We start from the raw sequence: 242,605 nt of genomic DNA on the forward strand, positions 1-242,605 counted from the left end.
CACTAGAACAATTCCAGGTGTTGGTGCTTACCGCTGCAGGGCATGTAAATTGCCACAACCCTTTTGGAAAAGAGCTGGGTATTGGTTAGGAAGCTGAGCGTGCCCGTACCGTGTAGGACCCAGCAGTGCACTCTTAGGTAGACCCACCTTAGGGACACTCTCAGACGTGTGCATCAGGAGACATGTGCACAACAGCCCAAAGTGGGAAGCAACCCGAACGTCCATCAGCCATAACCTGCGTAGGCCACGTCATGACTGCAGCTCTCCCCAACACCGAAATGAGCGACTGCCCTTCCTTCTCCGTTCACACGAGCCAACCTCAAAAACACCATGGCAGGTGAAAGAAGCAAATGTCAGAAAGAAAGCTCAAGCCGAAACCGGTTTGGCTCAGTGGATAGAGCGTCGGCCTGCGGACTGAAAGGTCCCAGGTTCGATTCCAGTCAAGGGCATGTACCTTGGTTGCGGGCACATCCCCAGTAGAGGGTGTGCAAGAGGCAGCTGATCGATGTTTCTCTCTCATCGATGTTTCTAACTCTCTATCCCTCTCTCTTCCTCTCTGTAAAAAATCAATAAAATATATATATAAAAAAAAAAAAAAGCTCAAGAATAGCCAAAGCTAAGCTATATGTTGTTTAAGGGTAGGTCACTAGATAGCAAAGCTAAAAGGAATACTGAGGCGATGGTTAACACACAGTGAGGACGGCGGTTGCCTCTAGAAAACCGGGGTGGGAATGAGGGGTGTAATTGGAGAAGGTAACCTGGGGGCTTCTGGGAGCTGGCAATGTTCTATTTCTTGACCTGGGTGCTGGCTGCACACACCTAAGGGATGCTTTCCTGCAAAGCAACAGGTGTGCATAGGAAAGCTCATGGCAGCACTGTTCGTAATGCACGGGCGTTTATTTTATTTATATTCTTACAACTGGGGCATATAGTTCATGTTTACTCCCTTCACATGTTATATCTTTTTTAAAAAAGGAAGGAAATGCGTCATGACATTAAGAGAGTGGTCTTGGTGGAAGAAAAGTTTATGGAGAGTTGCATTTTCACCTTTATTTATTTATTTATTTTTTTTGCATTTTTATAATAAGCATGTGTATCACTTGTCATCAGAAAAGTTAAACAAAAACAAACACACACAAAAAAACTTTGGTGAAGTGATGAAAGGAATCACAAAAGGAAAGACGAGTTTGACCACATGAGAATATGAAACTTTCACGTGTCTAAAACCAAATAAAGTTGACAAGGAAACACAACAATGAAAATAATTTACTCTATATGGAACTATTACCAATAAATAGGAAAAACTTACGTGGATAAAAGGCATGAGCAAAGAGTTCACATAAAAGGAAGTATAATTGTCTAAAAACAGATGGGAAAATATTCCACCTCAATTAGCAATCCCTCCACGCAGATAGAATGGAGCTGTCATGGCCTTCACACCTGGACAACCTGGGTGTGAACTCTCCCTCAGCCGATGTACTCGATGTGTATCACTTGACAGTTATCTTTAACTTTTCCAAGTCTCTGTCACACATGAAATAAAGGAAGAAATGAATACCTTGCAGGGTTGTTCTAAGGACTAGATACAATGCACTCAATAATGCACAAGGTCTGACACACGCAGATGTCTAATAAATGGATTTTCTTTTTCAGACAGTGAGGAGAATGGGGCCAGGAGGTACGGGCGGTCTGGTGGGGAGGACAGACATGAAACCATCATCCCCAGAGTGTAACACGTGTCCTGATAGGGAAAGTGCGGGGTGTTGAGATATCGCATAAAAGGGTGACCCAACCCTGCTCAGGTGATCACAGACCTTCTTTAGAAAGAGATGTTTAAGCTGAAATCTGAGGGCAAGTATGAGTAACAGAAAGCAAAGAGAGGTGAAAGGGATTTTATTTTCCAAAAATAGTTACATTATCTCACATCCCACACGCGTTTCTTGCAGTGCAGCTTTGACACTCCCCCCTTCTGAAGATGGGGTGTATGTCCCCTCCCGTTGAGTCTGGGGCAGTCTGTGGGAGGGCAGCCCCAACATGCAGGAGTTAATCAATCGGTTAGAAATGCCTTAGGCTGCAAGTAACAGAATAAAAGACTCATAGAGACTTGACCCATAGTGCAATCGCTTACTTCACTAGATACCTGCAGGGGTCGTTTCAGGGATGGCTGAATAACTTCACAATGTCCAAGTACCGGGTCAATATCTCTCCCATTCTCTAGACCTTCTCCGTGTGGTTGCAAGATAGCTGCCACAGCTCCGTTCATCACATCCTGTGTAACCATATCCAAAGGATGAAAGCAAGGAAGGATGGAAGCAAGGAGAGGCCAAGGAGGTTTAAAAAAAAAAAAAAAGGCTCTGCTCACCTGTTTCCCTTCCTGTCCACAAAAGACCTCCTACTTGGAAGCCTGTTCACAGATTTCATGTTGCATGGCATTGGCCGGAATGGGACATGTGGCCACCTTGGCTGCAAGGGAGACTTCATAGTGAGAAGCAGGCAAGGCACGGAGCTGGGAACGGCTGTTAGACAGGCAAAGACAGTGACCACCACGATTCAGAGCAGTCGTGTCCTGCCCTTTCCCCCAGTGTTCCGGGTTGCGCGGATGATGATCTCCGTTTGCGCTAAGCCCCGCCTGGAACAAGGCTGAGAAACAACCAGAGTCTCCAAGTAAACAGCAGCGCCTCTCACCAGCTTGCAGTGGAACAAGCATGCCCCTGCAGGTAAAGTGCAAAGTCCAGCTTCCTGCATAACAAGGCAGCCTTGGCATTCCTTATGCCACTTGGCATTCCTTTGGGAAGGGCTGCTGCACCCAGGCCTAAGCGATCTGACTCAGTTCTTACAACAAGCTTGTGAAGTAGCCTGTTATTCCATTTTAAAGACGAGAAACTGAGACTTAGAGAGACTGGTAATTTTCCTATCGTCACACAACTAGTGAATGGAAACTGGGAATGGACCATCAGGCTTTGGAGTCAGACACCTTTCTCTTAACCACGAGGCAGTGGCTCTTGTTCGCCCTGTGCCTATGAATCACCTTATTAAAAATCAGATTCCTGGACCCATGCCCCAAGGATCCTGACTTAGTTGGGCCAGGGTGGGGCCCAGGAATGTGTGCATCTAACAAGCACCCCAGATGTTTCTAACTCAGTGGTTGTGAGGCCTCACCTAGTGGGCTCTGCTTCACAGCTTTCCAAAGTCTGGGTCCTGCCTCCCCCACAAATCCTTCTGGACCTATCGTCCTCCACCCTTGCACTTTCTGTCTTCATCTCCCTTCTGAATAGTTATCGTACTCAGTCATACATACTGCCGGCTCAACACATAAGGGCCTCGAGAATAGCATTTCTCTTATACAGTCTTCTTTGTCCCAACTTTCCCAGTACAGTGTGAGTCATGCAGGAGTTGGAAACTATCTTTGGTTTGCACTGATTTCACAACATTTCAAGGTGCCCAGGTAATGGTCTCCTAAATAAAACCAGGACCCTAGCTGGTATGGTTCAGTGGATAGAGCGTTGGTCTGGGGACTGAAGGGTCCCAGGTTTGATTCCAGTCAAGAGCACATGCCTGGTTACAGGCTCGATCCCTAGTAGGGGCCATGCAGGAGGCAGCTGATCAGTGATTCTGTCTCATCATTGATGTTTCTATCTGTCTCTCCCTCTCCCTTCCTCTCTGAAATCAATAAAAATATATTTCTAAAAAAAAACAAACAAACAAAACAAAAAAACACGTGGCTTTTCAACAACAGGCATTGTCTGAACAATGAAATCATCATAAATATATTGAGTTTGCTTGATAATAACTAATCACAATCAATTGATAATAAAGTGAAATACACAATCACTTAATTGAGAATAATTGGATTGAATGACAAACTTAGGCTCCTGATGAAAATTAATTGTATTGCTGAGACAGCCCTGGAATCCCAAAGGCAAGTAATTATCTTTCTCAGGTAAGGAAGGATAAATTCTCCTGCTTGACTGTCCAGGAGAAAGGGATTCATTTGCAGTCCATTTTTAAACTAGATTAAGAAGAGTAATGGTGGCATTACCTTTGGACAGATGCTTTGATGGGAAGCTGGAGTTGGATTAATTTGGGTAAATATTGAACCTTTCTCAAAAGAGTACTACTATTTAATCTGGCAGCTCTGGGGAGACTCCGCAAATTCATAGAGCATTTGGGTTGAGAAAAGATGCAAACTGAGCCCTTGTGGGACATTTAAATGGTGGGTGGGTCACCAGCCCAGACCCCAGGCGAGCCTGTGTTCCCTTGCACTGCGTGGCCAATAAGAACTCCTGGAGGTACGCCCTGTGTCGGCTCCATCAGTGCTTCCCAGGCTTCAATGTGAGGAATCATCTGAAATCTTGTTAAAATGCAGATGCTGTAAGTCTAGGGAGGAGCTTGAGATTCTGCATTTCTGAGAAGCTTCCAGGTGACGGACCACACGGAGTAATGAAGTCCTACAGCACATCCTGTCAGACCATGCTCAGCACTCAGATCTGCTCCCTCAAATTCCCAGCAATATTTTGTGGAGACATAGATTCTCTTGGCCAGGATTTCGTGTGCATTGCAGGCTACCCAGTAACTATGCTCAGTTCCCAGACAAGCTGTACACTTTATCATCAGATGCCTTGGCCCCAACAAGAGCCAGGAACCTAAGGCCAAGCCACAGAAACAAACTCCGGCGACCTGAGGGACAGGTTTCTAAGTGGCAGCACTTGGAGCGCGGCTGAAATGGACATAGTTGGATACCTGGGGCTGCCGAGACCCAGGGAGAGCAGGGGAGGCTCACAACGGCACCCTAAGGTCTGCAGTGCCACAGAAAGTGGCCAGGACAGCTGGGTGCAATGGGGAGAAGGCGCCTAACTACTGGATTCTCCTCTCGGAGGGAGGGAAGGAGGAGGGAGGGAGGAGTTAGGAGCATGTGACCAGCATTCTAGCCCTTGGAAGGGCTGCCTGAGGGACTGGTATCTTCCTCAACAGACTTAGAGCATCAGTGGGAGCCAGCACCCTTAGGAGGCTTGAGGGCCACTGAGAAAAAAGTTGTGCGGAAAAGCTTGCTGAGGCAACACCAGAGAACCTGCAGTACCACACACGGACACCAGGGGGAGGTAGACATTATGAGCGCCTGAATTGTATTGGCAAAAACTCTCGAGCTGGGAAAGTAAAGGCACAGCCGAGAGAAATTTCATCGACCCCAAATGGTTTCAAATGTCTCTAGAATCCTTAGGCTGGCAACACTCCAACCAACTGAGCCACACCGGCCAGGGTATATTTGCTACAATTGAGGAACCCACATCGCCACATCACCATCACCCAAAGTCTACGGTTTACATCAGTGTTCACTCTTGGTGCTGAACATTCTATGGGTTTGGACAAACGTGTAATGGCATGTATCCACCATTATGGTATCATACAGAGTATTTTACTGCTCTAAAACACCTCTGTGCTACTCTGTTATTTGTTACACCTGTGTGTGAATCTATAATTATCCTAAAATTTAAAAATTAATTAAAAATAAAAGATAATGGAGAGCTCACCTGCTGTCCAGTATTGAAGAACCAGACCTGGAGGTTCTAAGGCCAGAATGAGGTCGAAGGTCAAAGTACAGAGAAACCACTGAGAAGGCGTCAATGCTGACACTGCTGGGCCCAGAGCCCTGAGCTTGCACCCCTGATACCACTAGGGCCAAACCCTGGACACTGCTGGTAAAACTGCAACACTATCACCCCTGGACGATGAACACCCATCCTCCTTGCACAGGGGACCTTGCACAGTCCTGCTTCTTTGCATCACCAGCTCCCAAGTCAAAGATGGTGCAAATGCCTATGGTGGTAGAGCCTGGATCACGTGCCTATTGGAGCTGAAAGGGAGGCTTAGAATAAGAGTATCTGACTCAGTAGCACTCCACCATGGTGGGCTTGCCACTAGCCAAGACTCACAAGATGGGGAGCTCCACAGACATAGAAAGGGGGTTCAGGTACTGGTGGCCTTGAACAATGGCCAATTTCAACCATACCCATCCTTTCTCTCTCTTCCCCCTGCCACCCCTTACACATTCCCTTCACCCATTCAATCAATTCTCCTCGTGCTTTAGGACACAGATTGCAGGCCATGCCCTCATGAAAGCCTTCTCTGACCCATCCTTCCCTCCTATCCCTCCCCATCCCCCCGACCACCTGGGTCTGGGTCTGGTTCATCTGCTGTGTGTTTCCATATGTCGGGTTCCATCAGGTCAGCCCTACTAGACTGTGAGTCTTGAGGACAGAAGTCCCATCTGACTCTGCACAGGACCCAAGACTCAATAAAATTTAGGTAAAAGGGGAAGGAAGGGAGGGAATGGCCTCTCTGCCAGTCAAGGTCACCTTTCCAGAAAGAGATGAGCGATCACAGCGCTGAGCAGTCTACTGGGAGCAAAGGAGCACAGGGCAAGGATAAAATGAGGTGAATGGACAACCTTGCACCACCTGGGAACTGGTGGAAAGTGTGGGTCTGATGGTCAGAAACCAATGTCATTGGGGTGGTGAGAGAGGATGCTTCTTCCCAGGCGGGAACCCTATAATCATAAATATGCAGGAGCTGTCAGAAGCCCATGATGTATCCTCCACATAAACTAGGAAACATGTCACAGTTCTCTTTGCGTCAGTGTGAAAACATCTCAATTTTTTAAAAAATGGAATATTAAAACTTGCCACCCTCCACTATCCCCCCACCAAAAACAAAGCCAAACCCCCTCTCATTTCACCGGAAGCTCAGGTCCCATCCAAGCAGCCCTGTGGCGAATCTGACCACGTGCCTGGGGAGCGGGGAGGGGTGGTCAGTATACCTCTCCAGAAGTTTCTGCAATGGGGCAGTTTCAAAGCTGAGTCATTGAGAAAATTCTTTTTTTTTTTTAAGTATATTTTTATTGATTTCAGAGAGGAAGGGAGAGGGAGATAGAAACATCAATGATGAGAGAGAATTATTGATCGGCTGCCTCCTGCACGCCCCCTACTGAAGATCAAGCCCACAACCCGGGCATGTGCCCTTGATCAGAATCGAACCCGGGACTCTTCAGTCCGCAGGCCAATGCTCTCTATCCACTGAGCAAAACTGGGTAGGGCTCATCCAGAAAATTCCTGAATGCTCCTAGGAGTGAGGCAGGGGAACAAGCGGGCCTCGCGGGCTAGACACAGAGCACCCCCTGGGCTCCAAGGTCTGTGACGTGGGCACAGCTAGGACCCCTGGTTCTGACTGCCTAGGGTCAGTGGGTGCCGAAGGCCCCAGCTCTGTTTGTCTTTCTGCCTTTTTCCGGTCCCCAGGCAGGAGAGGACAGCCTGCCTGAGGCTTCTTTGCCTTGTCAATTCCCTGCTGCCCGCCAGGCCACGGGGCAGGAAGGATTAGAGAAGGCTGTTGAAAGGGAGCCAGTCCCAGACCTCCAGCAGACTGGTTCTCACCTGGACTCTAAAACCCACATTCCACTTCCATTCCCTTTGAATGACAATGCGTTCTACTAAGCCAGGCTAATGGGAAAGTAATCTTTCTCTTTCAGAGCGATTGCTCTGTGAAGTGCTTACCAAACAGGGCTTTAATAGCAAGAGAGCCAACTCCATTCGGGAATTACTGTGTTTAAACACAGCTGGCGGAAACTGGAATTGGAAATCCTCAACAGGCCTCAGTGGGCTTGGGGGCTGAGGAGCCCGGGACACCCCAGGGTGTGTCTCACCAGAGTCGGGGTTCCAGCAAGGCCACCCGAGGCGAGGGCCTTGCCGGGAAGATCTGCCTTCCTGGGCCCTAGTGCTCTTCCCAGCAGCCACCCAGCATCCCCAGACACGTGCTCAGTCACCTGTGGACCAATGGACCAAACCGAAGAGCAGGGTTGTAGGAAGACCTCGGAGGCACTGTGAGTAGAAAAACCACCCTCCGGCTCCCCGAGGACCAGCAGCCCCCCATGGGTATTGCCACCGTGTTTTTATCTCCACGTCATGGCCAGGCCTTCAGGCTCAGGTCCTTTTGCTTGGAGACTCCACTGGGCTGCTGGGGGGTGGGGCGCCCCTTCCCCCTGAGGCTGGCAGCCGGGGCGGGTCAGGCCTGCAGGGGAGAAGCAGCCATGGCTGAGAGGGATGCAGCCCAGGCAACCCGCCCAGCACCCAACCCTCCGTGAGCGCCCACCCTCGGCGTCCTTGGTGGACCCCGGACTTCCCCGCCACGCAGGGGCTTTGCTCAGCTGGAGCGCAGGCCGACTCCAAGCAGCTTCCCTGTTCCAGATGATGGGGGGCGCTGACCACTGACTGCCCGTCAGTAACGCCTCCACGGCAGCCAGGCCCCCAACTCGGCGTCTTTCTCTCCATCTCGGCGTCTTTTTTCTGTGCTTCTCAGAGGTTGAATCCTCTCCGGGTTCCGGCACCTGCCAGACCAGATCGGACCTCGGCAAGCCCTGAGCAAGCCGCCGTCTCAGCTCCGGGAAGAGCCGTGGCTGGGTGCCGGGCCGAGCACGCCGCCTCCATGTCCTCGGGGAGGGTAGAGATTTATCAGGCGGAAGAATGATTGGATTCTTCTCTGTGTGTCTTAAAACTGGGCAAAAATCACTTCCCCATCATGATGGCTTTCAGGAGCTGGAGGGAAGAGGAAATTGAATATGTGCTTTCCTAACTTCTGAGGTATTGACTGGGGACTAATGGAGGGAAATGGCTAATTGGCTAATTGATCGGGTAATTGATATTCTCAGGCAATCACCAGTTTAAGGGAGCCCCCAGCTGGACACGGCCTAGTCCCTTGCTAGAGCTGCTCAGATGTAAAGGGCTAGAGACCCCAGTCCAGGTACCATGCTGTGTCAAGCGTCCCCAGGACCCCCCACCCCAGGTTTGATGATTCTCCAGAAAGACAGGAAATTCAGAAGAGCTGTTATACTCTTGTTTATAGTTTATCGCAGCACAAGGATACAGGATAATATCAGCAAAACAAACAAACAAACAAAAAAGGCCCAGGCCAGGGCCCAGGCACGAGCTTCCAGTTGTCTTCTCCCACAGGAGTCACATGTCGCTTCAGTGTCCTGCAATAATCTGGGACCACACGTGTGAAGTGTTGCCAGCCAGCAGCACTCGTGTGAGACTTGGTGTCCACGGTGTTCACTGAGGGTCATGTAGGCATGAAGCACCCGCATAACTGACTTTGGCTATCCAGTCTCTAGCCCCCTCCCCACGGTCAAGCTGTACAGTGTAGCCTGGGCCCCAGGCAAACAAAAGCAAACATTCCCCATAAATCCCACTTTAGCACAATCCATCCAGTGCAGCCAGGTGTAACCGGACAACCAAGGGGTCCGGGCTGCCTGTCACTACTTGAGCCAATGAAGCAGAGACAGGGTTGACTCACATATGAACGTTTATTCCAATACTGCCGGCAGTATGGGAGAGCAGCAGGTCATCCACAAAAATCTGCTCTGCCCCCCACCATAAGCCAGCTGCTTATATTGGGTAGAAGGGCAAAGATTACCTGGGAAAGTAGGCATGGGATAATCATTACAGGTTACAAGTCCTGTGGGCTGGGGGAGGGGTGCCTTCAGGCACCCTGGGACTAGATTACAGGCAATAGGGGCTGGGGTTGTAAGGGCAGGTGCCTCCAGGACTAGATTGTTTCAGCCACGAGATTGTAAATCTTTCCATAATGACAGGCAGTTCTCGGGACAGAAGGATGGACTGCGTTCCAGTGTTAGCTCCTCTGTCCCAGGGCTTACAACTCCCAGCCAGGTGAGAATGTGCTTTTTCTAATCAGAACAGAATCATCACGGTTAACAGAGCTTGGTTACAGTAATATTTCTTATAATTACAGCTAGTCCCTAATATTCTACTTCTGCCCCTAACACAAGCATGCAGAGACCCTCCTGTCCGGCAGGATATCCCACTGCTCAGAGGTTCTCTCTCGGGAGCTGGCCAAGGACCTGAAGCCCTGAAATGTATAGGGTGTGGACAACCTGGGCCTCCTGAGTTAGCTTTTCCTGGGCATGTGCCATGATAGCTCTGCACACCAGAGAGCTTGGGGGCGGGGGCGGGGGGGGGGGAGTTTCTGATTAATTAAAGCCTAATTTTTTCATCTTTACTAGAAATTCCCTGTCAATCTGTCTCCTGTATACATCAGCCATATGAATCACTGCAGGCCTTGCCGGCCCTCAGGGCTATCATTTTTTTTGAAACAAACTTTAATTTAGAATAGTGTAGATTTAACAAAAAATTGCCAAGATAGTATACAGAGTTTGGAAATACCCTCACACCCAGATTCCCCTAGTAGTCACATCTTCCTTTAGGATGGTACATTTGTTACAATTAAGGAACCAATACCGATGTATCATTATTAACTGAAGTCCATGCTTTACTCAGATTTTCTTAGTTTTTAATCGAACATCCTAGTTCTGTCCCTGGAGCCCATCCCGGACATCAATGGCATTTAAGCTCCTCTCGGCTGTGACAGTTTCTCAGATTCCCTTGATTTTGATGGTCTTTAGAGTGCTCAAGGATACTGGTTGGTATTTGTCTAAATGATCTTCAGTTGGGATTTGTCTTCTACTTTTCTCACGATTAGACCAGCATTGTGGGTTTAGAAAGACCACAGAGATAACGTGTGATTCTTACCAAGCCACATCAACGTGAATCGTCACTATTGGTGTTAACCTTGACCACCCAGCTGAAGAAATGTTGTCAAGGTTTCTCTGCTGTCCAGTTACTCTCCTCCCCTCCCCTCCCACCACCACCACCACCTCCCATACTGTCCTCTGGAAGGAAGTCACTATTCCCTAAGGAGTGGGAGTAAGCAATTAAGTAAGATTTACATAAATTATTTGGAATTCTTCTGTGAGGGAGATTTGACTTTTCTCCCCATTTACGTTTTATTCAATCATTTATTTATATCAGGTTGGACTCAAAGACATTTATTTTTATACTTGGGTCATAATCCAATACAATTCCCTCCCCCCTCAAATTCCTTCAGCTTTGGCCTTTGGGGGCTCTTTTAGTTCGTCCTTGTGTCCCTTTGAGATACCCCAATACTATGGTGGTTTTGTGTGTGTGGGGGGTTTTTTTGTTTTGTTTCTTTTTAGCACTTGTTTACTTTCTGAGAGAATAAGATGCACTAGGTTCATCTTGTATATTTCATGGTCCGTAGAAGTGTTGGTGGGGAGAACGGCACTAGGTGTCTGACCTGTGGGTTCAGAGGGGACCTGGGTTTAGCAACCTCAGTACTCAAATTCTGGCTAAGAAAGAATTCAGAGCCAAGACTCAAACTATCAGAGAACATTTATTTAGAAAATCACAGAGGTAAAAGAAGTAATTCGTAGAAGAAATGGGCTTAGGAAACAAGTTATAGAGGCAAAGGAAGGACCTTGGAGCTTGGGAGTGAGGAAGGCAATGGTAACACACCTGGGGGAAGGAGGAGGGAGAAGGGAAAGGCTTGGGCACGCTCCTGAGGGAGAGCAGCTGGGTCCTCCTTCCTAAGGGTTTTAAGGCTGGAGTTTTTTTGTTTGTTTGGGGGGGGGGGGGGAGGTCCCAGGGGAAGATCTCAATAGAATATTCATTAGCTTTCCAGGTGTGTCCTTTCAGAGTCTGGGTCTCCAGTGATTGATTGGTGGGCAGCAGAGGGTCATTATCCGATGCAGCTGGTCCTGAGGTCAGCCTTGGTGTCACTTGTCTGGTTTTGCTGTTTTTCTGGGCCTGGAGCTGAACTACAACTGAGGCCTAGATGTTATCTCTAGGGAGGAAAGGTCAGGGGTCCAAACCTCATGACCAGAGGTATGCTAGGGGAGGAAAGGTCATCTGGGGATGACCCTTCTTACCCTACAATTGTCTGTCCTAGGCACCCAGGACTTTCCACCATGGTGACCTTCTGTACCTGTTCCATTGTCCTTGCTCTGCTCATCTCTGTCTAACTACCTACCACAGAATCAGACAATTCTCCAAGGGGTTATCATTTTTAACCTTGCACTAAGCATCTTGAAATTGCAAAATGTCATATTGAAAAATGCCTTACCACATATTCTACCCCATCATTTTATAGATGGGGAAATTGAGGCAGGAAGAGGTGGGTTAATTAGACATTGGCCACAATCATGTGGCAAGGCACAGCTCTCCGAGTGGACTGCTCTTCCCACCATCCCAGTGACATCCCTCACTAATTTTTATTTGCAAAAGTAAAATAAGGAAGCGACTAGTTTGCACTCCAAGATAGCTCCTGGAGATTGCTTTCTGGAATAAATTTTTATTAGAACTTGCTTTCATGTTATTTTTTTTTTTCTCTCCAAAATGTTGAGGACTAAAATAAAACTTCTGATTAGTAAAGACATCTGGTTAGTGCTGCTGCTTAATGGGTCTTGCTGGACGTGCTCCAGGCTCGAGCCCTCTTGTCAGCTAATTTAATACTGTGCCTTCTTCCGCACAGGCACTTGCTTACATTTTCTTCTTATAAAGCCATTAAGTATTTGATGATAATCATTCCCATGGATACTGTAAATTTCATCTTCTTAGGAAAACAAGTTCTTGCATTTTAATACTATACTAGAGGCCTGGTGCACAAAATTCCTGCATGGATAGGGTCCCTAGGCTTGGGCGGCGATCAGGGCAGATCTGTGGGGTGATGGGTGGGGCAATTGGGGAGGGGCCCACACTGGCACCTGCCTTGGCCGGCCTGGGGCCTGAGGGCTGAGGGCAGCTCCTGTGTTGAGCATCTGCCCCCTGGTGGTCAGTGAGCGTCATAGCAACCAGTTGTTCTGCCATTCAGTCAATTTGCATATTAGGCTTTTATTATATAGGATTGACTGCTTCATTGATTTTAGTGCTAAGGAATATGGGGCAAAAAGTGGACAGGATTCTAGAAGGAAGCAATCCCAAGGTCAGGGCAGCATAGGACAACCCAAGGCATGAATTTAGGGTTGAGAACAGGAAGAATGTTAGTGGATTAACAATGCAGCCAGCTAGACAAGGAATCCTCCAACCCAGACCACACATTTGCTTCTGCAGGGAGCCAGCCCGGGACCCTCCCTGGGTCATGCAACAAAAATGAGACCCCTGGTAATATGGCCAATAGGCGCGTGCGTGGTTTATTAAGAAGTCTCCACTCTTTGGGGGACAAACATGAACAGGTATTTCCCCAAGTACTGTGCTCTGGAGATTCTCCTTACCTGCTAGAGTCCTGTAATGACAGGAATTTAAGTTATTGAAAGAGCTTCATTTTGGTTTTTGGTCTTGTTCATTGTAAGTCTGAAATTACAAATTCTATCCAAAAGCCTTAAAGAACTGCCCTCCCCATCCCTCCTCATCCCCTGCACAGGCTGCACCAATTGTATGTCACTGGCTTTCTCCCCTCCCCTCCCTTCGTTGCCCCTCCTCTTCCCCTCCCCCCTTTGCTTCCTTCTCTAGATCTTTATCTCTGCCTCTGCCTGCCACACAGGAGCCACCTCACAGACTCCACTCCTGTGTTTCTCTCTCCAACAGCTGGCACTTTGGGGTGGGGGGTGGGGGGTATGCTGAGAGGGTGATTACCAACAAAACCTTCCACAATGATATCCCTTCTACCCACCACCCCCTTCTCTACCCACAAACTCCTTCCCACCACCCCCGCCAAGTGGAGGTGTGGAGGAGCAAAAGATAATGTTCCTCCCACCTTTCTAAATTCTTCTGCCTAGGCTAAGTATCAAATTAACCTGAGACAGATTAACAGGAGAAAACAACCAAGTTTAATGCATGTGTACTTATGGGGGTGCCATAAGAGTATGAGATCCGAGGGCAGTGGAGGCTTAGATAGCATGCTGGACAAAGGAGAGGGAGGTGGGGGGCCTGGGATTTCCAAGGGAAAGCAGGCAGTTTGCTGGAAGATGAGAAAAAGCAAACATGTGTGAGCAAATTCCTGTTGGGCCACCCAGAAAATACCGGACACAGAGGAGGCCAACAGGCAGGCTCTGCTAGATGTCTCCCTGCTGCCACACGTCTCTTATACACAAGGTAGATACGCTGGGGTTTTTCTATCTGAATTCCTCTAGGCAGGTAAAGGGGAGGGAGGTTCTTTCTGAGCCTTTTGTTTCTTAATAACGTGCTTAAAACCAATTTCCCAAAAGGCACACTTGGGGGTGGCAAACCTTGGTCCCCTTCAGTGGGAGTGCAGGTCCCTTCTCTTGTTCTCTCTCTCTCTCTCTCTCTCCATTTCCTTTGTATCTGGAGTTGGGTCAGGGGATTTAGGTTCCCCAATTTTATAAATGGTCCTGACAGGAATCCCTCATTTTCCACAGAAAAGGGAGGGGCTAGGATGTATCCCAGCCATGCAGCCTTCTCTGACCTCGCCCAGGAGACTGGTGTCGCTGCATTCTTGAAGGCACAGGACCCCCCTGTCAATCACTGTGGGCAGAAGGACATCACCTGGGTGTCCTACAATGTAACTCCATTCTGACCCTGTCTGGAGTTAGCACAGACCCCGCAGGTGAAGGGCTTAGTCCCACAGGACTGCCCTGCTTCAGACGCCAATCTCAGTCCCAGCCGCCTGCACTTGTGATCTACCAGGAATAAATTAGGGGTTCCCATGCCCCCCCTCCTCAGGTTGGATAATTTGATAGAGCAGCTCACTGAACCCAGGGAAATAGTTTCCTTGCTATTCCCAATTTATCACCAAGGATATTTTAAAAGATACAAACAAACAGCCAGATGAAGAGCTTGAAGAGCTGAGGAGGAAACTGGTCTTGCAAGGCGTGTCAGGCCATAAAAACGGTGAACAATGCCCTGCGGGGGATGGGGAGGTGTGGGGGGGTGAGAGTGGGGGGGGGAAGGTCATTATTACTGGCCCCAGGACAGATCATCGGATATAGCCTGGGGACCCCCAGGAAAGGGGGCGGAACCATATTTGCAAGACAAAGACCCCAGAAGGCTATAAAAAGTGAAGTCCTCTTCGTGTTTCTGCACTCTGATTTGGAAATTATTCCCGGAGTCCACTAGTGTTAATAAACAGGGTCCCTCCCTTTCTCCAGGAAGCGTGCTTGGTATTTCCTTGGTCTTCTGTAACAGAGCTACTGAGGGTGAGGTGGGAAGGGTCCCAAGTGCAGGAGCTGCCCCTGTGGTGTTGAAGTGTGCCACCCTCTTAGCGGGTGAGTTCTTGTTCAACAATCCAGATGCTCTCCTAACACTTGCACTTAGGGTTTTTATGGAGGCTTTAGCAGACAGGCTTGATTGATGAAGTCATTGGCCAGTGGCAATTTAAGTTTCTCTCCAGCCCTTCTCCCTTCCCTGGGGTGCAGATTGGGACTGAAAGTTCCAACCCTCTAGTCAAGTAGTGGTCCCCTTGCCATCAGCTCCTCCACCCCTAGGGGCTTTCCAGAAGTCTCCTCAGGAAGATAAGCCCAGGTGTGGTTGAAGAGGCTTGTTATGAATAACAAAAGATGTTCCTTCCACAGTTATCTCTCCAGGGCTGTTTCAGGAGCAGGGACAAAAACCAAACATTGTAACAAAAGATGTTCCCGTTGCTCTTATCACTTAGGAAATTACAATGGTTTTAGGAGGTCTGGCCAGGAGGGTGTGTGAGAGTGGATGGAGGTAAAGACCGGGACACATATTTGTTATGGTACCACACCCACACAATCCAATATTGGTGCTCATAACTCGGAGACTCAATGCACCCTCCCCCACCCTCTCACCCGCTGGCTCTGAAGGTTAGGCCAGGACCACCCAAACAATAGTATGAGGGTGGGTGCCTGGAAGGCAGGGGGCTCTTACAGGAATTTGATAAGGAAATTAATCTTGCAAACTACAACACCCAATAGGCTTTACATTCACATTGTGGGAAAGGAACGACAGAGTTTAGGTGACTCGTTCAGTGTCCCTTGGCCCAAGTTGTGCTTCTGAGGAACCTGGGATTCCTGGGCTTTGTAGTTCCCTCTCCACCACACCATGAAGTCATTTCCTTAAGACAGAACAGAACAGAACAGAACAAAACAAAACAAAACAAAACAAAAAAAACAAAACAAAAAACACCCTGTTTCTAAACTGTTTCCTAAGATGTGAATCTTATAAGGACACCAGTCCCATTGGACCAGGGTCCCCCCTTAGGACCCCATTTAACCTTAATTACCTCTTTAACCCTAACTCTAAACATGGTCACATTTGGGGTTAGACATTTGTTAACGAAAAAACCACTGAAACCTGTAAAGAATTTTAGTGAGTTTATTTGAGCCAAAATGTCAACATATGCCGGGAAGCAGAACCTCAATGTATTGAGATAATGCTCCGAAGAAATGGTGGGTTACATCTGTATTTATACATTGCCATCAAAGGAGGGACATAGGTCGGCTACATGAAACTCATTGGTGATGGATTAAGGAGGTGGGATAATGTCAACCAGTGGGAAACCCCTGGGATTGGATAAAAAGCAAAATGATGGACACATACTTAGGTGGGTACAGGAACAATTAACATGATAATGAAGGAATTTGAAGTATCTATCCTGGCGCCCACCACATTTGGTTGTGCCCCAGGGGCTCCAGCAAAAGAAGGAAGTTACAAGTTACCCAGACATCTCACAGACATCTCACAGATATGTTATCTTAGAGGCAAAAAGGCAAATGGGCTCAGTAAAGAAGATCTAAGTTGACCTTTGTCAGGGAAGATATCGGCCCAGGACAAGACTGTCCACTATAACCTGTTTGTAGTTAAATATTTAATTTTCAGACCATCCTTTGTGGTTACTTTAGGTCTCTGAGTTTTCAAGACTGCCACACAGGCCTCCCCTGAGCTTGTCAGGTTAGCATGTGGCTCCTTTCGTTCACACATTCAATCCATGAATTTGGGGAGACATGATTCAGTCCATCACAGTGGCTTAAGTTATAATGGCCGGGATCAGACTCCCCTGGCCCACAGGCCCAGCTTCATGTGGCTTTATCCTGGTGCCCTCACTAACCAAGCCTCCCTCCCCCACTCCCTGAGCACCACCCTGCCCCAGTCCTTCTCTTCACAGCACTGAGCATGATTATAATCCTGGACTTGTGTGTGCGTGTGTTCGTTTGTTGCCTGCCTCTCGGATTGGATGACCAACTTCTGGGGCCATGTCAGTTTTGATCCCTGTGTGTTTCTAACACCTGGCAAAGTGCCTAGCCCAGCGTAGGTACTCAATAAATATTTTTTAATTAATCAAATCAATGCTTGCTTATTTGTCAAAAGAAGCCAGAGTCCATCTTGGCAACATTTGGGTTAGATGCAACTAAAAAACACAAAAGGAATTTTTTTCAATCAATAAGAGTCCTTTTCCAATAACCTCAGCGGGTCCAGCATCCAGCCAGCCCATCTTCTCTTTCCGACAAATGCCGAAGTGATGGATGGTTTGAGAGAGAGGACGGTAGTGCAGGATCAATGATTCCATAATTTGATGTTGAAGGCAAAACATCAAAGACAGTCTCAGTTCAGGGTTGGGGTGGGAGTTACAGACTTGCATAAAAGCACGACTGGAGATATCATGAAGGGGGAGTCTGAGTGTGCTGTTGAGGACTTGCCACCCCATGGGTTGTCTGCCCTGCCTCAGGAAGCGAGCCCCCCTTCTCCACCACCCCCCTTAGTCCTGACATGTCTACCTGTACCCCCAGTTCCTAAGCAGGATTCGGTTTGGTCAGCTGTGCACACACCTGAACCAACAGGCATCAGGCGATCAGCCTTCTTTGTTCCCTGCTAGGACTTCGGACTTTCACTGTGGCTGCTCCCGGAGTGTGTCCCTTGAGTATAACTCAGTCAGAGTAATTGCTTTCCATAACATGTGGCCAATCCCAAGCTCAGCACACACAGTGCAATTTTCACAATACAGGGCAATGCTTTTAATTTTCTAGCACAAGCACTTTCTCTGTGTTCTTGCCACTCACAGCAGGTCTGGGAACCAGCAGCATCAGCATCCCTAGGGAGTTCGTTAGAAACGCAGAATCCCAGAGTCCAAACCTGCATTTTTAATACCATCTCCAGAGGCTCAAATGCACCTTAAAGTTTGAGAAGCAACAACCTAGATCAACTTCACCGGAAAGCTCCCAAAAAATACCGCATCATGGAATGACCACATCATGGGATTCTACCACCACCCTTGGAGGGGAGGGGGGGACAGTGCAGCAGATTTTGTACCCCCACCCATATAATCCTCAGAAATGATAAATGCCCAGTATCTCCCAGATTTGTCTTATCATAAAAAGAATTCTGCTAGCTTTTTCACAAATGAATAATAACTTTAGATGTCATCTAAATCTCTCATTTTAGAGTTGAAAAAGTTTAACATGAGCATTCTGAGTGCTTTGGAGCGACACAGCAAGTCATGTTGCCCAAAACAACTCGAAGTCTACCCAGAATGACTATGTTTTTAGTTGGTGTTCCCTCACTTCCTACCAGTATCTTGAGGTCTCATTTCCTATCAGTATCTTGAGGTCAGTTTTCGGCTTTGAAAGGTGAAAAGATGGTTAATAAAAAGCAAATGCAGTTGTGAAGTGAACAGTTTAGTTTCAAAGCACTTGGACGTGAGAAGTCCCTGGGAGTTGGAGCCCGTCGCCTGCAGCACAGACCTTCTCTCAGCGGGAGTTGCCCGAGTTTCAGATCTCCGGGGAGATTATGGAAAGGACACAAAACTGGAGGTTTCCAACCCAGACGGGAGCCCAGAGCTGTCCAGGCCCAGTCAAATAAAAGAGGTTTTCTTCCTCAGCTCCCAAGAGTGTGGGTCTTTGCTCTCATCACAGAAGCCAAATGTAGACCCAAGGAGACAGTCATGACGTAGAAAGTTCGGTGGTGCCCCCAGCAGCTGGCAGTCAGATTTTATACCCCCCACATAATCCTCAGAAATGTTATGCCCGGTATCTCCCAAATTTGTCTTATCATGAAAGAATTCTGGGAAAAGACTATGGGTCGGTGGGGGGAGAATGCTGTGTGGTGGTGTGTGTAAAGAAGGAATTGGCCTTTGTCTCAGAAATCCCATGGAGGACGTCAGAAAGCCTCTTGGGAACAAGTTGGTGAACTCCGGAGGGACCATTGGTGGCGGCATCCTTGAAGGAGTGTTGGCAGACGTCCCCAAATATTGTCTAAGGAAATGAGGTCTGAGAGGCTGAGACTGTGATGTTTGGCTGGTTCGGTGCCCCCCTGAGGAGAGTTAAAATGTCCCTTTTGGAGGCCGGTCTAACACAGCAGTTAAGATCTTGGAGCCGACTGCAGCTCCACCAACTGGTGAACTTGGGCAAGTCACTGCAGCGCTCTGGGCCTCAGTTTACTCATCTATAAAATGGGAACTAAAAATAGTACCAAAGCTCAGAGGGCTGTCTGAAGATTACGTTAATGAAGATAAAGTGCTTGGCACAATGCCAGGCATGTGAAGACATCAACAATTATTATCATTTTACTAATAACTTTATTTGTTAGAGTCTAGACCTTAAGCCCTGAGGCGGGGTGGACTGTCTAATTTGTCTTGGTCCTGTGGCCCCAGAGCCTGGCGGGGTGCCCGCACATTGCAGGGACTTGATGAGTGAGTAAAGGAACAAGGAACGTTCTCGTCAAACCAGGGACATGGGCCTGGAAGTTAGTCCCCGGGGCTGACCATCTTCTAAGCACAGGGAAGGGAGAGGAGGATGGATGACAGGGAGCCTGGAGGAGACAGCCATGAAAAAGAAAATGCGTCTGTTGAAGCAGGAAGCTTGCAGGACCGGTTTGGAAATTATGAGTGCCAAGGAGAGATGAAGACAGAGAGGGCAGGAGTATACGTACAGCGGGGCTTGTGCGGCTGACAGGAGCAGTCCAGGACCCAATGGAGGGAGGAGAGGAAAAGAGAGGGCAGTGGGTGCCCTGGACGTGGGGGTCTGCCTGGGCTGGAGGGTCATGCAGGCACGCAGGGAGGTGGGGGAGCGCCCACACCACCTCTTGGCTCGGGAGGTAGCCGTGGTATTTTGTGGAAGAGCCACACTCAAGGGGCCAAAGAGCCACATGTGGCTTGTGAGCCGCAGTTTGCCGACCACAGCTCTAGCCAGTGTCAAGGAGAGGAATTTCAGAGGAAGCCTGTGACGTCAGTGGGGTGCCTGAGCTGGGAGTCCTTCCCAAGGTGTGGCCTCCGGGCCCTGGTGTGACTTAGAGGAGAAGCAACAACCTGCTGGCGTTGTTGTTTAGCGAAGCCGAAGCCGGGAAGAGGCTGCACCTCCAGAGTCAGGGGGCTCCTGGACCGCGTCGCTTCCTCAGCTTCTCTCCTCTCACCCCTTCCCCCCAAAAGGCTCCACACCCACCTGAGATGCCCGTTTGGAATCAGAAGGAGGTGGTCATGTTGGAGGGACTGAGTTATCGCCCCAAATCTGAGATGTGAAAAAGGACGGGTTGAGGGCCCAGAACGCCCCTTGTCCTCCTGTTGGGCAATAAAGCAGAGTCGAGCAGCGTCCAGGGACCTGCAAACCCTCCAGAGGCCCCTCAGCCACCTCCTGGCCCCACGATTCTGCCTGCCTTGCAGCCTCCTCCCCGCCTGGCGGCTGTGTGAGGTCCCAGCTTCCTGCCTCCTCTCTGTCTGAGCTCTGCTGAGCCCCCAAGAGGAAAAGCATGCGCTCTGAAGCCTGAGAGCAGTGGGCACTGTAAGGGACTGTCTCTGTGTCCTGTCACTCCCCGGGAGGGGGAGCTGGGCTGCCATAGAAGCCGCTGGGCAGGGTCGCTCCCTGGGAGAAGGTGTTCGGACCCCCACTTCTGCTCTTCCTCAGGTTCACCCAGCCCCGAGGCCAGCCCAGAGGTAGCAGCAGAGAGAGCAGACAGCCATGAGAAGTAGGAGGCATCGCCAGCTCCTCCTGCTCTTTGTTTCTTTTCTTTTTAAGTTGTGGTAAAATATACATAACACACAGTTTGCCATGGGGACGTTAGTACATGCTTGCGGGTGTGCAGCCATCAGCACGCCCTAGTTCCAGGGCATGTCACCCTCCAAAACGAACCCACCCCCACTGAGCCGTCACTCCAATCCCTTCCCTGTCACCAGGACCTGCTTTCTGTCATTATGGGTCTGCCTATTCCAGACATTGCACATACATCATTCCCCCCCACCCCATCACCATCTCTCCCCCCTATCCCCTCTCCCAAATTTAGAAGTGAGTCAGATGCTTTTTCCTGAGCAGGATGCAAGGGTAGTTTCTTTCCCGGGTCCTTGACCAGATGGATTCAGAGAATGAAGCCACGGACAAAAGGTGGTAGATGAAAAGGGTGGAAATTTATTGGAAACAAGTACAGACTCCCATGTGGGGAAGGGGTCCCAAAGGGGGTAACCCACTGAGCCTCTTTTTTCTAAGGTTTAGAAAGGCTGCAGTTCTTTGTTTCTTGGTGCTGCCTTCCAATTGGTAGAATATTAGCTTCAAAGCTCAAAACCCACGTGGTGCCCCCTCTTTTCCTCCCCCTTCAGTGGTGGGATTCTCTATCTCCTGTTTTCCTCTTCCTCCCATTTGTCGGCATTTCTCTGTCCCCTGTGAAAGTTGGTTTCCTCTTTCTCCCCAGGCCCTGTGGTTTTTCCCTGTCTTCTGTGAATGGTGTCTCCCTCTCCCCTTACCCTGTGGCACCTCTTGTTCTCTGGGAATGTGTGCTGTGCCTTTTGGCAGCTCCAAGCCCCCACCTGTGGGCTCCAAGCCTTCCTCCCCCGTGGACCCTCTTTATTTCTAAAACTCCCTAAACCTGCCTATTTTACCTCCTAAAACTCCTTCCAGTAGCATTAAACAAGAACCATGTTGCCAGGTTCCCAGACTTTGTGGGTCAGGATTCAGGCAGCGCACAGTGGGACTAGCTTGTCTCTGCTTGTGGTGTCGTTAGCGCAGGACAGGAGGTGACCCAGTGGTGAGGACAGGAACCAGCTGAAGGCTTGTTAGGGTTCTAGTATGCGATGTTGGCTGTCGGCTGGCACCTCAGCTGGTCTACCAGGCAGAACCATATGTGGCCTCTCCCTGTGTTGGCTTGGGCTTCCTCACAACATGGTGACTGGCTGCGAGCAACAAGCATCCCAAGTGAGCCAGGCAGAAACTGTATCACTTTTATGACCTCACCTTCTGCCATAGTCATGAGTGTACCCATATTCAGGGGGAGAAAACATAGACCCCCAACTCTTGGTGGGAGGAATGTCAAAGTCACACTGTAAAAAGAGCGAATGAGATGGAAACACTGCAGCAGCCATTGGGGGAAACAGTCTGTCACACCCCTGTCTGCAGCCTCTGATAGCTGAGTGAGGTCAGGATGGGAATGGTCAGTTGTCCTCCCAAAACATTTAGAAAATAATCCAAGATCCTGCCTAATGTGGCCGAATCTATTTGACAAGCTCACCTCCAAGTATCTCCCTGTGTTATATTCATACCAGACCAGCTATTCTTGAGCTATAAGACCTCCTTGCCTCCCCCCCAGGCTGATTCCTGAACTGGAATTGTTCTCCCTTTGAAACCAGTATTGGTTGATCTGAAGGCAAAGTTCACCAAATGACTAATCATAGAGGAGAAGGGGAACCACTTCCTGCGGAGTTACAATTACCCGCCAGGAAAGGCACAGCCTGCAATGAGGCTCGCTGGTCCCCGTGCTTGTCGCCTTCCCCACAGAATGAGTCCTGGTCCCTGCCCCACGTTCTGCCTGCTCTGTGGGATCCAGGGAGATGTCCTTCTGGAGGTCGAGGTCCCTGATTCAGGCCATAAACCCCCCACAGCCTGACAACCCTGACTCGGGGCTGCTAATTGCTGAGTCGGAAAGGGGGCCTTGTAAGGAAGCTCTGGAGGCCACGCAGCATTGTCCTGTGTGCAAGCACCATGACCGCAGCGATGGCTTCAATTAAATAGGAGTTAATTAAGCTTTGATGGTCGAGTCTCTACTGAATCACTAAGTCAGAAGAATGGAATGGGCTCTACTCACTCAGCAGCACTGGGTGAAGGGTCAGGCCCTGCAGATAATACTTCCCCTGAGAGGGCATTTTCCCCCCTTTGGAACTTGGGTGCAAAAAGTTGAGCTAAAAACGTTCAGCTGATAGCACTGGATTGTTCTGATGCGCATGCACGGCCCCTCTTCACCTGTCCCCACACCAGAGGCGCCCATTAGTGTATCCTTGGCCGTGTGTGTGTGTGTGTGTGTGTGTGTGTGTGTGTGTGTGGTCATCTCCAGTTGATGGAAACGGTGTGGTGCTGTGTATGTCATGCTGCTTCTTACTATGTTTCACTCAATGACATGTCAGTTCAGTTTCGTGCTTCTGTGCACAGATCCAACCCCCTGGCAGGAAAGTGGGTCCACTCCAGCTCCCAGCTGCCACCAGCGATGCCCTTTACAGTCCCGCGTCAGAGTTACAACAGGATCTCTGGTTACGGAGTCTACACTCTCAGTTCCATTCAATCCCACCAGGCTGCTCCCCTGAAGGGCTGCACCAGGGTCTATCCCACCAGCACGCATACATGGCCATTCCATTTCCTCTGTTCTCCCCAACACTTTGCCTCGTCTTCATTTCTGAGTTTACCCAATCTGACTGCGATAAGAGGTGTCTTATATTCATGTTATCATTTTAATTTCTCTGGTTACCAGTGATGTTGAGCAGCTCTTTGTGTTCACATTTAGCCATTTTGATTTCTACCTCCATGCATTTTTACCCTTTGCCCACTTCTCAAGTGGATTTCTAGTTGGATGGCAGCGGGGGGGGGGGGGGGGGGGTAGTGTTGCTTACTTTACAGGAATTTCTGATCTGAAATAGCTGTTAATCCCTTGTCAGTTTTGGATGCTACAAACATCTTTTTTTCAATCTGTTACCCATGTTATCCCTGTCTATGGATTCTTAATTTTGGTTAATGTATTAGTTACAGTAGGCTTGGCTGTGTAACAAATAGACGCAAACGTGTAATAAATGACTTAACACAGTAGAAGTTTCTTTCTCTCTCACATAACAGCCCTATATAGTTCCAAGTCAGCCTTGGGAGATAAAGTTGGGGATTTCTGCTCCAAAAGGTCATTGAGGTCACAGGTTGGACAGTCTGGCCATCTTTAAACTATTAGTTCCATCCCAGTTGTTATATGGGAACAGCTGGCCCTGCTGTTTTCCTATCCTGAAGCGGCTACTGAGAGGTGAGTAACATGCCCAAGCGGGAGAGAGAAAGGACCGGAGCAAAAAGGTCTCCCCAAACCAGTCAGTATCTGTCTTTTCCCCACTGTGGGCCCAACCCCCCACTGACCCCCGAAGTGTTTCTTATGGTTTTGATTCTGGGATCTATACACTTCCTTCTTCCTCCTGTGATGTATGTTCATGAAACTTATGCTGGTGACAGTGACTTATGTGACAATGTTAGTTCACCATCTGGTTAGGGATGAAAAAATGCACCCAGACCCTCATATTTTGCCAGAGAAGGGAAAAAAGTATTCTGTCTGTATGACTGTCCCCTAAAAGTCTGTTCCTGGATTCACCTACGTTTCTCTCCTTTTCCCAAACTCACCACCAATCTATCTTAAAGGCCCTAATCTTGAGATCACGGAATATCTTAAAGATGAGATTTGGGCCGTTTTTCTGTAATAAATCCTCTATGGGATGCACTTGAGCAGTTAACTCAACCCCACACAATTATTTATTGTATATGGGCTTCTGTTGCTATAGGAAAGCTACCTAGAGAAACTTAAATTTATTGATGACATTTCTCCACCTACCTTCTTTGCAAGTTTCTTAGATGGGCTGGTGCAGGTCGCCCCCTGGTGGCAGGAGTCTCTCCCTGTTCTTTCCAATTCCCTCCAGGATACTTTTACTGAATGTGTTCTTTCCTTTGGGAACTTACTGTGTTCTTCCTGCCTCAGTGTTCTCTCTGTAATAGCACAGTCTGCAGCCCCTCACCCTCATTCCCGTCCTCACGCCCAGCACTCTGGCTTCTGCCGCCTCGCTGAAATTGTTCAGGCAGGAAGTACAGTGGACCCGCACACAAGTCCATGGGTCTCTGAGCCCTCCCCCAGGGAACGTTTCTGCTGCTGTATTTGGCTCTCTCTCAGTCATGTTTGAAAACTCCCCGCTTTGGCGTGCAGGACCCTCAGCCCCCTGGTTTCCTCCTGCCACCCTTGCCCTTGCCCCCGTCTCTCGTGTGACCCTCTTTCTCTGCCCATCCTAAATGTCCGCACTGCCGGTGCCCCCTCATTGCTGTCCTTACTCTCTGGGTCATCTCGCCCCCTCACACTGTTTCAATTACCAGCTGTGTGGATGCACAGGACTCGGCATCTAACTGCCCTCAGGACTTCCTCTCCCAGATGTACCATGGGCCAACCACTCAGACCCAACATGTCCAAAATGGAATTCATCATGTCCCCCCACCCCGCTCCACTGTGCATTCCCATCTCACTGGCCAGCACCCCATCCTCCTGCCCAGCCACCCTTGACTCCCCCTTTCTCCTTGCTCTCTGGTGGGGGCTTCACTGAGTCCACCAAAGAGGAAAACTACTAACCCTGCTACCTATGCCTGGAGCCCAGCGATCAGAGCAGCCGGCGAGGCCCAGTCCACGCCTGGAAGAAGAAGCTCCCAGTGGCTGGGGGATGGGAGTGGGGGAGGGTGAGCACAGGCTTGTGCCCAAGGCAGGCCCAGTCCTGTGCTGGCTGGTCCTTTATGAGCGGTTTGGCCTCAGGCAAGTTCTGAGGCTCTCACTGTGCCTGTTATATAAATGGAAATAGTTCAGAGTTGCTAGAAGGCAGTGGGAGACAATTTGAAACAAACTGCTGGGTTTGGCAGTTCCTCAAAAAGTTGAACTTAGAATTACCATGTGGCCCAGCAACCCTACTCCAAAGTTATACCCCAGCTCTGGCCAGTGTTTCTCCGTGGTCGGCCCACATACCAACGGGTCGCAGGTTTGATTCCTGGTCAAGGAAGGGCACGTGGGTTGCAGGTTTGATCCCTGGCCCTGGTTGGAGCACATGTGGGAGGCAACCCATCAGTGTGTCTCTCTCACATTGATGTTTCTCTCCTTCTCTCTTCCCGCTTCCATGCTCTAAAAATTAATGGAAAATATATCCTCGAGTGAGGATTAACATAAACAAATAAAGTATATACACCAAAGAACAGAAAACAGGGACTCAAACACTTGTACCAAAATGTTCACAACGGCACTACTAACAAAAACCAAAAAGTAGAAACCACCCAAATATCTTTCAACTGATAAATGGACCAACAAAAGAGGTATATTCAGACAGTGGAATATTATTCAGCCACCAAAAGGAATGAAGTATTAATACATGCTACAACATAGATGAACCTCAAAAACATGAAATAAGCCAGAAACAGAAGGGTAGGTATTGTACATTTATAGGAAATATCCAGAAGAGGCACATCCATGGAGACAAAAAGTAGACTCATGCCTACAAGAGGCTGCGGGGGGAGGGGGGGAGGAAGTGGGGTTTCTTTGGGGGGTGAGGAAATGTTCTGGAATTAGATAGGGGTGATTTTTGCACAACTTTGTGAATATACTAAAAACCACTGAATTGCACACTTTAAAATTAAGGGTGAATTTTATAGTTTGTGGATTCCATCTCAAAAAATGGAATTATGTTGCTCTAGTACTTACAATGAAATAATTAGAAAAATAATAAAATTGAATCAAAAAGTAAGAAACAAATAGATCCCAATACACTGGGTCCCTGTCCCCGAGACACATCAAATTCTTCTGCCTGAAGGCCCCCCGCCCCCAACTAGGCTTGAGGGAAGAAGGAGTATTGTGCAAGTGAGCTCCCTAATCCGGAGAACCTGTGAGGAGAGACCCCGAAGTGCCCCCTGCCTCCTGCTAGGAACGTCTCCACCACCTGAAATTCCTCATCTGAGTGCAAACCAGGCAGCAACCTGGTTGTGTGGATAATAGGAAATGAGCTCACGGTGTTTTAAGGCACGCCCCAGAAGGACCCTATGAGTATGCTAACTTAGAAAAGCAGATAGATCAGAACAGCAACTCATCAACACTGAGCCAGGAAGGAAGAAAGGAAGACAGGGAGGAGGGCGGGAGGAGGAGGAGGATGGGGGAGGCTCACTTGAGAGGGCTTGAGTGAATGAACAATTTATATCAAGTCAGCCTGACTTCTTGCAAGCGAGTCCCAGATGTGTCGTCACTTTCGCAGCTATGCCGTTACCCGTGCATGCGGCGCACCTCAAACAGAGGCAGTGGGTTTCCTAGTTATTTCCTGAGACCCCTTTGCCATCCAAACAGGCTTTGACTGGAGCATGTGCGGGTGGGCACTGCTAATATCTGTGTTCTCGTGGCGCCCTCTGGTGTCCAGGACGTGCAATAACAGGAAGCCTGGGGTCCTCTGGAAACTGGAGCTTGGCCTCTGGGCAGAAAGACCATCACCTGGTCTTACATACACAGGCCCCACCACTTCCTCAGAGCTTCCTCAGCTCCCAACTGCCATGAGATGAGGGTGTGGGCCTGAGGTTTCCCTTCTGATTCTGGTTAGGGCATTTTGCCCAAGGTACATCGATAGTTAACTGCCAAGTCAGGCGATATTTTTATTAAGTCATCATCTTTCAAATCATAACCCCAAAACAAGAGATCCAGTAAGGGTAAAAAGTGCTGACACTTTACACAGGAGCCTTTTCATATTTCCATTGTGCAGAGAGCAGGATAGAAGAGGCAGAGCTGGGGTTGGAGCCAAATGCTAGCTCTCTCCCAAGATCCTCAACCATGTAACACCAGCTCCTAATAAAATGGCTGTTAAACAGCTGGCATGGGTTCGTGACATCAGTATTAAGGAGTTTCCCCCCAAAATTGAAAACAGGTATCAAAGAAATACTTGTTCATGATTATTTATAGCGATATCCTATATAATAAAAGGGTAATATGCAAATTGACCCTAATGGCAGAACAACCAGAACAACCGCTCAACCAGTCACTATGAGGCGTACTGACCACCTCTCGGTCCCTTTTCCTGGCTGGCAGGCTCCAATCGCCCGATGGCGAATGGGGAGCCAGGGGTGGGTGGCAGGGGACACGGGCGGCGTCAGGCCAAGGCCCCTGCTGCAGGTCACCCTCTGTGTGTGGGACTGGTGAGCGGGTGGGAACGGACGACCTCTTGGTTCCTCCCCCTGGCTGGCAGGCTCTGACTGCCCAATTGAGAATGGGGAACTAGGGGTGGGTGGCGACGGGAGGCGGGGAAGATGGCCCTGATCGCAGGCCAGGCTTAGGGACCGTACCCACGCACAAATTTCGTGCGCCGAGCCTCTAGTTATTTACAATAAGCAAAAGGTGGAAACAGCCAAATGTCTATCAAATGAAGAATGGATAAACAGAATGTGCTTTTTGCACATGATGGAACATTATTCCACCATAATAAGGAGTGACTCACTGGTTGGGCATTGACCTGTGAACCAGGAGGTCATCATTCAATTCTCTGTCAGCGCACATGCCCAGGGTATGGGCTTGATCACCAGTAGGGGGCGTGCAGGATGCAGCCCATCAGTGATCCTCATCACCCCCTGCCCCAGTCATCCCTGTTCTTGCCAACAGTCCGTAGTGTCAGATGTTTGATTTTGTCAGTCGGGAGGGGGTGTACATAGTCCACCTGGTTTTGAATCTGCATTTCCTGACCGATGAGGCCTGCCTGCACTAATTCACCTGTAATGATCTTCGTATCTCCCCTCTGGGGAGTGTTTGTGCAAGTTTTTGCCTGTTTTACTATTTAGTGGTTGCTTGGTAAAAACTTGTATATATTCTAGATATTTTTCCTTGGTTGGTTATATGAAGGCTAATATCTTCTCCCACTCTATGGCTTATCTTGTCATTATTTTACAATGCCTTTTACTTAAGTTGATTTTTAATTTTTCTGGTAAAAAACACCCCCCTTTTAGTTAACAATTCTATGAGTTTGGACAAATGCTTCTAGTCGTAATCATCACCATTTATGCCAAAATATAGAACAGTTCCAGCTTCCCAAAGCCCCTCTTTCTGTCCCATTACAGTCAGCCACCCCAACCCGAGCTCCTGGCAACCACTGGTTTGCTGTTCTGTGCTCACACTTCTGCCTTTCCTGGGATGCCTGTGAAGGGATACATGGAGTGTGTAGCCCTTTGAGCCTGGTTTCCTTCACTTGGTATAATGCATTTGAGGTGCATCGATGTTGCGTGTGTAGAGAATTCATTCCTTTGTATTGCTGAGCAGCATTCCATTCTTTGGATGAATCACAGTTTACCTCTTTGCATGTTGAAGGACAGTTGGCTTGTTTTTTTTTCAGTTTCTTGGCAATTATGAATAAAACTGTTATAACACTTGTTTAATGGCTTTTGTGTGACCTTAAGCGATCCTTTATCTCCAGCCCCTCCCTGGGAGTGGAATGACTGGCTCCTGTGCTGAGTGCACACGTAACTGTGTAAGAGACGGCAAAGCTGGTTTCCAGAGCGGCTGCTCCATGACGCCCCTCCAGCAGGAGCGGTGGCTGGTCCTCACCGGCCCTTGGTGTGTACAGTGTTTCATCCTTGAAATTTCAGCATGCATTTCCCTAACGACTAATGTCCTTCCTGTGCCACACATACATCTGACGTGGTGAAATGTCTGTGGAAATCTTTTGCCCACTTTTTAATTGTTTTTTTTTTCTTATTATTTATTGAGTTTTGAGAATTCTGGATACACTTTACAAATATACGGTTTGCAAACGTCCTGGTTCTCGGAATACATCTACCAAATGTGTGCAAGACCTCTAGGGAGACACGCAATTTTTTTGTGATAGAATCGACATATAATTTTGTACAAATTTAAGGTGTAAAACGAGATGGTTTAATACACATATATATTGCAAATTGACTACCATAATAAGATTAGTTAACCATAGTTACCATTTCTCTTTGTCCTGAGAATATGTGAGATCTACTTTCTTAGCAACTCTCCAGTATGCAATAAAGTTAACTATCATCACCAGGCTGTGTGGTAGGTCCCCAGAAATTATAACTAGAAGTTTGTATCTTTGATCCCCATTTCCCCATTTCCTCTAACTCCAGCCCCTGGAAACCACCATTCTATCTTTATTTCTGGGAGTTCAGCTTTTATAGACTCCACGTATAAGTGAGGTCCTATGATATTTGTCTTAGTCTGTTTCACTTAGAATAATCTCCTCAAGGCCCATCCAGGTTGTCTAATGATAGATTTCCTTCTTTCTCATGGCCGAGTAAGATTCCATTGTATGTATACTGCCACATCTTCATCACTTCTTTCTCTTTGCTTTTTTTTTCTTTTTTCCTGCAAAAAGCTCCATTGTTTCATTTGGTCCAGTGCATGGGAGAGGGCTTCAGCGTGGCTAAAAGAATGGCTAGTCGTTTCAGGGAGAGGCTCAGGCAAAAGCCAGACACCAGGGGGATGCAGAGGGGCCCCTCAAAGGCCTCTGGGCTCCAGAGGCTCCTGGTCGTGCTTGAGGGTGAGCCTTTTGAAGAGATACTCGCCCACCAGCTGGGGCCGGCAGCCTGCGGGGGTGAGTCAGGTGTGGCCCATCTTCTTGATGAGTTTCACCTGCTCACCCGGAAGTGGTTCCCCAGGAGGTCACGGAGCTGAGGGTCTGCGCTGCGGAACCAGGGCCGGCAGCTCCACAAGGGCCTGGCTCAGGTTCCTCTCCGAGGCCAGGGCGGCTTCCATGCGTCCTGAGTTCCCCCCACTCCCCTTGGGGAGGCTTCAGCACGTCCTGGTCCTGGAGGAGAACGCGGCCACCGCGCTGGCTTTGCAACTTTAAGAGACGTCAGCGCCCTCGCTCCTTCTCCGCCAACTCGCGGAAGAGGCGGCCCAGCCCTGGAGAGCCACAGGGATGCGGGGAAATAGAGGCCCAGAGAGGTAGGTGTGGGCGGCCCGCAGATGCAGATTGGCCGGGGGTTGACCGCAGCCTCCACCTCGGTGGGATGATTCTGACCAATTTGGGAGCCCATGGGTGCTGGGCCACAAGGAGTTAAGGTGGAAAAGACAAACGGTGTGTTGTCTGGTCCCGGAGGTGGTTCTGAAGGTGGTGACTGGATGAGACGCAGGAGAGAGGCCGGAGGCTGGAAGAAGGGGGTCCCTGGGTCTGTTCCGTCCAAACACTGTTGATGCAAGAGACAGATGCGGGATGCCAAGGGCACTGCCTCTCTTTGCTTTTTGTTTGTTTGTTTACTTTGTGTTCTTTGGAGTTGGGAACTTGATTTACTTACTTTCATTATTTCATTAATATTGATATAATATTAGGCAATACATTTCCCTTGGTTACTCTTCAAAGGCATCCCATGAATTCTGACATACAGTATTTTTGCTACTGTTGTTTCGGGAAAAGCACATAATTTGGGTCTTTCCATTTTCTTCCAAGAGTTGTTTGATAAAGTTTTTATTTTCTATTTTACTAATTTCTAGTATTATTGCATTGTGAGGGAAGAGTGTTGTTTACATCGTTTTGTTTTATGGAACATATTGATGCTTTCCTCACGACCCAATAAGTTGTCAATTTTGCAGCTGTTCCTGTGCACTTGAGAAGAATATATTTTCTGTATTACCACCATATAAAGTTCAAATTATACTGTGAAAATGTATTGATTTTGTTATTTAGGTCTTCTATGTTCTTCTTTATTCTAGCCCTGTGGTGTGATAAATTACCTAGAGGCACTGATAATTTCCAGGTGCACCACCTGGAAAGCTGTAGCAGAGGCCGTGGCTCCAAAGTCTCACAGACCAAAATAAGATGCTTGAATCACATGGTTTATTAAATAAATTTAAAACACAGCAAGAATCCAGGGGAAAGAGGGGGTAGGTCAACACCCCCAGCATAGGCTGCAAGTGAGGTAGAAAGGCCATATGACTGAATACTGAGTTATGTTATGCTCATACGTGTTGTCTCCCTTTCTCTGCTGCACCAGCATTCTGGAATCATCAGTGGTGTGGTTACAAGGACCAGAGTTGAGATTTCAGCAAGGAAGCCCAATAAACAGAAGGTGTTTGGACCAAAATATACACTTAGCTTAACAGAAAGACACAGGGGCATGCATATACGCTTTGGGCACAGCTGTAGCTCATCAATGAAACTCCTAAACATGGGGATTTTATTTGCCTGTCAGGGGCTGAGCACACCTGGGATTGAATGGGATCATTTTGAGGAGTCATCAATGGGTGGCCAATTTAGACACCAAGTAGGTATCATCCTATAGATACCATGTCCCATACCTTATGACTGTGTCTTTCCATCTTTCTAATTCTATATAGCTATATAGTATCCTTGTCCCATCCTTTATAGCACATACCATATTCTACAGGTTCGAACTTACTAGCTATTTTTAGCACAAGTTACTGCCTTTCTCACTATCTGTACTTAACTCAAGAGTTTCATCCACTCAGTTTTTTTCTTGTTTTCTAAAGTAGACTTAAATATTCCCAAATAATAAAACTAACACAAATTGTACGTGCACTCGATCTATCTTGGTTTGAGAGTGCTGTAGAGTCGCCTATCTTTTCCCTATTCTTCATTTTATTTTTTTAAATCAATTTCAGAGAGGAAGGGAGAGGGAGAGATAGATAGAAACATCAGTGATGACAGAAAATCATTGATCAGCTGCCTCCTGCATGCCCCTCAACTGGGAATCAAGCCCACAACCCAGGCATGTGCCCTTGACCAGAATCGAACCTGGGACCCTTCAGTCCACAGGCCAACACTCTATCCACTGAGCCAAACCAGCTAGGGCTATTTTATTTTATTTTTAATTTAAATTCTTTATTGTTTGAAGTATTACATGTCTCCTTTTTCCCCCCATTGACCTCCCCCCTGCCGCTCTCATCCCCCAGCCCCCCCCCCCCCACACACACACATTGTCTTTGTCCATTGGTCATACTCATATGCATGGATACAAGTCCTTTGGTTATTCTCTTACTTCGCCCCCCTCCTCCTCCCTGCCTTCCCTCTGAGGTTTGACGGTCTGTTCAATGCTTCTATGTCTCCGGATCTATTTTTTTCCCTATCAGTTTATGTTGTTCATTATATTCCACATGAGTGAGACCATGTGATATTTCTCTTTCTCCGACTGGCTTATTTCGCTTATGCTCTCCAGGTCCGTTATGTTGTGAATGGTAAGATTTCTTTTTTACAGCAGCGTAGTATTCCATTGTGTAATGTACCACAGTTTTCTAATCCACTCATCTGCTGATGGGCACTTAGGCTATTTCCAAATTTTAGCTATGGTAAATTGTGCTGCTAGAAACATAGGAGTGCATGCATTATCCCTGATTGGTGCTTCGGGTTTCTTAGGATATATTCCTAGAAGTGGGATCACTGGGTCAAATGGCAGATCCATATTTAATTTTTTGAGGCAACTCCATACTGTTCTCCACAGTGACTGCACCAGTCTGCATTCCCACCAGCAGTGCATGAGGGTTCCTTTATCTCTGCAACCTTGCCAGCACTTGTCGTTCGTTGATATGTTGATGATAGCCATTCTGACAGGTGTGAGATGATACTTCATTGTGGTTTTGATTTGCATCTCTCGGATGATTAGTGACTTTGAGCATGTTTTCATATGTCTCTCGGCCTTCTGGATGTCCACTTTAGAAAAGTGTCTGTTTAGGTCCTTTGCCCATTTTTTGATTGGATTGTTTATCTTCCTTTTGTTAAGTTGTATGAGTTCCCTATACATTTTGGAGATTAAACTCTTATCGGATGTAACATTGGCAAATATGTTCTCCCATGCAGTGGGCTCTCTTGTTGTTTTGTTGATGGTCTCTTTTGCTGTGCAAAAGCTTTTTATTTTGATGTAGTCCCATTTGTTTATTTTCTCCTTAGTTTCCATTGTCTTATGAGCCATGTTGGTAAAGATATTGCTGCTACATATGTCTGATATTTTGCTGCCTATGGATTCTTCTAAGATTTTTGTGGTTTCCCATCTTACGTTTAAGTCCTTTATCCATTTTGAGTTTATTTTTGTGTATGGTGTAAGTTGGTGGTCTAGTTTCATTTTTTTTGCATGCATCTGTCCAATTTTCCCAACACCATTTATTAAAGAGGCTGTCTTGACTCCATTGTATGCTCTTGCCTCCTTTGTCAAATATTAATAGAGCACAATGGTTTGGGTTGATTTCCAGGTTCTCTGTTCTGTTCCATTGGTCTATATGTCTGTTATCATGCTAGTAGCAGGCAGTTTTGAGAACCGTGGCTTTGTAATATAGCTTGATATTTGATGTTGTGATCCCTCCAACTTTGTTCTTCTTTCTCAGGATTGCTGTGGCTATTCAGGGTCTTTTTTTTATTCCATATGAATTTTTGGAGATTTTTTTCTAGGTCTATGAAGTATGCTGTTGGTATTTTAATGGGGATTGCATTTAATCTAGAGATTGTTTTGGGTAGTATGGACATTTTAATTATGTTGATTCCACCAATCCATGAACACAGTATATTCTTCCGTTTGTTTATGTCATCCTCTATCTCTTTTTTCAACATCCTGTAGTTTTCTGAGTACAGGTCTTTTACCTCCTTAGTTAAGTTTATTCCTAGGTATCTTAATTTTTTTTGTTGCAATGGTAAATGGGTTGTTTTTTCAGTTTCTCTTTCTATGAGTTCATTATTGGTGTACAAAAAAGCCATAGATTTCTGGCTGTTAATTTTGTATCCTGCTACATTGCCAAATTCATTTATTATATCTAGTAGTTTTTGATGGAGTCTTTAGGGCTATCTATTTACAATATCATGTCATCTGTGAATAATGACAGTTTTACTTCTTCTTTTCCAATTTGGATAGCTTTTATTTCTTCTTGTCTGATCGCTATGGCTAGCACTTCCACTACTATGTTGAACAGAAGTGGTGAAAGTGGGCATCCCTGTCTTGTTCCTATTCTTAGGGGAAATGGTTTTAGTTTTTGCCCATTGAGTATGATGTTGGCTGTAGATTTGTCATATAAGGCTTTTATTATGTTGAGGTATGGCCCTTCTATTCCCACTTAGTTGAGAGGTTTTATCAAGAAAGGGTGTTGGATTTTGTCAAATGCTTTTTCTATATCAACTGATATGATTATGTGATTTTTGTCTCTTAGTTTGTTTATGTGATGTGTAATGTTTATTGATTTGTGGATATTGTACCAGCCTTGCATCCCTGGAATAAATCCCACTTGGTCATGGAGTATGATCTTTCTAATGTAATGCTGTATCTGATTTGCTAGAATTTTGTTGAGGATTTTAGTATCTATGTTCATCAGGAATATTGGTTGGCCTGTAATTCTCTTTCTTTGTAGTGTCTCTATCTGATTTTGGAATTAGGGCAATGCTGGCTTCATAGAAAGAGCTTGGAAGTGTGCCTTCCTCTTGAATTTTTTTGAATAGTCTGAGGAGGGTAGGTTTTAGTTCTTTTTTGAATATTTGATAAAACTCCCCTGTGAAGTCATCCAGGGCTTTTGTTTTTTGTTTGCTTGAAGTTTTGTTTGTTTGTTTGTTTGTTTTACTAATTCAATTTCCTTCATAGTTATTGGCCTATTCAGATTTTTTTATTCTTCCTGATGGAGTTTTAGAAGATTGTATTTTTCTAGGCATATGCCCATTTCACCTAGGTTGTCCATTTTGTTGGAATAGAGTTGTTCATAGTATTTTCTTTATAATCCTTTATATTTCTGTGGGGTCAATTGTTACTTCACTTCTCTCATTTCTGATTTTGTTTATTTGGGTCCTCTCTCTTTGCTTCTTGGTGAGCCTGGCTAGAGGTTCATCAATCTTGTTTATCCTTTCAAAGAACCAGCTCTTGGTTTTATTGATCTTTTGTATTTTCTTCATCTCTATGTCATTTATTTCTGCTCTGATCTTTATTGCCTCCTTCCTTCTGCTCACTCTGGGCTTTTATTGCTGCTCTCTTTCTAATTCTTTAAGTTGTAGAGTTAGGTGATTTACTACCATTTTTTCTTGTTTTTTGAGGTAGGCCTGTAGTGCTATGAACTTTCCCCTCAGGGCTGCTTTCATTGTGTCCCATAGATTTTGGACTGTTGTGTTTTCATTGTAATTTGTTTCTAGTGCTGGTGGTCTTGATCCAGCATCTAGAAGCGTTCAGCAATCTGGAGAAGGTGCAGTGCATAAATTAATCAAGAGTCCAGAGATGAGACATGATTTTGAAAGGCATTATAGGGAGTCAGAGAAGACTTAGCTAAAGGAACTAAGTTCTCCTTTTCTCAGGACCCCTTGCTTTTTATTAACACAATTTGTCCTAAGGCAAGGTGGAGATATACACATCAAAGGGTAGGGTTTGTATACACAATCCATTGTCAGAATATGGAATTGCCTTCGGCTGGTCAGGTGTTTGGCCAGTAGGAGGCAATAACATGTAGATTAAGATGCCCTGAGCTGTCTGGCAGCAAGCAACCAATTTATATATCCTTTTCAGGTTTCGGGAAATGCCTTTAGCCATTCCCAACAGGTGATAACATATGTGACTCAGCCCTTGTTGAGTCCCCAAGTTCCATCAACCTTTTGATGAAACTCTTGCAGTTATGACATGCTGGAATTGGCTTCTGGCATTCTAGGATGTTTTTTATTTCTTCTTTTAACTCTTTGGTAACACAATCATTGTTTAATAGCATGCTATTTAGCCTCCAAGTGCTTGAATTTTTATTGTTTTTATTGTAGTTGATTTAGAATTTTACCATTGTGATCTGAGAAGATGCTTAATATGATTTCAGTCTTCTTGAATTTGTAGAGATTTTGCCTGTGTCCCAATATGTGGTCTGTTTTTGAAAATGTCCTATGTACACTTGAGAAGAATGTATATTCTGTAGCTTTGGGGTGAAATGTTTTGAAGATGTAAATTAGTTCCATCTGATCTAGTGAGTAATTTAGGATTGCTGTTTCTTCACTGATTTTTTGTTTAGAGGATTTATCCAGTGGTGTCAATGGGGTATTAAAGTCCCTTCTATAATTTATTGCTGTAGATCTCTCCCTTGATATCTTCCAGAAGTATTTTTATATATTTGGATGCTCCTGTATTTGGTGCATATATGTTTATCAAAGTTATATATATATTTTTTAATTGCTCCCTTTAGTATTATGAAGTGGCCCTCCTTTTATCTCTTGTTATGGCCTTCACTTTGAGGTCTATTTTTTCAGATATAAGTATTGATACTCCAGCTTTTTTTCTTTTTTTTTTCCATTTGCCTGAATTATATTTTTCCATCCCTTCATTATCAGTTTGTGTGAGTCCTTTGTTCTGATATTGGTCTCTTGTAAACAGCATATAGTTAGGTCATGTTTTCTTATCCATTCAGCTACCCTCTGTCTTTTGATTAGAGCATTTAATCCATTTATGTTTAAGGTTATTATTGATAGGTACTTGTTTGTTGCCATTCTTATTCTTTATGCCTGTGTTCCTTCTTCACTTTCTATTTCTTCTTTTTGCAGCAGTCCCTGTAGCATTTCTTGCATTGCTGGCTTGATGGTAATAAACTCCCTTAGCTTCTTTTTGTCTATGAAGCTCCTGATTTCACCTTCAATTTTGAATGATAGCCTTGCTGGGTATAGTATTCTTGGATTCAGTCCCTTGCTTTGCACAACTTTATATATTTCATTCCATTCCCTTCTGGCCTGATGTATTTCTGTTGAGAAATCAGCTGATAGTCTAATGTGAGATTTCTTGTAGCTAACTTTCTGTCTCTCTGGCAGCCTTTAAGATTCTTACTTTGTCGTTGATGTTTGCCAATTTAATTATGATGTGTCTTGGTGTCGGTCTTTTTTGGGTTCATCTTGTTTGGGACTCTGTGTGTGCTTCTTGGACTCATGTGACTTTTTTCTTACCCAAATCAGGGATGTTTTCTGTCATTCTTTCTTTAAACAGGTTTTCTATTCCTTTCTCAGCTTCCTCTCCTTTTGACACCCCTATTATGAGGATGTTGTTTTGTTTTCTGTTGTCTCAAAGCTCCCTTATGCTCTCTTCCTACCTTTTAAGTATTTTTCTGGTTGTTGCTCTGCTTGGGTGTTTTTTTTCTATCTTCTAACTCGCTGATTCAGTCCTCAGCTTCTTCTAGTCTACTGTTGAAACCTTCCATTTTGTTCTTTATTGCAGCTATGTCATTCTTCATTTCCTCTTGATTCTTACACATGTTGGTGAATTTGTCTTCCATCCTTTTTAGCATCCTTATAACCATTGTTCTGAATTCTTTCTCTGACAAATTGCTTGCCTCCATTTCATTTATTTTCTTTTCTGATAGTTCCTCCTTTTCTTTTGTATGGGGATTGTTTCTTTGTCTCCCCATTTTTGCTCTTCCTTTGTGATTGTTTCTAGGTATTAGATAAAACTGCTATGCCACTCAGATTTTTTTAGTTTGTCTTATATAGTAGATGCTTTTGGGACCCAGTGATGCAGACTCTCAGGTCTTCTGGGCTAGGTATTCTAGGGATGCCCCCTACTTGACATATTTGGATTCTCTTGGTGTAGTTGGGTCTTGAGTGTTATTCTCCCATTCACGAATGGAGTCTCCTCTCAGGGTGTCTAGTTATGTGGCTCACTGTCTACCATGTTGTGCCAACCACTGTGGAGGTGTTGACTGAACAGCACAAAATACAACTTGACAACACAAAAATATATACAACACTGATAACCCCAATAAAAGTGAACACCAAAGAAAAGAGAATTAGGAGAGAGAAAAGAAATTCAAAATGATATTGAGAAAAGAAAAAAAGGTAAGAGAAAAAAAATATGGGGAGAAAACACCACAAAAACAAATAAACAAACCAAAAAATGCAAACAACAAATACCCAGAAAAAGGGAGGGACAGAATCTGTAGAGGCAGAGCTTATATACAGAAAGTAAGGTTAAGGAATTGGATGAATAGGGGAAGGACCATGGTTCAGTGTAGAGGAGATAGAAAGAGAATGAGTGGCTAAGAAGAAAAGAAAAGTAAATAAGATTTAAAACATTTTTAATTAATTTATTTATTCACTTATTTTTGGAAAAGGAGAATAGAGGAGAGTGCAGATAGGCTTGATTTTAGTGAGTGAAACTAATTAAACAACTAGGAGAGGAAGAGAGAAGAGGAAAGACAAAAGCATCTGTTTCTTCTCATTATAGCATTCCCTTTAGCATTTCTTGTAATGCAGGCTTGGTAGTGATATACTCCTTTAGCCTTTTTTATCTGGGAAGTTCTTTATTTGACCATATATTTTGATTGATAGCCCTGCTGGATACAGTAATCTTGGTTTCAGATCCTTGCTTTCCATTACCTTGAGTACTTAATGCCATTCCCTTCTGGCCTATAGAGTTTTTGATGAGAAATCAGGTGTTAGCCTTATGGGAACTCCTTTATAGGTAACAGATTGCTTATCTCTTGCTGCCTTTGAGATTCTTTGCCCTTAATTTTTGGCATTTTTTATTATGATGTGTCTGGGTGTAGACCTGTTTGGGTTCTTCTTGCATGGGGTTCTTTGTGCCTCCTGAATTTGTGTGACTTTTTATTTTACCATGTTAGGGAAGTTTTCTGCCATTATTTCTTCAAACATGTTCTCTATCTGTTTTTCCCATTCTGCCTCTTCTGGAACACCTGCTATTCTAATATTGTTAAGTTTTATGTTGTCCCACAGCTCCCTTAAGCTGTCCTCCTGGTTTTTAATTGTTTTTTCTTTTTGATTCTCTGATTGAGTGATATTTTCCACCCTGTCTTCTAATTCATTAATTCAATAATCAAGCTTCCCCTAATCTGCCTTGTGTTCCTTCCAATGTGTTATTCATTTGTGTTATGTCATTCTTTATTTCAGACTGTTCTTTTTTCATAGTTACTGTATCTTTTTTCATGCTGTTGAGCATCTTTACCATCATTACTCTGAACTCTGTTTCAGATAAATTTCTTATCTCTGCTTCATTTATCTCTTCTGGAGAATTCTCTAGTTCTTTCATTTGGGGATTGTTTCTTTGTCTCCTCATTTTGGCTGTCTGTTTGGGTTTGTGACTATGTATTAGGTAGATCCTCTACGCCTCTCAATCTCTAGTGCAGGACTGTGTTAAAAGCTGTTTCTGACTAATTAGATCAGGCAAAGACTCAAAACCTCCAGAGACTGCCTCTGCCTACAGACTGATAGGATTCCGACTAGAATTGCCCGCCAGGCAAACGTCCTCAGATGTGGTGAGAATTTTTCTCAACAGGATGGGGAAGTTGCTTCAGACTGGAGGCTAATTGTTATTTTTAGTCTCTTAAGTGGCCTCAGGGCAAGGTGTTTTCCAATAGGTGTGTCAACTGCCTTTCCCCCAGGCAACACAAATGTCTGTGTGGGAAAGATGCCCTCTGCTGCATGGGGGCATGACTCAGCCCAGGAAACCAGGGGTGTCTGCTTTCTGAGCTCTAACCCCCAAGTCCCAAATCTTGGTTTCTGCTCTCACAGCTCCAGTCCACTTCACCCTCCCTCTGCTGGAACACAAGGTGGGTGGCTACATAGGCAATTTTGTGCATTGGCCCTTTAAGAGGGTGCCTGAATTTTCAGTCCTCACTCCTTGGCAGACAGCAACCCCACTGCTTTTCACAGCCAGATATTATGTGGGTACCTTGTCAGTCAGAGAGGAGGTGCTCTCTGCTGGGGGGCCCAGCTTGGGGATTAGAACCCAGAGTTCTCAATGGCAACCCCCCACAGCTGAGATATCTCTCCAGGACTTCAGTTGCTGTCTGTGGCGCCTGGCCAGCCCTTTCACACCTCTGCCCCTTCTACTAGTCTCTCTGCGGTCTTCACTTTCGGTCCTTGGGTATCAGGGTTCTCTCTTTCAAGTTTTCTGTTGATTATTCAGAAAGTTTTTCTGTATTTTAGTTGTAATTCCAATTTAAATGTTCCTGGGAGCATGTCTGTGCCGCATCCACTTACTCTGCTGCCATTTTTAATCTCCTGCTGTGTACTTTTTAAGCTGGAGAAGGGAAGGCTTTGAAAAGACGATGGGGATAAACATTGATAAAAGCCATTCTCCTCTATTTATTTTGCATCAACTAGGGTTTATGCTCTATTAATGTGGTTGCTTTGTTATTTAGTGCACAATATTCATTGTTATTGTGTTATACTTTGAATTGTTGCCTTTAACATTATTGAGCATCCTTCACTGTCACGTTTAAAGCTTTCTTCCGGCGTTTTTTTCTTTCATGAGTCCCACTTTTGCATTTTCTGTTTATGTGTCAATGCTGACTTGAGTTCATTCTCAATAGCCTACAGCAGGGATTAGCGAACTGTGGCTCACAGGCCAGACGTGGCCCACCGTCTGTTTCCGTAAAGCCTGCTGTAAACCGTCTGGCGTCCAGTCATTTATGCATTGCCTGCCGTGGCTGCTTCATGCTACAGTAGCTGAGCTGAGTAGCTATGACAAAGACCCCACGGCCCACAAAAAACAAAAATACTTACCATCTGGCCCTTCACAGAAAAAATTCACTGCTCCTGGTCTAAAGGATTAAAAAATAAAATGGAATCTTTTTAAAGTGCACAAAATTTGAATGTTTCCATCAAGAGAGTCACTTAAAGAAAATATTTACAATTAAAATTTATTTTGCATATTTGCAATTACTTGTACATATTCAAAATTATCTCTTAAAATTAGAAATCAAAAGATAAATGTTAATGAATATCAAAGTTTTATATAAAATTATTTAAATAATGCTATTTTAAATAGTCACAGGGATGGTACAGCATAGGGAATATAGTAAAAAATACTGTAATAACTATGTATGGTGCCAGGTGGGTACTTGAAATATTGGGGGGGATACTTTGTAAAGCGTATGATTGTCTAACCACTATGCTGTACACCTGAAACTAATATAAGATAATACTGAATATAAACTATAATGGAAAAATAAAATTAAAAATATACATAATGATTAGCAACCCTAGTGTTTGTTGTCAGTGGAAAGAATCATTATTGTGCTTCATCCTTGTTACATCTGGTCTTACATATATAGACATTTAAGGGTAATAATAACCATTTATTATTTCCAAATGGCCCTCAGTTGCCTCATGCAGAGTGATGTGAATAGTTTGCTAAGTTGTGAGCCTCGTGTTAGAACAGCAAGAAAAGTGAGGAATTGGAAGCTCAACCAGAGGGAGGCGACCCTGCATCGTGCAGGCAGATATTATATCAGCGCTGTCCCGAGGGAAGGGTTTGACCAGTTAATCAAATGGTTTTTTCTTTTCGTGAAGCATTCACCTGCTGTCTGAGCGGAGGCTGCCTGCAGTGCTGGTCGGCACCACCCACAAACTTGATGGCACCCAGAAGCTGCCACCTTTTGTCTTGAGGACACAGTGCAAGCGATTTGGAGAGCATGTGCCTGGGGCTGGAGTGAGCCCCAAGGGAGGACACTGAGGGGTGGCTGTTACACTTTGCCCTGCTGCACACCGACTCCCAAGTGGCAGAGCTGGCCACGCCATTTAATAAATGTGTGTGTCTAGATAAAAGGCCCCCTTGCCCGAGTCTAGCAATGATACAGGCAGGGCCAGGCTCCAGAAGAGACCCTGACCTTGAGCAGTGGGGCTTTGACATTAGTTAGGAAAGCCCTGGCTCCTTCCATGGAACCGACAGGGGCCAGGACATGTAGCAACAGGACATGGCAGAACCCCAGCTCCAGCCCTTTGTCTCCAGCTGAATGTTCCTGATTTGAGCAGAGGGATTCTTGCTACCCAGGGAGGAGGGGCTGGGGTCCTGCCTTGCTGCTCTTCAGGACTGAGGGCTCTCAGGGGCCACAGCTGGTGTCTAGGCAGCTTCGTGGGAGGCCAGGTCCCGTCTGGAATGCCAGCCTGAGGGATCTGGCACCACAGCCACCAGGACAGTAGGGCGCAGGTGTGACTTCCAGGCCTTAGGCCCATTGCCTGCAGGGACATTGTGCGGTTCCCTCTCACCGAATTTGGCCCAGGCATGGGATGGCCAGAAGTACACTTCACCAAGACTGAGGTTTAGCCAGAGGGTGTGTGGTTCCACAAAGCAAGAGAGAGCATGGAGGTTGGGATGTATGTGGGGGAGTGCTTATGACCTTGCACCCACGGGGGGCAGGGCGGGGACGGTGGTGGCAGAGGGAACTGACAAGGACAGGGAAGAAGGCTGGGTGCACCGGCGGCAGCAGGTGACTCTGGGGCTGGGGTTCTCGAGGGAAGAACAGCAAGACCTGGGCTCAGGTGCAGCATCTGATGTGAGATTAGGGAGGAGCTGAGTTACTGATGGTGCCAGGACCCGGGGAGGGAGCACAGGAGTGAGGGCTGTGCCGGAAGTGCTGTTGGGGAAGATGGCAGTGAGCCGGGACATCTCAGGGACTAAGTGGGGAGTGGGGGGCAGATGATTGCTGTTAGGTGTTAGGGCATTTGGGGAGTGTTCTGAGAGTAAGATGACCTTTGCCGCCCTCAGATCATAACAAGAAAATGACCCCCATTTCAGAGAGCTGCCCGTGGGGAGCAGGAGGGTAGCAAAGGTTTGTGCTAAGGACTGACCAGGATGTGAAGAGGATGGGAATGGAGTGGAGGAGTGGAGGGAAAGGGGTGCCAAGAGCTCAAAGGACAGACTAGCAAGTTATTTTATTTTTTATTTATTTTTTAAATTTAATAAATCTTTATTGTTCAGATTATTACAATTGTTTCTCCTTTTTCCCCCATAGCTCCCCTCCACCCGGTTCCCACCCCATCCTCTGCCCTTACCTCCCCCCCACTGTCCTCATCCATAGGTGTACGATTTTTTTCCAGTCTCTTCCCGTACCCCTCACACCCCTTTGCCCCTGAGAATTATCAATCTACTCCCATTCTATGCCCCTGATTCTATTATATTCACAAGTTTATTCTGTTCCTCACATTTTTAATTCACTTGATTTTTAGGTTCACTTGTTGATAGATATGTATTTGTTGTTCATAACTTTTATCTTTACCTTTTTCTTCTTCTTCCTCTTCTTAGAGAATACCTTTCAGCATTTCATATAATACTGGATTGGTGGTGATGAACTCCTTTAGCTTTTTCTTATCTGTGAAGCTCTTTATCTGACCTTCAATTCTGAATGATAGCTTTGCTGGGTAGAGTAATCTTGGTTGTAGGTTCTTGCTATTCATCACTTTGAATATTTCTTGCCACTCCCGTCTGGCCTGCATAGTTTCTGTTGAGAAATCAGCTGACAATCGTATGGGTGCTCCCTTGTAGGTAATTAACTGTTTTTCTCTTGCTGCTTTTAATATTCTCTCTTTGTCTTTTGCCCTTGGCATTTTAATTATGATGTGTCTTGGTGTGGTCCTCTTTGGATTCCTTTTGTTTGGGGTTCTGTGTGCTTCCTGGACTTGTAAGTCTATTTATTTCACTAGGTGGGGGAAGTTTTCAGTCATTATTTCTTCAAATAGGTTTTCAGTATCTTGCTCTCTCTCTTCTTCTGGCACCCCCATAATTCTGATGTTGGTATGCTTGAAGTTGTCCCAGAGGCTTCTTACACTATCTTCAACTTTTTTGGATTCTTTTTTCTTTTTGTTTTTCCAGTTGAGTGTTTTTTGCTTCTTTGTATTTCAAATCTTTGACTTGATTCTTGCATTCCTCTAGTCTGCTGTTGGGTCTCTGTATAATATTTTTTATTTCAGTCAGTGTATGTTTAATTTCTAGTTGGTCCTTTTTCATATCCTCGAGGGTCTCATTAAATTTATTGGCCTTTTCTAGGAAATTCTTGAAAAACCTTATAATCATGGTTTTGAACTCTATATTCAGTCATTTGTTTTCCTCCATTTCTTTCGTTTGTGATCTGTTTCTTTGTCTCCGCATTTTTGCTGCTTCCCTGAGTTGGTAGGGTGGCTTTGTGTGCTAGGTGTCCTATATGGGCCAGTAGCTCAGCCTCCCCCAGTTACCTGAGGTGGACACTCTTGGTGCACCCCTTTGTGGACTGTGTGTACAGCCTTGTTGTAGTTAAGTCTTGATTGTTGTTGGTGTCACTGGGAGGAATTGACCTCCAGGCCAATTGGCTGTGAGGATCCGCTGTGTCTATAATGGAAGAACTGCTGTGCTGGAGACACACTTATGGGGCAGGACTTGTTTCAGTAGGGCTTTGGTGCTGACTGAGTCTGCCTCTTGAATGTGTCACTTATGGAAGTGAGTAGTTGAAATCTGGTGTCATCTCACACTGACCACTAGATACACTAGCTTCTTTCTCCAATGGGGTGCAGGTCAGCTACTGTCTGAGGCCACCCAGCAGGAGCTATAGCGAGAACTACAGTTATCTCCTCTTTGCTTGGGATTTGGAGGTTTTGGAGCTGTCTGACTAGAGCTGCAGTTTGTTAGGTTAAGCTGCAATAGGGCAGGCCATTTATATGCAAAAGCCGCTGTGTGGAGCTTGGGTGGGTTTGTAGATTGTGCAGGGCGGGGTCTCAGGGAGTCACTAAGCTAGGACATGGCAAACAGCGATGGCTGCCAGTCAGCCGTCTCTGCGTTTCCGCGTTTCCAAGTCCCTGCGTTCTGCGCCCCAGTGCAGTAAACAATGATTGCTGGGTGCACCCCTGCAAGAAAGTCACCCTCACTTTCCAACCCGATGGCAGACCGTCCAGCTTCTCCCTGTAGGAGTTTGGGTCCCCAGCGTCTCCCCAGAAACTGGAGTTCAGAGTAATCGGGAGCTTGTCTCCCTTCGGGTTGAAAAAAGCAGTGCACCCAGTCGCCCGCCGCCAGCCCGATTCACGCACCTCCATACCTCAGCTTTTCAGCGCTTGTGCACATCTCAATGCTCTTTTCTCTTTCCTTCTAGTTGTAGAACTTCCACTCAGCCAGTTTTCCCGTGGTTCTGGGTGATAGACGTTTTGTCTTTCAGTTGTAGTTTTGAAATTGTTGTGTGAGGCAGCAGTTTAGGTGTTTACCTATGCCGCCATCTTGGTTTCTCCTCCCAGACTAGCAATTTAAAGGCGCCATGAAATTAGAACTGAGGTCTGGGGTGGAGGGTGGGGTGAGGCTGAGTTGGGAGGGGACCCACAGGCTTGCAGAGTGTGGGCAAGGAGGCAAGAGAGGGAACAACACGCTTGCGCCCCCTGGTGGTGGCGGCCCACAGAAGGGTTGCAGATGCAGAGGGGAGCCCAGTTGGGGCTGTCTGGTCCACTGGCCTCTGGGGAGGTGATGAGGCTGCAGGGCTGATACCACTGTGTTTAAGCTCAGGGATGTCTGAGGGACTGGAGCCAGAAATAAAACGCCTGTGGATGGCAGGTCTGTGGCACCGCCAGGGTTTGATTCATGTGTGAGTGGAATCTACCCTCACGGCACCCGGTTCATCTCCCTGAAATGTTATTCACAGAAAAGGGTGGTTCCCAGTTGCTCGCAGGATGAAGTTTACAGTCCTAGCAAGCAAGACCATTAGTACCAGACCCCAAAGACCTCTCCGGACTTGGCTTTCATGCTCCTTCCTGGGAATTCCTCTCAAACATGACTCACATGGTCCTGTTCTCATCTTTCCTTCATTGAAAACTGGCAAAAAAAAAAAAAAAATACTATTTTTGTCTTGGTTAACTTGTCACCTTCTTGTCTGCCCCTGGATGTAAGCCCACCAAGGAGAGAGGGGCCTGGTCTTTTTGGCTCCGGCTGGAGCCCCAGCCCCTAGCATGAGGTTGGCCAATGGGACACCCTCAGTGTTTGTCAAATAGATGGCTGTCCATTTATTCTGCACCCACTAACGTATTCATGGACTCTGGCTGCTACTGGGTATGTGAAGTACAGCGAAGGCATCATTGCTGCATTATTAGCAGGTGAAGATCGTCTGGTTGGGTACAATTCCAGGGAAGAATGCTGGTTTTTACTTCTCTGGATGTCACTGGACCACCTGGAACTTTAACAACTTTAGTTCCACTTTACAAATTAGATTGGAGAATACTGTTTTTGACAACTTCTATACTACTGCATGTATCCACAGTCACAAACTGCTCATCAATGTCTGCCCAGCATTTCCGGGAGCCGTGTGGACAGTGCCACACGGGGTGCTGGGAGGCGGCTGCAGGCAGCTCAGGGCATATGGCCCTTCAGAACATGGGCTCAGTGGGGCCACGATTCTGGTCTGCCTACATACAATTTCTGTATTCTAAAATAATTCTGGCCCAAATACAACAAGTTGTTGGGCTGCTTTGGACCACACAAGCCACCAATTAAAAAAAAATCTTAGATGTCCAGACTTGGATTAATCACAGTTCTTGGTTTGTGGCATATTCTCATCGTTGAGCCAATAATGAAACAGTCCTCTTGTTTCCTTCCTTCATTCATTCATTCACTCACTCATTCATTCAATCCAGGCCATCAGTTTGCAGCCTCTGGAATATATGTGGTGCTAAGCCCAAGTGCATGTTAAATGTTCCTGCAATTGCTGTTTATGTGGCTAATTAACTCAGCAAGCCTCTTCTCAGCAGCAGCACAGGGCCATGGTTGTGGCGTAGGTTCAGGGAGAGGGTCTGTATCTAGGTTATGCACTTGAACACGGGCCAGTTACTTCATCTCTCTGGGCCTCATTTTCCTCACTTGCCCAATGGGGTTAAACCCTGTAAGGTCTTTGAAACATTAAAGGAGATAATCCATATTAAAAGCTTGGTGCATGCAAAAGGCACTCAGTTAACACTGGCTACTAATATCTTCATGGTACAGAGAGGCAGAGGCAGACCGATGGGGCCATGTCACAGTGTTAGTGACCCATGAATTAGTGACCACACAGCAGCGAGGAATCGGGATGGACCTGGAAGCAGAAAACGCCTTCCTGGCTCAAACGCGGTGACAACCTCTCTGCAATCCAGCAGGACCCTGGGTTGGGCTAGAGGGCAGAGAACAGTTTCTCCAGGGAGTCAGCTCATTAAACCACTGACCACTGGGCTGCAGGCACCCTCAGTGTCAGACTCAGGAGGCTGGAGGGGTTGAGATGTGCACGTCTCACAAGTTCCCAGGGGCCACACTTTGAGAACCACCAAACCAAGCAATTAACTCTGATGAGGGACAAGGGGCAGTCAGGGGAAGCTTCCTGGGGGTGAAGGTCGTTGAGGCAGGCCGGCTCGCAGGATGACAAAGAGAAAGCAGAGGGACCCAGGACCCAGAGGTGTGTGAGTGCCCAGTGTGTGCTGGCAAAGGCAGGTGATGAGGCTGACAGGTGGCACAGTGTGAAGGGGGGTCAGGGAGGGACCAGGTGAGAGAACAGGGAGATGTCGTGGGACAAGAGCAGACACCAGTGGGATCTTCCGCCCAGGTGAGCCTCACCCCCTTGAAAGTCTGGGGCTTTCTTCTGTGACACTGTTTTCAAACTAGGGATCGAGACCCATGATTTCCAGATATCAAATGAAGCAGTGGGTGCAATCAGCATAAAAAAATGAATCAGAAGAGAATAGAATCTTAAAAATCCAGCCCAAACCGGTTTGGCTCAGTGGATAGAGCGTCGGTCTGCGGACTGAAAGTTCCCAGGTTCGATTCCGGTCAAGGGCATGTACATTGGTTGCGGGCACATCCCCAGTAGGGGGTGTGCAGGAGGCAGCTGGTCGATGTTTCTCTCTCATCGATGTTTCTAGCTTTCTATCCCTCTCCCTTCCTCTCTGTAAAATATCAATAAATATATATATAAAAAAAAAATCCAGAGCACCCTCATCTCGCCGGTAACAATGCATAGAACAAGGGTCTTGTTTCATCACATCTGTTTCAGGTGTGTGTGCAGATGTGTCCTGCATCAGGACGCCCATGGGTTACAGTCAAGGTTGGACAACCAGGGCTCCGTGCGGCCTTCTGTTCACCTACCCAGCCCCAGTGGCTCTATCCGCCGGACACACACCCATTCGGGCCTCTACAGGAGGACATGGGACCTATGGAACTCGGATAGGAGAGGCTGAGAGGAGGTGGAGGACAGTTAAACCAGAGGTTTCCAAAGAGGAAGGGCTGAGCTGAAATGGGGCAGTCGGGGAGACTTTACGGAGATGCTTGAGTGTGACCTTGCAGGGCGGCTCAGGTTCTGACGCCAGGGCTGCTGGGAAGAGGGAAGAGACTCCTCAAGCAAAGGCAGGTACGAAGTTGCCAAAAAGCACTGGGAATGAATGAATGGTCAGGGTGTGAGAAGGCAAATAAGATTTTAAGAAGCAGCCTGAGGCTCAACGGAGATACAGAGTCCAAACAGCTCGGAGAGGCCTCAAATATCCAGTGACAAATCCAGTTAGAGCTGAGGAAGCGAGGCCTGTCTGCCCAGCACCTGCCTGGGACAGGGACACAGGCCCGGGGGTGTCAGCGCTGCTCCGGGCCAGCCAGACCCAACCACCGGCTGGGAGGCCGAACTCCAGCTGGCCCGTCAGGCCCCAGGAACCTTTCCTGGCAGGATAGTAGGTAGACCCAGACTGACAATACTTCAGGTGCCGCAGAGGGACCCTGCCTAACCCCCCTCCCCACACCAGGTGAGAAACTGAGCCCCCGAGTTAGAAACCCTCGGAAGCACCAACCCCACTCCTTTTGGTTCTATCAAATGTCAGCAAATGATTGTCAAGAATTTTCCCGACACTGTGATTGCGACCAAGTTTGCAAAAATAAACAAGGAAATACATAGTTCCTTTGTCTTTTGTGGGGGTGGTTCTCTATCCAGTCTGCAATTTTCATCAGCTCTAGGACGGCACACGCCAAACCCATCCGCACCGATGTGTCTCCGCGCTTATGACCTGCCTGTTTTCAGGTCTCGTTAGGCTCTGATGGTCTCATTTCACACACTAAGAAACAGCTCCGGGGAGGTTCTGCATTTTGCTCAAGGTCACCGAGCGGAAGGCCCCAGGGTGGCTGCGGGCTCCTGCCTGCTGCTCCAAGGTCTATCGGGCGTCCAGCAGTTCAGATGCGATACAAAAACTCACCTTGTGTTTGTGGTGGCGCCAAAGGAAGCCCAGCCATTTCGCAGTGCGGATTTGTGTTGGATGGTCTAATTTTCTATCTGATAAGTTGCCCTATTCTATTGAAAGGGTTCTCCCATGTCTAGGAAACTGCTCAGAAATTCATAGGGAAAGCAATGATGGCACACTTTGAAGAAGAGCATGTGTAAAAGCCCAAGTCACTGTTGCTGTCCTCTTTCCTTCAACTGGCTGAATGCCACCAAGGCTGAATTTTTCAGTATGGACAGAGAGGCGTGCGAGCCACACTGCATGGCTAATTGCACCGCAAGATTCGTACACTTCTTTCCAGGCTACATACGTATGGATAACACCAACAGCCACATCTTATTTCCTCTCATCCACCTGGATTGAGGCAGAAAAAGGATAAACAGCAAATGCTGTTTCGAATACCCTTCCAAAATGGTAATTATTGCATCATTATGTCGCTATTTTACTTGTCATGTACCATTAGAAGGTAACAGGATCATTGTCAGTCAAAGGCTGTGGAGGTAATTAGAGCATCTATAGGTTAGCAGGGAATCAGATGGGTGCTGGTGCCCATCAGTGCCGAGGAGCTGAACATAATTAGAGGGGAAATATGCAAAGGATGAGGCGAATCAAGCCCCCGGGATTAAACACCGTGACTGATTTGGAGAGCTGACTCTTCCATGTCCTGACATTGCAGGTGGCGGCATGAAGGGAGGTGCACACCACCAGGCAGTGAGGTCTGCCGGAGACAGCGACCCAACAGTCACGGTGAGTGTCGGAAGGTCCGAGAATTGCCTGATTTGGGAAAACGGTGTTTATCGGGTTTTCCGATCCACTAGTTTTTCTTCGTTATTTTCTCTGGTCTGAGAGTCCGGTACTAACACATAAACGGGAAACCGAGTGAAGTGGGTGTTCCCCAAGCAGTCCCTGCTCTACCGGCCATCGACTTTCCAAGCTGGCAAGGCGGTTGCCTCACCCAGATCCTTCCCCACGTCCCGCTCACCCCTGTGGAGCCGCAGGTGCCCAGGGCACCCTCCCATCACGAGTCGAGGCTGCTGGATCCCACCCCCTTTCACTCTGAACACCCACTCAGCAGCCACCCATGTCCCGCTAACCTGGACTGCTCTCCTTGTTGTTCTCCAGTCAGATACAAACATGCACGGAGTCTGTCCATCCAAACAGAAGCCTCATCAGGCTGACACAGTAAAATTTAATTTCTCCATCTTAGAAAAAAACATAAAACCAATTTGAGGATGAGGCAGAAGTCTGCAAACTGATGAGGGATGTGCCATGTCATTCAACAAGACACAGAAAAAAGTTGACAAGGGAAAGTGTATCTACAAGGTCAGTCAACACCGGAGTCCCCAGGGTGAAATGCCAAGGGACAGGCACACACAGACCGTGGCCAGAGGCCCGGTATCCGGTTTGTCACCAATGCAGAGGAAGCAAACGCTGAGCAGGCCTATTGCTAACCTGGCCTACACAGGCTCACCTTCAATCCAGAAGTACCTTCCCCAATGCAGTCTTTTGCTTAGAATATAAAATAAAGTAAAATAAAATAAAGTAAAATAAAATAAAATAAAAGGTTCTACAACTGACTGGAGCCCGAATGCCTACATAAACTAGTGGTGGATGCCTAGGCGGGGCAGCCAGTGTGCGGGGCAGCCTCCGCTCTCACTCGGCTGAGCCCAGGGAGGGTCAGAGCCAGGGCTTGCGAGCAGGGCTCCTCCCCGAGGCCGGACGGCCAGCTCACACAGACAAGCAGCTGAAAGCTTCGTTCACATTTTTTAATAACATGGCACAGTTTACATTACACAAGAAGGCTCCGCCGCTGAGAACATGCTGAAGTCAGTCGCTTCACTTTTCTGTTCACATAGGGTCTAGAAAGGACTTTATTACATACAGGAGAAACAGCAAAAGGTCCGTATAGAACAATCTCTTTACAATACTGAAGCTACCACTACAGTTCCAGTGTACATATTCCTTGGATTCTTTTTCCTTTTTAGTTGTTGTCTTAAAAAAAAAAAAAAAAAAGCCAAAAAGAAAAACCACTGCACAACATCTGGAGTTCACAAAATTCTGAAGCTCACAACTAAACCTTCAGTTTACTACTAAAATAGATCTCTCTGCTTATTAGAAACAATGGTCTGTAGTTAACTTTTTTTTCTCCAAAAACAGGATAACAACGTCAGATAGCACTTTAATATACTAGAAGACCAATGGAACTAATTTTATTTCGTACATATATTTTACAGTCCAGTAGACAAGATATATTGTATTTCTCTGCTAGTAAAGTCATATTCTCTCCAAATATGTAGACAAGAGGCTTAATGTATTATAAAAGTATTATGAAGAGACATTAAGATTGATGCAAACTTAAAAACACACGCACACACAAGACTTTGCCTCAGCCACCTTCCACCCTTGGTACCGCTCTGTGGCTCCGCAGGGCCGCTCCCAGACTTTATCACCGACTGGAATACAGGGAGTCACGTTAGGAAATGTGCCCCTTTGATCTGTTGGTTATTGAATAGTGAAAACATATCCATCATCTGAGAAAACTCAAAGCTTTCTTTCAGGATCTGTTTGGGTGTGACTGAATCTCATTACAAAACGAGGAAGTGTGTACGGGTAGGAAATAGGACACACTAAAAAAACGCATGGTTCCCACATGAGGTATGTGTGAAATCACATGACTGATGGTGACGAGATGCTGGCAACCTGTTTGTGTCCCCTGATTTTGGCATCTGACCACGCCTGGCCTCCCCGCACTGGCTGCTCACGGCCTCTGACCTCTCTGGGGCCACCCTCTGCCCCAGCAGCCCACAAGCAGGAACTTTAGAGCCAAAATTTCAGCCTGGGGTCCAATTTGCAAAAGAGGATGTTTCTCCATTTGAAAAAATAAGCAAGGAAAACAGAGTCCTATCACATAAGCGCTTGTTCAGGGAAAATATGACCTTAAGTATGTTGTAAATGGGTCTGAAAAGGCTCCTTTGAGTTGGGCGGGCTTTTGTGAAAAGCCTGAACATTCATTGCATAGTTGAAGGGTTTAGCTGTCTCTAACAATACAGGGGAACACAGCCTCGCAGACCGTGTTCACTGAGATTAAGTTTGCAAAGAGCACATTTTAAGAAGTATTAATGTATTATGTTACTTAATCTTTACCTATTTACATTTGTACAAAGTAAAGCTTTCATCTTACCCTTTTGCATATATGAACCCTTAGCTCACGAAGCAATCTTTTTTTTACACAACTATGTACAAGGCCTTCCCTTCTCATCTGAAAGAGCTTGCACGGTGGATCGTGCGGACTGCGGTCTGTCTGTTTTCTCCCCAATGAACACATCCGTGTGTGTTGTCATCTTCACTGTTTTGGTTCAAATCAAAAAGTTTTATACGAGAAACCAAAAGGGTTGGACACATGAGAACATATGACTTGGCTAAAATATCTGAAAAATTTCAACATATAATATACAAAAACATTTCAAAATCTGCACTGAGTCTATACATTGTTTACAGGGAGAGCTGGGGCTCCTGCCCCCCCAGTCCGTCAGGGACGCGGGCGCCCGCTGGCTCCCTCCGCTCCGAGTCTGGCGCTGTTGGTGAGCCTCCTCTCCCGTGGCCCGTTCTCTCCTTATCGCGCTTCGATATCCTTCAGAGTGTGGGAAGGCGGCCTCTCCCTCATCTCTGCCGACAGAGGAGTAGTCCTTCTGGGGGACACTGGGCGGCCCCCCAGCGTGGAGATGAGTGGGGGCGGCGCGCTCAGCGCGGCGGTGGGAGGGGTCTTGTTGAGGAGTCCGTTCTGGTGCCCCGCGGTGGGGCTGATTCGGGGGTAGTGCATGCTGGGGAGCCCCGGCGTGAGGAGGCTGGGGTGCGGCAGGTGTCCGTCCAGCGAGGCGGGGTGCACGGGGTGCAGCCGCGAGTGCTCGTAGTCCTCCCGGAGCATGTGCAGGCGCTCCCGCTCGTCCAGGTGCGCGCCCCGCTCGTGCTCCCGCCGCGGGTCCACCGACAGCGGGTGGTGGTGGTGGTGGTGATGGTGGTTGTAATCGTGGGGCTCCCTGTCTCTGAAGGAGCGGTCAGCTTCGTACAGCCGGGGGGTCGAGAGACGGTGGAGGGGGTCGTTCCTCAGCAGGAAGTCTCTGCCCAGCGGGTCTCTCCGGTGAATGTCAAGTTCTCGGTAGGGATCCCTCAGAGGGTCCCGAATGGGGTCCCAGTGGAAAGAAGGGTACGGGAACCGCTCTCCGCCCGGGATGGGGCTGATGCCCATGAAGGGCGTCATCATGCGAGTCCTGTCCAGGCTGCCGATGCTGTTCATGGGGTGAATGCCCGTCACCCCCACTGCCATGGGCATGGAGGCCAGGGGCCCCGGGTGCACGCTGGACGAGGAGTGGGGAGGCGGGGGCTCCGAGGACCGGTGGGTCTGCGCGGCCTCCGCGGGGAGGTCGTGGTCTTCCTTGCGCTCCTCCTTCACCTTGACCTCTGAGCTCTTCTTGGGGTTCTCGTAGGCCGGCTCGCTCTTGCGCTGCTCAGCCTCGCGGCTCGAGGTGCTGTTGGGCCTGGCGCCCTCCACGGCAGGGGTCCGCGCGTAGGGCGACGGCACCCGGGCCAGCTGCTTGGCCTCTTCGCCCAGGGCTCGCCCCTCGTGGCCGTGGCCGTCCTTCTCGGGCAGGTGGCCCTCCTTCGCCTTGTGCTCCTCCGCGGTCAGGTCCTTGCGGGACTCCGAGTGGTCCCTCTCCCTCTCTTTGGATTTGTCTTTCTCGCGAGCCTCAGTGTTCAAATGACCCCTGATCTGTTCAGCGGAGCCGCGGGTGTGTCCCAGGGTGCTCACCGGGAGGACAGGTGCTGGTGAAGGGTGGCTGGAGTGTCTCTTCTCCACACTTTCCCTGCGGGAGGAGAGGGAGACAGGAAGCAAGTGAAATGGGCTTGTCGGCTGGCCGGGGCTGCCAATGACATGGTGTGAAAAGGGTGGCTTGGGGCTGGTTCCCACGGTCACCGTGGCAAAGCCAGCCACCTGCTCTTACCTCATTGTAGAGGAAGCTCAATGGGCGTGAATGCTAGGGGTGAGGGCGAGTGGGGAGTCTCCAGGGAAAATCATTCTCTGTATGTAAGAGTCAGGGGCCTCATCAAGACCACAGAGGAAGAGCTTTCAGAAAGCCAGGTGGCCTGTGGATGAGTGACGGGCCACACTGCCCACTGGGCGGGACTCTCAGGACCAGCCAGGGTTGAGATTGAGAACCAAGTTTTGAGAGCCTAAAGGCAAAGATGACCTTTCGTCACTTTGTCACACAGAGCCAGTGGGAGGAAGAGTTTAACGTGACAACTATGGGCATTTCTGTCTCCTGACAGCTGGCTTCAGAGTGAAAAACGTAGACAGAGCAGTCTCCGAGATGTGGTATGTGAGGGGGTTGAAAGGAAACTACGATTTCAGGACTGTGGGGCTGCTAAGGGACGTCTGCATTAGGAAAGACGAGAAAGCCAACATCTGATGAGAAGATGGAGAACGCCAGTAGGGACAAGCAGGTCCACAGACACAAAACCTCCTGGGGGAATACAGGACAATTTTAAAAGCATCTATGAAGGAAAATGTGAAAGAATTCTAGAGGCCTGTCTTGGGTGGGGACTTGAGAATACTGGGCAGAGGATGCAAAGCAATAGAACGACAATGAGGTAAAACTTGAAGAGGGAAGACAGAGTCTGGCAAGACTTAGGGGCCGCCCCAGACAGACACGGGGAGCATGAGGGGACAGGCAGGATGCCACGCCGGCTCAGCCTGGCAGGGCTCAGAAGGTGAGTGGCTGCAGTGGGAATTAAGGTTTTCCTTACAAATTTTGTTTCTAGTGCACATGCAAAGGCTCAGAAGAGCATCTCTGAAAGGTAAGATTGAAGGAGAGCGTGTTTTATTAGGTTTCCTGACTTTAATCCAAGAGCCCATTTGACTCCATCAAGGAAAATGGGAAAGGTTTGCTGCCACATCTGTTCTCTCTCCTGACAGCCTGTCTACGGAGACCTCCTGGTCTGGGCACGTCCACTCCAGGGGTGCCTCACCGTGGCCGTTTACAGCTCAGCGCTGCCTGTTACAAATGGTCCTCCCATTGGCCAAGAGGTTTTATCCCACTGCCTCGAAGGAAAATGTATAAGAAAGAACTCAGTTATTAGCATGATGGGCTATGATGAATATCTACTAGTCTGTCACATTTAGAGCCGGCAAAGTTGAACTGTTTTACTTATTTTTAAAAAAATATATCTTATTGATTTTTTACAGAGAGGAAGGGAGAGGGATAGAGAGTTAGAAACATCGATGAGAGAGAAACATCGATCAGCTGCCTCCTGCACACTCCCTACTGGGTATATGCCTACAACCAAGGTACATGCCTTGAATGGAATCGAACCTGGGACCCTTGAGTCTGCAGGCCGACACTCTAGCCACTGAGCCAAACCGGTTAGGGCAAAGTTGAACTGATTTAAATCACTAGGATACACACACATACACAACATACAGTTAGAGAAAAATGAAAGATTTGGACAATATTTGAGTCTTAAGTACCAAAAGGAAACTGTTATTAGATATTTTCTGTCAAGGGTATCTTGTGTATTCCTTGCTTATTTAGTTGGTTCAAAATGGAAATAGCCTGAAGGGGGGAAAAAAAGGGACACACTGTCAAGAATGCTTATGACATTCTTCAGAGAAAAAAAATAGCGTTTTCCTCTTTACGGCCAATTCTTTTTTAGGCCTGGGTTACCAAGTACAGAGATAAAAATGGTTAGTAAAAATTATCCACCGGCAAAACAAACCTGAACCAATAATACTGCTTGTTGATGTTCCTCTAAATATAGGTTAGCAAACTTTTATTAGTCATCTGTGAGAGCTAAGGAGTTGAGTTTGAACAAAATTTCAGAAAAATATGATGAGGCAATGCAAATATGACTTTCTTAAAGAAAAAAAAAAAAACAAAAAGAGAGAGAGGAAAAAAGAGAGACCTATGCATGGTTTAATGGACTGCACACACGGGAAAGCAAACATGGTGTGGATGCATGCTGTGTGTGTCTGTCCAGAGCCACCTTGCTCGTGTGTGAGGGAGAGCTATGTTTGGACACATTAGTGCTCACAGGCATGGGGAGGGTCTGCGTGTGTAACTGCTCTGAGTGGGGACTCCCGCTCTGCTAGGGTTCTACTCTGCCACAATGCACCGTGGGGTGGGGGTGGGGGGGGGCGCTCTGGGGTGCCACGGCCCGGCTGTGTGAAGAGCTGAGGTTACGGGGGCAGCTGAAGCACAAGGCTGGGCAGGGAGGTGGGTGGCTGGTACTTGGCACAGAGCGGGCTACCCCAGCGGGATCGAGAGCGGTTTCTTTCCGTACCTTTCTTTGTCATCTTTACTAACAGATGAGTCTCGTTTATCTACATCTCTATCTCTGTCATGAGCTGCAGCGGACGCGCCACGCTCCAGCTCCCCTGGCTTCAGCCAGGGCGGAGGGGTCGGGAACGACGGAGGCGTTCGGTGCAGCCGGTTCCAGGGCTCGTGAGGGTTGCTAAAGTTCTGCACACTGGGGCCATCCTTGTGGCCGAACATTGAGTTGGGTGCTGAAATGGTGAAGTGGAGAACAAAAAGGTTTAAGAGAAATTATATAATCTGCTGTAATGAAGGTACTTACCAAAAAACTTTTAACAGCATTCAGAGTTAAAATGAATACATATTATTGGGAGCTGGAAAAGGAAAGGAGATTAACAAATTCATTAGAGGAACTTGTCCTATGCTGGAGAGGCAGCTCACAGCTTTTCTTTCTTTTTTTTTTAAACCAAGGCAAAGTGGGGTGAAGGGGCGGACGGAAAAGGGCAGGGACCACGCAGATGCCGAGATGACCTAGTTAAACATATCCATGCATAAGTCCCAGCATGCAGAGGGTACAGTGCGATAGGGTGACTTAACGGAGAACACTCAATTCAGAGTAGAATTTCAGGGTCATCCACTATCGACTGCAGCCCTGCTAATGTGACTGCTCCTCTTCCCACAACTTGAGCAAAGGGGTGTTACAGAGACAAGAGAGCTAAACACACACAGGTCTCCACGCTGGACAGGGTGGTGACGGCTGCTTGTGCTGCATTCTATGTCTCTGTACCCGGAGACCGTGACGTATAGATGGCGTGAAAGAAAGCAGGTGAGTGCATGCTATCCAGTGGCTACGTGATGTCTAGCAGGTGCTGCGACTCCCTTCCTGTGTGAGACAGACTTTCTAGCCATAGAAAACTGGCCGACCCTCCCAGATTATGGGGCAAGAAATGTTTCCAGGTCTTCACTCCCCTGAGCCCGCTGTTGTTTTCCTGCTGTTCTTCATCGAGCTTTTCCAAGCCCACCAGTGCCAAAGGCAAGATGAGGTTTGTTTTCCCCTCTAGTGGCTGAAGTCGGGGGTAGCAGAGATGGAATGTGGATGAAACTATGAATTTAAGCAAACTTTTTGGAGTTCAATTAACTACATCATCTTTCCTGACCCTCCGTGACATATATTAACAGTGGGTTATCCTTAACAAGTTGGTTTTGATGTAAATGCACACGTATGCCTAACTCCATTGTCTAGACCTGATTTTGCAATGATAAAACCTCAATTTACTTCCCAAGGGCTTCATTTCTTTTTATCTGGAAAGGTCTTGAGCCGTAGACAGATTTGAGGAGATAAACAGTCCAGGACAGAGTTGAAGAAGTTAGAGGTACTCACTAACTGAAGGGTTTCCAAGTCCCCCGAAGGCATTGCCACCAACTGCTGCCAGGCCGGTGAACGTGGACGGCCGGTTGAAAGGCTCTGCAGACGAGAGTGGGGAGGAGGACAGGCTGCGTGAGCACGTCGGAGCCTCTGGGAGCCGCGCCTCCGCACTCAGACCTGCTCTGTCCCTCTTCTGCCAGGTCATGCGGAGGTTCCCATCGCACCCGGCGGAGGCACCGTTAGCACAGTGTTCACACAGGCTGCGTGCGTTCGGCCCGTTTCTCTTGCGGGGGCAGTGGGAGGGGGAGTGGGGAACGTTCCTCAAGCCACAAGTTCTAAGATGCCTCCTGCTGCCTCCCCCTCCCCAGGCCCGGGGTGGCCTGCGGTATAGGCTCTAACGGAACAGAGGTAGATGACATCTTAAAATAAATCGAGGATGAAATCCTGAAGGCTGACACAGGACAGCCCTGTTGTCAGGCACACCACAGCCTGCCCCTGCTTGCACACTTGCAGAAAATACCAAATCCAGGCCACGGACACGGCGTGCACCTTTGCTAGGAAGACACACATGACTACGGCGTGAAATGTGAGGTGGGGGTAGTGACTCATCAAAGCCTCATCTGGTCTTTCCTTCCAGCGCCAGGAGGTGCCCGTCTGTAGACAAGGGTGAGTTCACCACCTCCTCCAAGGGCAGCACGGGCTGCTGTAAATGTGACTCCCCGAGGGCCCCCGGCTGGCCTCCACCCCCCGCACATCAGCCTCCAGCCAGAGCACGGGGCTGCTCCCCGAAGAGTGTGCCGTCAGAGGTGCTGACCTCTGGAGGCGCACGGCACCTACTCAGACTTCCACAAGTCACCGTCCCCTCCCTGAGGAGTAAGCAAGGCGGCCAGGATCACGGCCAGCCTGCCAGGAAGTGCGGCAGGGCCGCAGTCAAGAGGTTTTCTGAAACACACCCCTCACTTCCCGTCACTGTGGGCAACTCACCTAGGTGAGCAGCAGGGTTGAGGAAGTTGCTGTGATGAGGAGGTGGCCCAAAAGGGGTCCCCGTGGGGTGTGCAGCACCTGTGGAGTCAAACACAGCGGATCAGACCCCCCAGGAAGCCCGCTTCTGCAGTGCAGCTGGCTCCTAGTGGCCTGCCGACCCCAAGAGGGAACATGTGAAGGAAGGACAGGCTAGGGCCACCCAGGCAACACCAGGGAAGCAGACAGACACTGACGGACAGTATTAGGATCATCAGAAAACACCGCTGGGGACGGGGGTTCTACAACCAAAAAAGTCAGAGGAAATGCCGGGTTAAAAAATGCCAGGAAAGGCTCTTCACTGAAGGAAGGAGAGCCACACTATGCCCACGGCTCACCGCCTCTCCAAGAGGGGACTCTGGCCGTGACGGGCGCCCGTCTTCCACTCTGAGAAATGCTGGTGTGGAGACTGCACGTCCTAACGCCTGGCTCAGGAGCGGCCACATGGAGCTGCATGTCTGGGCCCCGGACTCTCTTCTCCTGAGAATGTCCCAGGGGGCCCAGCCCCCACTGGACGACAGTGGACACCCGGCCCTAAGAAACGGCTGCACCCCTCTAGGTCCTGGGAGACGGGTCCTCCCTGTCGCTCAGTCTGCAGTGCCGGGTCAGCAGTTTAATCCCAGGTTCTGGACACTAATAATCTGTGTGTGTTGTTTTTTGTTAATACTCACCTGAGGACATTTTTCCATGGATTTTTAGAGAGAGTGGGAGAGGGAGAGACACACAGAGAAACATCGACATGAGATACATGGGTGGGTTGCCTCCTGCTCCCGCCCTGACCAGGGCCAGGGGTTGAGCCTGCAACCAAGGTAGATTCCTTGACTAGAATCGGACCTGGGACCCTGCCGTCCACAGGTTGGCACTCTTTCCACTGAGCCAAACCGGCCAGGGCGTGCACTAATAATCTTGTAACTGGCTCTCCTCGTCTGCCCACCAGGGAACTTAGGCCTAACTTTGTGGTTTTTCCTTTATCCATATTTCCGCCTCTACTTTATAATTTGCCTTACACAAAATGTACTTAAGATGCCTTAAATCCTTTTCTTGAAGGGAGCTGGGGAAGGAAAGAGGAAGAGAGAGAGACAGGGTGCGCACATGTGAATCAGGGAAGGACAGTATCCCGGGAGCTCGGGGCCCACACTGGCTGATGGCTGTACGGGGGGAGCTGAGGAGGCAGGCTCTGCTCTGGCCAGGGTCATCTAGAGGCCCCTTTAGTTTATTCCAGGCACCAGTGCCCAAGGGTAGGACAAAAGGGGCTGAATTAACAAGTGTGTGCAAATTTTACATACCGGTTACAAGTTTCACCAAATCACCATTTGGGGCAGAATCCAGTATCACTGGCACCACAAAAGATTACCTCCCAGAAGGGAAGTATAAACAGGGCCTAATGAATTTACTAACAACTATTCTAGAATCCCTTGCACTTGGACTAAATTCCCATGAACAAGTATAAGTTGCTGCAGAAACACAGATTAAAATGGAGGGTCGTCCTGTCCCAAAACCCTATTGACTCGGTTTATGTTCCGGATCGTTGTTCCCCAGCCTGCAAGGGTCCGGGGGGTGGGGAGCCCCCCGGCACAGAGGCCCACGTCCGGTGTCCCAGAATTAGAAGGCACCCGAGCAGTTCTCTGCTCAGCCCTAGACGGTGACTTGCTCTCCACCCAGAAAGGGCAGAAATGATGCCCCGTCTCCACGGAGCGGGTGCAGCTAAGTAAACACCTGGCTGAACGCTGTGTGTGCAAGCTCACTACTGCTTCTGGGAAGACGGGAGCTTCGCCGGACCCGGGCCCCAGGGTGCCTTGCAGGCCTCAAGTTATTGAAGCAAAAGAAGCCCATTCATCTGCGTGGCCCGGACGGAAGCCAGGGAGAAATCTATTTCTCTCCCCAAATTGCTCTTAACGTGGCCCTGTCTCAGAGCCTAGATGCCATGGTAACAAGGCCTTCAAATACGTCCCTAGACAGAACTGACAGAGGAAAACCTGAGACCTTCGCAAATTCCATCTGCCCTCCAGGGCGATTCACTGGTTTGGCAACGAAGCCCATTAAAACGATTTCCCGCAGTGCGGGTGTTTCATCTTGAACGGAAGAGCTTGAGGTCCACCAGAAGCAAGTCCTGGATAAAAGCCTGGGGAGGCGGCAGGCAGGGTGGATGTGCCACTTGTTCCCTGAGGATGGGAAGCAGGGAGCCCCTCGGAGACTTATGTCCAGAAGAATACTTCTACCCAGCACGGCGGGTACTGGCCGATGGAGCTGGTCACTCCAGGGAGCCTCGTGGCGTTGCTTACTATCTTATCAAGTGGGGACCCGGACCAGGCGCCTGCACTGAGGACAGCTTTAGAAAAGACCGAATAAGGAACCTTTTGCGACAGAGGCTGTGCTCATCCACCCAATCGTCCCACCAGCCACGGCCTTTCGTTTGCATGGACCTGGCGCATAAGGGGGCGGCCACCTGAGCAGTGACCCTCAGCAGCCCCCAGCCGTGCGCACTCTCAGACATTAACGAGCATATCTCCTGGGTGTTTCATACCGTCCCCTACATTTCCTGCATTATTACAACCAACTGATCCACCCTCCCTTCACAGGCCCTACTGCCAGCCACTAGCGTAACTACAGGGACCCTTGAACAATGTAGGAGTTAGGGGCGCCAGCCCCCTGCACAGTAGAAAACCTGCATATAACTTTTGGCTCCCCCGAAACTTAACTAATAGCCTACTGTTGACCAGATGCCTTACTCCAGTGGTTCTCAACCTTTTTAATGCCACGACCCTTTAATACAGTTCCTCATGTTGTGGTGACCCCCAACCATAAAATTATTTTCATTGCTACTTCAAAACTGTAATTTTGCTACTGTTGTGAATTGTAATGTAAATATCTGTGTTTTCCAATGGTCTTAGGTGACCCTGCTAGCGGTTCTCAATCTGTGGGTCGTGACATAACTGTAATTTTGCTACTGTTAATGAATCGTAATGTAAATATTGGAAAACACATATTTACATGATTCATTAACAGTAGCAAAATTACAGTTATGAAGTAGCGACGAAAATAATTTTATGGTTGGGGTCACCACAACATGAGGAACTGTATTAAAGGGTCGCAGCATTAGAAAGGTTGAGAACCACTGCCTTACTCATAAAAATTCGACTAACATATTTTCTATGTTGTATTATATGCCACATTCTTACAATAAAGTAAGTTAGAGAAAAGAAAATATTAAGGAAATCATAAGGAAGAGAAGTACATTAGCAGTGCTGTGTGTATTCAGTGAAAAAACCCACACATATGTGGACCCACATGGTTCAAACTGTGCTGTTCAAGGCTCAGCTGTATTTCTTTATCTTCAGACCCTCAAACACAGCATGACTGAGCTCTGTGGGCACCAATGAGGGCAACCGCATCCTTATGAAAGTGCTGGGCCGATTCCTTCCCATTTGCCCTTGCAAGCGTTCTGATCTTTCTTCAGTAGCATTTGATGTGCTTGTGAGTTATACTGGCTTAATATAGAAGCAAATAACAGGCCAAAGCAACGTGAGTGCCTGAAGGGAAAGATGATGCTTGTTTCCTTCTTTAAGGAAGAAGGATGTATCAGTGAAGGAGGCCCATTTCCCTCGCTGCGCTGAGTGGCCTCACGGCTGGCATGGACTGTTTTGTAGGGAGTGACTGAGAGTGCACACACACAGCTACCCGAGAACAACTTGTCTCGGTGCCCCGGGCCCCTCGGAACTCACCTGCGGCAGAGAACAAGGTCGAAGGCCGTGCCAGGTCGTGGGGGTGGTGGATGGCTCCGAAGAGACTGGGGCCTGGAGGACGGCTCAGGAACTCGGGTTTCAGTCCGAAGTCCAGTTTATGTGGGTCTGACTGCATTTGTTTCTAAAGCAGCAAAGCGGGGAGATAACAGATGACGTCCCCAGAGGATCGGCAGGGAAGAAAGACATTAAAGAGGGGCTGAGACCGAGAGACTCAGCGCACTTGGGCTCCGAGCCCGTCAGGTTTGCGTTTACGAATGCCGTGAGGACCCAGCAACCCGCACACTGTTTAACCCTCGATGCCAGAATAGCAGCGCAGCCAAGAGAGGGCAGCAGGGCTGGCTACTGGGCAGCACCTGTCTCTCAAATCAGAAGCTCAAGTGGCAATAAAATCTTATCTTTATTTACTCAAACCACCACCCCTCCGAAGTCGCTTATGATTCCAAGTAAAGGCCCATTTTAGCAAGTTTTTAAGTGAGCATTTTAAAGCTCATTTTATTAGGAATTCTGCACGAATATTCTTCCATGTAAATTAATTGTTTAATGACTCTTTTTACCATACTCTAATAGATCACAGTACATTAGGAACTGAAAGTTATGAAGAAATATTTGCATGCCTACAAGCTAATTTTCAAGTGATCATTGTTACACACTTAAAAAACACACAAACAAACCACACAAATAAAGTAGGAATATTAATTTAACTAATAGGGGTCTTTTCTTTGCCTATTAACCCCAATTACTTGAGAAGAGATCAGTCCAGGCCAGAAAACCACTAGGAACCTCTCGTTGTGAAGTCCTTGCCATCAACGGCAATCGCTCTACTTCCTCTTATTTATACATCTGCCCTCAAGCTCGCCTGTCAGCTCGCCTTCCCCCAGGGCGGCAGGGATTGGCGCCCAATCTGCTTCCCGAGTCCTTAACCCACCATCTTTTTTTAACGGGCAAATGTCAATTTTATTTTTATACCATAGCAATATATATTTCAAGATGAAAATTGAAATTATCATTTAAAATTATTCAAAATAGCAGTATTATTACTTTTTTCAATTATGGTTACATTCAATATTATTTTGTGTTAGTTTCAGTGTACAGCATGGTGGTTAGACAATCACATACTTTACAAGGTGTCCCCCTGATATTTCCAGTACCCACCTGCCACCATCCATAGTTACTAGATACTATTGACTGTATTTCCTACCAGGCAGCACTCAAACATGATCATTTCGAAGCTGCCCCGCCTTCTCGACTCTCAATAGCCCTCTCTGAATCAGCCTCGAACCCCCTTGGACAAGCACCAATCCCTTCCCCACTCCCCCGGGCCGGGGGGCCGAAGCTCCGGAGCCTCCCTGCCCTTGTCACCTCCTCCCTGCTCTCCAGTTCCCCATCCTTCACAGCCCTTAGCTGCCTCTGACGCCACGCCTCCCATCTCTCAGACGCATCTGACACTCTCAGCCCACGGGGTTCCACTCCTCCACCAACTCCCTCATGTTCTGCTACAAATAAACCCTGCCCTGCTGTACAAGTCAACACGTGTGAGAATCAGAGACACGTCGCTGTTCCTCACTGCGGCAGGTCGCCAGCCCACGCATCCATCACACCTGTTTAGGATGAAGCCTACCTGAGCCCGGGAGCTGGAAGCCAGCCCCCTGGCAGCAGGCAGCACGCTCACCATTCTTTAGGCGCCCTGATCCTCGCCACTGAACTCTAAGCAACAGGAACCGGGGCAGGGGAGTGCCCTCGGCGCCGGGCACAGTAGGGAGCCCGCAGGCGGTAGGCTCTCTCAATAAATATTTGGTGAGTGACTAAAGGAATGAGTAAACGAACGTTAAAGAAAAAGGGGGGCAATGTAATTTCTGCTCAAATCTACAGGGAATACTGTCGTGGAAGTCCCGCTATAAAGTAATAGCCAAACCCCTAGACGAAGCTTCTAATTCACTATAAATCTATAAAAATCTTTTGAATGGCTCCTTTAATTTGGTTGCCAAATTATTTAGTGCTAATACTGCACGGTACACAGCACAGTTCCATTAACCACAAGGCAGGTCCATGAAGCAAAATGGCGCTTGGGGATTACAGAGCGTTTGCCGGAGAGGGAAGACGAACAGCCAGCTCGGGTAGAAGAGGCCTTCCTAATTGAATTGGGGTAATGAAGGTTTTCATCCCCGGGGGCACTTGCATGGAAAGGGAGTTGCTAAAAGGGCACACACAGCATCCTTCATCCTCCTCTCTTACAGGAGGACATGTCTTCACCTACCGTCCACCAACCACATCACCCAGAACAGAAAGCGAGTCGAGCCAAGTGTCAACATCTAGTTAGCTCTTCAAGGGGCCCCCGTTACAAACGCAGCCGAACCACAAGGCTTCTCATTAAACCTCCCCAACAATGAAGGGAAAGCGAGCAGAGCTCCCTGATAGGATGTTATGAGAAAGAGCAGGTATTTGGCACCAAAGCAAATATCTGAGTGGCTTTCAAACTTTTAAAGGTTGGTTTTTAAAAAGTCATGTAACCATTAAACAAAAAACATGAAAAAAAAACAAAAACATTTCTGTGGTCACTTGCTCGCCCTCCATGTTATTGCCTTTTTTTCTTATTCTCATAATGGCTCCCAAATGCTGTTGGGACTAAAAGCTTATTATTGAAAAGCTGGGTTCACTGAAGCTTGTTGGAGTGACTGGGGGAATTTTCCCCCCCACTTTTCCAGGCGCAGTTACACAGAATGTAAAATCTAAAAGGCGCCTGGAAAAGTGGGGGGGGGGAAATTCCCCCCATTACTCTGCTCCCTATCCCAACCAGTGACATCAGAGCTGGTCACCTGCAGAAGTCTGACCGCTTCCCTACTTTGTCCTAAAGGCCTGGTAAAGCATGCTATGTGTGCACCTGTGTGATGGGAACAGATGAAAAGGAAAAGTCTCCCATGGACAGGGGAAGACTGGCCAGTGGTTCTGACAAGTACTGATTGGGTTCTAACCTCCGGCACCGGTCATCAGGAGGGCCAGGGCAGACCAAATACTGCCTCTACAGGAGTCATTTTGAATCTGTGCCTGGCTAATGCCAGTTCCGAAGTGTCATGTAGGGCTGAAATTCCTCGGGCATTTCCCCAAAGCTCTAAAATGAAGAGGACACACCCTTCTTACAGGGAAGAAACCTTCTGTACAGGTTTTCCCGCCGGCTCCACTCCCCCTGGGACTCTCTCAGGGTCTGCGATAATAAACCTGTCCCATTGGAGGCACCTGGTCTATGGATTTTCCCTAATATGATTAATTATTTTGGGATCTCATCTATGTTTAAACTCTTTAGATTGATAAGATGACAAAAATCTTTTTTTTTTTAAAGGAAAAAATCATCAGGGAGTTGTCAGTTTGCCTCTGTTTTGTCCTTTTGCTGGTGGTTTCCCCAATGAATAGTTAAGATTCCAAGCCACGTTTTAACAGAGACTGGATCCTGCCTGCCAGGGGTCTTCAGAATCTGTTCACATGCTCCCATGTGGGGAGATCACACGCGGTGGGGAGATCAGAAGATTACACGCGGTGGGGAGATCACACGCGGTGGGGAGATCACACGCGGTGGGGAGATCACACGCGGTGGGGAGATCACACGCGGTGGGGAGGTCACACGCGGTGGGGAGGTCACACGCGGTGGGGAGGTCACACGCGGTGGGAAGATCAGAAGATCACACGCGGTGGGGAGATCACACGCGGTGGGAGATCACACGCGGTGGGGAGATCACTCCCGAGCCCGGGGCCCCTACTGGGCTGGGGAAGTGGACTGACCTTGACTTTCTGTTGGTGGTGGTAGATCTGCCAGGCGATGTGCACGTGCATCGCACACCACTTCCCTGGTTTCTGCAAGAGAAACAGCAACGTGGTCAGGAGACCTTTCAGAGAAAACCGCCTTCATTTCCCCAAAGCTTTCAGCAGATTTGGGCTACGGAGGCTTTTTCACGAGACAACAGTGCTTTTTACCCCAGTACCTCTGCCTGCGGCTCCCCAGTGCCCAGGCCGAGGGCCCCCGTCAGTGCCCTCCCCTCCCATGGGGCCCGAGCTGGCGGCTCCTCAGAACACCGAGCTTGGTGAGGACCTCCCATCACCCAGGACAGGTTGGCAAACGCCTGAGGCCCCCCTGTGCCTCTGCTCCCTTCCTGTCCGGTGCCAGCTGGCAGACCTGGGAGAGGGGGCGCCCTGCTTAACAAACGTGGCCGTACTAATGCAAATCGGCCGTTCCGAGAGCTCATTACTGAGTGCCTGGGAATCAGTTCAAAACAAGAGAGGGCCCAGGCCCCGGGTAACCTCCGTCAGCACCGGCTCTCCTGAACCCCTAAAGCAAGACAAAGGAGGTCCCCACAGTTTACTGAAGCCCAGTTCTTATGGGTGCTTCGCTGAGAGCACTGCCCATTCGTGCTGTGGGCACTGCCCTTCTAAGTCAAACAAGGAGAGAAGGACGAGCACTCAGTTCCTCCTCCTCTCTAGGCCTCTTCACGGTCACTTCCCGTCCTGCTCGATGGGCGGGGCAGCGGCTGTGGTGTGCCGTCTTCCCACCTGGAGGCCGGGAACATCTCTCCCCACCATTTGTAGTCTTGCTACGCCACGTAATCTACCCAGGAGCCCCAAATGCATGCTCACTAACTATGGGATGGGCGAGGATAAACAATGCCCATCCCCACGCTGGCAAAGGACTTCCAGTGTCGACAGGAAGGAGCGGGTTCTAAAACATATACTTAAATCCAAGTCTGGGTCAGTGTTCTTCTTTTATAATGAAATTATGGGTCATCACCTAAGTGATGGCACAACCCTTTTCTCCCCTTTCTGAGGAATTGAATCTGATTTTACACACCAGAAACAGATTAAGTATGGCAGGGAATCTTCTAGCTATCCATCTTCCAGCCAACCATCTATCTTCGCTCCCGCCCCAACCAACCAAGTCCGCCAGCATTCATCCGGGGTCATCTGCTGGCCACGCTCCAGCCCGCTGAAGACATTAGCGTGCCAAGGCTCATGGTCACCCTTGTCTGCACCGGAGAAGTAGGCCGAACGGCTGTGACACATCGACACCACCTGCTGCAGAACGAGGCAGCCCAGCAAGACAAACAGTCCCAGACTTTCTAGGTGCAAGACGGACAGCAGGACTTGGGGAACTCCTACTTTCAGCCTGTGGCTCAATTCTTCCCCTCAAGTTCCCACTAGCCCAGTGGTCGGCAACCTGCGGCTTGTGAGCCGCGGTTTGCTGCTCTGTTGACTGAGTTTGCCGACCACTGCACTAGCCTAACCTTTCACCAGAACTGCTAACAAGAGCATCGGACTCCAGTGGACTTATCTGTTAGCTTCACCTCAATAGCCTGGCTTCCTCCAACACTAAAGCAAAACTGTTCGGGCCATTTGCCATCATACCAGCTGAGAAACCCAACCCAACCCAACCCAACAGAAAGGTCCCTGCAACGCTCCATTCCCGAGCTCCTGGGGCTTGTTTCCTCAAAGTGGATTTGTGATGTAACCCACGGGGAGTCACACAGAGGCTGCGAAAACAGTTCCAGAAGAAGCTCCTTACCCTTAACATAGGTCTGAAAGGATCTGTCAACTGTGAAGAGAAAATGACAACTTGGTTACATGCCTGTCACTCAAACAATTGCTCTAATTAACAAATTTGTAGTGCTTCATTAGGAGGGGAAATTAAAATGTTAGAATTTTACTTTTAAATGAAGCCCTTTTGGAGGATAATTAACCCATTTTCACACCATCAAGAGTGCCAACTGTCCCCTCCCCCACGTCACAAGCCCTGGTGGCTGCACTGACAAGCCCCCTGAACAAGTTCAATCAAGAGCCGTCTGCCCTCGGGCAACAGAATCTGCTCACATTACACATCTGAGGAGTTTCACTACCTCATGCAGCCCCTCCAAACCACGCGGCCTGGGTCCGAGGGAGATGGGCCATCAGACCGTGGACACGCACGGCTGGATGGGAACGGGCATCTGGGGAGCGTGTCCTTCCAGACACGGAGCAGAACTAGGCTACCTCGACCAACGTCCTTAATTTGATGGCTGCACAGTACTAAGAGGTATTAGACATTGTAAAGAAGTTCACTAAACATCATAAACATACTTACATAGTTGAGTCATTTTAAACTTCTACCTAACTCTGGTCACCAATTTCTGACTGCCCTTACCCAGGGAAAAAGACAATATTGTAAAAGGTCGTCATTTTGCACATGTACTACAGAGATGAGTGTAAACAACAATCAATGAACAAGGTTATATATAAACTTTAAATTCTTTCTTGAGAGTACGTAGAGGCAGACACTGTGAATAAGTAACACAACCACAGCAAAATGGATATTTTATGTTAGTGCAGAGCCAGAACTTCCTGACCCCAGGGGAAAAAAATGCTCAGTGCTTTTCTATGCAAAACATTTTACAGTTATTTCTTTTGTGTAAGAGAAATGTAAGGACATCCAGACGGAGAAGATGAGCTGAATGCTACCGACACAAGCTAGAAGTGCGGGATCCCTGACCTCGGACTGTAAGCCATTTCTCGGTCCCCAAGTCGGCACGCCCTGTCCGGTGGCCACAGGCGAGCAGAAGAGACTTTATTTTCGAAGAGTAACTGGCATTTTCTTCCACAAACTAGAAGGAACAGCTCAAAGAGCAGCCCACTGGGATGAGCTAAAGAAGGAGCGAGCACTGGGCTGGCTGTCCCACTCAAACAACCCCCTTCCCACTCTGTTACCTGGGATCAAGCCCGACTTTGTACGTACCCTCGGGTCCTTCTGAAGTAGAGTGTGCGGGACTGTCCCAGGTCGAGCAGCAACATCGATAGGGTTGGATGTCTACAAGTTAATCAGACCACAACTGAGGGAGCATATAATGTGTATCGCGAAATTCTTGCACTCAAAATTACAGGAGTCGAACGCCGTTGTTTATGTTCAGTGCTGTGTTGCATAGTTTCAGGTGCACGGCGTGGTGGTTAGACAATCATACACTTCAGAGTGTTCCCCCTGATACTTCCAGCACGCACCTGGCGCCATACGTAGTTATTGCAATGTTACTGACTCGATTCCCTAAGCTGCACTTTACGTCCCCGGGACTGCTCTGTAACTGCCAATTTGTACTTCTCAATCCCTTCACCTTCCTTTTCACCCAGCCCCCAAATTTGCTTCATTCTGGAACACATGAGTTTACAGTTTCCTTTTCCTCAGCGATCACACATGCGCCCACCAGGACCCACGCCCTATGTTCTCCAGGCGCCCTGGGCAGAGACTGCCTCTCTCCAGCAATGGCATCTGAAGCCAGAGGCCAGTTTGCTGCAATGAAGAGCACAGGACCAAAAAGAGGATCAAGACATGGAAGCGCTGCCCCGGAACCCGGCCACTCGCAGCCCCGTCATCGCTTTATCACCAAACAGACATTCCGAGGACGGCTTAAGTGAGCATCATCCTAATTTGCTCTATCAGGTGCTTCTCATCAGAATAACTGGAAGTGTTGTACAGACATTAAGCGAACTCTCTAAATTTTAACTGGCAGACAATAACAAGGAATTATGCTCCGTAATTACTCATTAGCCGTGGTGGAAATGGGACAAGAGAACCTAATTTAGGGACCACACAGATTTACATTCAATGATTTCTAAAGTAATTCTGCTTCATCTTTCCTATTCCCACACCCTTCTTAGGTCTCATGAATAACACTCACCCTATGTGTAGGCTTTTGTCCTTTAAATTAACAATAGCAACAAAAAGCCTACTTTTGGCATAAGCAGTCACTATTTCCTAATGGGTAAAGGATTCAGAAGATTTTTCACCAGGTATTTTATTCAAGAAATCACAACCTCTAAGAATCCCTTCACACCAGGAAGTAACTTAGGGGAGGTAGGGGGGAAAGCTCAGGTTTAGGCACAAAACTAGCCTACAAAGAGAAGAAAAAAAACGAAAGAAAAGCAATCAGCTGCTGTACAACCAACAATTAAGCTGGAGTTGTTAACAGCCTGATTTGCATACATATGAAGAACTCACTAATGAGCTGCAATCTACATATTCAATCAGTAAGATGGCCTGGAAAGGCCTATTTCAACACCAGGAGAGACACTTTCCTGCCCAGATGTAGTTTTCTGTGTGATTGGATAATTGTGAGTGAGGGAAATAGTCTAATTTATTAAATGACCTACCAGTCTGTTTGGGGATGTGCGAGAGATTTGTGAAAACCTAGAGGGGACAGACCAGGGTCCGGGGGAGTCGTCATGAGCAGATGGGGGAAGGAGTTTAAAAATCACCATTATTTTATCCCAAGATAGAAGATGTTTAACACAGCCGTCGTAAAAGCCTTGTGTATATATAACCTGGCTTAGAAACTGTAACCCTGTGCAGGTAAATGTGGTTTCTAAGGTGTAGCCATCCACCCTAATGCTTTTTAATTTCTTCTCCTATTTCTAGTATTAAGGCAGCATGCTTTTGGAAATGTAATATGTGCTCATCCTGGGAGACTCTGGCCCAAAATAGGCGTTTTGTCTAAGAAATGAGATGGAAAATAACAAGAAAACCACAGTCACACACAGTCCAATTTCCTACTTTAAAATCTGAGACGGGTTCCTAGCATGACAAGTACATTGTAGTTTTTTGTGTGTGTGTGTGTGTTTTTTTTATATGAAAGTAAAGTAGGGGCTGTAGCAGATTTAAAATCATAAAAGGGTCAAATTTCCGGGAATTACTCCTCAGCCTTGACCCTCAGAGGTAACTGTGGCACAAGTTCAGTAGCATATCCCTGATGAGGTAGGAAAGGTTAATTTCACATTAGGATGTCAGCGATGACAGCGCCTTGGCTTTGGCATGAGTCCGGTGCGGGGAGGGGCGGTGCAGGGGAGGGGCGGTGCAGGGAGGGGCGGTGCAGGGGAGGGGCGGTGCGGGGAGGGGCGGTGCGGGGAGGGGCGGTGCCGGGGAGGGGCGGTGCAGGGGAGGGGCGGTGCGGGGAGGGGCGGTGCGGGGCGGGGCGGGGGAGGGGCGGTGCGGGGGAGGGGCGGTGCGGGGAGGGGCGGTGCGGGGAGGGGCGGTGCGGGGAGGGGCGGTGCGGGGAGGGGCGGTGCAGGGGGGGGCGGTGCAGGGGGGGGCGGTGCAGGGGGGGGCGGTGCAGGGGGGGCGGTGCAGGGGACAGGGTGGGAGTGAGGGCGGGAGGACTGAGGGGCGGAGGGGAAGAGCAGGGAAAGGTGGTGCTGCTCTTCAGTTGGCAGCCGGATGGGGCTGAGGGGAAGCGAGGGAGGATAAAAATCCAGAGTTAAAAAGATGTAATTTTATTCTAGAACCTTTTCCTTCCCTTTTGTTAAAATCGATAAAGGCTCAGCTTTGCATCTTTGCTAATAAAACATACCCCAAGGACAACTTCGTGCACATACATCTGACATTTGATAGAATTCTGACCAGAAGCTTATATGTCCACAATTTTGGTGGGAAAATACACATATATTCTGATATTTTTAAAGAGCACAGGAAATCCTAGCTCAACTGAGATGGCATGGGTAGTACAAATTGAAAATTGAATTTGGCTAAAGTTTAAAACTTTCATGGATTAGAAAAAAATGTCCCCACTCCGACCCCAGAGAAGTTACAGGCGAGAGATCGTAGAGCCCACCGCGTGCTTGGCCTGAGGCTCCACTTACAAGCATGCGTGTGCGCTTCCACTGAGAGGTGCTTACCTTCGGCTGAAATGCTCCTTGAAGTGAACCGAAAGGGCCAGTGGGTGGAATCATAGGGGGGATGCCCGACACCGCAGGAGGGTAGGAATGGAAGAGCTGTGGCCAAAGACGGAGAGGGGAAAAGCTGTTAGCAGGAGGCGGATGATGCGCTCCAAGTCCCTTCCCACAGAAAGACAGCAACATTAGCCAGCCAAGCAATCTCAGTTTGATGCTATTAGTCAAGAAGCCACGATGAAATGATCACACAGATGTGCCACGAATGCTTAACTCAAAAACTTAAAAGTAGTTCAGAATCAATCAGTCAACAAATGATGTCCCAGATGAGGACATCATTAGAAAGGGAGCTTTTCTAATTATTAATTGTTAAATCGATACAAGTCCTAAACGGTTGGAGGTTTTAATGCATATAAAAAACAGGAGGGGGTGCTGAGCCAAATAAGATGCCCAGAAAATTACAAGTTAATTAGAAAAAGAAAAAGAGAAGAAGAAGGGAAAAAAAAGGAAGAAAAAGAAGCAAGTCTTTATGAGTTCCAGGATTTTATACCATTAAAACTCAATTAGTTCTTTTAGATTTTTAATAGTTTGAGGAAATGAGAAAATATTCACAATCCTTGCTTCATTAGGTTGTTCTAGAAGTGGCAGCTCCAGAGGACAATGTAATTGTCTCATCTGAAATGATGACCAATATTTGTGGGAGGATCAAATAAAAGGACTCAATATAGACCTTCAGTGGAGCCGCCCACTCTTCCACAAGATGGACAAGTTCACTGGAGGCTCCCAGTCAGTGAAGGGAGAAGAATGATTCTGAATTAAGTATATAAATTTTCTTGAATTAATAGTTTATAGACAGCACAGTGGAGGAAAGAGATACATGGCAATAGTGAAGACAATGCAAACACATCTTTTCCTCTAAAAACTCTGAGATTCTATTGCTCTGGTTCCTACTTTGATCCAACCACCATGCAGATATTTAAGTAACATCCCACCTATATGGTTGTGTGTGTGTGTGAATATATATAAACAGTAATAATTCAAGCTTTCCTAATAGCGCACTTAGGTTAGCTATTTCTAGGTAATGCCTGAAATCCACATTTTAGAATCCTGTTTTTAGAGCACGTTCTTGTTCTTTATTTCATTTTCTCCATTCAATGATGCAGCAAAGTTTTCCAGACTAATTGATATTGAACTACATACACTTAAACAGTGATTGCAAGCCAAGTGCCCTCATTTAAAACTACTTTTAAGTCTAAAATTGTGTTTTAGATACTTGAGTGCATTGCATCTTAATTCCCCTTATAACGTCCGAATCCCCAAAGCAGGGGAGACTAAGCATTTCACATATTACCCACGATAACTAGTAATATGAAATAACTCCCACAGTACACTGCATGAAGCAGAGTAATTAAATACATGCCACACTAAAACACACCCAACTTTCTTTACTCTGCCTCCAGGTGGGTGTTTTTACTTTAATGTTGTCAATAAAAAATGGTGCTTTCACCATTTTCCTTTCGCCTGATTCCATTACTGATGCTCTTAGAATATAGCTACTATACCCCCTTGATTAAAAATCTTAAATATGTAAGCAATAAAATGTAAACCTTCCAAAAATCCAGGTTCCCAGGCTCACTCTCCATCTTCAATCTAGAACTCTCTGAGGAGTATGCATCCAGAAAGGCAAGCCACCTGTTGATGCCCTAAACTTTCTCTAAGATGGTTTTGTTAGCTGGGCCTTAGTTCAAATCAGCAAGATATAGACAAAGGGCAGAGATCTGATGATTGTTAAGATGGGGTCCCATGAGCTCAAACATGCTTTCCACATCCCTTTCTGAAGAGGCCTTCCTCCTGTTATTTCTGAATGTCTTAAGACTGGTTCTTCATTGTTTTCCAGTATTTTCTAGTCTTGACTTCTCAGATACACCCAGGACTATTACAGTGTCTAATTATCTGGTTTTAAGCATGAATGAATCCACAGCCTTGGCTGACCTATTAAGTTGCACTTCTATTCAAATGATAACACTATTCAAAAATCAAAGCAAGAACAGTTGAGGATGGTGAATCAACATGGCTACAAGCACAATTATTAATCCTCCTTCCTCCTGGTTTCATTTGAAAAATACAAATAAGCCACTGAGCAAAGAAACTTGCACAATTTCAGGTAAAAATGATGCAGTATTCACTCCACAATCAAAATATCATGGTAAGATCTTTGTATAGAGAGAAGGCCTTGTCTTACAAGTAAGTGGACATAAAACGGAGGCTGGTACCACTGTAAGGTCCGGACCAGACTCTTAAAATTGTGTGAAACAAGTGTACTTTTTAATAAAGAAGAATGAGCTTAAAGAGAAAACAACCATCCATTTCATTTTTAAGGCCTTCATTTACGTATCTTTGTTTTCAGTTGTAACAAGCGCGGGGGGACAGGAGCAGCAGGTGCTCTGCGTGCAGCCCAGACGCCTGCCTGGTGAAGAGCCCCGTCAGAAAGACAAGAGGCTTTCTATTCGGAGGGAAGAACTCAGTCCAATTCCGGGAATTCTGTGGATGATGACATTTCAACTGCTCACCGAAACCCTGCAAGTACAACCAGTCAACTGCACCCCCCCCCCCCCCCCCCCGCTCTGCGGGACCGATGCCCGGCTTCCAGGGAAGTCCAACTTGGCTCCCAAGACTTAGGTTTACTTATGATCTTTTGATTCCAAAGATGATACTGCATCTTTACCCAAAAGCAAATGTCACAAAAGCAAGCATCCAAAAGTGACGAGGAGCAATGGGAATTCTTGCGAAGATGATTAAGGAAAGCTGCTAGTCATTCATCGGTCTGAGGCGAGAGCACGAAAAATGGAAAAGCAGTTACACTGAACGCATAGCATGGTAAAAGGACTCACACTGTGCCGGTAGAATGGGTCAACTTTTGTAGGGTATTTGTCAAACTGTAAAGGGATCAAAGCAAAAGCTAGTTACTTAGAGAATCTACATTTCTGCTCACTGCTTTGCTCGGTCATTGGGCTGCCTGATCATCAGACCCCACGACCTCATTGTACACGAAACCATACGAGCTCCTGAGTCACTCTGACAAGAAACCAACGGAAGTGGAAAAACAAAGTGAAAACCCACACAGTGGTTAGGTCCCGGCCGCACTAGTGTCTCTTCTACTCAGTACTCAGGGACTGGCCCAGACCAAGCATCTAACCTGGAGAAAGAGGCAGTTACTCAGGCAAATCGGAGAGAAGGCAGCATTTGACCTAATTTATCCAGAGAATTCCTCCATTTTCACCTTCACTTTGGCAGAAGAATTGTCCATTCAGCTGTCTTCGGAAATGCATGACGCCCAACACAGAGCACTCTGGGCTAGGTCGCATAAGCTTTTTCTTGAGCAGAAAAGTGTGTGCCATTGTTTCCTCTAAATAATGCTGTCGCCTGGGTGCTGTAACTCCCCGCTGTCCGATTTAATGTATTCATGAAACACCTCACTCAGGCGGCATAAACGCTTTCCCAGCCTAACAAGCCCTTGAAGGTATAACTGTTGAAAAGTCTAGTGCCTCCAGAAAAAAGAAAAAGACACAGGATTTGGTCCCAAGACCTCATCTCTAATCTTCTAAATAAAATCAATAAAATAAACTTTAAAATACATATTAAAAAAATAAGTTGAAAAGAAAAATGGGGGAGAGCACAGGAAGAGAGGCAACAAAATTTGGTGATGAGAATGCCTCTTAATATCATGGAATTGAGCCCGGCTGATGTGGCTCAGTGGTTGAGAGTTGACCTGTGAACCAGGAGGTCACAGTTCAATACCCAGTCAGGGTACATGCTCAGGTTTCGGACTTGATCCGAAGTAGGGGATGTGCAGGAGGCAGCAGATCAATGATTCTCTCTCATTGGTGTTTCTATCTCTTTCTCCCTTCCCCTTCCTCTCTGACATCAATAAAAATATTTAAAAATATACTTATTTAAAAAAAAAAAGAATTGAATCTCTTCTCACAATGCCTATATTAACTGCCTTAAAATCAAGTATTTAATTTGATATTAACAAAAATTAAGCAAACCACTCTAATACTCACTGTTGTGGACAAGGCTCTGTTTCAGGAGACTTAGCACCCTAATACAGCATTAGTCACTATGGATCCTAAGTTACCAAAAAGTCCGAGCTGGTTCTCCCAGCATGCATTGGACCCCAGTCAAGACTAAGACCACGGTCATGGCCAGCGATACCTCTTACGGGGGCTGGGCTCTGTCCCTGCAGGGTGCATGGCTACCTGACCCCTTGCCAACAGAGCACAATAGCAGACCGGCACCATCTTATAGAATACAAGAAATTAAAAACCTCCAGCATCTGAAAGGGCAGGGCACCCCATGTGTTCCAAGTCTCCTGACAGCCCCCCAGCCCCCCCTCTTCCTGCCCCTGGCAGTCTCTGAGCATTGATTTGTTAGTATGGGTGCAAAGCCCTGACAGAGAGATTTGTATATCTGCTGGCGACCCCCAGCATGTTCAAGAAAACAAAGTTGCCCAGTAAGTCAACTGCCAACACTGGCCGCGACCGTTCCGAGGGCACTTAGGATAAAACGCACCCACATGCTGGATAGAACTCTGGGGAAGTTCCTCCTTCGGGCCCAGGTGAGTGCCGCTGCAGCAGGCACTGCTCCTTCCTTCCAGCCAAGACGGACAAGGCCCAAGGAGCCCCCAGCCGCCGTCACTCCCCCTCCGATCCCCTGTCCCGGCCGCCCACTCCAACCCCACCGCCTGCATAAGGAGCCGTGCTCTACTTATCCTCACATTTCTGCCTGGGGTACGCACCATGGGAGGTGCTGGCGTCGGCATGATGGCGGTGGGCGGGATGGCGTGGGGGAACGGCGTGAAGGTGTGCTGGTGCGTGTGCTGGTGCGTGTGCTGGTGCTGGTGCTGGTGCTGGTGGAACTCGGTGCGCAGGTAGGGCGGCGGGCCCAGGGAGGCCCCGCGGTCAGCGCTCTGCGAGGCCAAGAAGCGCGTGTTCAGTTCCTGCCGCAGGATGTCTTGCTCTGGAAGAGAAGGGGACGGGGAGAATGGCACCTTTCCTTGCAACAGTCATCCCCTTCAGAACAGGACATCCTGTGCCTGAGCAAGGAGGGACCAGGGAGGAGGAGCACAGGAACGGGGCCCTCGGGGTGCAGCCGGGGCCTCAGATGGAGGCTGAGGCTAACAGGGCCCGGCCACAGTGCGACCGTCCTGCTGTCTCGCGCTTGGCGTTGAAGGTCCGGCCTGTCCCTGTGGGGTACTGACAGACTCCAGGCCAATGTCCCAGGCCAGCTTTCAGCTCTGTGGCTGCCAGCCGAGTGGCCCTGGGCGTGGCTCACCACCCTGCTGTGCCTCAGCTTCCTCACCTATCGGCTGGGACACTCCTGCCTACCTCAGGGGTTTATTTCGAGGGTTAAAGGAGTTAACACTGTACTAGTAAGTGCTTAAGAACAGTGACTGGCGTGCTAATTAATAACCGCCAGCTGTTTACACGGCAGAGCTCACGTAAATCTGTGTGACGACGCTCTGTATCAGGTCTAACATAGCTACCGTGGACCCGAAATGGGGCACCGGTCCTGATTAACGAACAGGTGAGGAGAAAAGGACCCAATATCTAATGCTAGGCCTGTCCTTAAAATTCTGGGATACACTGTTTCAAGTGCACCTGCCCACCCCGGAGCCAGAAGGCCCTGTCCACCTGGAAGAAACCCCTTAAACCAGGTGCAGTCCAAGAGCCCGGAATGGAGCAGACACGGGCCTGGGAAGCCCGGGTCACTGCAGTGGGAGGCGGGCGACAGGGCACAGGATCCGCGTCTCACGTTAACAGTGGTGACCAAAACGCATGGCTCCAAACACAGCGGCTCCCTCTGGCGGGTCCCGTTTGCCTGGCCTGCGCCAGGTGGGTGTGGGTGCTAGTCCATGTTTACGCCGAGTCTCAGCCCACAAAGGATTGATTACAAGATGGCACCCAACAAAACCGAAAATCTTAAATACACAGAACCCAGCAATCAGGGACAATGGAGACAGTGGGTGAGGCCACCGGTGAGGGAGAGTGGGACTCGGGTGAGCAGGGCCCGGGCCTCCGTCCTACCTGAGTAAGTGCTCCCCGCCGGGTGTCCGGGGACCTGCAGACTCCCTGATGTCAGTGGTGGTGGAGGAGGCAGAGCAGTGGGAGGGGCAAACATATTGGGGTGATGGGAGTGTGCGGGGGGCTGGAGGGTGGGCGTGAAGCTGTGCAGTGGGCTATGGTTGGGCAGGGAGAGGGGGAACGGGGAGGCTGAGGGGTGGTGGGAGATGTGAGGAGGGGCCGGCTGAGTCTTTGCTGGAGTGCTGCTTCTGCTACTGCTGTTGGAGACCAAAAAAGAGAGAAAGAAAGAGGCAAGCAATTAATTTTCTTTAATAAAAAAATCCTGTCTCCCTGCTCAGAGCCATTCAACGCCTTCCTCTTGCTCCTCCTCAGAGACCCTGCCCTGTGCGACGAGCAGCCCCTCCTGAGCTCGAGCAGCCCCTCCTGAGCTCGCGCCTCCCCCGCACCTGCCGCCACCCGCAGACACAGCGACTGTCCGGACAGTGATTCAGCCCCAAACCCCACCGCCCCCCCTTCAGCGGCCAGGCTCCCATCTCTGTCCCCAGAGACCCTCGCCTTCCCACCCGGCACCAGCCACGCTTCCCATAAAGCAACAGCTAACAAAGGGAGTGGGAGCGAGGACTTGCATTCACCGTCTGACCTCGGAAATGAAGTCGCACAGAGAAGAGGTGAGCCAGGGAGCTCGGGTTCCCTGTCACCTCTCCTTTCTGGAGGCCACGGAGATGGCCTTGGGCAGAGGTGGGCCTGGCCCACTGGGAAGCTACAGCCCCCCAGCCTGGCTGTTTCCTCACCCGTCGCCGATAGGGGAAAGCAAGCCCTGAACGCCAGGGCCAGGACGTTGCGGGAAAGCAGAAGCAAAGACACCGAGCCCATGAGGCGTGAGTTACAAGCCCTGGGCAACACGTCCCGCCTCCCTGTCCTCCGCAGCTCTCCTCTGGGCTGGCTTGTCAGCTCTCCTTTGCCATTTGGCCGAACAAGACAGAAGAGGGCCTGGGTCTCTCTAAGGAACCTCTTAGTGGACACCCAGCTTGTTTCTTCTCCAACTGCCTGACCCACCTCAAACCAGACTGACCTCAGTCCCATCCTCCCTGCCTCCGTGAGAGCAGCTCCTTTCAAACCTCCTCCCTCCTCAGAGGCCCTTCTGAGACTGAACCCTCAGGGGTCTCTGCTGGGCCTCACGTTTCCACTCCCGCCTCACCCTCGGGGCTCCAGGCATGGCACCCTCAGCTCTGCTTCTTCAGCCTCCTCCTCCGTCCTGCCTTCTCCCTCAGGAGCCTGTAGACATTTCACTACCCAACCCAACCTGTCCTCGCCCAGGAGACCAAGTCTCACCTCACTGTCCCTTTCTGTCTCTACTTCGGAGAGAACACAGTGACAATGTTTCAACAAGGAAGTCCTGTCTCCCCGGGAACCTCCCATAGAAGATGCAGAGGTCGGGCAGAAGCAGAGCAGGCCGGCTCACCTTAAGCTGTTGAGGCTCAGGCTGCTGCTGTTGTAGGCCGACAGGGGCTGGGGGAGGCTCTGGGAGGCGGGGTGGGCCTGCACAGGGGGCAGGCTCTGGTGCAGCAGCTGGGGGGACTGCAGCCGGGGCGGCCTCTGCACGGGAGGCTTGGGAGCCGGTGGAAGCTGGGCCTCGGGGGGCGCCTGCGGTGGCTGTGTGCTCGGACGTGCGGGCTGAGGCGGGGCCTCCGGGCGCTGCACAGAGTCAGGGTCCTGAGAGGGAGCTCTGGGCTGGGGCTCCGCCTGGGGCTGGGGCGGCGGCTGCGGCACCTGCGGGCAGGGGTCTTTAAGCACCACGGGCTCAAAGATCGGCTCTTTGCCACAGTCCTGGCTCTTCTCCTGGCTTCTCTCTAGACCAGATATCTTGGGGACGATCGGCCCTGCATCCTGGCTGTCGTGTTCGGGAAGCGTGCCAACACCCAACTCCGAATCTGTAGGGGAGAGCAAAGACAGAAGGACAGGCCATGAGTGACAGTGGGTGTGGAACAGGAGGGGAAGCAACTCCAAGACCAGAGCGAACTGTCCCCACCCAGCCAAGCCCGAGCTTCCTGTCTGGGTTCCACCACCTGCAGAGATGAGGAGGATGGGGGGGCAGCTTTTGCCCCCCCACCCCACCCCTGAGTCTGAAAATCAATGTTTTCCTTAATCTTGACAAAGCCTTTTATGAAGCAAAATTAAGAACAATAGCCGACAAGTTCATTTTTCTGTTTAAAAAACAGATACAGTTTTTGGATATACAAAAGGTAAGTGTTTCCAACAGCAAATGCGGCAAAGCACATGTTATTCAACAACAGCAAGTACAGCAAAGGTTACTTAACCGCACACGGATGTTTCTTCTTGGCCTTGCCTCCCTCCCCACTTTCCACTTTGATAGATGAGACACCTTGACTTTTAGTGAAATAATTTTTTGTTGAGCAAGTGCTAGCCTTCCGGTCAAGCACCAAGCCTCCTAATGCTTATCAGCTGATCCCGACAACATCTGAGACCAAAGTGCAAGCATGAACTTAAACCAAAGTTACTGGCAACTACACATGCTGGAGCATTTGAAGGATCCCCCCCACCCTCCCTGACCACACCAGGCGTACTCATCATGTGACGACACCGAGACTAAGCCTCGATGCAATATTTAAGTAAAATTCTACAACCGTGAAAGAAATTTGGAAAACAGATGCTCCTGTACGAATCTGAAAGGCATGTGTCCCTCCAAGGGTCAAAAGGTCTAGGCCACATCTAGTGTAGGGGCTGATTACCCCATAACTCAAAGTCCATAAAATTCTCTAACAGAATGAGAGACAAACACGGCATTAAATATTTTTAAATGGCCCTATTTACGAGTGAGTGCTTTTGTATACATCTGGAGGAAAAAGGCTCTCCCACATTTTTGTGCAAAAATACCCAGTCTTTTATTACTGCACCACTTATAAGTGGGAATAGGCCCCGAAGTCCTCTGCAATGAGGGGGTGCCCAGGCATCCCGACGTGAGCTGCTGCGGGCACAACGTTCTCGTCCCATCTCACCGTATCCGGCGTGGAGAACACACAGTGTCCTCCCTGCCCGCTTAACCTCTGGCGATGTATTCGTGTGTCCGCCCTTCTCATCTTACTTCCCGGATTCTGCTTCAAAGCAATCATTATTTCCAATGTTCCTTTGGTAAAAGAGATCTAACCTATATAACACGCACAAAGGCCGACCAAACGGGGTTTACGAACCAAGTGCACTTCTGGCTACCATGAACGCGGCCGTCTTCCAGGCCCCCGGGCCACGCGGGGCGCTCACAGGGACACAATGCACGGGCTGCGGGTGCGGAAGGAACAAGCACCCAGGAAGGGCCTGAGCGAAGTAACTCAGACCTCTGACATCTGCTCAGAGGTATCTCCACCGGGTGCTGTCGTGAGAGTCTTTCCAGGAAGACTTTTGCTTATAATAAGCTGACACTTTGTGAATTCCCAAAACCATAGTTTCCAACCTGAGGGCTGGGAAGAGGACATCCAGCTCCTTGATGCAGACAGAAGAAGAGTTCCTCAACCACGAGGACGGCGCTCTGCCCGCAGACCCCCCTACCCAGGCTCTGCTCCCCTCTGTGTGTTTTTTCTATCATTTTCACAAGATATTCCATAGCGAGTAATTACATGAGCTCACTGAAAATCGCAGGCTGCACACAACACTGTGGGCTGGCGGTCAGGTCTGGGGCAGACTCCTCACAGCACAAAATAAAAGAGATTTTCCATTTCCTCAACGAGAAGGTCCGTGTGCACAAGCAGGACTCGCCACCCTTTGGCAGCTAATTGAGGATGGTCACGCCTGCTCCAGTGGCAGGGACACATGGCTCTCCCCTGGTACTGCTTCGTTTTCTCTGGGCTGGGATGGCGAAGAATAAAGACAGCCATCTTTTCTATCCCATTAAGTTTACATCCAAATTCATGATCTCCCTCCAAACACCAATGTCTAGAGTCTAGACAAAGTTTCTCTCTGGCATAAAGGTTCCTTTTCCAGGGGTCGCCACCAGAGGACTATGCTGGTAAGGAAGCACGTTCGAAATACCGAAGTACTTCATGCATCTAGTGTGCCGGTCCGAGCCCCTGGTTCTTGATTTGATGAGCCGCTAGAATTTGGACCATGCGCTCAAACTTGCAGGAGGCCCTGCACAGGCTGGGGCTCCCGTCCCGAGGCTCTGAGAAGGCAAATGGGGTTGGCTTTCCCATCTCCTCTGTTGCCCATGTCCCGGTCCCAACCCAAACACAGGCCGATGGAGTCAGAGGAGTGGGTGAGCCTGGGAGCCACTGCCACCCCCACAGTCACCGAGTGCACAGGGAGACCCAATCCTCTCCAGCAAACCCTGCGGGTTTATGAGACAGTCTGTGATGAATGACAGAAGAAAGAACCTAGAAGGCACCGATTTTGGAACTAGACCAGAATCTGGGAGACCACCCGAGCACTCCTCAAACTTCCATGTGCACACAAATCGCCTGAAGACCTGATTAAAATGCAGACTCGGATTCGGGAGCTCGGGGGCGGGGCTCCAGATCTGCCTTTCTGAACTTCCCAGGTGATGCTGATGCGTGGACCGTTCCGTGAGGGGCAAGGCTCTCATCCAACCCTCTCTGACTGGATAGTGAAGAAGCCCAGAGAACTAAGGAACTCGCTTGCCGGAGGCCCCCTGGGGACACTAACTCTGCCACCACCAAGAGCCTTTTCTCTGATTTACTCTAGGCTGCCCACTAAGAAGCAAAATCCTAAAACGAAGCAGATAATGGTAACTCCAGGATTCATTTAAAATATTTCTGTACAACCAGACAGTGTAAAGGATTAGGAAAGTTACAAAGAGCAGCGGGGACGCTGCCCTCCGGCTAAACCTGAAAGCTATCGTCATTCCATCAATGTCCCGGAGCTGCAACCTATGAGCAAGACAGCGACAGGTTTGAGGGCTCGCAGGAACTTTGGGGCTGAAACGGTTTTCTGACTCCCTTTTACACAGGTCTCTGGAGGCACAGAGCAGACATATTAGACGTCAAGCGTTTTTGCAGTTAATCGGTAATGCATTTCCTCTTCCTTTCAATTATTCAATAAATGTATCTTCCCAGTTAAGCTTTTCCATCCTGACAGTCAATTTGTCTTACCGCGCTTCTCCAAAATTGGCAAGAATACATTTTAAAAAATCATTTTGTATTGCTCTGAATTTGCCAAAAGATGAGATTTGCTGAGGTTGAAAGAAATGAGAATGTGCAAATAGACTAGTCTTATTTAGAAGTTCCATTCATTACATTTTGAGAATCAAAACTTTCTCTTCTTGTGATTATAAAAATAACACATCATGCTAGTAAAAGGCATGCAATTTAAAATCACATTGCATACTATACAGTAGAAAGGGTGAATTTACTGCATGCAAATTATACCTCAATAAGCTTGACTCAAACACAATAGATTTTTTACAAACTTAAGGGTAGATTAGGAAAAAATTTGTTTGGTTTCGATACAGTTCCCTGGGGAAAATGGGCCCTCTGGTACTTTACCAGTAGAATGTCAACCCATACTTTGTACTTTGGAGGGCAATTTGGCAACATTTAGCACCGCCCCCCCCAAAAAAAAACACACCCACAAAAAACACAAACAACTAATGGAGTTCCCTTGGTCTGGTGTGTAAGGATTTGGCGTATACTATTAAACACAATGAAACAGCATCATGGTTTGAATTGCAAGTTTGGAAACAATTTAAGTGTAATCATTAGGGGACTGGCTCCATATACATTTGGTACATCCATAGCATGGCAAATACTGCAGCTATAAAAATGAATGAGGAACTCTGTATGATAATGTATAGCATATGCTAGCTTTTAGGGCAAATGAAAGAAAATTAATATATATGTATTCATTTTCACTTTACACATAGAGGAGCTCTATGTGTACACAAGAATACCCAAGAAACCAACAGCAGTGTGGAGGCGTGGGGAGAGAGTAAAGTAGACGGACAAGGAACTGGAGGGAGGAGGTAGTGCACTTCACACATACATATATATTTAAATTTTGAATCATGTGATCACATTACCGATTAAAAATTTTATTAAAAAGTTAGTTTTACATTTAAAAACATTCTGATCAAGACAAAAAGAAAAAGTAAAGCAAACCAGACTGGGAATTTGAACAGTGGTTTGAGTATACACATGGAGAGTATATTTTATCTATAAAAATAAAAGCATAATATGCTAAATAGACCGGATGTCCTTCCAGACAAAGCCGGGGCTGCCAGGGAAGTCTGGGTCCCGGGTCCCAGAGGGAAGCCGGTGCTGGCAGCCAGGGGAAGGAAGGCCTACTCTTGCACTAATTTCGTGCATCGGGCCTCTAGTATAAAATAAGAAAATATAATGTGCAAGTTTCAATCATTAGAAAATAAAGGGAATTTTATGAAAAATATAAATGACTAAAAACTAACTTAGAAACAAACAAACCTGATCATAAGAGTAAACTGAAAACTACTCGATAATCAACACCTCAATCAACTTCCAAAAAGGCACCAGGTACATATAGTGTTACCGACAATGTGGGCTGAACCAGCAAGGAACAAATTATTCATGTCATTTATAGTGAAAGCCAACAGCAAACATACAACGAAAGGGAGAATAAAAGTATTATTTATAAAAACTATATAATTAAGCTCTAGTCAGAAAACATAGACAATCAGCTAAGAAAAATATTAGAACTAATAAGAGCTCAGTAAGGAATCCAAATAAAGAAAAACCAGAAAAAGACAGTAGCTTTTGTACACTAGCAACAGTGAGTGGTAAAATAAAATTTAAAAAAGGATCCCCTCTACAGTATCAGAAATCATATACTACTTGGGAATGAACAAAAAAAAGAAGAAGAAAAAAAAGATTCCAGAACTGAATCCTCAAAAATGCTTAGAGAATGTCTATGTTCAAGGGAGTTTCCTGATGCAGAAGAAAAGAGAGACCAGTCGAGGCCCTGTAAGTGGAGGCTCTCCCTTTAAATTGGGGGGTGGTCTGGCTGTCACAGTCAGTGACGGCACGGTGGCTCTTGGGAATATGAGATGTACTGCAGTGTGAAGGACAACCCCACACATCTCATTTCGCTTTCTGAAGTCCCACTGGACACTTGTAGAACTGAAGAACCCAGAACCTAAATCTGACTTTGCACATTAACACATTTTGGCGGCACTGTTTTAATACATACTGGATTTTCTGGGAATGCAACTATTGTACATTGTGTCTGTTATATCTTGTTATGAACAACCAAGAATCCATTATTTGGGGAAATTATGACATCAATGGTAAGGCTGATCCTAGTATCTGAATTACCATGACCCATGTTCTTATATGAGTCAGAATTCCATTCTATGTACAGACTCAAGTACCTGGTCATTTCATCATTGTATTTTCATGTTTATAAATAGGCACTTAGGTACTGAAAGTCATTGTCATTATAATTACTTTCTCCTTTACATTTCATAAGGGCTTTATATACATTTTTAAATTATGTGTATAGAAAAGCACGTTAATGATTAGTTCCGGTCACAAAGTAAAGAATCAGAGTGTATTATAAAATATTTCTTATACTAGAGGCCCAGTGCACGAAATTCATGCACGGGGGTGTGGGGGGGTGTCCCTCAGCCCGGTCTGCACCCTCTCCAATCTGGGACCCCTTGAGGGATGTCCGACTGCTCATTTAGGCCCGATCCTGGTAGGATCGGGCTTAAACGGGCAGTCGGACATCCCTCTCACAATCCAGGACTGCTGGCTCCCAACTGCTCGCCTGCCTGCCTTCCTGATTGCCCCTAACCGCTTCTGCCTGCCAGCCTGATCACCCCCTAACCACTCCCCTGCCAGCCTGATTGATGCCTAACTGCTCTCCTGCCAGCCTGATTGCCCCTAACTGTCCTCCCCTGCAGGCCTGGTCACCCCTAACTACCCTCCCCTCCAGGCCTGGTCCCCTCCAACTGCCCTTCCCTGCAGGCCTGGTCCCTCCCCAACTGCCCTCCCCTGCAGGCCTGGGTCCCCCCCAGCTGCCCTCCCCTGCTGGCCTGATCACCCACAAGTGCCCTCCCTTGCAGGCCTGGTTCCTTCCAACTGCCCTCCCCTGCTGGCCATCTTGTGGTGGCCATCTTGTGTCCACATGGGGGCAGCCATCTTGTGTGTTGGAGTGACAGTCAATTTGCATATTACTCTTTTATTAGATAGGATTACAAAGAGGGCATTGGGTGTGGTAGGGTTCCAATTTGATGCATTATGTCCCGATGATGAACTACTGTTTCTAAAAATCCAATAATTTACTGCAAAAATGAGGCAATCACCTCAAAGATTGTTGAGGAGATTAAATGAAGTCATGTTAAGCACTTTCCACAATGTAATGCACAAAACAGGTAAGTAATCAATGTTCCCCAAAATTATTATAGGAATGTGTTGAATGCCATGGAAAATATTGCATGACCAAGTTACTATTAAGTAATTCTAAAGTGCACCACCGTCCGTGTACACAGTCTCAATACTGGCGATTATCTGTGTAAATGTACACGTGGAGGAAGAGAAGAGAGAGCAGGAAGATTTACATCAGAATGTTCACTGGAATCCTGTCACCCAGAAATAACCAGTGACTCTGATGTTTAAATTTTTGCCTTTTTAAGAGTTTCGAATTTTCTACAGAGAATATATATTATTATTGTAAAAGAAAAAAGGGGATATTTTAAAATGAATCCCTTCATGGATAATATACCTCTACCACCAAAAGAAGTCAAATGAAAAAGTGATTGTTCAAGTCTTTTAAAATATGATAAGGGACAAAACTACAAAGTTTTCCTTTTTTTTCTATCCCCCTTTCTCCACCTCCACCCCACCTCGGATGGATTTTTATTTTTGTTTAAAAAACTCCTCATCCAGAGGACAAATATTTGCCTATCAGAAATAGGGTAGGATCTGGTGAGTTATCCTTCCAACTACTCCTTAGCATTCCTAACTAGCTCTACCTGGTGTATCTGGACAGAAAGTAAATAGTGAAATATTTTTGGTGGTAAACGAGGAAGAGGGGGGGGGGGGAACCTCTCCCAAGGCACATTTCTGAGCTGGCTTTCACACGTCTTTACACTCCACTCCATTAAAAAGCCCTAATAGGGCTTCCTCACTATAAAGTCATTACTGCAGCAAATATGCGTGAGCCTTAAAGACATCCAGAAAACCATGTGGGGCCCTGGCCATGAGGCAAGGTATCCTCCATCCATCCACCGTCCATCTGTATTTTTCTGAATGTCTGATCCATATAATCTAGAAAAGGACATGTCCTGTTTTTAGATTATCCTATCTTCTAGTGAACTTCTCCCCTTATCTGTACAAATGACAGAGCCACAGAGACCTCACTACCCAGAAGGAATAAAGATTGCAGCCAAATAAAAACCCAGAGCTCAAATTAAAGAAACATGGGAACATTATAAATATTGAAATGTTCAACAATGAAAAGCCCTAAAACATATGGAAGCATCAAATTTCTTTGAATCAATACCCGTTCTTTAAACACTTTTTGTCTATTCTGTTACCTCAAACAAAAAACTTTGTAGCAAAGACTGCATACCTTTGAAACAAAAATTGTGCTACTGAATTAACTTAGCAATATTTTTACCTTTCCCCAAGTTTTAGATTCTACCTCTAAAACTACATTCCAGTGGTGTTTTACAGACTGTCTACCTTCTCTAACATACACTCCTCTTTATTTTCCTCCTCTCTCCTTTTCTTCAAATCGTTCAACGGAGACCAGTTTGTTCCATTAGCAGATTCAAATAAATTGAGGAAAACCCGGTGTTTGTTCAAGGCAAATTAATTTCCAAACACTGCAAGAGTGGGAGATGAGGGGAGTGATGGGTGCTTGGAAGGACTCAAAGAGATTCCATTGTGTACTTGTCATTCTGTGTAAACCTTCATTACCATCTGGGAGGCTAAGCTCTGGGCTGAAGTCTGTATGTCGAACCTCTAAGGGCCCCAGGGTTCCTTAGTAAAAGCAAAATCCTAAATAGGAAAAAACAGCCGTTGCATCTGCCAAGACAGCAGCAGCCCGCTGGGAAAGCGTGTGGAGACCAGCAGATTAGAGGCTGCCGTTATTAGAGAAGCTAGTTTGGTTATTATCTAGTTTACCAGATTAACCCAGGATAGAGGTTAATCTGACAGGGGTTAAAGAAAAATCAACAGACTGTAGTTGAGTGTATTTAAACTTGTTTCAAGTGTATTCCCTGTAAACCTCACACCAAAAAGCATCAATCCTTAAGTGTATGCCCATGTGCCTTCAAGGGGAATATCCACCGTGACTGAGCAGCCTCGAGCCCATCAGAATGGCTCCAGCGTACAGAACAAAGCGCCCTGAAAGGTCAACCTAAGCTTGCAAACATTTCATTTGCAGACTCTGGCAAATAACGGCAATGAGGGACCATGATGATGAAGGACCAAAATTAGAATGAGAGAAACAGGCTGTGATCTATTGGGGATGGAAACGGGGGTACAAAAAAACCCTAAAACAACACACAAAAGTGTCAAAGTCATATAGAATCCTCGTGTTTCACATTTCATACAAGAAAAGACCGATTCGTGTCACTTCCTATGCCCGGCACTGTGCTAGGTCCTGAGGACACGGAGACGAAGAAGAACCCGCCCCTCCTCCCAGGAGACGGTGAAGAGGTAGGGCGCAGCACAGAGGAAAACGACATGGGACCCTAACCTTTATGTCTGTTCTCTGAAAGGGCCAGAGATAAGGGTAGTAATGAGAGCTGAGGAAGAGCTCTCCTGTATTTCATTGACTGACGCTCCTTTATCTGGAACATGTATGTTCCTGCTGCACTGGCCCGGGGGTCCCGTCTCAGGCCCCACTCAACGGAATCGTGTTCTGGGATGTGTAGACACCCGGCACGAGAACCAAGACACAGAGGAAGAAATCTCCAATCACGCCTGAGAACACCGGAAAAACGCCAAATACCAACTTCAGAGAAAGCCCAAGCGGTCACCTTTTGGCCTCAAAGTCATGCCCCTTTATTGTTTGCTCGCGGCCTCCTGCCAGCCTCGGTATTTGCCAGTTGGCCTCTCTGACAAGATCGCCCCCTGCCTGGCTCCTGTCCTGGGTGCCTCTCTGCCTCTGTGTGTCCACCGACCCACCCCCATGGGTTGCAGCTTCCTTGGCCTAATCAGCCCTGCCTGGCTGTGGACCATGTGCCCACACGACACTGTGCACACGCATGTGCACACCCCCAAGTACAGCCACCTCTAACACCAGTGCATACTCAGTGTTTCACCAGATACTTCTGTGTATGCACATCAGCACAGAGGGTCCTAACAAGGAAAGGATCGAAAGGATTGTCAAACATAACGTGTGTGTGTTTGTGCGGCATGCCATGCCTGCTCTGAGCAAAGAGCAAATGCAAGGACAAGGCTGTCACCATAACAAAGCCACCACTCACGTTCCCAAGACCCTAAGACAACAAGGACACCCTTCACTTACTTTGGAAATTTTCCAAGAGGTGGGACCAAGGCACTGAAAATGAATAATTTTAGATGTTTGGTTAAAAAAAAAATAGTCTTCCTAGTACCCAATCACCCTTGCTTTCCCGTTAGGAACAACAGTGTGAGGATGTGAGGGAGAACTGCATGCCGTCTGTCTTTCTCCATTTCTCCAGGCGGCTCCCTGCAGTATTTGCATCAAAGTGTAAATGAGGACCTGAAGCTGTCAAGCTCACAGACCTGTTTGCAGACCTGACACCTGCCTCACTGCACTGCTGCCCACTGCTACCACCTAATGCCACTGCCTGAGGGCCCAGGTCCACAGCCTGAAGGGGCGAGAACTGTGAGGCTAATCTGACCCTGGCCACCTTCTGAAGCAAAAGTTCTTTGGTATAATGTGTCCTTGTCATTGTGTCTCTTGGATCTGTCGATGTCTGTTGAATGTCTATGTTTTTGGTATTATGGGGCTATGGAATAAGGCATCCAGCTCATAACTTTCCCATTCTAAAAGCTCATTAAGGTTTGCAAACGATTGGTTCTCAATTAAACTCTATTTTCAACACTTGGAACCTTACCAAGGATTATTTTCTCAAAGACAAAGGTAAAAGCAACCTGCACCAAAACGCCACTGCAATACTATCAGTCACCCTACTTTGTTCACTAAGCTTCTGTTTCATGTGACCCTGGCACAGATTAGACAATCTCTGAGACCCATTTAGTGAAGAGGCTGGTGGGGTGTGCAAGGTTGACATGTAGGATTTTCCATCTTTCAAGTCTGACTCCAGGCGCTCCTCAGCTCCTGACCCTCCACACCATCCTCCCCACCCGAGCTCCTCCGTAGCCCTCTGCGCCGGGGCTCGGAGGTGCCAGCTGGGCTCTGCGTGACCCAGCGCCCGTCTGCACTGGCTCACCCTCCCACGGTCACCTGCGTCAGGCAACATCCCTCACCTACTTCTTTCCCTCAAAATCACTCTCCATTCAGGATCCAGGCATCAAAAGGAAGGTCTCCATTTACTCCAGTAAGAGAAAGTGACTCCTCACAGTGGCGACCAAGTCTCCGTGTTCTGGAGGGGAGGGAGGAAGAGATGTCAAACACCAGGGCTTGTGGGCCACCCTGGCTCTGGGCTCGTCCTGAGGGCTGCGGGATCAGTGACCTCAGTCATGTTCCACCAAGTTCACGCAGCTGTCACTTGGCGTGTAGCAGAAGAGGCCATTCCTCCCAAAGCCCACGCAGCAGCGCTCCCCGTGTGCGGTGGGAAGGCCGGCGCCACTCCCGTCCTGTTCTCAGCAGGTCGCCGTGAGAGGTGGGCCTTGCCCTGGGAAACATCTGCCATCCTCTGGCGATGAATGCTGTCGCACTCAGACATGCCTGTCTCTCCTCCTGAGGCCAGACGACAAACCTCCCCCTGAGTCTGTTCAGACCACCCGCTGTGGCCCATGGCACCCAGGTGCTGCCCATCTGTCTGACTAGCTTGTGCGAGTCCCACAGGTGATCTAGAATGAGTCCATGCAGGTTGTTGCTCTTTCCCTGAAATCTCGGAGCCTGTGACTCTGTAAGTTAGAGGAGGAAGAGCCGGGAAAGAGGACTTGGGCAGTTTCTCTAAGGAAGTTTTGACCTTTCTGGTCCCAAAACTGTGTACCACCTCACACTATGGCTCCAATGTGCGAATCCTACCACCTTGCTAGGCCACGTGTGGTGCACAGACCAGCAGCACCGGCTTCACCGGGATCTGGTTGGGAAGGTAAATTCACACCCCCACCCCTGTGCACGGTAAAGCTTGCAGAGCACCCTGCTGGGGTGTGAAGGCGCCTCAGCAAGCCCCTCCACTGAGCGGGGCCATCCACAAGCCTGCCAATCCTCCTGGGTCTCCATCCCCCAAGACCCACTCTTGGAAATCACTTCCTTCATCCCTCCCCTGGGTGGCTTCTCCACCAGCACGTCCGTTGCTGCAGGGGTGGGTGGTGGGAGGTGGTGATGTCGTTTAAAGATCAGAGGCAACTCCAATACTGAACATTAGGCACAAAGGCCAGCAACGGGGAGCTCTTACTCGCCATCTTTCGCACCCTGACTCCACGCATGTTCACTGGGTCACGCACCACGCAGAACAGGGAGTTACAGAGTCTTGGCCCCAAAGAACAGCCATGAGCCACTTTCAAGGACCACAGAAGAGGAAGTAGACTTATTGTAAATGGCATCCTGGACAGAACCAGGAGCAAAGGATCTGTAACTGTAGAAGAAGCTTTCAACTTGCAGTGGCCCGGGCTGCCGTATGGGGGACAAGTGAACGTTCCATTTTGCTCCGCACGGAGTGACCACAACAAGGACTTTGAGGAAGGAGACGGGACTGGATGACTTCTGAAATTCCATGAGTTCCCAAATAAGATAGTGCTAACACACTCCTTGGAAGAACATTTCTTCATTTTCCTTTACTTCTCAATCTTCTAAAACATTTCACCTGTGGGTTAATGAACACCATCTTCTTGATCTGCACAAGTTTCGGTAAGTGCCACGTCCTAAATAATTATAAACGAAGAATCCCTAAGGCCAAGGCCACAGATGTGATTTTCTTCAGGAGCCGCAGTGAATCCCTAACCACAATTTTTGAAAAGTTGAAAGAGATTTTACACAATCGTGTGAGGGGGACTTAGGTGCTGTTCCCACTATTTGTAATATTTTATCTTTTTTTAAAAGACAAGTCGAAAATTCTTAAGCTGGTTTTCTATAAACCATCAATGCGATAAATACGTGGTAGAAAAAGAAAATCTCGTGCCAATATGTCACATGCCATTGTTTCGTCACTTGTCATTATTTCACGTCACTGTCCTCAATTTATGAGAGAAAGAGGAAACATGTTCAAATGTAAACTTTGAAGCTGCACGTCTGTAAGGTCCAGGAAAGGAGTGCGGACCAGGAGCCTATCAAACCCATGGCGGCACCTGGACTCCAAAACTCCCTGCCTGCTTGCGTCGCCTCTGAAATCTCAAGTGATAAAAATCACCGGAGAAACAGCCGTGGGAAATTGTAACGGTCTTTGGATAGAGATGGAGCGAAGTTAAGTCACCAAAACATAGCGCTGCCCGTCCCTCCCAACTACAATCCCGGGAGGGAATGACGACGGAGGTGAGGCTGAGGACAGGTGTCGTCACAACGACTTAAACCCTCCCGCAAATTAAAAAAAAAAAAGCCTTTATCTTCAGAGATGTTTTCAAAACTTGTTTCTTCTTCACCTGCCCAGGACCGTGTCCCCTGGCTGTCCCACCATCATCCCCAGGTTCACAGGACCGACATCAAGCCCATCCCCTCCACTCCCACTCGGGCTCCCTCGTCCCTTCATCCAGGCTCAGAATCAGCATCAATTTATTGTCATTCCCCCGCCCATTAATTGGCTCAGGTGTGAATTACTGCTTCAATGATGCCATTTAACACAAGTAACACACCGGTTGTAGAATGCGCTGTTCCCTGGCAGCCTGAGTGAGCTTCTAAAATAGGAATCGGATCCTGCTGTCAGTCCCCTGCTGAAAGGCCTCCAATGGCTTCATGTCACATGTAGAATAAACCCGAGTCCTCGCCGTGGCTCTGCTGCACTCCTGCTTTGCTCTTGACACCTGCGCCGCCCCCCCCCCCCCCCCCCCCCCCCCCGACCTCGCACACACACAAGTGGCTCTGAAGCCCAGCTGTCCAAGTCTGGCTTCAGTTAAGCCACCTGCGAACCCTCCTCAGTCACCCCAGTCCCTGGGCCCATGACCCTCTGATCAACTTCGATTCTGGAGACCTAATGCCCCCAGGACCCACCAGACACTTATTACTACCAATTGTCACTGGTGTTTTATTACAACTCGTTTTTTGAAAGGAGGAAGAATCTCTTTAAATCTTTGCATTTATTTCAATCCCAAACACAATGCCTTCCATATAGTGAGCACTTGAGAAATAGTTGATTATTTCTGGACGCATAATAATCAATTTACAAAATCTAAGCAAGTTTCTTTATATCTGCAATTCAAAAGGGAAACAAAAAAAAAAAAGACACACCACTATAATGAGAAAAATACTCAATAAACAATTACACATTAAGCCAGAAAAATCATGTCTCTTTGGAGTAATTTCCATAATTGAACATTATACCGCAATAAAATAATAGTATATAACACAAGCAAATGTAAAATAATTGGAAGCCATTATGAAGTTTAAGGATCCATTTTCAATATATAATAAAACTAATGTTCTATTCTGAATCATAAAAGATTCTAATAGTTTTGGGGCTTTTTTTTTTGGTATAACAACAACAACAACAAAAATAGGGCAATCAAAAGCACATACTGTTCAAGGAGAGGCAGATGCATAGTCAAAGGCAGGCAAACCTTGCTAGGCACGTGCCATGCAGACCCCATGAGGAGTTCACGTGCATTCGCCTGGGGACACTCCTGAGGTGGCAGAGGGTTTTCATCTTTCACCTTCCACAGTACTCACATCTTCAACAGGACATGGGTTTCAGTTCAGACATGTGACACTAAGTCCAATAACTGTGCAATCAGCCTAATTCACTCATTATTAGAAAACCACAGTCAAAATCTTTCAAAAATTAGCCAAAAAGAACGACTAAAAATGAAGTAGAATAAGTACATAGCGATGAAATGCAGGGAGCAATGAATGCTAGCAAGAATGATACCTGAACTATGACATGGGTTGAGGGGAGAAACAGGGTACACCCTATCAACTCAAGAGCCCTCAGAAGGGTGATCCCCAAAGACCTTCTCTCGGTCCGCAAACTTTCACCTGAGCAGAGCACCCTTTAAATCGAGATCCTGATTCTGCCAGAGTTTTGTAAAAGCTCCCCACGCAGCAGACTACTGCCCGGCGGTGAGTCACACCTGTCACTCAGGCACTTCCACGGAACAAAGACACAGAGGAGAGTCGTGGGAGCCTAAATGACAGGGTCTGAGGTTCTCGTTGCTGCTTCTAATGTCATCTGTCTTCAGCTCGCCTGCTGTGCCCACCACACCCGCCAGCCCCAGCAGCCACGTGGGGCTCCACACTCGCCTGCTGCTCCCCGTGTTCACAGAGGCCAGGGCCACTTGAATGTACGGCTGCCTGTTCCTTCAATTTCCTCCTCGTGCAGGTGCCAGGGAAGGCTTTCAGCCCCGAAGCAGACTGAAGGCCATGCTGAAGTCTTGACCGTAAAGCCTTAAAGCCGGGAGCAGGTGGGGTACAGAGTGAGATAAAACAGCAGGTAGTAAGCTAAGCTAAGGTCCCCAGACTAGGGAGGTGCTTGCCCATAACCTTGCTGGCTTCACAGGGCAGCTGCACGGAGAAGCACATCCCCTCAGCACAGACAGAAGCAGGGAAGACGCTCGCCGGGAAGGTCCATGACCTCCTCCCCCAAATCACACTGAGGACAAATGATTCCAGCTGAAATGTGGTGTTCTTAAAGCACCAGGCCTCAAATTCAAATATCCCCTGAGGATAAATAAACTTATCTCCCAGGGACCTCCAAAAAAAAGGAAAACATTTTGAAGATGTTTTGTAAACACTAGGGGCTCAAAACACAGTAGTTTATTTCTCCTCTTACAAAGCAAGGGAGGGGGGAATTACCACTCATCCCGCATTTTTTAACTGGCGCTTCCTGTTCCCTTGAAAAGCTAACCACATTCTTTGCTTCAGATTCCCCTACTCTAGAAATGACTGTGCTTCAGGGTAATGTGGCCAAAGCCAGTGGATTGTGAGGGCCGGTCAAGACCATGGAGCAGGCCCAAAGGTAACTTCAGATGAGATTTTCAAATCAGTCAGCACTGGGGATGAGGGTGGGGGCTGGGACCCGATGGAAAGGAAATAAAACCCATCCACTGGGGAAGAAAGCTTGTCCAGACAGAGGCAATGAAATGTTAACCCCCTGGAATGCACCGCACATTCCACAAACACAACTGGGGACGTTTTCCCCTCAAAACCCCAATCAATTCACGGCAAATGCTTACATCTTATTGAGTACAATGAAGCACACTTTTCTGTCTGCCCTACCAAAGACATTAAGTATAGAGGACAAACCGTGGCGAGTTTGTGTAGCACCCAATTATATGAAGAAACTAAAACAATGGGAATTCCATTATGAATACTAACTGCATTGGTGAAACTCATATAAATAATATAAGTTCAGTTTAAACTTCTCCCTAAATGAATAGAACTTAGATTCCCCCTTATGACAGAGTTTTGAGAGGCAATATATTATAGTTCAAACAGTAACTGAACTCAAGTTCTGGTTTTGCCACTAATTAGCCAAGTGACTTTGCGTCACTTCATTGTGTTGGCACATTAGTCCATTTTCAGTTAAGGCCATCAGCAAATCACACACATGGCAATGATAAGAGGTAAAATTTTATTTTTAAACCAGACACTGGGGGTAAAACACAAATCGTTCCTCTATGCTATTCCTTAATAAACTGCCTCTAAAAGAGACACCAACTAAAAAGTAAGGGCTCTTCAAACTATAGCTTTTAGATTTTAGAGAATCTGGGAAATGTAACAAGGAACCAGACTTATAACATTATCCTGGCTGGAGGGGGACTTTGGAAAATGGCTAGATGAGCCACGCCTGTCTCTAACATTTATTTTCATTCCTCCTAGTAAAAGCTAGACTATGAGCGGTGTTATAACTTATGCATCTTTATATCCCCAGTGCCTGGAATATATTAAGAACACAAAAGAGCCAGGCCAGTGTGGCTCAGTTGGTTGAGGGTACCGAAAGAATGCCGGTTCGATTCACGGTCAGGGCACACACCTCATTGCGGGTTTGATCCCTTTGGGGCATGTATGGAAGGCAACGGATCAATGTTTCTCTCTCCCTTTTTCTCGAGTGAGGATTTAAAAGAAAGAAAAAAAGACAACAAAAGATGTTATACTGATCAAATGCTAGTAAATAACAGAAAGAGGAAACGGACTGCTATGAACACTTGCTTTGAAAACGTGGACTTGTTTCAGTGTGAACACTGTATTTGCTTAGTGCAATTTTGTCCACAAGAAACACCAGGTGAATGCAGAAAACGGCACCAGCCGAGCCAAGCCCAGAGAAATACACTAACCGGGCCAACTTCCAACACCTACCAGCTGCTCCGTTCACCGTGGAGGACACGCTCAGTCAGCCCTCCTGTCCAATGCCCATTTCCACAGGCCAACTTCAGGCCTTTTTCACGCAGAGGCCATGTGTGTTGTAGCATGATGGGACTTCTTAACCGTGTAACATGTGTAAAACTAAGCTACGTTTTTACAAGGTTCCCACCTTTGCTTTCCAATCTGTCAGTGAGGAGATGTTTGTGCCTCTAACCCACTTTGCCCGTAGGTTGTGCAGTTTCAGCTGTTCTACGTGCACGGCACAGTGATCGCTTAGGAGAACGTGGGCCACGTTACAGCAGAACTGACTACACAGTTATGCAAATTCAGGACCGAGTGATGTCCTCTTACAAAGAGTGTCAAGGAAGGGTCAGCAGCCAGCCAGGGGAAGCTCTCACTGGGCTGCAGACACCTAGGCATCGTCCTCTTCCACGTACGTACTTACCACTTAACGTATTTGTTAACATGCAGAGTTGGAGAGAGTAAATATTTTTGACTCACTCACTCAACAAAAGCATATCACACACTCACTCTGAGCTAAGTGTTGAAGAGAGAAGAGAAAGATGATGAGGGATGATTACTATCCTGGCGGAACTCATAAGTGAGTGGAGGAAGGTCATAAAGAGCTAGAATGCAAAGCAGTGAAAGCTCTAATAAAGGTATCCCAGAGTCCTCCGAAATCTCAGAGGAAGGAAGGACTAACTTTAATGACAGAAATAGGAATCCCCAAAGCTTAACAAGTTGAAATTATGGCTTAAAGGAGAAAAAAGGTGGGATTACGACAGCATCCATTGTTAAGTGTACACTTAAACCTGCAGGACTTCAGACACCTGCTGCTACTAAGCCTGGCCCCCCTTTCTTTTATCGTTAAGACAGCTGGTATTTGCATTCACTCTGCAGTAAGCTCAGATCAGTCAAAAGCAGCTGTAACGCGAGTTTTGGCTGTCTCAATAAAAATGTACAGCGGAGAAAGTGGGGATGGCAGTAGTGACTAAACCACATCGATTCTGAGGGGCTGCGTATACCCTGTACTGAACTCAAAGGATGGTGAAGGGTCAGAGCCACGTCTTCCTGGGAGTGGCTGCTGGAGGGGGGCGGAAAGGGAGGACAGGGAGCTCTGCTGTCCCCCAATAGATGAAGGGCTGTCTTTTGGAAGAGGAAGTAGACATGTGTCACATGGCCAAGGGGACAGGCTACATGGGGAACTGACTTCACCCCCACATAAAGAAGACTTTCCTAACCATTACAGCTGCCCAGGGATGGAACAGAGCTCCTGAAAAGCTGTCTCAGGGGTGTCCGAGCGAGGCTCTGTGCCCATCTGGCAGGAAAGCTACAGACGGAAGATTCACACATCAGATGAATGGCTGAGACCACATCACCTTTCAGATCTTCCTCCAACCACAAGGTTCTGTCATTCTAGTTATTAAACCTTAGCGTTGTGACTGTGGGCACTTTGGGCAAGTCACAGTTCCTCTCCACGGCATAACTTAGAGCCAGACACCACAGCACCGAAACCAGGCCATCTGGCCCTTTCCTACAGATACAGAATCTCGGTCACTTACAGGAAAAGCAAGAAGCATCATGAAGAGGTGCAGAAGAATGCCCACAGGTAACCTGATACATACAATGGTCCCACCAACCAGAGACTTCCATCCCCCCTTCCTCCCCTAGGTCCTCGCAAGAGCCCCTCTGGCAGGCTGACAGGGATGTGCGGAGGGAAAAACTGTGCTGAGCTCTCTGCGGGCTCTTCTTTAGAGAACAGGGCTGTCCTGAAAGGAAAGTTCATTTACGACAAGGTGAGCAGCTGGTAAAAGCAGGTCTAGATTTGTTTCTGGATTGAGATTTTTCTCGTGTGAGCACCAAAGCCCTTTGAGCTGTGGCTGGCACGTGGGGAAGGCGGAAAAAGACCCGCGTGAAAACATCCCTTAGTTCAGCAGCACCAGAGTCCACGAGATCCTGCTGCGCAACGTGTTGTTCTGAAATTTCTCAAACCAACACCCAGCTCAGCCCAGGAAAGGCCTCGAAACCTCGCCAAGATCACCAAAGAGTGACAGGAGGCAAATTAAAACTCCCAGGGAGCCCTAGCTGGTTTGGCTCAGTGGATAGAGCATCGGCCTGCAGACTGAAGGGTCCTGGGTTCGATTCTGGTCAAGGGTACGTGCCCGGGTTGTGGGCTTAATCCCCAGTAGGGGGCATGCAGGAGGCAGCCAATCAATGGTTCTCTCTCATTATTGTTTCTATCTCTCTCTCTCTCTCTCCTTTCCTCCCTGAAATATATATATATATACATACATACATACATATATATATATATATATATATACACAACCACAAACTCCCAGAAGGGTGGCCTCCACAGATGGGGAACTCTGAATATGCCCCACACTTCACATACCATAACGGGGTAGAAAAGCCATTTTTAACCAGGTTAATTTCCTGGACTTGTTAGTTCCAGGTGTTGAGGATGTAAGTGACTAGAAGAACCACACCAGGTTCCAACATCGTCCTTACCAATAACGAGACTGAGGCCGCTTTTCCTGCCTGGTGTCCCCACTGCCAGGGGACAGCCCTGGAGCCTGGCACCAGCAGCGAAGATCCCCCGGGCCAGTTTCATCCCTTGCAGTTCACCCTGGGTGGCCGAAGAGGGATTTAAACCGGTTCTCACTGGCCACATACTTCAACCTAGCAAGTATATTAAAGTAACTTTCAAAAGTTCAACCTAATTCGTTAGCTCCGTAGGCCCAGCACACACCATGTATGTCACATGTCAAAAAAGTTTTAAAAAAACTGAATATGCACCAAGAAGAAAAATGCTCACTACCTACGTGCTTCCATGCAGCCCTCCCACCTGCTCAGGCAGCAGCACCTGTTTCTCTGACCAATCAGGGCCCACCTAAAGGTGCCAGGTTCTAGCACAGGGAAAGCAGCAGTGAGAGGGTCACTGCCCCCACCCCATGTTGTCAAGGAGAGAATGTCTGCACGTTCACAAGATGGTGTCTGTAACTTCCCTCTAGGGCTCGGCTCCCTGGAAGGCTCCATGTCCGAGTTCTTAGGAAAGCTCGCAGGAAGGCCATGAATGTTGAAAGCTTCCTAACTGGACTTGAGTCTACGGATAACTGGGCCACGGCTCTTCACCTCCGTTTTCAGTCTGTGGGCTTTATATGACCAACGGTTGGTTTAAGAACATCTTCAGTAAAGCCTTCAATAGAGGACTTTGTTAATTCCTACTGCCTAAATTTTAAAATCTAATTAATTTGGATATTAACACGCTTCTCGTTATTGCTAATTGGCTGCAGGATAATAATCTGACTACATTATAATATTTTACTGCTAATCAAAACATCAATAAAATGAGCAATGACTTCTTTTTCTCCTCTTCAAGGTTAGCTCGGCAGCCCAGGGCTCTGAAGCAGAGGAGGCCTCTCTGTGACCCCTCCTGCTGCTCCTCGCTGGATTTCGGGTCACTTCAACATCCTGCCCACTTCTGGGTGGTAAAGAAGGTCCAGGCAGCAGGGCCGTAAAGAAAAAGGCACGTCGGTCCAATCTGCAACTACCCCTTCCTCCAAGAATCACACACTAGTGAGAACTGCATATATGTTAGGAGTGGGTATAAGTTATTTCGATCTCACACTACAAATAATAGAGCAACGTAGGCTTCAAGAATACTTTCCTTCTGCCTCAAAACCGGAAACATGACCTTTTGATTCCATTTTAATCAGTTCTAGGGACTCTGCAGAATTTACCTTGGAGATGTTACTAGAAGATGCAACGTTGGAGAAACCGAATTTTCCAAGCCCTTTCTGCATCCAGGTGGTCAAGTCACAAAACCATGGGGGTCAGCTGATGGCGGGAAAAGTCTCTGCGCTGTGGCTGAGCTCATGGAACATGCAACCAGTGGGATCATCAACCTCAAGTACTGCCCAGATCTGGCCACTCTGCTCCCTCTAGCTCCCTGCTTGTTCTACTTATCACTGCTGGCTACAGTTCCCACCAGATATTCATTACGGAAGGAAAAGGAAAATAATTTTCCTCCTTGTGAACAGTCGTGGTTAATGTTATAGTCAGTTCAGACCTTTCGGCTAACGGGAGACTGCGGTGAACAGTGAGAGCCCTTCTCTCTGTGAAAATACTGAAATGACAGAGTGCTCATGAACGCCCACGAGTTACAAGGAGGATGGAGGGGTGAGAGGCCAGGCCCTGGGAACAGAGGGCATAGCCATGACTCTACTGTACAATCAGTCTAGGTTATGTCTAGATCTTTCTAACGGCCGAGGGGCACTTTGTGGAAACAATCTCATTCCAATTATATGAAATAGGAAATACAACTCTGACAGTGGCTTTAGGACTGTAACGAACAGTACAGATATTTCTCATTCCCATTACAGGTCAGAGTTGCCCACCAAGGCTCTCTCCACCACGGACACAGTCTTTCAGCTACTGACTCATCCATCAGAACAAACCCCTCTTTAAGTCACTCCTATTTGGAGGGATTCACAGCTGTACATAAAAAGCACCGACCCGACATTTAAAAAAAATAGGGATGAACTTGCTCTGGCCGGGTGGCTCAGCTGGTTGGAGAGTCGTCCCCCCGGCCCCTCGGAACACACACACACACACACACACACACACACACACACAAAAGGTTGAGGACTCGATCTCGGTTGGGGTGCATATGGGAGGCAACCAACTGAAGTTTCTCTCTTACATCAATGTTTCTCTCTTGCTCAAAATTCATAAAAACATATCCTCAGGTAAGGATTTTAAAAAAGGGATGAACTTCACTTAAAACATTTATATTACAAATACACTCCAGCCATATCACTAATTTTGGAAAACTGAAAAATACCTATTTCCAAACCCCTAAAACAAGAGCAATAAAGCATGCCTGCTATTTCATCTTTCCCTTCAGTTTGTATTTCATATCATTTGGTATCATAAATGTTTTTCCATATTAACATCTATTCTTCTGAATGATCGTTCACAAAGGCATAACATACATATATGTGTGGTTTATATATTTCTATTGTTGGCTTAATTTTTGGACACATATATTTAAACTTTTCTTCATTGAAAATTTATTTTGATGTGAGATGAAGATCTAGCCATCCGCTCAATATCTTTCCTCCCATTCCTCAGATTTATAAAGGCTCTTTTATCCTATACTAAGTTTTTACGTGAAAATAGGATGTGTTTTCGGATAATCTGTAAATTTATGGTCATACTATTCTAATTATTACAGCTATTTTAAACATACACACACATATAAATCAGTAAGATCAAAGTGGTCACTTCCTCCTTTACCGATTTTTCAAATCCAAACAACTTGCATCGCCCCCCCCCCCGCCCCCCCCACTGTCAAGCAAATAAGAATTGTGGTTACAACTGATCTGGACTTCCACATTCACTGGGATAAACTAATATTTAACCTCCTGATTCAAGAACTTGCCTTTCCTTAGGTTTCATGTCTCTCAAAGGTCTGCAGTTCTCTCCATCTAGGTCACATGAAGTCTCCCTCAATGAATGGAACGTGGCCTGTCTGTTACGCTCTATTTTCTTTGCCCTCCTCCACAGGCATTCTGATAGCATATTATTCCCCTACCCCAGGCCTCTGGGTTTCAAACGGGTGATGCTGGGGAAATAGAAAAGCGCCACAGTAAAGCCAGCACATGCTTCAGTTCCTGGGAAGGTAACTTAGGACACAGATGCATTCCCTGACAGAATGAAGAAGACCAATCACGTGTTGACCGGATTCAGAAGCAATCTCTCCATTAGAGCCCCCGTGTCAAGGGCTAAAGCATTCTTCAGAACATCCCTATCAAAACCATCAGGGCTGGGAAGCTGGCCTCGGCACCAGCAGCCAACACTCCTGCTGCCCGTCTCCTGCAGACATGCTCCGAATGACTCTGTAGCTTCCGAAAGGAGGAACAGAAGACAAGTTCTGGACAAATGACTGGATTTGCCTTCTGGAAGTCAATTTCATTTTGTTTGTTTCTGGACTTTAGAAAGATCTAAGTAAGGCAAAGAAGAAAGAAAATGAAGCAGATGCATCTCCCAGGCTCCAGCTTCTAGTGGCGATCCTCTTCAACCGCCTCGCGAGGCTTTATTCCTGAAGAACCACGCACCCTGAGAACAGCTGTGCTCCCCACCTGAGGGTCAGACTGGAGACTCGTGTCCTCCTCCAGATTTCTATATCATCTTGACCTTGTGTTGATAGCTTATAATTATCTCCCTCACCACCTTAAAATACCGAACACTTCTTCCTTAACCTTCAACAGTGCTGCAGTGAACTTAAGTTTAGATAATTACTAAGCATTAAAGCAGCTCTTCTTATGTCTCATAACAACCTCTTTAATAAGTCATTGCCTCCATTTTCAAAAGAGGCAGAGATAACGAGGAGCCAGCTGAAGAATCTTGGGAATGCAATCAAACGGCTTCGGGGGATATTATACAATAGCTCAAAAATTAACCTGAGGACTGTTACAGTTATTATATGGCTTTATTTTCTATTCCTGGAAACTCTGACTCATCCACTGAGTGGCCCAAAGTGGAAACTATTATTTCCAGTGAGCAGAAAAGATGGTAGATTACTATCCCACCATACTTAACACACCCTACCAAGCTCACCCCAAACCCTCACACACATGCTAACATATGTATACATAACCCCCACCAAAGCTCATTCTGGGACAGTTTCTTATATGTTAAAAGGGGGCGGGGTTGTTCATACTCCCTACTGACACTTTCCAGGTCACCTGAGATCTGAATGGGCCGGGATGAGGGGGAGCCCGGCACACGCAGTGGGTTTTCAAGTGGCGTGAACGTGGGAATCAAGGCCTTCGCTGTAAACTCAGCCCAATGTTTTTGAAGTTCAGAAGGCTTCTGAGAAATAAAAGTCACTTAGCCAAAAAGACTATAAAGTCTCTACCATCCAAAATATAAAAGATGTTTAATGACTTCATTAACAAAGGCTATCAAAAAAAGCCTAGATTTAGCTGCTAAAGTAACGTGGGGAAATTCTGACAACTGAGGAATCTAGATGAGGGGGTGTGTGTGTGAAGGTGAGAGAGCAGAGGGATATGCGTGGTCACTATACAACGCCCCCGACTTTTCAGTATGTTCGAAAACTTTCATACATTATTGGGGGAAACCCACCAGCAGTCGGCATCTTCAGTATCGCACAGTACTTGTCCTGCCCGGTTTCCACGGTGGGAGGGATGTGAACTGATTATGAAACACCAGCAGCTCTAAGTCTCCCAGAGTTCAGGGAAACATCCTATCTCTGCTGCTATTACCTCTGCAGACACACATTTCCCACCCCCTTCCTTGCAGGGGGAAAATGTTCAGGAGGCTAACCTTTTTAGATACTTCTCTGCTGTCTCAGGTCATTAAAAATCTAGGGTGTAAATGTTTATTATTCTTGAATGGTGCACAGACCAGCTCCTACCAAACACGCAATACTGAGTTCTAATTAACGAAGTGATTAGGATGTGCCGCCCTGTGGAAATGGCGCAAGATGGGACCCAGGGAAGCCAGGTGGGAGGCCTCTGCCTCCACTGCTGCCATGCAGCCTGGCTGGGGGGGTTGCGGGGGGCAACAGCCCCTTAAAGTCTCCTTGGGGACAACAGAGATCACATGGCCATGTTTGCTTCAAGTGTCTGTTATGAGGCCAGAACACTGTAAATAACTGATAACAATGGAAAGAAACAAGAGAGCACTGTGAAAACTATAGTGCGTAATACGCTTCGGTGTGATTACTAATTTACTTTGAAGAGCTTCTGCACCTGTTTTTGAAAATAGCATTCTAGAACAGAATTGCTAGAATTCAGAGAGCTTGGAATCCTATATAATAAAAGGGTAATATGCAAATTGACCCTAACGGTGGAATGACCAGGAACGACCGGTCGCTATGATGCGCACTGACCACCAGGGGGCAGACATTCAATGCAGGAGCTGCCCCCTGGTGGCCAGTGTGCTCCCACAGAGGGAACTCCGCTCAGCCAGAAGCTGGGCTGACGGCTGAGAGTACAGTGGTGGTGGCAGGAGCCTCTCCTGCCTCCTCTGTAGCACTAAGGATGCCCAACTGTGGCTTAGGCCCGCTCCCCTGAGGGCTCCTAGACTGCCAGAGGGATGTCTGACTGCCAGCTTGGGCCTGATCCCCTGGGAAGTGGGCCTAAGCTGGCAGGTGGACATCCCCCAGGGCTCCCCAACTGCGAGAGGGTGCAGGCCGGGCTGAGGGGACCTCCCCCCCCCCCCCCCCTCCCGCCAAGTGAACGAATTTTCATGCACCAGGCCTCTAGTCTGGTAATAATGCAATATGACAAGGAGGAGTTGAAGGGAAGGTTGGGCCTGCCTGGGCCTCCACATAGGGAAGAAGACTAAGTGGGCTAAACGACAGGCAGGCCACTGAATTTAAGTTGACTGCCCCCCTACACGTTTCTATTAAGAGAGAGAAGACCTTTCCAGAGCAGATGCCCACTGTGGGAAGATGGGATCTGGACAAAAAGCACTGCTGGGAAGAGAGGGACCTGGCTTATATCCATGGTGTCTGAAGGTCAACTCAAGAGTCTCTGTCTCTCTCTCCAAGGGCAATCTGGTCCACTCCAGCCCCTTACTCTCCACCCCCCACCTTTCCTCTGGGCAAGTGCACAGGAAATGGAAGCCCCACTACAGGTGAGGAGTCCTAAGGGCTAGGTGGGGCAGATGAGGTCAGCTATAAATTCTGATGCACAAAGTTCAGAAATACTAGTATAGATAGGAGTTTAGGAAATAATACCTGTAGATGTCTGTTATCTTACTCAGGTGCAATACCAATCCTAGACTAGACCCAATACTGAAGGGGAAAAATGCCAAAAAGGACATTGTGTCAACTGACAAAACTGGATTATGGAGAGCTGATTAGATAAAAGTATCTCATCAATGTTAAATTTATTGAAGTTGGTAGCTTTAAAGCGCTATGACTCTGTACTTTACCTTCAATTGGTTCAGAATAAAATGGCCTATTTGTTTGTGTATGAGAGAAAGAAAGAGCGAGACAGGCCCAGAAGCATCCAATTAAGCAAAAAATTAAGAGATGGATCTGGGTAGAGGTATATGGGTTTTGTACTATTTTTTTTAAAAATATATTTTATTGATTTTTTACAGAGAGGAAGAGAGAGGGATAGAGAGTTAGAAACATTGATCAGCTGCCTCTTGCACACCCCCCACTGGGGATGTGCCCGCAACCAAGGTACATGCCCTTGACCGGAATCGAACCCGGGACCCTTGAGTCCGCAGGCCGACGCTCTATCCACTGAGCCAAACCGGTTTCGGCGGTTTTGTACTATTTTTATCCTTGCAATCTTTCTGTTTGAGGTTATTTCCAAATTAAAGATAAAGAGAAAGGAGAAAGAGGAGGAGGGAGAGAGGAAGAGGAATAGAATGCCTTGGGATAGTAGTTTGGAATGAATAATCACTGAAAGGTGGGATAAACTGAGTTATCAGTCTTTAGTTAGTTTTGCTTAAAACAAAAATGTTCCTCAAAAGACATTATCAAGATAGTGAGAAGACAAGCCATAGAATGGGAGAAAATATCTGCAAATCACATACATCACATACATGATAAGATTTCAAAAGCAGAATATATAAAGAGTTTACAACTCAGTAATAAAAAGACAACCCCATTAAAAGTGGGCAAAAGATTTGATAGATATTTCTTCAAAGAAGATATGCAAATGGCCAATAAGCATGTGAAAAGATGCTCACATCCTTAGTAATTAGGGAAGTGAAAATCAAAACCACAATGAGATACCACTTCACACACTAGAATGACTATAATCAGAAAAACAGACAATACCAGGTGCTGGCAAGCATGGGGAGAAATGGGAATCCTCCCACAATGTTGGCGGGAATGAAAAATGGTGCAGCCACTTTGGAACAGTCTGGCAGTTCCTCAAAAGGCCATAGAGAGTTACCCTAGGACCCAACAATCCCCTCCTAGGTGCCAACCTGAGAGAAATGAAAACTTATGTCTACACAAACACTTGTGCTTGGGTATTCAAAGCAGCATAATGGGCCCAAATAGAAATAACTATATCCACCATCTGATGAGTCAATAAAGAAAATGTGGTACATCTATACAATGGAATATTATTTGGCAATAAAAAATGAAATACTTATACATGCTACAACATGGATAAACCTTGAAAACATACTAAGTGAAAGAAGAAACCAGTCACAAAAGACTATATACTATATGATTCCATTCATATGAAGTCCAGAATGGAGAAATTCATGGAGACGGAAAATAGATCGGTGGATACCTAAGACTGAGGGGCCTGGGAGGATGGCGGGGAGGTAATGTCTAAGGTATGCAGCCTTTCTTTTGGGGGTAACGAAATGTTCTGAAGTTGACTGCGGTGATGGTTGTGTATCTTTGGGAGCACACAAAAACCACTGAACTGTGCACCTTAAAAGGGTGAATTTCATGGTATGTGAAATCCATCTCAATAAGAAAATTGGTGTCTTGGTCCTAGTTGTTTTTTAATAATGCACAGACAGAGCCACCTCCTCTACAGTAAGAGGTAATTAAACGCTCATGCCACTGGGCTTACACAGTTCATCCAATTATGACAACTTTTCAACTTCTCATCTTAACCTCCTAAAGAGGAGGGTACTTGAGGCACAGCCGGGACCCATTTCTGAGGAGTTCACCGTCTTTAGAACACAGTATGTAATTTCCCCAGGTCCATTATCTATGGGAATAACAATTCAACAGCTGCTGACCGACTGCCAAGCTTCAGAGCCTGAAACTGGGGATTCACTGAGGAGTGAGACCTGATCATGCCCTGAAGGATCTCACAACTTATTGGGAAGATTGGTCAAAATGAAAACTAGAGTTTAATGCTAAACTTAACAGAGCATAGAAGCCCCTTTGCCCCCCGAAACTCTAAGCAATTAACAAGAACTGGGCATCCTGAGGTGAGCCAAGGAGGCCCATGGGGAGAAATGGGGAGTCTCAGACGGACTGGGCTAGAACTGAGGGCCTGACCAGAGAGGAACCAGGGAGGGCGTGTTAACCATCCATAAGACTCTCAGCCACCTGTGCGGGGTCTCCATGCCCACCTCAGAGGTTTGCAAAGCTCTTGAAAGTACCAGGAGGAAGAGAAAGGAGATGGAAGGCGTGGCCATCACTTTCTCCCTACTTAGTGAATCCTGTTCTGGGGCACAGAGTAGCCTCAGTGTTCACAGAGGATGGAGAGGGCTCTCCCTGCTGCTGAGTCTGCCCTTTGGGAGAAAGAGCAGTTCAGGGAAAAGCTGGGAGAGAAATCTCTCTTAATCAGGGAGCACTGTGGAGGAAACAATGTGGGGAGGAAAATAATTAATGGGTCAGTTAAGAACGTAAGATGCCTTGACCTCCTTGTTCCAGCCACACAAAAAATAAAATGTGAATTTCTCTTCTCTGGTGAAATTAACAATTGGGAAAGAAAATCATTGGAGGCACAACTTGCAGAGCTGCTTCTAGAAGGGCTTTGAAGTCAAGTAGGCTCTGCCTGGAGGAACTGGATCCAACCCCCGAGACCCTCATGAGGGTCTTTCTGGCCTAGTTTTCCAACAATGTGATGCTGCACTCCAAAACCCACAGTAATCCTGCACTGCTAACGGAGATACATTTAGGATTCTCTCCTGACTGTGGCTGGCATAAAGCATTTAAAAAAATTAACTGGCCCTAGCTGGTTTGGCTCAGTGGATAGAGTGTCGGCCTGCGAACTGAAGGGTCCCGGGTTTGATTTCAGTCAAGGGCACATGCTCGGGTTGTGGGCTTGATCCCTGGTGGGGGGTGTGCAGGAGGCAGCCGCTCAATGATTCTCTCTCATCATTGATGTTTCAATCTCTCTCTCCCTCTCCCTTCCTCTCTGAAATCAATAAAGAAAAAAAATGTAATAGCAGTTACGATCCAAATATCAGGACAGCATCACAAAGCAAACACAAAATGTTAATTCTTTATATATGTAAGTTTTATCTTAAATTATATGAGCAGTTTGGACAAGTGCTATTTTGTGAGACGACGGAGGGAAGCAAATGGGAAAAAAGAGTCCTCAAAATATGAGGGTAAAGTGTTTAACAACTCAGTTAAGTTTGGTTTTAATTTTCTTACAGACCAGATTCTGATTGCTAGTCTTTTTAAAAGCTGTGCCTAACAAGCAATATTCATATAAAATTTTTGTCATCTACTTCTGAATTTGTTCAAAAAGAAAAACATGGAAATTTAAGAGTTATAAACAACTACATCAGCTGATCTCACTGTGAAGATGAACTGAATCCTGAAGACTGAATCAGCAGCAAACAGACAAGGCCGGAAGCCCGTGCTCTGATTCCCAGCCAGTTCCTTCCCTCTGTACCACCGTCTTCAAGGACGCTCGCCCTGGTTAAGGGGTAAGCGTCCCACAGGGAAAAGAAGCAAGTAAGCAAATAAAATCATTCCCATTTTCCCTTTATTAGTCCCAGTATATGGTTTTTGAGAATTTGATATTTTAAAAGACTTTTTTAATGACTGACGAGCTACCATCTACAGGAGAAATTACAGATTGCCTTTAGGAGTTTGCCTCTCTCAGGTTACACTTTACAAAATGACAGGTTCATCTGACAGTTTAAGTCATGTAAAAAGGTGACAGGATCGTTCCAGATACCCACTCCTGTGCTATTCACCCCAACAAAGCAGAATCGAGCTTCCTTCTGTTTCAGGCCATCACGAACACAGGTGACACTTCGGAGGCAAGCACACGCCCAGGTGGAGGGTTTTAACTTGTTAGGTCAGGTCTGATATTTAATTCCAACTTGTCTTCTAAAACCAAGACATACATCTTAGATGATTAAGAAAGTTCTTTTGCCCTGAGACACAAATTGTTAATCTCTGAAACTTCAGTTTGACGAACAGCTGTGATAAACAGACTTTTGGGCTGTCACGCACATAGCTGTGCCCCTTGTGTTGGCCACAGCAGAAACCTGAGCACACACCTGGGTACAATTACTGTTGCCTCGGAATAGATGTTCAGGTTCTGCATGCTGGCCTGGAGGGAATTATCTAACCTGTACAGAATCGGAAAGCTACCTTTGTATTCCCACAAGGTGAGCTGGAAATAACCTTCCTCCCCTCAGACACTGCACGGTTTAGGAAAGGAGTCGCCCGCGACACCGTGAACACAGCCTTCACAAGCTCCGCGTGTTCATTAGCACTAATTGATGGGGAGGGTAAGCGTGGAAAGCCGGCCGGAGAGCTGGGCCCAGCGTCTTCTCAGCCGTCCCAGGTCCAGCCCTGAGAATTACCTGATCAAAGGCGATACACAAGCACTGAGAGGAAAGGGAAGGAGGAAGGGGGATTGGCTTTCAGACGCTTTAAAAAAAGATAATCCAGCGTGTTATCCTTTACACCTGCTTCTCAAAACAACAAAAGCACAAGATCCACTCTCAATGCAAGTCACTGGAGTTCCAGAATGTGCCATTGTGTTTAAGCCTCTGTGAATTGACAATATAATCCTCTAAACTGGGGGATTAAAGGGTCCCGGGGGCGCGTCAGTAGCAGAAAGCTGGACAGGGCCTCTGGATCGTTTCACGCTTAAGATTTTATCTTCTCAAAATTCTGGGATCCGGGATGACAGAGGTCCCATTTGCACCACGGCATTTTCGACTTGGTGTATTTGTCTCTGTTTATGTTTTTTCTATTGTTAGTATTTTAGGCACCAAAATTTAAGAGGGCCAATACCAGAGGCCATTTTGATGCGATATGGCAACATATGAAAAAAAACTGACTACACATATGTGATAGATAGTTAAAAAGTTGTTTAGTGTATTTCCATAGCAATCCACAAAGTCAAATAATGACAAGTCAGTGATGCGATTATTTTTGAAGGAATTACCATTTTTCATTCAAATATATGCATTGTATGACACCAAAATATTCCTTTGCATATTTTCTTTTTTGAGACAATAAACAAGGGTTTCTACAAACACATCAATTGTCTCTATGTAAAAATCGTCCTAAGTGTTGAAAATGGCACTCCAGGTGTTAAATATCTTCCATTAGATTTCTTAATTCACCTTCCAAATTCACATCCTAAAATCAAACACTATAAATCCTGTCTCTTAAAAAACACACACACACACAACAAAAAAACAACCTGGCCATAGCCCTTCCTTCTCCCAGGCGCTTTACTTAAGGCTGAGTACAATTAAGCATGACACCATGAGTGCGTATTAAAATTGGTTATCTCGAACGGGGGCCATGAGGCTACAAATTCTGAGGTTTCAAATTCTCTCCCTGGTACCCAATGACTCCAACCACACAGGAGAACCTTAAGACTTGGCTGAACCCTCAATTCTTAAGGCGGAGACATCCATCTCTACCAGCAATGAATTTACGACTCCCACGAAATGCCACGGCTTCATCATTCATCAGGGAAGTTTGCAAAAAGGAAAATCCTCAGGCAGTTGGCAGAATAAAAATGCACTTGGTGTTGACAGTCACAATGGAACACGGGGATGACAGAGCTGCTCCCAAATCTCATTCATTCTCACAACATAATTCTCTCTTAAACGGCTGCCCTTATTAAAGAGGATTAAGAGCCTGGCAGTGTAATTTCCATTCTACCCAAGGCACCCTTTTAAAATGGGGTGCAGGAGTCATTGCCAATGGAATGTTCCAAGCTGATGACATTTCAAATAGGCTTTGAAGGTGCTAACAATGGACCTCCCCTCGTGTTCAGCCAGGGCACACACTCGCAGGATTTACCCTGGAGGAAAGGGGTAAACCATTTTCCAAGTCCAATTTAATTTGGTCTAAGTCTTGGAGGGAAGGTCATTTTTCTATCCTACTAAAAGGCCTGGCCTCCTTGCTCTCTTTCTCCAAAGATCTATAAATCACAGTGTGGGGAGACACACTGTAAAATGTGATATAATATTTCTACACATATTTCTCCATTTTCAAGAGTCATAGTTTCCCATCATCCCCGCACACACACTTTTTAATGTTTCTGAATTACAGATACCTTGCAAACAACACAGCAGTTTAGCATGGTAGCATTTCTCAACCCCTACCCTCCAAAAAATTAGTAATAAGGCATCATGTAATGGAGGCAGTAAATTATTTAATGCTTGGGACTGCTGAAAACGATCTATCTAAATTAAATCCTAGCCATCTCATTTTAGCTGTAGGCCACCACTTTAGCACCTAACAAATAAAGAATTTAGCACCTAACAAATAAAGAATTTCAGGAGGGAGATGAAACCATCCTGCCTTCCAAAAAATAGACTGATGTTTTACTTCTCAGATGCCTTGCTTTTGGTTAAGCTTTCTACACACAGAGAATCCAGTTATGATATTAGCTTTCTATGCCCACAGGCTTATAAATCAAATAGGGAATCAAATCACTTATAAGCACGTAAGATAATAATTGAAAATATCCAAAGGTATAAGCCCCTCCAAAATCATAGGTACTTTCCCCTTTATAAAATAAGTAGTGTAGGCACATACTTAGAATGTCTATAAACAAAATATTAGTTTCAGGAGTACCTGATCTTTATTTCTGACTTTTATTTCCCACGTAATGACTCCTAACACATCAATTTTACATGCAGTCAATGACCTGTAAATTGAGCCTCCAATGCACAAGTTTCTTTTACTGATGATACACATAGAAGTGGGCTACATGAGTATTTTTCTCTACAACTCCAAAAGGCAAATTAAAACAGTTTCTCTGGGGGACAAAATAGCCTTTTATTTCCTTTAAATGCCCACAGCACTTGTGCAGGGAAGCTATACAGCATCCATTCAAACGTCTGCTGTCTATCTCACTAAAGGGAAGCAGTCCTTCAGCAGTGGTTGAGAGCACAGGCCCCAGGTCCTTCTGCCAAACCCAGGGGCGCATGTGCCAGCCCCTGGCCCTGGGCAGGTTCCTTGGCCTCTGATCCTCCAAGTGCCCTGGAGACCTATGAGCAGGTCAGGAAACTCCCGTCTACCAGGTCTTTGGGGAGCCTACTTGATGTCTCCTAGTACTATAATGATGACACTTAGAACCCAAAGGTGCTAAAATGTTCTTTTCAACATTCAACCTGGAGGGGCCTGTGGAGAAACTAAGAAAGCTTCAGGCAGGAGTTCTTTAAGGGACAATCTCCTTGTTAACACAGCTAAGGGGAGATTAGGGGAAAGTGCCTTAGAAAGATCACCCATCGCAGGTGAAGAAATCCAACATTCTCAACTCTAGCTCCAACTCCCCACTGGGACATCCTATTTCTAATTCTGACACTTAACAAAATTACTGGTTTCATCAACATTCCAGCTTATTTTAGAAGAAATGCAATCCTATATAATAAAGAGGGAATATGTAAATTGACCATCACACAGTCACAAAGATGGCGGCGCCCATAGCCACAAGATGGAGGCATCCAGTCCCCTCAGCCCCGCAGGAGTCCCCCAGTCCTTTCAGTAAATTGACCATCACACAGTCACAAAGATGGCGGTGCCCATAGCCACAAGATGGAGGCATCCAGTCCCCTCAGCCCCGCAGGAGTCCCCCAGTCCTTTCAGCCCTGCCGGGGAGGGAGGGGGGTGGCAGGCGTGCAGTGTGGCCAGACCCGCCCTCAGCCCCCTAGCTGCCCAGCCAACGCCTGAGGCACAGGCAAGCCTCAGATGTCGGCTGCCCAGCCGCTCAGGGCCGCCCGAGGCTCAGGTAACCAGGGCCAGCCGAGGCTTGAGCTGCTGGTAATGGCAGCAGCAGAGGTATGATGGGGCGTCGCCTTCCCCTGATCGCTGGGTCGCCTCCCACCCTTGAGGACTACCGGACTGTGAGAAGGGGCAGGCTGGGCTAAGAGATGCCCCCTCCAGTGCATGAATTTTCATGCACTGGGCCTCTAGTTTTTTAATATAATTTTACTGATTTCAGAGAGAAAAGGAGAGGGAGAGAGAGATAGAAACATCAATGATGAGAGAGAATCATCAATTGGCTGTCTCCTGCACACTGGGGATTGAGCCTGCAACCCAGACATGTGCCCTGACCAGGAATCGAACCATGACCTCCTGGTTTATAGGTTGGTGCTCAACCACTGAGCCAGGGCAGAAAAAATGTAATTCATATAATAAACTGAAATGAGAAGTTTGTTTGTAAAAGCTAAGTGATGTGATAAAACATGCCCATGTCTACTGGGTCTTCAAAAACAAAAATAAGGCAATATTTAAGGAGCTGATACTCTAAATCAGCGGTTGCCAACCTTTCGGACCTCACGGACCACCAGTGGTCCTCGGACCACCCGTTGGCAACTGCCACTCCAAAGGTTTCCTTAAACCAGCAGTTGCCAACCATTGGACCTCAAGGACCACCGGATGGTGACTGCTGCTTTCAGTCTCCCTAAAATCCAAAACCCCGCAAGAGTCTGGATCTGAAACACCTGAACACATTATAGGACTTTTAAGAACCTGAAAAGATAAAAGTAGAAGAAAAAGCAGCAGCAGCAGCAGCAGCAGACCAACAACAAAAATACAACACAGAATCTGAAAATAATATGGTTTTCTGGGAGTAAGGCAGTACACACACAAATTTTAAAACTCATTATGAAAAGTACCTCAGCAGACATTATAATGATTTACATTTCATGGACACTCACTACAACCTTAAGGGTTCCTGAGCCCCACTCCTGTTATCAATTAACCTGTCAGCCTAACAGTCAAATCTAATTAGTTAAATCCCTTTTTAATGAAAAGATTATGCCTTAAGTGGTCTGCCTGCTCCAGGGCTGTTGGCAACTACAAACTGAGCTCCACAAAAGAAGAGGAAGAGAAATCTTAAATTCCAAAGGAATCCAGAGCATCAAAAGCGCCTCTGGCTACCTAACTCAGAGTTACTTAGAGTCCATAAAATGCAGTGCCCACGCCCTGTGCCCTTCCTTCAGTTCTTCCCACATGTGCCCTCTTCCCAAAGCAGCTACTTCCAAGTAACCAAAAGAAATGGCCAGTAAATGGACTCATCAGTTACAGTGACATGGAAGCAACCAGGAAATGGGATTTAAAAGAAATTTAAAATGTAATTGGGTAACAAAGTTAAATGCCACTCTGAGGACATTCACAATGTCGGATGTCCTGTAAGGTAATCAGCCTAAACACCTAAAAAAAAGTCAATTACCAAAAGGAGCTCGGAAGATGGCGGCGTCGGTAAACGCCTGTACTTGCCGCCTCCCATAACCAGAAGTAAAGAAGAAAGCACAGAGATTGGTAGGTGCAGAGGCGTGGAACGGGCTGGGCCGGCACCCACATGTGCCGCTTTTTTAATCGGGAGGGAGACTGTCTCTGCGGAGACCGCCTGGAGGAGCATGAAGTCCCAGCCCCACACCAGATGCCCAGCCTGGGGTCCCAGAGCTGGGAAAAGAAGTCCCTACGGGCAGTAAGAACTACGGACTGTAAAACCAGTGCGGACTGGGGCTGAGGGACACACAGGCTGCTGGAGACCCAGCTGTTCCTTTTAAAAGGCTGGCACCACGAACTGAACTTACAAGGTCCTGCTTCCTCTGAGCTCCAGCACCAGGGCGAGGCCCTGGGAAACATAGACACATACGAGGAGGAACTGGATTGTCCGGCATTGGGGCAGGAACTTGGGGGAGGCTTTCTCCCAGACCGAGGTGCTCGCAGGGATCATTGTTCCTATGCTGGGATCTCCCGGGTCGCAGGGCTGACTGGCAGCCATTTCTGTTTGCTCCGCCCTGATGATTCCCTAAGACCCTGCCTCATCCAATTTATAACCCCACCCAAGTTGTGTGCAACAGCTGTTGCATATGAATGGCCTGTCCTTGCTCTGGGTAAAATCTCTCAAACAAGCTGCAGCTGGGTCAGGGAGCCCCAAACCTATCAGTAAAAGGCCCAAGACCCGGCACCAGCATTAGCCTGCCTTGCTTCATAGCTGGGTCTCATCTGGGCACTCCCAAACCTGATATAAAGAGGAGGAATCTGCAGATCTCCCTGTAGCTCCTGCTGGGTGGATCCAGGCAGTGGCTGACACTGCACATCCCTGGAGACCCAAGAGCCAGGGTACCCAGCTGTCAATGTCAGACCATACCAGATGACAATTCTACACATCGATAAGTGACACCAAAGCCCCACTGAAGCAAGCCCTGATCCATAAGGGTGTCCTGCACAGCAGCTCTCCCACTGTAGTCGCAGCTGGCCCTCACAGCCAATTGGCCTGGAGGTCAATTCCTCCCAGTGACACCAAGAGCAATCAAGTCTCAACTACAACAAGACTGTGCTCACAACCCATAAAGGGGCGCACCCAGAGCTCCCAGCTCAAGTGACTGGGGAGGCTGAGCCACTGGGCCCTATAGAACACCTACTACACAAGGCCATTCTACCAACTCAAGGAGACATAGAAGCTCTACCCAATACATAGAAACAAACACAGGGAAGCAGCCAAATGTGGAGACAGGCAGGCATGTTGCAAATGAAAGAAATGGAAGACAGCAGACTACTGGATATAGAGTTCAAAACCACGGTAATAAGGTTACTCAAGAATATTCTAGAAACCTCCGAAAAAATGGAAAAGGACCAGTTAGAATTAAGTGTACACTGACTGAAATAAAGAATAATATACAGAGATTCAACAGTGCAGTGGAGGATTCTGAGAATAAAATCAATGATTTGAAATATGAGGAAGCAAAAAACACCCAACCAAAAGAGCAAAAAGAAAAAAGAATCTGAAAATGTGAGGATGGTGTAAAGAGCCTCTGGGACAACTTCAAGCGTACCAACTTTTGCATTTGGGGGTGCCAGAGGAGGAGAGAAAGCAAGATATTGACGACCTGTTTGAAGAAATAATGACAGAAAACTTTCCCTACCTGGTGAAAGAAATAGATTTACAAGTCCAGGAAGCACAAAGAGCCCCAAACAAGAGGAATCCAAAGAGGACCACACCAAGATACATCATAATTAAAATGCCAAGAGCAAAAGACAAAGAGAGAATCTTAAAAGCAGCAAGAGAAAAGCAGTTAATTACCTACAAGGGAATGCTCAAACGACTGTCAGCTGATTTCTCAATAGAAACTATGCAGGCCAGAAGGAAGAGGCAAGAAATATTCTCAGTGATGAATAGCAAGAACCTACAACCAAGATTACTCTACCCAGCAAAGCTATCATTCAGAATTGAAGGTCAGATAAAGAGCTTCACAGACAAGAAAAAGCTAAAGGAGTTCATCATCACCAAACAAGTATTATATGAAATGTTGAAGGTATTCTTTAAGAAGAGGAAGAAGAAAATGAAAAAGATAAAAAATGTGAACAACAAAATGGCAACAAATACATACCTATCAACAATTGAAACTAAAAATCAAAATAAGTAAGAAATCTAATGAACAGAATAAACTGGTGAATAAAATAGAACCAGAGGCATGGAAATGGAACAGACTGACTATTCTCAGAAGGAAGGGTGTGACAATGAGGGAAGAGATTCAATAAAGATCTTATATGCATATACACATTACCTATGGACACAGACAAAAGCCTGGGGAAGGCCTGGGGCAGGGTGGGAACCAGGTGGAAGGGGGCAATGGGAGGGAAATAGAAGAATATCTGTAATAATTCCAACAATAAAGATTTTAAAAGTCAATATCATTGATCAATTAAGAAGATGTGTGTGGTGAGGGATGGGGAATGGAGTGCTACATTGCATTTCAAGAGGCTAAAGAGACATATCCACCAAATGTGTGACCCCCAATTGGATCCTGGAAAAAGAGTAAAAGCCCTCTGTTTAAATACATGTGTGTGTGCCCACACACACACACGCCCATACATACACACTAGACACAAGCAAGAAAAGCTCAATATGAATGCTAGATAAAATTGTGGAATTGCAGTTAACTTTCCTCAGTGTGATAAAGGCCCTGAGATAGAAAAGGGCAGGAAATGAATACAAAGTGTCCTGGTGTCTTTAACTCTGAACTGACCTCCTCAGTATGAAGCTCTTCAGAAACAAGCTTCTATCTGTAGAGGAGAGCCATGAGCTGGGACCCTGAGGCTGCCAGGTCTGACACCATCTGAATGGAATTCCTCAGCTACTGAAACCCCAATAGCAAACGTGGACAAATGTTAAGAACTGATGGATCCAGGTGAAGGGTATACAGGCGTTCATTGTCTTCTTTACAATTTTTCTGTAGATCTGCAATTTTGCACCATAAAATTTCTTTTGCAAACCTTTGGAGGGAAAATTGAAAGTAGGTCATGGTCCAACAGACCTGGAGTCAATATTTGACTACCCCATTAGACCATGAGCCACGTCCGTCTCAATGTCCACTGTTCCTAGCACAGTCTCTGACATGAACAAGTAGTCAAATATCTGATCAATGAATGAACAGAACATGAATGAAATCCTGGCTTCAACACATGTCAGCTGGGTGGCCTTCAGCAGGAGTCTCCCTGAACCTCTGCAAAGCAGTTATTATAGCATCAGCCTGTGGGGCCCGGTACCCATTAGAGAGAACGTATATGAAGGGCCCAGCAGAGCAGTTGCCATATTCTTGGGACTCAGCAAGTGTTTTTGCTGCTGCTGTTGTTGTTATTATTACTAGAGGCCCAGCAAGCGGGTACGGTCCCTAGGCCTGGCCTGCAATCAGGACCATCTTCCCCGGCTGCCTGCGGTCGGCCCTGCCCCCTGCCACCACCCACCACCCACCACCCACTCCTGGTTCCCCATTTGCCATCAGGTGATTGGTGCCGGGGGAAGGGACCAAGAGGTTGGCTGTTTCCGCCTGCTCGCTGGCCCTGCCCCCCCCCCCTCGGGTCACCCTCTGTGTGGGGGGTGACCGGTGGGGTGGGGGCCTTGGCCAGGCAACACCCACGTCCCCCATCACCCACCCCCAGTTCCCCATTTGCCATCAGGCGATTGGAGCCTGCTGGCCGGGGAAAGGCACTGAGAGGTGGTCAGTACACCTCATAGTGACTGGTCCAGTGGTCATTCTGATCGTTCTGCCTTTAGGGTCAATTTGCATATTACCTTTTTATTATATAGGATAGAGACCTGGTGCACAGGTGGGGGCTGGCTGGCCTGCCCTGATGGGGGTCCCTGATTGGGGTGGGGGTCCCTGCTGGGGGATGGGGCCTGCCTGGGTGAGGGGCCATTGGGGGTTTGCAGGCTAGCCACGCCCCTGATCGGGTTAGGGGTCCTTGCTGGGGGGCGGGACTGACCTGGGTGAGGGGCCATGGTGGTTCTGGTCTCTGGTCATTCCGCCGTTTTGGTCACTGAGCTTTTATTATATAAGATTATCCTATCTGATAAAAGAGTAATATGCAAATTGACCATCATTCCAACACACAAGATGGCCGCCCCCATGTGGACAAAAGATGGCCAGCAGGGGAGGGCAGTTGTGGGCAAGGCCTGCAGGGGACGGCAGGTAGGGGCAACCAGGCCTGCAGGGGAGGACAGTTAGGGGAAATCAGGCTGGCAGGAGAGCAGTTAGGCATCAATCAGGCTGGCAGGGGAGTGATTAGGGGGTGATCAGGCTGGCAGGCAGAAGCAGTTAGGGGCAATCAGGAAGGCAGGCAGGCGAGTGGTTGGGAGCCAGCAGTCCTGGATTGTGAGAAGGATGTCTGACTGCCCGTTTAGGCCCGATCCCAGGGGGCAGTTGGACATCCCTTGAGGGGTCCCAGATCGGAGAGGGTGCAGGCTGGGCTGAGGGACACAAACACCCCCCCCCCGTGCATGAATTTCATGCACCGGGCCTCTAGTTATTATATAATTCAATGTTTTAAAAGTCCTTGATATTGAAAAGTGGGAGTGGTTTTAGTTTTCAACTGGAATCATCCCGATTTATGGATGTAATGAGACTGGGGAGATCTAATGGCTGCTTCCCTTGTACTTGCATGTAACCTCAAAAACACTCCTTTTCCGATCTCTCATTGAAGACTCTTCCACTTTGTCAGGCACAAGCTGTTTCTTCATATCATCTGCTGACACGGGACATACCAGTTCTACCCAGAAAAATGTGGGCTTGAACTGATTTCCTCAGCATCAGAAAGATCTTTGCAACAAGCTTGTCTCTGCAGAGGAGAGTCATGAGCTGAGTACCTGGGGCTGCAGGGTCTGAAACATCTGAAAGGAATTTCTCAGCTACTGAAACACCAATGGCAGCTCTAAGATGGTTAACAAACTTGAGCTGGTGAGAAACAGGAAGAGAGAAGGGGTTCCTCGGGGAAGAAGTTTGGTGGCCAGGATTGAGAGTACCAATGGGCTGAGAGAAAGGGGTGTGTGTGTGTGTGTGTGCGTGTGTGTGTGTGTACACACACGTCAAAGAACATCCTTTTCCTCTCCACAACACCCTTCAGAAACATGGAGGGAAGAGTGTGGAAAAGCTCTGGGCAGCTTTCTCTCAGCCTCAGGCTCCCTCCCCTGCCTACTCCCAGCAGACTGACCAGGGAGACTGTGACTTTGAACCACAGTGAAAGACTCAGTGTCCACACCCTAACAGTATCCCCGAGGCAGACGAGCACTTGCCACTGCCTTACACTCTTGAGTCTGCCGAATATGAGCGCAAACAAAGTACTAGTAAGTTTGGGTTCCAGTAAGTCCCCGTCAGCCTGGTGGCATTAAAAGAAAAAGTGAAGCTTCTTGATGAACTTTCACCTGCCTGTCGTAAGTTCCACGGGGTGAGGATTCAGATTTGGGCAGGAAAGGCTTTCCGAGCAGCGCGGGCAGGGGAAGAAAAGGGGAGGAGGGCGTCAGCTGGAGGACCGAACTCTCTTATGAGATGAAACGCCCATTTCCCAGGTAGGACCACCAACTTCACAGCCTAATAGCTGGTCACCAGGCTAACTCCAGCTCTTAGGTAACGTCGTCCTAAATCACTCCAGGGAGGACAACATGGTGAGGTAAGAACCCCCAGCAGAAGCAAAGCCCCAGGGTCCCACCGTGTGGGGTGTAAGCTTTTCCACTTGTTTTTAAGACCTGTGTTTCCCAGAATAATAGTGATGGGGAATCCCCACCTGCTCTTATGCAGGCCCCCTGGGCTCGCTGAAAAAGGTTAGGTATTAAACTGGTGTTATGAATACTTGCTTCAGAAGGTGAGACTCTTGTTCACCCAGCATTCCTTCTAACTGAGCAGGCATTTGGGAAGCTCTGCTGACCTCCGAGGATACAGGGCTGCCTGATGACTGGGGGCTGGTAGCTAGGCATGAGGATAAAGCACTTAATGAGGTGCATAACCTTGAGCAGCTAGCTCAGCTTCTCTGTGCCTCAGTTTCCCCACAGTCACAATGGTGTTAATATCACTATATATATGTCAAAGGGGTGCTATGTGAGTTAACCCATGTAAAATGACTAGAGCAAAGCCTGGCTCATAGCTAAGTGCTCAGCCAATGTTAGCTCCTATCACTAGTGATTAAGGCACATTAGCAAACTGTGAGAGAACGTGGACTATCACTAGGGTGAGCATTTGGCCAGTCCAACTTTAAACCTGTTGTACCAAAGCAATTATTATTTTTTTATTGATGGATTTATTTAAGAGCAGTGGTTCTCAACCTTTCTAATGCCGCGACCCTTTTTTATTTATTGTTATTTTAAAAAATATTTTATTGATTTTTTTACAGAGAGGAAGGGAGAGGGATAGAGAGCTAGAAACATCGATGAGAGAGAAACATCGATCAGCTGCCTCCTGCACACCCCCCACAGGGGATGTGCCCGCAACCAAGGTACATGCCCTTGACCGGAATCGAACCTGGGACCCTTCAGTCCACAGGCCGACGCTCTATCCACTGAGCCAAACCGGTTTCGGCTGCCGCGACCCTTTAATACAGTTCCTCATGTTGTGGTGACCCCCAACCATAAAATTATTTTCGTTGCTACTTCATAACTGTAATTTTGCTACTGTTGTGAATCGTAATGTAAATATCTGTGTTTTCCGATGGTCTTAGGCTCTACAGCAGCGGTTCTCAACCTGTGGGTCGTGATCCACAGGTTGAGAACTGCTAGCAGGGTCGCCTAAGACCATCGGAAAACACAGATATTTACATTACGATTCATTAACAGTAGCAAAATTACAGTTATGAAGTAGCAACGAAAATAATTGTATGGTTGGGGGTCACCACAACATGAGGAACTGTATTAAAGGGTCGCGGCATTAGAAAGGTTGAGAACCACTGTTTTAGAGAGAGAGGAAGAGAGGGAGGAGAGAAAGATTGATTTGTTGTTCCACTTATTTATGTATTCATTGGTTGATCCTTGTATGTGCCCTGACTGGGGACCGAACCCACAACTTCGGTGTATTTCTGAAGTACCTTTTGGTGGTGTGTCTGTGTGCATGTGGCAGGGGGAGAAGAAGGGTTTCCAATGGGCTAGCACTCAGAGTAAGCTTGTTTTTTTGCTCTTTTGGGGACAACAACTGAGCTACCCGGCCAGGGCCCAAAGCAATGATTAGAGCCGCCTGCTCCACTCCAAGTGTCCTGATCTGGACAGTCAGAAGACAGCCACCTTAATTACCATTCAGAAGATATGCAAACACCAGGTATTTCACAGGAAGGGGGGGATGAGAGAAAGATATCAAAAAATGTTTATTTGTTCAAATTCCCAAAGAAGCAGGGCTAGAGCTGCTGTTTATAATTTCTCGTTAAGTGCTGTTTGTTTTTTAATCCAAGGGCATTAAGAGAGACAAGGAAATAAAAAGCCAGTTGGAAAGGAAAGACTGGGGGCGAGCAAGAGTCAGACTGACTACTAGGAGGTGGCCAGGGAAGAAGGCAAAGGAGCCAGCTCCCTCCTGGTCAGGAGGAGGAGACCTCCTAGGTCTGGAAGAGGAACCTGACGCTGTTCCCCAACAGAGGCTCAGTCCTCCGACGGCCTTGGGTGGGGTGGGGTGGGGGCAGCACAGGGAGCTGAGGTAGGAGGGGGCACAGGGCAGTTACTTCAACGTCAGTCAAGGAATGAAGGAGGGAATGGCCGGGGTGGGGGAGAGGGGGAGATGGCAGATGCTTCCAGAGTTCAGCTGAGGCCGGAGCACAAATGTACACAAGACCATCAGCCCAGTCACCTGCCATCCTCCAGGACACGCAGCAGCCCGGGGGCAGGAATGGAGGAAGTAAGATGACTGCACAGTCACCGCGGTTGGAAGCTGGCAAGGGGGTGGAACAGAAGGCTCGGTGGGTGAGTGTCGGTGAGTGCCTTGAAAAAACCCTGCATGCCAGGGTTCTAATGCCTCTGTGCAGCATTTTTTAAAGACTAAAAGAGCTTAACAATGATGCTCTGCCCCAAAAGGCATCCCTGCCCACGGAGAGCCAAAGGTGAGCACAGACAGGCGTGGGCTGGGCGAGGGCTTGAGGCTCTCCGAGGAAGAGAGTTCCACAAAACATGGGTGAATGGCAGGGATCCCTTGCACCTTTGCTATCAGAAAACTCAACATGGTTTGGGCTATTTGGCTTTATAAGAAAAAATGAAAAAGAAATAGAAAAAAAAGAGAGAAAAAACAAGCTTACTCTGAGTGCTATCCCATTGGAAACTCTTCTTCTCTCCCTGCCACAAACACATAGACACCCCCACCCCACCCCCCAAAAAAAGGTACTTCAGAAATTTCCACTTTTCCTTGGACCCCTTTTGGGTGCCTGGCTGTCTATGGTCCCCACCACCCCCTTGCCTCACCCCCTCTCCTTTCCCTTGATATGTAGATGCCTGAATTTGGGGCTATCTTAACATGGCTTTGAGAATTAGTTCTCCCATCTACTTGAGTGAGGCCTTCTCGACCTATAAATCTCTCCTTACCACCACTCCCAAAGTAAGTGGTAAGTTCTAAACAACAAAAATTTTAGTACCTCACTAAGATTTCCAGTTATAACAGCTGTCCCACCACTTGAAATTCCTTTACAGCTTTTCCAGTTTAATTTTTATTAATCAGCCATATAATGCTCCAATTCTGTCGATATATAAAATCTACTTTTGTGGGAGGTTAAGTTTAAATATCACACACTACGTCTTCCATTACATTAATCTGGCATGTGCTGAAAGTGTGGGTGTCCCCCGCTCTGCTCTCCCTCGTTTCCCAGGCTAGAGCTGCATAATCAGTCCTCTTACCTGAATATACTGCAAACGGCTCAGGCTGAATGGGAAACTGTGATGTCGACAGGAGGCATTTTTCAAGTCACCAAACAACAGCCCCCACCCCTCCAGGCTGGGCTGGCACAGGCAGAAAGAGCAGGAGCCTGGGAGACCAGGAGGCTGGGACACAAGACCTGGCTGGTATTTCCCCCATGGGTGGTTTTCTCACATGTAAAACACCTATTTGGCTGGGCCACAGTCTGAGTTAAACAAACACAAAAACCCCTGGCACACTGCAGGCGCTCAAAACGTGTGGACAGCCTCCTCGTCGCTTCCTGAAAAAGGCCCGGTTGGGATCATCAGACCATCTGATAATAATGCCAAATGAGTCGATAAGATCAAGTAAGATTCAAATTTTCCCAAACCTGCTTTGATCAAGTCACTGAGTCACCCTGGTTGTAATGTACATTCGAAGATTTGAAATAGCTTTTAGGATGTTCGATAAACAGAAACTGAACCCCCATTTCATGCAAAGCGCCCTGCTGGTCACGTGGGAAAGATGAGGGGAGAATTCAGAGAAGAGAGTAAGACAGCAGCATCTATCGCTTCAAAGCAGCTTGCAGGAGTGTTCAATCATGGGAAGATGGAAGGCTGCCTGGAGGACGTGGCCTTTGAGCAGAGCTGTGAAGGACAGGCATAACTTTAAATTCACAGACACGTGTGTCTGAACTCACTTGATGGTGCTCTTTCAGACAGCATTCTCATTGTTAGATATTTTGTCCCTTCCATTGATAAACACAAACCACTTAAGGTTCAAAAAATTAAAAGCATGGGTTAGATCTGCTGTAGGAAAATGCAAACAGAGAAGGGTATAGAAATAGTAATACAATTCCTAGAAGGGTAACAACCTCTTGCTCTATCAGTTGCAATTAAAGGAAAAAATAAACATCTGTCTCGCTTTTCCCGTGATTGTATCTGAGGACAACCAAAGCGCTCTAGTTGATGAGGGAAAACCGTTGTACAGAAGAATTTCTTTCGGCCGACTAACGTGGAGGGATGGTAGGAAAGACACCCTTTTGCCATCCCCGGTGAAGTACTTGGTTGGGCAACTCTCCGCAGGGGGTGAAACCACCGGAGGAAAGCGGATGGGGAGCTTGACAAGGCGGTGTCAGTCTGTCACAGCCTGAACTCACTCAACAACCGTGGCAGCACCAACACTGAGACCCCCAGACCTCGTGGGCCCCCGAACGTGAGGCAGCACAAAGCTTTCTGCAACCTCTATCGTGTTTTCTCGCCAAAACGTCTAACCTGAATCTAGTCCAGGCTCTCGGGCCCAGATCCCACGGTAGGACATGTGAGGGACAGAGGAATGAACTAAACGACACCACAAGGGCTGCCAGCATGTGGATTCGTCCATAAACAGCTGACCTGGTTTCTGCAACAAGCCACTGGCTTGAGAATTGGAGGCGGGGAGAGTGTGGAAAGCTCCTGATTAAAGTAACTGATACGTGACCCTGGGGTGAATCGAATGGGAATAAACTGTGTAAAATGGCACCTGTGAGACAATCGGGGAGATGGAACTACAGGTGGGAATTAGAGGATGCTGAGGAATTCTTTTATGCTTTGTCAGACTGGTAACAGAATGTGGTTACACAGGGACAAACTTTAACAAAATAGATGTACCCTGAAGTAAGTAGGGGTAAAATGCCATGTGCTATAAGATCAGCAATAAAGAGAAGAGAACAGAAACCACCCCATCTATCCTTTCACCTACAAACATCTGTGACAAATCCTGATAAATATGAATCTGGATAATGGGTACATACGAGGGTTCCTTCTAATGTCCTCTATGTTTAATTAACTTGGATAATTTTCATGTTTTAAAAAGCTCCTGATGTGGATCCATTTTGAAACGGAATTCACTTTCATATGCAAATTTCACGTCACATGTAAAGACACACTTGCTAAGCCTTTGAGCTGATTCTCAATTCAGATATTCACTGTTGGAGAAAGCACTTAAACCTGGAAAGCTTTAACACACTACGAATCCCCAAATGTGCCCCCAGGACCAGAAGCATCAGCACCCCCTGGTTAACTGTTAGAAAGGCAAGTTCATGAGCCTCAAGGTGGTGGGACCCAGCAACCTGTGTCTTAGTAAGCCCCCCAGAGCATTCTGATGCAGGCGCAAGTTTGACACCCCCCTTTGGGGGATGTCTATTATTGAGGGACCCCTAAAAAAAGCTTTAATATTCAGGTGAACTTGATGAAACATCTTAGAAAATGTCAATTTTTGGAAAAACCCAGCTTCGGTATAATTTTATAGCCTTAGCAAACTATTTTGCATAGAAGAGAAAATATTTTAAAATATTGCCATCCATTATTCTACAATCCGGGTAACTGCGGGTGAATAAGGAATCTACACAGCAGTTTGGCTACCAAATAGTTCCTAGTAGTCACAGCACACTTGCTCCGTAGGTGTGCTCTGTGTTGGGATAACCCCGCATACAGATGGCAGGCGGGCACTGGTGAGGCAGCATCTGCCAACCAGGAACTAACAGAGCAGTCTGTCTTGGAGAAGCGGTTGAGCAAGTTAGCTCGGCTGGTTACAGTGTAACACTGGCCCAAGGTCATGGTTCCAAACTCCATTTAGGACAGATAGCTTTGCTTTATAATACAGCCCTAAACACAGGCCTGGCTTCGGCCAGCCTCCTGGACATGAGGAGGCCTGTGCACCAGGGAAGAGAGCGGAAGGACAGGAATCCAGGGCGAGGGGCAACTGAGTCCAGTGATGGGTCCACGGTGCTACTTTCAACAGCTCCGGTGCACCTGATATTCAAAATAAGTAAAAACGTGCCGGGCGTACTCCCTATTTGCTTAGGAGTCTGGATTTCACCGAGTGATCCATGCATCATTTGAGCATTTACAAAAACCCCACTGTCCAAATGTCCTTCCTTGCATCTAGACCTGTGGTCACCTGCATCAGAATCACCTGGAAGGCTTGTTCAAGGCAGACTGCTGGGCTACACCCCAGAGTGTCCGATTCAGGGGATTTTACACATCTAACAACAGCTCCTCACGGGAATCTGGTCTTGCTGGTCCAGGGACCACACTGTGAGAAGCCCTAGTCTGGACCCAACTGTGCACCTGAATTCCAGGTGATCCGTTCCTGATAGTGGTGAGTTCTTACGAGCAGAGACTTGGCCTTTTTCACTAAAACGAAGTACTGGCCCCGGAAACCAAATCCATGACACATCAAGAAGATGAGGAGGGCACAGAGTGGAACTGGAAGAATCTGTAAGTGACTTCTGTAAGCCTGCTGTGCTGGGCGCTGGACGGGCAGCATGGCCTCAGCCCAGCCTCAAAACGCTGGCACCGTATTTCTGCAGCTGGATCTCAGATGAGTTCTAAAGGAGTTAAAGACAGGGTGCACGTGTGTGTGTGTGTGTGTTGTGTGTGTGTGTGTGTGTGTGTTAAGGCCAGCTTGTGCCACAGTGCAAATGGTCATGAGTACTTGAGACTCCTCTCTCCACAGTGCAGGCTTACCTGCCCACCAAACATGGCCCCCTGCCTCCCCGCCCTCCCCATTCTAGGATGTCAGTTGCTCACCTGTATGGAAATGACAGCTGCTTGTCACGATCTACATGAGAGGCCTCACTCGCAGCAGTAACTAGCCTGCCATTTCCAAGGCTGTCATTCTCTGGTGTCAGCAAACCCACTGTTCAAAGATTTGCTCTGACACGAAGCAGGCAGCGCTGTGACTGTTATTGCCGGGGACTCCTCTGTGCTCCGACACCGATGGCAGCTGCTCGGCGCCCAGGGTTTGTTTCACCCAATTATTTGTTTGTCACTTGCAAGCCCGGGATGTCGGGCGGGTATTGTGGAGGTATTTTTGGCCTGATGCACAGGCAGAAAGCATAATGAGGCCCTCAGGTGAAGGTCTATTTTGTCAGTTGGGTGCTAGGATGATGTGCAGCGAGAAGCCTGAGTAGCAATTAGGATATTTGAATAAGATAAGATACCTGGCAAGATGCTGAGAAGGCTCCGGAAGTCAGCCTTAACTTTTAAAATGCCAGAAAATCCCTCCGAGTAGGCAGTTTTCAAGTTTGTCCTGGAGCTCACAGGGAAGGAGGAGGAGCAGGAGCCGTCTGCTCAACCCAAGGGCCCCAGGAGGAAAGTGGCTATACCCAGCCCCAGCCTGAGGGAGGTGTGCTCAGGCGGTGAGGCCTCGGCCCAGCAGGGGTCATGGCCATTCGGGGCACGTATCAATTACCCAGGGTTGGTGAGGCCAGATTGGCACTGGAGAGCCATCCTCTAGCCAGGTATCCCCAGCCTGCCTACTGAAGTCAGGAGTTTCCACTTCCTGGGAGTCGAAATCAAATTGGTCTGAGGTCTAACAGCTCGGGAAGAGGCCATTATACAGGGCAACGTGGCCCCCACAGACAAGTGCAAAAAACCCCACAAAAACCCCCACAAAAAACCTCCACAAAATTTATAAGCTAATATTCGACCAAAGCACACAGCAGCTGTGCCCCTGCATCTGATCCAGGAATCTGCCTCTAAGATGCTCAGTGTCTCGTCAGTGACACTCTGCCTGTCTGCAGTTCTCAGTCTCAGAAAGAGAGGGAGGCAGTGGGACAAACCCAGCTCCCCTAAATAACACACAATGGATCTGGCAACAATATTACCCCGGCTCCTCCTCAGATCCATTCACAATTGTAGTTTGTGCCACCGCGTACGGAATGCCTAGACACTCAAAGTATTATCTCTTTTTCTTTACTCTAAAACAAACCTTTCCCCAACATATATGAGAAGGCTGTGAATAAAGCTAAAATCCAGCGCACAGCAAGTATGGTATTGAGACAATGAGGTCGACTACCTCTGGCAAAAAGCAAAGCAGGGAGTAAATTGCTTCAGTCAAGAAGGCCTGGACTAACCCCGGAAGAAGCAGAGTTCTGATGAATTGCCTGGTGAAGGAGTCTGCTGACAGAGGAAGATGGATGGCGAGGTGGCGACATCCCCTACATTATCTAGAATGGTCCATCCAGGCCTCACTTCCATTCACCTTGGTAAAATGAGTCACTCCATGGAAAAGGCAGCTACCTGGCAGCTTGCCCCTGGATGCTCTAAAGCAGGGCCTTGCTCTGGGAGTCTGGCCCCTGGCCCCACCTGTATCTAACCTATAGCAAAACCCCTGAGGGAAGTGGTCAGCCATTCCACTTAGGTCAGGTACAAAGGAACCAGCACCCAAGTGCTTTGTACCGTGGGGCTTTATAGACATTTATGAAGCAGATAAAACACCTCTCAAAATGCAGACCAGCAGAGAAGGACTGTATTGTTATTCTTATTCTGGAGGTTCGTACCTCACCGTGGATATTCACATTGTAGAACCTGATTCTCCCTTCCTACCCGCCTCTGGGACTCAGCCCCCTCTTACCTCCAGGATCTTTCTTACAGAGATGGAAGCTCCTGCACAGCAGAGGGGCTTCCACAGCCCTTTGTTGCTCACCAAGTCCAGGACTGAAGTCAGCACTGGCCCCAAGGCACCACTCCTTGCAAAGGCAAGTGCTCACCGCCTCCCTCTCAGCCGTCTAGGAAAATGCAGGCCTCTGCGCAAGCTTCAGGCTCTAAAAGGACCGACAATACTCAAAGGAAAAGCAAACTCTGGCCTTTAGACCTTGATGGATTTTGGAGTCCCTCCAGCGTTCCAACATTGCCAAAGAGAAAAACAAGTTCGATGGGGTGAGCTGCCGGTGGCCACAGGTGGCCCGCTCGGACTTGAGCCTGGTCTGCGACTAAACGCAGCGCTCACTGTGCCACAGGCCTTCGCCCCCTCGTGGCACGCCAACCTGACAAACGTTGAAGCAAACAACGCTGAGGAAACATGAAAAAAAAGGGGGTCCTGCTGATAGGCAATGCACAGAACTTTACAGTGCTCCCCCAAATCGTCTCATTAGCTTAAGTTAACAAAAATATCAGTTTTTCAGATGAGAACCTCAAAGGGGTAGGTTTGAGTCTAACAGTGGGCACACGTTGGCAAATGCCGTGGCTCTCAGAAAGGGTGACACCCTTGGCAGCCTCCTGGGATCTGCTGTTTCTGGTTTGCTGATCCACAGGGGCTCACCTGACATCAAGTCTCCTCCTAACAAAGTCCTAAGGCCATTAAAATAAATAAATAAATCAGTCAGTGACTTCTTTCCCATTACACCACTGAAAATGTCTCTGAGTTTAAACTCCTAATTTCTGGTTGTATGTGTAATGTGTTCTGTCCATTGCTCTGTGTCCTGAGCCTGCTACGTACTCAGTGCCTGACCATATTTGTTGAATGAAAGAGTAATTTCAACATGGCTTCCACTTTCCACTCACTGAAGGAACAAATGGAATAAACATGGACATCATTTACTGAACAGATGACAAAGCTGATTTCAGAAGACTCCTTGTCAAACCAATGTTTATGGCTAAAGTTGACGAATAAAGAGGTCCTCAGAGTTTATCAAACCAAGAAGCCCAGCGGAGGGCAGGCCACACTTGGAACATCCACAATTGATATAAAATGAGGAATTGCATGGTTGGTCATTCTGGGAGAAGAGCTTTACTATGGAAAAGCCTTCCCTGGCTATAAACAGATAATGAGAAAATGATGTAATGTTGGCTAAAATTAGGTTTTAGTGTTACTCTGCTGAGAGATGTGAAAGGTGATAGATAAGAGGGGGAAAATGTTTTCCAAGTGGCTTTTAAAGGCATCCAAATATAACCACCTCCCACATTGGTCTATTAACAGGCACACTTGAGACATTTCCCTCTTCAAAAGGACTCTTAGAAAAGCAATGCTGTGCTCTCAACCCCTTCCTTTATAAGACGAGGTTTACGAGGGTCAGAGAGGCTTGGAGGGCCCACAGAACACGGCTCCTTATTAACAGACCCCTCCCATCCCGGCACAGAACTGGGCCTCAGGCTTACATCACCAGTTGCTAAGGAAATGCTCCCGTTTGAAAATTCTAAGTCATTTCTAATAACTCTGGCTGAAAATTAAAGATCAGTCCACTCACTGGCACAGGAATGGGCATGGAGAATAGAAATATGGAGATACATGATCTTATTAGAAGGTGAGAAAATCAGAGATGCCTGCAGTTGATGCAGTAAACATGGCGATCTTGGCTGCACCTGCTCAGATAATGGTGGACCTTCCGGAGTGCCAGAAGTCCTGGCTGAGACCCACCACCATCAAGAAAAGTTCTTCCCAACCTGCATGGATCATAAAATACCTCGGGAAAAGCCCCAGGGACTTGTTCTGGCCGTGAGATGGTTGGACATGCCGCCTACCTGCCACCTCCAAGCTGAGACTTGAAGAGGCCCTGCTACGGTTCTGACCTGCCCTTCTCCCTCTGCCAAGGTGACTGCCAGGATGGGGGCAGCCCACAGCTGGTCCCAGAGTGAAGGCACGGCCTGCAGCGGGTCCATGGCTGACCTATCATGATACCTTTGTTGTCACGGCCTCTGCGGCACAATGTGCAACCGTGGACAGACAGAAACCCTGACCTGCTGCAGAAGGCAGACATGCTGCTCAGGAGCCAGCCGGGACCATCCACCTGGGTAGTACCGCAGAAGGGGCACGACCGGAACACCCACAGGATCTGGGCTCTTCACCGTGCCATACCAGTGGCAGGATGTTTATTCTTCAACTCCTGGGGCTCCTGAGAGGCTTGCTCACATGGACACTTCTGCACATCACATCACATCACATCACATCACATCACATCACATCACATCACATCACATCACATCACATCACAGTGAACTGATGGGGTGCCTCACAAACCCAGGCTCCTTCCACTCCTATCCATAGGTTCTAGACTTGGCAAGAAATCACTTCTAGGAGGGGATCCAGAGGTACAGCCACCTATGGCCAGCGTTTCACTTGCAGGTAATATGAACCTCCAAATACCAATGTATGGGCCACCCTGCATAATCAGGCCTTAGAATGCCCTCTCCCAGTGAGCCCAGGCACGCTCAGCCACCCACGGAAGTCAGGTCTACAGGGTGGGTGTGGGTTACGGGGGAGCAGCACAGAACTCTGAATTCAGGCCAAATCCCCTGGTGAGCCCACTAAGAGGGTCTTTCATAGAAAGCCATTTCTACTTTTTTAAAGCACAGACTGGGCAAGTGGTAAAACCCGCTGATGGCTGCCCCAGGCTTATAAATCAAAGACAGCTGAGCAAAAGTTCAGGCACCATGAAATTCATAAAATCACTGTTGCACCGGCTCCACCACAAGTTCAGGAATAAACCGGTAAAAATCCAAAATACTCGGAGGAGATTACTTGTGTGGGAATCAATCATTTCTCTGCTCAAATTTTCTGGCATTTCCTTCTACAGCATCTTCACTGAATTCATAATTCACCAAAGCTGCTTCCTGAGACTGAGCACTGCCGGGCTGAGTAACTGAGACAAATTTTGATCGTTAAATAAATTCCAGGCAAGAGTATGTTTGACTTATGCACAGGAAAGCAGAGAATTCTTCTGTAAGCTGCAACACAATAGTGTTTTATCTTATCTGAGGAACTTATTGCCGCTTGCCTGTGTGTGTTTTACTGCCAAAATAAAATAAATTGAATCAGCTCACACATGATAACATGCTCTTTCCTAACTCATACTAATTGCTTGGCTAATTGATGTTTGTTGAACTTTCTCCATTTCATTGAGTGATTAGGTACAAAGCTAACAGTTGACATCTGTAGGCGCTTAACTGGCGTCTGTAATTACTGTTAATGTTAAATAATTGTTAGTTAATTGGAGTGGTAACTGACTGAATGGAATCCAGATTGTGAAGCAAAAAGGAACCTAGTTAAATAAACATACATTTTCAGAGAAAACAACATTTTTCTGCAGTTGTCAGAAACGAGAAATGATCCAGAGGCCCCGGGCAGCCCCAGCCTCCTCCATGCGGGAAGCTCTCCGGGCCTGGCGGCACCAGTGAGGAGGCCCTTTGTCACTGAGCAGGCCCATTAAAGGCTCTCCAGAACCATCTGAGGTTTTCATTCCAACTGTCTCCTACGAGTGTGTATTACTTTCTGAGACAACCAAACACGAAGTCATTTTGTTCAACCAAACAAAACCCTGAATATGAATGGCTTCAAGCTTTCTAGCCAATATTGCCAAGCATGGAGAGAAGACTTTCAACAAAATAAGCGAAGAGCTTGGTCCCTGGGCTCAAAAGTGAAAATCATGCTGGCTTATGTCACTGGAAGAAGGAGTGTGCTCCACTGTGATCCGCTCCTGCTGGTCTGGCCTAAGTTTTACCCGGGAAGGTGACATCGCTGTCAAAGTTCTACTCAAAAGACACCATCAAGATCGATGCGAATGTTCAGAAAAATCTTCCACCCTCTGCCAAACATTCACATTCACCATCACAACTCCAGGGTCCCCCCTCCCCCCCCCCCCAATAATCCATAAGGTCAGGGAAAGACCAAGTAGCAGCTGATGAAAACATTAAAGGGAAACACTGTCTCACAACAGGGGATATTTTTAGACCCTTAACTGGTGGCTTCACACGAGCAGTACAAGGCATCTGATTTCCCAAGAATTCTCAGGGAATAATTCTATACAACGGATTTGGTACCTCTGAGCGTGGTTCTATAGAAAGGTCAATTTCCATAAGAAAAGGAGCTGATTGCGTGCTATTTGCAGTGGGCTAGGAGGAGGAACTCAAGTGCTCCAGCTTCTTTGTCTCCCATCAAGCACCAATTACCCTTCAATAGTATTTAATTCTCCACACATCAGAGGTCTCTATCTCCTAAAGACCCCCAAATGCCCCCAAAAGATACCAAAAAAAAAAAAAAAAAGGTCTAGAGAAAGAAAACTAAAGAATGCATAACAGTCCAAGTTCCCCTTATCTAGGACTTAAGACATTACAAAAATGCAGCAATTTACAGAGGCTGCAATGGACTCTTCTGCACATGCGGAATGTGCTTGACGTCATGTCCCCCTCTAGATGTGCATTATGATGGGGTTTTAAACGCTAAATTAAAAAAAAAAAAATTAAAAGAAAGCTAAGCCATGCTCAACAACTCCATTACTTTCACTTATACAGAAAGCACAGAATTATTTTAGGGGAGGGTTTTTCTTAGCTCAGTGGTGGCCTTGCTGGTAATATAACTCAGCTTTTTGGTCACCAAAATAAGGGGTTCCCTCTTCATGTCTAAACCTAATAAATGAGGTGAGATCATCTCCATTAAAAAATGTATTAGGTACCCAGTTACTGAACCTCATCACACCAAGCAGGTGGATCTCTAGGAACATGTCTCTCACCTGCTCTCCTCAAATCTCAAGCAATTTTTTAGCCCGGTTTTCTTTCTACACTGCTGATAAAAGCACACTGTCAAAAACAACCGAAATCCCCAGTAACGTAAAGGCTCTGACCTCATCTGTGTCCCATGGACCCCTCAGCACAAAATGACCCCAAGAAGCGGCCAGGTGTGTCCACCTGCAGGCCTGATAGGGCCTGGAAAGGGAAAAACCATCCCGGGGAGAGTGAGCTCCAGGTGGTCCCCGTGTCCCAACTGGTGCTCACCATGGTGAGTGTCCACCAGAGGTCCCCCATGGCCGACCATGAGGGTGGGTGGTGCTCCTTAGCTATTCACATCACAGCAGACACTGGTACTCAGAGCAGGGGGCGCACAAACCAGGGGCTTCCTCCCTCCCTGGGTCATCCCCACCTCAGTGCTTCAGCCCTCTAACAGCTCACTCAGCAGGGCCCAAGGCTACCTACCCTGTGAGACACAGGGGAAGGTCAAGAAGGGGTGGGAAGGTCCTGGGGTGAAGTGCACCTCTTGGCCACCTCTCCTCTACAGCTCGCCCTGCCTACCTGCAGGGCCGATCCTGGACAAGAGGGCTCTGTGGCAAGAAGGGGCCTTTTCCCTTCCCCCAACCTAGACCATGAGCCCACATCTGGGCTGGTACATAGACAGGGGACTCCGGAGACTATTCTCCTTCCTCCCAGGTAGGGCTGCCCTGCTTTTCTTTCCTCCTCAGGGAGCTCTGCTCTGAAGCAATTTCAAAGTTTCAAGGAGGTTAACTATCTTGGCCGGATGGTCACAGGCAGCAAAGGACTCACTTTCTGCATTTCTGTCTATATATCAAAAGTGGCAAAAACCGCCCTGGCCGGTTTGGCTCAGTGGATAGAGCATCGGCTTGTGGACTCAAGGGTCCCAGGTTTGATTCCGGTCAAGGGCATGTACCTTGGTTGCGGGCACATCCCCAGTAAGGAGTGTGCAGGAGGCAGCTGATCGATGTTTCTCTCTCATCGATGTTTCTAACTCTCTATCCCTCTCCCTTCCTCTCTGTAAAAAATCAATTAAAAAAAATATAATATATATATTTATATATATATTTATATATATATATATATATATTTTTTTAAAAAGTGGCAAAAACTGCCAAGTAGGCCCTCCGGTAGGTGAGAAAGGGTAATACATACTGGCTGGCCATACTGAATAGTCGGGGAGTTCCTTTACAGGAGAAATACTCCAGAATTGTGAGTACAAGTCCTGTTGCTTCTATAGCAGTTCAACCAACTAAACATGGACAAGAAACACGTCTTTCTCTGTGTGTTTCTGTCTCACTGAGAAAATTAATTTTTCCTTTGGCAGATGGTTGAGTCACAAAGACAGAAGGATTCATAAAATTCACATGAACATCCTGTAAACATTTAAACACACGCTGATTAAATAAGGCAACCATGACCTTGATTAAAGTAAAACTTTTTTTTTTTTTTATGTCTACACCCCTAAGCCCTGCAATTTGGAGGCTCATCTTCCCACCTCTCTGGACATGCTCAGTTCTCACTGGAATAGCGTGGGCACATGCAAGCACACACTGCTTAATTCGTTTGTTTTAAGATGGGAAATAAAAGGCATCAGAAGAAAGCAACGATTTGGAACACACCTAAACATTAAACTTTTACCAGTTCTCTATTAAACTGGATGGACTCTACAACACAGAGAACATCAACATAAAATCAATGGGCAGAAGTGACAGAAAACCCATCCATCGGACCTACTCTGTTTCAGCCCCTCCCCACTTCCCAACTAAATGTTAGAAAACATCCCCACCGGAGACCTCAGGCCCTAGCAAGACCGGGAGCTTTTGCCACGGTTGGAAATTCTGACCTACAGAGGCTGCAGGATTCATTCGGGCTCACAAACAGATGGACAGGACTTGAGCCATGGCCTGCTGCTTCAGCCTGGAGCTCCATCCCCAGCATCCCAACATCAAAGCTGCTCCCCCAAGCCCCAACCATAATCAGTTGGTGAGATTAACACTGCCCTCCCACGGTGAAATTTTATGGCCCAAATCTGCTGCCACTGGGCTCAGCGGCATAATCGGCATAATCGCAGCACCAGCTTAGAGCCAGGCTTCTCTAAGGCAAGGCGGAGGAGCACTGCAGAACTCTGAGCCAGAGAGGTGATGTGTAGCTTTAAACATCTGGAGGTGGAGAAATACACGTGTCAGCTTCCCTGCAAGCTGGAAGCTTTGAAGATTTTCCCAGTAGTGTTTGCTACCTGGTGTAAATTTGCCCTTTTCTTACAACGCTTTTTATTGCTCTTGGCTAAGAATACTGGACAGAGACAGGAGACCTGACTGGTAGGCAGGCAGGCTGCTTTGCAGGAGAACTTGAACTTGATGTGCATGAGGCTGACAATTCCTTGAAGGCCCTGTCGACCATCCATCCAGTAAACGCTGCCACTGGAGTGAAAACAGCCCCAAACTCAAAAGCACATAGCGAGGCTCTCTGCACCTGTCCTGAAGCCGTGGCTGGCATTATCACTACACAATGAATCTCTTTTTGAAGTTGTTTTCCTGATGTTTAGCAGTTTGAATACTAATCCCCTTAACAAAACTGTCCCCATCTTCCCCCTCCTTTCCTGCTCCCCTTAATCTCCTTCTCTCCAGGGAGGGGGGGGCGGGTGCTGGACACCAGTCAGTCTAGTCTGCAGCACCTGGATTTGCATTGATTCCCTCTCTTGTCATTCATGTTACCAACAGGAATTAGCATAAGGCATTAAGGGGAAACTCAGGAGGAGAAAAGAAAGACCATTTTGATGGAAATAAGGGGCAAAGGAATAATCTGCCATCAACTAAAATGCTTATTTGTGTATGGTTTCCCAAGCAAAGCTTAGAAAAAGCCTGTGTTGATTTTAGTGTACACAAAGAAACCTTAATCCTTTCAAGCCAACTAAATCACCCCAGAAAAGCAGCTCAGAAGAAAGGCACCCTGTCAGGGGGTGACTATTCACAACCAAATAGATGCCACAAATCACACTCTGTAAGTAAACACAAATAAGAATGTGGGAAACGTTTGATTGGGAAAGGGAAAGGGGGAGGGGGGCAGAAGCAAGAGGGAGGGAGCAGAGGGGTTCCTCATCAATCACTCTCCATTTGCCCTGAAGAGAGCCTTTCAGCCCGGTGAGGGCAGCGCGGCCTGAATGCAGGTCTCAGAGCCCACTCTCACTCTAGGGCTCATCCCAGAGAGGGGAATCCCACTCTCACTCTAGGGCTCATCCCAGAGAGGGGAATCCCACTCTCACTCTAGGGCTCATCCCAGAGAGGAGAAACACATCCCACAGCTTTATGTCAACTGGCCAAAGTAAGACACAGTGACATGGTGCTGGAGGTCCTGGGAGGGGCCGGGGCGGGATGTCACTGAAACACAGAAGACCTCCTTTGGGTGGCCTGGCCTACCTCAGTCTCCTCCTCCTCCTCCCACCCCACCCTCTTTCACACGGATACACACCACTGTCTACTGATCCTCTCCCTCATCAAAATGAGCGGTAAACAATTATGCATTCTTACATATGAGCACTGTATGCCGTGAACTGCACGGATCTCCTTTTATTGGGCTTTTAGCATTATGGTTAACACATTTATACAAACTTTCAGTCCATCAAAAATATACGATGAAGTATAAAACTGGAACACTCCATTATGCAATAAAAAAAGATAAAATTCAATATGACAATAATTCTGGGAGTAATGGCAATCACATACGCATATACACCTCAAGGGAACTCTAAACATAATGTACTATTTAAAATTGCAGTTGGTTCCAATTCTAAAATAATCTGTGAGCTCAAAATAACTGAACTTGAAAATGTGTCTTACCAGCTAGCAAAAAATGCTAGCCCAGGCAATGACTATGCTGAAGAGGTTTCAAATTTCACTTTATGAAGGCCCAGCTCTGCCCAGGCACTGCCTAGTCTCTTCCAGGTAACACAGGAGGGATTCCCACAGAAAGCACACCTTCGTTTAGCAATTACCACGCAAGCACCTATATCTGGTTCTATTATAAATCTAATTTATACCTTTCAAATCATACACCTTTGCAAAGCCCGTGATGAGACACTCCTTTAAATTTCATTTTTTTCCAGCAACACTGCTGCAATGAAAACTGCTCAGAAACCTATTTGCAATAATAGATAGTTTTCCCTTAATGTACTGCTATATCGTTAGCCTCTCTAACTCTATATTGCGGTTTGGAAGAAATGAAAGGGATAGCACATATTTAGATTTTGCCCTCTTGCTCATTTATTAACTTTATAGAAGGCCCTCAGCAGAGTAAGGCTTGGTTTATGACCATGCTTCGAATATAAACAGCCACTGGTTATTAGAGTCCGCAGTACAAATAGGCTATTTATAGTTCTCTGACTGCTGGGTAGTTGATAAGTAACAATAAAGTTAAGGCGTTTTGACTTTAATTTAATGCATCCTGCATTAAATTAAAGTCACATAGGTAGTAGTGATTTCTTACTCAAATCAATTGAAATAAGGATTCAAGGTATTCTTTAAAATGAACTGTTTGTAATGTATCACAAAAGAACACACAGTCCATCTCAAGCAAAACCACAAAATATGAACAGTAGTTCCAGAATGAAAAAAAGACCGTATTTTTTTTATTCTTTCTTCCTAGGCAATGACAATAACACAAATATGAAAATACATAAATCACAGCTCCGAACTAATCTTACCTTTGTTTACAATAACGGTATTAAAGAGTTTTTCAGAGCTGGCATCTGATGCCTGGAAAACAAGAAGGGAGAAAAAAGTGTTATTATTGTCATTAATACAGTCACCATCATCATTACCATTTTTCTAAATCAATTTACTGCGTTTAAAAAAAGCCTAAGCGGGGAAAGCAGCAATTTCCCCAACCCTCCAGAAGGTGGTGCTAGTTGACTGCCTGAGAGAGATCTGCAGTGCAGTTATTTGCTGGGGGGGAAATCTGATTTCAAAAATGTGTCCTTATTAGACATATTATCTGTGCAAAACATATTTCTATGAGATGATACACAAAGCAATTCGGCTCACTCACATAATGATTTTGCAATTTCGTTGACAGATCATTATTTTGGAAATGGTACTTTTTTCATATTTGCACACATCTATTTTTCAATTTCCTTTCACAAACCAGAAATGCCCATTATTTAACGCTAAGCCTTTCCTCACTAAAAAGTGTCAATTAGCCCTCCCAGAAATTAATTTTTAAATATTCATCTGATGACTCCAAGATCCCTGTCCCTTATAGTAACCAGGATGACCTTGGTGTTAAAACCAAAGCAAGCTGACCTGCCCCCAAACCCTACACTGTACATGCCATCAGCATAATTTACTTTGCATTTTCTAGAGACCATGTCTGCTAATTATTACACTGGCTTGAGGAAAGTGAAATAGGCCTGTTTAAACAGCAAGAGTAAAGGCAATTTAAATTATACACGAATGTTCTGAGAAATAAACATGAAATCAGTTTGGAGAGAAATACTATAATGTTTTGGAAGCACTAAATATTTCTAGAACTAGAAAAATTAAAAAATTAAAAATTTAGCACCCTCATTATATAATATGAAGATGCATCTGCATTTAAAGTTACAATGGCTATGTTACATTTATGCTGTTTTGGCTACTCAATCCTTGCAAGAAATCACTTTTTCACTTTATAGAGATGCATGTTTGACAAAGCAAAGCATAGAATGCTGAATAAATAAGAAAGAAAGAAATACAGAGAATAGAAGGAGGGGGAATCTGAGGTACAGCATATTCTGGCTTTTAGAGACAAAGAAGATATTCAATTTAATTTTTCAAGGTTATGCTGATGAAGATGAGAGAATGATTCCTGTGTACATCTGGGGACCATGTTCTGGTTCTTAAAGCAAGTGATACAGGAGGACATAAAATATTTTTATTTTGACTACTTTTCCCTTTATTTCATTCTAATCTCCCAACTGTAGGGGTGGTTCAGAAGATTAACAGATCAAGAAGAAAAATAAAAAGAATCTATGTGCAAAACAAGTGAAGTGCATACATACATAAACAGTTTAATAAATCCTAGATAGACGTTTCCTCTTATTTTGCAGGAGTGGTAAAAAAAATAATCCAAAGGCCTTCCTGAAATCTTAAAATTGTGTATTATACTATCTTTTAATAAAAATAAAGTGCCAAAAAAACTGTTGCATGGAGGGGAGAGATAAGATATGCATTAAACAGATCAAGAAGACTGGATTACAAAAGCAAAAATCATGGGAATAGTCTTGTTAAACTGTAACATTAAGTGAGATTTCTAGGAATATGAATTTCCCAGATAAAAACTTAAGAGATGTAAGTATTTCACCATTCTTCAATAATAAGTATCTCTTGATTCTAATTGGAATTGCTAGGTTACATTCATGGCTTAAAAATTAAATTCCAGCTGATATTTTTTAAAAGAAGAAAGTCTGTTAACTAAATCATTTCACCAGACTGAAATAACCCTTGCAGATTTAGGAATTGCTTATTACAATGAGCCTAACTGGCTCAAAGAAATATAAAAACAAATTGCTGCACCCCAAATGCAAAAAGCATTAGTAAGGAAAGGAAATGGTTCCTGGTTGGGTTTTTGTTTGCGTTTGGGTGTGTGTACAAGATAGAGAGGGAACAGGACAGGAGCTGGAGGTGAAGGTGACCAGGCCTCTGGCTGCCTCTCACACCCTCCTTTGGGCTGCCACCTTTGTCCGCTCCACTGGGCTACCTGCTGTCTTCTCAAATAGGTGGTTCAGGGAACTTATGTCTGAAGCAAACTTCCATGTGATTACTTAGGATGCTCACTAGGAAGTCTGACAGGATATTCAGAGAGGCTTAGGAGTACACCTTCTAATAAACGCTTTTTGAACCCTTTCCTTTCCTGATACATGTTACAAAGCCTGAATGGATACCTCTTGCAACTGGGGGAGGGGGGAGTGTCTCAACAAGGCCTCCAAAAGCAAATGATGGCCACGGGGCTTTGGCTGATCAGAAAACGATTCTGGATCCCTCCTCTCTCTCCCCTTCAGCGGGTGAAACCCGTGGCAGACCACTGCCCTGAGAGTCAGAAAGAGCTTCTGAGCCAAAGCCTTAAGTGGAAACTACAAGAAAATTCTTTGCTTTTCCTCCACAAACTTTCCAAATTCCACTTATGCCTTTAAAGCATTTGCTCAAATGATTGGGCTCCTTGGGTTTTAATCTTTGGGACGTTTCGTTTTCACTGTTTTTAGAAAAAACCTTCAATACCTTATCCTATTACCTGGACCATTTTCCTGGCGGTTTTTTTTTTTTTTTTTAATCAGAAACGACAAATGGAAACGTGGTGAGCTGAGAGTTAGAGGAGCGGAGCCTTTTCTTCTCTCCTTAACGCGGGGGAACCTTTACAAGCTCAAGACCTTTATTTAGATGCTGCTCGCCATTTCGTTTCATCTTCCTCACTTGGGTTTGGAGGTTGAGGACTTGAAGTGGCTACATCTAAAAATTGATACACGCCCCCCCACAAAAAGCTTTTTAGCTGCTTTTTATTTAGGGGGAGACGCAGATTTGTTTTTAATACTTAAAAATGACTAAACACCGCAGTTGTTTAAAGAAAAGTTAAATAAGTCAAACAGATTGGAGGAAGGAACACAGATAAGGAGGGAAAGGAACAGAAGCCTTCAATGCCGGAGACGGGTCGCAGCCGCTTGGCTTCGGGGTCCACCTTCATTTCCTCCGGCCGAGGACCCGGGAGACAGCCCTCCGCGCCGGCAGGAAGAGGGACTTTTCAAGAGAAACCTCCTGGAAACTTAAGCGCGAGTTCTGTCCCCACGGCCGCCGCCGAGCCGAGCCCAGATCTCCTTTCGCTTCCTCTCGGCACCGCGTGCGAGCCGGGATCCCGACCCCGGCGCGGGGACCGCGGGGGGAGCCCAACGCCAAGGTCTCCAGCGCCAGCGGCCCAGGCCCCGGCCCGGCCCGGGTCAGGCGGAGCCCCTGGGGCGGGGGAGGCGCTGGGGCGTCTCCCGCCTCCGGACGGACAGCGAAGCTCCCGCCGCCCGCGCCGCCGCTCCCGGACCGAGCCCGCCGGCCGCGGAGGAAAGTACAAAGGCGGCGCCGGGCCGCGGAGGGAGAGCGGGGGAGGGGGGCGATGAAGGGGTTCGGGCGCGCCGGCCGCGAGGAGCCCGCCCCTGCCACCCCGGCCCGCAGGCTCGGCCGCCGCAACAAAAGACCCCCGACCCGGCCGCCTCCCTTCCGACCGTGGGCGGCGGGCGAGGGGGCTGTGCCCCGAGGGCTGCATTACCTGTTCGCAAAGGGTTAAGCGGTCCTGTCAGCCCCAAGTTCATGGTTGGGCTCCCGAGCAGGGCTCCCGAAGGGGGATCGTCCAAGACCAGGGCAAAGCCAGCCAAACACGCGAGGAGAAAACGCCCAACTCCGACCGGGCTGCGTTCGCAAGTCTCACTCCTGCTGTCCTAGCAAAGTCTGGAGCGGATGGAGGGGTCAGATCCGTGCGGGGGCGACGGCTTCGGGCGCCGGGAGCCGGCTCCGTGCACACATCCGAGCGCGGCCGGGCCGGGCGGGCGGCGGCGGCGGCGGCGGCGGGAGGGAGCGCACCCGGCCCGCGCTCGCCCGCTGCCTTCGGGTCGCTCCTGCGGCGCGCGGGGCCGGGGGGCACTGCGGGGACCCGAGCGACGTCCGGGGCGGGCGGGCGAGGCGGCGAGGAGCGGCCCGAGCCGCGGCCGCGGCGCGCGGAGCTAAGAGCGAGGCGGCGGCGGCGGCGACAGGACAAAGGAGACCATGTGCGGAGGGAGGGAGGAGGGAGAGGGAGGAGGAGGAGGAGGGCACACCGCGGCGGCGGCGGCGGCGGCTTCTCCCAGGCGGCAGCCTCGGGCTCACCGACTGCCGGCCCGCCTCTCCAGCAGCGCCACGGGCCGCCTGGTCCCGGTCCCGCCGCCGCCGCCGCCGCGCCGGAGGGGGACGCTCCGGGAGTCTTTATTTTTGGCCAATTTCAGCGGCGCGGGGCGCCAAGCAGGCTGCGCGGGACCGACGGCGCCTCCTGGCTGGAGCTGGCGGGCGGCGGGGAGCGCCTGGGCTGGCTGGGCTCCGGCCCGCGCTCCGCTCGCGGGCGCCTGCCTCTCCCGCCGGCTCACGGCTCAAGTGAACTCCATCGGCGGCCGGCGCCGGCGCCGCGGGCTCCGAGGCTGAACGAGTGTCGGGAAGGGGCGGCGGCGGCACCGGGGTCCCAGGCTCCGGACTTCGCTCCCCGACTGCGCCGAGCGCGCCTCCGCCAGACGCTCGCAGCCCTCGGAGCGGGACTTCCTCGGTGCGCGGAGCCGGAGCAGCCGGTGCCGCCGCCCCTCCTCCGGTCCGCCCCGCGCGCCCCGCCCCTCGTTGCCCCTCCTCTCGGCCCGGCGCCTGGTCTGCCCGGCAGGGGCGCAGTCCCTGGGCGCGACAAAGACAGCTGTCGCTCCCCGCGGCCCCGGGCCCTAGGTCCCCAGGCCGCCTTCCTGGCGGACGCGCCTGGCGGGGAACTGCAACTCCCGAGCCTTCCCCGCAGTTGCGGCTTCCAGTATTGCGCTGCAGCAGGGGAAGACCACTAGGCCCACAGCTTGGGGTTGAATTGCAACTAGGCCAGCCACATCCGCACAGAGCAAGCTCTCTAAGGCAAGAAAGTGATGTGTGCGAAACACGGGGCACATAGTAGGTGCTCAATCCAAAATATTAACTACATTGTTGGAAATGGAGAGGGGGTCAGAGTCTAGTATGAGAACAAAAAGGTCTTAATCTAACCGCAGCCCCAACATGATCAAAGACTGAATGCAGTTAGTTAGGTCTTAAGGATAACTGAGAGCGCATGAACTGGCCATTTACAAATCCTTCCCCAACCCCCATTCTCCAAATCCACTAACAAAGTGAAGCCAATTGGTTCCCCTGGCATCCACCAGATGTAGGGAAAGGAATAAAGCAAAGCCACAGCCTCACTACAGGGGCAGCAATTACCATTTTCCTAACATTTGTCATCATTGTGTTCTTAGTGTAGGGCCTGCAAAGGGGGAGAGGGCGCTCACTGACCACAAACAGCTGGATTTCCCCAGAAATCCCACTTCTGCCCAGAGCATACCCAGCCCCCTTCTGTCCAGCCTGGGAGCCCCTCCACAGGCTCTGGCCTCCTTACTCACTGTCCCAACCACAGAGGCCCCTGTGCCATATGGGGGATGAGGAGATCCTCGGCAAACAACAGTTTGCTGTGGTTTTCCCAGCACAAGGGAAAGAGGAGAGGCCTGGAGAGCAACTGGAAGGGTTCTGGGGTAGAGTGGGCACACCAGGGGGGAGTGGGAGGAGAGGGAAGCTTGCGGTTCCTGATTTCCCTCCCAGGCCACCTTTACCTGGAGTGCAGCTGAGATGAGAGGAAAGGAACTGGCTGGGGAGAGGTGCACACCACATACCAATGACATGGAGACTGGCTTAAAGCATGAGGCCCGTTCCTCGCCTCTTTGAAGTTGAACATCTGTCACTGTTTGATTTCATGGCACTCTTGAAACATACCTCAAGGAGAAAAATAGGGGTGCTTGCTGTATGGCACACTTCTTTTTCTTGAACCTCCAAATACAATTAATCTGGGGAATTAGAGCGTCTCGCCCGATGCCTTCCCCAACTGGTAGCCTCTCCATGGTCTTTCTAAAAACCAATTTTTCCAAGGCAGATAGTAGAGAGAAATTTTTCTCTGACCCCAGAGAAGTCAGAAGAAAAGGTGCCTCGGCAGGTGTAAGTTTGGAGTTGGGTTTTCCTATTGCTTATACGATGTCACAAAAGCCAGCTGAGGCCCTCCAGCCCGGGGCATTCATTCTGAAGCTGTTTCTGCAATACCCAGATAGCTCAAAGGCAAACATTAAATTTTCAAGAAAAGACATTAAAATGTTGTTTCTTTTGGAGCAATCAGAATGGGATGGTTTTCTTGTCTTGTTGCTCTAATAAAATCAATAATACAGGGAAGAAATTGCCAGAGCTCCTGCCAGGTCCCCCTCGGGGTAAACTGAGATGCACGAAAGGATGGGCAACTTAGACGACCAACTACAGCAACCACTTAGCCCTCTGAAGTGCTTTTCTCAGGCAGCATTTCTGACACTTAGCGTGCCTTGCATTAGATTGTCATCTCTGATTATTAGGGATTAGACCACAGATGAAAGCCTGGGACAGATCTGCATGTGTCCCTGTATTTTGATGATCTGCAATCAGGAGGAAGGCAGAAACGCCAACAGCCAAGCCTCTAGAGAACCCACAGAATGCGGCTTCTGCGGCCTCCCCGCCCCCTGCCCTGCGCCCCGCCTGCGCTCAGCCTGCTCCCTGCACAGTCCAGCACTGCCCCTCTGCTTCATTTCTCAGCCTCTCACCACCTATGTGCAGGAATGAGTCCGTTCTGATTGGTTTCCAACTTGCCCTGTTCCCTCTCCTTTCTGGAAGGGAGGGCATCAGTGTCAAAATTGGAAAGGGACAGGCGCAGGACAGCATTAGAAATACCGAGAAGGAAGACGGAAAAAAAATACATAAAAAAGGATACCTCCGCACACTGGGAGACACAAAATCCTAGTCCAAGATCTGACTTTCTGACTTTCAAGAATCAAGAAGATTTATTATTCTTTTTCCTTGAGAAACTTAGCTTCCCTTTATTGGAATTTTAATCCAAAGATTATAAAGTCAAATGTCAGTAACATTCAGAAGGTTGAACATACCAGCACTAATGGCTTAATGTCACCTTTGGTTTCTGAACCAGATTTAAGGAGATCAAGTCTTACAAAGTGGGGACCCCGACAAGAAGCAGACGGCAAGAATACGGGCTCGGCGGCCTTCTCAGTGTTAGGTCAGTTACTTCAGAAACAAAACCAATTTCTGATACTCCACCAAAGACCTCCGCCAAGTTTGTGATTAACTAGCTGAAAGGTAAAACAAACTATCTTCCTTAAATCTCAAAATATATCTAAAGATAAGATAAACCAGGTTTGATAACTAATGGAAGTTCTTCTAAACCCACCTAACATGGCAGAGTTTTAAAGCTTAAAATGTGAGATTTGATTCAATTTGCATCGTAAATTACCACACAGAGACTAAACATTTTCTGCTAAAATACTTCTTACCAACGCTGGTCTTCTGTTGAGCATCATATAGAGAAAAAGTTGACTATAAATACAATGTACTTCAGGCATTCCCTAGCAGAAGAGGTCGGGGGATTCCTGGGATCATTTCAAAGGAGAGGAAGTCTTACAAAAATTCCTCCAGCCTTTCTATTTTAAGTTGTGTGGTTCGCAAAGACCAGGAAAGGGGATCGACAGCACATGAGTTCCCTCTCAAAGGAGCCCTGGGGAAGCCGTCACCCCACCTGGCTTATTTCTGTGTCTCCAGGAGGCCTGATCTTCTCAAATGCTCAATCTCCTCAAAGTTTGAAAGGACACATTTCTACCTGTTCTTTGGCTAGAGGTTAAGAGCCAGCATCTGGCTGACATCATGGCCCTGTCATTTCTGAGCCAGGAGACCTTGGGAAAATCCCTTCGCCCTCCGTGCTTCATGTGCCTCGCCTGTAAAATGAGACGGCAGCCGTACCCGCACCCCCGAGGGCTGCTGCCAGCATGTAGGTGCGTGATGAGAGAGGAGGAATAGGTGGCTGAGATTTCCCCGGCCTGCAAGGGAGGCTGGGGCACCTGACAAGTGTCTGGAGAGCTGATAAAATGAGGGGAGACTCAGGGCCGAAGACACATGGCACAGAGTGAGTGGGATATAGGTGTTGGCTATTCTGATGGAAGAGGATACTGTTATTGGGATTTCTGTGGCGAACAACAAAACAAAAGGATATTCTGGTATGGCAGCAATGTGCGCGGCGATGCCTTCTCCCGGGTTCTGTCAATGCAGGCCACCACGGTGACAACGAAAAGAACCAGATGATCCTCAAAACAACGCTAACCCCCAAAAGTGGGGACAGTGGCTTGCACCATCTCTACTGGAAAGCCCCACCTTCACACCGGCCTTCCTGCAAGCAATTCCTCCAGATGGGGTGGGAGCCTGGAAATTACCGAGCCTGGGTTGCGTGAGAAAGCCGGGGGGATGGGAGTAACATGGATCTTCTCGATAGATATAGAGTCCAGTCTCGAGTGAAGCAAAATGTTATGCGAGTTCACTAGGCTTTAAGACGTCCTCAGCCTCTTAACAGCAAGGGCTTCAACTTCTTAGAACATAAAGCAGCATGCATCCCATTGATGGCATGTGGACACGTTACATTGTGACTGCCAGTGTCAAAGGGCCTACAGATTTGCTATGATTAAAAATGGTTTCTTATGGATGCAGAAGCATGTTTTACTTTTTGTTCCTTTTCTGTGTGGGGTACCTCCCCCCTCAGGTTGGTTTTAAATCCACCTATCCGAGGACTATGTCTGTGTGTCTTTATTCACGCCACAGCCATAGCAGCAGTACCAGGAACAGAGACAGCAGCCCGGCACTTCACACCCACGTGTGAGGATACAGTGCCCGCCGATTCCCTGAGGCATGGACCTAGCTTCTTGAGGGTCTAGTTCACAGCTTGGAAAGTGTTCATGTCGCGTACACAGCTCAGTATTGGCAGCCCTACCTCAACAGATGCATGAAGAGGGAGGAGGAATGGCTGGCTGGCTGAGATTTTCCCAGTCTGCCGGGGAGGCTGGGGCCCCCGACAAGTGTCCGGGTAACGGATAAAATGAGGGGAGACTCGGGGCTGAAGACAGGTGCCGAGAAGCACAGAGGGACCTGCAGAGTGGGATCCTCATGCCTGCTGCTCCCGGCGCACATGGGTGACCAGGAGTCCTCGCCTGGAGGCCTGAAGTCAACAGGCGGCGCACCCACCCCTAGGGAAGTCCCGCTGCCGAGGCTGTCCAGCTTCCCACCTCTGCTCATTCCTGACTTAGTGCCCTCCAGGCGGTCCAGTCCGGAGATGAAAACCCTTCCTGGGTCCCAGGGATTTCTCCTGTGGAGGCCAACCCATTTTACACTACAGACCGCCATCTCCTCCCTCGAGCGGTGCCTGGCTAGCCAACCTAGGGTGGCCCAGACCCTCGGCTCCGTGCCCCCCACCCCTGAAGGAGGAGGTTTTACAGGAAGGTCCGTTAGTTATCCCGCTGAAAGGGCTGCAGTGGTTCACATTCTCACTGTGGTAAGCAAGAGCCTCCTCCACCATGTGTGCCTGGGTTGCTACAATTGATCATGGGGCTGCAACGAGAGGGAAGTAAATAAACTGAACTGGGTTAGTTTATGATGCAGACTATTGAGACGCAGGGAGAAATAAATATTTTCCAGGTGTAGAAGTCAAGAAGAAAGAATTTTACTTTCAAACTTCACAGTGTACTATAAACTACAAAGGGAAGAAGTATTAAAAATAACCATAAAATATATCTTACGTAACCTCCAAATCTACATTAAGATATTAATATTCAGAATCTGACAGTCCCACAAAGAAAGGCGATGCAAGATAAGCCATTCAATCTCTGCCCGTGTTGCCCAATGGCACCTCACTTTTTCCAGAAGGAGATGAGATCGGGACTCTGAGTGCGTCTTCGGGTGTCGTCTGGGCACCCGGTCTTCTACACCACTTAGCACTGACGGGGTTTGTAACTCGGGGTCTAGAGGCCTGCATTTGACATCAGGTCTGTCTCGCTTGAGGACAGGTACTCACCTGCTCACATCCCCAACACTGGACCCTCTCCCTAGTTCTACATGGAAATGGGGTGGGACAGGGGCCAGAGGTGATTACAGTGACCACAATGCCTGCAGGAGCCGGAAGGAGGGCGGGACAAAATGTGCAAGTCAGTGGAGATGATCAACTGAAAAGAAGATGCTTTTGGTAAGGCATTTCCTTCAGCTATCTTTGCGTAAATATCCCAGAACCTGGTTCTGAAGCAGGCTTGCTGGATATTGTAACTCATGGTCCCTGGCCTGGTGGTTAGGAGTGTGGGCTGGGAGTTAGAAGGACGTATCTCTGAATCCAATCTCTATCAAGATAAATGGTTCAGCATGAGCCCTTACTTAACTTTTCCTAAGCCTCACATTCCTCATCTGCAAAGTGGAGCTAGTACTCTAAGTCAACTCTCACGGTGTTGTTGCGAGCATTAAATAAAATAAGGCATCGGCGCGATTTGCTGCCGGGCTCCCCATGCGGGGCGACTCATTACACTGGTGCCAGCCATTTTTCCGGGGCGACTAAGAGATGGCTGGTCTCACGGTTAAAAGCACAGCTACTCTCAACAAACTGCTGGGTTCAACTCCCGGCTCATCCTTCACTCCCACTTAGCAGCTGTGTAACGTGAAAAGACTGCTTCCCACCTCTGAGCCTCGCCTTCCTCATCCACACAGGAGGGCAGTAGCAGCACCTCCTGTTATTACAGCAACTGCTGGGAGGGTCAATAACTTAACGCGCAGAGCCCTTGGAGCAGTCCCCCGTCTCGCTCGCCACAAGCCATCTGGGAGTAGATGTCCTTCGTTTTGACCAATAGTTTTTCACTTCCCCCTTCCTTGGCTCATAAGGGTGCTGATGTGCATGCCTAGAGCAACCTGTTTTTCCAAAACGTTTACAATGGTTATGTCATCTGCCCACGCAGCAATACTGTGCGGCAAATGGAATACCTGCTATTCTCCTCCACACTTCAGACGAGGCAACTGATAGCGAGAGCCCAAGAGCACCCCGTGGAAGTGGGGGTCAGGGTGACAGCACAGTTCTGAAGGACCCACCCCTTCTTCGCATCCCACGTCCCACCAGCCACAGGATTGGTGGGTCTCCATTTCTCACTCCCTGGGCCGGACCTGGAATTCCGGCAGACTCTCAAGGCTGAAATAGGTCAGCTCTAGGTCTTAGTCAAAACGGAGTCTGATAGTAGAGTCTAGAGAAGCTTCAAGGGCCAAACACCATGGTGAAGCTGCCTTTAAGCCGTGGAGATACTAGGGCATGTGACTAGTTTACCGTCACAGGTTTTAAGTTCGGAAGATTACTGACATCCAGGTTAAGGTCATTTGCAAAAGGAACGTGACAAGTGGTGGCCAAATGAACGTCAGCACATCTTTCCCTCCACGGGTTTGCTCTCTTGTCCTGGAAACACGTTACCTGTGAACATGAATATTCCTTCGGGTCCTGGAAATGCTACCCCTCCGTCCAGACAAATACAAAGGATTTCGTGCTTTCATTCTAGCTTCATCACGGAGTATCCGGACAGTCCAAATATTTACTTGCAGAAATTCTCATCGGCAAGAATGGATCATTTGCTTCTGCTGTTTTGGTGAGTCATACAGTTGCCGGGGTACTAGGTGGGCAGCGAGAATGTCAAATATTTCCCTTGGGTTATCCTTCCTGAAAGCATTTTATTGGCCAATGTTTCTGATTTTCCACCTTGTGCTGGTCTTCGTTTTTCTCCCTGTCTCTCCCGCACTCTCAGAACGGAATTGCCACCGCTCCCGTCTCGGTGGCTTCATGAACCAAATGAGCGTACTTTGCAAAGGGTCACCTGCTATACGCACGCCGACTGCTCTGATCGCTTGCTGCTGATACCCAGGGTGAGGGTGAGCCTGCACACCCACAAAGCCCTGCCCGCCCCTCGCTGGTCCTGCATAATCTCCTTTTACAGAGCTGGGCTGCAAATTAAACCAGCAATTTCTCCTGCTGCTCCAAACACAGCTTCTCTTGAAGATTTCCTTAGGGAAATATATCTAAGAAAATGTCTCACATGTATTACCTGTTTCTTGGCTCGCTTTCTGGACACTGTCATTCCTGTAGGGGCGTAAATTTCCTTCGTGGGAACAAGACACTGCTCTGGCGAGCTAAGATTCAGGAGGGCCAGGACCGTGCCCTTACATCCCCCAACGCCTACCATCATTCCCCTGAACACCTAGTACAGTCCTCATGTGCAGTAGATGGTCAGTAGTGGTCCATCAATGAGTTAACGGATCCACGACCATATCCCTGCCAGCTAAACAGAAGAGAATGAAGACACTGTCTGAAAAAATAAATTAAGCTGTAAAGTCCTTTCCACAAACTGTCACCGGGTTAGGATTTCACAGAATGTATAAGCCCATCGTCATAAGGCTTACAGAGTACATATAAGTTCTCCTGAAAACGTATTAATAATTAAAACACCGCACCGACCACTGCAGTAGCGACTCTCTACATATGGCCTCTGGGCATTCTGTAAGTGCCTGCCATGCTGTGAGGAAGCCCAAGCAGCCCACTGGGAGGGGGAGGAGACGCAGGCCTCGGGACCCAAGCCTCCCTCAGTTCCTAGCTCACAGCCAATAGCAACGTGCAGCCATGTAAATGAGCGTCTTGGGCGTGTCCTTCCTGCCCAGCTGAGCTGGCCTTGGAGGCTGCCATGTGGAACACAGAGAAAGCCCTGACCAAACTGCAAAATTGCGATCAAATGAAGAATTGTTGTGTTTTAGGCCATTAAATGTGCAGCGTGTTACACAGCAACAGGCAACGTCCACCTCAATTATCCCCAACGTTCAGAAACAGAAGGTGAGCGCATGCCAGGATGAGGCATCCCTGGACATCACCTGGGTTCTGGCCTTCGCAAGGGAATGACAAGAACCTTGAGGTTAGAGAAAGAACTGAAACCCCGAAATAGAGATAAAAACAGCAGCAGCAACAAGAATCCTGAAATAAGAACATTCCTTGCCAAAATAAGGAAAAGTTTTCTTTTGATAACTTAGACGAAAACGTAACATGACAATGTTAATGAAAGCATACATCTGATCTCCCCCTTTCCTTTTGGAGGCTGTCAATGTTTGCAAAACTAAAAAAAGTCGTTAGTAATCTCTTCTTTTATCTAAAACAGATTGCTGTTTTAAGCACAGCCTCATGGAACTGCAGGTTCAAAGGAACCTGAAACCGAATTAGCATAAAATCTGGAATTCTCATCTCCACCAAATGCACAGCTGCCATGTGACAGCTCCTCTGTGACTCTGGTTTCAAATAGAAACTGAAAGTAGCTGAGGTGGTGTGGGCCCCGGCTCCCTGCTTTCAAGGCTCCCTCCCTTCCACAGACTCATACACTGGAGAGAGTCTGAGAGGCTTACCTAAATCTCTGCTAATGGATCCCCTGGGTGGCAACCTGCCCCACAAAGTAGTGGGGTGGGGGTGGGGGACCCAAAGCCGGGGACGGGTTATAAGTAAGGAGGGTTGGGGGTTGTCCATATATGAATGCTCTGCTACTACTTTTAGGAATATTAGATATTTTAAAGTAAAATCACACAGACACACACACACACACACACACACACACACACACGTGTGAAACTGCTGGGACGACATTGGGAGGGAGGTAGAGCACCCTTTCCCAGTTTCTCCATTACAAATGCCAAGAACCCCATACTCCATACACTGACATTTAAACAGGTATGTCATTCTCTTCCATGATTCATTTAACCCTCTCAGCTTTCTCTTTAGGTGATGACAACTCTAAGCATCTACATTTAGTTCTGGGCCACGAAAGGGAGGGGGGGAGCTTTGCCTACTGCTGAAACACCATCACCTCTGGGACACAAAGGCACACTTCTTTGTATGGGGATGGGGACGGGCAAAAGAAAGGTACATGTATGTGACCCGTGAGGAGGAACATGCTGGAGGAGGACGTTCCCACGCCAGGAGAGAGGGTGGGTTTGCCCAGAGCCATCCCAAACTTCCTCCTCTGATCCCCAGATGATCAACTGCATTAATTAAGTGACAGCTGGTGGGGGCCGCAGCAATAGCACATGAAAAGCAGGTTGTGGCCGCGCAGGGAGCTGAGGCATGGCCTTCTCCTCCCCTTTTCACATCCCTCCTGCCAGGCCCGCAGGATCCTCCCTGTCCACCGCGCCCCACTCGGAGCCATCTGCTCCTGGTGTTAACTTAACATCCACCAGCGCAGTGCTGCGGGCGATGGGGAAGGGCCCATGTGGGCCAGGAGGGGCGGGCGGGCAGAGAAGTTCACAGGGAAGTGAGTGTGGACCTTCGGGGGCTCCTTTCACCCAGGTTCGCGCCTCCTTTGAAGTCCCTCTATGTCGGGTTACAATTTTCCATATTCTCCAGGAGAAAAAGCCTGAATGAGCATCTGGTATTTATACAGACTCTTCGAGGGAGCTGACGGATTTAATTACAAGTGTTAATAAAACAGGGACATTGTAGCCAGGCTTTCAAATAGCCACTCGCCTATAAGTAACAAGACTTTCCCTTCGTGCTGCCGTTAAGAATGCAATCTATTTTCCTAGCAATGAGTTTTCTTAGAAAACACAGTTGTTGGCTGGTAGCTTTTATTTTAATTTACGATGTCTTTCTTATACAAAGATCGAGCTGCAAACAACATTCTGTTGGGCTGTGTGCTCTGGGTTGTTTCTCCATGTGCACGAGTGGTGATGGATTTTCCCTCTGTCCCCAGTGCTCACTTACAGCCCACAACACGCATCTGTGAAATGAGAGGCTGGGTTTAAAGGTACAGCGTCAAGCCAGGAAACGGACCGCAAATAGCCGATCTGCAGGAGGGTTAGAGACCTGGCCTGACCCTCGCTGGCAGTAGGCTCGGTGAGTTCTAAAAACTGGTGGCAAGGCCATCGCAGACCACAACAGGGAAGGGTAGGTGCTGAAGGAGTGTGGGACCAGATTAGCAAAGTCAGGGAGCCTGGGTTCCAGAACAGACCCAGTCCCAACTAGTGTGGCTTTGGGTGAGTCATTGAACCTTTGCTGCATATTCAACTGCATGCAAATTGGGATGAATAATCTCTCTCTCACTCTCTTCCATACATGAGATCTTGTGATTCTAAGTGACCTAGTATTTAGATTATGCATAGAGAATAGTCATTGTGTTTGAAAATAACATTTCCTCTTTCCATTTTCTTAATTTTTTTAAAAAAGGGGGATAAGTTTTTTAAAAATATTTTTATTGATTTGAGAGAAAGAGAGTGAGGGAGGAAGGGGGGGAGGGAGGGAGAGAAATATCAATGTGAGAGAAACATTGATGCTGCCTCCTGCACACCCCCTACTGGGGATGGAGCCAACAACCTGGGCATGTGCTCTGACCAGAAATCGAAACAGGGACCACTGGGTGCATGGGATGACTACACTCAACCAACTGACCACACTGGCCAGGACCATTTTCTGAATTTCCAAGTAGGCGTACTGTGTTGAAATGTCAGAAGGATGCTATAGTTTGTATTGAATCCTTCCAACTGGCATGCGTGATTTAACGACCTCATCCAAACAGTCAGGGCACATGTGAGCCTCTGGAGCTCTGTGCCCCTGCCACTTGGTACCACAGGCCCATTAAACACATTTGTCAGCTTTGTGTTTTAAAAGCAAAACCAAAAGGGTAAATGTGTCATCACGTACTCTTTAATCTGAAATTCACAGGGGAAGGACTTCAGAGACAAAGCGGGGGTGGGGTGGGGGTGGGGGGAGGAGATACGCATACCCCCCCCCCCCACCCACACACACACACAAATCAGAACACTGCTGGATTCCAAAAGCTGAGGTTTGTCTTAATCAGACTGTTCCTAGCCAGGGCAATGTGCAGGCCACATTGGGAACCAATTTAGTCATTTCTGACTTCTCAACAATCAAATAAAACAATAAATAGCCTGAACTGGGCTTGAAGGGGAAGAGGACCACATGTATTTCCTCTTAGGACTTTTTTTTTTTTTAACATGAAAGTTTGGCTTGAAAAGAACTTATTGCGCAGGCACATGTGGCCTCAATAGGACAGATCTGTAACTGACAAGACAGAGTCCAGATTCGAGCTCACAGTATCAGCATTTAAGCCCTCGGAGTTTGGTAATGGAAAGTTTGGGTCACATTAAGGGCTGTGGGATCGATCCAGGGATAAGATTTAGTTTTGAATGAGCCCCTTGGGCAGACTGAGCATCCCCCTAAGAAGCTCCATATGTCCCACATTCCAGCTCTTTCCTTCTCCCCTCGATTCCCATTGGATGGGCCAGGAGAGAACATTCCTGGCTGCAGACCACGTCCCTGTGTGTTTATTGTTGACTCCATCCTTTGAGTGACTTTAAAATGCTTCCCAAGTTTATGTTTTGAAAAATCTCAAACGTACAGAAAAGATGAAAGGATGGTATGAATAACTCGGTGAAGCCCTTCACTTATGTTCCTCAACTGGTAACGTTTTGCCACATTTACTTTAGTTCTTCTTGCTGTTGAACTGTAGTAAGACAGACCATAGGCACCCACGAATCTGGTGTCGGTATGGGGAAACGCAAGCCCTCCCACCTTCCTCCTCATGCTCTCTGCCTGGTGCTAGTCTGTGGCTAGCCCGTGGGACTCTGGGCCATGCTTACTGGGGGGGGGCGGGTCCCTGTGCATTGAAAAGCCACACGTGCTAAAAAGTCTGCGCCAGCGCCTCTCTGCGCCTGGGACTGGTGATGACGGAGCTCAGCTGGGGGCCCTGGGCGGTGCTTGGGGCTGGGTGGAGCCCAAGGCACTTACTTGTTTCTAGCACACGTGGCCAAGGGGTATCAGGCACTCACCTCACTAACAATAAAGTAGTCATATTTGACTTCTTCTGTCATTGGTTTCTCATCTATAGAACTGAAGTGTGATGTTCTTACCCCAGAATTGTTGTGGGGATCGAGTGGGTTAGAACAGTCCCTAGCACAGCAAGCACAGGAAGTAGATATATGTGATTATTATTCCTTATTTGTCTTGCTCCCTCAGGACCTTCTAAAGGAGAGCTGGTAGGGAGGGCAGGCGCTGGACATCCATTCGGCCGTGCTAGCCTCTTGGTCTCATCAAAACCTTTCCTTAATTCCAACAGTCTGTGACCACACATGACTAACTTTTGTCAAGTAAACGAAAGCCACTCAGACAGTCAGGAATGAGGATACTTTTACTGAGTCTGGACCATGTGCCGGAAAATAACACGGCATGTTAATTGCCCTTCGGGAACTTACAATTCAGGAGAGAAGACAAAACATGTATGAGTGGAAGGCAGAGCATGACGGGTGTCCTGGGGGGACAGTGGCCTGGGGGAGTTGGGGGGAGATGATTCACCCAACAGGAGAAGGCCGTTGAAATGGCAAAGTAAGAAGAGGTGAAACATCCTGAAGAGGCAAGGGAGGTAGAGGGGGAGATGCTGAGCTGTAAAGCTCGGGGAACTAGTTAAAATCAGGAACGCAGAAGCAGGAGGGGGGATATAAGGAAACTGCTTTGGACGAGGTGACTCTAAAATACTGTGAGAGAAGCACAGACATGATCAGAGATCAGGGACTGGAACGCCGGAGAGAGGCTCAGAATCGCAGACAGCTGTGGTGCCCTCTACAGAGAGGGGAGGGGATAGGACTGCGGAATGGTGGGGTGGGAAGAAGCAGACCAAGGACACTAAAGACAGCATCCACCCGTCCATGCTGACTGGGATTGGGAGGAGCCGCAGAAAGAGTGGTGTTTGGGGGAAATCGAGGCAGCACCACTGCAGAACCGAGGGGGGCAAGAGCTCCAGGGAAGGGGACCTCCACATGGCAAATGGGCAGGGCTGGGACGGAGAGGTGAACTGCGACAGGGGATCTCGGTGGGCACCGGGAGGACTGCAGGGGAGGAGGCCGGAGCTAGGCCACACAAGAAATGCCGGTCAGTAAGGAGAGCGGTGAGAAGCGGACGCAGGAGCGCACACTGGTTTTGAGAAGCTTGATGGAGGCCGGAGGACAGAGGAACGTGCACCTTCGGGCCACGGGCCTGTTTTCAAGGCGACAGGAATACGGACAGCACCCCTCAAACCACCGAACGCAACTTCACATGTTCTCCCCCTTCCCACACACGCACATCTCCATCCCATAAATACGTGGTTTTCCAGATAAAGAGTAGTCATTGTGCCAAATCAGGAGTCAGGAATCCGAAGGCACACACCTTGCATTCAGAGCCATTTTGTCCATGGGAGGTGAACGGAAGCACAAGGAGAAAGGAACCGCGGTGGAATTATGGTGGTTCTGAAACGTGGCTGCCCATCCTCTGACCCCCTCCCATCCAGAGGCCTGCCTCCCGCCCTTGGAGCTGGGCACCCGGGACGGGCTCCCCTTCCAGGGCCAGGTGAGAAGCCCTGCTGCTTCTGCCTCGGCTCCTGCAGGAACCCCCTCCCAGAGCCCACCTGTCATTCGAGGGGAGGCCGCGCCACCTGGGAAGGACTTGTGGAGCTGCTGGGGGGGGAGGGGGGTAGGGGACAGTCCCTGCCACGCTCAGCCTGGAGTCATCCCCGCCCAGGTGTGGGGCGTGAGAGTGAAGACATCCCCAGGCAATTCCAGCCCCCACCACTCAAGTCACCCAGACCTCCTAGGCCAGTGGTCGGCAAACTCATTAGTCAACAGAGCCAAATATCAACAGTACAACGATTGAAATTTCTTTTGAGAGCCGAAAACCGACTTCTGCGCATGGGCCACGAAGTTTCAATCGCACTGTACGTGCGCACCCGCACGGGGTATTTTTTGGAAGAGCCACACTCAAGGGGCCAAAGAGCCGCATGTGGCTCGCGAGCCGCAGTTTGCCGACCACTGTCCTAGAACACAGGTAAGCCCTCCTGCTGTGCCCCGTCCAATTCCTGACCCGAGCCTGTGAGTATCAGCAGGGGGTTGCTGCCCCACACCACTAGGGTTGGAGTAGTAACCGGGTTAAACATGTCTCAAACAGAGATTTTCTGCTTTGTCATTCTCCATCAGAAAGCGGTTCATTTCAGAGGCTGTTTCCATGCTGGGGGAGGCGGCTAATTTGAGATACTTCCGTGGCGTAGGGCTCACCTGAGGTGCAGGGGGAGCTTAATCACGGGGTAAAAACTGACAGTCTGAATTGTGGGGAGCAGGGGGTGCAGCACATCACCCACCAGCAGCTTTCACTGCGGTCCCTTTTAAGAGAATCAACAAATGCAAGAGAACTTGATAAATATTTTCCAAAATAAAACACAATTGGTTGCAAGGGGATCCAGCTCCGGTCCTCATTAGTTACCCTCCGTTTGTCAGACAAGCCCCATATCTCACGGGGACCCGCGGCGGATGCTTTATGGTTAGTCGGGAGATGTGACCGTACATTTCCTTCCGGCCGCACGCTTTCCTGAGGCTGCTGTCAAATCTAGAGGACACGCTCGGCCCCTCTTCCCACAGGAGAAGGAGCTCCGGCTTCCGGGGAGAGGTAAAGGCAGGCCGCGGTGGCGGCGTTTGAAGCGGCTGGCGGCAGAGGAGGGGGCAGGCTGCCATTATCAGTGGCTACCAGCCGCCCCGGGTCACCTCAGGTGATAAAACACTCGGCTGACACCAGAAAAAAGAACCATCACTCCTTCTCCTCTGCCCACCCTTACTGCCTTGCTCCCTCTCCTTTTTTAAAAAGGAGGCTTTTTACCCTCATTAAATGAAACCTTATCTCTGAAAGGCTGCAATCCTCGGCAAATGACAAGAGCGCCTAATCTCATTTTCTGACAAGTGATTCTGACAGCACCTTCCTTTTGATTTCTGAGACATGTAGTTAGACATATATTAATCTGTCAGTCATCACCCCTATGAAGAAGAATAAAAAAAAAACAGAGAAAGAAAGAAATGAACATTTGTGATTATGAAGGCAAGACAAGAGGCGAGGACACCTACTTTGACACAGACACATTCCCTTCTCAGGCATCCCCTCCCCCAGGCTCACGAGCATCCACACAGCGGGGCTGGCAGCTGCCAATCAAGGTAGCTGTGCACGAGCACCCCTGGTTCCGGGTAACGTGGTCCAGTGGAAAGAGAGTTGCTCTGATGTGAGGCAGACCAGGTTCAAGTCCCTGTCCTGCCTCGGAACGACCAGGTTGATTACATGAGATCTTTCATCTCTGCACCTCAGGGTCCTATCTGTAGGATACGGTTCATGGTATCTATTAGCTATAAAGATTAGATCAGCTTTATCTAATGCACGTACAAGCATACAGTGGGCACCCAATACACAGAAACGACCATTATTTCTAGAAAAAGAAGACTGCATTGGTGTGGCAGGAGGAAACACAAGATGCACCCCATTCCCTAAGAGGTAACGCATGCAGAGGGGCTTCTAGGATTGCATGGTAGCTCTTAACAACGACTGCCATACCAACATGGGCACAACGCAACTCTTAACCCTTTGCACTCGCTTGCTTTTTTCTCGATTCCTTTATTCTACTCGGGATTTAATTTTTTAAATACCCCAGATTTTACAAAGCGCGGCAGTAGAATAAAAAACTGGAGTTTCTTTTCATACAAACTTATTTATTGGATTTTTTTATATTTCAAATTATTGATACATTCAAAGAGTAATTTTAATCTCGACATCCGAGTGCAAAAGGTTAAAACCCAGCCTGCTGTGCATTTCACTCCTAAACCATGTGAAAGACCTGAGACATACCACCACCCCTTTCCCTGTTTGCAACTTGAAAATAGATGCTTAACCCCAGGGGTGGCGGGAAGGGGGAGTCATGGAAACCAAGTCTGTCCTGGGTCACTCTGGGTTGAACCAAGTCAATGCACCTGTTTGGTAGAATAAAAGTAGAACATATACATTTGACTTTAAAAAGAGAGGAAGGGAGAGAGAGAGAGGAGAGAGAGAGAGAGAGAGAGAACAACTGATGTGTGTGAGAGAGAAACACCTACCGGTTGCCTCCTATATGCACCCCAACTGGGGATTTAACCGGCAACCTGGGCATGTGCCCTGACAGGGAATCAACCCGTGACCTTTCGGTGCACAGGACGATGCTCAGCAAACTGGGCCACGTGGGCCAGGGCAGAAGTAGGTCTGATGTTTTATAACATCTCCCATTAGTCGATACCTGCACTGTGAGATGGCAGACGCACGCCTTTTCTTTTCACTCGGAGGGACAGGGACGTGTGCGGGGAACGTGAAAGGCCGTTAGCCTGACCTCAGAGCTGAGTGCGTGAGCGTGCCAGGTGGGGGGGCTTCTTCCCCTTCTGAGAGCCAGAGGGGGGACACTGGTGGAAAGCAGTCCGGAGGCAAAGCAGGGCTCTCGTCCTTTGCCATTTGTTTGCAAGATCATGCAAAGGCCTGCCAACGTTTTCTGGGGACCCTGAGTCTGAACACAGATCTGGAAAGGTCTCCCCTAGGAGTACGCCCTCCGCAAGATGCCGCAGCTCCTCCACCCCCGTCCCAGATAAAACAAAACAAAACACCTCACCACTCCCCCACGGCACTCACCGCTCCATCCCACCTGCCCAGGCCCGTTATTACAAACACGCGCAATGGACAGTGAGTATAAGAAGAAGCTATCGGGGTTCACACCTGATGGAATGGACAATTCTGCCTGTGCCTCCTGCTCTCAAAGTCCCGGGTCACCAAGCGACCTTCTGGTTATAATTTGGCTTCCCTGGGGATTATTTTGCAGGAGCAAGTGTGCCAACGAGTGCACATGAGTCTTCCTCATTGTAAACAGGAAGGTTTGTGTGATAATTTAATCGGTTTCCCTAGAGTCCGATTAGCATGATCACCTCTGAGTTTCTAGGCTGGACCAACCCAATCAAGCAACTGCCCTCCTGGGCAGCCGGGCTGGACTGCCCTGAGCGCCCACCTGATTGTCCGTCCTGCTGTTAATATCTACCAGAGCAGGGCCGCTTCCACTGGTATCAGAGCTCCATCTGCCCCTCTCTTTTCAGTAAGCCAGAGACTGTAACCTCTTCACCTTCCCTAAAGCTGTTCCCCAAACAAAAGGGTAACACTGGCTTCAACATTTATGAGGCCGCTGGTCCCTGGCCAAGGACCTCCTACTTAAACCCAGTGGCCCTTTCTGTCTCTCCTTCTGCAGAAGTTGCTGACTGCCTCTCCCTTTCTACAATGACAATAAGTAAGTGTGTCCTAATTTCTTCATGCGATGTTGCCTTCCATTGATTCACGTGTCCTTTAATAGTGGGATTCTTCAAGGTTCCCCTTCAATGTCTAGAAGGAAGGAAGTATAGGAGACCCTCTCTTACCAATCCCCCAGCTTCTACCATAATTTCTAAGCAGATGACTCCATATTTCTCTTGCACGCCAGTCCATATTTCCACCTCATTTCTTGGGTGGTGACACTGGATGTCTATCAGCCCTCCCAAAATCAACATTTCCAAAAATGAACTCATAGGCATGCCCCGTGGGTGGCCAATGGCCTCTCTCAGCCCATCCTCCTGCCCCCAACCCCAATTCCAGTTCACCCAGTCCTCTTCCCCATGCCTCATCTTTCCTCCCGTCCACCCTCACTGTCACAGCTTTCACCCAGGTCCTCAGCCTGTTGGGACACTGTCTGGGCACTGCCTGACTCTTCCCAGTCTAGTCTCTCTTCACCTAGGCTAAGGCTTCAAAGAGGCCAGGCCCAAGGTAGAGCTCTGTGCTGAACCATCTGACACTTCTTTCCACCTTGACAATGCTAAGGGACAAGCTACCTGTAGACAGAGCCTGGCTTTCACACTACCCCTCTGCCCCACCAGCGCTGTACAGATCTTGAGCAAGGTATTTAACCTTTTTGATTGCAGCTCCCTTTTCAGCCATAGGGGGGTGATTACTTGCTACACTCTAGGCCAGGGGTCCTCAAACTTTTTAACCAGGGGGCCAGTTCACTGTCCCTCAGACCGTTGGAGGGCCGGACTATAGTTTAAAAAAAAAACTATGAACAAATTCCTATGCACACTGCACATATCTTATTTTGAAGTAAAAAAACAAAACGGCATAAACACCCGCATGTGGCCCGCGGGCCGTAGTTTGAGGACGCCTGCTCTAGGCTGATTGGAGGAGACTGGGCATATGGTCTGGTGCAAAGCAGAGCTTTGAAACAGGCTGGTGTCTTTGCTGAAATAAGGGGAAATAGGAAAATAAGACAATTATATTTGCTTTGCTTGGCCTGTAATGCCTAGCTTAGTTTCCTGTCCATAGTAGGGACTCAAATATTTGTATTTCCCTTGAAATAAGAAATCTATTTTAGCAAGTCCCAAGGAGAGGAAGATAACACTCAGGGCCAGGGCCATCCTTTTAAGGGGTAATTTTCCTTTCTTCCAGCAGTTACCAGGATTGACCGTCTTCCCTTCGACCATCACCTCCAAGTCTTTACATCAAGCCTGATGAATAGCTGCCCACTGAACCCCAGCTGGGAAGGAAGTAGACCCAGCAAGGCTAGAAGTCATCTCTGTGTGAGCCGGAATTGTTCTGTGGTTCTCCACAGAGGCCCTTCAGGGTGGCTGCAGTCATTCTGCAATCAATGGGGGAGTGGGGGCACAAGACAAATAGGTCAGACATTTGTTAATGGGACTGGAGTTGTAGAGGGTAGAGAAGGGCAGAAGTTTAAGGGAAAGGGGTTGTTTATTCTCTTATCCTAAGGGCAACTCAATAACCTCCCTTGAGACTCGGAAACACTATAAAGGCAGGACCCCTTATTTATGGAGGCCACAGCCAAGCCTGTCTGTGATAAACTGTCTGTCTGGGCCGTGCCTGGGCCCAGGGGAGGGCCCAGTGTCTCTCCTAAGTCACTTCTAGCTCTCCATTCTGTGAAACCTCGTCACCCCGTGGCTGCACAGCCGGGAAACAAGTACTCTCAGGGGATGGTCTGAAGAGCTTCCGTCTGCTTTGATGGCTCAACGGGACAGCAAGAACTTAGCCCGATGTCCTTTCCTCACTGGTAATAATGGCGACAAACCCGATTCTCGGTTAGATGAAGATTTGCAGGCCTCTTAATCAACACGTGCCGTTTCTGACACATGCACATGACCATCGGGGCCTATATGTGGATGGAATCCATTACCACTGGGTTAAGATGGAGCAGAAAGAAAGAGGAGATAACCATCAGCATTTCAAGTATAAAGCCTCCCTTCCTCACCCAGGCTCCTGGTGTGCAGAAAAGGCAATTAAAACGGGGTTCAATTAAAAATACCACAAAGCAGAAGTCAAATAAAATATTAAAAAGCCAAGTGCCATTATTAAATAAGTGTTTGCAAGAGGAGGTCCTCAGACAGGGACAAGGAGTCTAGAGAGAGCGGGAAATGGTCCTCCAGGCGGGGCGGGGTGCTCACGCGAGGCACACCCACAGTGAGTGAGTGCGGCTGGTCCTTCAGCCGGAGGGCTGTGTTCGGTGGGGAAGTAAAAACAAGGCTGCCCCTGGCCGCTCTGCCCGTGTGCAGCTCACATTCATCTTCATTTGCATCTCTGAAGCGCCCTGTGCCCCCACCTGCTTTGCTTCAAGAGGGACATCCCCCATCCACGGGCGGGCATGAGACGCACCGTGTGTCTACTGGTATTGGAATCTGCTGTGTTTGCTCTCCTGCCCGGCACAGCGTTGATGCATTCTCCCTGCTCTTTACAGAAGCATCCAGTAAGAATCAGAGAAAATGCTGTCATTATGGCTCTTCACGCAACGACCTCAACACTCAAAGGAGGGACAAGGAATGTTCTAATCCCGATCGCAACTTTTATTAAGAAGCTAAAACAGAAAAAAGTTATCGGCAGGCCAGTAGGAGGTACAAAATAGAGAGATGTAGAAGACCTGGGTTTTAGCCCTAGTTGTGTGACCTTGAGCAAGTCACTTAACATTTCTCAGAGCCTCAGTTCTCTCATCTACAAACTGAGGGGACTGGACTAGCTACATGAAGTCCCTTCCAGCTTGAAAACTCTCTCCATCTCTCTCCTATGTCTATGTAAACAGAGCCTGGGCACTTTCTCTGCTGAACTCTCTGTACTTCTGTAGGGTAGACGAAAGCCAGAGAAACGAGATCCTTACAAGTACATAATCTGAATAACCAGAAGGGATGTAATTAAAACCAGGGTTCTGTTCACACAAACACAGCCAAGGACCTTCCCATAAAAACACCGCGGTAATGAATGAGCCTGCATGCCCCTCGCTGCCACCCTCCAGGCCCTGCCAGGCTTAGCTGGGAGACTGACCAGAGCCGGCTCCTGTCCTCCCTCGGACAGCAAGCCCCGCTCCTGACGGCTGTTCGGGTGTGTTTTAGCCCATGGCTCTTCGTGAGAGAGGAGCATGCTCAAGTCATGCAGGGGCCTGAGCACATTTCTGGAATTTTAAAAAAATCATTAAAACGATGAAAAGAAAGTATCAGGGGCCTGCTCGTATCAGAATATTCCCACATCTGCACTAAAGCCTCCTCTTTTCTCTTTGCCTTCAAGAGATTGCCACAGAGCAGATGCCAAATTAGTTCCTTGGGAACCTGCTCTGGGAGGAGCCTCCTCTCTCCGGAGCTGCTACCCTCCCCAGGGAAGCGGCTGCGCTGCCCGATCCTTCAGGGCTGAGGGGCCGCAGGGGCTGGGCCAACCCCTGGCACAGTTCTGACAAGAGTGAAATCTATTTTCAGAATTCTCCAACACTTTTAACACCCTTATGTCATGTGTTCACCCAGACTGGCCTTGCAGCCCAGAAATTATATCTGTCCTGCCAACTGGCTCATCCGATGAACTAGTGGCCTAGCCAGGGATCTGAGGCCACTTGGGGACAGCCGGGAGGTCTGCTTTAGCAGGACGTGCCTGTCAGGATCTCTAGATAACACCAAGGAAAGGGGTTCTCCGTCACGTTATGCATGAGGTCCCGAAGGAGAAGCCGGAGAAAGACAACGAGTCTTTCTAGAGTAAATTCTCGGACATCTCTAGAGTAAATGCATTCGGGGCAAGAGCCATGTTTGGTTATCTTCATAATCGCCTCGGGTGGACCGCAGGGACTTGGCACTCTCTGAGGGCCCTCTGCCTCTGAATTCAACCACTGATTTCAGAGTCTCGGTTCAGCCTCGCTACTCAGCGAGGTCCAGGCCTTGCAGAGCCTGGGGGAGTGTTAGGAAGGCCGAGCTTCCGGCCCGCCCTGCACCTGCTCCCTCAGTCTGCATGTGCAGGTGAGTGAGAGAGCCCGTGGGGGGCAGAGAGGGGAGTCTGCGCCAAACCGCCATGGCAGCCCACGAGGACCTGGGCAGGAGGCAGAAAGTACAATAAGATTTGGACTACGTTCAGATCTACAAATGCGATCACGCTAAATACAAGGCCCGAAATTTAAGCAGGAGGCCAGAGGTGGCAGAACAGGTGTCCTATTTGCCAGCTCAGCCATCTGGGCGAAGTCAGCAGAATTTCACTTCAAGTTGGAAAACTGGACTCTGGCTTCATAAGTTTTGAAGAAGCCTCAGCAACAGGCCGGCAAGCTCTCTCCACACCCCTTGGTGGCCTGCCAGCTGACAGCGCGTTCAGACCGGTGTGTGCCTGGCCTAAGCCTGGTTGGATTTCCCTGCCCAGTACTTGTCAGTGAAAGGCTAAAAAAGGAAGGGGAACGTGAAGGCGCTTGGTGTGGGGCCCCTGTCAATCTTGCTAAGGGGAAGGCCAGGCTTTGGGACCAGCACAGGGAGGGGCGTCCGTATTGGTTCTGCTCTTTAGGCTGGATTAATACAGCCCGGTTTCTTTCTCAGCACAGGTATATTTTTCACTCGCTGATGATGGTAGAAAGCCTCCTGCTCACATCTGTATTATAATAAACGCATTATAAATGAGTAAGTAGGAAACAGTAAGGAAATGATGTTTTACTTTTAAATGCTAATTACGAAGCCCTGGTGCAGTTAATGTGCAGGGTGTTCTGTCAATTTTTAATGTTTATGCCAAGTGTAGTCTTCAATTTAACATGAGCTTTTAATCCTTTGAGTACTAAATTGCCTTTTAATGCTTGCAGAACAACATTGTGTTTGCACAAAGTCAGGTCTGAAAAATGTATTTAGTACAAGGTGTGTTGTGGGAAGGCAGAGGGAAGGGGGCGGGGAACTTTCATTTTTTAGGAAGATGAGCCTGGAACACAGCAAAGGCAAGCAGCTCCCTGCTCCCTTCACGAACATCATTCCCGATTCTTTCTGAGGTTGCTGGGGGTCTGCTCTCCTGTTGCTGATTTAACCCTCCAGTGGAAACTTCCAACTCCTGGGAACACAGCCAGCCCCAGGATGCACCTTGCACCGTCAAAAAGACCACAGCAAAACCAGATGCAAAGGAGGGGTGCAGCTATGTGCACACACCAAACTGGGAGAGAAAAGTGCCCTGGGCATCCTGGGGGTGTGGGGAAATCTTCTACAGCCATACACATGCAATAAAAAGCATGATGGGAAACTTGTCCATTTCCTACAAATAAAAGGACTAAGGATTTTAAAACAGGAAGAGGGGCAAAAGGAAGCCCAGAAGGGTAGATAATGGGACTACAAAGCCTGTGGGGCCTTGGGACTTTCTTGAGTCTGGGCACTGTTCCCTAGGCGAGGGGTGGGGGTGTTAGCCAATGTGTGTGTGGGCTGCTTCCAGGGGTGGGAACCTCACCCAAACCTCTGTCTGTCCTGTGATCTAAGTCTCACCTTCCAGAATCTACTTCTCCTTCACTCCCAGTACATCAGCCTGCATTCCTCACTGCTTGTCAAGCACAGTCAATGCCTCTGCATAAAAACTGCAATGACTTAGTATAGGGCTGGGCACCATGCTAAACACTTCACATATGTGAACTCATTTAATCCCATCAGTGGACTATAATGCTATTATTATCATTATTATTATTATTATCTCCATTTTGCAGATGAAGAAACTGGTGCACAGAGAGGTTGAGTAACTTGCCTGAGCTCACAGAGCCAGTAAGAGGTGGGTCTAGGATTTGAACTGATTCCAGGGTGCCATGCTCACAACGCTGTTCCCACCCTCTCTGCTGAGATGCCCTTCATGCCACTTTTTATCAACCAGGGCGTTTCCCACTTGTCAGTGGCTTCTGTTCAGATGTGCCCCCTTGGGCAATTCCTGACTCTGACTCTCCCATCAGCCACACCCACCCTGCACACTGGTCCCGCTGCACTACTCGTGGGTCTGAATTCACACTCTATCTAGTGCTTCTGCAGCTGGATCTAATGCCCCATCTAAGGTCGGTGCTTCTGCTGATCTAGGGGCCCTGATGTGACTGTGTCAGGGCCTTGGCACATCAGACGTGGACGGAAAACGATACCCTCTGGCCCTGGGGACAAAAGCCCTCATCACATGAACCAGTTTAATGTTAGTTTGAATCTGATGAAATTGCTGTTATGAAGGACAAAAATGGCTGAATATCAGCGATTTCATGTAGTTCAGTGTCCGTGGCTAGGCCTCTGTGGGATCAAGGATTCAGCAGTAACATCCCTGGCATCCACACGCCCCCGGCCGCTGCCAGCCTCCCAGGCAGGAGGCTCCCGCAGCCATGTCTGCCACCCACTGCCCCCGCTGGACACCAGCTTCTGGAAGAAAGCGTTTGTCTTCCAATGTTTTCCTTTGGTGATCAGGCATTCAGGAAGAACAATGGCCACATATACACGCTTAGTAAACTACCGAATGATTAAATAACATCTTACTAAAATCCTATATAATAAAGCCTAGGTGGCGTCACGCTCTTGCGACACCCTCGCATGATGTTGTCACAAGGTGGCCGCCACAAGATGGCTGGCAGGGGAGGGCAGTTGTGGACAATCAGGTCGGCAGGGGAGGGCAGTTGTGGGCAATCGGGCTGGCAGGGGAGGGCAGTTTGGGGTGATCAGGGGAGCAGTTAGGCGTCAATCAGGCCGCCAGGGAGCAGTTAGGGGGCGATCAGGCTGGCAGGCAGGTGAGCGGTTAGGAGCCAGCAGTCCCGGATTGTGAGAGGGGTATCTGACTGTTGAGATCGGGCCTAAACCAGCAGTTGGACATCCCCCGAGGGGTCCCAGATTGGAGAGGGTGCAGGCCAGGCTGAGGGGACACACCCCCCACCCCGTGCATGAATTTCGTGCACCGGGCCTCTAGTTTGAATATAAAAAGGTTGTGTTTCCATAGGAAGACTCATGGGCAGGGTCCACAAACTCCAGTCCAGCTGCTCAGACCGAGGGAACTCAAGGAGGAGAGAAGGAACGGGGTTCCATCAGTTCCTCAGTTCAACAACAGCACAAAACACCATTGGAGTCTCTCACTGTCATTTACTCCAGGGCAAGGGCAGCGCCGATGGCCACCTTAACTACAGGCTGCTGTCCACCTGTTTATTGCAAGGTCAGCCACGGAGCAATCTGATGCAGAACTGTGTGCTAGCTTTCCAGGTACAAGTACAAATGACTGAAGGGATGAGGCAGGTCTGGATTTATGAAAAGACAAGGGGTTTTTGTTTTTTCGTAAACTGAAGAGAGCTTTTTGAGATCTAGTCTATTGCATGAACCAAAAGTGTTGGTAAAGACGGACTGTCATTCTGTCCATCTTGCTTTAGCTGGCCCCCATCTACTTACCCTCAAACCCAACAATTTCCCCCCATGCCTTAGTGCAGTCCAAAGAAGCTGATGGCCTGGGTGTTTGGGCTCAAGTCCAGGCCCCACAATTGACAATGTGACTTTAGCCAAGACCAGGTGTCTGTTGGTAAAATGGTGACACTCACTCTGAGATGTGGCAGTGAGTAGCTATTATCCACCAAACCCCTGACCCTTTTTCCACAGCACAGAGTTGTCACAGTTAAGCAATTGCCCAGCGAAGGACTACAGTTCCTGGCCACTCCCATGCCCTTGGCAACTAGTTAAAGCCACAGGACTAGGTCTTGGCAACAGCCCCTGAGCAGAGCAGGTATGTGTCAATTCTGGGGCTCACTCTCCTTGGCAGGTAGACACAGAAAAGCAGGAGGCTGAGGAGATGGCAAAGCCACAAGATAAAAAGTGTGGGGTCCCTGAATCACCGCATGGAGCAAAGTCATGTACCACCCAGGAATATCTATGTCAAGACTGTTCGATGGATGAGAAATAAACGGCAATTTTATTTACGCTTCTATTCATTTTGGATTCCACTTGCAATAGGAGCTGACTTTACTGAATGAATATATAGAACCTCTAGTTTTTCAGGGAAAAGCCCTATATTGTTCCATAGAACCTACTATCCTCTACCCGTAAAACAGGGAGACTTGTTTGAAAATTACTAAAGACCTCCAGATAAAAAGCAGCAGAGAATAGCAAGTAATGATAGCAAAACCCAGCAATCTTATCTCCTGCAACTAGGCTCAAAACTCAGTATTTATGGGGAAAAAAAAACGATGCCAATTTACTTTATTCAAAATAACAAATTGACAAAGTTGAGAACTCAATTTAATTTCATTATGACCTCTGATTGCTAAAACCTACATGGTTGCGGACAAAGCAGGGTGGAGGAGCGGCAGAGTGTGGGAAAGAGCGTACATATACCAACTCTGCAATATGGAATAGCCAGAAAGTTTTGAAACACCTGTCTACCCTCTATCGCAGAACTTTATCCCAGAAAGAGGCTAGTGGAAAACAACGTTATTATTTCCTCATTTGGGATAAATTGCTAAAGGCTTAGGTATGTTGGCAACAGTACCCGGCTCTTGCCGTATCATCAGGGCTTCCAGCTTTCTAATGAATCACTGCCCACACAGTATCCGCCAGGTGACCTGCTGGTTGGGAAACGAGGACCATTTACCCGGCGGTAATCAGAACTGCCCTTTCCTTCCTTCAGGGCTTTCCTGTCTCTCTAGGCCTCCTGTCCGCAGTGTGGCTCCGGGCAAGGCCGGGCAGTGATGCCTCCTCTAGGAGAGAGCCTGTCTTAGAGCCTGCCCACGTTTCTAGGGAGATGGGCCCCCAGCCCCCAGCCCCCAGCTGCCCACGCTCCGCCCCAGGCCTGAACAGGCCATGCTGCCCTGGGCTGGGGCAGCCAGGCAGCCCTTCCCTGCAGGCCAGCTTTCGAAGGGGAGCTGCTTGGGCACGTGGGAAGGGCTGGCAGTGCCACCTGGCCCGCATCTCCTGGCTCAGGGGTCCCTCTCCCCACTGTGCGCTCTCACGTTCAATCTGCTTCATCAAGCAAACACTGGGTGAAACTGCGGGAGAAGGTTCCAGCATTTTTCGAGGAAATGAAGGTGCTATCTGGCCCAGATGGGACTGGCTGAGTGGGTGTTAGACGCCGTGTTTTATTTATGGCAGAAAAATGTCAACCAGCAGTTTCTGGAAAGCCATTCACGTACTGCAAATAAAGGGTTACATTTTTTGTTTGCTGGCTTAGGTGCATTTTACTGGCTTTCTTGGGGGTTAAACCTGAAATTGATGCCTCGGTCTGTAGAGAGAACCGCCCCCCCCCCCCGCCCCGCCCCGCCACTGCAGGGGAGCCTGGGGCGCTTTCCCAGCCTCTTTGGCTAAAACTGCTCTAAGCCACCCTTTATCCACTTCTTGATGTACACAGAGCCGCGTCTCATTTGATTCCCACCAAGGGGAAGATGTCATTATTCCCATTTTATGGATAAAGTTAAAGAAGATGCCTCAGGTCACAAAGTCATCAGGTGACAGAACTACAGCTCTAACCAAGATCTGAGGACTTTCCCCCAATGGGTGTGCCCTAGGACGCCCCCATGCTGCCCACCTCCCGCCCGAGGGCCAGCAAGAGGAACCGCTCCCTCCCCAAGTCCTCCTGTGCGATCTTCTCCATTCCACCTTCCCCTGTGCATTTCCCAACACGATGCCTTCCCAGTCCCTGCCACCTACGTCTACTCAGGACCCTCCCCTCCCGCCCCCCACTGCAAAACCCTGCCCGGAAACACCTTCCTGAAGAAGGTGGCCTCGGCACCAGTGAGCACGTGTTTCTCCTCCGGTGCACCCTACCTTCTGCCCGGAATTTCACCCCTCCTGTCTTGTCTGAGCCCCCTGTCAGACGGTGAGGTGGCATGCCACGGGGCCTGCCGACCTGGGGTCAAATGGCAGCTCTGAGCAATAGCAGAGAGAGGCCCCTCTTTGGGTTTACGTGCTCACCGAGGAGAATGAGAGACACAAGCACACAAAATATAAACGGGGTAACTAACCCCAGATTGTGGAACGTGTCATGGAGATGGGGGATGGAACTGAGAGGGTCCCGGGTGAGAAGGAAGAGCATGGACCAGCTGTGGAGAATGAGCTGCAGGGAGGGCTTTGCAAGCAAAGGAGATGGACAAGGCCAGGGCCCGGGTCCAGGTGAGGAGGGAAGGAGTGGCCAGGATGGAAGGAGAAGGGGGAGAGGCTGGAGAAGAGGTTGCAGGGGCAGGCAGGAGTGGGGCCCGGTGGGCACACAGTCTGGATTTATTCAAGATCCTTGGAAAACCTCTGGATATTTCAGGCAGGGAGATGCCACGACCTGATTTCTCCTTTTTTGTTTAAATTTCCACTGGGTCCTGTGTGTAGAATAGGTTGGACAGGAGAGGGAGCAGAGAGTGATATGGGGATCAATGATTTAATGACTAAATGCCAGTTTGGGGCACATAGTAGGCCTTCAACATGCATGCTGGATCCCTCAGGAAGAGAGAACAATGCAGGCAAAGAGGAAAGACTTTTCCACTTGGCTGTGTGCAGCCTGGTGTGCCCAGGAACAAACTTTAACTGGGCAAAAACACCCAATACCCACCTCACGCGGGAGGACACAGGAGAGTGCCCGTCCCCGGGGAGTGCTAATGGTGCTGTTGACATTAGCAGGAGAAACTGGAGTCGCTGTGGGGCGGGTGGATAAGGGAGAGGTGAGGCGTGCTCATATTTCGCCCATTGTGCTGCGAAGAGTGGCGGCCAGGCTGCAGGGGTTTCATGCATGTCCGCTGTGCGGGGCCAGCAAACACTGGATTCCTGCCTCTTCTCTCTGAACCTGTCTCACTGAGAAACCCCACCGAGCTTGCCTGGATGCACCGCACAAACAGCGATAGGGCCCCACACTGACAGCTCATCACCCGGAGGGACGGAGGGACAGACGGGCAGGAAATGCAATGCTGAGGACGCCACCAAGGAAGGAGGCTGTGCACAGGTGCCCACGGCTGAGAGCCAGGGGCTGGACATGCCCTTTAGGGGCACTGTCTCCTGCCAGGTGCCCTCCCGCCCACACCCTTCCTTGTCTTTGTAGCACGAATCCATCTGACATTACAGCCACTCTGGGTAAGTTTGTTCGCTTCCCCACCAAGGCTGGTGCCCTGGGCTCTCCTCTCCCTCCGCTGAGGCCCGGTTCCCGTAACCGCCCGCTCAGAGCGGCCCTCCAGCGAATGGAAATGAACGGAATCCTCACCCTTGGCGGGACGCAGTATGAGCACCGCAGTGACTCCACTATGGTGCAGACAAGGAAGCTGAACTCGATGACCATGCCCCGGTCACCCAGCCAGCGAGGGGCAAAGCTCTGGAGCCTCGGAAGCCACCGGCTAACCAACCACGTCCTGAGGCAGGATGAGGGAGCAGGGCCGTGGTCTAAACCTGAGCTGCACCCAGATCACTCAGGCGAAGGGGGAAAAGTTAAAAATCAGTGCCCAGCCACGCCCAGGCCAGTGAGATCAGAGTCTGAGGAGGGCCCAGGGGTCAGGACCCACATGCAGGCCAGGCTGAGGAGCAGGCCGAGAGGGACACCCAGCAAACACTTGGGAGTCAGAGCAGGGGACGCTGCAGCCGATGGCCAGGGAGCACAAACTCCAAGGCCACTTGCAAAGCCGACAGCCCTTCCTCCCCATCATGCCTCCCTCCCTCTGATAACCCCCATGAACCCCACCAGAACTGGGGTAGATCACAAGGCCCCTGGCCTGCCCTGAAAACCCAGTAGCCAGGAGCTTTGGGGTGTACAACACCACTCGACAACCCCCGCGGCCCGCCGGGAGCGGGCTGGAAAACCAGTTTAGATTCGCAAAGAAGCTGGTATTAAAATCACGGCGAGCTCTCTGGCTCAGGCAGCCATGCATGTTAGGGCCTGTGAATAATAAAAGGGGAGCTTGTAATTCTACTAAAAAATGAAATTTCCCCATTTCTGCAGAATAAACAAAAACAAAATAATACATTAGCTCTGCAATATGTCTGTGCTTCAGGGCTCCGGACTGTCATTAAAGCTGGATTTTATCCGTGACAGGTCTCTCCACTCCCCTTGCACCCAAATAGGAAGACGCGCAGGCTCACGATGAATTTCCGCTTCTTCCTATTCTCTCTCTGCATGTGGGTTAGCCATGCTCAACTCAAGAGGAAGCTGCCCAGACACCAGGCTCCTGTTTGCAATTCTTTGCCTTTCAGCCCCCAAACACCTCCCAAGGTGTTCTTAACAATCCTACAGGATAATGTGGAAATGAGCACCCCTCACAATTTAGGGGAGATAAAAAGACACACACCCCCCTCCACTGCTCCAAGCCTTGGTTGTGCGAGGTAACTCAGAGAGAGTTACAGGGGGGCTGCTGGCCCGGGGTTCAAAGCTATCAGCCCCACGGGGCTGGATTCTGCAGGGATGGATCAAAGGGTCTGGTAGGTGGCAGCAGCCAGATTCAGCAAACCTTTGAAGCCCTGATCTGCAGAGACGGAACCTACTTCCTCCGTGTGCAAGCATATGTGCAAGGGCGTGTCTTAGGTGAGGAGGAGGGAGGCCTCTCGCCACCAGCACAGGTGCCCCGGACAGATCCCCAGGGTCTCCATGAGCTGCATGAGCCTCCTCAGGTTGCACGCTGAGACATGCCCTCGAGTTCCTGCCACCCTGTTTTCAAAGGGAGCTCACCGTGTCCACAGCAGGCACTGGCCGAGCGAACGAGCGAACATAACTTGCATCCTGCTGTCCTGGCGTCCCGGGGGGACCAGGGGGCTGCGGCGAATGGAAGACTCGCATTACAGTCAAATCACTCTCACCTCGGCTGTAGCAGAAGCTGATCTTTAAAGGGAGCCTGGCTTTCGTGGTGTTCCAAGCCCCGTCCTCTCTTGGGCAGAGAGGGTATGGTACCTCAAACAGATCTGTGCTGAGCGGGGAAAAGCAAACCAGAGAGGCTCGGGTGTGCCGTGCACTGGGAAACCAGTCATTGGCAGAATCCAGGGCTCTGTGGAAGCAGTCCTCTGAGGGCCTCAAAGGGATCAAGTTCTCAGGTTCCTGCCGCCTGGCCCTGGAGCATGAGGTTACTTGCTCACACGAGGTCCAGTACTCCTGGGCTGACCGGAATGCCGACCCAGCCACTCTGTCCCCGAGGCCTTGCCCCGACAGCGATGGAAACAGAGCCAGGGACAGCCCGGGTTAGGTTTCACAGCCCAGGCCCCTGCGTGCAGAAGTGGCGCTGGGGAAAAAATAGCAGCAAATGAGACACTGGGTACCATTCCAGAGATGGCTCCACAAGTGGCCCGGGCTTACAGAGGCTCCGTCTAGCTTTGATGTCTTGATAGGTGTTTAACAAACTCTCCTTCAGTTAGCCAGCTGCTTAGCTAATCAGATATTATTACCTCCTTTGTGCTTCCTTCCCCTGCTCTCTCTCTGTTTATCAGGCCTGCCTTGCTGCAAAAAGAACTCCGTAATGATCCCTATCCAAATATTTCACTTCTAATACAAAGGCCTGTGTTTTGCATTCCAGAGAGACTCCACAGCTCACTCTGCTACGAAGTAGCTCCCCTGCCTCTTAGGGGAAAATAAGCTGATTTCAGTGGTATGCGATCGTGATGGAATTTTCCCGTATACTGTACCACCGAAGGCGAGGCTGGGCCGGCTGCCGCTGAGACTGTGGGTTAACCCCGGCCCCCATGCACTGAGGGCGTCTGCGACGAATGCCGAGTGGCAACCACATCCTGCTTGTCCCGGGGCTTGGTCCTGACCTTAGAAAACCAGAAGGGACTCTTGGGCAAACCGCAGCACGCATTCAGAAAGCCACAGAGCAAGCCTGGGAGGGGGATGCACGAGAAGCACCGGAGGCGTCCTAGGAAAGTCATCAGCGGGGCGGGGCATCCTGTCTCCATTGCCTCGTCCCTGAGAACGTTCCTGGGGTCTCCGTGGTTTGTGATACAGACATACCCTGAGCCCAGCATGAACCATACACCTGTGCAGAGGATATGAATGAAATCTGGGCCTTCAAAGTCAGCACACGGGTTGGGGGGTAAGTGCTTCTCACCTGCAGTGCTACCATTCAGGGCCATCTCCTCACCGTAGAACAAAACTTGTTTGGATGCAAGAACCAAGCCGAGTCGCTGGCAGGAAGGCGTGGCCACAGAGCTCAGAGAATGAAGGAGCTCCGCCTAAGACCGCTATTGACCAACAGGTCTGAGACACTTGCCCTTTCCTCGCCTAGAACGTTTCTCTCTCCAGATCTTCCTTTGCTGACTTCCTCACACCCTTCAGCTGCACTGCCACCCTGAGAGAATCCTTCCTTGACCATTCTAAGAGCAGCCCCTCTTGCCTTCACCACAAGATTCCCCCCAGGTATAGCACTAGTATCGACAACAGTGACTGCTTAATTAATATCTACCAAGTGAAGGAGTGGATACGTCGTGATTTCAGATGCCCTTCACAAGATACCAATGTGGTCATCATGGTTTCCTAACGTCAACTTGGGCCACGGAGTTTGCCTCTTTTCCACATGTTCTCGTCCCTTATTAACTGCTTTCACAGTACTAGAGTGTTTATCTGATGTGGCCGTCCCAAATAAAAACTACATTTCCCAGCCTTCCTTGTAGCTCGGAGCAGCTGTGGGGCAAGATCTGGCAGTGTGGAGGCACCTGCCGTTTGATCCTTGCCCCCTAGCCCTCTTCCTCCTACCCCTGCCTTGCTGTTTGGAAAGGTCCATGTCTGGCGGAAGTTCCATTTTGGGCCATGAGCAGAGGGCCATACGGAGCAAAACCTGGAAGAAGACTGGGTCCCAGAAGGCTCTGAGGAAAGGGCTCTGCACGGCCTACATCCAGACTTTACATAAGAAAGAAGCTTCTTTTTCAAGCCGCTGTGAGTTTAATGTCTTGGTCATTTACAGCTGAACCTATTATACCTGCTTTTCTTGCATTTATTATTTCTTAGTGGGAATCCCATTAAAGAAAAGAAAGGAAACGTCTGATGAAGTCTGGGCAGAGTAGCGAGCGAGGTTCTTGAAATGAGCAGTCAGTGCTGCTGGGCTACCTGTGGACTTGAAGGGCCTTCTTTAACCCTCCTGCTTCGTCCACGGAGCTTTTGTGGTAGAAAAAGGAAGCTGCCTCAGAGAGAGGCTCCCGAGGACCAGCTCCAGGACCAGCTGTGTGAGGAGGGGGAGGACCCCATCAAACCACCTTTTCTCTTCATCTATAAGACGGATCCAGTGTTACGGAAAATATTGAAATAATATGTATGAAAGTGCTTTGTAAACTATCAATCTCTAGGTATTTAAGAATTAGCTTTATTTGGCATCTCACAGATTAAATTAATTCTTATTGTGCTTAAACAACTTCCTACAGTTTTATACACAGAATATCAAAAAGCCAAGAGCCAATACTTCAGATTGTGGAATTAAATAACATTTTAAACTATGCCATGAAATGTGATTGGCAGAGGAGTACCCTTCAAATGTATTTGAATTTTCAGAATCTTATCTGTTAAAAGTACCCATTAAATGATACCAACTCATGTCTTTTTGTATGATTTTTCTAGGGAAAATGAAATTACATTTCTTTAAGGCATTCAGGGTCCCTACGTGGCTCATCTATACCCCAGAAGGGAAAGATCAATGTGCTGAGAACCAAAAAGGGTGTGTCAGGTGGATAAGACAGTGTATCCAAAAGACCCAGCCAGCTCAGATCCCAGTAGGCATCAGGAAGTCCTGCCAGGCAGGAGAAGCACTGATGGGGGAGCGGGGGCAGAGAGAGATCCAGAAGTCTGCTCACGATCAGGAGTCAGGAAAGACTGCTGGGAATAATTCCAGAGAACTAGCCACAGGTGCCCTCCCCATCAACTGGGGGCTTAGATCAGGTGCAGGAGACACAGCTGGCTGCTTACCCAATAACCACTCCCCTTTCTTCTCTGCCAATAGAACTGTCAGTGTGGCAAGTGCCCAGTGCCAGGGAAGCTAAGACTGGTCTAAGCCAATCACGGCAATCTCCCTCCCCAAAGCCAGGAGGCCAGTGTTCCGGCCAGTGAGCCCCAAACGGAAGACCACTGGAGGCTCCTGGGCAGGCTTTCCCTGCTGAAAGAGAACAGCCTTAGGCAGAGCCTTCTTTTCATCCCCTTTCTTCCCTCCTGCACGGCATGGTCCCACATGGGATGCGAACCCACTCTTGGAGTTTCAGCAGCCATCGTGAGGTAACTTGTTCCCCAAACACAGAGCTGGCAGAGGGGAAAGAATGGAAGCGCCGGGGTCCTCCCTAACAACACCGAGCCTCTACGCCACGTTTGGTATCACCGATCTCCAGACTCCTTGTCATGGGAGACGAGACAGCATCTTTATTTTTTCAGCCACATGCTGTTGCCTGCTGATACAACACGGCTCTGGTCCTAGTGGGACGAAGGGGGCAACCGAGATGCCAACTACTCAGCGGGTGTCAAATGAGAGGAGAGGAGACACCTGGGACATGATGAGAGTGTGGGGCACCAACTCCCTCCTTGGGGCTCCCCAACGTGGGTCGGACCCACGGCAGAGACTTGGCACATGACTGAGAAGAGCCGTTGGAGCTGGAGGTGGTCCTGGCCCTGTGCCGAGAGGGTTTACTTCGCACCGCCCTGGGGGGCACACTCCTGTCACCTACAGGACCTGGTTGGAGGGCTGTGAGAAGGCAGAAGGACCAACCGAGGCCCTGAAAAATGATGCTGTGATTTCGCAAAAAGAGTAGCTTTTCCTCTAAATCAAGGTCAGCAAACTCTTGCCGTGGTGATGGCTTCCCAGCACAGACTGCGACCCAGTCATTTCTGGATCCAGGTTCTAAGACACACACTGTGGGTGTCCGAACGCTAGAGACTAATTATTTCAAGTCAACCTGCAGTGTTGACTCTTTTAAAAGTTTACTTCACATGGCTGCGTTTATTGACCATTTAACTGTCAAGGAGAAAGGCTATTACTCCATGCAGTAATTTAAAAAAAGAAGTGACGGTTTTTCAAGTAATTACCAACAAAAATGCCAAACAGGAAGGCAGAGCCTGAATATCCCACAGAGAGAAACTACCAAGACAGAAAATAATGTGCCACAGATCACACCGCAGAAGCAAACTTCTCAGCAGACAGGTACTTGATCATATCACACCCACCTCGCTTTAATGAACTGCCCTTGGTGGCTGTATTTAGATCATAAACGTAATTTAATCTCATTTGTTATGTTGAGAAAGTCTAGAGACTATTAACTCTGAACTATACAGGATGGGGCAAAAGTAGGTTTACAGCTATGAGTATGCAAAACACAGTTGATTATTGTATTATTACTTAGGATTGCATTATTTTCCAAATGAACAACTGTAAACCTACTTTCGTCCCACCCTGTATAATACTGTACATTCTTGCAAATAAGTAAACACGTTGTTTTTCTTTCTTTGCAGAAACTCTTTAGCCATTACAAAGGAAGTAGAATTTATGTGATTAATACAATTTTTTAAAAGTAACCAGTATCATTTATACTCTTATGTGTGCTTTATGCCTCGGAGCAGACCTGTGGGCCAAATCTTGCCCAGTGTCTGTTTCTGGAATGGGAATACAGTGATGTCCGTTCATTTGTGAAATGTCTGTGGCTGTTTCTGTGCTACAGCAGCAGAAATGAGTAGTTGCTAAAAGACTGTATCAGCCCTCAAAGCCCCAAATACTATCTAGGCCTTTCTAAAAAGAGTTTGCTGACCTTGATTTAGAAGAATAGCTACTCTTTTTGCTAAATTAACAGATAATGTTCATTTTGACAATGACCTCAAATCGTGCAGAGAAATAAAGCACTAAAGTAATTCCATAGTTCCATAACAATTAGCAGTGATTTCTAGCTTATTATGGGCTGTGGCACTTAAAAAAAAAAAAAAAAAGGGGGGGGGGGCTGTGGACTACATACAGTTTTCTGTGTCCTGACTCTGATTCTACTGGTTCTCTTCAAGAAACAAATCACAGTGGAAGACAGAAAGTCATATTGAAGAAGTAAACACTGAAGGATGATATTATTGAAGGGAATCATTCCAATTATATAAAAACAGTAAACAGTTTGCAAATTTCCAAGCCCTCACCATCATTGATAACCATGAACTACCGCACATTTATAATTGAATGCAAGGCCGCAGGGGGCCCAACACCATGGTGGAGAACCACATTGTGATTTCAAAGAAACAAACACAATCAGGGATCTCAAGATTGATTCATTAATTCGTCCTTTCAATATTCAAGTGCTCACTGTGGGCAAGCCTGGAGGGCAAAGACAACTGAAGATACTAAGGATATAACCTTGGCTCTCAAGGGATATACACCCCAAGAGGACAAGAAACAATTCAATGGCTTATTGCAAGCCTGAGGGAAATACAAAGGAAGTAAATCAAGAAGAGCTTCAGGAAGTAGCATCTGACCTGGGCCGGGAGAGGTCTGAACTGGCAATGGCAGGAGGCCATTCAAGGACGGAAAGTCTAGGACCCGGGGAGTCACAGAGGTTAACATACTTCACTCAAGCTCACAAAGTTCTGGAATTAGGTTTAGAATCCAGGTCTCTAGTGTAAAGCCATTTGCAAGATTTCCAAGAAGGAAATATAAAAGTATGAGATAATGTTATTTTTACCAATTTAAACATTTCATTTAATAAGAGGGGAAGGTTGTTACATAAACTATAATAGGAAAAGAAATCTGGACATCAAGCCAGACCAAAACCAATCAACCAGCAAAAAGCCCTACCATTGTCAAGAGTCAAAAAAGACCAGAATATTCAAGAGTAAACCAGGGTCCGCCTTTAGCTTACAGAAATGAAGATAACCGTCAAAACTAGTCTTAAAGTTTGGAGCTACCCCAATTTTCTATGACATGGCTCATTTTCCAGCTGGGGGTGTCTCTCAGTGCGGCCTTTTATATCTGCGAGGGTGCCTGATCTTTAGCAGAAATGATGGCCTAAGACCTCACAATCAGCACCTTCTGTATTTAGACAATCCCCTTCCCTCTGCTGCCAAATAAATTCCATTTTAATATCTCAAATGGTATAAACTGTTTAACCCTAAAAGAAAAAAAAGTGGAGGAAGAAGTGGGGTACTGTGTGGTGACTTAATTCCACACTGCAGAGTAATTAAAGGCCTTTGGCGAGCATCTCAAATGGAGGGTGGGGGGTGGTTCGGTGTATTGGTCACTGTTATCCTGCGTGGAACCCTACTTAGTGAAACACTGGGGAGATGCTGAAGGCAGCCAACCTTCACTTAGTCAGTCCTAAGTAAACAGGCCTTAAAGCCTTTCCAACCAGCATCTGATGGGAGTAACACACATGGGACTGGGGCAGTGTGATGATGATGGCATGTGTGGTACACTGTATGATCATAACGATTGGTGATGTCTTCACTGCTTACAGACACACAATAACATCCTTTACTTCCAAAGTAGTAAAGGATGTTAAGTGCGAGGGAGAAGCACATTCCATGTCACGTGTGTTCTTGGCGTTATAGGTGTTGAGCCGTGTTTTCTGAGATCCCAGAGGCCAGGCCGAGCTCTAAGCACTTCTGAATTTAGAGAAAACTCTCCATGGCATCTTCCTGTAAACCCTCCCTCAGCAACACCAATCTAAGGGAAGGCCCCTCACCAAGCCCTGAGCTTTCCTATCTCGTGAGTCTGTGTGCTCTGAGCCAGGCCGCACAAGGGAAGACGACGCACCAGGTTCCTGCGCGTCACCATTTACTAACTGCATGGCCTTGGGACGTGGGTTAATGTCTCTCTAGCTCATTAATCTTGTATTTAAAGTGGAAATAATAAGGAAACAATAAACTCCATCTGGTAGGGTGGACTTTTTTAGAGGACAAAGTAAGTTAAAACATGTAAAGTGCTTAGAACTTTGTCTTGAAAACAGTAGGTGCTCAATAAATGCTGTGGTCGTTACTGTCGTCATTATCATCATCCCACTGGGACTTCCTCTCCTCTCTGTCACTGAAACCCACTCCTCGGGCCTCACCATGCACCCAACATGATCCCTTCTCCCCGATTTGAATTCAGGCCGTCTGTCAATCAGCTGGCACTATTAACTTACGTGTAACTGCCATGCGTGCAGGAAGAGTTTTCTTATCTAGACCATAAACCTTTTGAAAACAAGGACTTCCATGTGTGTTTGCTTTGCATGTAGAATAAATCTGATAAAATGGTTAATGGTCACAGAGGTTCAATAGGGATATCTTAACGCGATGTGCATGCTTCTTATTTTTAAACAACATTCTCGGTAGCAATCCACAAGGTAGTTATTAGTGGTAGTAGACAATCAACCAAAATGTACAATTGTTATCTGTTTGATGCTAAGAGTTTGAAATTGAAAATACACCACTTGCTAATTCCAGACCCACAAACTGGTAGGTCGAAATCAATGACCTGTAAGGTCCTAGACAGACCCCATTGGCTGCCCTGGCCAGAAGCCTGGAGTTTGCAGAACCCAGATGTGTTTGGTCCTGTACCACCCTGAGCCAGGCGGCAGGCGCTCGCCCGTCACAGAGGCATAGACCCACCTGGGGAATTCCATGGGCCTTTGCCAGAGATTGTTTTAGAAGCAGGCAAGGGGCCCGGTTTTAGCCAATGGGGCAGGGGATATTTGCTGTGGGGCTTCTGGAAAAGAATTTCCTCCTGATAAAAAGAGGGGTGCATGAGGAATCCCTCACCCTTGCTTCCTGCCTGAGACTCCTTGAGTAAATGGCAGCTGGTCATCACTGTGGTGCCACCTTAACACCACGAAGAGAAAGCTAAGGGCACGGCGAGAAGCTGATCCAGTGCTCGCGTAACGTTAGTGAAGTTGCATTAACCAGCCCGTTTCAGAAATAATAGCTCCCCCCATTGCTTAAGTCATTTTAGTTCTGTTAGTTGTACCTGAAAAATTCCTGTTTGTCAACATGCTAAGAACCCAGGTACCACACAATTGAGGCACGGTGTTAATCTATGGGAAAGGTGACACACAGGTAATCTCTGGAGATTCACAAAATCCCTCCGGGATGGTCTTAGATGGATGCTGGCTGGGCCCTGCCACCCGGAAGCCCACCATTTCTGTTTCTATGTAACTGATGCTCACTCATCTCACCTTGGCATGTTGGCGTCTTTTTGTAAACTGAGGCTGACATGCACATAGTCAGAGATTAAGGTCAATAGAAAAAAGGTGTTCCCTAATTTCAAAACGGATCTAAACTCTATTTTCTGCAAAAGATGTCTTCTAATCCTTTATCCGCTGGATTATTTTAATAAGTTCATTTTTGCATACAATTACTATTGATTCTTTCCAAACATTCCTGACATGCCTTTGATGAGTTCCCAGTTTGTCTCTCATGTTTCTAATCTAAACATTCTACTATGTGTATGTTTAACGATCTGAGCATATACATTCCATTCAAGCTCACAAAGCTCTCCTTGGTGCATGCACAGATAACTTCGACCTGCAAACTCACTTCAGAGACTGGCAGATCAGAAAGTGCTGCTGCAAGGCTCAGCCCCCGCCCTTCCCTCGCGCTGCAGATGAGGAGCCTGAGGTCTGGGGAGGCCACATGCTCTGGTGAAGGTGGCACGGGGAGCCGGTGGCACCATGGAGAGCAGGAAACTGCGGTAGTTGGGTGGGAGTGATCACAATGACACTCACTGTAACAAGAGAAACTCACATTCACCCTAGGCTGAGACAGAGCAGGGACTATTCCAGGTTCTTTATGTTTTCATTCATTTAACCCTCACCAGCGCCCCAGCGGAGGCAGGTCCTACCATCACTCCTGTATTAAAAATGAGAAAACGAAGACAAGAAAAAGGTGCCGAAGGTTAAGCACAGCTCCATGCACACAGTCATCACTCGGCCATCTCTCATCCCCTGACACATACTGGGCCATGGGTGACATTTCTTGAATGGCTACTATTGCTAGGCCAGTGGCTTGCATTCCTCAAATACTGATTTTTCTTCACAGTTTGTAGCTCAGGCACATAGGATGGTCTGAGTGCCAAAGAGGCCAATGCATGCAGCTCCTTGTATTGTCAGTGTCACCTGAGTTCCTAGACCCCACAGCAGGGACTAGCAAGGGGGAAGAGAGGGCTGCTGGGCAGGCAGCAGGTGGGCAGGTGGGAAAGAGGTTAGGAGTCAGGTTTGATAGAGGACAAAACCTCCCTCCCAATTAGCAGTCCTGCCTGCTTCCCAAAGTGCAAGTCGCAGAAAACAGCACAGAGAAGACACCTGGCGTGACCCGGATGTCCTGCTTGTGGAGGGAGCAGGGAGGAGGCGCTGGAAGGCAGCATCATTTTCCAAGGAGCATCACTATTTCTCACTTAACCACAGAGCTGGCCACGCTGAGGTAGCCATGTTTCTGTTTTTTATTGCATTTCAAAGCCAACGTAAGCATGGACGTAAGTATGGAGAGCCGGACTGGCCTTGTGAGGTGATCTTGTCCAAGTTCACTCAGGGTCGCAGAGAGAAGCAGACTGAGGCCCGGGGAAACTGAGTGGCTCACCCAGCTCATGGCCCACACGGCCAGTCCCAAGTCCCTCCCTGCTCCACGCCACATGGTGGCATGAAGTGCAAGGCAGCTTGGGAAAGGGCAAGGATTGGGGTTTGGGCTCCTCCGCATACCCCAACAGGGGCCTGGACATGATCCCCAATATGGAACCCAAGTTAAATAGCAGGGGATCCAATCAGTTGCTGAACCAAACAAACCTCTCTCCCGAGTGCTGTCTGGCTTCTCTGGGAGACTGTCCAAGGCTGGGCGCTGCTCCGGTCAGACGATAGACCTTGCAGCTCATCCCAGACACAGAGGTGGCCGGATCAGCCGCGTCCCAAACCACTCAGCCAGCCTGACAGCTCAACACGGCCTGGGCAGACAGCATCCAAACGAGCAAAGGAGGGAACTGGCAAGGCCTCCTCTGGTCAGATTTTCAACAGCCTTTGAGCTGGCCGCCTGGCCCAGCCCCAGCCGCAGCCGGAGCCCCGCTACCCGAGCCAGGGCCTCCCACTAATGCGGCCCCGAGCAGCAGCCTTGCGTGGCCTGGGTCTCCTGGCACAGCCTCCCGGCCAGTCTTGCCCACAGCTGTCAGCGGCACAGTCTGTTTGATGCTGCAGGATGGCAGCGGTTCAGTCGATGCTTCCAGGGCAGTGTTCTGGGGAAGGGGAGAGAGAGAGAGTCCCCTTTGGGGTGGGGGGGGGGGGGCAGTGGGCCACTGCCAGCAGGCTGGCTCATCCACATCCAAACACCATCAAAAGCCTGCAGGCTGATTTTTTTTTGAGACCAGGCAACTGAACGGCCCCTGACATTTGACTCGAGACCATCCAGGTGGCCTACGGAGAGAGATGCACTCCTGACAGCTCACCTTAGGGGAGGTGACAGCAAGCTGACGCCTGCTCTAAATAGTAAGAACGCTTCCTGGCTTCTCCAGGCAGAGAGGGAAACGGCCCCGCTGGTGACACCCCGCGGACCTCGCCTTCACCTCGCTGCAGAGGGCTGCTGATGCAAAGGCTGGTATTTGCCTGCAATCTTTCCCTGGGAAGTAATTAGTTTCCATTTAGAGGGATGACAAATTGATCAGGCAGGAGTCGCACTGAGCTCTGAATTGAAGCTAAACTGCGATGGCTGTGGCACGGGCAAGTCAGGTTTGTAGGTCTGTCGATGCATTTTACAGTTTCGAAATTCAATCACCCAACAGCAGGAGAGGAGAGACACCGCTCTGCACAGAGAACCAAAGCCCGCGTTTCCTTCTGCGAGTTCATTATCACCTCGCTAAAGCATGACGGTGGTGTGAAATGGGTTAGACGCACGGATGCTTCTGTTAACGGCCAAAGAAAAAAAAAGTCGCACATCATTAGGAATGGAATAAACGATACTGAGGCACAGAGCAGAAATGATTTGATTAGTAATTTCCAGTTTTGAAAAGACCTGGAAAAGTACCAAATGACTATACAGAAGGTGTGATGGAGTTCTTAATTGCTATAACTGCTCTGGGAGACTTGATGATTTGTGACATAGAATGCAGCACAGTACGCGAACGCTAATAACCGTTAATTAAATGCAGCAATGATATACTCTCAAAATGCACATACGAGCTACCATAATTTCTAGATTAAAAGCTGCACTGTCAGAAGCCAAAGGCAAAGAAAGGTGGAGGGAGCAAGAGACATCTCTCTTGCCTCCATGAGCAGGCCCCACGGTCTACCCAGGACGGAGCGGGCAGGAAACACTGTGGGAAGAAAACACACTTGGCTGGAAAATGTGGAACGGCTCCTGAATGAAGCCGGCCCTCTGGAGGGAGAGTTATTAATTCCGAAAGGCTGTTGCTGCACCGGACCATCTGGCGGTGTGTGGAGGGTTCAGTGGCTGATGCGGTTTCCGGTTGGATCCGCCTCGCCCCCCTGTGGCATCTCCCACCTGAACTGTCATCATGCCAGGTCCAAGATGCTGGGAGGGGAGGGGAAAGGGGAACTTGGGAGGTTGTGGCTGCAGAGTTTCAGGGGCTCTACTCCTAAGGAGGGAGGGAGGGTGGGAGGGCAGACAGTGGGGCAGGGCGGTGATTCACTCGAAAGCTCATCTGAATGCAAGATGAAAGGAGTCAATCCCCCTCCCTGCGGGTGAACATGCTTGTGAGCCTGAAGGGAGAAAGATGGAGGGAGTGCTACCATTTCCAACTCAATTATCTTCCCAACAGCACCCCGAGGAAGCGGGGACACACTGAGATAGCCAGAGGCAGTTCAAGCACGCCAGTGTAGGCCGGCCTTACTGCTCTCATTTAGCCATTGCCAAAGCCCCCCGTTTTAGGAAACAGAAGAGGCCTGCCTCCTGGAGAGGTCAAGAAGCCAGGCCCTCGGTGCACAGGGAGTGTGCCCCTGGTTCTGTAACATGCTGGGGTGCTGTGGGGGCGGGGGGGGGGGGGGGGGGGCAAATGTTCCTGCAATGAGGAGGCAGGAAAGACTTGTGAACGGAAGAACTGGAGAAAGTTTCATAGAAGAGGCGGCAACTGAAGCAAATCTTGAATACGTTCCGGTACGTGGATGTGGGGCAAACAAGGGCATCCCGGGGAGGAACCGCACAGCCCCCGCCCCGGAGGGCGCAGAATGGCCAGCAGAGCGAGTGGGAGAAGTCAGGGCACCTCAGGGGGAAGTGGACGAGGGGAGAGGGGGGAGGAGACAGTTCATGGAGAGCCTAGAAGGAGTCAGACGTGGCTGCCGTGCAATAAAGGGGAGTGACCGGGCCAGGCAGGGTTCACCAGAGCCCCTGTCTGAAACTCCCTTTCTTCAGGTACCTGCGCAAATGCTTCCTAAACAGCACCCTCGCCTGTGCTCTCAAACTCGCGTTTCCTCTTAGCATTTACCACTCCAGCCACCGTACTGTACATTAACGTGCTCACTGCCTGCCCCAGGCTTGCCCACAGTGACCTGACCTCGTTCACTGCTGAATCTCAGGCTTTGGAACAACGCGCAGCTGGCGCCCGGTAACTACCTGCTGAACCAGCAGCGGTGGCTGGATGGGAGCAGGGCAGGCAGTTCTGAGGGCTGTCCGACCCGCAGTCCAAGCCCAGCGGGAACCGGTGCTGAAGGCAAAACTCAGGCTCTGCTCCAGATGAACTGAATCAGAAACTCTGGGTGGTGCCCGGGACCTGTGTTTTTTTGTTTATTTGTTTGCCTTTTCCTTTCTAAAGATTTTTTCATTGATTTTTAGAGAGAGAGGAAGAGAGAGACAGAGAAACGTTGATTGGCTACCTCCTACATGCCCCCCCCCACCCCGCCCCCCGCGCAAGGGATCGAGCCTGCAACCCAGGTATGGGCCCTGACTGGGAATAGAACCGGCAACCTTTCGGTTCACAGGACCATCATAGAACCAACTGCGCCACTCTGGCCAGGGCAGGGACCTGTGTCTTGATAAACTCTCAAGGTGGTTCTGCTGCACACTTGGGAAGCACGGGATCAGAGGACAGTGGGCACAGGGAGACCAGCTAGCAAGTTCCCACAGAGGCTGTTGTGATGGAAGAAGGACAGACTGGGCTCAGGTTTTGAGAGGTAAAATACACTGCACTTGGCAAAGGAAGAGTCTGGGGAGATCTGTCGATTTCTGGCTTTGGTCACTGGCCGAATCGTGAGCATGAGAATACAGGAGCAGACACAGGTGTGGGCAGGGTTGGGGAAAGAGAGAGATCAGAGGTGATAAATTCAATGACTACTTAATAAAGTTCCTTATATTTCAAAGGCAGTCTAGAGACATTCCCAGGACCCTATCTCAGGGTGTCATTTAAAAACCAGGGAATCGGCAGAGGACAAGGAGGTTGGGAGAGGATGAGTGGAGTTGGTATACTTTTAACGTTAGGTGCCCCAGGGACATTCCTGGTGGTGGCGGCGTGTCCTGCGGCCAGGTGGAGAGAAAGAACCATGGGTGTGGGTGGAATCCCATGGTGAGACAGAGTCAAATCTTGAATTACATGGAGGTGGAAGGCCACTGAAGTTGTCAGAGATATGATGGAAATAAAAAGAGAAGAATGTTGCAACACAAAAAAAATAGAAGGCATCAGCTGGGTTCGTGAAGTTTTACGTTCCCTCCAGCAGGGTCTGAGGAGGGCAGACCACTGAGACCTCTGTGAGGACAGGGCAGCGCCACCACGGGGCAGAGATGCAGTCAGGGCAGGGAAAGGACACCAGTAGCTGAGAGGAAAGAGCAGGAGTGGAGGTGAGAGGACTTCATGTTGGTGGGGACTTGTAAGCACGTTTCTATGCTGAGAGGGAGACGGAGCTTAGAGAGAGAAGAGATCCCTGGGGAGGGAGGATGGGGTGGGGATCAGTGCACAAAGGCTTGAGTTTAGATGGGAGTGATACCTCTTTCACTGAGAAATGAGGGAAGGACTGTCATCAATAGGAATGCAGGTAAGTGGGCCCGCCAGGTAAGGCTAGACAAAGTGGAGTCTTCAGTGGTGAACACAACATAGTTATGCTCCCTGGAACGCAAATCTGATTGAGATACGGATAAAGATAAATTCAAGACACACTCTGGTAAATGGTACCAAGTTTCATGGGATGAATTAAAGACCTGAAAAGTGAAAAATAAAGCTATGAAGCCAATAAAAGAAAATGTAGAATGATATCTGTAGACTAAAGACAGAGAAAGATTTCTTAAACTAGACCTCCCAGAACATAAGAGAAAAATTAAGGATATCTTAAAAAGATCACTAACTACAGAGAGGTAATGCATAGAAATCAGAAGAAGATACAGTATTTGAGTGTCTAAAAATCACAAATGACCCATAATTAGGCTATACAAAAAACAAAACAAAAAACTACTGGAACTCAGTAAGAAGTCAGACTCAGAAAAATGGTCAACTCATGACAGTACTTTATACTGTCAAACAGCAAAAACTAGAAACGTGGGTAACAGCAAGTACTGGCAGGAACACCTGGATCCGAGACCCTCATGCACTGCAGACAGGGGCAGCATTCACAGCAATTCTGAAAACCAACGGCAGGAGTCACTAACATCAACTTGTACTTGCTTTATGACCCAGCAGCATCTCCTGGGATGTATCTCAAAGCAGTGACAGCAGAGTTTTGTAAATGGACACATTTCAAGGACGACTGTGGTCATCATGCTGGGGACCACACACCTCAGATCCTTTACTAGGGGAAAGCGTACTCGGCTCCTGGACAGCACTGAGAAGTAACAAACATGTGTACACCCAGCAGCATGGGCTGATCTTAAACATGGAGTGTGGAGTGATAAGAAACAGGACTGAAATTATGGCACATAACCACTTAGGTAAGCTAAACACACCCACAGTTTAGTAACATTACCTATTTGTCAAGGTTACACATCTATCACGTTAGGCTCAGTGTCTGGAGGCTGAAAAAGCAAACTGAAATAAAGGGGAACAATTAAGAGAGGCCTCAGGTAGATCCGGAATGATAGTACACTCTGAATGAAGGAGTATGGTTAATTCAATTACCTTACTCTAATGCTCATATTTATATAGGTGTCCCTCCAAAATGTATACACACTTTGAATAATTAATTCCCATAGGTTAAATCTGAAAGAAAAGAAGCATCAACTGAACTATCAGAAAAAAAGTGTGTATATATTTTTTGGGGGACACTCTATATTTATTTATAAAGTAATAAAAACAGGTTTATGGAAGAGATGCATTTCAAGCAGCGTGTCTGCTATGTCTTCCTGAGGTGGTGGGGTTCGTGTTGTGTCTTCAATTTATGGAGTTAACAGATGTGACCTGGTAAGGGACCTGGCATGAATGGAGACGGGGAAGCAGAGGATCTGACTGGAAATACGGAATGGGCTAGGGCCACTGGAGCTGACAGCAATGGAAGGTGAGGCCCTTCCTTAGCCGAGGGAGGGAGATAGACCATCAATCATAGGGGACTTTGGGTGGTCAGCCGGGACCGAGGAAGGATGCACCACGTTGGCTGCAGCCTGGGAGGGGGAGGCAGGCAGCCAGGCAGGCAGGTCCAGCAGGAGCAGGGCAGGAAGTGACCGCAGCTCGGGATCCAGCAGCGGGAGCTGAGCCTGCGGGGCCTGCCTGGTGGGCACCTACAAAACTCCAAGGTAGCCGTGCTGCGCCCACATCAGAGCTCAGTGAGGACTTTCTCCAAACACAAATTGCCATTGTGGCCGTGGAGAAGTGTTTTACTGTTCCAGGCCCACATCCTAGCCCGGGGAACCAAGCCTTCTTTCAACCCCCACCCACAGCCCCTCCGGTGTCAATGAAAGCCTCTGTGTCCCAGCCGGTTGGTTGTCTGCCCCTCGTGCACACATTCGCGCGCACACAGAGTTAGTTCTGTACTGATCAGAGAAGTGCACAGTGTTTCCGTCTAGTGCATCATGGGATTTCGGCGCCCACTTCCAATTTCTGGTAGGTAAGGCCGTCAGTGCCCCTACCTTAGGCAGGCTGTGTGTGTGTGTGTGTGTTTTTTTTTTTTCTCTTGTGAGTTTATTTTCCAGAGGTTGGTTTAGCGTATTCTAAAGGATTCAAGTGTTGGGGCTCTTGCTTTTTCCCTTGAGGGAATTATGACTGCTAGGAAAAATTTCCTGTCTCATCCGAAGCTGTCTTCCGACCATCCGGGCCACCATCAGCCATTTATTTTTCTTACAGGCACCAAGAAAAATGTTTTAAAGTATATTTTCTAAAGAGATGAATGTCATGAGACATATACATCCATGTACAATTTATCTCACAGCTTCCCCAGAAAAGAGACCACGACGCTCCCCGGGCCCCCAAAGCCCTCCCGTGGGGCTGTCTGCTCCAAGTCAGAGTCTAAACATCTTTCTTCCCTTCTTTTGGGCCTGGCAGCCTCACTCTCTGTAAAAAGGCCCAGCCAGCAGGACAAAAGGGGACGTGCTTCATGTTTTCAAGTTTTGCTCTAAGACACCAGAAACCGCTCAGAAGAGCCCAGGGAGACCCGGAAACGGCTGCCACAGGTCACCGCACAGACAGCGCGAATTCAGTTCTCAGGACCCTAGGCCAGTGGTCGGCAAACTCATTCGTCAACAGAGCCAAATATCAACAGTACAACGACTGAAATTGCTTTTGAGAGCCAAATTTTTTAAACTTAAACTTCTTCTAACGCCACTTCTTCAAAATAGACTCGCCCAGGCCGTGGTATTTTGTGGAAGAGCCACACTCAAGGGGCCAAAGAGCCGCATGTGGCTCGCGAGCTGCAGTTTGCCGACCATGGCCCTAGGAGAGGCTGAGGAGGCTTCCTGCCCTTCCTGTTGCCAACAGGGAAACTGAGGCAGGCACCTGCAAGGCCACACTCAGTGCTGCCGAGACTGACCTGATGGCCCGTCTGCAAAGCCCGCCCGGGGATGGCCGACTCCGCATTCTCCTGGAGCAGGTCTTAGAGGGAGAGGGGCGGGGCGTCAGTCCTCCGGGGTGGGCGCTTTGGCCCCCACTCAGAAGCAATTACGTAGCCCCCTCTTGACGCAGGGAAGAGGGTATTTCATTTGCTTTTATCTGAAACACGAGATTTTTTTTTATTTTCTTTCCCCTAGCGAAAGGGCTATAAAAGAAACAAGAATTTTGGTGGTGGTGGTGGCGGCGGCGGCATGGAGTGGTAGTTGGGGAGACGCATGGAAAATTATACTTTGACATATATTATGCGCTTAATCTTTTGTGGCAACTTTTTTACATTTGTAAGAGTTATGGATTTTAAAAGTCAGGGCTAAGATGGCTTAATGAGCATTCGCCCCCCTGGAAGGAGAAGGAGGGCTGATGTGTGTTAGTCAGCTGTTAGCTTTATTGCCTCTCCTCTGTACTAAAAGTGACAAGTTGAACACATTATAGAGAGCTCAGATGTGTTATGCAGATGAAGCCTGCAGCAATATCTGCCTGCTCTCTATTATTTATGATGTCTATATAATACAATGGACTGAGATTTAAGCCATTGTGATGCAGTTTGTTTTCCAGGGTGCTAAAGTACAGAACATTTTACAGAGAATTGCATCTCTGTTACATATTAATCAAATCCATCTTACATGCAGCTCTTACACTGTAAACTAAAGGGAAAAAAAGATTAAAGCGCTTGGCTTTTCCTCAGCTGTCAAGGACTGGCAATAAAATAATAATAAGGGCTTCTAAATAATGTGTGTGTGACAGGCCCGTGCTCGCTCGCACAGTCCTTTATGGAGGTTAACTACAAAATAAGTTCCAGTGAGTGATCGGGAACAGGCGTGTGTGTAATACTGTAATGCCAACGACGACATAATTCTTGAAAAGTTCATTTGCAGAAAATTCTCTGACTTGATGAGGCAAAGTTTGGCCTCCTGAATCATTCTGCCACGGTGTGCGGCATTTGCAGAGTTGTTCTGAAGTTTACAATCCTCGCACTTTTGAACTTGCTTCAGCTGCAATCCATTAAAAACGGAAAGCTCCAGTCCCGGGTACCCAGCAGGGCTGACTGCTCGGAAGTCATGGGAATGTGGTTTTACGACGGGGTACGGACAAAGGCTGCAGAGGTCTGTGGTCTGGGCAGGATCAGGGGGATTATTCTGATTTTTTTAAAATATATTTTTATTGACTTCAGAGAGAGGAAGGAAGAGGGAGAGAGAACTAGAAACATCAGTGATGTGAGCGAACCATTGATCGGCTGCCTCCTGCACGCCCCCTACTGGGGATCGAGCCCACAACCTGGGCACGTGCCCCGACCAGGAATGGAACCGTGACTTCTGGTTCATCAGTGGATGCTCCACCACTGAGCCACACCGCAGTGCATTCTGATTTTAAACAAGAGTGCAATGGAGGCTCATTGTTACTTCAGGTTTGGGGAGGAAGATGGTGGATCTTGGTAAAGAAAGTCTGGCTTCTCTGCAAGTTCTTAAGGCTCCCCAGTCCCTTCATCCAGGAAATCACTACAAGGCAACTCATGAGACCTCTGTGCCTGTATTTTTAAGTCTACGGACTCTCAAAAAAAAAAAAAAGCAAAAAAGCAGGTTATAAGTGTCATTGCTGCTTCTCATTCTTTCCCTTATGAATGGAAAACGCCTGCATGCCAACCTGGGCCCAACTCACTTCCAGCTCAAGGTAATTTCTGATGGAAGGAGGGGAGGGAAATCGCACTTGGAAGCACTCCCTCAGTCTGCCAGGGAGTTAACAAAGGGCCTGAATTGGCTCCTTTGTAGAAATCAGCACATACAACACAATGGTTTCCGATTCTGCCTTTCTGCCCAAAAGCTCAAAGTGTAAAAATTTACATTATTATCCCCCTGCCCACTATCTATATAAACCAACCCCAAGGACCCCACTGAGGGAAATCGCTTAGCCTCTTGGGGTCTGCCTTTCTCCCTCTAATGTAGGAGGGACAGGCCCACTTCCTCCTCGTCCTCAGGCCTCTCGAGGAGGAGGTCAGCACTGGGGGGCATTATCTTTCTCCGGTTCCCTGTGTCCTTCGCTTTTTCTCAAATGCACACCTGTTATTGAATTTTTAAAATGGCACTGACTGCTACTTTTAAAATACTTACTTCAGTTTATAAATTTAATAAGCATTTATTGAGTGCCAAAGCTGTGCCACTTACTTAGTTCTTATGTGTGTCTGAACTTGCGGCGACTATCCTGATTGGTGGTATAGGTGCCATGCACAGTGGTTTTCAATCTTACCAACACGTTACAAATATCCCGGGCACTTTTAAGGAAACATCACTGGCCAAGCCCCTCCCGCAGACAAGTGGACTCAGAAGCTCAGCAGTTCTGAAAGCTCTGGTGGCAACAGCACAGCCAGGGCTGAGAACCCGCACAAAGCATGACGGTTAAGAACAGACTCCCAGTGACACGTCACAGCCACTGTGGAATGAGGCTGAGCTGGATGAGATGTCCTGCTCGGCCAAGTTATTTAGACGCTAAGCCTCAGCTTTCTCTTGCGAAACTGGGATAATCACAGAATAACATGATACACAGGAGTCACTTACTGCTGCCTGCAAGGTAGTAGGTGCTCAACAGATACACAGAAGCTATCATTTCTTCCTCCGAACCTCCTGCAAATTGAAAACAGTGGCCCACTGGCATATCGCCATCCGCTCCTGGAAGTCTTTCCTAGCCCTCACCTTGGCCCACCTTGTTTATGAAACACTGTCCGTTAACCCTGTACCTTTAGAGGCATCAACTTAACGTCTTCCCCACAGAAACCACGGAGAGGACGTCGGATTGTGACCACCGCAGAGACGAGGAAACTGGCCCCGGGGTGCAGTGCTTCTGCAAGGTCCCACGGAGGTAAATGAGAGGAGGACTGGAACCCAGATCTCTGCCTACAGCCCCCACCTCACACGCTGACAGAATTAACTACGCTCTCTTCGCGGCTTAGATCAGTGGTTCTGAACCCTTTGCACTCGCTTGCTTTTTCTCGATTCCTTTATTCTAATGCTAACTGTGTCGAGTCATCCTAGTGCAAAAGGTTAGAGCATCACCTGGTGGGCGGGCACTATCTCTAACCACGCCCCAGGCTCAGAGTGTCTGACTCAGGAGGTCTGGGGTGGGGCCCCGACCACCTGCATTTCCAACACGTTCCCAGGCGATGTCCAGGCTGCTGGTGCGGGACCACACTTAGGCGGCGCACTGCCCTAGAGTTTGTGAAGGGAGGCAGCGCTGCTGTCAGACACCCTGCCTGGGCCACCGCCTCGCCCTCCCCTCTCCGCGCTGCTGCCGCCTACTAGCCCCGGTCCTCAAGAGTTTGAGTCTGAAACCTGCGGGGCCGTGAGGGACCTAAGTCTGCTTGGCCGAACCACTCCTTCCTCCAGAGAGCTGCCCATCCCCTGGCACGATCCCTGCTCCAGAGGCAAACACGGGCCTGGGCGGCACGGCCGGGGCCTCTCTGCCTCTGGATGGCACTTCCAGACTCACTGGTGAGAGTGCCCGGGCGCTCCGCATTCAACTTCCCTCCTCAGAAGTCTTTCCCAGCCCTTTCCTTGGACCGAGAGTCACCTGAGAGCGTGGACAGGTCCCTCTGTCCTTAGTCATTTCAGCAGGGAGAGTACAGTCTGCCGATACTGGAAGGACACAGTTCACCTTCCCACGGGATTTGGGAGCATTCCCAGCAGGAGTCCTCTGGGAGAGCCCGAGAGTTCAGTACCACTCCTCTCATCTCGCTCCTCCCGACCACCTCCCGCCCCCCACCTTACCCCTTCTCCTCCCCCGATGCTCAGGGAGGGATGTGTGCACGCATAGGGCTCACCTCTACCCTTTTCCTGCTTTCAAAGCCCCAGCCCTGGACACTCCAGGGAGGAGAATGACACAGCCAGGAGCTTCTAAGGCCTACTCCCTCTCCCGCTCTGTGGGCGCCTTGCTGAATGGGCTCTGGGAGAGCGTAGGAGCCCGGTCCTTCAGGTCCTGAGATGATTCCCTTGAAGGCCTGGGATGCAGAGTGGGGAAGGGGGCTGTCCCCTCACCATGGTCCTGACGGCATTAAGAGCTGACCTACATCCTCTAACAGGCGCACATTTCCTAAGAAGCTCGGTCTCCATGAAGCCCTCTGCCTTACAGTGTCCAGAAAACATTGCTAGGAGCCAAGAAGAGAAGTCACACAGCTGGGTGGACACATGGAAGAGGCACTCAGCTGTCAGGTCCCTGGAGAGGGCCCATGTCCTTGAGGTGCAGACGTGACAGGAGCTCAGGCCAGCTGTCCTGTCGGGCAAGGCCTGGCTAGCACACACAGAAGTGATCTCCAATATGGCAGGGAAGACACCCAAGCTCTATTCATTTGGGGGTGGGGTGGGGAGTGGGATTCATAAGGTACTCGATAGCCTGCATCTCAGAATCACACCCTTTAAGAGCAGGGTGAGACCACAGAGGTGACCAACTCCTAACTCCCCCTTTACAGGAGGTGGAGGGAGCGGTGTGAGGCTGTTACTCAGTAATAGGGCAGCAACCTGGTGCCAGTGGGCCAACTCGAAGCCACAGCACTACCCCACAGCACTGCCCCAAACCAGAAATGTCTAGAAAGCAAACAGAGTTTCTGTAATGTGCAGTTCATAGTCTGTGTCCATATGCATTTATCTCCTTGTCCTGTGACTGCTTTGGGAGGAGGCTGCACTCACTCCCATTTCACAGATGGGGAAGCCACGGGCTCTGATAAGTGAAGTGGTTGGCTGGGGTCACCAAGTTGAATGAGGCGAGATGCTCAAGAATGTGGGCTTAACCCCAGCCAATCCTCGCCTGGTGCTCTTTCCTCTCTTTGTGGTTCCCCCATTGACACTGGGGCAGGAATGACCGCAGTGTGGACGGAATGACACACTGGATGACAATGGTGATGTGGACGGGCCAACAGTTAGCTCTGGAATGCTCACTCTACAGTCACAGGACCCCCCGGGGTCCTGCCTGTGCAGCTTAAACGCAAAGGTTTCCCTCAAGCACCTAATGTCAGCACCAAAGCGGGGCTCACCACGCAGGTGAGGGACAGGAGGCGAGTCTGTGGAGCGTGGAACGCACGGGACACGCAGCACTCGGTATCCATCGTCCACTCAGTGGCCCCGGGGAGCCCGTTATCTCAGGCACCTCGTGCCGGCCGTGCCCTCCGCCCGGAGTGCTCTGCGGGGCGCACGCCCTCACCTCCTCGGAGCCCTGCCTCACATGTCCCCGTCTCTGCGGGGTCCACCTTTCATCTCCCGTTTCAAACGCAGCACCCTTCCCACCCTGTGCTCCCCAACCCCCTCACCAGCCGCCTAACACACCACATTGTTATCTCTCTCTCATCACCAGAGGGTGGGCTCCGTGCAGGTAGGAACCGTTGGCTGTTTTCACTGATGACAAGCCTGGTAACCAGAATAATCCTAGCGTCCAGCAGACACTTAACAAATATTTCCCCCCATATGTTTTACCTGGAAAAAACCCTCAAACCTACAGAAAAAATATAAAAAATGTAGTGAACACCCATCACCTTCACCTAGATTCAATAATTATTAATATTTTGCCACATTTGCTTTATCTCTGTGTGTCTGTCCTTACGCATTTAAACACACACAGACATATTTCTTTTTGGTTAACCCTTTTAAAATTAAGTAAAGCAAGTATTTCCCAAGGATAAGAACACCATCACACTCGGAGATTTCAACTGATACATTATCTGATATACAGTCCACATTCAAATTTTCTCAGTTGTCCCCAAAACATCCTTTCAGATAAGTTTTTTAAAATTGTAGATGTAGGGCCCAGTCAGGAATTAGGGATTGCACTTGTTCCCACGGCTCGTCTCTTTAGCGGCCTTTAACCCAGAGTGCCATCAGACCCACGTCTGCAGAATGAATGGTGGGAGACAGCCACACTGTGACGGAACCCTCCCGAGATCCGCGAGCAGAGCCTGTGGGGGAGTGGGGGGATCCTCACCCTGAATTTTCTCTGCACCTCCTCTTCTCCATTAGGTCCCCCCAACACATTCACACAGAATATTTCACTGTCTGCCCCCCACAGAGGTCCCCAGTTTTCTTGCACTCCCCCCCACCCCCCCGCTTCATGGGGGAAGGAGGCTGCTCCTGAAGCCCTCGCCCCACGCGGCCTCCCTTTCCCTCCAAGAGGGCTTTGCTTTCTCGAGGTGCAGGGCTTTCTCCACTGCTCTCGGTTCACATTTTTAAAAACGCAGAGAGAGCCAAATGTGTGGCCTGGCTGGTGAAACCATAAAGGACCAGCTTGAAACTGCCTGCAGGGCGGGGGGCCGATGGCTGCCGGCAGGAAACGTGTCTGGGTCACCAGCAGGGCTGTGCGTCCTCGCGAGCCCACAGAAGGCTGTTTTCTCCATAAGAGCCAACGTTGCATGGCTATTATGATGCCATTAATGGCATGAGCTGTGGGATGCCCAAAACACAGAAAAACTATGCTTGGGGAGAGGGCAGCAGGAAGAACCCAGGAGAGACATAAAAGAGGCAATAGGATTTAGAGAGCACTCTTAGGGGGGAGGTGATGGATGGAACGGAGGGGGGTGAAGGGAGGGGGGACCCGTGTGCGTGGGCAGGAGGACAAGCTGGAGATGGGAGCGGGGGCAGCAGGGAGGGTGACTCGGTGGGCGGCAGACAGCAGGCCCAGGCCAGGCCAGAGGAGAGAGCAGGAAGGGTTCAAGGAGGTCAGAGAGCAGACTCAGGAAATCAGGAAGCCCATCACCGCTGGGGCTCAGGGTGAATGGGCAAAGGCAAAGGGGTTTAATTAGAAACCAGCAGGGCTCCCCTCCTTTCTCCTTTGTGAAATCTGGGGCCGGGGTTATGAACCAAGCGGAAACCCTACCCCTGGCTGCCCCTCCCTGGGACCTCCTTCCTGCCTGCTGCTGCTCTCAGCACCACCCTGACAATGGATGCTCTCGAACCTTGAAGTATGGCCCTACATTCTGAATCACGTCTACCTAGCAACTCCTCCCTCCCTCCCCCGCCCCCTCCCAGTATCACTGGGGCCTGGAGTTGGCCACAACCTCTGCTGTGGATACTGACCATCTAATTCGTCTCCCAGGGGCTCTAAATCCAACCTCCTCTGACCTGCCAGCAGGAGCGATGACCTCACATTTGTCCTGCTTATCACTGGTAATAACCATTAGGGACAATGGCAGGCGCTCACACCTGCTGCCCGCTAGGACGGCAGATCGGGTCTCCACAGGAGGCCAGAGATGCAAATCTCCTTGTCCTTTTCATCACGGGGTCACTCCCAGGCACTCTCCCACATGGACACCACCCGAGGGATGCCGGGAGAATTAAACCAAAGAGAGCGTGCCCTGTCCCCGCCCCCAGCAAGTTAGCAAACACCGTCCGGGGTTTGTGAGATGCTGTCCAGCCGCAGTGCTGATCAAAAGACATTTGCTGGAGCCCCTTGCCGGGGCCCAGCCGCAGTGCGGAGGCCAGGACTCAGGACACGGGCCTACGTGGTGTGGCGCTGACTGTAATTCTCCGCACAACCATTCCTTTGCAAGGAGTGATTTCCTGCAGCATGGGCATGTCCTGGCTGCCCTCCTTGTCCCTGAAATAGTGCCATGAACACCTGGGACAGGACCCGTGGAACTGGGGTCACTGCAGGCACACATCCCAGCTCCGTGACCACCTTCCTGACCCCTTCCCCTCCCCACACTGACAGACCACTGAGGGTCTCGGGTCCCCCAACCTGCAGCCCCCACTGGGCTCTTCCTCCGGAGTCAGACCCTCCCCACAGGGACCCCGCGCCACAGGCGCCCCCCCCCCCCCACCCCCCCGCACCCCTTTCCTCCGGGGGCAGTGGGTGCGTGGCCGGCCCCGCCCTTGCATTCTTTCTGAGTGGAGCCAGCAGCCCGAGCCGCCAGCAGCACGCCAGGCCCCAGCCCTGCTGTAAAGTATTAACTCATACTGAACACAGTTTGTCTCCCAGGACCCTCTTGGCCCCTTCGTCATCCTGTGCTGACATTTTAATCGTGCTTTTGTGGGAGCTGGCTGGCAGTTTGTCATCAGGAATGGCGCGGCGAGGGGCCAGAGCGGGTTGCTGGCTGTGGCTGCTGCTGAGGGAAGCAGCCCATTCTGACAGACTGAGCAATAATCTGAACTTACTGCGCCGAGCCTGTGGGACACCAGCCGGGCCGCTTTATCTTCTTCATTAAAGTGCGCTCAAAAAAAAAATCCATTTTCCTTTAAAGTCTCAGGAACAGATGGAGTAAAATTAATTGTGCCATTAAGTCCCGATAGACAATACCAGAGTGGTTTTCTTTCAACTGTGCATGTGTGTTACAAAGTGCTCTTCGTAAAAGGCAATTACTGCAACATTTGCCATAAAATAAAGGTTGCTTTAATGGGCAATAAACACAGGCTTCAAATTTTGTATGAAATGGGTCTCCAAAGGGCGCTGTTAGAGGCAGCTCAAAGGCACGACTGACTTTAGTATTTGTGCTCCGGCTCCAGCTCAGCCAGTTCCGAGAACAATGATTCCCCACCCCTGGCTGTATTCTGATGGAATTATGTCTGTGATGTGCACTCGCTGCATGGGCTCTCCAGCCAGATTGTTCTGGTCAGCAAGCGGCAGGAGAGAGAGAGAGAGAGAGAGAGAGAGAGAGAGAGAGAGAGAGAGAGAGAGAGAGAGAGAGACGAGTTCACTAGGTGTCCTGGGCAGTGCCCACTGCCTGAGGAAGGAGCCAGTTAAAGTGACAGGCCCAGTTCATGGTGGTGGTGGTGGTGGTGGTGGCGGGGACACAATTTATTTGTTTTGTGTTTCAGAGGTCTGGTGAGGGTTTCTAGTTGATTCCTGGAAGTTGGGCTCAGCGAGAAATCTATATTTATGTATATTTAGAGCCCTTTAGGACAGAGATTTGGCAAAGGGGAAAAATAGGCTGTGCTTTACAGCTCAGACGAAAACGATGATGAAGGTCTTAGGCAGACGGATGGGCAGGCGCTGCTGCCGGAGCCCAGCTTCCCGCCCTCTGAGGACCTCGTACAACACTGTTTAAGGGAGCCCAGGGAGCAGGGGGAATGCAAATCTCTAACGGCACAAGTGGAGGCCCGTCTTCTGAACCCCTGCTCCTTTCCTTTGCAAACCCCACATATAAATATTCCCTCTTATGGATCCAAGCGGCTCAGACCTGGTTAGATGCGGGGGAAGGACTGCACAGAGCAGAAATTCATTTCACTCCACTATATTTCTACATTCCAGTAATTACAAAGTTAGCATGATATATAAATGATCCATTAATTGAAATATGGACTGCATCAACTCCAATATTTATGGTATAAATCCATATTTCATTAAACAAATCCAATAAGCAAATATATCAAGGAGAACATGAGCGCATTCCTAAGTATGAGAGGAGGAACTGAAAGGACATCTTTCTGTCCAAAACATAGCACTGCAGCTTAAAGAACCCATATAGCACTGCAGCTTAAAGCACCCATATAGCACTGCAGCTTAAAGAACCCATATAGCACTGCAGCTTAAAGAACCCATATAGCACTGCAGCTTAAAGCACCCATATAGCACTGCAGCTTAAAGAACCCATATAGCACTGCAGCTTAAAGCACCCATATAGCACTGCAGCTTAAAGAACCCATATAGCACTGCAGCTTAAAGCACCCATATAGCACTGCAGCTTAACGTACCCATAGCAGAGCGCTGGAACTCAGTGGGGCTGGTGAGACAGAGAAGCTGATGGGGGAGAAAATTAACTTCAAGTAGATCGAGGGTCAGCTCCTATGACCAGGAGGGCGCAGCGCCCTGGGAGCCCACGGGCCACCCGCTGCTGCGATGCGACAGGCAGGCTTTGGCCGTGCCAAGGACGGCGGGGCAGGCTTTTAGCTGTGTTGTAAGAGGGGTTGGTTAGCACTGAGCCATCCTTGCTGCCACCTGGCCTCTTCCTTCTCAAGGAGTTTGGGCTCAAATAGCGGAGGACTGAGGTGAGTGGAAGCACAGCAAACTGGACGGCCTCAGGACACACCTGAACCCGCGCTGGGACTCAGCACCTGCTAAATGCACCCTCTGCGAGGGGTCCCACAGGCCCTTCCTGGTGCCCACTGCAATGGCCACCTGTCCTCCCTCTGGGTCCCCCAGGTCAAGCGAAGGCCACAATTTTTCTGGGGATGGTCTCCAGACTCCTCCTGCTCCGTCCATGCCATCCATCCTGATGATCCAGCCTCCTGGCTCCACCTTCTCTGTCCCTATTTTAATTCAGACCCCATCTTCTCCTCTGGATCCTACCTGGTCTTCCTGCTCCAGCCGTGACCTCCTCAGTTCACTCACCAAGTGGCTACAGTAAGAGTTTTCATACACCTGATTATTAGGTTTTTATTTTTTTTTTGGGGGGGAGGGATTATTATTAGTATACTCTTTCATTCTCAAAGTATCCCAGTTTGGATGGCACCTTATAATCCTAGTTAAAACCCACAGTACTCCCCCTCTTACTTCCTGTTAATGTCAGGAAAACTCTAAGGTCCTTAAGCTTCACATCCAGGTTTTGTAGGACTCCAAGCTCATATACCTGGGGCCCTATTTAAGGGAAAGAATATAAAATTATTATAAAAAATTACCTTAAATATATTTTCACCAATTAAAAAAAAGAAAAACCCCCCCACATTTGGCCAGAGAAGATTGATGGAGCCCCGGGAGGGGCAGTGAGGGCCCTAGAGCTTAAGCTCAGCAGCCTCATGGTAAACCCGCCCCAACATGGCGTACAGGTGAGCTGTCTGAGACCTGGCCTTGGCCTAACTCATCAGGCTCCCTCTCGACACCGCCACACCCAACCCCCAATGCACTGCTTTGCCACATCCCTGCCCTGTGCTTCAGCCACAACCACATACAGTTAGATCAACGTGCTGCCTTCTCGCCCACCTCCACACCGAGCACATGCTCTCCCACCAGCCAGGCGAGGGACAGGGCAATGTCTGGGCAAACGTCTAGGCAACTCATTCTAACATCTCTCCAGGAGGACAGACCCCAGGCAGGGGCCAGGACCCTTCCTCTGAAGCTCCCATGACATCCTGGCCCCTTCATCTCAGCCTTGACCGCACAGCACAGCACCGAAATCAATTGTCTTTCCCTCCACTGAGTACATTGCAAATGCTAAATACATGTCAGATGAACCCATAAGCAAATCTGAGACCAAAGCATCCCTTTATCCAGTGCCACGCGGGATCCCTGCTAAGGCTAGACACCGCTGGGTGCTCTGTAGGGTGGAGTGGGAAGTGAAAGGAACCTGAGCCAGTCCTGTACCAAACACTCAAACTCCGTTCTCTCGAACCAGGGCAATTACCAAACTAGGTTATATTATTTTTCAAATATATTTTTACCGATTTCAGAGAGGAAGGGAGAGGGGGAGAGAGATAGAAACATCAATGATGAGAATCAGTGGTAGGCTTCCTCATGCATGCCCCACACTGGGGATCAAGCCTGCAACCTGGTTTTGTGCCCTGACCAGGAATTGAACTGTGATCTCCTGGTTCATAGGTTGATGCTCAACCACTGAGCCATGATGGGTGGGCAAGCTAGGGTAAATTATGACTCAATGTTGGCAGGGATGGAATACAGAACTGGTACTGATTAATACCCGAAGACTAGGTTGATAGATCTCAACTACATTTGCACATTAAGAACATCGAAGGTATTAGGGAATGCATTTCATTGCCTGGTACCTAGCTCCAGAAATTACTTTTTTTCCTGCAAAGGCATCTAGACATCAATACTTTCAAAAAGCTCCACAGAGGATTCTCGAGTTGTAAAACAATGACCTACCCACGCCAATATCAACTTAAAAGCACCATTCAAATATTTTGATTCCCATTTGGATATGGTCACAGTCACCAACCTATATACAGCCACAACTGTACATGCGCCATCTCTGTCACTCGCTCCTGACGAGTGAGCACCTGTTACATGTCTGTTGGAGAGACGACCCGTCAGCACTGCCCACCATCTCTCTCACTGGTTCAGTCAACAAGCCCTTCCTGAGTGTTTGATGCAGAAGACTCACTGGAAATACACAAAAGAAAGACGTGGCCCTATTCCCCAAGGAGCTTACAGTATTTTAGGTCAAATTACAATGAAAGCTGATAGCAAAGCAGGTTCGCAAGCCCGCAGCTCGTCCAGTGCCACGTGAGTGCTAGCGATGGTGCCCCAGGAGGTGCGATGACGTCACTCCATGGCACAGTTGTGACCATCTGTGAAGTCCAAGGTGCTGGATTCATGGAGGCAACTGCAGCTCCCACAGCTGACGGTCAGGAAACAGCTCTAAAGTCAAACTGGATACTCACTCATTCCTTCCTTCTCTTTACTGCAATAACTACGTATCTAACATACTACTCGAGACATACGATGGTGGGTTTCAGATATACAGGAGTGCAGAAGACGAAGGTGACCCCCAGCCCGACGAAGGTGGCACAGAGATCTCTGTCCCAAGAGCACAAGAGGTGACGTGCTCCGCTCTCAGCAAACCGACCTGCTGGCTTCAGGGCGGAGCGTCCGCACAGCCTTGGCAGGCAGCCGGTGCGCCGAGGAGCGCGCGGGATTACCCTCCTGCACAGAGTTCTCGCACTGGCAGAGAAATAACCAGTGGGGACTGACTCAGTGCCATGCGCAGATGGGGTTTAATGAATGTGGTGATGATAATGATGATAATTATTCAAATTCGCTCCTCTCTCTCCACCCCAGGGAGGCCAGTGCTGCCTTTTGTCATCTGACTACATTTGAGAAGTGACCCTCCTGCCTCAGTTTGTTCTGTAATGCCGTCCCACGCATGCGGTAGTGTTTCCCTGCCGTTACATCACTCAAACCAGCATATGCTCAGCAGCGTGCCAGATACTCGGGAGGGTACGAAAGAAAAATGAGATTGTCAGGAGGTACCGGGCCAGCCTGACAGTGATGCCAGGGCCAGGGGGTGGGGCTGGCACAGGGAATACCTCAAAACAGGAACTATCAGGGGTGAGGCGCAGATGATAAGTAGTTTTGTATTCCTTTTCTATACTTTACCTCTTTCAGAAAAGAATTCAAGGAGACTTAAAATAAAATAAACAGACACACATAATAAAGTTAAAGAAGAAAGAGCATAAAAATAGAACAATGGGGACTAGTAAAATCAATATGACCGAGCGCTGGATTTGGCTCTGGCGTTTCGAGGAGATGGGCAAGAGGGAAAGCAGGGCCCCGCCGTCTGCATTCCCGGGGGGGAAGCCCCACAACCCCCCTGCGAGCAATGTGACACCTCACATGGATGGCCCCATCTTCAGCAGCGAAGGATTTTCACAGCACATGCGAGTCATCTTCATATTGGTTTTTAAATTATCAATAAACCCAAGGAATGAACATTACAGTGTGGTCTATCAATGATAATTCAATTGAGGAAGGTACGCTAATGCCCTTCAAGTATGTGGGTTCCTGGTGATCTGACTGGAGGAGAGACGGGAGCGGGGTGGCCTGGGGCGGGGGCGTGTCCTGGATGGCTCCTCAGGGATCATCACTCTTCTTCCCCGACTGCTGGGCAGAGCTGAGGAGCAGCGGTCCAAGAAACGCTGAGGCGCTGGGCGGCCCCGAGAGGGCTGGGAGACGGGTCCTGAGGCCCGGGATGGCTGACATTCTGATCAGGGACAAAGCGGAGGCCTGACCCGCGTCCTGGCTGGACTGCCCTTCCCCTCCGGTGACAAGCCACTGGAGTGCCTTCAGGAAAGCCATGATGTCCCCCAAGGGACGGCTTTGGACCCGAAGAGCCCCTGCCCAGGTGACATGCTGAGACGCTAGCGCTGCCTCCAACAGACTTCCTGTGGTGATGACCATGTTCTCTATCTGTGTCGTCCAACACAGCAGTCACTGGTCGTCACACGCGGCTATCGGGCTCTTGAAATGTGTGTCACTGAAGAACTGGCGTGTAGATGTCATTTAAGCTAACTCATTGGAATTTAAATGTCGACAGCACACACGTGGCCAGTGGCTGCTGCACTGGACGGAGCAACCCAAAGGTCCCCCCATCGGACCTGAGTGAAGGCGTCCTTGCCTCACAAAGTTTTATCACAGGCACCACTCGTAACCCACCGGCTGTGCCCACACCTCAGAGGTGCTCTGGGGGCCTCTCAGGATTAGCCAGGACCCCAAGATCCCCCAGGCACTTGAATAAACTGGTCTGCTCAATGGAACTCTTTACTTTCGCCCAAACAAATTCTGGAGAATGTTTGCCAAACACAACAGTTGAAGTTTTAACAAATCTGGGGTTGGGCCATCCTGATATTGGGTGGCCATGAGGACCAAACGCTTCCCCAAGCCATTTCTAGTTCCCATATAACCCACGGTCATACATTTACACAAATGTAAATACCTGTGTTTTCCGATGGTCTTAGGCGACCCTGCTAGCGGTTCTCAACCTATAGAACCGCTGCTGTAGAGCCTAAGACCATTGGAAAACACAGATATTTACATTACGATTCATCACAGTAGCAAAATTACAGTTACGAAGTAGCAACGAAAATAATGTTATGGTTGGGGGTCACCACAACATGAGGAACTGTATGAAAGGGTCGCGGCATTAGAAAGGTTGAGAACCACTGCTCTAGAGAGTAAAACACACCTCTGTCTTCAACCCTGTGCTTCAGACGCAGGTCTGGATAGCATTTCGGCTCCCCCCCCCGCCTCTGAAGGGGTAATAAGATACAACCTTCGCCAGATTGTCAATGGCCAATGACTCCTTAAGCCAGGCCCTCGGCTGACTTCAGTCCACAAAGAACACGGCCAGTGAAAGAAGCGAGAGAGCTGCCAACAGCTCTGGATCCACTTTTCGCTACGTCGAAAGAGCACAACCGTTACATAAAATGTTTAGAAACATGAGTAAAGTTTTGTCATAATGCATTAAAGCTGATTTCAGGAAAAGGAACTACAAACCCCTTTCTGGTCTTAGATATTATAACAAATATAACTTTGTATTAAAGAACATTCTTGGCAAGAGTGAATGAAGGGATTCTGGAATAGATGCCTGGTGATTTTTAATTCCAAGGAAGTCTGGGAGTTCTCGGGAGAGGGGTGTGGCTGGGCCTGAGCAGTCACCGTAGGGACGGCGGGCGCTTCGGGGACGGCTGGACACCAGGCTCCGCTCAGCAAGAACGTGCTGCTTAAAGACCCATGGGAATGTCACCCCAAATAAGTGCCAGCTCCATTTGGCAGCCTGGGATAAGAATTTGGGAGTACAGCCCCTCGATGTGTGAGGGGAAACAGGTCAAAGGTGAATTTAAAAAGAATTTGGAGAAAGGATTTTGAGAGAGACCTCATGGATATCTTGATGCCTCAACACCTCCACGCCGAGGTCAGCCTGAGGAACTTGGTCTAAACACATCTTTAAAAAGGCTACTCAACAGTCAGCCTGACTATCCATAGCATTTTATAACACTGAGAAACCCCGGAGCTGGTTCACCGTGCCGGCCATGGTTTGTCCTAGCCTTCTTCCTTAATCTGCCCATGCCCTGAGCCAATTCTGACATAAACATGTGTCTAAAAATAATGAGCTAACATTTCTGGCAGTCTGGTTTCTCAGTCTAATATCCCACATTAGAACTGCGCCTAATCCCCCTACTTCCAAAAAGCAAACCTGGAATCAGATGGAGAAAATAGTCAGAAAAACCACGGGGTCTGTAATTTTGAGGAAGGGAAGGGTTGCACTTTGGGTTAATCCAGAGAAGCCTGGAAATGAGGAGAGAATTGCAGGGAACAGTTTAAAAAGAACTGGGCTCAGCATGGGGAAGAGGATTTTAAAATGGTGCAGGTGGCAAGCCATCTCCTCCGTGTTATAATCACTTTGCAGCGCCCAGTCCACCGAGATGTGGGAGAAAGAAAGGAGAACTCCCAGCATGCAGTTAGAGCAGGTGATCCTGGACCTGAGAAGGTGCAGGCGGTGCTGCCAGGCATCCCAGGGGAGCGTGCGCCCCCAGCTCCTTACAACCCCCCAAGCCTTCGATGGGCCTTCGCAGGGGAGGGAAGCAGGAGGAAGAAGAGATGTTTGTGGACAGGAACTAGCTCCTGTCCTTGCTCCTGTTCTGGGCACTGCAGCCCCTCCTCCGCCTCCAGCCTGCTGGTCCTCACCACCATCCATGCTTTCTCTTCTGTGGCTGGACTGGTCTTCCAGCCATGCCTCTTTCCTGCAACCTCTCTTTTGACAATCCTGCTCTAGAACTTCCCCGCTTCCCTCCCTGCCCTTTGCCCAGGGCCAGAGTGACAAGCAGCAAAAACAAAAGACAACAAAGCCCAGGAGCAGGGCTCGGAAGCACTGTGTGCAGGAGATGGAGCCCAGCGCAGTTCTCCCCGAAGGAAAATTAAAGACAGATGCGCTATCAATTCGCTCCCAGAACTTCTGCCTGGGGCCTGAATGAACTAAATGAAAAGGGTGGAAAATCTTAATGAAATCACTAGTCCAAAGAGCACAACGACCTGCGGGCACGCAGGGTCAAGGTTCAGGACAATTCAGTGGGAAGCAGCCACGGCTTGGCTGCAGCCCTAGGAGCGGAGGGCCTTGACCAATTCCCTCCTTCCATGTCTCACGCGGCTTACCCGAGCCACTGAGAGCCCACTGCAGGCGGGCTTACAAAGGGGTGCATTCAACAAGGGATTCCCTGAACAGGTAAGTCAGGGGTGAGTGGGTGCTACGTGAAAGGAGCTGTGAGCCCAGGTTCCCACACCAGTGAGTAAGCAGGATATTGTTACGGTTTTTCCAGCTTCGTTTTGACTGACTCTACACAATGTAAATCCACGGAATACAGGATCCTATCTCCCCCCAAATTCCATCTACACCCATTTTCCAGGAGGGTGCCTCTTCTATAAATGGAGTGGAGAAGGGGTAGAGAGAAGACGGAAGGAAAGCCACCACTCCCGCCCATGGCCCACGGCACCCCCAGTGCGCTGAGGAGTGGACGGTGAGGGCAGAGGCTGGCAGGGCCGCCACCCGCAGGAGCCGTGGGAGAGGCTGGGAGGGTGCTAAGCACTCCCCCACACTGCTGCAGAGGCCCCTCCCTCCAGCTCTGCAGCTGGGACCTAACCACCTGCGGTTAATGGGCCCTGGGGGGGAGCCCATGGTCCGAGAGGCACCAGGGGGCTCTTCTCTTAGCAACCGAGTCAGAGAAAGAAGGAAGGGAGAAAGCAATAAAGAGGGGAACGTTGGAAATGGGGACTCACACAAATCCCCCTCTTCTACATGCTAGAGGGCCAGTCCTCTGAGGGCTGTTCCCCTCACCAGCTCAAATGCTAATTATTCCTTAAGGTCAAATGGCAGACAGGACAATAAACTGCTAAAAACAAAATGTCAGGGCTCCACAATGTATGTTCCCCATCTAGGCTGTGTGTGTGTGTGTGTGTGTGTGTGTGTGTTTTTACCTTGATCGGCACTTCTAATTATTTTAGAGGGAAGAGGGAAGATAGGAAATCAAAAGATCTGGTTCAAAACACAGCTCTGTCCTCCTCCTCCTGGGGCGAGCTTGTCTCCTGTGAGATAATAAGCGTGAGGTGGATGGCAGGCCGCATGCACTCCCCAGACAATGGCCAGGGACAAAAAGGAAGCAGCCAGCACAGCCGAGGCGGAGGCGGCAGCCTGCTGTCAGCAAGGGGTTAAAGCCGCTGCCTCCTCCAGGGCCGGCTGCCTTCCATAAAGAACACAAAGCTCAGCGGGGCAGGGAGGAAGCTCCCACCGGGTCCCTATTAAAGCAGATCAAGTCGCACATGTCGATATCCCCATTTCATAGATGCTATAATTTGTCTGACAGGAGCGAATCCTGCTGATCCGAGTCAGGGCAAGGGAAGAAAAGGTCTGCGAGACAGGGAGACCCACTGAGACCCAGCGGTTTTCCGGATCTGGCCTTTGTAAGGAAGCCTTAGGTCTACACGGTCAGCAGTGCTTTGAAACGGGGCGTGTTCCAAGGAGACGGCACGTACACATGGTGTGTATGTACGTACACACACACACACACACACACACAAACACACACACACAGTGCATTGTTCTGATCTAACTGCGAGATGCTTAAAAAGGTACAATAAAGCGTTTTTCCAATCCCAGCGGAGCACAGGATCAAACCCAGCTCTCCCTACAGTAATCCTGACAAATGCGCCTGTTCTAACAAAACTCAGGCTGCAGGTAGAGCGCCTCTTTCTCTCTTGTTCTTCTTTTGTGTTTCTCTCTTTTTCTTGCTCTCCCTCTCTGTCTTTCCTTCTCTGTCTCTGCCCCTTGCCAAGGGCATTGCAAAGAGATGAGAACCACTCCACGGAGTGTGTGTGTGGGGGGGCACTAATCCACTGGCCCTGCTTTGCTGGGGAAGCAGGTTTTGAACAAGGCCCCTGGCACAAACGAGATGAGTTTAGTGATCACAGTTTAATTCTTAATAGGGCACAGCGTGCTCTGCGGATATGAAATACACAACATGGGGGAAATGAAGTCCTTTTTGGAATTGGCTTTTCCTCTTGGTTAATGAGGGTCAGGGGAAAAGGAAGGCACAGACTGAGATGCCAAGTACAATCTGCGAGGAGGCGGCCCCTCCAGGGAGACACTGCTGCCCCGAGGGCTGGGATCCTGGAGGGTGGAGAGGATGCTAGGAGCTGAGCGGGTCCTCTGAGACTTGCCCGACTGACTCCCCATGGCGGGAAGCTGACCTGCCTCAAGAGGCAGCCAAAGCCCAGGCCACCTCCTGGCCTCTCGAGAGAGGTCTCCTGGGCCAGCTCAGTCACCACCAGATGAGTTAGTGACTTGTTCTCCAACCAGGAAGAATGCACCTGCGTAAATGAGCACGTTGACAGGTGTTAAAAGGCTAGTCTAAGAGGAAGGAAAGGACGCAAACTCATTTATCTCAGAGCTTCCTTTGAAGGCTCCTCTCAGACCCTAGTTGGAGCTGTTTTTGCTTAGGTCTGTTTTCCCATTTTCCAGGTTAAGTTGTTAGTGGAAATGCATTTTCTAAAGCAGAAAGACTATGATTTGGAACGGACATATTGGACAAAAGTTGCTGCTTATACTGAAGAGAATCCTTTCTGTTACGTGTAATGGTTCCATTTCCTTTGCATGGGGTGGGAGACAGAAAAAAGCTAACAAGAGGACATAAATTTCAGCAAAAGTAAATGTCACAAAACGATAATGCCCAAACTTAAAGTTGTAGTAACTCATAAGTGCATTTTTTTGGTAAATATATTTTTATTGATTTCAGAGAGGGAGGGAGAGGAGAGAGAGAAACATCAATGATGACAGAGAATCATTGATTGGCTGCCTCCTGCATGCCCCACGCCTCGGATCAAGCCTGCAACTCAGGCTTGTGCCCTGACCGGGAATCGAACCGTGACCTCCTGGTTCACAGGTGGACGCTCAATCACTGAGCCATGCCAGGTGGGCATCACAGGAGCATTTTACCTCTCTCTATTAGCCACTTTCCTTCTCTCCCATTCACTGAGTTTCTTAGGAATCCCGCACCCTAATTTCTTGTATTCCTCATCAGAGAGGAAGTCTAGTAGAGGCTCAGACCCCACTAATTCCTGCATCCACTGTATCACCCAGAGCCCGCGCCTGACCCTCCCAGCACCTCCCTCACATCCCTGGTAGAGGCCAAATGCTCATTCTCCCGCCCTGCTCCCTGTCAGGTCAGAGAGAGCTCTGAGCGGAAGTCGGTGGGGGTGCTCCTATTGTTCAGATCAAAGGGATAACAAGGACTCTTCCTGGAATGCAGACACGATGCCAGGAATTGCAACAGCCACAGTGTGGCCATGAGGAAAAGGGGGAAAACCTCCAACATGCTGATCTTCATTCTGAGCCCCTGACAGAGTTACGGCCTGTGGCTTTCTTACGGCCACGTGGAAAAATCAGCCCTTGATTATCTCAGACACTGCCCATCTATTACCTGCATCTGAAGGCACTCCCGAGTGATCCAAAGCCCAAGACCACTGACTGGGTCCTTTTCTTTGCCCTTTTCCCCTGGTCTCCAAGGAGAAAGTGCCCTCTTTTTGTTAGTAAAAATGCTTCTGTGCTCTTAACCCTGTCCCTTAAGATCTCCTCCGGGACCAGTTCCATCAATAATCCCATATTCCCTCTCCAATAATTCCTGCTGCTCGTGCTCAAGGTTCTCCGATCATAAAGAATTCCATTTTACATTCTATTTGGAGAAACATGTCTTTCAGTTTGCAAAGCATATTTACTTACTCTAAATCATGCAATTTTAACCCTGACCACTCACTCATTCCCTTTTCCATGTGGCAACCATGTACTGAGCACATGCAGCAAACAGGGCACTGTATCAGACACTGGGGACCGGGTGGTAGGCCAGCCCTGCCCTCGTGGAGCTTGGAGCCCTCGGATCATCCCACCTTAAGTGCAGAATCCGAGCTGCAGCCCACAGGGGCCCCCAGGAGCTGTACAGCCAGGTCAGTTGTGGACCCGGGTGTGGTCTTCAGGCCAGACCCTGGGTCCTCCACCTGGCAGCTAAGTGATGCTGAGAAGACTCTGAGCCCCGGGTCTTCACCTGCCAAATGGGCCTGACACCCACATGTCCCTCCAGGATGACAGGGCACTGGTCACGAGAGCTCAGCGTCGTGTCCGGCACAGAGGATGTGCTTCTAGAAGTTACCATTGCTGTTGGCATTGCTTCTCAGTGGGCTCAGGTTAAAGGACCAGGGAAAATGTGAAGATGATGCCCGGAAGGCATTTCAGTTGGGTCCCTGTCTTTTCCCTTCTGTGGAAATCCCTCTGTTAAATACCTTCTAGTAAAACAAAGCTTTCTCACAGAACACACTGCTTTGCCTCCTCCCAATCTCGTATGAGGACAACGGAACACCTGGGAGAAGCAGCCCAGGCGACCTCTACCCATGCCAGCTGGGGCCACACGCTAGTGTCTGGATGGCTCCTAAGCAGAATGATGCTTTTGACATGTTCCTCCTAAAAAAGCCACGAACCTTGTAGGGCCTATTTTTTGGTAGGCTAGGCAGGAAAGGACTCAATGTCGGAATCCTGAAAAACCCTAAGCCATGTCAACTGAGAGAAGTCTAGCCTCTCCATGAGCGGCAGCGAGCAGGACCGAGGGGTGCCCAGGCCTTGCTCCCTTGCCGCAGGATCCTGGTTCACGTGGGGGACTCAACTCAGCAGTGAGTGTGCTGGGGAGGTGAGCTTGAGCAGGACACCCAAGAGTCTGGGATCCGGAGTTCCAGCTCGTTTATTTTTCCTCTCCAGGCATTTTCTAGCATTTATGCACACCCCAGATGCCTCGTGTCCCCCTAACTCCACCCACTCCCCACCCCATCATCCACGGCAGGTGTCCCCGCCCCTTTCCAAAGGCAGGGGACTGAGCTCACAAGGAGATTTTCTGTGTCACTGACCTAGTGCCTGGGAGAAATAGAAAGACGGGGGACATCCCGGATTACCCCCAATGCAGACAGCCAGCCAGCTGTGCCTCAGCCAGCAGACATGTTTTTGCTTTATTTCTAGGGAGCTACCCAGGCTGCCTGGAAAGGCCGGGGCCGATGAGCTGCAGTGACCAGACTGTGAGTTCAGCCGGTGTCCAGTCTGGAAGGCAGCGTGTAATGCCTGTGACCCGGGGCTGGGTGGCCCGGGCACTGGGGGAGGCTAGCCCTGCAGCCACTGGCCTCTGGGCCCTCGCCAAGCTGCCCGCCTGCCAGGGGAAGCGAATGCGCTCAGCAGGAGCGTGCCAGCTGGCTGGGCTTTCTCCCCAGGGGGAGGCTGTAAGCGCAGATTACCAGTGACTTTGTGCAGTTCTGCGCGTGCTCCCCGAGGAGAGGAACATCACAGCCCGGCATCAGCACTAATAGGCCCTGATGCGCCAGGCCCGGGCTAAGCAGGCCAGCGCCGCGGGGTGTGCGGCGGAGCGAGGACAAAGGCCACACCCTCGGAGCCAACAACTGGCTCAGAACCTGACAAGGAAGCTCTCTCTGCATATTCCAACCCCCGCCTGGCGGCGTGAAGGAATAATTTCATCACTTCCCCGCTCTTTGACAGCCACACCAAAAAGCAACCTCCACTTAACCCCATCATGGGGGCCCCTAGAGTCCAGTAAATTACAGAAGAAAAACTAAAACTTTCCTTTGCTTCATTTCAAGGGCCTGTGACTGGAGTCACATGAACTGCCACAGCCAAGATGTTGTCATGGAGACAGTGGTGGTGGCATAACTGATGTTGGTCTCCATTTTCATAATAATAATAAAAAAAAAGTAATTTAAATTTTTATGTATACGACCAGTTCATTAGACTGAGAAATTAAATTGATAATTTCTTATTTTCTTCTCCCAGAGGGGTTTCTGAGGAGAGCTGCAGACAGACTTCTGTGAAAGTTTGCTGGGATGTCGGCTGTAAGACACCCACTGGCCCAGCCAGTCACATCTCAGACCTGAAACTGGCTCATTTGCGGAACCACGGTGGCTCCTGTCGGCCTCACTTCCACTTCTGCCCCCTCCTTGGAGGGTGGAGGAGCTCTTAGAGCGGCTGAAACGCCCTGGAGGAGTGTTCGTCCCTTACAGGCACCATTTGGACACTGACCGAAGCCAGTGTGTCGGTGGGTGTGAACGTGTGTGTGTGGCACCATGGGCAGTGCCCGCCGGAGCCATTTTACTACAATAACAACTGGTCACATTGCCCTGACGGGAGCACCCCAAGGAGCCAGAGAGGCCACGCTCAGATTTATCTCTCTTCTTGCACGTAGGATCTTGGCTTTGTTCCCCACCTTTCCATTCTCCTTCTGTTTGGGGGGCTACTCAAGCCCCCCCCTCTCTGATTGACATCCAGGCACCTACACCTCTGGGCTCAGCAGAGCTCCCCTTCTCCCTCCCCCCTCCCCCCCACCCCGACTGTCCTCCTCCTCTCCATCCCGGGGTTAACACTGTCACAATGGGACTTGCCACCCTGGGCAACCCTCCCCTGGGCTCTCCTATGGCCGCCTCTGAAGTCCCCAGCCTGGGAAGAGGGAGACTAAATGAGTTCTCACCAGGGTCAATCCCTTACAAAACACACCTAACACAATACCCTCCTCATCTCCTTTCATAATACGTAGGCAAGCTGTCATCAGAATCTACTGTGACACTCCCGAAAATCTAATATTACTTGCAAAGGAGCATTCCATATTCTCAGTGGGAATGTCTCCTGCAGCCTTGATTTCAGCAGTTCAATCAGGAGAGGGATGATGCACTGTTAAGGCAAAAAATACACACACACACACACACACACACACACACACACACACGCATATACATACATCTACATGTGTATATATGCCTCTCCAACCTCTCTTCCTCTTGCTATTCTGGGGCTTGTCTTTAATGAGCAGCTCCAAATGACAGCTTTAATCACTGCCTCTGGCCACTGAAAGAGGCCGCTAATGATAGGAAAGAACATAGGGCCATTTGCATCAATCAGCTCCAGTCTAAATCACTTTTTATGATAATGCACCCAAGCGAAGAAGGAAGTCTCTGATGTCGCCTGCATGATGATGTACCACTGTGCTGTCTCCCCAGCTCAGACCTCCACATAAATCTCTTAAAGAGGCATGCACCCACCCTGGACTCCAGCACTGCCCTCATTTCCTACACCATTAGTGATCCACCACCAGGGCAGGACGTGAGGGGCGAGGCAATCTATGCCTCTAGTTCTCAGTCTGGGGGCTACACCCTCTGTCAAATAAACAGGTAAATAAAAAGGTATGAGAGAAGAAATAAACCCTGACATGCTCAGAAGAGACTTACTTACGACACCATTTGTGGTGCTTGTTTCTTAACCTTTCAAACAAAAATGAAGGTGGAGACATTGCCAAACTGAGTCCTCGAAATGGAGGGTACAGAACTCTGAGGTCTGGAGGCCGTCCTGGGCTGCCTTAGGTCCGAGTGACCTTGGGAAGATCTATTAGATCCCCTGGGCCTCAGTTTCCCCAGCTTATCGGGCTCTGCCAGATCATCTTCAAAATTCACCTCCAGTGGTGACATGCTGACTCTGAGACTGTTCGAAGAGGCGATTTCCACATCCAGAATCCCACTGTGCTGGGGAGCAGGCTGACCATTCCCTTCCTGGCCCAGGGGCTGCACCGCCACAGCTCAAGATGTCACATACACAGCAAGCAGCTCCCTCCACAGGGCTCCCCTAACACAGAAGTCGGGCGATGCCTCCCAATATTTGGCATCCGCTAAAAAGATAATTATTAAACGATGGCACAGTCGCTTCTGATGCTGAGATGGTTCAAACACAGGGATTTTCTAATTATGTCCACTAGGTAGAATTAAAAAGCAGGTGGTACTTTTTCCATTTCGCCAAAACTAGGAAGGTCTGTTAGCAGCTAATGACCTGAGGTCATCTGTCCTCTTGGTACCATAGTCAGGAGCAGACATTTCCTGCTATTTCAGGTGTAAACACACACACACACACACACACACACACACACACACACACACACGAGTTCCCAATGGATCACCTGTGCATGCGGAGAAACGCTGACAGAAAGCCCCTCGGAAGGCGCCCGTGGTAGGAAATACTACCGCTCTAGGGAATGTGACTCAGCGCATCACAGAAGCCTGGTTTGGCCTGGCTGCCACATGACAGGCTAATTAGTAATGCCTCTATTTTACTACGCACGAGGCCCTGAGCGGCATTTTGGTAAAGCTGGTTAGAGCGCATGCTAGCGAGTCAGTAAGAGACTTCTGACTCCCGTGTGTCGCCAGCACTGGCCACCCTCCACAGTGAAGTGCGAGTGGCTATCCAGTGTGACCATGTAACGGCAACAAGAAGACTTGAGAGAAGAAATGACTCCCAGATGTGAGAAAATAGGAAGGAAAATGATGGCTCCTTTTAGAGCCACTTCCCCGCTGGGTCAGGTAGGACTACGTTTGGTTGCAAGTGACAGCAACCTGAAATAAAAGTGGCTTAAATAAGAGCTCTTTCTCTCAAAGTCAACGTCCCAAGGCGGGCAGTCCGGGCCTGGCATGGCACTCTGTCACGTCAGGGACATGGGGTCTTTCTAGATACAGTGTTTCTGCCGTCGCTGCCTTACACTCCCACAGGCACATCGTGGCCCAGGACAATGGCCGCGGCCCCAACCGCCAGGTCCACTTTCTAGATGGGCCAGCCCCCGGCCCTTTAAGGGTATGCCCTGCAAGAGCACTTCACTCCTTCCTTATCCCCACTGGCGGGGGTGCTTAGCTTTAGGACAGCACCTTGCTGCTAGGGAGGCTATGGGATACAGTCTTCCTTCCACGTGGTTGGGCCATTTGCAAGATACCAGGAAATTAATTATCATCACTAGGACCCATACCGGGGGTTCCCCAACAGCACAAACAACCCATGGCATGCGGGGTTTGGGGGCAAGGATACTTAGTCCTTTCATCAAGGTATCCCATCTGGGGATGCTTTTTTTTTTTTTTTTTAATCCTCACTTGAAGATATGTTTTAATGGATTTTTTAAAAAATATATTTTATTGATTTTTTACAGAGAGGAAGAGAGAGGGATAGAGAGTTAGAAACATCGATGAGAGAGAAACATCTATCAGCTGCCTCTTGCACACCCCCTACTAGGGATGTGCCCGCAACCAAGGTACATGCCCTTGACCGGAATTGAACCTGGAACCCTTGAGTCCGCAGGCCGACGCTCAATCCACTGAGCCAAACCGGTTTCGGCTGTTTTAATGGATTTTAGAGAGAGAAAGGGAGGGAGAGAGAGAGAGAGGGAAACAGCTATGTGAGGAAGACATGGATCGGTTGCCTCCTGCACGTGCCCCAATTGGGGCTGGGGATTGAACCCACAACCTAGGTATGTGCCCTGACCGGGAATCAAAGCCCCAAATTTTTGGTGTACAGGGTGACACTCCAACCTACTGAGCCACCTGGTCAGGGCTGGGGATGCTTCTTGATGACTTTTAAAGTGGTCCCTTTGGAAAAGCTATTAAAAAACAACAACACTAGAAAATGGAGTGGGTAGAAAAGGGTCAGAGAATCCTTCTGACATTGTGGGAAGCAGCATTTTAAAACATCCCAGACAAAACAACAGGACATTTGTTTTGAATCACTAACAAAGGGGAAGGCACTCAGCGCGGGCGAGGGTTCGGTGAGAGGGGCTGTGCTGGGGCTGCAGGTGCTCCCACTCACGTCTCCACGCACAGCCGTGTTCAGTAACTATTTGTGAGGTGAAAGGTTTTCCATTTCTTAGCATAACACATTGACCACCAATATTTCACAGGTGGAACTCCTTCCTGGAAGTGATTAACTTTCTTTAAGTGAATCAAAGCAGCAGGCCTACAAACTTGCCTCTACAATGCATACAACCTTCCCTTTAAATAGTTCTACCTTGTCTAAGTGTCTGGTAAAGAAATGAATGGATCTTTGAGGAGAACAATCCTATACATCTTCACATAAATGTGATCACATGGGCAATGCCATGAGTCAAGTTCATCTCCATCTCACCGGCGGTTTGTGACACACTGCACTGCTGCGTCCCTGACGGCAGGACAGGCCCGAGCAGATGGCGCGGGGAATGGGCACCATGAAGGAAGGCTGGCAATCATGCTCAGCATCACCCAACGGCCACCATCTTCCAGGTTTAATCTCCCAACGTTCCCAGATTCTTCCATTCACATCATCTCTGTCTGGAACATCAATGATTTCCTCTCTCATCACTGATGTTTCTATCTCTCTCTCCCTTTCCCTTCCTGTCTCTGAAATCAATAAAAACATATTTTAAAAAGTAAAGATAAAAATAGAGCATTCCCTTCAGCATTGAAGAGTAGATGACCACCCTCCATGGCCTTACATGTGGCAAGTTCCGTGCAGCCACTAAGGGCAGTGGTCGGCAAACTCATTAGTCAACAGCCAAATATCAACAGTGCAACGATTGAAATTTCTTTTGAGAGTCGAAAACCGACTTCTGCGCATGGGCCACGAAGTTTCAATCGCACTGTATGTGTGCGCCCGCACGTGGTATTTTGTGGAAGAGCCACACTCAAGGGGCCAAAGAGCTGCATGTGGCTCGCGAGCTGCAGTTTGCCGACCACTGACTAAGGGGATTCTAATCACAGTGACCCTCTCTCCTCCCAGCACAGCACTGCTGAGCGCAGCATTTTCCTCGCTTTAAGAAGTAGGCCAACCGCAGATGGGCCTAACCAGGAATGACAAGTATATATGTGTGTGCACATATGAATGACAAGTGTTCTAACGAAGACTCTTAAAATCGTTGAAGATTTTTGAAAAGCATATGTACACTGCGCTACCTAACATGAGCTTTGGGAGGCTACCCATTGTCTCCACCACTATATCTCAGGCCCTAACGTGCTGCCTGCGTGTACAAATGAAGCTTGAAAACTAAGAACCAAGTATGTCACAAACATAATTATTTACAGGTGGCAGAAATAATTTCTCTTTTAAGAATCAGAGGTGACTGGAGTGGTAGGGACTCTCCTAAATCCTAAACGGAGTTAGTCCCATAGACTTCAAGTGGAAGCCCTCACAGCTGTCAGGTCTGGATGAGACGCACTTTTAAAGATCTGGAGGTGGTATCCTGGCCTCCTCTGATCTCATCCAGTGCCCAGGAAGCTTGTCTGAGAAGGCTGACCTTTTTAATTTTCCACTATTTACTCACAATGTTCCAGATATGGAAGATGAAGTAGATTTTCAGTGGGATTTTTGTGTTTACATAAGACAAAAGAAGGATGGAAGTAGGGGGGAGAGAGGGCGGGAGGGGGAAAGGGAGGGAAGAAGAGAGGAAGGAAGGAAGGAAGGAAGGAAGGAAGGAAGGAAGGAAGGAAGGAAGGAAGGAAGGAATAGAAAGAATAAACTGCAGCCCACAGTGCCCAATGCCAGGAGTATCTGGAGGTAAGCATGACTGACTGAGCACAATGGCTGTGCTGTTAGACATCTTTACTGCGTCAGACACCTAGTCCAGCACCTTCTGGTGTGCCTGGCCTGTGAACATCAATGCCACACTATTCCAGTTCTCAGGTCATTATTTCCATTCCTCCCCGTGAGCAACAGGTGGTTAGCCAATGTTGAAAACCAAGACCAGGCAATGGCTTCCCGGCATTCCCAGGGCATATAAAATTGAGCGCAGTGCAAGGGCAAATGCTGCTTTATGCCAGTTTAAAGTGGCTATGGCCCTGTAAGTTCAGCCTTAGTGACAAAATGAAAAATGTTTATGCTACATTCTTTAGGGGCTTTGAAAATGAAGACTCATAGAGCAGGAGGAGCCCTTAAAAGACATCATCTGGACCACTTGCCCATCCAACAGAACTGCCCTAAGACATCACCCACAGAAAGGATCACACACACACAAAGTGGGAGGCCCCTCAGCATCCAGTCACCAGTCCACACCTGGGCCACGAGCTTGGGGTATATATGAAACCAGACTGAGCAATAGTCACAGTTTTGATCCGGAGCACATGTATAATGGTAAGCGAGAAGTGTCGTTCCGTGGGGAGAAACACACCATTTAAAATGACCATCAAAACGAACAAACTGTCCCCAGAGGTTCAGCCGATGGTTACCAATGGTTACTCAGTGAGTCCCGCAAAACCCACGTTGCCGCGTCCTGCAGTCAGTTCCTGCTGTGTGCCAGGCAGGTTTTCACCACTGTGCCAGGAGGCCCCGGTCCACACCCGGACAGAGCAACCTCGCCAAGTTTAGTGTCGCCATACAGGCACATCCCAGTTCACGTGCTCCTTTTACTGCGCTTCACAGATCCTGCGTTTTCATCAACATCCAGGCAGGATCCTGCACTAGTAAAACATTAGGACTCGCTGAAGGCTCAATGATGGTTAGCATTTTTTTTTTAGCACTATAGTATTTTTTAATTAAGGTATGTATAATGCTTTTTAAGACATAGTGCTATTGGGCACTTAATAGACTACGGTATATTGTAAACATAACGTTTACATGTACTGAGAAACCAAAACATGTGTGCGACTCCCTTTACTGTGACACGCGCTCTATAGCGGGGTTCTGGAACGGAACCCGCACTACCTCTGAGGCGAGCCTGTGCGTATGCCGGGGTCACAGGGTTTCTGTGAGAGAACACACGGAAGTGCCAGACCGCCGCTGGCTAGTCCTCCGGACAGTGATGCCTCTGCTTCAGGAACATGGGGGCGGGTGTCCTTAAACGCCTATTTCTTCCTTAGGACACAGAGCAGCCATACGGGCAGAGCTAACAATCCAGTGTTTCCTCTCCTGCTCACTCGCTTTTTCCCTTCCTGGAAGGAGAACTAGCATGTGCGGCTCCCGCCTATAAGGCCTTGTACGTGTCTTAGGTGGAAGGCACAGGTAGAGACTGTTGGATACTTAGGACGGCAGCAGTTTCCCGTCCCTGAAGCACCTGCCCCCACACCACCGACGGGGCATTTCTAAGTCTGGAATTAGGGGGGCAGAGCAAGGAGGCAGGAGGGCACACCGGGGAGGCGAAGCCCGAAGCCCCAGAGATGACTCCAAGTGGTCACCGGGCCCATTTCTAGACTGCAGACTTCCCCGGGTGTTAATGTGGCTGCTCAGCCTGGCGGAAGGCGTGGCGCTGCCCCGAGTTACAATCAGGATCATCAACCAAAGGTGAGTGGTGTCTGGCACAAGGACACCAGGGGGACTGGAGGGGAAGAGGTTTTCACTGCAAAGCTCTTACCCAAAGAACACTAGGAAACGGCAGCTCTCCTATCTCCCGCCTACTGGGCATTAAAAAAGAAAGAAAATCACATCATGGGATACAAATGCCACTTCTGCCCATCCTTCCACCTCCAATCTGTGTCTTTGATTCCAAAGAGCTTTAACACATCCTGTTCTTCAAAATCAAAACAAACAAAAATGGGCAGTGTGTCAATGTATTCCACACAGATACAACCGGCTTTAAAGAAATAAGCAGGTGACATTTCTGACTGACAGAAGAAACGGATGGTTAGAGGCAGAATGATTTGTTCCGCAGCACAGTGCTTTGTTTTTCGAGGACTCCTTCTTCTGAGCGAGCACCCTGGTGAATGTAAACGAGGGCTCCGATGACTCCAGCCTGACCGGCAGCGACTTTTTTAGGACACGTCCTTCTCTTAGACAAGGTGCCCCCGAGAGAGCTCGGCTGGGGACAGAGGCAGGAAGCCACGGTCCCGCGTGTGGCTATTCAGCACACGCACGTCCTGACCCACTGACCTGCGCAGTGCCAGGGGTGTGTGTCGTTCCTGTTCAAGAAACAGTGACTCAAACACTCCAATTCTTACCCAGTCAACCGAAGGGCTCCTGGAAAGAACGGAGACTTGACGTACCTTCAGGACCCATCCTAATGCCTCTGCACACTTCTGAGACACTTGGTCAGTGACTCCAGGGCTGATCTCCCAGCACGTGGAATATGTTACTCCCACGGAACACACACCGTGCCAACGCCAAACAAACACGGATGCCTGGTGTCACGGGACCCTGGGCCTCCTGGGAGAGCATCCACTTATAGACCGAGAACCAAAACATCCCATCGTGAGCCCTTAGCAACGTGGAAAATACAACTCACAGAGAAGGCCACTGGGCCAGGGGCGGATAGACCCGGGGTCAGGTCCTGGTCACACCGTCACCTGATCTTTGACACCATCCGCGCCCCATCTCGGCGCGTGGGTCTCCTCCCCTGCAAGGCTAAGCGGGCACTGTGGTGAGTCAGATGGCACAAGTGTAAGGTAGCTGGTCTCGTCCTTACAGAGGCAGAGGCCCCTGCGGGGTGAGAGCATGACAAGGGCTTTGCTTTGAACACCCCCTTCCTGAAGCCTCCCTCTTCCAGAGCGCCCTGTGGCAGTAAGAGAGGCTGACTGGGAGCCCCAAGGACTCGCCTTACAGCCTCAGGGACTCTGAGAGGGGCGCCTGCCCTGGGGGGTTGGGAGACTTGGCGCTGCCACCTGAGATGTGCTCCTAGGGAATTGGAGACTATTTGGGGACACCTGCTATCTCTTTCTCCCCTGTGACATAGCCTCACTATTCAAGCACTTACACAGGGAGGATTATAATGAACCTTTACAGCCCCGAGAAACAGGGGAGACAAGTAGTCTTGCTCCAGATGAGGAAACAGAAGAATTACGTCACCTTTCGAAGGCCAGTAAGGGGCATAATCCTGAAGTCAGTCCGGGGTTTTGAGGTCCCTTAGAGGTGAGCGGGCCATAACACAGTAGGGCTACATGGAAGGCCCACCGGGGACTTCCTGCCCGCTCTTCTCTACTCTTATCTTGCCCTCTCGTCACTTCGGGCCTTCCCAGCCATCTCCAGCCTCCACAAAACCTTTCCACAACCACAACCCAACTCAAACTCTGTCCCAGCACCCACACAACATCTCCCTGCAGCACAGACTGTAATGGGCTGTGACTCTCTTCAGGTCAGCCCTTCACAGTGGACTGTCCGGACCTCTTCGTCCCCTGGCCCACCCCTGGTTAGACTTGCCAGGATTAAAGTGCACATCATGGGCTTTCTCTTATAAACCCTAACGCCACTGCACAGGACTGGACACACAGCGGCCATCCTGAGAGAAGCTTCCTTAAGGAGTCAGAGGCTGCCCTGCGGAGGGTCTGAACAGACATTTCTCCAAAGCAGACACCCCAACAGCCAATGAGGACAGAAAAGATGCTCGAGGTCACTAGTCCATAGGGAAATGCAAATCAAAACCACTTCACACCCACTGGGAGGGATATCGTCAAATGAGAGATGGTAACACATGTTGCAGAGGCTATAGAGAAATCAGAATTCTGGTACATTGTTGGCAGGAATGTGAGATGATGCAGCCACTTTGGAAAACACTCTGGGTAGTTCCTAAAACAGCTAAACAAAGAATTACCCTAACAACCCAGCAATTCTACACCGAAGAGAACTGAAAATGTCCACACAAAACCTGATAGTGAATGTTCATAGTAGCATTATTCACAAGAGTGAAAGAGAAAAAACAACTGATAAATAAAATGGTATACCCATACAATGCAACATTATTTATCCATTAAAAAGATAAGTACTCATACATGCTACAACATGGATGAACCTCCTGCTAAGTGGAGGAAAAGAAACACAGGTCACATATGGTTCCACTGCTATGAAATGGCCGGTGCAATCCACACCGGGAACAAGTAGTTCAGTGGTTGCCAGAGCCGGGAGAAGTCTGAAAGAGTGACTGATAATGGGTATGAGGTTTCCTTTTGGTGAAGGGCAATGGAAATGTTCTACAAATAATGATGAAAATGGTGGGGATGGTTGCACAACCTTGTGAATACGCTAAAAATGACTGACTTGCACACTTTAAAAAGATGAATTTTACTGTTAAGGTAGAATGTGAATCATCTCTCAATAAAGCTGTGAGGTGGGTGGGAAGAGTTCAATCACAGAACTTGTGTGCATAGATGCATAACCCATGGACACAGGCAACAGGGTGGTGAAGGCCTGGGGTGGGGATCGGAGGCGGGCTAGAAGAGGTCAAGGGAGGGATAAAAGGCACATACATAATACTTTGAACAATAAAGATTTTAAAAAAATGTTTGAATTAAAAAAAAAAAAAAAAAGCTGTCCTAGAGCACTGGTTCTCAGACCTGAACTGTCACCGGGAGAACGTGTTTCCACATGCGTTTCTGGGTGCCACCCCTGCTGCTTTTGGTTCAGCTGATCTGGGGTGGGACTCGGGAACCTGCATCGCACCAAGTCCCCTGTGGGAAGGAGCTGCTGTTTTGAGAAGCCCCGGCCTGGAGAGGGGCTTCTCCCTACTGGACGGTGGGTGGTGAGCACTGCCCAGTGAGGACCTGTTGCCCGGCGGCAAGGAGTGCTGTCAGCGGGGCGTGTCCAGGCCTGGCCATCGCTGCCCAACATGGGACAACTCTGCAGCTCCCCGGGGGTTCCTGCAGCCTGTCCCTGGGCCTGTGGGGCAGCCTACCTTCTCCCTCTGCCTACCTGCCTCCTCCCGCCCACAGGTGCTGAACCTACGTGCACTCCTAGATAAATATTCTGCTTGCCAGACTCTATCGCAGAGTCTGCATCATGGGAGAACCCCACCAGTCACAACGCTTACAAACCATCTGGGGATCCTGTTCAAAGAGGACACATCTGAGGCTCAGCATTGCTGACAAGCTCTGCGGTGATGCGATGCTGCAGATCCATGGCCCACACTCTGAGTAGCAAGGGCCTCCATGACCTTGAAGTACTCTCCTGAGTCCAGGATGGAAAGAGTTCTATGAACCACTGGGGTCAAGTGAAAATGGAGATTGGTATCGCATTTTATGGGTCACAAAAAGGCACCTATGATCCCCTGCCCTTGAGATCCAGGCCAAGGAACACTGGTTTACAGGTGAGTGTTTCAACAAGGCCTTTCAGGTACTTCCAGTAGCTAATCCCCTTGGGCAGCGGCCAAGACCAACTTGAGGGTTACTCTCCTCTGTGCTCCATTGTTACAGTGTGGCCTCAGGGCATTGCTCGGGCAGAGTGAGTAACCTGCATTGTGCAACCGGCAGACAGGTTGTGACTGGTACCCACTCCGCCACCTCTTCAGGGAACCAAGACGGAGTGGGAAGGAAGATGAGAAAAGGTAGAGGCAGGGGTTGTGGCTGCTGTCTTTTCCAGTGCCTCTGCCCTCCAAGTTGGATCATTTGATTAAGAGCTTGGAATCTTCTTTTTGACTCAAAGCTATTTCTTACTTGCCCTGAGCCCCATAACCTGCCTCTCAGTTTTCCTATCTGTTCAAGCTGATTTTAGGTAAATACTCGGGTGTCAGACTCCTAGCAGATTATAAAAAGAACGGGAATTTGGAACCAAATCTTAAAGATGTGATCACAGAAGGAAACAGAAAACCAAAGAGGTAAGCCTGCATCAAGAAGCCAGTTCTGGAAGGACAGACACAGGGTAGGTGTTAGATTTCCATGGGAGTCATGACAAAACAGGGCTGAGGACAAAGGGGTAACCAGAGTCCTTCAACTAGCCTCCTTACCTAACGTCCTTAAACTTCTGGGCGGTAACATCAGCATAACCTCAAGTCCCCTCTCGGCTGTGTCCCCGGGCACCTACCTGCAAAGCACTTGGAAGGGCTGAGGCTGAGAGGCACACGCACAGCCAATGTCCCCCCTCCTTGCTTTCTCTAATTAACTGTGGGGATTATGAATAAGTTTCCAAAGTGCTTTGCAAACTTTAAACCCTGTTACGTTTTAAAGACGTACTGCTTCACCCCGGCCACTGGAGTGGATGCGCTTAAAGGTGCTCCCGGAGCCCACTTTGTGAGATGCGTGTTCTCCGAGAGGAGAGTCAGCTCACCCTGTTGAAAAACCCAGACCTCAGGTGAACAAGAAAAGGAAGTCAAGGTACAAATAAATATTATTACCCGAAGTGCTGATTATTTACCGGGATACTTGAAACCCAGTGCTTTCCAAAACTGCCGTAGCCTCTTAGAGAAATAAACACAGGAATCCCAGTGTAGGGCTAAAAGGATTCCCAGGGACTTACACCAAAAATACAAGAAAATTATCCTCTGTGAAGGGATTTCTCTCCAGTTCCACTGCTTCCCACAAGGAGAACAATTTCATGAGAACATAATAGTACAGGAAACAATACACCGCCAAAGAGGAAAATAACATCTTTATAATTACAGATTAGTTCTCAAACAAATTCCACACCTACACAAGCGCGCTGCTTGGCGGCTGCATAACTTTCAGGAAGCTCTCCCGGCCCTTCAGCTACCAGCATTTACAGCTTAACAGCTCAATCAGGAGACGTTTGGTACAGAATCCCCAGACAGCAAAACACTCGCAAATGACCCACTCATTTCTTTCTTGGGGAATGAGGAGAGCAGTTACAGAAAACACCGATGGGCTAATCCCACAGCAGGGGAGCTGAGCTTTGCTGTCTTTGAAACAATCAGATGCCAGAGTGCCAGTGACAGAGATTGCCTAATAATTTCTAAGCATTTCAGATTTGCATCAGGCAGGAAGAGCAGCCAAAACAAAGTCCTGCTTGACCCAAGCAGACACAGCCCTTTATCAGGAACTCATCTAAGTTCACGTCACTTGAGCAAGGCACCCACATTTATTTCAACCCACTGGTTACTTATCCATTAAATGGGTTTCTTAACCATCACACCGGTTTTTTAATTCCTACCCCATGGCTCCCCCAAGAAATAAAAAGTGCACTATAATTATATAAACTCTTAATTAAACGGAGGAATTCAGTGTTGCCATTACCCATCAGTGATTCCACTCAATTAGGACAATAGACTTCCATTTATTACTGAACTCCTAATTGCTACTCATTTTCCTGGTTAGTAATTGCCAATCCTATCAGACAATGTGCTTAATGAAAATTCTACCATGAAATTATATTTCTGCCCATCAGAGGGAAGGGGGGATGAGCGCGCCCTTACTTGGACAGGGGTTGGGTCCTCTTCTCCATCCCCGGGTGACTCCAGGCTGCGATTTTAAAGGCTGGTGCGCTCCCGGGGTTAGCTACTGGTGCTGCGATCCACCGGAGACTTACCCACCAAGGAAAAGGCGTATCCAGGTAGCCAGGGAATCCCAAAGCCAAAGACTAGCTTAAGATGACGCAAAAACAAAACCACCCGACGAGGTGTCCGGATTTCCAGAAGTTCAGAGTCCCCAGGACAGGCGCATCAGAGGTCTGCAGGTAGGCGGCAGGGGCGGCGTTCGCGGCATCCCGGGCGGGGTGAGCCCAGCCCCAGTCCAAGGTGGGCAATCGCTCGGCGCCCCACCGGGCTAGCCAGTCCCGGGTCCCTGCTGGCTGCCGGGTCGCGGCGCCTGGGGGCCTCCCGCACGGTGCTGGCCACGGCTCCGGAGGGCACTCTAGCGGCTGAGCTTGGCCCCCGGGAAGCGCGCGACCTGCCCCCAGCTCGCCCGGGCCGGCGCCGGCGGAGCGCCCAGACCCTCCGCGCTGCTCATGCTGACTCTCCTAATTAGCCGAGAGGAGTGAAACCTGCGGTGGGCAACTTGACAATTTATTCTCGGCCCGGGGGAGGTCACCCGCAGTGCACGCGCCGATTGGCTGCAGCACGAGCCTGCGCTGGCGCGGGGTGTGGCGCGGAGGCAGAGCCTGCTGGTTCTGATGGCTGGGTAGGGGCCAGGCAGGAACAAGCAGGGACAGGGCCGGGGTGATGGGAAGCTCTGAAGCAACCTGAGGCCAGGGGCAGCGTGACAGGGTGCTTGCCCTGCCTGGAACCACAGAACCAAGCGCCCATCCATATTGGGTGGTGTGCAAGCAAGGCTCTCTGCTGTTTGGGTTTTTAGACGGCACAGCCGCCACCTGGATATTCCTGTTGACAATAAGCTCAATCCTATTGAAGCACTTACTCCAACTTCGCAGTATGGAGGAGAAAACAAGATGAAAGGATGCAGGGGCCTGTGGGGGTGGGTGGGTGGAAAGGCCAGTTAAAAAAATACATTTTTTAAAATTGATTTCAAAGAGAAAGGGAGAGGAGAGAGAGAGAGAGAGAAACATCCATGATGAGAGAGAATCATTGATTGGCTGCCTCCTGCACGCCCCACACTGGGGATTGAGCCCGCACCCCGGGCATATGGCCTGACCGGGAATCCAAACGTGACCTCCTAGTCCATAGGTCAATGCTCAGCTCCTGAGCCATGCTGGCCAGGCAGAAAGGCCAGTATTTCTGAAGAGCACCAAGGCTACCCTGTGGTTCTCTTCCTTGCAGACAGCCTGGCCTCAGGGGCAGTCCCAGGAAGCACAGCAGAACAGCCAATATGTGCATGTAGGTCCACCCACAACCTGAGAGGTTGATAAATCAGAGAGTACTCTCTCCATCTTATACATAAAGAGATGGGGCTTAGGATGGTTCAAAAACCTCCTTGTCCCGAGCTGGGTATGCAAACCTTAACTCCTAATTCCTGGGTTTTAGCCACAACACCCCAGTGCTCCTTAACCAAGGAGGTATGCTGAAGAAGAGCAATGCCTGGAAGGCCAGCCAGGAACACATGGCCAAGCATGATGCTCCTCCAAATAACACCAGGCCCCTGGCAGGGCCTGCTTCAGTGCCAGCTTTGCCCATCTGCCCAGGCAGCAGCTAGCAATCATTCTTACTGTCCACTCCATTTTGGTGGTTCTGGACATATTTATCCCTAACCAAAGTCAACGCACTCACCCACCCCTACCACTCACTTCTGCTCATTGTAACTTCCATCTATAGAAATGGAGGAAACTTGCAGGGTACAGAGAGGCAGCCAATTGCAGAGAGCTCTCCTCAGGCCCAGGCCCGGGGTGCTGCTAAGCTTCTCCCTGTGGTCCTGGAATGCACAGAGGGGAGAAGGGCTCCCAGCCTGGCTGCCTTGAGTTTCGGATTTAAATGTGCAGAGCTCAGCATCGGAACCACCCTGTCCCGTTGCTGAGGAGGGATGAGGCCTGCCTGCCAGTGCTATCAAAAGAAGCTTCTTTCCATGGTGTGTGTGGTCCTTGGGTCAGCATCATCCAGGAACTTGCTAGAAATGCAAATTATTATGCTCGACTCCAGCCCTACTGAGAACGTGGGGGAAACAATCTGTGTTTCTACAGGCCCCCACCCTCATAGACCTTGAGAGAGCAGGCACTACCCAGAACACCTGCGTTTCAATGATGGTCAAGGCCGAGTGACCTGCTATAGCATTTGCATCAGGGCCAGACCCTAGTCAGGTGATTATGGAATAAAGGATTCGTGTCCAATACTATGTGTAGCACATCCCTTAATTAATGGAGATTATTGGGAGCCGGGCGGTCAACAAGTCCCCTATTATCTGCAATGCTTACTTTTTCTTTCCTAAACACAAAATGCTACTTAGTCCCCACAACACCTAGGAAAGCAAGCGGGACTGTTCTTCCCAATGAGTGGAGGGGAAAGCTGAGTCCCCTTGGTGGGAATGGTGGATTGTCTGCTGCTCAGAGGCCAGATCAGGGTGAGGGAAGTGAGACCAGCAATAGTCCTGAGGCACCTGTGGACTGGGCATGTGCTCTCAGGAGCATGAGTGAAGGCACGGGGGCTGCAGGAGACAGTAGGTCTTCCTGTTTCAGGAACCACGGCTCCGTGTCACGGCGGGGGCTGCTGTGGGTCTCGGAACTTGCTTTTACCCCCAGCGAAGGCAGGTCCTCTGAACCAAAAGCTTCTAAGCGGGCAGCCGCCAATCGGGTCTCTCATAGCACATCTGGTGAAGCCTGGCACCAGCTCACACCCAGGAGCACCCAATCTTTGTCATCTCCTCGGAAGCAGGTATTTCTGAGCCGTACGGAAGCAGAGCCCTGCTCAAGCCACGGCCAGGGGCACACAGGGACTAGCACCCGTGCCTCTGAGTCTCAGCTCAGTGTCCTTTGGTCACCCCAAGCTGCCAATCTGTAACTGGCGAGTTTGCGAATCTAGGTGACGAAACATTAACTGCAAGTCCCTTTAACTGGAGCAAGTCAAAGACAAACAGTTTTGTTTTGTTTTGTTTAAAGCAGGCAGTCTGCTGAGGAGACGTGTAGTAAATGGCTATACAATGAAACGGAACTCCCAGCGCTCACGCAGAAAAGCCCCACGAACTGAGGAAAGCTGCATGGTACCAGACTCCGTTCTAGCTGGAGTTCTCAGTTCACAGCTACAAGCATGTGTGTTACAACCAGGCAAGCTGTCACCTCTAGCTGACACTCAGACGCCGTTCCTACATTCCTGCCCCATCGCTGGGAGCTGTCCCCGCCCGAGGAGAGAGCACTTGCATGTGTTGAATCACCAGGGCTTCTAGTGCATTTATGACTTAACAGAAATTTCTTCCCAGTCATAAAGATGCAGAAGTCTGCTGACCCATCACAGGTCTGGAGAGACAAGCTCAGGGACAAGGAGATGACCTACTAGTGAGGCAGTGGCCTTCTCTTCAGAACAAATGCTCACGACAGCCGCAATCACTATTGCCTTTCTAGCTGAAGAGTCGGCAGGAACAAGGAATTGAGGCTCAGAAAGATCTCAGTTCTGAGGCCACTCAGCCACCAGCCCCGAGAACTTGGCAAATCACTTCCCCTGCCCTGGGCCTCAGTGTCCTGTGGCACAGGGGAGGTGGCATCACCTCCCCACAGGCAGGCCTTTGCGAGGGTGAGAGCAGGACCCCAAGGCCACCCTCAAAGGCTACGGAGAACTGCCCTCCAGCTAGCAGGGGCTGGGTACTTCTTTGGGCCCGGGTTCCCTTATCTACACGAGCCCCAGGCCACTGTTCTGGGAGGCCACTGTGAACCTGAGTGCAGAGACCAGCCTCGGTGGGTGCCCCGGGCCTGGCCTCTGCAGACAGCTCGCACTCCTTTGGGGAAGGACAGAGATGCTCCGGGCTCTGTGTGAGGGGTGTCCTGTCGGGAGCAGCAGAGGAGGGAGCAGAGGGGAACAGGAGCTGTTTCTGTGAGAGGTTTTGTCAGGGAGGCCTGAAAACCACCCAGGTCCCTCCCAGAACCCCCTGGAGCCTGGGGGGTGAGCTCAGCGACAGACACTGAACAGAAGCGACCAGTCATCGCCCCACCACTTTCCAGGTCATTTTTCCAACGGGGTTTTGCACATGAACGGCTGGCTTTGGATTCTCCTCCCTGTGAGCCCAGGCTGCTGCTTGGTTCCCACCCAGGCTCTGTCCAGGCCGCGGAGAGCCCTCATTTATTATTCCCCCCAAGGGAGGCGGGGTGAAAGGAAAGCCACCCCTCAGACCCACTCCGGTGCTGCTGGGAGGAGCGGGTTGGCTCCCAGTCCCTGCTACTGCGTACCCACCCCTGGGAGGCCGCTGCCAGAAAGGGCCCCGCGTGGTGAGTGCCCGCCTTCTTACCGTGGCTGCCTCTGTGCGAAATGCTCTGAAGGGATTTGGGAGGACATGGGGCGTCCAACAAATGTTTCAAAGTAGACGCTTCCCTTTCAGGGAACACAGGCTTTGTAACCCCTCGTATACAGACTGGAGTCTGAATATGCTTAGATCTCAGAATGGAAGGGTTTCTAAAGAAAAACTCCAGAAATACCCGAATTCAGATGTAAAAAAAAAAAAATTAAAAAAAAAAATGTGTGAGAATCAAGAACAAAGCCCGTGAAAGCAGAGGGAGGGAATAACCTTTCCTTTCCCACTGCTTTCCCCGCTAGACAGTCGTGAGCGCGCAGCACTATTTGATGCAAATGCCTCTCAGAAAAGAGCCAGTAGATAATAGATAAAAAGATTACCTGTGACATTATGAAAAAATGAAAGTTTAAAAATGGCTACAAGTCCCATAAAAAAATTCCTAAACTTTATGCAGTCTCGTTGAAAGGCAATAGCAGACCTGTGTTTCATTCAGCCCCTGGGGTCCCTGCCTCTTCCTCCATTGTTCTAGCGCCTTCCACCAGCTCATCAGTTTCCTAAAACCTTTCCCGCTGGTTGCTCTTTGCTGGAAGCATAAGGTCACAGCCCCGTTCCTTCTTCCCGACTGGATTCTGATGCGAGACATTCAAGCGCTGCAGCTCCCTCTCCCTTCCCCGCTGCCCCCTCCGCTCCCCCACCCCACCAGCGGCACACCTGATTTAACCAGTGAATTACAGATTCCAGGCATGGGTTTCCAGGGCAGGAAAGAGTCTGATTTTGGTCCAGGTCTCTCTTGATTGGCTCAGCATGGAAGGCTTTCATTGACTGGGCCCGTCCTGCTGAGAACACCTCAGCTGGCACCAAACTGACTCCTTTCCTGGCCAGAGAGAGGAGCAGAGCCCCTAAAGAGAGATTTTCCACCTCCCAGATTTCTGGTGTGCTCGCCGCATCTCATTTTTTCTCAACAGAGCATCACGAGCATAACCAGCCATCTCTGACCAGCCATCTCTGACCTCAGAGCAAGCAGGCTGTGGTGTGCAAGAACCGACGTGAACACGTCGGCCATGAAACCACGCCTGTGCCATCCACTCGGGAGGCAGCACCGTGCGGAGGTTCAGTGCGGAGTCCTGGAGTGGGAATAACTGGTTGCAGCTCCGTCGCCTGCTAGCTGGGCGACGTTGAGCAAGTTTCAGCGTCTGAATTTTTCCATTTGTAAGACTGGAAGATTATTAGACTGAACAGAACGTTGCTGATATTTGACCGTTTTCTTTAAAAAAAAAAAAAAGAGATGATTAGATTAAGTCACATAAAATTGCCAAAACTGGACTGGTTTTGACATACAAAGTGGCAATTTCATATGACTCCTCCAAACACCTACTTCAGAGGGTGATGGTAAGGAGTGACAGTAAAAAGCCACATAATGTGCTTTCCCAAAGGGCCTAGTCTACAGTAGTGGGTCCTCGATAAAGGTGAGCTATGGCTGTTATTGTCAAGAGGCTCATACTAATCATTTGCTTCCTGCAGATCTCTGTACCAGGTGTCCCAAAATAAAATACCCACATCACCTGCTTGCCAATGACCACCTGCCTGGTGAAACAGTGCTAACAAACATCATAATGGACAGAGTGAGAGGGTCATTTGCCCAAACCCCAGGTCCTCATGACTATCTGTGGTCTCATTTCTTCCTGACAAACCCATTCCCACATGGAAGGGGCCTGTCTCATTCTGGGGCCATCTTAGCCATTCCTGGCCACTTTCATAACCTAGTCAGTGCAGCTGGAATTCTACCTCTACCTGCTCAGAAAGTCCAGAAATATGCTTGAAAATACCCATCAACCGTGAAGATGCAAAAATAATGGGGGGAAGGATGCATGGATCCTTTCTGTCTAGAACCCGTTTCTGAATGAGATCAGGATGAGATGCAGTTACGATGTTTGCAGGGATGCTACAAGCCTAAGAATAGTCTCCGGGGCAGAAATAAAGCCTCCCCAGGATTCACTGGCTAAGAGGTATTCCCTCAGATTTCAGCATGATGTTTCTTTGGCTCAGCACAAAGTTTTCCAGTTTCCCCTGGCCCAAAGGCTTCCCCCATTTCTTTGTGCATCTTCCTCTTTACTATAAGTAGTTGGGGAGAAAGGACCGAGTTATTGCAAGTGTTGGACCGAGAAGAAAATAGGGGAATTATGGAAATCTGTGGGCAGGTGCTGATGACAAGGGCACAAAGTAAATGTCAACCTGCAACAGAATGTGACTGAACAGCAGTCTATGGCAGCAAACCCACCCGGATGCGAGCTGCTAGCTTTCTCATGCCGGAGTCTGGGATGCAGCCCTTAGTTTTGAGTTCTAGAAACATCAGTGCCAGGTTCCACGGCAGGCCCCTGTGCCGGTTACACCACACCTCTTCCTGGAGTCCCCCCGCCTATCAGTGTTCTTGAGGCAAAATGCAGAGCTTCATTCATGCTCCCATGATGGCCTCTCTAGCAGCAAACAGCGATGCTTGAGATGCTTGGCCCTAAATATAATCTCCCCCTTCACTATACACACACACACACACACACACACACACACACACACTTTCATGCAATCATAATTATCTTGAAAGCTTTTTAAAACTTTATTTTCAAATTATAAAATATATCTGCCTACAAGAAAAGTAAAGGATTATATAGGAATATATATAAGAAAAACCTATAGCCACCACCCAGCTTAAGAAAGATATACATCAAATACTTGCTCATAGGGAGACACTACCACTCATCTGATATTTATTATGCATAGCATGCATTTACACTTTTGATGTACACACACACACACACACACACACACACACACACATTGTGTGGTATTGTTCTCTGGGTTTTTAATTTTATTTGGTCCATTTTGCTCAGTATATGTCCTACAACTTGTAAAGAAAAGATCCTGATCCGCTGGGCCCATGAAGGTTTGCTGTTTGCCTTGAGCAAACTGGCTAGGTTGTGGGTGGCAGCTAGCGTGACCATATCCTGCCGCACTCAGACTCGGTGCTTTGCAGAGTGAAAGGGGTGCTGTTAAAACGACACCACACATCAGCTGCGACTGTCCCAGGCAAGCCAGACCGATGATCCTCTCGGGGATGGCAGGTCAGTTCCTGCTCTAATACAGTATGTGATTAGCATGACTGGTTAGACGCCTTCAGCCACAAGTACCTGATGGGCCTGTTTGAATGAGTCAGGTAGTTTGTGCCTTTTTAAGCAACAAGTCACTAATGAGCACACCGGCTTCCTATTAGTGAAGTGGGGACTTGGGAAGAAGAGGGGTGGGGCCCTGGCCACCCTCCTGGCTGTGGTTACAGGCCTGTGTTGTAAGTGCCCAGAGCCCAGTAAAATCCCAGCAGCTCCCCAGAGCCCCCCAGAGCAGTAGAATAACCCTCCCGAGTGTCAGTCCAGCTGATTGTACATCATGGCAGGGGTGGGCTGCCCCCTGCAGGACCCCCAAAAGCTGACTGGTTAGGGCTCTCCAATGCTTTTTCACACAGCATCTTCATTATCCTGTTTCTATGGAAATGAGCTTGTTGCTAATCAGGTTTTCTCTGGCCCTCACTGGTTACTGATGCACCCTCAGATGTGAGTTGGTGCTGAATTTGCTATATGCTAAGTAAGTAAACAGGAGCCAAAAAGAGTATCCGAGGACTCAGTGATTTTGGCTTCCCTTTGGGAAAAAATCTTGAGCCTGAGCTTATTCAACACCTTGAGAGCAGACTGTGGAGGCACAGTGAGAACTCACATGCTCTTCGGGTTGGGCCGGGCCAGTGTGACGCCCTGGGCAGTGGCCTGCGAACCTGTCTGAAATGCTGACCCCTGAGCCAAGCACCAGCACCAGCACCAGCACCAGCAGGAGCTGCCAGGGCACACGCTGGGCTTCGCCTTCGCCCGCAGGACACGCCTGCCCTCGCCCTTTTGCAGAGGTAACGCCTTGATCACAAACCAGGAAGAAAGGGCCTGCCCCTGGCAGGATGTCATCGGCTTGCACGATGCCTGCTTCCCCGCCTGCCCCGGCACCGCCTCCAGCCTGGCTACGTGCTCTGACTGCTGGCTGAGTCTTAGAACGCCACCCAGATGCCTCCTCACCCTGGGCCTGTGCGTAGGCATTAAGATGCACAGCCGTTTTATCAAGGTTGTTCCCTTCCCAAATTGCATTTGACCAGTTTCATTTCTGCCTGAAATTAAAACACAGAATTTATCAATCCCAGGCTGTCACAGCGTGAATGAAGCCCTAGAAATAAATCCGGTCTAATGACAGAGCGATCCCGGGACCTCCGTGGAAAGCAGACACTTTGTTTAATAATTATCAGCCTCTTTCAGGGCCTGTCTGCCAAAGCAGAGGTGCCAGAAGAGGCAGAGGGAAGAATCTTTCCCCTGGATTGCATCCTGGGGAAGACTGAAGCCATTTAAAGCCAGGCTGGACGCCTCTGATTTACATTTCTGATATTAAATGCAGCGCGCCTGTCTGCATTTATGCCACAAGGCATTGCTTCAGTGTGGGGAACGGGGTGGTGGCAGGGATCCAGGTTACCAATGAACATGCTTATCTGGAGGAAAACAGCTTTTCACACCGTAACAAACAATGAGCACCTCCTAGATAACAAATTCAACGGTGAAAATATGGCATTGTACATGTCACAGTCCCATAATTTAATGGAGGCACTTGCAGCATTAGTGGTTTACATTAATTTTTAAAATTAATTTTGTTTGGCCCGCAGGGAAAATATTTTCTTTTTGTGTCTGATATCCTGCAGCTCATTAACACTGCTTACTGCTCTACAATACTACCCACAATCGTCCTCCTGGTGGCCAGAGGCCATTTTTTTAAAAAATAAAAAATGGCTGGAAGAGGAGCCGAAAGCAGGCGTTTCTGCTTCTTCCTTTCCAGAGAAAGGCTCTCGCAGCTTACAGAGCTGCTGGGCGCCACGGAAGCGGAGGCCACGCGTGGGCACGGGTGTCAGCTGTCACAGCGGTTGGAGGGTGGCTTTGGGGGCCAGAGAGGCTCTTTCTCTGCCACTCACCACCCGTGCCCCCACCTCCCCAAAGCGGTGGCTCCCAGACCTGATGAGGCTCGGGATCACCTGGGCAGCTTTTGTCAAGGGTGGGACATACCCATGAATCACTTCCTCTGCTGCCTGCCCCTCCCCTGAAGGGGTTAACGACTGGCTACCAGGAAAACAGGCCCCCGGGGAATTCACTGCTAATCACTGTGGTTGTGATTCCTGATTTCAACTGGCAGCAAAGAGAATTGAACTGGATCCCCGGAGAGCCGCCAGCTCAGAGGCAGACCTTGAGCTTGTTAAGCTGTGGTGCTGCCATGCGATTATCAATTTTAAATTAATCTCCCCAGTCTCTTTAAAGTGGCTGCTAAAAATATAATCTCTGGGATATCTGACCGTAAGACTTAACTAAGGGGGGAAATCTGGATACTAATTAAGTGCTTCCCTCTGCCTGAGCTTCCCGCCACTGGCTCCTGCAGCCGGTGGCTAAGGAAGGCAGCCAGGGCCGTCCCAGGGCCAGAGGGAGCCGGCTTAGAAGTTACACGCTTTCTCTAAATAAAACTTAAGCAGGCCATATGCAGTTGGACAAAAGGTTACAAATACAGTACTGCACTGTATTAAAACAAATCCTTCCCTATTTTTAACCCGAAGAGGTTTGGGAGGGAAAGCCAGAAAAAGTTGTCTAGACATACTTTTGCTAAGCTCACGAGGGAGTCGTTACAAATTCACTTTATAGGGACATAATCTAGGTTCTATACACAACAGGGTGTTTTGTTTTGTTTTAAGGCAGCAACACGGAGGGAAATCTGAACGAAGGTGAAAGGGGTTCTTATTCGTAAGAAAGGGGCTCTCTGTGGACACATCTCTGACCCTATAGAAGGTCCGGGTCAAAAGCAGACACACAGTTTCTAAAATCGACTCAGAACAATGAAGAAGGGAAACTAACAGCAATTCATGAACAAAACCCACCCTCTCCCCACACGGCAGCCTTCTGCCCGATGACCAGAGGCTCCTACACTGGAGTCCTGGGAAGCAAGAGCCCCTTTTCCCGGAGGAAACACCGGGTGCTCTCCGTTCCCCGCCCCCACCCCCGCCCCCCGACCTTCCTATTTCTTTGGGCAGCATGGTGGGGGGTCGGATCTTTTAAAGCAAGAGCACATGAACCAACAGACGTGCGTTCTGTGTGCAGCCCCGGAGTCTGGGAATGCTGCTTCTGGAGGCCCAGGGGCAGCCCCCACAGGCTCAGGGGGTGCTCTGTGCTCTCAGCTGGAGAAGGAAGAGGGGGTGCGTGGGAGAGAAGGAAGGGGAAGCGACTGGGGGAAAGGATGCAGATCCGGAAAAGGCTGAGAAGATGGACTTGCGTCAGATTTTCATTTAACCACCCTGGGCCTTCTTTTGATAACCACAAAGAAAATCCCCAACTTTGGAAACTTAATTAATTCTACAACATCCTTTCTTCAGTAAGAACAGAGAAAGAAATAACTCATTGCCTCTCCTACCAACTAGACCTGTGACCCCGAGAAAGCTACTTGTCATTGGTGGGCATCCCCGGTAGAGAAGGTGGGTTGGGCAAGACACGTTCTGAAACTCTGATTTCACGATCTCAGGGAAAAGCAAACATTGCCATAGACAAGCCAAAGCTCCATTTTGGCCCTGCCTTTGACCAGTGATGAAAAATTGGAACGGAGAACTTTAAAACAGACACATTTTGACCCTATGAACAATATAAAAGATTTAAAAAATGTCAACCACATCATATGAGAAAGTTGCCTGAACAAAGGTGTAAGGTCTCTTACACACGTGGTAGGTTCTGAATGAACACATGGCTCCTGGGACCGGGTCGGCCTGTGCAGGCTGCAGTTCGTGGGGGGAAAGGGCTCAGCAAGGTGGCAAATCCGTGGTGGATACCAAACAAGGCACATCTCAAAGGCGACGTGTGTGTATTTGGTCTTTGCCAGCCCAGTGAATCTTGACTTCTTTGTTACTGAAAATCTGATGAAAGCTTTGGACCTTCTTCTGAGGCAGTGGTTGGCAATGCGTGGCTCCTGAGCCACATGCGGCTCTTTGGCCCCTTGAGTGTGGCTCTTCCACAAAATACCACGTGCGGGCGCGCACATGCAGTGCGATTGAAACTTCGTGGCCCATGCGCAGAAGTGGGTTTTCGGCCTGGGCGAGTCTATTTTGAAGAAGTGGTTCTAACGCCGAGCCACACTCAAGGGGCCAAAGGAGCCGCATGTGGCTCGCGAGCCACGGTTTGCCGACCACTGTTCTGAGGCAAACATACAAGCACCCAGATAAACAAAAATTTAAATGCACTTTCAGGGAACTTCCGGGCTCCTTGAAGCTTCGCCACAGATCCTGCAGTGATGTATTAATCACAGATAAAACCCCTGTGTTAGGCCTAGACACTGGGACATCTATCTGCTCTCTCATTTGCCTTGAAGGTTTTAATGTTCCCATTGTCTGAAGAAGAAATTTATTTTTCAATTAAAGAAATCGCCTGATTCTCCCTGCACACCCAAGCAATTGTACAGGGAGTCTGGAGTGTTCAGCTGGAGAGCAAACGGGAGACAACAGAGCCAGCAGCTATAGCCCCAGGGGCCTGAGCACCTTCAGAGGCGGGGCTTGTACCCTCAGCCTAACTCGGAACCCTTTTCCACAGGAGAGAATGCCTCCCAGCAAAGATTAGTTGTCCCCACCCCATTAGAGATGCCCTCTTTCTGACCTACTTCATCCATCTTTTTGACCTGCCTTCCTGCCCAAAGCACTAATAGGAAACGCAGTACCTGGCGAGGGGAGGACGGGCAGGAAGCACCCACCCGAATGTCGATGGCGCCAGAGGCACCAACGCCCACCCCATTCCCACTCAGCAGGCAGCAGCGCGCCTGCCCAGGGCACATCTGCATAGTTTAAGGTCAGCAGGAAACCAGCCTGGCTCCCAGCTCTGAAACGCCGCTGTTTTCAGGGGCCGCGAGATTGACACTGTCAAGGATGTTCACTCTAATTGGCGCTGGGCTGCCAGCGGCTAAAAGCTGGAAATACGCTTCGATGGCCAGTACATTTTAGAGGAGCGTGGTCCCACCAGGCCAGTGCTGGCTGTTTCGGAAGGCCCTCTGTGGTGGACCCCAGGGCACTGAAACTGCTGCTTCCAGGGGCCGGTCTCCTGGCAGGAAGGTCTGTTCTGCTAATGCAATTGACGCTCAACGCGGCCTGCTTCCCAGGGCAGCTGGTTCCCCTCTTTTATCTTCCGGCTTCTTCCAGGCTGATTATGAATCATGTTCGAAGAGGAAAGAAATGGTGGCTTAGGGGCAGGTTCTCCCCCAGTTCCCACTCCAGCCAATCTTCCAACTAAGTGGGTCCAAAAACCTCTCCTCAACAAAATGACAAATGAGGCACTAAATCAGGGGACTGTGACTTCAATCACTTAGCCTGAATGGAGAAAGCCCTACAAGATGGATCCCATCACAGTAAATAGCTTGACTCATGTCAGGTGAGAGCGGTAAGACCACTGGAAGAAAGGCCTGGAAAATGATTTATTAATTGTACTTATGCTGTCCTGTCCCAGGACAAGTGAGGCTTGAAACTCATGTCTCCAACACGTAGGAAGATGCCATGGAATGTTCTATCAGCAAATATGTGAGTAAGACTGCTAACCTGATTTATGATGGGCTAAGACAAAGAAGAAAAAACAAGGCAGCATCCATGTTTAATAGGAAATTATTTAGGGAAAAGAATTCCACTGTCTCAAGGAAATCCTTTAGAGCCAAACGGTTCATCTCAGTTTCACCTGGATGACTACTTGAGAGGATTAATATTTCGATGTGACTTTTATCGGCATTGAATATTCAGAGAGCAAAGGTGCCAAATTTGATTTTTCTAAAATGCTCCTTCCCTATCTTTTTAAAAAAATATATATTTTATTTATTTTTTTACAGAGAGGAAGGGAGAGGGACAGAGAGTTAGAAACATCGATGAGAGAGAAACATTGATCAGCTGCCTCTTGCACGCCCCCCACTAGGGATGTGCCCGCAACCAAGGTACATGCCCTTGACTGGAATCGAACCTGGGACCCTTCAGTCTGCAGGCCGATGCTCTATCCACTGAGCCAAACCGGTTAGGGCTCCCCTATCTTTTTTTTTTTTTTTAAGATAATATACATTGTTAGTCTTAAACTTGTTCATTTGTCTTTGGCCACAACATCTTTGACCAGATAAGTACCCAGGGTAGAAGAACTCACCGGAGGTTATTTCTCAATAAAAGAAATAGACTTTATTTTAAAAGACAGAATCAAGATAATTTCGATATTTGCAGGCAAGGACAGTTTGGTTAAGTCTGACCACGGAATGGCTCTGTTTCTGACTCTACCAGAAACTGGGAAAAGTAATGAAGAAGCAGGTTCTGTTTTGTATTTAATTGTTAACTCAATGGCAAATCTAGCCTAATTTTTCAGCACTCTAGTTACCAACTTTGCAGTTGGAAGAAGGAGAATTACTTCAGCAAGATGGGATAAAAAGAGTCCTGGAACTGGAATGAGAACACTTGGTCCCTAGATCTCAGGTAAGGACATCTGTCAAAGGAAGGGCCTGCGGGCTGACAGTGTGCAGTGCTCAGACTGCCTCTCCTCATGCCTTACTCATAGCAGACATCACCAATCAATCCCAGACTGCCTCTCCTCCAGCCTTCCTCAAGCAGACATCACCAATCTGAGACGGCCTCTCCTCCATGCCTTACTCATAGCAGACATCACTAATTAATCTCAGACTTCCTCTCCTCCATGCCTTACTCATAGGAGACATTACTAATCGATGCAGCATTTTATTCCTTCTTGGCCCACAATCCTGAATACACTACTCTAGGTAGCTGCCTAGTAGACAACAGATAGCAGGGCAGCAAAACCTATTTGCCAGCCAGAATGGGTGAGCTTTAAGGTCCTTTTAGCTCTACATTTTTAGGATATCTTCTGTAAATTATGTTCATCTCCTACTGGGGATCCATTGAGGACAAAACATATATACACGAAAATGTTTTTATAAGCTTGCCAGAGAGGGTAAGAATGAAACACATGGCTTGGTAAGTTGTATTCATGGTTTCAATGATGGGAACAAGGACTGCTGAACTTGAGAGTCTCCAGAGCCAAAGGATAAATGCCCTGGGACTAAGTAACTGACTCTCACTAGGGCTGTGGCTGTACATCAACTGCATATCAACATTGTTGATAAGCCCAAAGTGCCAATAGTCTCAGACAAGTCAATACCAATTTACCAATTACGTAGCTAAGACTGGGAATAGGTAATGTGCGGTATCACTTACCCTGCCCTGGACCGAAAAGGATTTAAGGTCGCTTCAAAAGATAATGAAAAGAAAAGAAAATGAAACTGTTGGTAGATGAGAAGGAAAAATAAAGTAGGTGTGCACAGTAGAGGTAGGAACGAGCTTTGTCTGCCAGTCACTTGCCGCTTATTTACAACAGGTGGGCCGTAAAGCTGGCTCTGGGCTTCGGGCAGCCACTGTGCACGGGGAACCCTAGTCACTGCGCAGTTAGTTCCTGGGCCACAGGTAAGCAGGAACCAACTGTTGAGGAGAAACTCAAACTATTTCTGACTCTGTAACTGGAGCATTATTTCTCCCGGGGGTCTTCATAAAGACAACAACACACAGTGGTGCCATTCCGAAGCAGAATGCAGTCAAGGTTGACTCTCTGGTTCTCCGATACTCACAAGATCCGGAGCAATATTTCCCAAACCGTAGTCCAAGGGCCCTATGGAATGCGAATAGGTTCTCAAAGGTCAAACCTGCTTGATAAACACAGCACACTGTTACCACACCCACACCCACCTCTCCAAAGAGATTAGCCTAATATGATCTAACCCAATAATTCTAGACCAAATCCTTTATCCTAGGGACAGCTATGAATATCTTGTGGGAAGATTTTGGGAAAATGCTAGAAGGAAAGGACTGCCTATCTCTTTGGAGCCCTTCTAAGCCGCTGCTCCTCTCAGTGAGGTTTTGAGAGCGACTGGAAGGCGGTGAGCCTGAAACGCAGGTCCTGGTAAGTACCTGGAAAGCTTCCGTTCTCCGTCGCCGGTTAGAAGTGGAAGCGTGTGCCCTCGCGGAGAACCACACTGAACGCAGGGACAAATCAAGACTCTAAAAGCTGTACGTCCAACCTCCTAACTGCTAAGGCTCCACAACATCCCTCCTTCACCCCTCAAATGGAAATGCCGAAATGGGCCAAGGACAAGATGGAGTGTTCAAGGACAGACAAAGGGGTCACTGTGGGAGGCTGCGTGGTTATAAATAGAGCTGAGCTGGGGCAGCTGCTCCTCTGGATCTCTTTGAATCCCTCTCTTTGACCCACTTTTTGTTTTTTAAGTCTCAGAGGGCCCAGAGGAGCGCGGAGCACTCAGGCTGGCCTCCGGTCCAGGCCTTGTACGTGGGGCGAGAGGAGCCACTGAGGCTCAGTCATGGTCCAGCAGGAGATCAGACTGGAA

General features: G+C 48.7%; 2 protein-coding genes across 2 annotated transcripts; both read right to left on the reverse strand.

Annotated features, from left to right (window-relative positions):
- Nucleotides 1-51,420: 51,420 nt before the first annotated feature.
- AUTS2 (activator of transcription and developmental regulator AUTS2) lies at nt 51,421-79,031 on the reverse strand. The gene is made up of 12 exons (XM_028145377.2): nt 78,854-79,031; nt 77,545-77,786; nt 75,659-75,703; nt 72,774-72,869; nt 69,850-69,921; nt 68,647-68,676; nt 66,876-66,947; nt 63,084-63,225; nt 59,326-59,403; nt 58,357-58,440; nt 57,004-57,226; nt 51,421-54,530 (listed from the first exon to the last, which is right to left on the reverse strand). The coding sequence occupies exons 1-12, from the start codon at nt 78,945-78,947 to the stop codon at nt 53,282-53,284; spliced, it is 2,427 nt and encodes an 808-aa protein (XP_028001178.2). The 5' UTR covers nt 78,948-79,031; the 3' UTR covers nt 51,421-53,281.
- On the reverse strand, nt 79,006-172,800 carry LOC129148674 (autism susceptibility gene 2 protein-like). The gene is made up of 5 exons (XM_054714167.1): nt 172,726-172,800; nt 139,463-139,514; nt 80,313-80,781; nt 79,075-79,107; nt 79,006-79,039 (listed from the first exon to the last, which is right to left on the reverse strand). Exons 1-5 carry the CDS (start codon nt 172,798-172,800, stop codon nt 79,006-79,008), a joined length of 663 nt encoding a protein of 220 aa, XP_054570142.1.
- Nucleotides 172,801-242,605: the final 69,805 nt, after the last annotated feature.

The sequence above is a fragment of the Eptesicus fuscus genome, chromosome 4 (assembly GCF_027574615.1).
Source record: "Eptesicus fuscus isolate TK198812 chromosome 4, DD_ASM_mEF_20220401, whole genome shotgun sequence".
Taxonomy (NCBI): Eukaryota; Metazoa; Chordata; class Mammalia; order Chiroptera; family Vespertilionidae; genus Eptesicus; species Eptesicus fuscus.

Coding starts and splice junctions, on each gene's coding strand:
- AUTS2 (XM_028145377.2), bottom strand. CDS start 78,947: ATGTTTGCCCCTCCCACTGCTCTGCCTCCTCCACCACCACTGACATCA. Junction 59,404..63,083: donor GACCTTGTTCTCTGCCGCAG/GTGAGTTCCGAG, acceptor TTGACTCCACAG/GTGCTGCACACCCCACGGGG. Junction 54,531..57,003: donor AGTAAAGATGACAAAGAAAG/GTACGGAAAGAA, acceptor CTCCTCCCGCAG/GGAAAGTGTGGAGAAGAGAC.
- LOC129148674 (XM_054714167.1), bottom strand. CDS start 172,800: ATGGTCATCGAGTTCAGCTTCCTTGTCTGCACCATAGTGGAGTCACTG. Junction 79,108..80,312: donor CTGAGCCTCAACAGCTTAAG/GTGAGCCGGCCT, acceptor GGTCTCCAACAG/CAGTAGCAGAAGCAGCACTC. Junction 79,040..79,074: donor AGCACTCCAGCAAAGACTCA/GCCGGCCCCTCC, acceptor ACCACCCCTCAG/CCTCCCCGTTCCCCCTCTCC.